General features: G+C 41.5%; 3 protein-coding genes and 2 long non-coding RNA genes across 6 annotated transcripts; 2 read left to right on the top strand and 3 right to left on the bottom strand.

Annotated features, from left to right (window-relative positions):
* Positions 1–2,923: 2,923 nt before the first annotated feature.
* On the bottom strand, positions 2,924–35,146 carry LANCL2 (LanC like glutathione S-transferase 2). Its single transcript, XM_079302926.1, has 9 exons — positions 34,414–35,146; positions 24,688–24,805; positions 20,286–20,493; positions 17,927–18,074; positions 17,170–17,316; positions 13,382–13,564; positions 10,917–11,093; positions 7,775–7,847; positions 2,924–6,033 (listed from the first exon to the last, which is right to left on the bottom strand). The coding sequence occupies exons 1-9, from the start codon at positions 34,612–34,614 to the stop codon at positions 5,918–5,920; spliced, it is 1,371 nt and encodes a 456-aa protein (XP_079159052.1). The 5' UTR covers positions 34,615–35,146; the 3' UTR covers positions 2,924–5,917.
* A 33,561-nt stretch (positions 35,147–68,707) lies between these two features.
* On the bottom strand, positions 68,708–220,848 carry EGFR (epidermal growth factor receptor). 2 transcript variants are annotated; one of them, XM_079301453.1, is made up of 28 exons: positions 220,392–220,848; positions 114,161–114,312; positions 112,510–112,696; positions 111,767–111,901; positions 109,936–110,004; positions 107,551–107,669; positions 105,993–106,134; positions 105,197–105,313; positions 104,539–104,665; positions 104,367–104,440; positions 103,096–103,186; positions 102,153–102,352; positions 100,987–101,119; positions 99,537–99,636; positions 97,527–97,684; positions 92,085–92,120; positions 90,662–90,803; positions 88,967–89,089; positions 87,652–87,750; positions 83,063–83,248; positions 79,672–79,827; positions 78,795–78,870; positions 77,154–77,300; positions 74,730–74,827; positions 74,023–74,190; positions 73,884–73,931; positions 73,678–73,783; positions 68,708–72,645 (listed from the first exon to the last, which is right to left on the bottom strand). In XM_079301453.1, exons 1-28 carry the CDS (start codon positions 220,495–220,497, stop codon positions 72,269–72,271), a joined length of 3,672 nt encoding a protein of 1,223 aa, XP_079157579.1. In that variant the 5' UTR covers positions 220,498–220,848; the 3' UTR covers positions 68,708–72,268. The 2 variants fall into 2 exon arrangements, with proteins under 2 accessions (XP_079157579.1, XP_079157580.1); XM_079301454.1 differs by having other exon boundaries at positions 73,678–73,780.
* Positions 139,478–141,550, bottom strand: LOC306799180. The gene is made up of 3 exons (XR_013773548.1): positions 141,387–141,550; positions 139,832–139,895; positions 139,478–139,575 (listed from the first exon to the last, which is right to left on the bottom strand). It is a non-coding gene; the product is annotated as an uncharacterized lncRNA (long non-coding RNA).
* Positions 150,358–152,152, top strand: LOC306799881. Its single transcript, XR_013773703.1, has 3 exons — positions 150,358–150,399; positions 151,172–151,294; positions 152,107–152,152. It is a non-coding gene; the product is annotated as an uncharacterized lncRNA (long non-coding RNA).
* LOC306798946 (uncharacterized protein) lies at positions 220,496–225,400 on the top strand (the record flags this gene model as incomplete). Its single annotated transcript, XM_079299353.1, has 3 exons — positions 220,496–221,045; positions 221,755–221,799; positions 224,630–225,400. The coding sequence occupies 3 exons, from the start codon at positions 220,496–220,498 to the stop codon at positions 224,674–224,676; spliced, it is 642 nt and encodes a 213-aa protein (XP_079155479.1). The 3' UTR covers positions 224,677–225,400.
* Positions 225,401–240,759: the final 15,359 nt, after the last annotated feature.

Genomic DNA, 240,759 nt, shown 5'->3' with positions numbered 1-240,759 from the left:
CTAGGATGGAGGAGTTAATTGCTGCCTACCTGACTCGGGTGAAATTGTAACCAAGGCTTTCCCTTACTGTACATCATAAGGGACAAAGCAAAGTACTTCTGTGTATGCAGTCTTAGGCTTGAGGGACATGTGGGATAACGAAAAATGTGCATTTTGTAGATGAATACAAGGTTCATCTGCACACCACAACTGTATGTATTTTCTAAAGTAGGTTGCACTTGAAGAGTAAAAGCTGTGTATGTCACTGAGTATGGTTGTGTTTACAAAACATAATTTTTAAAAAGGAATTCAAATGTTTTTCTGTCAATAGAAATGGCAACAGACCTCATGTTAATAGGTAGATGTTGTTAAGTCCTTTTATATTATGAAATGTACCTATGACAGCTGGCATTGTCGTGGACACATTGAATAGAAGCCTTTGTACAGTGAAATTCAACTTCAGGTGAAGTTTTCCTCAAGTCTGGCTTGTTTATTTCCTAGTGTTGATGGATGACACCTCGTACAACACAGGGAATTCTCTTCTAACAAACTTGCTTGGTCTTTTCTTGAAAACACACCATCTGTGTGGGCATCCATATGCATGAATTGCAAATTGTTTACATGCCTTTCCTCTAGCTACCTTGCCAATTCCAACAGGATTTTACTTGCCAGTGGTGATGCCCTAGGAGCTGCCAGCTGCTGCAGCTTTGCTGATGTGAACTTCCCCATGGGGTTTGGTGCTTTACCTGCTGAAATTCTCTGGGTGCAGCTACTGCATCCTCTCAAACACGAGAGAGATTTTGGTGCCTTGCTGATGAGGCAGGGTGGTGTTTTGACTGCAATATAAGGTTGGTTGTCATGGCTGGGAGCCCTGGGGATGTGTGGAACACTCCTCTGCCCCTTTCCCAGAGACACTGGAGCAGTGTGCAGCTGACTCCCAGGTGGCCTTTGAGATCTCCCTATCTACCTCAGGAAGGGGATTTTTGTGTCTTGTGCCCATGTGTCTCCTGGTTCTTGCAGTGAGGTTTGATCCAGGGAGGTTAAACCCCTTGACAGGGCTTGTGGCCAGGATGGAGATGCTTTAGTGGAGCCACTAAACCTGGGTGGGAGCCAGGAACATGAACAATGTAACCCCTCGAGGTCCTTTCTTCAGTTATGCATCCCAAAAATGTTTCTGGTGTCTCTCTGAGGAGGCAGGGACCAGGCAGGGAAGGACACCTTTGAGGTGTCTGCCACTGTGACTTGACAGCAGGAAGAATGAGAAGGGGGTCAGTGCTCTTCTGCTGAAATCTCCAACTGTGCCGCTTTATGAGAAGAGGCACCACCAGGGACTCTTGGTTCACCTTGCATGTAAGTAACTCTGGTGGGGCCTGTGTTTCATCACTCTGGGAAGTGATAATGTAATGACAAATTTTTATGGCTTGTGGGTATTTTTGGGTTTTTTTTTCCCTTTGGAGCCTCTGTGACAGCTTACACTGATGTTACAACAAACAGCTGGGACTATATTTTCCAAAAAGGTATTCAGACCATGTCAAGAAGCAAAGGAGGTATTCTTTCTTCTCTGCTTTAAAAAACCCAACTCCAAAACCTCAGGTTAGCTTCATATAGACACATCCAAGACATCACACTTTGGCACTCGGGTTAGCCAAGAAGCTGTAACACTTTTTCAGATAGTGAAGTCTATCTGATCTAACGTTGTTAATCGAGTAGATGAGCCAGGATGCCTTTATAGGCCCTGTGACTGTGGGAGCCCTCCCCTCTGATCACATCACCAGGAGCTGAGCTGCCTTACAGTTTGTACTATTTGGCAGGGAAACGACTACAGAAACACCATGCAGGGCAAGATCCAGCATGAGACAGCTTCTACAAAGCAACTGCTAGATAATAAGGCAATTAGAGATGAGAGGTGCAACTCGCAGCCCTGTTCCAAGCTGCCTTGTGCTGCAAGGTGAAGGAGACAGCAGGGAAAGCAGAGGCAACAGTGACAAGTTAAGCAGCCCTGCCTTCCTGTACAAATCTGTTATTTTAGCTGTATGCAGTGAGAGGTGTCATAAGGATGGCTATTTCTTTACCTGTGCCACTCTGTTTCTCTTGTGCTGCCTAACCCTATCTTACCTAGTAGCTACAAGCTGCATTTATCACAATCCACTTGTAGATGTCAAGGATAAGTAGTGGTTTGAAGTCAGGTCCCTGTGCACAAATCATACTGGTCCTGACTGTGAATTGACATGAAACCAATGAAAACACAGGGGAAAAAAGCCAAGTTTCACTAGGAAAGGCTGCTGCAGCAAACACCTTGCTGGGTAGGGCTCAGGCAGCACAGTGGTGCCTAGCTATGAGCTGACACACAGCACTTCCTCCATCCACCTCTCATGCTATTTAGAATGTTAGAGATCTGCTGTGCTAGAAAAGCCCCAGTGCAGTTATCCACCTACATCTGAATTTGTACAGATTATCTACAGACCAGAACAGAATCTCCATCCAAAAACACCAGCAGTTTCTCTTGGTGGCCAAGATGGCCATGAGTAGCACGAGGGGCTTTGTGAAACAGAAATACTACCCCTTGCCTGCAGCACACTTGATTTCTTTCTGTTAAAGCCTAGCTAGAGGAAGCTTCCTCAAAGCAAAGAAACAGCTGTTATTCAGCTGGACAGAGAGATTCCATACATGTGTTTTAAAAATCAGTTCATCCTGAGTCTGGCTTTAGCTGCAAACTCTTCAACAGGATCGCTGTGGCCACAAAGGAAAGCAGAGCTTTACACTAAGTAACATGCACTAAAAATCACCCGAAATCACCCAGAAGCAGCAGCAGGAAAGTGTTTCATCCTGCAGGACTATGAGAGTGGGAAGCAGCTCAGCAGTCAGATCACTGGGACAGCTATCACCACAGTGCTGGAGGGAAAGAAGGAGAACCTCAATGAAGAAAAAAACAGACTCAGACAGATTACCACCACATAGCTTGATCTTTACTAATAAAGCCAAAGAACAAAACATCAGCATTTTTTTCCTCTTTTTCTGCCCAAAGAGCATTTCCATTTTTAAAATTACGGCTTTTTGCAACATGTGGACTATTACACACAGACAAAGCAAACCAGGGAATATTAAGACATTTTCTACATTTGTAGTTTGATGTCATTTCTGAAGACAATGCCTCAGTGAAATCACCTTCACACTGTATCTTTCCTTGAGGGGCCACCTAGATACCACAACGCTGTGACGGACAGAGAGGAGGAGCCACAGGGAAAGTCACACCAGGAAGATGAGGCAGATGCACTGTCAAGACACCTCCCAGCTCGATGCATTTCCAGTCTTACTCAATTCTGAGAGGATTCTGCAGAGAAAGATGGTGCCAGGCCTGCCAGGCCCCACCATGGCAGAAGGCTGGCTATGGTACAGAAGAGCAGGTAGTTGACTTGCTCATCATCTCGACAGGTACATGCCAGCACCTTGGGTATCTGCTCAGCATTCAGTTGTTCTGAGTGTGTATTATCTGCCTATTTTTAAAACTAGCAGGTTTTAATTCTTTTTAGGCTCCAGCCAGCCAAGCTCACCTCCCACAGGAGCCATTCCAAGCACATTAGCCAAGGCCAATATGCATATAATCACTGAATGAAAAACCTGCCAGCAGACCCCCTAGTTAAACAGTCCATTTAACAGAGGCTTGGGATTTGCCAGGGTGGCCAGTGTTTGCAGGCAGTTCCTGTAAATGTGGTGAGCCCTTTTTCTATTAACACACCCAACATGCTCTGCAGCCACAGTAGAGGGGAAGGAACAAAGAGGTGGGAGGTGATGTGAAACAGGATCAGAGCTGGCATCTACCTCTGCTAGTATTTCTCTCAGACTTCCTGGGCAAGTTTCCTTCCTGGCTTTTCTATGGACAGGATCAGGGATCCACAGGCTGAAGAAAGAAACAGAGTTAGCTCTTGCCATTCTTGGTGCAGAGGAATCTCTCATCAAGATGGTCTCTGCTGGTGCACTGTGCATTGCCTCCGTGACCAGCTCTTCTTGTTCCTCACTCATCCCTCACATCAATAACTGCCTCTGTTCCTCATTTTCTGCTGCTCTGCTCCTGTTTGCTTCAGTCCAGTTGCTTGCCATGCAGCATTCCCCACTCCCACTGCCTTTCAGCATTTTCTTCCATCCCTGGCTTTAGAGATGCAGCTGGGTTTGGTGCTCCCACCTCACCTTCTGCCTTTGTCAGAGGGGTGGAAAAGTCTCTTCTACTGCTCCCATGTCTTAATCCTACCTGACAAACCAGCAGAGATGCTAGACTGTAACATTAAGCTGTTTGTGCACTGACACTGCTGCTGTTGTCCAGCAGAATTGAATGGAGAAATTGTTAACATCCCAAGGGATTGGCAACAGACACTGGAATGTGCTTAAGGAGTCACCTGCAAGGTGACAAATCAAAACTGATTTATACAGGAGCAACAATGCATCAAGCCCCACCACAGCCACAGCAGATTGCCCACAGGTCACAGATATCCCAATGCACGTCCAAAAGGTCAAACTCTGTCTTCTGTCCCACTTGCACCTGACAGAAGATACCAATTAAAATCAGCACTTGGAATGAGAGAGCACAAGGAGACCTGGGAGAAGATGACCACAGAGCCTGAGTGCTTGGGAGTGTGCTACACTTTCAGTACTACCTGGACACATAAGTTTGCTCTAAGAGTACTCTGAGTATGTCCCATTTCTCCTCCCAAACCATTGCCTGATACTCAGGAGCACCTGCAGGCAGGTCTAGTATTTCACAACCCCATCACACAATAGGGGGAAGCAAAGCACTAGCAGCAGTTAAGATTACAGAAAAAGAGCTTTTTCTCTGAGGATTTGAAGATGAAATACACTTCAATTACACCCACTGGCAATGGCTTCATATTGCTCAATAATCCTTTGTAGCCTCCAAAAGCAGCTGCTGTTTATCACTCCTGTACTACCACATGGGAGGGGAGGGCCCAGAACAAATCACCACATCGGTTCCAAAGAAATGACCATCCTGAGCTACCTGCATGAGAAGCTTGCCCTGGCATCCTCCCTTGCTCATCTGCATATGAGATGCTGCAGGACATTTGGTTTATTCCAAATTGAGGTCCAGGAAAGAAGCATTTATGTCGTCCAGGCTCTGCTGTTGGTGGTAGAGGGAGGTTAGTCCGACTCCACCTCCAGTTTAATCTCATGGTATGGGATGGGACTTGGCAGTGATGGGGGGAAGCATCTCCACCCTGCTATAAGCACCTAATACACTAACCAGCAGCAGGTATCAAAAGGAACCTTTCTTTCAGACTTTCAAAGAAGCCTCCCACAACAGCAGCAAAAAAACCAGTAAGATCCTTTCCAACCTGTTAAGTTACTGAAAATGGAAATGACCTCATGCCTCTTCATCAAAACTGGCTGATCTCCACCAGCTTAGCTTGTAAGGACTGTGGAGAAAAAGGCAGAAAAAAAATGAACATAGAAACATTTTTCATCTCTTTTTAGAACTGCCAGCATAGCAGTGAAGCTGGGCACTGTCCTGCAGCAAACTCTCTGCGGTGACCACGCTGCAGAAAGCAACACTGCTCTTGTGAGTCATGCACGAAGGTACAGGGCGAAGAGTCACACAGAGACCAGCTTTTGGCTAACAACAAAAGACTCAGATCAACACACAACACCAATAAACGTGCAGAGCATGGCAAAGACCCAAAGAAGACAAATACAACGGAAAAGAGAAAGTTCAGAACTTGACTTCTCTGGTCCTACATCTGAAAGTATCACTTTAACAGAACTTAAGTGTGGCTTCTCCTGTTCATGCTCTAATGACTTCACGGTCCTTTGGGGCAGGAGGGGTGAGGAAAGGGTTTTATCCATCTGTCGGTTCAGCGTCAAGTTGGTTCACTATCAGAGGCACTAACAGTCTCATCTCTTTTGGCATCAGTTTCCTTTCAAAAGGATGGTTTTAGCCGTCCTGTTCCACTTTGTTTTCCCTCTTTTGAGGTCTAAGTTCAAACGCTGGAAACTGGGAAGTCTCCGGTACTGCAATGTCTGAGAGGAAGTGAATAGCTCCAGCCATACCTAAAACACAACGAGAAGGAGATCTTTGTGCACATTAAAATAGCACAGCTAACAGCAAAGGCAACAGCCCCCATTTGAACACCTCCCTCACTAGGATCTTTTTTTAAAGAGGTGAAGTTAGGTCCCTATGGAAGGCAAGTTCATCTGTACTTTGCTCAGGAAAGCAAATTTTATTTGCAAAGATCAAAGGCAAGACCTAAGATGTCTCTGCTAACATCTCTTCAACTGAACAACCTCAAAGCTATTTCAAATTAAGAAAAAGTTAATACAAGCTTGGACTGTCCTTCATAGTTTGAGCAGCTCTTGCTTGTCATTTCACTGGTTAAAAGAAAAAGCCAAAACTTCATTGAACTTGTGAAGTACAGATTAATTTCCTCACTATTCAGGTAGAGGTCATCCAGAGACCAAAGTGCATCATCCAGCAGAACTCATAGTGCGATAGATAGGAGAGGCATAACAAGGAAATCATACAAGTTCAGTTTTATGACCAAGCTAAAATCCTATTTTATGAACAGCTAAGCACATATAAAGGAACCTTTCTGAATGACAGTATCTGATGGAAACAAAACACTTAAGACCATTCTATAAAATGCACATGCAACTTCGGATCAAAGCGTGTATTCTGTCTAATGCAGAACTGGATGACTGCAAACACAATTTTGGCTACAAAAATGAAGTTCAAAATTAAGAGTGTTTTTAAAATCACAAATATGAGACTTCTATATTTTTCTAAAAAAAATCCAGACAATTAAAAACTGAAATAAAAGCTGTGTGTCAGCATTCAAGCACAATTCATCCTGCTGTTCGCACTCTTTCACCTTCTCAACAAATTTCAAAGCTTTTATACAACAGATTGTATGCATGCTTTTTTCCCTCCCTATAACAGTATGCAAGGGTGCTCTCAGGAATAGGAATACTTATACTTTTCTCCTTTAAGCATTAAGACAATAACTCTGAATTTAGAAGGGCTGCATATAAACTCCTGCTCTCTTGTGTTCGTTCACGCCCTGAATTGTTAATTTGCAAATATCCTTGCTTGGCTGCTGTAATTTCAAATGTCTGCGGCAGGTGGCACACGAGGCTCATTGTTCATGGAGCAGCTGCGGCCCTACCTTAAATCCCACTTGGATCTGTAATTCCTTGCTACTGGTTCTGTAACATGAGGCTGATACAGTTAATAAAAATAAACTACATTAAATAAAAATTACAAAGCTCTAGGAAAGTATCTGGTAACATCTTGAACTTACAGAAAAGCCGTAAAGGACTCTCCTGTTCAAGTGATTTGGGTTCCTATTAAAACCACCTTTTCCTTGGTTGAGTATGGCAGCAGAGAAAGCCTAGTTCTGACAGCTAGCAACTAGTTTGAGACTCCCTACCCACAACTGCTTCTATGCCTAGTCCCTCTGAAAAACCACCTGTGGCAAAATTGTTGCCTGAACTTCTGTTTGCTTTAAACCAAGCTGCACAGCAGAATTTTATCCTGGAGTTAACACTGGTGCTGGTTTTACATTCAAACTGCTGAAATGAAGGCAGCAGTGAAAGTTGTGATAGTGAATAATTTTTCTTTGTCTTTTTCCACCCCCTGCCACACTGTCTTCTTTTAGACAGAGGTGATGGTATGGGGGGGCTTTAATAGTGGAGGGTCCCTCCAAAGACTTCCCAACTCCTATTCATGTGCCAAAATTGCAAGGATGCTTCTCTTTCCTGTAATACAAAACCATTTACAACACCATCACTTTACCTTCAAAGAGGGAATAAGGTCGGTCAGGAATACGACATCCATGTGCACCATACTCCAAACACCATTCAGCAAACTGGGGAACACATTAAAATATGTATTTTTATTAAGGACTGTTAAATGCAAGCTTGAGTATCTGCATATCATTAATAGGTACAAAATGTGAACCAGCATAAGCAGACAACACATAAATCACTGAGATCAATTTTTCCTCCTTCAACCATGGCAAGGCCACAATCAGGTTTTAAAATATGTATTTGCACAGAATGAGTTTCAATTTCATAACAATGTAATGATGGGCTAGACATCTGCTTTTTGTAAATCAACTCTGCTACATGGCAAAGAAAATGCTGTAAGAACAGATACATTCAGTCAAAATTTTACTAATATTGCATCAGTCTCTTATCTCTGCTGTAGCTATGAATTGCATTTTGGTTTTCTTTCATTTCTCTGCACCAATTTAGAGTATTAAATCTTCAGCTGTCACTAATTAGTTTTATTTATTTGCTCTCCCCAAACCTTATGAAAAATCATTATAAATACAGTTAGACAATTATGGGCATCAATATGTTGCAGGAGATGGATTATCATTAAAAAGAGTTAACAGTGTCTTTCTCACATTTCATCAGCACTCCTGCAGTGGCTGCATTAGACACACATGACTTACCAACCACACCTGGATCAATTCAGTAACAACCAGCTACTTCTCCTTTATGACTCCCCAGAGCATTAGGGGGGCATAAGTTCTGCTGGCATCTCTGTGCTTGGATGCAAACCACTGCTTGTTCAAAATACATGCATAGACTCCTGCAAAGCAAACAACTGAGAGGCCTCTTCCTGCATTCTCTTCAATCTGGAGTACCTGCTAGCAAACACCAGCCTAACGAGAGGGTGCCCCAGCCATAGAGCTGGGGCTCTATGGGGTGTAGGCATGATCCCAGAGTCATCAGTCTGTTCATTACAAGGAAATGGGTGCTACCTCCTCTCTTTTTCCCCTCCCCACTCTGTTCTGTTTAAATATTTAGTGGGGGATGAATTTTCTTCTCTTGATAGAGGTATGTACATGTGTGTGTCTTCAGGAAACACAAGGAAAAAACCACAAACACTGATTCACACTGTTATTAAGAACCAATTAAACATTTTTGGGCACCCTCTGGCTATAAATCTCCAAACTATAGTTTAATTCTCCCATGTAATCCTGTCTTAAATGTGAGGATCAAACATGTTTATGGCATGTTTCTAAGCTACAATCAATTCTTGCAACATCCACATCTGATTGCACACTAGCCATTATTATTACTTCCAGCCTGGGAATTGCAACAGAAATTTTAAAAATGCACCCTAGGCTACTGAAACATAACCATAATTTGCAAGTTCATTGCTTCAGCACAACCCAGATCCAGTAAGCCACAGTATGCACAGTATGTTTGTTTAACTGGGGGGGTGGGGGGAAGGGGGAAAGAAAAAATATCTTAGGAAGACATCTGACATTTGTCAAACAGACTGGGCATGCTTGCCACCAACACTGGCAATCACAAGGCTGAACAGCACAGGGCTCAATGGTCTGTTACCTGGAGCCCAGGATGCCATAGCCCCTCACTCCTCTTACAGACCGACCAGCTAGGAGCACCTCAGCCTCCTGAGTGCATGTCTGATAATGTGAGAGGAAAGATGTGAAGATGGAAGTGTGAATCACAAAACAGGGGTCTCTTCTATTCAAGTTCTCATGGTTCATTTGTGAAACAGTTTCATGGCTTTTGTGAGGTAACCAGAGATTCCAAGAAAGACTCCTTCCCCTGGGCCTAATGTTCTTGGTGTGAAGAAGCACCCCTAGGAGGGGAGCCATCTCATTCTCTCAGTTACATGCTTCTAGGTACCAACATAACTGCATGTTTGCTTCCCTGCATGCTCTGGCTCAGAAAGAAAAGATTTCAAGAATGCCAGACAAGCAAATTCCTCTGCTTGTTTCAAGATTTCCCCTGCAAGGGGATGCTGGAGATGCTAAGTAGCAGTAACTGCAAATCCACTGCCTGTGGAGGACACCTCCATCAAACAGCCTTTGGCCACTGCATCACAACTTCCTTCTTAAAGGGATTTCATTCACTTAACTGAGTCTCTTCCTTTTTCTAGCTTTGAGACAGATATGTCTGCTTTTCTTTAGAGAGACGTGGACAAACACCAGGTCTCTCCTGGGCCAGAAATGGAGCACCAGCAGGAGGTGACAATTCTGCACAGAGCTGCAGAAGGTGTGCTAGCATGGAGGATGATAGGCAGTTGGCAGCCATGCTGGCAGCAATGCCTGCAGGGGGCTATCGCTCACATATCAGCAGTGGGTGACTCCATGTGTAATGAAATCACACATTTGCTGTGGGAGTACTAGGGTTTCATTTCAGTCTCTAGGATGCAGGTATGTCTACAGGTGTCCTCACAGCATGATGCTTTGATAAATGTGAAACAAGCAAGATTTTTAAAGCTCTGCTGACAGAGGACAGGCTGACTGCAGAGATGAACACAGTAACTTTACATATGGCCAATATTCACTAAAAAGCAGCTAGGAAGCAACTCATCAAAAGCCTTCTCCTTCAGTAACTGCTAGCATAGTCAAGACCTGACAGCAGAACTTGGACAATTCCAGTGGAGAAATTCTGAGTGTGTCTTTCTCTGCAATTTGTATTAATAAAAAAACTCTAAGTGAGCAATTTAATAACTGCAATTTAGAGCTCTAAAAGCCCCAAACAGGCACTAGTCTGAAAACAAATAATTACAAAAGACTACAAACAGTACTGATTGAGGACTTTGAGGAGGACAGTGGATCTCTCAGTGGAATAATTAGCACCACATAACATCAGTCTGTTATTGTTCAGGCAGGCTAATTTTCTGGCTCTTATTTTCTTCCCAATACATTTAGCCCCTCCCCTCTTACAAATCATTTGTGTATTTCACTCTGCTTATTAAGACAGTGCTTGCTCCACATACACAAAGTTGAAGTCATCCAGAAAGTGGAGCAAGTGATGCACCTTGTTATCCCTCCCAATATCCCAGCCACTCCCAGTGCACAGCAGCCCACTCCCACCCCAGTTTAACCCTTACAGGCACTGGGATGTGAAAGGGAACAGTGATTTTGCTGGGATGTTGCAGAGCTCACCTTGCAAGCTCGGTAGAGGTACTTTCTGTCCTGAGTTAGGTTATAGAGAGACAAGAAGGAGTAGCCATTGCCAGCAGTACCATGGCAGATCCCATACCCTTTTCTCAGTAAACCTCTCTGCCAGATGACATCACTGCAGTCTATAGCATCTTTCAAGTATTTATCCTCTTTAAAAGTCTGTGGAATAAAAGCAGAGAATAAACACACATCAATTGAAGTACTAACATAATCAAAAGGAAGCTGCCCCTGAGAGATGTTTTGCTGTTTGTGTGGGGCTTTTTCCATAAAAAAATTATTTTGAACTGCAATAATCCATCTTCATAGACTTGTCTTTCTTTGCTTACTAAGTTGTTTCTTCTTTCCCTACATGGCAAAAGAAAAAACTTTTCAGGTTTTGTTTCTGAAATTAGAACCCCGAAGATAAAACTCAAATTCAAGGCCTTTGGTTCTACAACCTATAATCTATTTGAAGAGCATGTGGTCCTTTTTCCTCTATTTTCTATTCTCAAACCAGAATTTGAAAATAAAGAAATGCAATGCTGCCTCCAAGAAATGTAAAACAGAATACTGGATATCAAATCTGGTCCTAAGTTGCTGGTCTGGTCTTCATGACTAATTCTTCCTAGTTATTCACTGTCTACCTTCTATTTCACATCAAAAATGCACAAGAACTCTGCATAGCACAGGACTCCTTTCTCTGTCACAAATAAAAACATGAACCTTACATTGCCTTTATGACTACTTGTATTAGTATACTTGTATAGTATATACTAAGAAGCAGTGGTCAGTTTGAGCAAAGGAACACTTGCAAAGTTTATTGCAACTGAAATGCTCTTTAAACATAGAGGGCTCATCCAGAAAGAAGCAAACAAAAGCAAGTAATTTAGCTGATTAACACCAGAATTCCACCTTTATAAGGCCATTTTGTTGCTCACCTTTGCCTAAGTCACTTTAGAGATCAACAAACAAATGAAACCCCAAATCAACAATAACAACAACAAACCCCACCAAAATAACCCCAACAAAACAAACCTGATGCACTATTGTAAAACTTCGTCCTCTGGAGATGGTATCCCCTGCCAAACTATTTAATAACATAATAGAAGCAACCAACATGCAAGATTAATAAATTCACAAGCTTGATAAAGAAAGTACCTCTCTCTGAACAGGGTTTGCCAGCTGCTTAGCTGTAACATTTTGAATTAAGTCCTGGCGTCAGCACTTGATTTCCAGGACAAACACTGCTGTCTGTTATCACAAGTGCTGTGCCTGGTATGAAAGCATAGCTAGCAAACATGTGCCAATTTTTTCTTTCAATGCTTCAAAAAGCAGAATATAAAGAATATGTTTCATTACCTTAACCATAGAAAGAGTCCATAAAGGGGACTACTAATCAGAACTTGGTCCTATCTCTCTGATGTCCTGCAAAACATTTTATGCTGGGGAAAGCATCACATTGACAAAGTAGGAGAGAGTAGAGAAGTGTTAAGTCAACCTCCTACTTCCTACCACAGTCCAAAGAAAAAGCAATTGCAACTGCAAGTAATTACATGCAGCAATGTTGTAAGAAATTTAAAGTTCACATTTCAGGTAGCAGCATGAGTAATTATTCCATAAACCAAGCCTGCTTTTCATCAGCCCACCAGATGCCAACCAGAGAATCTGTCAAGGAAGGCTGTCAAAAGCAAGAATTGATTTGCATAAATTCAATTAAATGGCATACTTTCAAATGTCATGCAAATCAGAAGCACACAAAAAAAAAGACAGGTAGCAAGCCAAGTTAAGAATGGAGAAGGGCAAACAGCAGGTTTGTGGTAGCTCACCAGTTTTATTTATGCCCTGGAAGGGGCCTGGGATCTTGGCTCTGATGTTAAGTTCTCATGAGTTATATCTTAATAAAGGAGTAATTTATGGAAGACATTCTTTGGCAAGGCACATGAACCTATACTTTTGAAAATAAACTTAATTATTAAAACTCTTGGGATGAAGATTTAAAGAATTTAGGTCAATATCCTCACACCCAGGACTCTGATGCCAAATTGTATAAATATATGTCTCTTTTCCAAGAAAGCCTAGTAACTGTGCTAGTAACTGTGCTCTGAGAAGCAATTTTGCCCACTTATTTTCTCTTTAAAAAATGCCAATGTAAGTATTCTGAGATTTTTAGGTGTCTAGCTTGGGGCTCTTGTTCAATACCTAGATCTAGAAAGATACTAAATTAAAGCCTTGCAAACTAACAGGCCTGCATGTAAGTCTCTCTCTAAAGACTGAGGTATATATATGTATATATGTTTATATATATATATATATTAGAGCTTGGTGCTAATTACACCAAGGATGTGGGTTTGATCCCCACATGGAGATCACTTAAGGGATCACCCACTTAAGCGCTGGACTCGATGATCCTTGTGGGTCCCCTCCAACCCAGAATATTCTGTGAAATCTATGAACACAGAATGATTCACCTTATAAGCTTGCATGAGCATGTGGATGACCCCAGGGGCACCATGGCACCAGTGAACCAGTCTGTCAGTCTCGTTGCTCAGTGATGACGGGTAATTCCCAGACCGGAATTTTTTATGACGCACATAGTCAATGCTTGGCTTCACCAGCTCCGTCAGGGTCTCCTGGTCCACATTTGCAATTGGCTGAAGAAATAAAATAAACATCACTAAACACACCAACAGAAGCAGTAACAAATTGTGTATGAACACTTATTTCTATAATCTGTTTTCACGTATCCTACATATGTGCCCTTGATCCAAACACTGTGAATCACATCCTACAGATTTAATTAATGTCTGCTTATTACACCCTTGCAAAGAGCATTTTTACAGTCATTGCCAGAAGCAAAGAAATTGGGGCACCAAGTTGTTATCTGTCTTAATGGAGATGACACAAAAAGACTATGGAAGAACTCAGAACAGAGTGTGACGGCTCCCAGATCTCTCTTTGTAACTTAAAATAGGGAGAGCACTTACAGGAAAAAGATAGTTTTGTACATATGGTGCTCATAACACACACTTCCAACATACTGGGTTACACATTTCCTTTTGAAAAGTAACTATTTCCCAACAAATGAAGGAAAGTGTATATAGCATCATACCTGGCAAGAAATTTACGAGGGCTGAAGTTTTCCATCATAAACAAAGCTCCCTGAACCTATGGGCTATAAATCTGCATTTCCAATTTCAGAAGCAACATATTTGTACTACAAACTCTCAAATCTTTCAATTGCTCTTACGAATGTTCTTCCTAGATTTCTTGTTTAATTTACATCCTTGTCAAATGGAGAATACATTCAACATCCTGTATGTTTCTTGTAACTAAAGGTTTAGAAGCCAAGTAACTGTTGTGTCTACAGTTGTTCTTGGTTGGCATTCCCTCCACTACCAGCCCATATTCCACCATTTTATCAGCAGAACTCTGTATTTTTACACATATTTTTATATGATTTCTGGAATTTCTGCAAGCTGTGGGAACAACCACAGGCACTGGAGCCTATAGCAGCCTAATAACTGACCTTATTTTGTTAAACAACATGTCTTTATTACTGATTCAATGTTATGAAATGCCACTGTTTCCCACCAGCTCCAGCATATTTGTACTCAACAGGTGAGCATGCTCTCACAATTCAAAGTCAAACAGACAAATGAAGGAAAACTTTCAAAAGGTATATTTTGAGCAACCTGAAGAAACCAGAAGTCTCTATTTCCCCTCAGCAAGAAAACCTCTGCCAGACTTCTATCTACCAGGTACCTCAAGCAGACTCTGCACTTTTCTGAGTGGAACAGAAATGTTCATGCTGCTCATCAGAAATACACCTGAATACAGAGCAGCTTGTCATGAAAAACACCCCAAAGCTAATCACCCCTCACTCAGAACCCTCCCTGTGATGTAGGGAGTCTTCACAGCTATGTTTATTTTGAGGCTCTTGCTTTCACATAGTAATCCTGCAGAAGAAGGCAAAGAGGATGAGCACCAGCAATAAATGCCTTCAGTCTTGAGCTGTGCAAGGTATGCCCAGCCCAGCTCAGAAATCCTTAGGAGGTAAATCCAAGACGAGCAGAGCTCTTTACAAACCTCTTATCTTGCTTCCAAGAAGATTTGATTACAAGTGAGTTTTTTGCCCCAGCACTGAGTTCCCAGCACTTACTTCAAACAGCTCAAGAGTAACCTAGAGGTGTGCATCCTGACTTTCTGGCCAAAAGCAATGGTATGCAAACACATGCTTTTGCTTCAGATCTTGGAGTAGAGACTCCCTAAGCTAGAACTTCAGAATTCTCCCTCTGTCTCCTGGATGAGTTGTTTAACATGGCTAAGCTTTTATTCTTCCAGTACTCTGTAAATAAATCCAGCAATACCTGTTTCCTCCAGTTTAAGAAGTGCTTGGACAATGGTCTGAGCACATGGTGTGATTCTTGGGGTGCTCTGTGCAGGGCCAGGAGTTGAACTTGATGATCTTGGTGTGTCCTTTCCAACTCAGCATATTCTGTGATTCTATTGTGTAGGTTGTACAGGAATGATCCTCATTAATCTTCACATCTCATGTGCAATGCTAAATGCCTTTTTTTGTTATCAAATAACCACTCAACAAACCATCTCTTGAATTCTTTGATGAAAATACAGCAAAATTCACCCCATTTGGCGTGGGAGGGATGGAGAAAGGATCGGACTCTGATATGAAATCTGCAGTGAGTGACTCAACTTTGGATGACTCACAATATTTAACATACAGTGAAAAGACAGTAATCTAATGCTGCATAAACAATGGCTTTCTGGTAATTCTTAAAAGCTGCAATTACAAGTAAAGGAAAAATAACTAGGATTTTAACATGTTGACAGAGTAGCTTCTGCTCAAAGCAAAAAGCACTGTGCAATGATTTCTGCTATGAGCTTTAAACAGTATATGAAGGAGCCTTTAAAGAGCCTTCTTTAGAAGACTAGATGCTTCTCTGAAAATCTAGCACTATTAGGGAAAGAAAAATGGAAGCCAGAAAGTTGAAGGAAGCAGAAGGGGGTGAAATACCTTGTGGAATAAAGCACTAGGTAAAGATAGGAATATGGTGAATCAGAGCAGCCTGAGGCCCCAGTGGGATGGTCACTGCAGAAAATGGGTGTAGTGAGGTTAAGACTCACTCCAGGTAATAGAGCAGTAGCTACTTCTATAACAAAGTCAGCTGGTTTAACCAGAACTGCTGGTGGAACTGGTGTAAGGTAATCTGAAATGCAGCATTTTTTCTAAGCAAGGAATGGCTGAGTAGTAGCAGAACCAAATACCAGCTCAGTCACTTCTGCAGTGAACATTTGTGCACAGCTGCAGACTATGAGGATGTACAGTCCTTCCATTTGACTGAAGAAAACTCATTCTGTGTGAGCTGGCAAGGAAAATGATATTTACAAAGATGTACACACTGGCAGCAGCACCTTCAAAAACCAGAAACAGGTGCAATGAAGTTTTGCAACTCTATTGCAATCTTCTATAATGAATCTTAAGGATTTTTTTCCAGACTGTGGAACAGAAATAATATATAAAGGTTTGTTTGGAAAAACATCGTAATCCTATTACAAATCTCAGGGTAGAGGTAATTTAAGTGTGGAAAAGAGGAGGTTTACAGAAGAGAGGAATTTCACTAAGGAAAACAGAAAGAGGAAAGCAGGGATCATAAATACACTAAAGAACATCAGACTTTTGTGTGAGAAATTGGGGAGCTAAGGAAAAACATCTAAAGAATAAAAGCATACTGAAGAATAATATGTGATTAAGGATAGTCTTCCAACACCACCAAAACAACAGGGGGAAAAAGTAATCACTAGAAAAGAGAGAAGGGCGCAGAGGACAGGAGGCATCAGCGGTGCAGTCATTTAAAAAAACCAAAAATTTGAGGAATGATGGATAGTGAGTAAGTGAATTTTCAGCTGCTCTAACTGCAGGCACCAGCAGAAGTAAATATGGAGAGAAAGCCCTTCACTGTCTTCACTGAGGACATGAAACCAGATTCCAAAAACTGGTGCTCTCAACCACAACTCAAGAGTTAATTCATTCTAGTGGGATGACATCCTAGTCAGATTTCTTCTGCTATGAAAACCTTAAGCAGCACCTCTGCACAGTTCTGTGCTGCAGTCTAACTCCAAATTGTGAGACCCTGATCCAGCACAACACTGCATATTCATGGAAGCTGAAGATAAGATCCTCTGATGCGAAACAAAAAATCACTGCTAATTCACCAAAGCCAACAGAAGATGCTCTTACCTGCATGAGCATGTAATAGATCCCAGCCACTCCATGGGCTGCTCCAACATACTGCTTCCTGTGCCACTGGTACAACAGAGGACAACGGTCTGTCTTCCGCTCCTCCTTTGAAAAGTTTTTCCCCGACTCAATAATAGCATCTATTACCTAAGAAAAAGAGCACACCCTGACCACCTGTGTTGCTTACTTAGATTCAGAGGATTTTGCTTCTGCATGACTAAACCCACAACAAACAATAAGCCTCAATACAGTGGTAGGATAATAATATTCAATTCATTTGGATTTGAGTGTTGAGGGAGAAAAGGTATTTTCCTTAATGATGAAAAAATTTATAATTTAAGAGTAGAAATTTAATCTATCAACATTTCTAATTACTTTCTTCCAGCCCTGGCTTTTCTGGTTCTGGTCATGCATGTTCCCCACACTGAATTCCCTTCCTTTTCACTTAAAATACTTCCACACTTCTGTCTTAAGGTTTTTTTGTAACAATGTCTCAAGTAGCCAAAACAAAAAAAACAGTTACATACTGACCTATTTCCTTGGCTAGACACAGACCCACCCACATTGGCCAGTCCCAGCCCCAGCTGGGCAGCAGCAAAAGCGGGAAGAGACTGCATGGACAGCTGATATTGGGTTCCCAACTCTAGATCCCTCTTCTCTTTAGCATTCCTCTCTTAAATTGTTTGAAATATGCATGAGAGTGATCGCACTTCAATCTCAGTGATATCGTGATGCTGGAGAGAGAAATGTGTCTTACCTCTTTGATAGCAGACTGTGGGACAGTGTCAGGACCAATTTCAGTATTCAGGTACAGCAAGGCATACAGGTAACCTGCTCTGCCATAGAGCAGCTCATCTGGAAGTTCAGAATCCATGCTGATGACACTCCTTTGGAGTTGCAACAACCTGCATCAGACAAGGAAGGTGGGAGAGAAAGAGTATGTTCTGTAGAGACCACACTGGATTGTGCATTGTCCAAGACATCAATCCAACCAGAAGCAGAACAAATAGTGAAGCCCCACCAGACCCCTTTAATCAGCCCAGTCCAGTTGGCTGCTGGGTTTACTCACAGGACCCTGCATGCCTGCCATCCTGGAGGCAGGAAACTCTGAGCCAGAGCCAGTATCAGCACAACTGTAAGGATTTTGTGCAGACAGAAACAGGTGCAGGGCAGGAGATAGGGCAGCCAATGGAGCTAGCTACTCCAGCAAAGACAGAAACCTCCTGGAGCCTCTGGGAATTTCACTAATGTAAGGAACACTTAACTGGACATGTTTAAGAGAGAAAAAATGTCAAATGCGCAAAAAACCCCAATACCACCATTCGTCATTCCTTCTCCTAAGAAAACACATTGTCCCAAACATTTAGCACCTCAGTTTTGAAAAGGACACTGCTATAATACACAAATGTTTTGCTTGTAAAAAGAAGAAACAAGAAATGCTGGCCATAGCAACTCTTATTTTCTCCAGAATGACACCCTCATAATATTCTACCAGTCTGTATTAGCACTGAGGTGGATCAGAGATCTGTTTTCCAGCTGCTCCCTCCCTGTCTCTTCCTATCTTTTTTGATTAAATTGATAATTAGATGAAACCATGGTGATGATCACCACCATGATTTTAAATTGGGGAGGGGCAACAACAATCTGGATTAAGACCAAATTCAATTCCCAGATTTCCCCAGCTGTTATTTCTCAGGAGAAATGTTAGCACTAGTATCATTCCATAGCAAAACCACTGACCTCAATCATGTGTTTATGATGCCCCTTCTTAATTCTAGGGAAAAGCTACTCACAAAGAACAGCTTTATATTTTGTTCTCAGAACTATGCTTTGGTTTTAGAATTGAATTATTTTCTTCTAAACTGTCCACTATTAAGCTTTATTGTTGAACTCATACAACTGGAGAAGGCAAAAAGTTAAAAGTGCAATCACAGATTATATTTAAGCATCTATGATGTACCATTCAGCTTCTGTCATGCATATATTTGTAAACAAAAAAGTTATAAAATAAACAAATAATCTAACTAAACTCGTTTTCACTACTCCTCATAGAAATTACTTTCCAAGGAGAAGCAACACTAAAAGATTTACTGCTAATCTCATTTTGCTATACTCATGCTTCTTGCCTTACAGCAAATAACACTGTTTTCTCAGCTGCATTCAAAATGACATGCCTAAGTTTACAGCTAGTTGTAAAAGCAAAAAGCCGCAAACCTATCACTCACTTCAAAACTGAAATATTCATTCAGGAACAGTAGCAGAGATTAATCACACTAGGATTCTAGAGTAGAAAGAGACCAATTACATTTCCAAACATAAACAAGAATGGAGATGAGGACATAAGCCTCGTGGCAAATTCTGCCAGCATGAGCTCTGCTGGACAGCTAGCAGGTGGACTATGGTGCTGAAAGCAAACCTCACAGTGTTCAAGGGCTTCCAGCCCTTGCTGGGATAGCAATCAATCCTGTACCAGCAAAGGCACACTCAGCTCTCTAATGAAGCTACACCTAAATGGGATTTCTTGAGACATTTATTCCATTTAGATTACTTTGAAAAGAGGCTGGAATTTTTTCAGGCCACCCTTCATATGCTCTGACCTAATTAAATCCCCTGCCTTCACAAATTTACTCCTGCAAATACTTCCTCTTTGTTATATTAAATTTTTGTTACATATCAATCTGATACACTGTGTTTCTGTCTGGCTGCTTCCAGATCCTGCGGTGCACTGTTCTGTAATGAATCTACAATTAAGACCCAATTTTTACAGAAAGCATCACATACTGCACAAACACTACATACTGCCAATGACAAGCATGTGGCTTTTGTTAAATGTCACTTCAATGTGACAAAATGAGAACGTGCATGCACTACAGATACGCTCAGGACATCCTGTCCTAACAGTGACAGAGGACTCAAGATAACCCACTAAACATGAATCAAGTACAAGCCAATTTTAATAAAGATAAAGCCTATTTTGCATTCTTGTACCGAAAACTTATCGAGGGAGAGAGTGTCCATTCTTTAATCCTGTCCTCTAAAATTTTACTTGCAAAAGTTACTGAACCAATGCTCTCTACAAATGAGAGGCATGACATTTCCTACCATCAACTACTTACTTGGCAACACATTCTTTAGATTCACTGTCATTTTTCAGTTTGTGGTAAACCACTGCACCCACTGCCAATGGCCCGGCATCACCACAGAGGAAAGTAACTCTTCTGCCATTCAGATTGCGAAGGATTCTCTTCACGTAATCAAGAGATCGCTGCAAATGGCTCTGGTTTTTTGTGACGCGGTACAGTTGCAGATACAAGAGGGCAATACCTGAAATGAACACATGAAAAAGAGACAGTTTCACTTACTTTTCTTTCTAAGCATATCATATTCCCTTCTTTGGTGCCTCTGAACCAGTAAGTCAAATGTGAACATGTACTCTGGCAATAAAAGCATGTGAGTCAAGGGTCCTATAGCTTATGCAGTGTGAAGGCACTGGGCTACTCTTTGGATGACACTTAAAAAAAAAAATAATAAAAAAGGACGAAAACTCATTACACAGGCCTCAATACTTGGCAAACTGTATTGGGTTTGCACAGCCAAGCTGCTGATAACCCACTGGTCAAGGCTGGGGCCAATTAGAAATAGTGGTAATAATGCCTCTGTGATAACAGATTTAGGAAGAAGAGGGAAAAAAGTTGTGCAGTTGTAATTGTGGCCAGAGAAGAGCAGAGTGAGAACATGTGAGAGGAACAACTCTGTAGATACCAAGGCCAGTGAAGAAGGAGAAGGAGGAGGTGCTCCAGGTACTGGAGCCACGATTCCCCTGCAGGCTGAGGTGCAGACCATGGTGAGGCAGCTGTGCCCCTGCAGCTCATGGAGGACCATGGGGATGCAGAGATCCATCTGCAGCCTGTAGAGCAGACTCATGAATCACACCAAAACTGGAAGATGCCTAAGAGGAGGCTGTGACCTATTGGAAGGAGGTTGTAACCCCTGAGGAGAGAGAAGCCTAGGCTGGAACAGCTTCTGCTTGAAGGAGTGCACCATGCTGCAGCAGTTTGCAGACAGCTGTTGCTTGTGAGTTGGATTCACACTGGAGAAGTCCATAAAGAACTGTCTCTTGTAGGAGGGATCCTGTGGGGAAGCAGGGGAATGACTCCTCTCCCCGAGCAGCAGGTGAAACCATGGGTGAGTAACTGACCATTCCCTGTCTCTCTGTGCCAGTGGGGGAGGATGTAGAGGTGGGAAGAGGGGAGAATGGGAAGAAGGTGTTTTGAAGGTCTTATTTTACTTTTCATTATCCTGCTTTAATTTTGTTAGCAATAAATTCAACTTATATCTTTAATTTTAGCCTGTTTTGCCCATTATACTATTTGATGAGGGATCTCTCTTGGTCCTTGTCTCAACTCATGAAGCTTTTGTTATATTTTTCTCTTCCCTGTCCAGCTGTGGAAGAGAATGAGAGAGAGGCTTTGTGGATGCCTTGCATTCAGCCAGCATCAACCCACTACACAAAAAAATCACTGAAGATTCAGAAATTTGAGCTAACAAGCACACATATGACTGAGTAAACCAGCTGCACAATACTCATCTATTATGTGCAAGGAATGACTTCCCATTTGATTTGTAAAAGGATCTTTTGATGAGTTTTTGGATTCAAGTCGCCAAGTTCTTCATAACCCCTAAAAGTATTTCACAACAAGATTACAAGTCAAGCTGGTTTGTAAAAGCCAAAAGTCAAACCAGGGCTCAGAGAATGCCAGGAGGTACTATTGTGCTTCACTCCATTAAACTCATTACATAGCTTTCCCTTAAAACAAACCAAAACCTCAGAAATAAAATAATGTAGGCTAAAGGAAGTGAAACAAATCTAAGTGGATGTCTATCAGCCACTTGCAAGCGTACAGGTGCAGAAGCAAATCACTTATCCCCACACCACACTAACTCAAATCCATTTCTGAATGGAGAGAACACACTCCTGAGCCTCATCCAAAGCCCAGTACACGCAAGGCTCACTTAGCTCACAGAGAGACTACCTCAGTAGTACAAGAACAACAGCACTACAATGTTTCTTAGGCAGGCTCTGAGCAAGCTTTTCTAGGTGAACCTAAAAAGAAAGCTGCAGAGCTTGGGTAGCCCAGTGCAACACCATGGGAACTTGTGGGCTATTTACAGGGATTTGCAGAACCCTTTTTTATGCTGCAACACATTTATATATATACAAGATATTTACACATCTTGGCTTGATCAAAGGATGATTAGAAACGTAGCCATGAAGTCCAGTTCATCTAATCCCTCCTAGTGTTTTTCTCAGAGCAACACCCAAGAGGTCTGGCAGGTAAAAAAGTACTTGCATAAGTAAGATAGATACTTACATGTGCTATGATTGCTACATGTCAACAGTAGGTATTCCAAGATTTTAAAGATGGTTCACAAAATGCAAGCCAATGCTCATGACTGGACTGCCAATAAGATTTTCTAGACTTGGTACATAAAATGCAGGGCAGTTGTTTACAGCAGTACTTTTACCTTCTGATTTGCACACTAGCAAAATGCAGCAAAGAGCAAGTTTGGGGAAAAAGTATCTTCATTAAATATTTTAAAAACCAGATAATTTAAATCCTTTTATTCAGAACCATATTCACAGGAGCCTTGAAAGAAGTTAACAGCTTGGAATAGATGTAGATGCCAATCCTTCTACAGGATGGAAAAATCCCACATTCATAAGACAACATCACTTGTTCATCTATATTCCTGTTTCAGCTAATGATGGCTGTGTCACTTTTACCTTATGACTCATTTTCAGATGCTCTGATTTATCAGCCATAATTTCAGTCACTGTGTCAGAACACAGCACACAGCTCCCCGGGAGCCATTCTGTACTGTCAGTATGAGGAAGCCCACCACTGGAGATCTGCACGCACTCAGCAGCTGGTCACTTTCAGACCCTGAAACACATCTATCTTTTAAGCCTGAGCTGTCTAAAAGTTCCCCACCCATCCACCCACAGTACCATCTGTATCTAAACATCAAGAAGAAAGCAAAGAAATTTTACCCTTTAATTGCTGGATTTAAGCCTAAGGATATATGAAGGCTGAAGAGCTTTTCCAAGCAACTCCCCTGTCACAACAGATAGATAAAAGAATAGATCTTCTTAGGGCACATTTCAAACGTGGTGCCAAAAGGTTAGTGTGTGCCTGAAGCTTGAGCTAGAAGAGTAGGAACAGAATAAGCCATTTTATCCAGCAAGTCCCACTTAACAGGCCTAGATAGACAAGTCCTGGTGACTTAAAAGAACAGACATGAAAACTGTATTCTCTGCCTAGAAGTCCCTGGTTTCAGCTGGGATACATTTAATTTTCTTCTCTGTAGCTGCAATGGTTTGTATTTAGTGTGAGAATAACCCTGATAGCACACTGACAGTTCACTGTTGCTGAGGGATGCTTACCCGAAGCGAAGAACTTCTCAGTTTCCCATGCTCTGCCAGGGAGCAGGTGCACAAGACGCTGGGAGGGACCATGGCCAAGACACCTGACACCAACTGGCCAAAGGGACATCCCCTACCACAGGACACCGTGGTGTGTACTTAAACTGGGCAGAGCTGGCTGGAAGCCACCAATCACTGCTCAGGCATGGGCTGGAGTTTGGTGAGCAGGTGGTGAGTGAAAGCACTCTGCATCCCTCATTTCTCTTTTATCCCTCTCCCCTTTCCATTACAATTGTAATTATTATTGTTGGTCCCATTACTGTTGTTTTTTATTTTACTTTATTTCAATTATTAAACTTCTTATCTCAGCTCATGGATTTTATCTTTGTTTTTCAAATCGTCTCCCTATGTAACTATGGCAGAAGGGATGTAGGAGGGGCAGAGTGTGAGTGCTCAGCTGTGTGCTATTTACTTCCCAGGTGGGGCTAAATCACACCAGAAGGGCTCATTTACATCTGGACAGCATCAGTGATGCAATGCTAAATGAAAAATGGTCCCTAGCAATAACCATCACCTGCACATGTGTCATTTTCTTCATGATCTTCTCAGTCTTACAATCATACTTCTACACTTCCCCTCCTCACACCATTTTTGTACAGACAGAACAGGAACAGTCAAACTACCCAAATTCCGTATTTGAAGGCTCCAAGCTCCTGGCCACAGAACATATTCCCCCCATCTACTTCAGTAATTAGAAGATGCTGTTACCATTAGAAAAATAACTCATTTTTAAAAGCAAACTTAAAGAAACAAGAGGTAAGGTAAAAGCACTGCCTTAGAATATCCACTCCTTTTGCAAAACAATTATCTCCATATACAAAAGTCAATTATAATTTTGTATCTTTGTCTGCTGAAGTCAATGCAAGTTACAGACAGCAGCAAACAAGGCTCCAGAGTTAAAAGAAAAATCAACTCACAAAAATGCCTGAAACAGTGTATTTCTGCCACTCCTATGAGGATACCAGAATCTTCTGTGAATAAATCCATATACATCATTTAACAAATACATTTCATCCAAATTCTAGCTTTCTCACCAGTCCAGCCAGTATAGGCAGAGCAGTCATGTGGATCTGCCGTCTTCAGCCCTTCCTCCATTTGTTGTAGAAGGTCCTTGATTTTTGCCTGGATCCGTTTTGAGAACCGAGCATTGACCTGAAAGCAGGAGACAGGGAATGAGGCAGAAAAGAAACTAATTAAAGAACGCAAAATACCTGCTGCACATTCTTGTCTAGGAAGAAAACCAAACAAAACCAACCCAAAAAAAAAAAAAAAAAAAAAAAAAAAAAAAAAAAAAAAAAAAAAAAAAAAAAAAAACAAAAAAAAACCCTAGGAAATAAATAACACATACAGCAATCAGCACCATTAAGGTGGTTTATCTTAAGTGTGTCTCATGTAAAAACATTCCGACTACATTTTAGAGTAAGGTACAAGTATATACATTAGACAAAAAATTCCCTGTGCATTCTTTAAAGTCACACAAAGAGCAGCTATGGACATTGTGACAGTATGTAATTCAAATCAGGGTGCTGGTACCAAAAGCATGTTATGGGCAAACAGCACAAGCCCTGCATTATAGGTGTGTGCTCTCATCACAAGGTCCCTGCACACTCTTTGCAGCACTACAAAGCAGGAAGTAGCTCAAGGAAAAGAATTGTTCATACTCAAGACAACCAAGCCAAAGAAGATGAGCAGAAGCAGCTCAGCATCTTCAGCTCAGGCACAAAGGCAAAGAAAAAAGTCTCTGATTTTACACATTGCTTGCTTTTACTTTTCACCAAAAAAGTTTATATAGATGCAATACATTAAATAAAACAGAAGATACTTTACACTTGCCAGCATTTCTCTTGTTATATACACTTTTAGGGAAGATGTGTTACTGATTACTCCTCAAAGTCTATGGAACATGGAAATTAGCATAGGAGTAAGGCAAGTTCTTGCTTGTCTACAGCACATGCCAAAAGTGCAGGGTTTGGATAAATTACAGGTCCTGTATGCCATCATGCAACGCGACATACCTCATATTGTACTCTTGTTCAGAATGGAACTTCAAATAAATAAAAATTATTTCAAACATCCATCCAACAGATTTAGAAATCAGAAAGACTGCAAAATTGCACAAGGCTTCTGACACACCAGAAATCTGCAGGGTCAATAGTTCAAATCCATTTAGGGATATCCATGGTAGAACAGGAAGGGAGAAGGAAATTGTGCCATTATATCTCACAGTGAACACGTATCATTCTAGAAACAAGCTAGAGACACCTTAACCTTCTCCAGTATCTCTAGAAATGGCAGCCAAACACAGTAGGCATCTGAAGCCTTTTACTCTTCAGCCCTAATATGTGTTAAACACCTTTAGGTGTTAGGGAACTGTACTATGCATCCACATCACCCCTACTCCAACACCCTCCCTTTTTTAACTAGTTCAGTGAGGTCTCAACACACAGAGGAAAGCCTTCTCCAAGGGCAGTGCTTCTCTCCTTCAAAAGACAATTTTGCCAATGCTAAGGCATATGGTGAAACAGCATGAGGATATTCACGTGGATGCACCCAGGCACAGAGCTCAGCTTATCTGACAAGAGTGAACTAAGGCTCCAGACACCCCATTTATTTATCTACTGCACATCACAAGCATACTGGTTATCTTTTTGTTCTGACAATACACCTGCTGTTACCAAGTCAGGATATTTTTTATCAAACTCCAGGTTAAATTACTTAGATTAGTAGGAGGGGAATACCAGGACATAAGGATGCATTGAAAGCTCAGTCCCATACAAATAATTTAGCTCAGGCTGGTAATACCTCTCTCTAAAATCTGAATTGTAACTTACTTGTCTTGGTTCAGTGCTTGTAAAAGCACAGATTAAAGGTTATTTTTAATCAGTATTTTTATAATTATCTGTAAACCCAAACAAAGCTACTCCCAAACTTGTGTCAGTGTCAATAGGTTACAAGTGGCAACAAAGTTTTCCCGAGCTATCTACTCTTCTACCACTGCCTCTCTTTTTTCCTAGTTGCTCTGACGCTTTCACAACCGAACACTGTCACTGATCATTTCATAAGATTCCCCTATAAGCCTGTAACAGATGCCTACATGCACTAAAAGAAATTAATTACATGAACAAATGAATGTTGAAAGGTGGCTTTAGAAGATTTAAAAATTTCCTTCAAGGAATCTTAGGGCATTACAACTGAGCATAACACGCACACTTGTGTGGAGCACAGACTGATTTTCATCAGAAGCACATTCATCTCATGAGGATGTTTCCAGCTGGCATTCAGCCTTTTCTGCAGGTGACTTGTTATTCCTGTAGGGACAAACAAAAACCAGGAAGCCTGATCTCTGACACCCAGTAGCACATTTGCTTATGGTTCAGTCCTGGGTGACAGCAGGAGCTGAGGAGTATTTCTAATTTAAAAAGGCGCTCTCCAGGAATTCAACTGCTGCATTACTCCTCTGCTGCTGCAGAAAGAACAACCACTATCATCCCAAACACTGCTCAAGTTTTATACTGTCAAAACACACACAAAAAAAGAGAGGTCATTCCTCATTATACCAAACAGAGCCTTGTGCCATATTGGTTATGGTAACTAAAAAGGCTCATTATTAGCACAAAAGCAATGCAGAAAACATGAAATATGTTGGTTTAGAAATAGTTATTTATTTGAACCATATCACTTTTTCCATTGCAGTGAGACAGCAGGCATAGCTAGATACCAATACAAAGTCTTCCAAAGTCAACAAAAATGTAAAGAATGTAAGTATTTTTGTAACATCACTTGTCTTTGGCACTAATCACAAGATGTTTAAATTATGCAGTCTTTGTTAGCAATACACGTTTCCATACACCTGCTTTCTTCCATTTGTAGGGTTTCTAAAGAGAATTAACTCATCTTCTGTAAATTCAGCACTAGAACTGCACATCTACATTAGAGTACAGTGCTAATAACACCATGGTCATGGGTTTAATCCCCATATGGGCCATTCCCTTAAGCAGGACTCAATGGTTGTTACAGGTCCATTCCAACACAGAATATTCTGTGATTCTGTTATTATAAAAAATACATCCTGATGCAAATAAAAATCTCCTAAAAACCACAAACATTTCACTTGCACTCAACATTACTATAACATACCAATTCTTACAGACCATTGCAGACATATCCAGCTTTACAGCCAAGGCATTAAAACAAACCAGAACCAAGAGCAGATGAGGCAATAAGCAACTGCTATGTATGTATTGTGCATCATGATTTCTGGTAGATAAGAGAAGTTAAACTTTAAAGTCTTGCATAAGCATTTGGGCCAAATGTCACAGTGCTGATGTAAGTCTGACAATTCAACTCTGAGGCCTTATGGCACTCTGTTTGTCATTAAAGGCAACACTCTGATGTGATAGATGTGATAGACACGGGATGAGTAATCTTATTTGCATATGTAAAATACATTTACATACCCATGCTTTGTCCAAAAACACCTCTTGGCATTCACTTGCTCATGACATCTATGCTAAGAACTAGTAGAGAGTCACAGCAGGGCAATGGAGACCTGAGCTCACAGCTTCCTCACAAGCTGCCTATGTACCAATCTTTCTTGCTGCCACCACCACCTCTCAAAACAACCATCTTGCTCTTAACCCTATTTTAATTCATCAGGTTTTGGGGGACTGATGCTATGTGCAAAACCAGACTGCAGAAGTAAACAACCGATTCTGCAGAAGTAGAAAGGAGATGACCTATACACACACTGCTATCTACCAAACAAGCAAAACACACTTTTATTTCACCTCACTTTGTTGGTGGTGATGTGTAGAACAGGACATGTAACATGGTGCTGTGCTGTTTTTCAGCCAAAGTGCATCTCAAAGAGAAGACAATACAGCTCAAGTTGCTACTGCAACAAGAACTCATTGAAAAAACAAACTTGCATAGAAGATAGAAGAAAAGACAAGACAAACAATTATGAGGAAGAATGTAGCAGTGGAAAACTCACAATTCTGCTGAAATGAGGAATTCTGGCTGTACTGAATTCATTGGGAACTTTACCACTGACTGTAAGGGAGCCAGTTTCACACCCATGCATTGGAGTATGGGTCTATTGAAGCAGGATGAGCTCTCATGCTCACTTCCACAAGTTCCTGAAAAAGCAGACCAGAAGGGATGGCAGTAGGATCCCATATGCAGAATCTAGGAGGTGACCAGCCTTTTTGTACAGAAGAACAAGATCTACTTTATTTTTACTTAAGTCAAAGGACTCTTAGGCTCCAAGAGCAACACTTTCTTCTCTGAAAATACCAAATACTGTTGAAGCTCATCACCCAACCTCTGAAACACTCAAAGTTCTCTGATACTTCTCAGACAGGTCCTCCAGAAACAATGCCAGTTCTGCAAAACCACATGCTTAATAAATGCTTTGAAACATTGCTGTCTGTAGAACACACTGCACCGTTTTTCAGTGATCTGTCACTTAGTGCCATATATGTGATAATGGGGAAAAAAAGCAAAAATAAAAATAAAAAATAAAAAAAGAAGGGGGTGGGAAGAAAGAGATAGAGAAATCAATAGCTGTAGGCAAATTCCTACACTGTTACAAATGCCAGCCTAAGAATAGGCTTTAAACATAGTCATCACCTTGTCTCAGAAGATATAAGGGCATGAAAAACATCATTAAAAGGCAAACATTCAAGTTATTGAAAGAACTACTTAAAGCATGTAAGAAATAAGAAGACTGTGTCTCTAATGCATTTGTGTCCAAAAGAAGTTATATGTGTCATTGATTATAAGACAGCAAAACCCCAAAACTTAAAGATCTAGATCACCACAAGGAATCATCAAACATCTCCAGATTATTGGTAACAAGAATAAACAAAAATAACAGATATCCCATGTTTTGGGAAATGGAAACTGATAAAGCAAAAGAACAATACTGAAAATCGCTGGTCCTCCAGGTAGCCTAACACCAGCATGCTACTTCTTGAAACTGAGAAAATAAAAGTCTGTTGGGAGTGTGATTTAAAGTCACCCACTATACAGAAGCCTCTTGTCCAGCTGTGACATTTTTAGGTGGTCCTCAAGTTGCAAAAAGCTAAAACCTTTGCCAATTCTGTCTAAATTACCTCAATGCACAGAGAGCAGATATATTCTGCATATTGAGCTTGACAGCTGATCGATGCAGTTAGATCCAAATAAAAATTTCTTTTCACCAGGAAGCAAGTACGTGTTGTTGCACTTGCCCACTCAACTAGCTGGATTAACAACTCATTAACATGCAGGTCTGCAAGATAAAACTAGAAACTGAGGACTAGTGGATGGATGTGAGACAATTTAATCAGAACTTGGGGATTTGATTTTACAAAGTATTTTCATTCAGAACTGGTTGACTAAAACCAAACAGGCTTAACTCTGAGTTCATCTCCTGAATAACAGGAGAGGCTTTCACTACAAAAGCATCAGAAAAGCCCTAAGAGATGATCAGTGTTGATCTGTGCTGTAGGAAAGAAACAGCAATTTTTCCTTTCAGGCTGTGTAAAACTGCCAGGAGATAGTGAGGGACAATGAAAAACAACAAATTGATTTTCAGGCTCAGTTTTGACCAGAACTCTCAAAAAGCAAAACAAACTTGGCCTTCTGAAGAAAAACAGAGAATACTGCAAAAGTTGTTTGTTTCAGAGTCCCCTATAAAAATAGCATATGCCTGAGCTGGGGAGCCAGAAACAGTCAAAAAAGTAAGAAGCTCAAGAAATGCAGCTACCTCATCCCACATTTCTGGAAATAAGTGGGAAGAATTATTTACTGGCTTTGGAGGTTGAATTTTGCCTCCAGTGCAATAAGTTGTATAATTCCCACTAGTATAAGTTGTTGCTGAGTCAGTCCCAGAACACAGAGAACATGCTGCTCTCAGTGAGACAGCTAAAATGCCCAGTGAGACAAACCCAAAAAACTCCACAAAACAAAACAAAAAACCAAACCAAAACAAAAATCCAAGAACAAACAAACAAACAAAAAAACTCCAAAGAATCCCGCCCCCTAAAAAAGGAAGAAGACAAGTGAGGCTATCACAAAAACATACACATATTTACAGGAGAAGGAAGACTGAAAGTCACATAGAGGAATTATCAGAAGTAACTGGAGACTGAGAAAGTGTTAGGAAACTAAACACTACTAAACTACTAAATCACCCAAATGATAAATCTAAGTAAATATTCTATATCACTATTAATTCATATTTGCCAATGAGCACCATTATCTCTGAAATAGGTTCCCTGTAAGGAATCCCCTGCAAAGACTTATAAGGCATTATATGCATTTCTCAGAACATATCACTTCTTTCTAACAGTCTTAGAACACCATGGCAAGTCAGGAAAAAAACTTATAAAGAAAGAATTTGCCTAAAAAAGAAGTTAAAGTTTCTGCATTCTAGTGATCAACCCATGAAGTTTGAATCTACTTTTGCTTCTGTCTTGTGATTCCACAACAAATTCAGACAATCTTAAAGCAAAGGCTGGGATCATATTAATTTCTTGATGACAAGGATGCTTCTTTTTTTTGCACAGCCATAAAATCCACATTATTGTCTAGGCTTCCACAGAGAGCAATAGGTTCTTGAACAAGCCGTCACTACTCCTCAGCAGCAAGCTCTCCTCACCCTTTCCTTCCCAGGAAATCCTTTAGAGCTTTGTAACTCTCTACCACACTAGGGAACTAAGAACTGTTATGAGTCTATTCATTTCTCTGCTGCCCCTGGCCATCTACATTTCCACTTTGAAAACTTTTGGACTGAACACTTTCAGGTAGTATCTGTAGGTACCTTTTTAGGCTAAGGTATCTCTATGGGGTCCACATGAAAAGGAAAAAGGTTACAGGATATATATTTAATTGAAAGATTCATCACTTATTAAACAGATGTTTATATTTAAAATTATGTTTCTCACTAATATAGAATTAATGCTGCCTGATGAATTATTACCTTGGCTTTCTCAGACAAGTTACAGAAGCAATTTAAGTTCATGATATTTTAATGGTGAAAAAACCTAGTTATGAAAACAGTGAATTTCAACTACATGAGCAGAGCCCACACAGACAGCTGCAGTGTTTACTGTGACTATTTATAAGAAAGCAAATCAGCAACCTCAAATTCTGCTTCACCTACTCCCATGCCTTCAAGATTTCTGAACAATATTTTACCCACACACACTTCTATATGCAGAATTTTGTCCCAATTGTCTCACATTTCAGACAATGCCTTGAAGAGCTTCTTGTCCTTTCATCAACCAGGTGAATTTTAGATGGCAACCATGACAGACAAAGAAATCAAATGGATTAAAAATGCATTGCCTTCCATGACAACAGCAGAGCCCCACACACCTCAGGCTGTCATTACATGAGTCACTCAGCAGCAGATGGGAAGAGGGAATTATGCAGTGCACTGAGGCCTTCTGAAAGATGCTCCCATTTTTTGGAAACCTGTATGCTTGTGTACAGAAGTTTAAGGAACAGACTTCCTACCCTGTGTAAAGTCCTTTTGTCTTCACTGGGGCTTTAGGCAAGCAAAGCTATTTCTCTGATGGAATGGGAGCCACTAAATGCAAAAATAAAACAGTAAAACATAAACTGAAAATCACAAACAACAACAAAAACACCTCTAAAGTACCCATCATGAAATCTCATAAAATGATAGTACTAGGAGCAACAGTGTGCAAATACTTCAAAAAATATAAATAAACATAAATATACTCACAGCTATATTCTAGCTCAGAAACACATGACTCCTGAGATTTCACAGATGCAAAAGCAAAACAAAGTGTACACTTGCTTCTGCCTTCTCCTATGAAATGCACAGAATTGCACGGTTTTAAGACAGTACAGAAGATTTTTTTTTCAGAAGTGCTCATCCTCCTCAACAAAGCCCTTTTACCAAATACATGACTACTCAGGTGCTCCAACCTATTTCCTGAGCATGCCTGCAAAAATAGCTGCTGACTGCCACTCCGTAACAAGGTATGTCATCCACCATTGATGCTGAGAAAAAACAATCGCACTCACTGTAAAACACCTTTTTCATGCACAGGACAGCATAACAGGCATTCCTAATGTAAACACAGGGCTAGAAATCCTTGACTAACTCATTTCAGCTCTGCCACAGAACAATGTCTCTGAATTAAGATTAATTCAATAATCAAATCCAACGTAAATTAGAATTGAACTATTCTGCAACAAAGCTGGTATACTCTAAAACGTAATTTTTACAGATGTTCATCTTCTTTTGATATCTCACCATTCTTCTGGTTATCTCAGTTGAGAAAGATTTAGTCCATCTAAATCAGCAGTAAATGAAGGAGCATTTTTATAGATTAAGCCAGATACAAACAAAAAAGAACAAAAAAACAACCGTGCTCTTCCACAAGGATAAAAAAATAGTTTTACCAACACTCAGCATACTACCAGAGAGTTGTGTACAAAACAAATCAGACTTCACTTTTGAACCCACACTTGCTTTTTTTAAACCTTCTCAAATGCTCTGCTTTTGACAGCTGCAATTAATTGCAGCACTTAAGACACTGAAGCCCCAAAGTATTCTCTTCTCTGCACCCTGCTTAGCCAAGTACAACTTCACAAACCTCAGTCATAAACAACTTAGTGAAACATTTCACTGCCTTGGACTGATAGTGAGCTGATGGTATCCTGCTGGTACTTACAATGGGCTGAGAGATTTGTCCCTCACACTTTTGGGCATCACCATCCTTGTCCCACTCTATCAGTAAATCAAGGTAATCCCACATTGCCAAAAGCAGAAAAACACAGAGCTGTTATCAACAGCTTTCCTTTATTCATCCCAGCACACAATCAAGAGAGTTAGGAAGTTAACTTCCACCCTCAATGCATTTGTCCTTGTAGAAGTGTCACCATGCAGTGTTTCCCATGCAAAAGATGACAAAGCTGTGCAGTATTGAAGGATGAGGCACAGGGGCTAAATGACAGACACTCCATAGTCTGGCATTCCTTCTGCAGCTTAATCCAGCTTGCATGATAACAGGCCAGACCAGAGCAGCTTCTCCACTTAAAACCTGAGACACTCATAGTATACCAAACAGCAGCACGTGGCATCAAGGAGATAAGCAGAGCAGGAAGACTGCAAACCTTGTGTGACCAGTCTTACGAGGCAGGTGCTCTGTGGGAATGAACCAACCTTCAGGTTCTATCGTGGTGCACCTGTACCTATAAATGTGCGTATATCAGTAAATAAACACGTGAGAGCAGTCTATCTTCACCTAATGACCGAGCATTGCTGTGACCTGAGAGCAAACTCTCACTTTCTAAATGGGCGCTTTCTCTGGTGAAATTCGAGCAACTTGTGTTGAGACACAGAACCGCCGTGGTAAGAGCAGCTATAGTTGCTCTGCTATACAGCGTTCTATTACCTCCGCCTGCGGCACCGCGTTCACTCCCATACTAGAGTAAAACAAACAGCCCCAATTAAGAGCCGCCGCTGCGGACTCCGAGCCGTGCGGCCGGGCTGAGCTGCCGCTCCTTCCCTCAGCTCACCCCGCCGCTCCCTCCCCTCGGGCGCCCCCGAGGCCGCCCCGAGCTGGGCGGGCGCGCAGGCCGCGGGCAGCCCCACGGGCCCCGCCGCCGGGCCCGCGCCCCGGGGCGGAACCCACGGCCGAACCCACGGTCGCCGCTGCCGCCGGGAGCGAGCGGCCCGCGGGTGAGGCCGGGCCCGCGGTCCTGGACGCGGCGCCCGCCCGCCGCCTGGGACTCACCTTCCCGTCGGCGCCGAAGGGGAGGGACTCCTCCTCCGCCGGCGGCTGCAGCGCCCTGTCCCGGTGGGTGTCTGCCGCGCTGGGGGCTGCCACGGCTCCCTGGGGCTGGTAGTCGGGGTAGGGGTTGGCGAAAGCCCTCTCCTCCATCTCCGCTTCACCGCCCAGCTGCAGCTTCAGCCTCTTGGACATGCTCTCTCCCATCTCAGCCGGCCCCCGGCCCGCCTCCCCGCACGGCGAGCCGGCGGGGACACACTCCGCCCCGCAGAGCGGCGGCTTTGCAGCAACGCGAGCGCCGCGGCCGCCCCCGGCTACGGCCGCCGTCCCGCGGGCGCTGGGGCTGGATCGGGATCAGGAGGGCGCCTGCGGTGACAGTGCCCGCGGCCGCGGGCCCATCGGGGCCGCCCCAGGGCGGAGGCGCCGCCGCCCCGGCCCCGAGCCACCGAAGCCCAACTTTGGGAGGCGAAAGGGAAAGCTGCGGCTCCGCGGCTCTGCTCGGCGTCCCTGTCAGCCGGGGCGGGGGAGCGGCGAGCGCGGCGGCATCACAGCCTGTACGGGGGCAGAGCGCGGCCGGGGCCGCGGCCGGGCCCCCCCGCGACAAGAGGCAGCCCGCCCGCCGGCGCAGGCTGGGTGGCTCCGCTGCAAAGCTCGTTCCGGCGCCTCATCCTCCCCCGCCGGGGCGTCAGTGCCTCGGGCTGCTGCTGCTGCCGGCCGCACGCCGGGCGGCGGAGCGGGGCTGCCGCCGGCTCCTTCCGCCCGTCCCCCCGCGGCGGGGGCGAGCCGCCGCCCGGCGCATCTCAGAGGAGCGGCAGCAGCAGCAGGAGGGGCACGGACAGCCCCAGGAGCAGGCAGTACGCCACCAGCTCCTTCGCCCGGCTCATCCGCAGCCGCCGCCGGGCCGCGCTCATCCGCCGGCAGCCCCCGCGCCCGGCGCGCCCCGGGCAGAGGGAGGGACGCAGCCCGCGGCTACCCTCGGCGGGGACGGCGCAGCCGGCGGCGACCGCCCCTCAGCCGGCGAGAGGAGGCAGCTCCCGGGGAGGAGGAGGGTGGTCTGCTTCCCTCGGCCCGCCCCCGGGCTGTGATGCTGGCCTGGCCGCGCTCACCATTCTGCTGGCGTGGAGCTCGCTCCAACAAGCCAAAACGTGCTAGAAAAGCACCCTCAAGCCCCCCTGAAATACATCGGAAAACCTCACAGCCCTGGAGGGGGCTGGCGGTGACGGCTGGACGTGAAGGTGGCATCGCATCCCACCTGGGGAGGAGCAGCGTCTGCATCCCGTGTTTGTCTTGGCAGGGGGGGCTGGATGCCAGGACACTGTCTCATCATAAATTTAGCCCGTCGTCTTAACCCTCCACTTTAAGCTAGGAGAAGACCTCCAGATGAGAGGGCACTGTACAATCATCGAGGATAAATATTTTCTATTCACAAATAGGAAATATTTCTATAGCGAATATTTCTAGCCTTCAGGAATTGATACTCCATACTGAAACATAGTTGTGTCGAGCTAACAGGCAGAAAGCCTGCAATCCAGCCAAACACTGCACACAGTATTGTGTAAAAATACAGACACAGGAGACCTCATTATCCCGTGAAATATTTACTCCCAACCATCCTATTCCTTTTTCCCAGTAATTGTAAGTCAGATGGACCATAAAACATTAATCCAATAACTGAGCACTGTGCAAGCTTATTGATATTTAGTTTTATGCATTGGGTAATTTTATTGCTATCAAAATACATATTAGTAAGATTAAATATAGGTGACATCTATCCTGGCACTGGCTTCAGTTTGCAGTTGTTTGTAGCAATATACAAGTGAATAAATGGGGCATGTCTGTCACCTTGTCACAGGATATGAATTCGAATTAATATGTTCTTCATTTTATTTATTTTTATAACTGATGACAAAGCAGAAATTCCGAACAACCTCTCTGACAAGAAGTACTTATTCTGGAAGTGAATATAACCAGTTACTTTAAATTTAGAATCATCTATAAAATATCCTATTCTGTGATAATTAAAAAATCACTTTATGCATTATGTCAGTCTTTTGTGCTGTATTGCAATGCCTGAAGAGGCATTTTAAAACATCTCTTGTCTCTGAGTAAATATTTCAAATAACATGTTTTCATATGGAATGGTTTCCTACCTTTAGTGTAGACCGGTTGCATCAGTGCAAGTAACTGCATTCCCATAATGATCAGAGTTAAGCATTTAATATGAGTGTGTGTGGTTTCTGTTTTCTTACACCTTCTACTCTTCTTCAATCAAAATGATGGAAATATAAAAGCAGGATCATACCAATTGGTACCTGCTCAAGGCCTACAGATAAGGCGAGAAGGTGCTCCCTGGCATCTTGCAAGAGTAGGTTCTTCCCTTCTTCTGGAGCTGTGGGTTTGTGGGTTTCTGGTTGGCATCTCTTCCCTTTTCCATCATTGCACTGTTTGATTATCTGCAGGCTGCTGCGTTTAACACCCTGTTTTCTGGAGCACTTCTTTCATGGGAACTGTTCTTTCCATTCATTGCATGTGGTATGTTTCACTTCAAGCATACAAGGCCTTCTTTTGTTCTTAGCAGGTGGGATAGAGTTCAAAAGACTTTCAGGCTTCTTTTCAGGGAGTATTTTTTTCCTTTTGCTCATTTACCCTTGATGCATGCAGGGCTCCCAGAGCCCAGATGGGAACCATGGATGAAGGAGGAGGAAAAAAGTTGGGCTGAATGAGGTGTCAACCTGTAACATAAGTTTTAAGCAATAATAAATTCACATCTCTCATCTTCAGTAGTATGAAGCGGGAGGCTTTGCCTACTGAAATCATGATTTCATTTGTGCTTTCATCCAGAAAATGTCTAAATGCTACTGAAAGCATTGAGCCCATCCTTACTTCACCACTCCAGCTAAGCACTCCTGTAACCTGCCTTCTGCAGCATTGCCAAACGTGCAGCCCTTATCTAGCAGCAAGCTTATCTAGCTGAAAGCTGTCCTTTTGCTTTCCGTGTAGGTAAAATCCAACTAATGTCTAAACAAAGCCTGATTCTTACTTAGAAATCAGGTTCTTCATGTAAATCATGAAAGCTCTTGCTTATCAATCAATAGGCTATTAATTCTTTACACAAGAGGAAATCATAAACCCTTCTCTTATGGCCTTTCCTTCTCTCCAATCTTCTTCATATCCCTCAGCATCTGATACTCTGCTCACAATGAGACTAGTGGCAATTTTTTAAATAGTAAAATAAAATATCTAGTCAAGACTAAATAATCAGAATCCATACATAAACCATTAATGATGCTGTGCTTTCCTAGGCATTTTGCTTGATTCCCAGCACACGTTGTAAATTAACCTAACAAGGTGGGGAGGAGCATCAACCCTCTGAGGACTAGCACACAGCTGCTCTTCCCACTGCTCTCCATGGGAGCTATACCATCATGCAATGTTATGTGGCTTGTGGAACGAGTGTGAGCGAACATCATGAATCTCCATAGCTCTAGCTGTGACATGTTCAATGGTTCTTTCAGCATCTGTGATCATTCTTATTGCAGTATAATAGTGCTCATTTATTGTCATGCACAAAGGCTCCATCTATGTGCAAGCAACAGCCCTGTCCATGCTTTGCTCCATGGAGACAGGATGATGAGTATATGACTTCAGCACCCATGCTAAAGTGCTTTTTAAATTCTGGGAAACCATTTTAGCAGCTGGCACTAATCTGATTTTACATCTGATTGTAGAGATTCAGCCAAAATTAACTGAGACAAGCAAGAGCCTCAGGAATGGACCCTCCTAATGTGATATATAATGGAGAACAAAGTTGTGCACTGCTTTATTTAGTGTGGAAAAACAAGCTATGGCAATTTTTCAGCTAGTGTCGAGTAGGACAGCAGATCAGTGGAGTTGGGGTAGTTATACCTGCTGCAAATCAGAGGTCATACTTTTATTGAACATAAATATAGTCGTTCATACTTTCATACTAAGCTTTTGCTTTTTCTCTGGTCATCTCTTCAGGCTGCACTGTATATGGTGCATCCTTTGTGCTCTGCAGAAAACCTTTTACTCCTTGATCACTATGATAGGCCTACAGTAGCCTATAAGAAAGGATTCCTAATTCTGTCTTCACCTCCCTTCATCTGCACGTCCTAGTTTCATTTTTACCTCTATCATTATATAAGAATATATTCTGCTACTAAATTATTTAAAGTTGTTTAGTTCTAATAAGCTGTGGGAGGTTGCTGCTTGTAATAAGAATGATATTAAATAAGATCTGCAGGATCAAGTTTTGCATTTTAATTGCAAATGACTTGCAGGCTTTGGACCAAATTCAGTCCTGTGTTCAGTAATGCAGCATAAGAGCTAACTAGTCTGTGTGAGATGTTATTATCATATTGTTATCAGAAGCAACAAATTTCTCTAGTTGCTATAAATAACTGATCTCTATTATTGTATCACTTTGCTATTTAAGATCTCAGAGATTCCTATGAATCTGAGAAGACACTTTGCTATTCAACCACAAAATAAATGTTTCTTAATATAGTTGTCTTCTTATCTTCTGTTCTCGTCTTTGGTTTTGTAGCAGAAAAAACAGTGTCATGAAGTCTGCTGCACTTCTGTTCTGATGGCTGCCTGCTAATAAATGATAAGCCTGAACAGCAGTTCTTGCACTTCGGTTTGTTTTCAAAGAAAATATTTTGTTATGATCAAATGTTTGTGGTTTTTTATCCCCTTATCACCAGTGTTTTTTTTATTTGCACATCCTGAGCGACACAAATAAGCTGAAATCATGCTTATTGTATGTTGGAAATGTTCTTAGAGGTCCTTACCATCTATGAAAATAGATGAAAATTGAGACAGCTCGCTGCTATTAAAATGTACCCCTTATAATAATTTTCCTAATGTTCAATTCAAAAAGGGTTTATTTCTAACCCTGACAAGGTTTGTAAGTCTGGGAAAATTTCAGTTAGTAGAAAACAAATGTAATCTTCCTGAAGCATGAGAAATAGAGGTAAAAGATGGGTACTGCTGGAATAGCTGTAGCTGCCCAGTATCAATAAAACAGAGCAATAAAACAAGCGTTGGACAAGAGGATTTCTTTTGTCTAAGGAAGCTGTTGCAAGCTGGACACCTTTTTTTCTTCTGGTATGCTTTGAATGACTTAATGACAGGGGCTTAAAAAGCAGCCCTAGTCACTGTTTTGAGGTTAGGATAGCTGAAAGACACAGGCCTAGGATCCACCAGAAACTATGAGCATGTTGCTGTGATGCACTGAGTGGTCTGAGTACTCTTTCTTCAGGGTTTGTTTATGGAGACTTGTGATATTCAGAGTTGTGCTGGTTCCACCGGGAAGGGTGTGGGGCGGAGCCGCCTGGGGGAGCGGAGGGGCTGTTCCCTCTGGAAGCTTCCCCTGTGGGATGCGGGACCAGTCGGAGGCTGATTCGGTGGTTGGTATCCCAGGTGCCCAAGGAGAGAGTTGTTTCATTTTCATAAATCACATTGGTGGGGGGTGTGCTGCTCTCTTTCAGCTTCCAGCCTCTGGAGGTGAGGTGGCTCTGGCTGGGGCCCGGCTGCCTGGCCCCGGCTCCGGGCTCGGCCTCAGGCCCCAGCCCCGGCTCTGTCTGCATGGCCCTGGGCCCTGCCCTGGCCTCGGGCTCAGCCCCGGCCCGGCCCTGGTGGCTCCCAGCTCTTTGCTCGGCTCGGCTCGGCTCGGCTCGGCTCGGCTCGGCTCGGCTCGGCTCGGCTCCCCTCTCCACGTGGCGTGGCCGAGCGGGGGGATCAGGGAGCCACCAAAGGTTCTCCCTTCCCCCCTCACCCTGTTCTGAGAGAAGAGGCCTCCAGCTGACCATGTGGCTTCTTCACGATCTGGGTGCAATTTTAACTCTTAATGCCTGGATAAGATTCTTGATCTCCTGAGCTCCCCTGAATGAGAAGAAATAAAGCATGGAGTCTACAGAAGTCAGAGGGATGAAGATAAAGTTCCTGATGGGAAGAGATTGAAAAGATGCAGCTCATGAGTAGCTGAAAACCTTTCTTGTGGGGCTATAAGGGGACTGTGACTACACTAATATTCCTTTAAACTATGAAATATACTTGGGGAGGTTTAAGTGCTTGAAAAGATAACCTTTTTGCTTTGAGGAAATGGAGCTCTCTGTTTTGGGACTGGAAATATGGACAGGGACATTTAATAGAAAGAGAGATGAAGAGAATTTTGTCTTTCAGCAGCTTGTCTTTAAAAGTGGTACCCCAGGTGTGTAACATAACCCATAGCATAGCTCTGGAAGGACTGTGGAGATGAGAGCAGAGTCATAATCTGCAATATTTTCCCAGGCAGATGTAGATTGAGAACGTGAAGACACCCCCTAAGCCCAAACCAAAAAAAGGGACTTTTCTCTCTAGAGTGAACTGAAATGATTATTTAAGTAGATAACCGACTGAAGTGTTTTCTGTATGTTGTTGTTAAGAATGAAGGAAGGGGGAAAAGGGAATAATCTAGAAATTTTATTTTGAATTGTTTTTGTGTTATTAATAAATTTCTTCTTATACCCTTTTAAGTTTTAAGCCTGTCTTGCCTCTGCTCCTGAATCCTATCTCTAAAGGAAACCAAATATATTAAAATTGGCAAACCCTAGTCACGCTATGACAAGAGTGTACTCACAAGTCCATAGGTTTTGATTCCATCTTCAGTGGCTTTTGCTGAATCAGAACCAAGTGTGGAACAAGCACCATCAGGCAAAGTAGTTTTACAATTTTTTCAGGGTAAGAACAAACTACAACACTACAGGAAGAGAGAAGAAGAGAAACAACAGGAAACAAGGGAATGTTAGAAAAACTAGACAAGAAACCATCAAGGACTGTGCTGCTCCTACCTAGTGAAATATCTCACTGACTTTAAATGGGGCACGTATCTTATCTCTGCCCTGACACTGAAAGTGCAAATACAGAGAGTAGTGCTCAAGGTAGTGCGACCCTGATAATGATAGTAGTGAAACAGCAAGAGAGTCTCTAACACAGGATGTACCATCCACTCCCTCTCACTGTGGGTCGTCACCAGCCTTCAGAATCAGCAATACAGCACCAAGCTAAAGGACAAACAAATTTGTCACCCATGTTTCAGTTGCAAGAGGTCAGAGCTGTTCCTTGATGTGTTTGCTTGACCAGGTTTTAAAGAACACCACCAAGAAGGGTTTCCTCCAGAGGCAGCTATCTCTTCTGTTGTTCCCTTGATCATATTATTTCCTGTGTCAAACTTGAAAGTCCCCTGCTGCAGTTTCAGACCATATAGAAAAGTGTTTACTCTGTTATTCATGCCTCTGTTGCCTTGCTAAGGAATCAAAACCAGCACAGGTACAGCTACCCTCAGCACAGTGTTGGTGTGTGGATCATGGTGCAAGGTGTGTGAAATGGAGTCCATGTCTAAACAACATTCTTTTCTTTCCTCCTGCTTCCTTCCCCCTCTTTTTGTATTTTAGGGATACAAATCCTTTTTTTTATCCTTGTGGAAGCAGCGTGGGGAGCTCGTATGTTTTTGCTGAAGAGCAGTGGTGACCAAGGAAGTCACAGCCCCTTTATTACCATTGCCTAATGCAATCTTGCTCACACATGTAGTCACGGGTACAAGGCTGTGCAGGACATCCACCCCAGCTCCTCCCAGTCAGTGCAGTGCTTCATCTGCCCCTGCAAGGTGTACGTTAGCCCATTAGCATTGCTCTTCCCATGATTTCTAAATTTTGGGCTAGGAGGAAGGAGAGACAGAAAGAGGAACGGATCCACTTTTTCCATTAGTAATTGAAATGGTATTTTATCTTTTGGATTCTTCTTGGTCTTCAAGTTCTTATTTTCATCTTTTAAAAACCTATTTTTTTTCAGAAAGCATGAGGGAAAAAGTCAGATTTCCAAAAATGTAGGTGACTAGGATCTTACAAAAGAAACCAACTATTGCTGTATCAATGGTAAAACCCCTTTAGCTATGTAGGTAACAAGGAGCAAAGAAAGAGGTGTAAGGTTTTGTTTTATTTAAGGGAAGGACAAAGTTAAGTACCATTAAGGATACTAAAAGTAATCTAAGTCTAATGACAAGCAAAATTACTGTTTTGCTCAGTATTTAGTAGCAGAAAGATTACAGAATGTGGCTATGAAACAGTGTAATGGGAATAAGTGAAGGAGAAAAAATTACCACATTCTGAGTTTGGGTGAAAATTAAACTTAGATTATTTATTACTCAGTTTGACTGGGATTATAAAAGTTGGCAAATGAAACTGTAATTCCCCTAGTGATGTTTATCCATGCAGTGAGCAAATTAGCCAGTCCTGTGTGGCTGGAGAACAGCACATATAGGACCTTTTTAACCAACAGAGGAAGCACAAAACCATCCATTACCAACCATTAACTGGCCTTGGCAGGATGCAGAGATTTAGTACAGATGTTGAAGAAAAGATTAATAGGAAAGATGGAGATAAATGGAAAAAATATTATGTGGGTTTGTAATATATCCTTCACAATGGAGAAACTTACTACTGTTCTTTGGCAGGAAAAGCAATTCTGTACCTGCCAGTCTTTGCACAATTGCAGTAACATAACTGGTAATTTCCCACGTAGCCCAGTAGCAGGTTAGTACAATTATCTTACAATAAGTGAGGATAGAAGGGAGGCAACAATGTGCTATTGTCAAAGGGAGTCATGGGGCTGGAGAAAAGGTGATAGGGTTGTTAGCAAGGTAATAAAGGAGTGGATTTGGGAGTACTTTTAACAGACATTTGTATTGACAATGTTTGTACAGCAAATAAGGAAAAAAAAAAAAACCAGTGAATTTTGCAGAGCACTGTTAGAATGCTGTAGTATAAGACCTCAGTGAAATGGGCAGTTGTGAATGAAGGGTTGGTGGCTTTAATAGGCGTAATGGTGTATTGATCAGAGTCCAAGGTCATGGAAATCTGCCTGCAGGGGAGCTGGTCAGTTTTACTAAAAAAAAATCCATTAAAATTGGAGGAGATGCCAAAAATGGGAGTCTCTTTATTGACGAAAGCATTCTGACTTGTTTAGCAGAATGAAGGCTGAAATGGTGTATAATTGCTGTTCATAAATAAGAGAAATATATAATTATACAGTTCTATCTACACTAGGGAGGTGAACAATAATTAAAGACTGTACTTACTATGGAAAAAATTATTATATGTTTCCCATGATGAAATTCAAGCTAAAAAGCAACCAAAAAAAAAAGGATTGATTAACTATCAGAAGAGGAAGATTTTGGAACAACCTATCAGTGAGGCATTTTGGAAATAATTCAATAAACTTGGGTAAAAAGTGCTATAATGTGGTTGTTGTAAGCCAGTAAACTGAGATTCTCATATTTCTGTTACTCTGGGAAGTACAGTGGTCTCAAGGGACACAAAAGAACTTCTTATTCATCAACAGTGACAGCTTCTAGGAGCCAGTGAATATGTGAACATAGTTGTTTTTTTCTTCATAAATTCCTGCTGAGGGAGGGATATTGGCAAGTAAGATGGTTGTAATATTCACTAAGATTCTGTGTGAGATTTCCCACAGCAGGCTTTTAAAGTCTAATTGTCATTAACAGTACTGCACATGTTATGTTTATGTGAGGATGGAGACCAGGCATCTAAATCTGCTTCAAATTCTGCCAAGGGAATGACAAGCCAAATTACTGGTTTGACAGATAAGGGAAAGTTAGAAAAGGATGGATCTAGGCAGTCTTCCATTTTATGGCTTGAAGGGAGATGTCTGTCTGAAGTGATCTCCCCATTCAGACAGTTTCCTGACAGTGTGTTTATTTCCTCAGCTCTCTCCTGGTGTTTAACTGTACAAATATTTCCATCATCTGGTACTGAGCTTCCAGGTCTAACAATAATGAGAAGACAGCTGAAATATGAAAGTAGGGCCCTCTTGGAAGCCATTTAAAATCTATCAGTCTGACATAAAAGAGGCTACTAATAGTGCTGTATTTAGATTTTTCTTAACCTGAACAGATAAGGAACTTATGCAGGATGTTCTCCCCCTTTTCTCTCAGATATTCTAGCTTTGAAGAGCATTTTGGGTCACAGAGTAGAAGAATGACTTATTTGTTGTTAAGTCCCTCCATCACTGTCATACTGCATGCAGTTCACCATGAGGCTCAGTATCTCTCTGTAGTTATGAAGTAACAAGAAGTTGCAGAATACAGAAGTCTGCATGCTTGAACAATGAGTGAGGTGACTGCTAACACCATAGAAAATCTAAATTCCGCTGAGGTAACTGCACTGACTGGTTTAGACTTGCTTATGTAGTTAAATAAATTAACATTTCTTCATATATGTGTTGCAACTCAGTTGTCATATCACATCAGAATTAAACAGATAACCTTTGCACATTTCTGGAGTAATGTTGGCTCTTATCAAGCAGTACAAATATTGTTGTATCCAGGTTCAAGCAGGTCATGTTTTATTTTTTCACAGCTGTATTTTGGACCATAAACTACAGCATCTTTCTGGCCCAGGGGCTCCTTAACACACTGGACCAACTTCTGTAAAAATGATAGATTCCAGGGACTGTGGGGGAGGAAATGATTTCAAAACTATTGATCATAGTTGACTATTTAAAGAAAAAGACAGCATGAGAGAAGGAAAATAGAGATAATAGGCTTCAGTAAAGCAGATGTTGGTAGAATTTATGAGAGGATTCTCTCGGAGGGATAATTTAAGGATAAAGAAGTACAGGAGAGATAGCAATTACTGAAGGAAGCTGTATTTAAGACACAACAGCAAATTATTGGGCTGCAAAGGAGAAAGGAATCAGCATAAGAAGGAATAGCTGGAGCAGAAGCTCTTTAAAGTCTTGAATGTTTAAAAGGGATTTATTTACAAATTAGGGACAAAGACATCTGGCTAAAGCTGGGTAGAAAAAAATAGACGCAAAGTGTATGATTGAGCTCAGAGAGATAAACTACACAATGACTTACTACTCTTGACGGTGATAGGAAATTAATGTGAAAAGATTGTACGAATACTAAAAGAGCAGACAAAAGCAAAGTAAAATTCTGTCCCATTCCTTAATAGGCAAGGATTACAAATAATAGGCCATGATGAGAAAGCTGAGATATTTAATGACATCTTTGCTTCAGGCATGACATAAATTGTTAGCAAATGCCTAAAGCATTTAGGTTGTTTACAAGAGTACAGAATAGGGAAAGAAGAGGTTAGAAAATATTTAATGTCTTTAATATATTAAATTTAGAGTGGCCTGATAAAACTGACTCTGGAATATCTAAGAAACTGTAGCAATATCTGAACCAGTAACACCCATTGGTAACAAAAGAAAAGAAGGTTCACTAGGAACTGGAAAAAAACTCACAGAACCCATTCTTCCAAAGAGGAAAAGCAAGATTCAGGGAGAGAACAAGTCTATCTGTGTTATCCTGAAAGATGTATGTGATCTGTACATAGAGAACAATAAACTGATAAAAAAGTCAAAGTAGATTTGTCAAGAATAAATCATGTTCCTTCTCTGATAGGATAATTGTTCTCATGGATAGGGGAGAAGCAGCAGACAGGTCTTGATTCTGCTGAGGTTTTTGACATGGTCCCATCTAACATGCTCTAAAGGAAATAAAAGAAATATATTCCTGCCCAGGGTCAGAGTACAGTGAGCCCACACTCTCATGCTTCGAGGTTAAACTGGGAACACAGAGATGTGTAGAAATCATATCAGCACTTTCATCAACAACATGAGTCATGAAACACAAGTGTCCAAACAACATGAGGCCAGAAGGGATTACAAGCTCTTTGAGACACAGGATGAAAATTCAGAGCCATATTGAGAAACAGCCAAAAGGCCCAAAATCAACAAGAGAAAATTCAGTATATGAATGCAAACACTTAATCTTGTGAAAGGGAAATTAAAATACAAGTTATAACATAGGGAACAATGGTGCACAGTTTCTCTTACGGAGATGCCTAATGGTGCCATGACAAATGATACTGCCATGATATGATACTGTTATGAAACTAAGCAAATCTCATGCTGTGAGGCACTGACAGAAGTGTTGTGGGTAACATATGCAAGGTAATTATCCTTTCCTGCCTGACCCTGGGATGCTGACACAGGCGTGGAACAGTTTTGGACACTACACTTTCTTAAGTGCTGCCAAACTGGGAGGAGTCCAGAAGAGGGAAATGAAGAAGGTAGGAGGTAGGGAAAGCACGGCCAGAAAACAGGAGCCAAAGTCGTGATTTTTGAGAAAAGATTGAAGGAAATTGCTTTGTTTGGTATAGAAAAGAGAAACCTAGAAATAAGATATAATAACAATCCTGTATTCCAGCCCTGTTAAAGATGGTAATTTGTTCTCAAAGACTCTTGCAAAACAGACCATAATGAACTAAATGAATTTGCATCATATATTTTATGGTGCAGTATTAGGAATTTATCTGTGGTGCAGTGCCTAAAAATGCTACACAGGAGAGGGTTTACGGAAGGATTTTAAAATCAGGCTGGACAAATTATTAGACATGGTCTGGGTATAATAGCCCAATCCTTCAGAAAAGAAAAGGACAGATCCCAGGGTGTCCTTACCAGGCTTGCATTGCCCTTATTCTACTAAATTAAGACCAGAAACACAGAGGATTTGACTTAATTATCTTTGCAGAAAATTTTCAGTTCCATACTTCAAATATACAAGGTTATTTTAAGGCGTCTTTTGTTTCATATGGATGTTAGACAGCTACAAATAAGAAAGGAGTATGATTAAATATTCTTTTTAAACTGTCTTTAATTTTGGGCCAGTTCAGGAATAATGATATGTGGAGAACAAGATATAATTAAGGAACTACCAAGAGGCCTATAAAAATTAAATCTGGTGTGTATAATGAAATCCCAATAATTTCAGCAGGCTGGTTGAGCTGGTAGCCTCGTTGGCAGAAAATAGGCTAATTATTCCTAGCTTGAAAGTCCATTTTTAGGGCTATTGTGGAAAAGAAAATGGAGCATAAGACAGAACCTTAGTGTGAAAAAACAAGCATACAAGAAATGGAAAGTCAAGTAGAGATATAGGAAATCCTGAAAACCTTAAAAACCAGAAGCAATAGTTGAGAAATAGTTTAAGTCAAAAATCTTCTCTGTGTTTTTTCATAGAATCACAGACTATCCTGACCTGGAAGGGACCCACAAGGGTCATCAAGTCAAACTCCTGTCTCTGCACAGGACAATATCATAAATCACACCATCACCCTGAGAGTGTTGTCCACACACTTTTGTCATGTTTGGTGCTGTGACCACTTCCCTGCAGAGCCTGTAACCTGGGCAGAGACTGTAAAGGTTTCCAAAATTGTCATTTACACCCCTGTGTTCTGCAATCATAGTACAGAAGGGTCACTGGAGGGCTATGACCCTGACCCTCTTGTGAAGCTGTCACTTCAGTGTTGCTCCATTTGTAAGATCTTTCCCAAATAAAGGGTCTGTTATGTTAAGACTATACCAGTGCTGGTTAATGAGGTCTCCTAATGCAGCAGCAGCAGCAAAGGGCATTGCTTGCTAGCTGCTGAAGTTTATGCATTTATCAGTACAGCTTTGGGGTTTTGAGTGTCAGTGGTGGGGCCCCAGATGTGAAATGCAGTTAGAGGATTTATCTATGAACTGTGAATTGTAGTGCCCTTCTCCCTCAACTGCTGGATCTGTGTAAACCATGCAGTGGCTCTGAATGCTGCTGACAGCCTTGGGGGAGGGATCTTCACTGACAGCAAACTGCTGATGCAAAGCTTTGGCTGGTGTCACAGCACAGCCTCTTCCAAACAACCTAAGGGTGCCTTAAGTGCAGTGCAGAGAAGTCTCTGCAAACATGGTGTCCCCCCTTGGACCTCATCTCCCAGGCACTGCAGCCTCACCCTGTGAGAACTGATCCTCAGAGATGAGCTGATGGAGCTACAAGAAGGACAGAGCTCCCACCCACCTGGGGACATAGCAGCCAGGAGCCTTAAAGTGTAGTGCCTGTGCTTCCTTGCACAAACACTGTCCCAGCTGCAATATTTGCATCTGTTTGAACCCACAGCACTCCTCTAAGGAATCTGGGGCCTTGGGATCTCTGCATCTAACATGAGTGCTGAATCTGGGCTACATGACTCCTTTCACATGGGGAAGGCAGGTGGACTACCTCATCAAAATAAGTGGGTATAGGATGCAAACGAAGCTGCCCCATGGTCTGGAGCAGAAAGTTTTCACTTTCCCACTCAGTGACCAACATACTTTACCCACCATACCCTGAATCTTGCCTGGCAGCAAGAGATCCATTACAATGAGGTTTCCACTCCTCAGCAGAAAGCCTGGCCTCTGCTATGGCATGCTGTTTAGAAAGGCACTGAGTAGGAGGGAAGGAAGAAGCTGTTCTGAGGGAAGTATGTTTGCTGAGAAATCTTCCAAAGCAAAGGGAATTAAGGTTGAATGAGTTCTAGCTTTATTCCACATGAATCTCCTGGCTGTTAATCTGGAGTCATTATCCCTAAACACCAGTGACTGGGAATGCCCTTCTTGCCTTCTGAGCAGAGGCAGGGAAGTACATACATGTTGACATGTCCCTTGGAGGAGCAGCAATAGATAGTGGGCAGTAAGAGTTGGGTAAGGGAAGTAACAGGCTTTAGCAGGTGGCATTTGTTACATCTTTGTTCTTACGCTCCTGCTCTTACTAAGAAAGGAAAAGATCTTGATATTTCTGCATGTAGCTGAAGCAAGCAGAATGTCTGAAATATCTGATGTATGTCTACTCTAGTTTACAGGGAGTCAAGAATCTCATGTGTGGTACACTTGGGGGTGAACTAGAGCTAGACCCTAAGGCATGGTGACCTGTAAGTCTTAAATGTGTCCACTTGATTTTTGAAAAGAGACAGAAGCAGCCAAAAGGTCAGCATCTTTGCCTTAAAATGTCTGAGGCTTTGCAGAGTTTTTCAAGGCAATAATTTACCTTGTACCTATGAGGAGTTAAACAGATGGTTTTTTGCTTAGAGGAAATGACAGCAAAACTTTGCTCCTATCAAGAAAGGGGACATGGTATCTGAATTAGCTAAAGAAGAGAGTTATTTAGTGCTTCTGCTAATAATGCCTCAGATGATGTCCCTGACCATCAACAATAAAATAAATGAAAGCTTTACCTTTATAAGACATATATTTCTCTACAAAAGATAGGATTTATGCACAGTGCTTACTTTAAACTTTGGATATTCTTCTTACTCACTGTATTGCAAACAAATCCTCCCCCATTAATGAGTAAGACTAAAATTTAAGATAAAGCCTTTTAGTATGTAATTTCAAGCACCTCAACAGAGAAAATTTAATATGCAATGATATGATCTTTGTTTTCTGTATCTGGAATGCTCATTATTGCACCTCCAGACAATTAAGTTGCCTGTGCTACAGCCTGTTAAACTCACATTTTCTTGAGGATAGTTGGAGATTTGGCCACCACCCAGTAGCATATTTTCTGTAGAACATGCACTGCTTATCTTCCTCATATCTAGACTATTGAATAAACATATAGTCTAAGAATGTGCTGTGAAACAGTGCAAACACCTTTATTTATCTCACAGTAAACTGAGCATTTTGTAATAGGAGTGCTACAGAGAACAGACTTGTAACAAGAGAACACGATAATTTGCAAATACTAAAAAACTCAGCAGGGTATGGGAACATGATTTCCCTCCCACCCCAGCTTAATCATCATCAGTGATTAAAACTTACTTATAACATGTAGAATCTTTTATCTGGGATTTAATTAAGCAATGCTCTCAATGAAAGGCAAAGCAAGTTAAAATTTGGTTTGGCCTTCCCTTCCCTTCCCTTCCCTTCCCTTCCCTTCCCTTCCCTTCCCTTCCCTTCCCTTCCCTTCCCTTCCTTCCCTTCCCTTCCCTTCCCTTCCTCCCTTCCCTTCCCTTCCCTTCCCTTCCCTTCCCTTCCCTCCTTCCCTTCCCTTCCCTTCCCTTCCCTTCCCTTCCTTCCCTTCCCTTCCCTTCCTTCCCTTCCCTTCCCTTCCCTTCCCTTCCCTTCCCTTCCCTTCCCTTCCCTTCCCTTCCCTTCCCTTCCCTTCCCTTCCCTTCCCTTCCCTTCCCTTTCCCTTTCCCTTCCCTTCCCTTCCCTTCCCTTTCCCTTCCCTTTCCCTTTCCCTTTCCCTTTCCCTTCCCTTCCCTTCCCTTCCCTTCCCTTCCCTTCCCTTTCCACATTTTTGTAGCTTACATGACTAAGATTCAAACAACATTTTTATCTTGAAATCAGCACAAATGATTCTCAATAAATGCCTGTGTAAGATCAGCTGAAAAATAAAGAAACATCTTTAAAAATGGCTACTTTCCTGATTTTACCAACAATAAAAGTATTGTGAAAAACAATTGGGAAGACTCAATTTTAATGTATTTTGATGTAGTAATAATTTCTTTCACTGCTTCTTTCTTTTCGTCTAAGTTTACCAATTCATCTCTAGCATTCAAATTTCTGTGGTTAAAATAGACTGCTAAGTATCCGTCTTTGTAAGCAATGCAAACCAAAGAGTATCACACATCAATTTCTGCAGCTAGCAAAGAACTTAACTTTGAATCATAGCATGTTTCAAAAGACATCTTGCTTTTCTCCTTGTTGCAAATTCTATTTGATTGCCACCATCTTTATCAGTAGGTATTTTGGATTTTATTAGTGCTTCTTCTAAACAAAATAATTTTTTATTACTTTATGATAGTTAAGGTGTTAATTTTGTACATAAGTATTGGGAAAATATCAATTAACTCCACACCTGGTAGCAACATCAAGAAAGAGTTAAATGGGCTCACAGATATCCTTGTGATGCTCCCATCTTATTCAGAGTGAGAGTTGAAAGGTGTTGATGTAATAAGAAAAGCATCTTGTTTTACTCTGGTCTGGCTTCTCATTAGACAAATTGATTTAAAGAAAAAGAAGAAATGCGTGTGCTTATGACAACTTCAGAATTTTCAGTATTATCAGCATTAGATAAAATATAGTACATTTATTCAGCAAGTTTATATTTCAATGGATCTGCCTCTAGTAGAAGAGGTTGTCGTTAGTTGAATTTCCTCCCCTATCAAAGATATCACATAGCTTTTGAAGGAACCATTATTAACAACATCAAACAGCTACTCATGGTGGCTGTGAAGAGCTCACTGATTGCTAAAGCTGGTTACAATCTAGACCATCTCTAGATTTTACTTTGTGTTCAGTGGAAATTCATTTCTGTGCTATTTTGGTTCTACTAACAACACTAGTGATGTGATATTTTCTGCCTGCTGCCTCCTGGTTTGTCAGTGTTGTGGGTTTTTCTATTCTTGGTATCTGAGCTGAGTTTGCACTGCTGAAATGACCTCTCTTTGTTCTTTTTTCTCTCCCTTGAAAAATAAATACTTCCCTGTCATCCAGTTGATCAAGGCTTAGAAACCCATTGCCTCGGGTGTTTTCAGTCTCTTTTGAGTTTAACCTTGTTTGTCAGGATTCTTGTCAAGTGCCTCAGGATGCAAAGAAATCACAGACACATCATCTGGGAAAAGATTTTATGTTCAAGCTGAGAATGAACTGACTTACTGGCTATATAGGTACTAGGGAATATACATTCACAACATCTGTCTTCAAGCCAGGACTTCAATTAAGCTCAAGAGAAGAAAAACTTAAGATTTACATTTTAATAGAATTGTCAGGTAGTTCTGTTTGCCAATTTTTAAAATTTCTTTTTCATATGGTCACTATTTAAGTGGATGTTTTGATGTTTTCTGATGCCTAATATTTTCTAAGAAATTGAATGGCAGTGCCACATTCAAACTATTAAAACATAATAAAAAGTGTCTGATCACAGCACGATTTGTAATTCAGTCTTCTTTAGTTTTGACTATTTTCTACCTTCAATTTGAGGTTAAAAATGCTAAAGCTAATCTTTCTAACCTGATGATTGTCTGAGTTTGGATCCACATCTTGCCAAATTGGAAGATATCCTTTGATATCCTCTGTAATAGTGTTGGGTCAAAATCTATGCAATTTCAAAGCATCCTTTGTCACATGGAAGGAAAATTCCCCTTTTGGTGACATTACTACCAAGATAATGTGTGCTGGACAAACAACATACCGACATCATGGATTATGCAAGGGGCCAGCAGACCTGTGTAGTAATTCTCATTTTTCCTACATTTCATGTGCTTATGTCCCTGAACTGCCATTTGCTATAGTATTTGAAGTTTTCAGCCATACTAACTTTCTTATAATGAATACTACCAAGCCCTTGCTTTAAAAAAGGTGAAGGTTGCTGGTTGAATTAGAACACAAACAGAGTCCTTGAAGTATCTAGAGCCAAGGACAGCTAGAGGCTATTAGTATTTTCTTTGGCACTTGGCAGGACTGAGAATGTGAGATTCTGGGATACTAAGTCTCTCATATACAAGAACAAAGGTTGAGGGAAGCTATAGATCTGCAGGTTAGGAGAGGATTTGGAAATGTTATTTCCAACATGCCTTCCATCCTTCTCTTTACCTCTGACAACAAGATTCCTGTTCCAAACTGCTGAGTGTATTTTTGCTGAAAATTTCAACAAAAATAAGCAATTTTGTCAGGCACTGAGAAAAAGAATACAGCCAGAAAAGAGAAAACCTGTAGTGGACTGAAGACTATGGGGAATTCTTGCTTCATTTGATCTAAAGCAGCCTCTGTGACTTCTGTTCCAATTACTGTTCCTTTTTGACAAATCAAGGATAACCTTGTAGGTGTAGAATTAAACCACTTGGGAAGAAGAATAAATCACAGTCATCAGGCTGCAGAGTGCTTCATTCAGTAATATAATCTATCAGCTTTACATGGCAAAAAACATAGAAAAAAATTGTCTTTCAAACAAAGCAGTCCTGAGTTGACAAGGCAACATCAGTGTATAGTATTCAGTGGCTGACAGGATGGAGCTGCTGGTTTGGCTATCAGATCTTCCTCCTCAGCAGGATGCCTGTTTCTTGTGCCTGTGTGAGATCTGGTTTCCCAGAGTACATATGGCTCTAGTCAGAGTTTCATCATAATACAAAAGAGCACAGGACTGAGATCAGAGAAGGGGAAGGGATGAGAAACTGAAGAGTCAAGCAGGTGGTTTGAGGACGTGAAGGAAAGGTTGGAAGAGGGTAAAGAATCCCGTAAGGTAAAAAAGATGATGGCCTAAACAACAGGGAAAATAAAGATGTGAAGGATTAAAAAGGGAAGAAGAAGGAAACCAACAGGCAACATTATACTGCTACTTTGATCAGAAAAAGCTCCCTGGTCTTGGCCAAGAGCTCTTTGGTCTTTTAACACAAGTAGGTGGTGAGAGTGGAGTGAGAGAAAATAACAAGGGTGATGTTCTCAGAGGCACATCTTGCTTGAGAACTATGACAGTGGAGGCAGAAGGTGGTTTTTACTGTTATATTAAGCTGTGTGAGATGTGATGGGTCAGGGGAGGTGTCGGGTGGAACAAGAGGATCAGACATGTTGCTGGTATGAGTGCTACAGATTTAGCATCCCAGTCCTAGTGAGGTGGGATGGGGAGGAGGGCTGTGCTCTTCTCACCAGGAGTGTTTCCTTTGTTCAGTTATTGCTGAACCAAATGATGCTGCAGGATAGGAAAAAGGAGTGGACTGATGCTTCCAATCCCATTCTAGATGTGGGCAAAATGGGTATGTGTCCTTGACTGTTTATTGATCTTGATGCTCAAAGAAAATCATTGTGGTAGCTGAAGAGGCTGAAATTCTTCATATCAAATGCAATCAGAGATTTTAAGCTTCTGTGGTACTGAGGTCTCCTAGGGCTAGTTCTGAGGATTAACAAGCATGCCTCTCTTCATAATGATTAGATTCAACATGTTGGTGATGTCACAACTTTATTTCAATCATTAAACTGAACCCATCTATCTATGCCACATACTTGAAACAGTCACCAGAAGATGACCTAACTTTCAGCAAACACAAATTCTAAGTAGCAGTACCACCACTTTCAAAATTCATCACAGTTCCTTACCAATTCCATTGGTTTTCCAGATCTATGAATATTTCTCTTTCCTTCCATCTCTGGTTTTGGATATAAACAGATGGAGAGCTTAGAAAAAACAAAAAGGAAATGCTGTATGGTTTCTAGCTATAGGTAAATACCCAGATAAAGTGTCCTCAATAGATTAAAGAAGTAAGCTCTTAAGAAGCTTATCTAGCCTCATCTCCTACTATTTGACCTTTATTTTTTTTCAGAATTAGCACTGATTTGATTTTTTCCTGAAATCCTTTGCTTCCAGAGTGGTCTGTCTTTACAATGTGTGGCTCTGCCCAGTCTGTATTTTGGTGTGGGCTGCTGATGAATAAATAACTAGCTCAGAGGACAGCAAGTGTTCAAACACCACTTCAAATACTGGAAGAAGGGGTGAAACAGGGAACAAACCATAATGCAGATAATGTGAGATGCTGAGAGCTGATGAGGCAGCAGGAAACACACAGATCTTATGCTAGCATATGTCTGATATTAAAATGCTTTATCACTTAAAGGAAAGAGTGAACATGGAGATCTGGACTTTGCTGTACTTTGTTGAACTTGTTGCACAGGGAAAAATCAACATAAACCTCTGTACTACCAAATAAATCTCTGTACTACCAAACCGTCTGAAAAAGTAACTGCAATTTTGAAACAGTGGGTCAAAACTTGCATGAACTTCTTCAGGTCTTGAAAATTTTAAAAAGAGTTCACTTGCAGAAGGAACTCAAATATCCCAAGACAGCCATATATCAGCACTGCTAACTTCAGACTAAGCCTGTAAATTGGGTAAGACAGATCCACTGTGGAAAACAACTGTCCTGGTAGTCCAGAAGCTTCTATAGTCCTGCAGAGCTCTGCATAAGGAAGAAATGGTGTGGGTTTATAGGAGGCAAGGAGATGCCCTTCCACCATGCAGTGTGAGCTCAAGTCCTCTTTGAGCTTTCTGGTGCTGAAAGCTTCCCTGAAAGATGAGAAAGCCATTTGTGTGATGGAAACAAATGTTAGCTATATGCCTCAAAGAAGTAAAAGATGTGAAGGTTGCTTTGTGTGGAGCTGAGATAAAAGCTTCAATGAAAATATTTCAGAAAATCAATGTAGTGAACACTGACATCCCTGTATGGAGGCCTGCTTAAAAGCTTTCACCTGTATCAAAGGATGTACTCTTCCTCCCACAGGAAAGTTTAAGAGAAAATTCCCATTAGTAGCAGCCCATTGGTGCTTTAGTGTATGTGTTTGCAACCATTTTTTGCACCACAAAACCAAGAACGTCTCACCCCATCTGGACAACTCTGCTTCCAACCCTGTCAGCAAATCATGATTGAGGAAAAGTTTCTGATATATCCAGTTACTCATTAGACACTTTACAGATCTAGTTTTCACTTGCATAATTTCCCTTAACTGACATACTGCTGAAACTGGTGAGAGTTGCAGCTGGACCAGTAAATAGCAAATCTTGCTGGTCGTGTTTAATTTTCTGTGATGCCAGCTTGTCATTATTTTGTCACTCTGTCATGGTGATTGCTGCAGAAACCCAAAAACTGAAGAACAGGAGTATTCAGAGAATATAAGAATGGCATGTACTCGATTGTGGCAAAGCCTTTAAAAATTTGCATTTGAAATTAACTATGTTATATAGTCTTAGCACAGTTGTTTGACTCTAAAGCAGTAACAACAGTATCAACCAACAAAGTATATGAGAAAGTAATAGATTTCTAGAGATCAATTCAGTGCAGGAAGAAACACCTTCTATGAAGACATTACTCAGTGTTGAATGGGAAATTAAACTTTATAACCACTTTTCTAAAACAGCTAAGAAGGTTTATGAGAAAAGAGTAAAGCAAAGTTTCTGTAAATTAATCAGAACTACATTTTGAAAACAGTGGGAGTCAGATGGTAGTCCAACTGCTAGGAGACTGGCTAAATGTCTAAGTGTATGTATGCATTGAAGAATTGGGCTGTAAGTGATCTGGTTATTCAAAATGTCATTGTAAAAGAGAGACAACTACTTAGAAGTCTATTTTACTGACCCTTCATTGATGGATAAACATTATGCCATACAGTATTTTTGATGTCACCAAAGAGAAAATATATACAGAACTGTGTAATTTAAAATACACATCACAAATGCAGTTTAAAATACAGTTTCACCTTTTGGATAAAAAACATAAACTAGGGAGTTGAACTTAGCTTTTATATCATGCAAAAATGATTGATGCTCTTATTGGTGGCATGGCAGCATACCCTGCTGTGGTTTGGGGCTTCTTGGGCACTCTCTGGCTTGGGCCTTCACAGGAGCCACCAAGGTGCCTCCCTAGGATGTAAGGATGCCCAGAAAAAATCTAAGTCAGAGTAGTAACCTTGGCAGTGCAGGAGGATTTACCAGTGTGTCCCAACAAGATAAATGGTTCCAAGGGACAGTTTACACTCATCACAACTTTGCTCATGTGAGGTTGCATTCCTGTATTACCCCAGGACTTCACTGAGCTTCTATGGGACTATTTCACAGAGATAATCTTGTATGCAAGTCTTCAAAGACCCACTTAGAGAAGTTCACTCCAGCAGAGAGGGTGATGTGCCATTAGTCATGCTTTAAAGACTTCACAGGGACATAAATGATGCATAACTTTTTACATAGATTGTATACACACATATGCATTTCAATAACCTACTTAGTGGTATTTGAAGTATTTATAGAAGTGTTTTGCATTCAGTGGTGAGCCAAAAAAAAACCCAAAAAAAACTGTGGTTCAGTTGATATCTCAAAGGGATATTTAGAAGCTTTACTACCATTTCCCCTAAGGCTCTTCCCATGATAGCTGCAATACTGAGACATAGAAGGTTAATTAGTGAATGTTTGTAAAGGGCTTTGAAGATGAAAAGCTTGTTTTCTTTCTTTTTTTTTTTTTTTTTTTCTTGAGCTAACATGCTGATGATTATAAAGGTGGGATTTCTGTTGGCCTCTTTGTTTTGTATGCTGCTGAAGTGGTTTGCTATGAATTCACTTTGCTGCCTGGTTTTCAGTAATTGGTTTGTCTGCTTTACCTGCTGCTGCTTTTTGCCATGCTACCCTGTACCCCTTGGACCAGAACTGCTGAGGGTGCTGGCTGATGTAGGAGGAGGCTGGGCTCAAGTGCTGCCCTGCACATCCCCAGCAGCCCCAGGTGAAAGAAACTAATTCTCTCTAACTTCATCAGAGTTACTCCTTGACTTCAATGAGCAACTGAAATATAACCTTGCAACCCAGGAAATGAATGGTGCTTATTGAACAAGATCTGTGGGGCCAGCTCTTCTCATCTACAAAGGCAACTCACACTGGCATTCTGCTTAAATGAATACATACTAACCATGCATTTGAAATAATGACTGCACCTCTGTCTCTGGCAAAGTTGACAAAGAAATCCAGTATAAAATACCAATATTTAAAAACATTTAAATATTTAAATATTTAAAATTTAATAAACAGTCTGCACTACTGCATCTTATTCATTTAAACACAAGAGCTCAGCAACAACAATAGGCTTTGAGTCTAATTCTCTGAGCTTCCTGCTGTTTCAATAAGAAAAACTTCCCCTTCTCTTCATTGAATTAATTAGGTTATTCTTTATCTACTACCTATGCTTTCTCAGGAACTGAAACCTGAAACAAGGCAAACAGCACTCTCCTTCATCACACAATTTAGTACACTTTCATATTCAGTAAAATTACCTAACGTTATTCTACCAGCAATCTTGATGGGCCAAATTTATTAATTTTTCATTAATCAGACAGAATTCACAGAATTCACAGAAAGACTAGGTTGGAAGAGACCTTCAAGATCATCAAGTCCAACCCATGCCCTAACACTTCAATTAGACCATGGCACAAAGTGCCACATCCAGTCTTTTTTTAAACATATCCAGGGATGGTGACTCCACCACCTCCCTGGGCAGACCATTCCAGTACTTTATCACCCTTTCTGTAAAAAATTTTTTGCTAATATCTGTTGGGGGTTGAGTGTTTTTCTGTTACTGTGTCAATTGAAAGAATTTTTCCCATTATCATGCCAATGGAGCTGGCCAGGTTACACCCAGGGTCTCTGATGAGTCCAGACAAAAGGAGTGGGTGGGAACAGCTCCCGGAGGGGCCTCTGAGGCTTCCGGGAGGGCACTCGCGTTTCCGGCGAGCTCGGAGGAGGACGCCCGGGATCGTTCAGCCACGCGGCCGAGCACAGCAGAGCCAGACCCTCTGTGATCACCTGCCCTGCATCTGCCCCGTTCCAGCCTCCTGCCTCTGCGGACACAGCTGATCCCCCGGACACACACGGTGAGCGAGGAGCCGCCGCTGCAGCCTGTTCCCACCCGAGACCGGCGTGGCCGCTGCCGCCCCTCCCCCCTCCCTCCTGCCTCCGTTCCCGTCTGCCCTCGGCAGATCCGGGCTGTGGACTAAGCACAGAGACAGCGTGCTTGCATCTAAAGGGACTGACACCGAGTTATCTATTCCGTTCTGTTAGCAATATTAACTGTTATTGTTTTCTGTTTGTATAGTTAGATATATTAGTAAAAGAGCTGTTATTCCCACCCCCTTATCTCTGCCTCAGAGTCCTTGATTCAAACAATTATAATACTTGGGGGGGGGGGAGTGGAACCAAAGTCTCTATTCCAAAGGGAAACTTCTGCCCTTACTGGCAGACACCTGTCCTTTCAAACCAGGACAATATCCAATCTGTATCTTTCCTTCTGCAGTTTGAGACTGTGTCCTCTGGTTCTGTCGGTTGCTGCTTGGAGAAAGAGACCAACCCCCACCTGACTACAACCATCTTCCAGACCACTGCAGTATTGGAAAATTTTATACCTATACAAATGGGTTTATAAAACAGCTTATATTACTGAAAATATGGTTTGGGGCATTTACAAGTTTGAATGTGTTTGTAGCTGAGACACGAGGATACCTTGAGAAGATGCAAACAGCAAGACTTCATTTTAGCCACTGCTAGTTACTTGAGTGCATGTTGCTTTCTTTGCCTGCACTGCTTGTGCATAGGCTGAAAAGCACCTTCCCTATAAGAAAAAGCATCCAGAGTACTATGGCAAAAACCCACCACTAGAGCAAACCAATGGTGTTACTGAATATGTACTGGATCAGAGCAATGTGCACACTGAAAATTTTCTAAAATAAAAAAAAAAACCTAAATGTAAAATTTCATTTTACAAAATGAAAAAAATCAAGGCATTTCCTCATCAATGAGCTAAGAACCCTCTTTAGCCTAATCTGTATTAAAATATTTGTTGTAGAACAATACTATGTTGGAGGGAAGGCATCTATATTACATAAAGTGTTCTCCCTCTTTTTCTTGAAATTTTTTAATAAATTATCACTATTAGTTTATTGACCACTAATTTCCCAGCACATATGGGTAAGCAGTCTCTCTGTATTTATGTCTTCAATATAAAGAGTGCCCCCATTAACTATTTCAAGGCAAAAAAATCATGGTCAATAAAACAGAAGACAAGACATAAATTTGTGAACTGATATGAAGCCCTGCTGGCTCAGTGGTTGTAAACCACCAGGGTTCCAATCAGACCCTTTTGTGTTATACTCACCAGAGAGCTGAAGCAGCCCTTGCACCAGGAACTAACTCTTCTGCTTGATGAACAGGAGTGACCTGCCAAAAGTGTTTCAAGAGCAGGTGGAGCCAGGGCTTCCCTCAAATTTCCATCATTATTATTAAAATTCTGCCCGGGTGTCATCAGACCAAAGGTCCATATAGCAAAATATCTTACCCAGTGGCTGAAAAGTAGTGCTCAATGAAAGCATGTAGAAGAGAAGGCATCCATGGTCTCAGGATAATTCAGTTTATGATGAACCCATTTATTCATTTTTTGTTATTTGTAAGTGTGAGAAAGCATAAGTTTGAGTTGTGATCATTGTCTGGGTCTGAAACAGCCTTTAACAGAATAGCAGTCTTTCATCCAAGAAAGTTTTCTGAGCAAACATTTTGGATGATAACTTCAATACATAGTAACAAAGCATTGAGGAGAAAATATAATCTCTGAGCCCATTAAAGACTCCTTGAGGTAACACCTTCTCTATGTAAGCAGGTGGTAGGCTTGCAAAATAGGAAATTGCATCCTGCAAGAATATATATATGTGCCTGTGGCTTATACATGCAGTACAAATGTTTTGGCATGGAAATGTGAGACCAGAAGACTATACAGCATCTCTCTTCAGAAGGCACACTTGGGATCTTTTTTCCACACAAAATCTAAGGGTCTGATTTCAAAGGAACCTCACTGTACTAAGTACCTACACAACCTTCCTAAGAAACATGCAGTGCACAAAACAGCCTGCAGCCTGCACATGGTTCAGCTGCAGAGCTAATACTTGTATAATTGCATGGACCTTTTGATAAAGAAACTGTAAAAAAGGCTGCCATCACCTCAGCTAAAGTCAAAAGCATGGGCTCAAGAATTGACTTCTATAGGTACTTCCTCCAAACTGTCTCCTGCCACAGCCTACGCTTCTTCTCACCTCCAGGCAGGACCTGCAGTCCCTTCTCTTTCTGCAGCACTGCCCTATATCCCCCTTGCTACATTGTCCTCCACTAATCCAAAAGACCATCCAACAAGCAAATCTATCCAATCCTGTCCAAAACATCTCCAGAGGGCTCAAACCTGTGTTGCAAAACAAAATAACCACATGTATAAAGGGATCTAGTTAACGATTTAGAAAATAAAATGCTCTTTGTGTGCATGTGCCTTTGGTCACTCAACCATGACCAAATTCTGGTGCAGATTTATTTTAAAGAAAATATCTGTTTTCCCAAGTCACTCAACCAGTCTCTGACACATCTCTTCCACCACGTCCTCTTCCTATCCTTAAAAAATACGAACTTCTATCCTGACTGCTCTTTACAATCCTGCCAACACCTATTTGCTCCCTCCTCTTAGGCCATCCCACACTAGGCCAGGTTGTGTTTCTTTCTCATTCTTTTTAAAGTTTAAAAAAAAAAAAAAGTTATTATTATTACCTGTGTGTAATAAAAGCTTTCCTACCTCCCAGGGTCCTTGTAAGACTAAATATGTCACTATGAAACAGACAGGGTCACCTCCCTCCAAGGTCTCTTCAGGATTTCTTTGGATTAATGCCCACCTACCCCTCTTGTCTCCTTCCTTTGCCTTCCTCCTGTAGATCAGCCTGGTGAAATCTTCTGATGGAGCTGGCCCAGCTACCAGTATTTCAACGGGCTCATCTCTGGCTAAATAATTATTTCAAGCTTTCCAGTGAGCACTGTCCCTCTGGTAGAAGTGACCTATTGATCTGCACCAGTTTCTATTGAAGGGAAGCATTAGAAATCCAATGCAATTAGCATGCTGATAAGGCTGCTTACAAAGACGAATTTGGAGTCCCTGTTACCTCTATTAACTATTGCCTAATCACATTTGGTTTAACTACATGTAGATCACTGATTCTCCCAAGAATTGCATACTTCCTGCTCACCTTTTTGTGTTGATTTCAAGTGCCTGTCGAGGCAGCCTGACCATCAAGTAACTATGAAGGTGTGCCTTGCTTCTGTGGTGGGGGAAGGCATTGTAGGTATACAAAGTCTTCATCAGGCTTTGATATGAGCAGGGGAGAAAGCAGCCTTACTTTTGGGAGGAGAGCAACTGTGTATGCACTCTTGTATTGTTACATATTGCTTACAGACAAATGCCTCAGGGCCATGTCCATTTCTCTCTGCTCCTACAGTTCCCTGGTTTTGGCACACATTTTGCTACTTTCATACAACTCATGTCCGATGGAAGTCATGTTTGTTAGCTTAGCACTCAACACCCAAGAATAATTGAAAGGCTCGCTTGTTTACAATTCTGTTCTGGCATCCTTTATTCACAGCACCAAAACATAAAGTGGCCGGATTTTTTATGCAGATCCCCACTGGATTCTAAACCAATAAAACAAGCACTAGAAATAATCTTGCATTAGCAAGCCCCAGGGGCCAATACACTAATTTTTAAAAGTATAGGGAGGCACTGTTTGCATTAGGCAAAACCATGGCATTTCTAAAACTGCCATTTGCTGAAAATAGCCTTTTTTGTTTCTACATTGTGTTCAACCTATGCTGGAACATTCCCAGAACATACAAAAAGGCTAGATAAAAATTCTGCTGATTCTGATACCAGAATACTGCTGGTAAGCAATATAATGAACACAAATCAAACATGAACCTAGATCTCTTTTTTTCTGACACAGCCTATTTGCATTACTTTAAGATTCTTCACAATCTCATCTGCACAATATTGCTTTTCTCACAAGACATAAAGAAACCCAGTAACTGAGAATTGGGGAAATAGAATTATTTACAGTAACATGCACAAGAGCTTTTGAGGGCAGGAGGATGTCACACTTGCTATGATGCTGTCACTTGGACACTTGTCACCAAGGGGTATGGTCGTGTCCTTTGCGTGCACATTGCCATGTCAGAAGTCAGCTCTCTGGTGCATGCAATTATCTTGCAAGTCTGCTAAAACTAAGCTGCCAAAGAGAAGGATTAATTTTCCATTGGATCAGTGCAGCGAGACTTTCTAGCAGCATCCCACACGTAGGTTGGATTAAATGTACCGTGAACCTGTACTCCAAATGGACTGGAAAATAAATCACCTACGCAAGCTCATTTTTTTCAGCTTGGTTTGCTGGGAGACCTATTTTAAAGTTATATGTGCTCTGGACAGAGTTTCTTCCTTCCAAGAGAGGGCACCATTAGCTTTCCTTCTGCTGCTCTTTGAAGCAGGGGTGATATGAATAGTCCCACAGAGGCTTTGCAAGCTTGGGTTCCTTTTGGGAATTTCAAATAGCTGCAGATGTGTTCTACAAGTGCCCCATAGGATGTCAGGGCACAGAGGCAAGGGCTGTGCTTGAAGGATCCCACCACTGTGCTGTGCCAGAGCTGCATTCCCATGAAATTTATGCCTAGCCAGGCATGATTTGACCTAGCATGGCCTGGTCTCCAAGGCCAGCAGTAGAGGTTACACTATTTATAATTGCTGTATTTCTTACCCACAACCAGCAAACTCACACAGAGATCCTCAGCTTCTGATGATTTAACAGGCTCCAAGAGCTAGATAGGAATCTATACAACCAGCTGTGACCCATACTAGCTGTACTTTGGCTTGCTAAATCAGTGCCAGGACAAACATTGCTAAATAAAAGCTGTCTGTGGGACAAGGATATCAATCTTTTATGTCATCATTGCTCCTACATGAGGGTCCAGTGAAATCTAGTGCAATCCATGAGTCTGTGTGCTTTCAAAAAAGAAAAGGAAAAAAAGGTGCAAAAATACAGTACATACATTCAATACAGGGTAAAGATGAACAACACATACTGTGCTATTTCTGAGCTAGTTGAGTTTCAGGGCTGTAACTCACTGAAGAAAGCAGTCTCTAAGGTTAACACACACACATTAAATAACATTCCTTCTGCTCTCTTTAGAAAGAAAACAGGTTTTCAAGTAGAAGGATTTCTGCAACAAGAGCTCTGGTATTGAACTTCATACAGATGGTGCTTATTAGAGAGATTCAATTCCCAACAAACAATTTAAAGCACCACCTGATTTGCAATTCCAGCTCCTCTCTCAAATAAACAGCAATAAGCCACATTGTGGGGTTGGGGTCTTACTTCCTCCATTAATACTTACAGGTGGGCTCTGACCAGGCCACCTCATGATATGGCGGGCAGATTCAGCCACCCTGCTGAGTACCCCAAGCAGGACATGTGCCTTTGTGCCATGTCAGTGGCACCCCTCCTGGGGGTCTGCCATGGGTCTGATGCAGGTGGGTGCTGGCAAAAGAACTGAGCCCATCTCAGACAGCAAAAACAATGCCACTTTAAGGAAGCTGAGTCGCCTTCACTGCTGTTCCCACCCCTACCTCTGGCAATTTCAAGGCCCATGTTTCTTGTCAGACGCATGCCTAGTACAAACACCCCTAATCAAATGCTGCTGCAGAAACATTGCCCCAGGCAGCAGCTTTAGGACAGGAAGGAATAAGGCCATTTGTGACCAGTTGCTGCTGAAATGTGTCTGTCTCAAAGAGAGGTGGTAAGGCCCTTCCATGTTCAGTGCTGTGGGAGGCATGTGGGTATGTCACAGGTGCCATGTCCAGCCAGCTGTGGCTGTCGGCCTCCTCAGTGCACATTATCTTTTACTGGCTCCCTTGCACATTTCTAATGTCCTGATGTAATTATTGGGCATTCAGATAGTTCCCCAAAAGCTGGCTTTGTTGTTTTCTTGGATTGCAGAAAGGGAGTGCAAAAGGGTAAGGCTTACTTAGGGCTGCTGTTAATAATGGTGGAGCCTGTGGAAGAGACTTGTATTCCTCTCCTATCTTTTAAAAGCAGTTTTCTATATCTTATCTTAATCTGCCATATCCTGTGCAGGCAGATAGGGAGGTTAAACTGCAGCTGTGTTTTTTTGGCTGTCTTCTATTCTTACACCCTCTGTCACTTCTCAGTTTATTTGAAGTTGACTGCACTGAACTCAGTGGAATTTCTGAATGCTCATCCTTCCCAAACACCCACGCCTTTCTATACTAATACCATTCTTCATTTTAACTTCCTCTCTTTTGGTGTTTTGAAAGTGGGATTTAGCAAGTCAGGGTCCTCACCTCTCTGGGATAAATACAGAGGCATTGCTTTGCCTCTGTCAGACACAGACAACAGCAGTTTCCTGTCTGATAAGGACTTTTAAATCTACAAGTTGCATTCTGATCTTCACAGAGGAGGTGCATAGATGTACAATGTATATTTCAATTTCCTTCTTGACACTAATTCTTCTTCTTCTGAACAACACTAGCTTATCTAGAATCTTCTCAAGCCAGTTATTTTGAAGCTGGGAGGGAAGGAAATAATGTGCTAAAAGAGGAAATATTTATTTAATTACTTTTATTAAAATAAAAATATCATGCATTAATACGCATTAGACATTTCTGAGAACCAGTAATATGAAGATTAAGACTACATAATTTCTGCATAAAATAGGTTGAGCTGGTAAAACATGCAGTTTATGTACTGGAAGGGTCTGGATGGAAACATGAAAAAGGTGCTGTTGTGGCTTTTTTTTTTCTGTGTACAAAATTCATCTATAAAGACAAAAATAATTTTGTTTACTAATAGTGATACCAGGGACCTATCCAGGCTGAATGCATACTGACAGTTCCAGATCCTCTCTTCTTTATTGTCTTGCCAATGAAGTGTATTTTGCTCTGCTATGTTAAAAATCCTGCAATTCCTTTAATCTTTGTCTGCCACATACTTCACCAGTTGGATATTAAACACCCATACTCAGGGTACACTGTGGCTTCATTTGGCTGTCTTTGCTAACAGAATTTCTCTTCCTGCCTAGTATAGTTCAACAGTTTAAGTCATCAGTGTGACTCTGGTTGAAACTTCATTTTGCCTTAGCCATCCACTTTGGAAATGGCCAACACTATAGCTTCATATGCCACATGGATCAGAGTTTGAGGGATTGCTTTCACTCTGCTTCTGCTCATCATGGAAGTGAAGTGGTAACCTGATACAAAAAAAGAGAAGCTTTTTTAAGGGTCCTGATAAGCAGCACCTGGGCTTTCATATTGCACTTCCATTGGTCATAAGTGTTGCCTGTATTATTGCTCACATTATGAAACTCCAGCACAGTGCATGCAGAGAGACGAAGGGTCTTGAAGAGAGGAAAGAGTGCTGCTACTAGCTTCATTAAGCTCTGGATAAATCCCCAAGGTGACAAATTTTACCAGAAAAAAAAAATTGAAGTCCATCAACAAAGAACCCTTATTGTGAGCTCTCCTCTGGCTACAAGCTACAAGCTAGCTACTGCTTTTTGTTCCCCCCAAATACAACAGTATATTACAATAAAAGTCCTCCAAAAATTAAAAACAATTAAAAGAATAATATACACCTCATTTTTTCATCGCTCATATACAAACAATCTTTGATCAACAGTATAAACCATTAAACCATATAAAAGTCAAGAGTTTCTTATTTTACAAATAGTGCTTTCATAGTTGAGTAACTTTACAATGTTGTGAGGGTACCATCTGTATCTATGGATATATTGCTTGGCAGTTTATTCAAACCAAGTTATCATACCTTATGTTCAGTTGATTGCATCAATACAAAGCAGCCTAAAATGGGCAATGGATCCATAGGATCTCTGATTATTGTGAGGGATTTTCAAAAATCACTCAATGTTAGCCTTGTTTTGTACTCTCAGTGTAATCAATCCCATTAATTTTAAGGAGAACACTATTAGGAATGTAGGATTAGAAAAGCAATGTAGGTATGTGAGCCAAGCCTCCTACCATTGTAGCAAACTACTTTGATTATTCCCTTTAATAAAATATGACAATAACATGGATGGTGGCAAATGCACACTCTCCAGCTAGCTTATGGGAGGTAAGGAGAAGGATCTGGGTAATTTCCTGACTGGAAATTATGTACTATATTGCCTGTGCAGGAACACCTTCTATCAGCCCAGTTGTTAGAGGTATTTTTGATTTCTGGTTTTCACCTTATGAATCAGAAAAACCCATTACTTCAAAGTGAGACACAGAAAGAGACCATAGGACCTGTGCTGCTGCACATCCAGAGAGCACTGTGTTAGAAGACGACAGCAAAGTTGATGAAGCACTAGCCCCAAATCTTGGCTAAAGGTGTACAGCCTTCTGACTGCTGACTTAATCAGTGCAACAAGTGCTGTGTCTTTTGCCAGGTAGGTCTTCAGTTACCAATTTTTCCCTTGGGAAACCCATTTCTGGATTCTATTGAGGGCTTAACTTGGCCACTTACTGTGGTACAGCCAGCTATGACTGTGCTTTTCTATCCTTGTGTAAAAAGAAGGGGTTGCACCAACCAGCAATTCTCAGTCCACATGGCCATGGTAATAGATGTGGTGACCTGCCTAGTACCAGACATCAAGCACAGGCAGAAGAAATGGCAGAAAGTAAAGCACATCATGGAAGCTCTGTGATTTCAGCTACCCTGCGTAATTAAAGTAATACATAACCCAAAATGTTACTATTTTAAAGTCTCACTGCCTGTCTACACACTTCCTCTCACAAAAAAGTTATTTCATCATGTCTCATCTTCACATAATCATATTTTTTCCCGATACTGAGTCAAAATATCATATATTTTCTTCTTTTTTCCTTGGCTGGGTCTCTGTTTAGATACTGCATCAAGTGCAATACAGAGTAGAGGTTGTAGGTTTTGGCCTGAAGTGATACATGGTCCTGATACTCAGTTTGGTTTTCTGTGGACAGGCCTCATCCTCCTGCCAAGCTCTCTTGGCTCAGTCTTGGGAGGTCTGACCCTTCCCCAGTGAAGGGTGGAGCTCTGTAGCTCTCCTCTATAAAAAGAGGCTGTGGAAGTGGTGATCAATACCTTATTCCTTTAAAGCAAGAAAACAAGACGTTACATCTTTGGTCCTAATGCAGCCCATTTGACAAGCTACTTTGAAGGTGTCAAGTTTTTCTTTTTTATAAACTTTTTTTTCTATTATTTTCTTTATTATTTAAAAATGGTCCTTGAAAATTGTATGTCAGGACAAAGAGGGAACACTTATAAGAAGAAAGCTAGAAAATGGGATCCCAATATAAAAATTTGAACCAGTGGTGATAAAACATTACAAAGCAGTCTTGCTAAGTGTTATTCACAGAGTCTGACGTTTCACAAATATACAGTTTCCAGCAAGAAGGAGGACACAGGTACATTTTCATTGTCCTGATTCAAGTGTTTTCTCATAGAGAAGCTTTGGGAGAAACAATGGCCAGAGTACCGTAACTGCTCATTTGAGAGGCAGTGGTCAAACTACCAGAAAATGTTGAATCCTGAATGTGAAAAATGAGCGTTTATCTGGAAATGCAAACTTTCTTCTTGGCACCCTGGAGCAGTCACTGACATACTGAGAACACCCAAGGCACCTTGTGATGGGATTCTTCAAGCTTGTTGAAACAAGCAAGTTTGGGGTCCTGTGACATTGCTGTAACCCATGGAAGAGAAGAGATACCCCCCACAGTATGAATGCCATGTACATTGGTTTTTGCAAAAGCAATCTCTGCAACTCCCTTCACATTAAGCTGTGATCAGGGCCAGGAGCAGCTGTACCTGCAGAAACAGTCAGTGGACTCAGTGATGTCCCTGTGCAAACTCAGCAGCTGTCTCAGGTATGGATTGGTCAGCTGCAGCCCTTCCCTTGTATTATTCTCCCTATACAAGCCCCTTCCTTTCAAACAAACCACAGGACCACATTTTCTAATGCTAGGGCATGCTCTGAGTTGTGGTGAGGTTGGTGTAGTTCCAATTGCCCCCTCTAAAAAAGCTAACTTCAGTGTTGATTGTCAGCTGGGAACAAAAGCAAGCCCCTGGCCTCTGGATGAATTTACTCGACAAAATCAATTGCAACATGAAGAAAATTTCCCAGGTGAACTCCCTTTGCAGCAGAAGAAAACAACCCAAGGCCCACAATAAAATCAAATGCATGGACACTGCGCACAATCACTGGAAAGTATCAAAGTAAGATGAAGACTCTTGATTTAACTTACATTTTCATACACTTAGAAGTTATTAAAAGCCCTAAATTATTATTGCAAAAGGAGTTCTGTAATAACTACTGCTTTATGATAGATTGTGAGTGTTTTGCCTTCCATGAGAAATACAGTAAAAAAGGAAATTTAATCTTTCTTAAGTGGTTAGCTTTTAGAATGTAGGGAATACTACATTTCCCTATTTAGCTGTGTCTTTAAAATCATCCTTTTCTACCCATACCTCCAGCTGACCTTTCAAGTTATTTCTGGATGTTGATTTGTGCTGCTTAAGCATGTTCTCCTGTATGAGCACCTATGATCTGCTGGGGTCTGCTTGCTGTTTATTGTGCAGTGAGCTGCAATGGAAAAGCCAGGACATTTCTGCTGCTTGTTTGTTTGAGGTTTTTTTGAGTTTGGATTTTTTTTTCCCTTTTTTTTTTTTTTTTTTTTTTTTTTTTACCCAGGTGGAAATGATTTGGTATATTGCTATTGTCTGTTACCCTGTGAGCATCACCCTATATAGCACCTGTGCTTCCAGCCACAGCCAGATGCTGTACAGTCCCATCTGCTCCCACTGCCACTGTATCTGCCCCTGCAGGCACTACCTAGTTTTTTATTTTTGCTGGCTTTTGAATCATTACTCAGCTGCCAGCTTACAAATCATGTCTTACAGGATGCCTATTTACCAGAAATACTTCACAATATATAGTTGATCCCACCAATCTGCAATCTACATTCATATAAATAATTTGTGGTCCTACATCCTCTTTCAAAAAAATCACATTTCAAAGAGAGATGTTCTTTCAAAGGTAGATTGCTTAAGTTTTAGATGAATCTCCTTGTTTCTAGCAATGAATTGCTACTGAATCCCTCCTGAATAGTTTTAAAAGGGTGTTAACTTCTATTCATGCTACATAATGCTGATGATACACATTGCTATTTCTCAGTGGCTTTCTTGTTTCAGCTAAAAGATTAAACAGATTAAAATCAGTAAATTCCTTTGTGCAGCAGTGTTTGCAAGATTCTGTGGGAGAATATGCACTATGTGATTTTCTAGTGTTCTGCTTTTAGACATAACAGATTCAGCAAATTGAAAAATTATCTGTGAATTCTGTTAAGATCTTTTTCTAGTTTTATGTACATTTCTGCCGGGGCAGTGGGAGGGGAAAAGCAGCACTGCCTGTGCACACATGTTGCACACTTGTGAGAGCAACACAACAAATCTGCTCCCAGGAATGCAAGGAGAAATCTGCCACTAATTGGTTGTGGGAACTGAATTTTGGTTACTGTTTTAAATACAAACCACTGATAATCCAAGTCAAACATTGCATCTTCCACACTGCTGTGTCTGGGACTTGGTCATGGTGAGACACATCTACCAAACAGAACAATCTCTGGATTCTGACCCAACGTGCCACTTCACCCTGCACTGCAGTGGGATCCACGAGCTCTACACACACAAACTGCTAATGCATGTTACTTAAAAAAGGGCTCATTTCACATGACTGAAGGTCTTGTTTCCTTGGAAATCGGTAAAAACAATGTTCTAAGGATTTGCTGCTTGATCCTGGCCTTCAGATGCAATAGTTAAACTTAAACACATAATCATGTATCCAAAACATAGCAGCAGCATAAATCTGTTTCTTGCTACTTTTTATTCAGACTACAGATCCTCTCCAAGTCAGCTGTCTTTGCTACCTTCAAGCAAGTTGCCAACATTCAACTAGTTAAGGGCCTTTGTCCACAAATGAGAACTTGCTTTCTGATCCAGTGGTTTGATTACAATAGCACTGCCAATCTGATGGTGTGATGCATCTAAAGGACAGACTAAATTAATACTTTAGGCACTTTACTCCTCCTACATTCATAAGAAATGTTAGTGATGGAATAATTTTCTGGGTCACTGGAAAGAGTAGCTGCCTTTGCTGTTGTGACTGATTTATATCATCAAGCCAAAATCTTAGCCTTGCATTGCCTGCCTATACCACCCTAATAATCAGAAGATGGTGCTACTTATTTCAAAGAAGCAGTAGACAACCTTGTGCTTCAGAAGAGGGAGATAATATTTTCCATTGCTCCAGATTATTCTTTCTTTCCTGAATTCATTCTCACTGCTACTCCTGCATTGCCAGGATAGTAACCCCAAAGGGACATGTAACCAGCCCCAGCCTCTGGCCCAACATGGGACAACTACTGCCAGTATTTTGCCTTGAAGTGAGTAGAGTGTACTACTCAGATACCCCTTTTCTTTGCCATATGTATAAGGGAAAATTATTTCTTTAAGCCCCTTTAGAAAGGGAAATAAAGCTGCTCAGCTAGAGCTACCTGTGTTTCTTGCCTTAGTCAAGTTTAATTTAGTAGAGTTCTTCCAGTCTGTCTCGTGAGTGCTCCAATTTGCCCCTATTTGCATTTCCTTGGCATTTAATCAAAGTCTGTTAAACATTATCTGACACTTCATTTTTCAGTTACTGAAACATTGTTAACAGTTTTGTTGAAGAAGAAAGGCATTTTGACAACTTGACAGCTGCATAAGGGATCAGACAAAAAAAAATCTTTGTGTTTGACCATCAGAAAACAGACTAGTGAGTACTTTATAATCATGTATAGGTCACTTGGAGGCCTGTTCCTCTTATCAGTTTGTAGCAGTAGTGGTCAGCAGGTGATGCATTGTGCCATTTTGCTCCTTGTGCTAGTTTTCCTCAGACCAATCCTCTCCATACTGCCCTGAGCAGAACTGCCCATGTATCCCTCAGATGCACTTCTCACCTTTGGGGCAAAAGGCAGTGTATGGAGCCAATTTGTAAAAATATGGTGGTTTGGAATAACAGTTTCAGTTCCAGAGGATTTGGAACATAATTCTTTTTCCTGCTGGTGATCTGAGCAACACTTAGCAGATGAGCAGTACCAGCATCTGATCTTGTAAAAGATCCAAAATTCTGTTAGAAACATTTATAAAAATACAGAATGTATAAAGGAATTTGACTGTACAATGTGTACAGTGCTCTAGTTCATTCCAGAGTGGCTTTATACCATGCTACCATTTGAAAATGAAAGGAATGCATCCAATATTTCTTCAGTCCAGGAAGATCCTGCTCCATCCCAACATGCATCCGAGGGCAGGCTATGGGCCTTAGTTACTACATGGAAATGGGCAAGGAAAGACCCAAACTACCTTCAGACAGTAGTTTTGAATTTGCCATTTCAAAGCCCCACGCTGAAAAGCAGAGGTGCTTTTTGATGCATTGTGGTTGCCATTTGCTCTAAGCCAGAGTCCACTCTTGCAGCAGCCAACTTATCCAGCTTGCCTTGCTGCAAGAAGAAATTCCCTATGGTCATGCTGAGGCTTCAATGTATTCACTTTTTGGTGCTGCTACCCTCAAGTACTCTGGGTTTTCTGCTGCAGGAACTTTCAGGACACCATTAGGCTTGGTTTCCTTCGGTAAGAAGTCCTGCTGGTAGTCAGGATTGTCCAGGTTTATTTGGTGGTTTCCTGCCTGGATCCAGTAGGGAGAGCTCTCAAAGACTGTCTTGGTCAGGGGAGACTGGTTGGTGTTGAGATACTCGGGGTTGTCCACAGCTGTGCTGTGTGAATTCTGGTAGCTGGAGTCTGTGGGGACCTTTGAGTTTGCTGTGAGAGAGAAGTTGTTGTAGATTGGATTCTGGACTGCTGAGGCAGATGCTTTCTTGGGCACCAATTGGTTTACATACTCTAGATTAAAAAGAAAATAAATATGAGAAGGAATGAAAAGGAAGATATAAAATTAATGCAGCCATTTGTGTCATTTGACATTTGGTTTCAACTCAGCTGCCACTTGCTCTTTGCACATGGCATGTCTCTGAACTTCCCAGAGTGGAAAAGAGCCAAAGGCAGGGATTGCCACTCTGGGGCACCAAACATGCTGCCCTAAGGTTCACTTTCAAGAATTTTGTTTGCCAACCAGCAGAAAGATCGCTTGGACCATGAGACAGTGAGAAAGCTACTGCTGATTTTAGTGGTGCGTGGGTGGCTGTGTCCCAGATAGTGTTCTGAAATGGCAGTTTGGGAGGTTAGCTGCCAGAAGCTGTTTCCCTGGAAAAAAATGTTTGGAGATGAGGAAAATGCCTAAAAAATACAGAGCTGGCAGTAACAGTGGCTCTATGTTTCACGTCAGTGCTATTCCTTGCAGGGCCTTTCACCCTTTTTAGCTATGGCATATTCTTGGAAGGTTGGTTGGGATTTTTTAAGGACACAAAGCATCATCACTGCATTATCCAGCCCTATCTCCCTCAGTGCTCACTGGGTCTCTCTCTGACCGCCTACACTGGAAGTCCACGTGAAGCCATGAACTGCTTTCTGTGGATTAGCTTCTGAAAGCAGTGAAACAGTCATAAAGCTCTTTATATATGTTGAAATAGTAAAAAAAAAATGAACCCAAATTTTTAGAGGCTATTTTCTCAAGTAGAAAGCTTTAAACATATAACCACACATGCAAGCTGCCTGCCTAGATGGTACACATGGCTAACATAAGGAATCTGGCTCATGAGGGAACTGAAGTGAGTAAATGTCAGAAGCAGGCAGATAAAGGCTAGGAAAATGGTATGTGTACACATTTCCACTCCTATTTACTGAGCCAAAAGGGTAGAAAGCATTTGAATTGCTTCATTTCTACAGAAAAGGAAGGAAATTTATTATATTTGCAAGCAAATTGCTTGTGAATGTGTAGTCATGGGATGGAAAAACAGGAGAGGTACTCATACTCACCTGGGGCTGGTAGGAAGCTGTCATCTATGCTGTCCTCCAAGAAAGCTCCTGTTGGGTCTGAGCTATACCTCTGAACAAAGCTGTCTTCCCTCACAGGGTGCCCCTGCTAGGATGAAAGTAGAGAAAAACAATATTAAAGGGACTGATTTGTAGAAGCTCATCCACATAGGAGGAGTTACTCCTTTATTAAAGGTCATTCTACTTACCCCATTCCTGTCAATGCAGGTTGTAGCAGAGTTGTTGCTGGTAGCACTCTTAAAAGACAGAGAAAGAAACATTATGAGAAGCAGTTCACTCTTAAAATTCCATGTCATGTTTCCACAGAAACGTGGAAAATTTTCATACCAATGAACTCAGGAGAGGAGTGCGAGATGTTGATGGGCTGTTGAAGAAGCCCTGGTGTGGCACGAGGTACTCATCTGCATCCACAATATCTTCCATGTCCTCCTCCTCCATCAGGGTGCGATAAAACTTGGAGTCTGTAGGGCTGGGCAGGTGCATCCTATCATCTCCCTGTTAAAAAAGTCAGCATGAGACAAGACTTGCAGACTCCTTTCAAGCCCTCATTCTCCTCTCCTCTCTGAGCCAATAATTTAACAAGAGGCACAAGACTCAGAATCTTGATTCACAGATTCACAGAATATTCTGAATTAGAAGGGACACACAAGGCAAGTCCAATGCTTACTTAAGTAAATGGCCCATACAGAGATTTGTGTGTTTAACCAAATTTATCTAGAGTTTAGGGGAACTTAGGCCTACAATCTCAGTCCATGCTGCTATAAAATAACTGCATTTTGAAGAGGATTAAACTCTGTTCTCCTCTCATGACTACAGTATGGACTGTTTCTGGTCATAGATTGTGACCCGTACTAAGAAAATAGTGACCAGTTTTGATGTTTCTTTGTGGCTCTAGCTAAATGTGTTAAACCTGGAAAGCAATAACAAATTTGGCCTTCAGTTATCCATATCATATGCTCTCATATACATTACAAGTTACTTTGGGCCTCAGATGAAATGCCCATCAGATGTCTTCCCACCACTGTGGTTAGTACCTGTATAACAAGATAGCGTGGAGGATCACGGGCCATTTTTGAGAATTCAGCTATCAGCTCACGAAACTTGGGACGGCTGTCTGCATCAATCATCCAGCCTGCAGAAAAAGCAATGCATAAACAACATTGTTTTGGTGATATAACACACAGCTTAAAATAAAATATAACAGCAAAAAAGCAGTGCCATGTGTGGAACAAAAAAAGGAGCTACCCCTAAGGGACCACCATAAAAAGTTAATTCACCAGCCACAGGTGTGAATTTCAGCATTTAAAATGCAGATCTTGGCAGTTTTGGGAAGACGGAAATAAAACCCCAGGCTGGAAAAACTTCATGGCTGAGTCTGTCTCCTATTGGTTGGGCAGGCAGGTCCCACCTGAGGGATGATCCCAATTAGTTTGCATTGGAAAAAGGTCTTGAAGGAGAGGAAACAAACTGACACCAGTAGGTGCCTGCAGAGGTACCAGGATGTGACTGTCTGACAGTCACTGGACTGCTTCATGAAGTCCTGGGAAGCCTAGAGCAGAAGCCTCCCTCTGTACAGATGTCTTCTAAAATTCAAAACACCCTCACTGAAGACATATTGAAAGATTACTGCAACTAAGCTGTATTTAATTAGTAAACTGACTTCAACGAAAGTAAGTCCTTACAACTTAGTTTGGATCAATGCTAGAAGAGATTTCAAATATAGATACTGGAGTTTTTACATGTGATATTAGTTAGGAAACCCATATTTTCTCTAATCAAGTAACAGATGAGCTGATCTAGAGACTCTTGTGTTTAAAATTAAAAATAACAAAGGTCAAGCTTAGTGTGTCTAGAGGAACTCAGAAGAAACAGCCTGTCTATATTAATGGAAAATGAAGTGGTAATATGCCTTCTGAAATCCGCATTAGACAAAGACATCCGCATTAGACAAAATCTCGTCATTTCCAGTGACTTTTTACCATGCTAGAAATATGATTCCCCACTAATTCAAAAAGAAATGCTTCCTGCCATTAGACAGAATTGAATTTTTGGGAGTTTGCTCTTCTTGCAGGAGTAGAATCTACTGTTTCTGGCTTTGCCTCTAAGTTACCTATATTCAAATGCTACTTTTTAAATTTAAAAAATAGTAATTATTTTGCAATAACTTTGAACATTTCATCTTATACTTTCTGATTATAAAAGAGGTGATTGGGAATCCTGAATTCCTCTAGAAAAAATGCCACATCTTCAATAGAGTCTGCACTGTAGCCTGCAAACATGCGGTGACCAGAGCAGCAAAAGATGTGCAACTGAGTCCTGTGACAGCAGGAAGGCTCAGCCCCTAGATCCTCAGACTCTTGCATTCAAATTTAGTGCAATGGTTTGGACACTTTATTGGCTGTGTTTTAAAACCAACAGGTACCAGATTAGGTGCCTGGCAAAATGCCTCCTTTCTACATCTGGACTGACCCTACGGAAAGACAGGGGCTGGGGTGTCAGTAGGGCTCAGAATCTCTAAGGAGGAATTTATAGGATGTTGTTTTGGGGTCTAGGCACCTACTGGGCTAAGTGTACACCTCTGGATGCAGTTCCTGTTGCCCTGCTGAGCACAGGACCTCGTGTGGTGCTTGTCCCACCACAGCAATATGTGAATACTCTGGGATTCCCCAAAGGTTTTGCAGTAGGGAGTGTTCATGGAAGCGTGACTCCTGTTTCAGGAACAGGTACATGTTGCTACAGTGAGAAGGTCTTAAATGCCACCTAGTGGGCTGCTTATCACATCCTCACAGCAGTGAGAAGGGATGTTGTAATGGCCTAGAGATGTGCAGGAAGCCAGGAATCTGATATTTAGTAGATAATGTGGATGGAAAGGGGGTTTGATGTTCAGAAGCCCTTTGAAGTGCCCTAAACCAAGCAAAAAGTGCTACAGAAACCCTCTGCTCTTGAGCTACTATACTGCAACAGCTGCATGCCATAAAGGGACCAGCCAAAAATGAGGAAGAAAATTGAAAAGGAGCTCTGAATCCTCATGTGTATCTGACACTATGACAGTGCACTCCCAACACTCCTTTAGTAATAATCCACCCGTGTGCTTGCAGTAGAAGGAATATTACTGAACCAAGGGGGAGCCTGTTGATTTTATTTCCTTGACATAAAAAACCAGAGTATCAGGCAAAGTGGTTGGTGTAATGCTAATTTATACTGCCTGACCATATCAGTTTAAAATAATCAACAATATCAGTCAGTGGTGTGAATGGTGAAAAAACCCCATCTGCTGGTTGAATGAGTGACTCATGAAACCACACGTCATGCTCCTAGGTAAAGCTCAAGGTGTGAGAACACACTCAGGTGTCACCACTCTTTTCACACAACCCTATTTCTGTGCTATTACCAGGAACGCAGCATAAAATGCAACTGAGTTACTTATTCAACTGAGATGAGCAGCAGTGTGAACTCACATTTGACCATGATCATGTACACATCGATGGTACAGATGGGGGGCTGTGGCAAACGCTCGCCCTTCTCCAGGACAGAGGAGATCTCACTGGCAGGGATCCCCTCATATGGCTTGGACCCAAATGTCATCAGCTCCCAGACTGTCACACCTGCAGGGTGGCAAGAGAAGATCATGAAACAGACTGCCAAGAGCTGGACTGCTTGGCCTGGCTTTGAAGAGGTGGTGAGCAGAGAGGGGTCCCCTGGAAGCACTGTTTTGCCAGAGTACCAACCAGAGTCCCAGCCCAACCAGAGAAAGGATTTTCTGCCATGATTTTACAGAGAGATTAATATAATAGTTTGAAATCATCCTGCTTCTGCTTAAGGTTTTGCCTTTTTCTCTCCTTTTTTTGTTTTTTTATTAATTTCAGGTAATATGTTAGTGTTGAACATTCCACACGCTTCCCAGCCCCACAGAAAGAAAATGCAGGTTACTATCTCCCAGCTCCAACAGAACAAGTGGTTTTAAAAATGGAAGTTGTCTTTTTGTTTGAAAACAATCTCTCTGGAGACGAGCAAAAGCAGTTTTCGAAAGACGTGGAAACCAACTGCCTAAGCGTCATTTGCTGACATACCATGGACTCTTGTGATGTAGCTGTTGTGATTGTCTAGTAGCTTAGGATACAAAACAAGATTCTGGATGCCAAGATACATAAATGGATTAAGAAGACCAGAGGCTGTACTGCTTTGAAAAGGACATAGGATCTGACCATCTGCATTAAATATTTTCCAGGAATATAAGAGCCCATGGGGGTAAATTTTGCAATAGGTTACTTTGAAAAGTTTCCTTTCTGCTCCTTTCTTTCAAGCTGGCTTTATGAACTATACCAAATACACAATTAATTCTCTAAAGAGGTTATAACACTGCTTCCTTTTAGCATTGTCTTCTCAATACTAGGATGTCACATTGGACCTAGTCTAAAACCTAAAACTCAACCAGTCTAGAGGTAGGCAAGTACATGAGTGAGTGATGATGATGATGATTAAAACAAATACAAAGAATCTAAGTGCTGATGTATCATTACCATATAAATGAGTGACTTGAGACCATAACCAATCATGTGTATGCCCAAGAAATTCAAGCCCCCCTATTTAAGAGGGGTGCAGAACAATAAAAGAGCTTTTGTCACATAGATCACAGAGGGATGTGTTGTCTGTCTTCAACCACAACCCCAGTCATTGTTATACCAGGACAGCATAAGCATTTTAGGCCTCAGCAGACTTACACTGATTGACACTGACTGATAGTATGGCCAGTGATTTTAAGTCCTCCTAGTTACGTGGCTCTATTGCCAGCTCCATTATATTTCACATGTAACTACTGAAGAAAAGCTTCAACAGAACTTCAGACCAGTATCCTACCTGTAGCCCTTTTCAGGGGAAGGCTCATTACCCAAAGCATATTCTGTGAAACATCTTACACTTCACTCACATGCAGTTTCATGGGGATTTTACTTTGTTGAATAGGTGATTCGAGCACAGTGTTTATATATTTGAATTCTTGCTCTTCTCACAATACAAAGTGAAAAGGCCAGTATAGAGTCACCAGCAAACCCTGAAATTTTCCAACCCTCTGCAATAATTGTAACTGCTTTTAAACTCACCATAACTCCAGACATCACTTTGATGAGTGTAAATCCGGTGTAAAATTGACTCCAATGCCATCCATTTAATAGGAACCTAGGAAAATTTACAAAGAATCCTTAAGAGGCTGATTCAAAATTTATCAGGGATATTTACCACCAAGTGGTGTGTAAATCAATAATTTGGTTGCAGAAGGAAAAAAAAAAATGTAAGCAGCCAACACAACTATCTGAATGGTAAAATAGGCAACTTTTGAGTCTCCCTTTATTATTTTCATATATTATGAAGAACATGGAAATGTGTGGAATACTAGGTATATCAGAAATACCTCTTACTAAACAGTTTTACAGTATTTTTAACTGTCAAATAAGTACTTTTTAGCCTTCTATCAGAACAGGACATAAATCCAGTCTTAGGCTACATGACTGATCTACACTCGTATGGTTTCTATTTATGGCCTCTGCAATATTTGCAAGCAGCTTCTCTTTAATTTCTCAGCAGGACACATTCCCTCCATAAGCACGCAGTACAACATGAAGGCATGTTGAACCAAGTCTGACAGGTCTTTCTTCTTCTATAAATATGCAGCATTCTCTTTCTCTTTATAAACTGCACAGTCTTATTGGTGTTGGCCACACTGATGAATTTTCCCAGACATCCTGGGTGGGAATTTCAAAAGCATTTGCTGCTCTGCTACCTCTGCTCCGGCTGCAGTCCCACTGGCCTGATGCTGCTTTGGCTAATTTCACAGGACTTCCACAGACTTCAAAGGCAGCATGCTGAGGATGGCAGCTGAGAGCTTTGAAAAACACACTATCTTTTTCCCCCCCTTTGAGGCTTGTGTGCAAGCACAAACACTGGCAAAAGTGCAGTAGTTCATTCTGCAGTGTGCTTTACCTTGCCTCCCTCAGCATGATATTCCTTCTCATCTGCACCGAGCAGCTTTGCCAGCCCAAAGTCTGTGATTTTCACGTGTTGAGGAGTCTTAACCAGGACGTTCCTGGCAGCAAGGTCACGGTGCACCAGGCGCCGTTCCTCCAGGTAGTTCATTCCCTGCAATGTAACACACTGTTGGTAAGGCCTCCTGCACTCGGTCCTCACACACACAAATCACCAAACCTCAGCTGCTTCGTGGTAACTACAGACACCACCATAAACATGTGGTAAGTTATCCACCTGCACTCTCCATTTATGTGATGTTTACTGCAGGGCAAGGATGAGTGCTTGCACTATTACTGTCACCCTCCAGGAGCCTTCTTGTGGGTCCAGGCACTGGTGGAGTGGTGAAGGAAAAAGAGGCAGTAGTGGATAGAGTAGATAGTAGCAGGAGTTGTGGCTCTTTTAGGACTCAGTTCAAGAAATACAAAATCAGGGTGGAAAAGTAAAGGGACAAAGTCTTCTTTCAGCTGCATTTGTGCAAAGCCAGTGACTTCAGGAGAGCACAGTACACTTGCCATTATGTACACACACTAACCCTACAGAGAGTATTTAGACAATCGTTCAAAGTTGCTCATACTCTGTTTTATTAGAGGCAGTGTACTCTGCCTTCTCCCTGCTAACAGTGAGGCAGTCCTCTGCAAAGGTAAAAATGGGGGGCAAAAAAATTCATTTTAAGTCTGAACTCAGAGTTGCATCCATTTTCCAGTCCTCTTTGAAAAAGGCAAGTTCTTCCAATTTCACTGCCTCCCATGATTAGGTTGGATTCACCATAGCATATATGGTTTTTTGGTATGATTGCCTCTCAAGGAAGAATATAACTAATTGTGCTGGTTTGACTGCTAAAGCATAAATTTAACAGCTGTGTTTCTGGCCAAAGAGATTATTCCCCTCTCCCTCAACACCAGTCTTGGTATATGGAATCAAAAAGTTCATGATTTCCAAGTTTCCTTCAATATCTTTTCCAAAACTCACTCTTATTCCCAGTCCATACATTTCTGCTGGTGGTAGCTTGAAGAGAATTGATAAAAAATTACTTTTAACCTACAAAGTTAACACAAAAATATCATGTTGATGTAATGGCAGAGGACTGGAGGGAATAATTGGCTTCCAATCCTCCACCCGCTTCCTAAGCCCACTTCTAAGCTGGACCACCATTGAATCCTCCTTCCAAGTCCCTCAGCAGAACTTTACCCATGCACTGCTAATGTTGCCAAAACAAACCACCCAAACAAACTGGCACAGTGCCACTACGAGCGTGCACTGAATCACACAAATAGATCTTTAGCAAGCAGGGCTCTTGAAACAAAAAATTCTGGGCTGCTGACAGAAAACAGAATATCTTTAAAAAATGATAATTCCGTAATCTAGCCCCAGTAGGACAAAAAAATTTCTGCTAAAATTGACTTGCTGCAGAGGTTAATAAGACTCAGAGATGCTGAAAGGTAGAATATCACACTAAGCCATTTAAGGTGCTGATGTCTGAAGACTCATGCACGTGCATAACCATACACTGAAGAAGTTGAACTGCCCGTTTAGATAAGCAGATTTTTAATTGTGTGCAGGCCTGGAGTTTAATCCATTTTTCATTACTAAGCATGAGACCATGATGTTCAAAGAGTTCCTTCACAGTGTTTTTGCACATGGAGCGTTTATGTTCTGTCATAACACCTTGCCTGGAAGAGAGGACTCTATACTTCAGGAAAAGATAATGTTTGTAAAAGATGCAAAGAAAACTTATTTCAAAGCTGTGAAAACAGAAACAAAAATAAGCTTCCTAGGGAACTTGCCTCCTGCTGGTTAGCTACCAAACATGTGTTTGCTTAAATTTTTCTTTCCACTCATAAGTAAATTTTTAAAGAGTCAGAGAATGTGCAAAAATCTGGCATAACTTTATCAGTGTAGTACCAGACACATTGGTGGGAAAAAGCTGTACATAAGATTTATGAGTGCTTAGAGGAAAACTTCAGTGTGGAGCAGCACAAAAGAGTATGTTGAAGGTCAGGGATTGCTGGCAAGGGTAGAAGTTGCTATGGGCAAATGTTGAACCATGAAAAAATCAAACGAAACCAAACAATTGTGAATGGCAGCCCTTTGGGCAAGCAATGCCCCAAGGACCCATTTGGGGATACATTTTGCCACCTTAAAAATTAACAAGGAGTAGAAGGAGGAGGAGGAAAATATGGCCTCCAGCTCATCCTCCAAAGAGACTGAAACAAGGATAGTGCGGTAATTGATCTTAAACATGAAAGCAAAAGAGTCACAAAAAATCACAAAAAAATGCAACTCACAACCCAGGTGGACATATACATTAGACTTCACTTGTTGTGGAGTGCAATGTAAAAAAAGTACACACACACACAGATGAAAAATATGCTCTGTAGACATTTGGTGGATACATTTCTGAGGCTCACAGTATATTTCCTGAAAGCAAACCACAGCTGGGCAAGCCTAGGATATATACAAGGCCTCAAGGGACTGATACATTTTTAAGTGCGTGGTTACTCTGCAGACCGGTATTCCTGAAATAAACAGCATTAAAGCAACCATGCTGTGTGGACACTGTCATCTCATATGATGAATCTCCAACAAATTGCAGTTATTTTTTTGTTGGTTTTGCAAAGTATGAATACTTCCACACTTGCAAATGGCTAACCACCATCCAAAAGCAGCATATTGCTGCTAAGGGCTAGAGGCTGTACTGCAATTCCTTTGCTCCTCTTTGTAAACAGTACCAGGTGTGATAATGAGCCTTTTATGGCCACGAAGTTCGATTACAGACCCAGCTCAGCACCTATGAATTACAGAATAGCTCTGGAGTGCCTGAATGTCTTTTGGTGAAAGCCAGCCTGAGCAAGGATAGAGCTGGTATTCAATAGTCAGCAGTTTCGATCCCTGGCCTCAGAGATTTCAGCATGAAAATCTCCAAGGCACACAAGAAGATCTATTCAACATCGCTGTCCTGTGACATAGCCCGAAGAAATTCACTGATGGAAGCAGCATATTGTTATGGGAATTGACAAATTCTATTGCCTTTCCTGATGCCTGTGCTGCATCACATTTGTATTGCATAATCTTTTCAATAAAGGGTGTTTGGTTTGGACATAAATGTCTAGGTGATAATATTATGTGGACTAGAAGCATTTTGAAGAATAATCAAGGTTTGCTCATCAGCACAAAAATAGTAAATTGTTAAGGAAGAGTCACAGCTTACTGCCATGTATAAGGTACCTAGGATCCAGGTGGTGAAACAGAAAGATTTGAAAAGAACAGAAAGAGACTGTAATTAAATAAACACATGACATGCTCAGATCTCTGAGTTTTAGCTGATCTGGAGCTCTGGTCTGCTTACCTTTGCAATCTGCACACACCAGTTGAGGAGGTACTGAGAGCCGATGTTGTCCTTGTGCTCGCGGATGTAATCCAGGAGGCAGCCGTAAGGCATCAGCTGTGTGATGAGCTGAACAGTTGAAGTCAGGCAGATTCCCAACAAGCGACACACATGAGGATTGTCAACACTAGCCATCACATAGGCTTCCTGAGAAGAAAGGCAAAAAAAGAAATGTAAACCACTCCCTTTGCCATGACATGAATATGTGGAGGAAGTTTAAAATAAGTGGGTCATCCAAGCATATGTAAACTCTGTGTCTCATATTACACATGAGAAATACACATATTCCCCACTTTGTGGACTGACTATTTTCCATTCAGTGGCATGTCCAGATTTTGAACACCAAATCATCACTGAGATGCCATGGAAGAGCCAGTCTCTCTCTACTGTACACCAAGCAAACACTGGACATAAAATCCTGGGAGATTAAAACTTACAGGTGAAGGAAGAATTAATAAATTGAACACCAACTGGAAGCTGATGGGATTTCATCATTTTGAGCAGCTAATTGCAACGGCAATACATTTTGTAAACATGTCTCATAGGGCTTTTGTCCCCACAGACCTTTTAACGAAACTGACTGGAAATCAGTATTTTTGAGAATTCTGCTCTGCTGTCAAGATTGCTATTAACCCAGAAAGTCAAAGTTATCATTTAGAATGTGACTGACAGTCTCATTCTTTAAGAGACCATGTTCTTCTTGACCATGTTGTTTTTCAGTCCATGTCAAACCAAACAGATTAATAATCAGTTCACTGCTTTAGAAGCTCGAATGCTCGTCTTAAATTACTTGGTGAAAACACTGCTCTCAATTGGAAAAGGTATTTTAGACTCATAAAGCAATGTAAATGATACTAAGAAGGTACTTGGAATGTGGGAGCCCAAGCATTACAGACCCTTTGTTCAACTGGAATTTTGGTTTAGTTTCATAAATATGTGAAAAACTCTTTTCAAATGTGGGTCCACCCTGTGCAGCTTTAGGTACCTAGTTATGACACCCAAGATACCTCCTTTTCTTTTGTTCTTCTGTTGGGAAGATTTTTCTCTGAAGACCTCTTCAGACGCTGGCTCAAATACATTACTTAACATGGCCATGGGGTAAAAATTCCTGACCTCATGGTTTTTGTGTGCAAAAACTACTTGTGGATTGAAATTTGAGATCTATATTTATACTCAAATCCACTACAAGTGCCAGCTCAAAGAATGGATTCCAGTTGGGGAAAAAAATTAGAGCTACAGTTATTTGGTTTCTTTAACTTTGTGTCTGATTTACAGTATGTTGCTTTTAGATGTTTTAGAAGTGATTTGATTGAAAAGCAACACAATGGGAAATGAATGGGAATTTTTCCATTCAGTGAGCAGGTCAGCATCTTGATTCAGCATCTAGAGTAACACCTACTAATCACCTCTTGGTAATTCAGGCTAGCAGTCCCCCAAAGCCTAAAATCATAGTGAAGACACAAATGGCATAAGGGGAAAGAGTAAATCTGCTCTTTCTAAGAGCTTAAGAAAATAAATACCATAGCACTGCACTCATCATCTAACAAGCGTTCCACAGATGTCACATAGCTCCATAGCTGGAGAGAACTATTATTAAACAAAGTTATTAAGGCAATGACGCTCAAGAAATAAGCAACCCCAATTCTTAAGCAATACTTTCTGGCCTCTATGTTGTTGCTTAATGTGCCAGCCTAAGCAAAACATGATGTAATGCAGCTTCTTTTGAGGTACCAATTCTGCATTTGGTATGCTTGTTTTGGAGCCCTCAGGATGAAAAAGGCTTCCAGGCAGACAGGTTAAATAGGATCTCCTCCATAATTGGTAAAAGCACGTGAACCTACTGCATGATGTAGGCACACCATTGAAAAACATCCCTCTGCCATGGATAGCGCTGATTGTGTGGGCTAGCTCAAGGAAATAATAAGATAAAATAGTAAGATAAAGCAGGAACACAATCTGCTATTCAGCTTGTATATATTTGTGGCATCATTTTTTAGAGATTCTTGCAAATTTATTATTCAGTACTCAGATGTAAGCAGAGACCAAAACAACTTCATTTCTCTATGCTTCCAAACTGAGCCATTGTAATGATGAAGGATGCCTTGCTCCCTGCTGGGATTCAGGTCCATATTGCATTCATTTTGGCAGGGCAGAGTGGGGGAAGGTTGCAGAGTCGGAGCTGTTCCCACTGCCCATCTGCTGCGCAGCCCTCGCGGGGCTGACCCGGGGCTGAGCACTGGGACGCTGCAGGAGCCGGGTGGGCGTTCGGGCCACACAGCTTCCAGAGACTGTCCAAGTGTTGACACTGCCTCTTCCATTTGATACTGCAAAGGAAAATAGGCCACCACCCCCTCCTTGCAGAAAGCAGAACAGCGCTATTGTGTGGTTGTGGGTCCTTCTAAGTAGCCCAAGACATTAAAGTGGGTCTTTGTTTCAACTGTTTATCTTGGAAATCTCTTCGGGTGCGCTCTGACCTGCTCCAAGTATGCTTGGTATTTAACAACAACCTTTTGAATTAACCCTACCCTAATAAAGTCAGCCAGAGCTTGCCTGGATTATAAGAGCTAAAGCTGCTGTGCTTGTTCTATACCTAGAGTGATTCTGTAAGACAAATCATCTTTAATTAGACATTATTATCTTTGAGGTTCCAGTGACCTTGGAAAATCAGTTGTTTAGCAAAAATCTGTTTTGAGAAATGCTTTTGGAGTCATCTCTCTGACTTCTTTCACTAGTTTTGTTTTTAAATTTAGTTCTGAAATACAGAATTCCACCAATCCAATTATCTAAAAATTAACAGGATAGAAAAAGCAAGAGCTTTTTGTTAAGTATCCTAATTAAAAGGAAAAGATAATGTGGGGACTTGCTTCAGAAATTTCTTTTAGAAGAGAAAGCATTTTGATACCACTGAAGAGCACACAGTCTTTGCATCTACTGCCCAGTCCGGTGATCTTGATCTGGTGAAGGAAGGATGAAGTACTGCAGGCTTGTTGACTAACCCTTCCTCCAGGATACATCCCTTCAGGAATTTAAAGTAGTTAAGTCCAAAGCATCCTTTGTGAATACTGTGTTATGCTCCTTATCACTATGAAGAGTAAAATGTGGAGCAGAGCTCAGGACAGACAGCTGAGCAGCATCTCTGCCAGTTCCTCAATGCAGGGAATGCCAGTGAAGGGAGGGATCACAGGCAGGCATGAGGGCCACATAGGTAGGGACCTGGGAAGGGCTGAGTCCAATTGGAGTCTAAACTAAAACTGGAATGGATATTGCCTCCTGTATGGGTTTGGAGATGGACCACCTATTCTGCACTGCTGCAATACACCTATCAAATCATATGGTGCATAACACACAATCTGTGGAAGCAGAGTAACGTATTGGAATAACTTTGTTTATTCAGGGTGACTTGAAAAATCCAGTGAGCTTTATTATCATCAGTAGCACAAGTGTTGGTTTGTTCACTGACATTTATCCTGAGACTTCTCACTACAAGGATGGGCTTTTTGTTAAGATCTTCACCAGCCTCAACCATCTGAGATGAACCTTCCTACCTGAGATGTCATTTGCTGGCCAAAACCAGATTTAAAAAAAAAAAAATTCCTTATCAATTCAATCCCTACCAAAATATAAAAAATAAATAAATCCAGTTTTCCCCATGGCTGAAGGACTTGTGTGTTTGATTAACAGCACCATCAATTCCAGACAAACAGGTCCATTTCGGACATACCAGGAACAGCACAGAAAGACAGACAAACACACTCTACTTGTTGTTTAAGACTGAACCACAGCACAGGAAATCTGAAGTTATACTGAACTTCTGAGTACTCCTCTCCTCACTCAGCATTGTCCTTTCCTTGTACAGAAATTAATATGTTCTTGGTGCTGCATGTTCCATGGCTTTGGATCTAGTTAAGATTTTCACCAATTCCAGGTTCAGGAAACTTTGTATTTAAGATTCTGGCTCACTTGGTGTAAAGTCAAGTATTTATGAACTCCTAAATCAGTGCCCATATTTCTACTGTTTTCTGAAGGGATGAGCTATATCCAAACAATCCCAAGCTTCTTTCAGAAGGTGACATAATTTCTTGCATTCTAGGGCAGAAAAATCAGATAGCTGGGATTTTTAAATTTTATTATGGATTTATAGTTAATTTAATTCTATTTAATCAAGCAACTAGCTTATGACAGTGCGTAGCATTCATAAATTGTTAGGTCTGTTATTATTTAGTTTAGTTGTACCACCATAATGAGAATGAATGCTACAGCTTAAGGCCTGAAATATCAGAATAAAGAAAAAAGAATTAGTGGTAAACATATGGTTCTGACCACTCCATAGCTGCTGCCCCCTGAGTATAAAATCTGTGTTTGGATTGGGTTCATGAGAGACACAAAAGCACTTCACAGACTGGGCTGCAAAGTGCAGAACTTCTTGATGGAGAATTGAGTTTAGGATGCAAAATATTTCTTCCCACAAAAGATCCTGAAACCTCTCTATTTGTTAGAGAAGAAAATCCACAGACCACTGACAACTCAAGAAAACAAACATGGAAACTCACATCAAGGATTTCCTTGTTGGCTTTTGGTGATGTAGCTTCTCTCAACTCTTTAATAGCAACAGGAATTTTAACCTTCTCTCCTTCTGGGATCCAAAGTCCCTACCAAAAAGAAGTACAAAGAGTTATTCAGTTTCATATCTAACAGGTTAATTCTCACAGTTACATATATATTTTACATCTCAGTAGACTCAAATATTCTGAGCAATGGAAAGACATGGCAGACAACAAAAATATGCAAAAAATGTGTCTTGTGGGTATTACCAAATTCCTGTTCATGGGGTGGTACTTATTTTTCAGTGACCACTACCATACTTTCTTGAAAAAACATGTCCATTACTATAGCTATGTATTACTATGTAAATAGCCCAAGAGATGCATAAAGAGCAACTTTTGGGATGGAAATCTAACTAATTAGAGCATCACAGCAACTTCATGTGCAAAACTTTGCCACTTCCAATTTATAAATTGTGACATGAAAATAATTAGCATTTTCTCATTCAAACCAGATGGCACCTATACTGTATAAATAATCCAGTCCTATACATAGACAGTGGCAGGGGAGTCTATGTCCCACTGGCACAGTGCTCTGCATCTATAGTGTCAGGAGGCCATTTAGGTGACAGGTCAGCAGTGTGGCACTGTGAGGACATGCTGCTGAAATCCTCAGCACATCTTTTTGTGCCCCTGAAGTTCCTAATCATAGCTGGAAGCCTGATTCAGAAAACAGATTCTTCTTTATAAAGAAATATAGGAACTCACAGTTAATGGAAAAGCCTGAAACACATATCCTGAATAAAAGGAACACAGAAAAGTGGAACTTGATGAAGCACAGAGGATAAATAAACACCAAGAGAAAAAATAACTTGTGAATCTACACAACTGAAGGTGTGCAGACACTTTCACACATCTGAATCAGTTCTAATGGATGAAGTATTGAAAATTATAAAAAGAAGTCCCAGATGACACAGAAGAATTGCTTTGCACTGGGTAAACCAAAAGTGTATTTCTTTTTCTTCTTAGTATTTACAGTGGGGTATTTTACTGTGGCAGTTTTTAAGTCAAGCTCTTTGCTCTCCAGGTTTAGCAGTGTGGCTTTGGCAACATTTTACATAAACCTTCTCCTGTTATCCAATTTCTAGCAAAACTAATGATGATTGAGTAATCTCTCTACCCTCCAATAGACAGATACATGATATGAAATCTAGTTTAAAAAAAAATCTACGCAAGGATCAAAGCTTCCAGTTCTTGCTTTGTTTGGGTGGCTCCTGCAGGAGGGAGCAGGATGAAAAGGGGAATAGAAACATGGTGATCTTACCTTATAAACAGTGCCAAAAGCTCCAGAGCCTAAAACTTTGACCTTTTTAAATTCTGTCTCCTTTAAAATTCTCAGATGAGCCTGGTTTGGTGCCTCCCCGCTGGGTGTCAGTGGTTCAACAAGCTGGTGCAGAGAGAACATGATGTTAGAAGGTTACACAGTCTGGAGGGTTGAATACTTTAATAAATCTTTCCTTCAAAATAAAGAACATTTGATTCCATGTGAAGTTTTTGGTAGGACAGCTCTGCTCAGACTTGCAAAAATAAATACTTGCTACAAAAATCAAGCACGGAGTGGAAACTGCCATTTTGAAGGAGAATGAAGGAATACCTCTTCTCAAATGGAGGCTATGACTTCAAAGACTTGAAAAACATGACATGAAAAATAATGTAATTACCACAGATGCTAAAGGAGATTATTTTTGTTTTGAACTTGTGAATAAATTATTAAAATGTTTAAAATAATGGGCAAGAACCACCAGCAACCTTTCATGTCTGCTCTTGTTTAACTGGATAAAATTCCCATGGTACTAGTGGTGTACAAGCAGCCATTGAAACTCTGACAGTGGTTCTTTCCTCAAAAAAAAAGGATTTGAATTCTCTATTTTTTCAAAGTTTTTATCTCAGCCTTATTGCAAACAGGGGTAATGCCCTCCAAAGATATTTAATGCTTTTATGATGCATAAGTTAGCTTTTTCCTTAGTGTTTTTCCTTTTGTTTTTACTTCAAATAAGCCGTATTTATCTAGATTCAGTCGGATTTTAGAGGACAAGCAGCCTCTCTGTTGTGATGAAATATCCTCATTTTGAGGAGTCCAGAGGGTACAACAGGAGCTGAGCACAAATTGAACTCTACTACCTCAACTGCAGAATACAGCAGTATGTTTTCTTTTATTTAAGGATATTGCAGCTGACTCTGCAAAGCTGGCAAGTACAGAAAGAACCTGCAACTGGGATTTTAGAAGAACGTTAAAAACAATTGGTTAATTTACTAGAACCAGACTAGAAAGAGAAGAGGGCTAACCACAAAAGAGCAGCTTCCACCCAGGATTAGGAATTTTGCTGTATATGATGTATCCAGAGGGTGATGCTGTAATGCACGCACATAAAGCCATGCAAAAAACAGAAAGCAGTGCAGAAACCTTGCTCATGCCCAACAGGGTGAACCATTCACTTAGATGGCTTTGTAGGCTTTTTGTGCTAAAAACAAACCAAAGACATGACACAAACATTTCCTCAACTCCCTTCCCTCTTTTTTTTTTTCCACGGGATCCTGCATGCACCTGATCAAGGGGCTGAAATTTTCAGAGCACCACAAATTTTCAGAGCTGCCACAGGAGCCTCAGGGCTTGTCTGGAGGGACACACGGTGTGAGGCTGAAGGCCGTATGGATCAGCAAACGCATTGCACCTCAACCTGAAGGTGTTGTTTTTTCTGAGAAGACTATCTCAGTTACTTTCCTTGGGACCAAGACACCCAAACCCCTGAAATATTTTGCAAACTGTACAGAGCGGAATGGGATCTGAGACTGAGGGGGTGTTGGGCGGGTGCTGCTCCTTTCCCCACAGCGTGGCGCTTCCCATGCCGAGGGGCGGCTGAGCTGCAGGGCGGCTGCAGGGGCTGCAATGCTCTGCAATGCAGGACACACGCCCTGCCCAGGCAGAGCAGGCTGGCAGCGCAGGCAGCACAGGGCTCACCTCCCTCTCCTGCAGCAGCCGGCGCAGCGTGCGCTTCCTGACGATGTGGCGTCTCCGCAGGTACAGGCCGATGCCCAGGCCCACCACCACCAGGCACAGCAGGCCTCCCACAACGCCGGCCGCGATGGAGGGGATCTTGGAGCTGCAGCACAGGAGGGGAAGTAGAAACAGGAGAGGTTCTCAGGTGTTAGATTTTAACGAAACCCTACAGAGGTTGCAGGAAGCCTTATGTTTTGATCAGACTCTGGGCACCCACATAAGCTTATGTGGTATTTCAGATTTCTTGGGCACCTGTGTTTTTAATTCCCTCATTCAGTAGCTGTTCAAAGTGGTGCTTAATTTCCATCTGGGCTTAAACCACAAGCCTTCATTCTTCCCTCAAATTCACAATTGGAACTGATCCTCACAGTTTAAGCAAGGGGGTTTCTCCTCCCTCTGATAAACTCACCCAGCACATGAGCACCACATCTGTGATGCCTGTGTGCCAGCTGTGGGCAGCCCATGAGTGATCAGAGACACGAAGAGAATGCCTCTCAGAAAGGCACACACACTTGTGATATCAGCAATGCAGCTGGCATCCCCCCATCATTCAGGGGGGAGGCATGCTGTAAAGGGTCACAGTGAATGCCAGATCATCTATCTTCCTTACAAATACAAATACAAATGTCTGAAGCCAGGTATTTTTTACCATCCCCCACTGTACACACAGATTTCTACCTCTTTATTAGAGCCTGGGTAATTGTAAATTTAAGTTGAAAAGAAAAACTTGTTTTCCAAGGTTGTTTTTTGGTCTGTACTACAGAGATTCTTCCCAGCATTGTTCTAAGTTGCTCCAGGGATTACTATTAAATGCACTCACTTTTTAACAGTACTTCTAGGTTGAATTAATCTTTCCATAGTATGACTTTGTGGTCAGAAACTTAATTCTGCTCTCTCAAGCACATCATGAAGCCAAACAGTGTGATATAAGATCAAGTCTGAGTGGGACAAATGAGCATTTTTCTGGGCACACAGTATTTGGAGATGTACAGATCATAGGACTGGAAAAGACCCTCTGCATCTCTGAGTCTCCAGTAACACAGATAACTATATCAGTCCTAAATGTATCTTTCTCTGCCCTAAATACTTTCGTTTTCCTTCCCCTCTTTTTACTCTTCAGTAACAGATCCCTGGTCTCACCTTGACAAAAACTGTAGGCAGAACAAGATTTTGAAGTCTTGTGCCAGTAGCAATATTTCTCAGTTCTTTAAACCATTTTTATACGTCTAAGCCTGGTTTAATCGGTCACTTCCCTCTAAACAGCTGAAGACTTCTGTCCCAGCCTTGCAGTGTCCAGTGTGGAAATGTAAACACACATACACACCACACACACACACACATTCTTTCCAGCTCTGCCATTAATTGTAGCAGATTAAATACTCACCCATTTGGACAGCCTTCAAGACCTGGCCCTTTGCACCTGTAAAAACAAATGAACGTTACAAACATAGTAGCTCTGGCCTACATACTCCTGTAATTCCAATGAAGAACTACTAATTTGAAAGTTTGTGTTTCAGAGCAGTCCATGTGTTAGCATAGGAATTTATAATAGTTGTACACTCCATTAAATATCAGTAAACAACCTTGCTCCAAAAAATTTTATCTAGAGAAACAGCTATGCTGCATATTTAGTTTAAAGAATGTTTTAAAACAACTTTTTAGCATGTGGTAGAAGTGGGGGAGGACACAGATACACAAAATTCATAAATTCCCTGTTTCTGTGCAGAGCCCAGGGCTGACTGTGGAGGAGAACAGAAGTAGTCTCCTCCTCCTACATGGACAGAAATACATGTGGAAACATATCATTGCAGACCCTCCTGCATAATCCTTGTTTCCTGATAAAGTAAATATTTCAATTTCCAGACTTTCTGTTACAGTGGAAAACTTGGATAGCAGACACTTGGATTTCCATAAAAAAATGGGATTTGACAGAACTCTGTCGGGCTACAGTTTGTTGGCATGTGTCCATGGTATTTTTCCTTTAAAATCCAAAGTCTTATGTTACTGGTAATGTAAAGAGGTTCAATTGTTATCCAGAGAGTCAGGGACTCTACTAGTAAGTAATTCAGCCTTCATTTGAGTTTAAAATGCCCAAAACTTTGGCAGTGCTGTGCAAAAAACCAAAAACACAGATGAAAACAGAGTAACTGTGTTCACTTGATGGTCTAATGAGTGTGAGAGGCACAGTGCATTCCCCAGGTGCTGCTGGGCAATGAGATGTATGCTCTTCATGGGAATTGTGGTCTTTGTGGTGTCTACTGAGGAAGGAGAGCATTACTGAGGTGGTGACATCACCTCTGGAAAACAGAGCACAGGAAGGAGTAAAGTCCAGCTTGTGGTATCCGCTCCCTGCGCTGATTTAAAGAAAATGGATCATCCCAAAACAATTCCAGAGGAGGTCAAGTAGGGGGTAATGAGTGAGCCCATGCCAGGAAAACTGCTCTGGAATTCCTCTCACTGAGAGGAGGAACCAGAAAAATTTCAAAATGCCAGGTAGAGTTGCAGATCTTCTCTTGCTACTTGGCCTGGGTCTGGGGAAAGAAGAGATGAAGCAACTACTCATTTTATTGGGTTTTACTTTGTTTGTTTGTTTGTTTTCATTACTCGGATCTTCCCTTGTGTATTTGCCTTGTTTCTGGGCCAACACAATGCTCCAAGACGCAGCATCTGGAAGGTCTTGTAAGTTCACTGGGCTCCCATGCAAGAATGTGCATCCTGGTGTCCTGTACATACTGGAAGTGCTGTTCATACCGATTCCTGGATTCTGAGTGCTCAACCTTGTTAGCTTTCCTACCAGCATACAGCTTGCTTTGTTTGCTCAGTTGTGTAACTAAGCACAGAGAAGTTGCACATGCAGAGCCAGAGCAGAGCCACCAGCTTGCTTATTATATAGGAGGCAGATCTTGCCTTGGGCTTCTCTGTTCAGGTGCTCAGTGGAAAACTGATCTAGGACTCCAGACCTCATGGTCTACCTCCTGGATATTAATTTCTGTGTTCTGCAACAGAGCATGTGCAGCTGCTCTTGATAAGAATGTGAAATTAGAAGACTTCACCTAATTTCAGAATATGACTACTGTCCCTCAAAGTATCTCTCCCTCAAAATTCTGGTTTGTCACACTACTTCAAGATGGCAAGTTCTCTATGCGCTTCCTAACAGCAAACAAAACTGGATAAGGGGATTGTAGCCACAGTCTGAGGAATGATTGACCATTTCTTCTCTTACACATCAAAGTAGAGACAGGAGAACTGTAGATTTTTATCAGTCCCCTTCCTTTTCCCACACAAATCCATCAATATCAAGTCTCATAAGATAAATTAAAAATGTGTTTGGGAAGAAAGAGAGAGATCAGCTTGTGCTTTTCAAATCCCACTTGGTTTTTTGATTGAGTTCACAAGTCAGAGAAGAAACAAAGCCCATAAGAATTATCCCTCCAGGACTATATATAACTATCTTTCTTAATATGGAATTTTATGATGACACCCTACTTAAGTAACCTAGATTTTATGGAATCTAAATAATCACATTTTCCATTCCTGAGTAATTTTTCTTCTGCTTAGAGAAACCAAAATGACAAATGTGACCTTATGAAGTAACTCAAGATCTTATGGATAAACAAGATGAATATAACAGCAGTTGTAGTCTTTGATACATTTCTCTACTTAATGGATAATTAGTTAGGTTTACAGCTCCTGAAAACTAACTCATCCAGAACTATAAATTTTCCCCGTCTATGTAAATATTACATGTCCAGTGCAGACACAACTACTTATTTCCTAAATCCATCAAGATTTTAACAATTTTCTCCTTGATCCATAGTTTCTAGTTGGATGCAATACAGTCATGTATTATGTATCATGTTATGTTTGATGGCTTTTTAGAAGGCACTCACACTATAACAGCCTAAGTTACTTAATAATCATAAAAGAGATGGAAAACCATTTTAAAATATTTTTAAACTTTACAAAAATTTTAATTTGTTATTTCTTTTTAAGTAACCTTCCAAGAGTGACAAAGGCATAGAGTGCTGTGCTTCTGCAGCCTTCCCTCTCAGATGCCCTGGCCACTTTCTCATCTCCCCCCAAAATCCCTTGACTTTTAAAATGAAGACTGGTGAGACACAGTGTTGACAGCAAGTGTGGATGAAGGCAGGATGTGCCAGCCAGTGGTATTGGCTACAGGAGTGGCTTCTCCTCCTTGCTTATCCACCCCAGTGACTGTGTCTGAGTTTGTTTCCTGCACTCTGTGAGACTGGCAAGGGAAAATTAAATCCTTCAACACTGACTAGATTAATTAAGATGGTGAGTGTCTTTAATTGATGACCATATAAATGGGATTTATATGTTCAAGGCTTTTGAGATGTTGCTTTCTTTATGATAGCATATATTCTCAGCTGTACTAGAGGCAGGGCCAAAGGAAGCTTGTGTAAAAAATGCCCAAGAGAATACAGGAGAATTGTGAGAGAAGGGGTCTTTTGGGCTAAGCAGGAGAAAGCATCCTTCATTCTATTTCCTAGCGAAGACTGAAAAATGGACTCAGCAAAGAAAATGAGACTCAAAGGTATTCTTCATGGCATTACAAAAGAAGCAATGTACGACCAGTATGCATACCTAAAGTGAAAAAATGAAATTCGTGACAAAACTCAGCTGGGAAGAGAAGCCTTTTACTTGAAGCTTCTTCAAATAAGGAGAACAGACAAATATCCTGGGAACCCTTGCATGACTACAGAAGTCAGCACTCTTAATCATGCTGATAAGATTTTGTGGGCTCTAGCCGTGAAATTGGACAGGGACAGAAATGAAGTTGTTCCTTGTCATGCAGGAATTGCTGAGACTGTGGTTTCTAAGGATGCAAAAGCTTTGTGAGACAGATGTTTTCCACCCACTGCTGAACAGATCCATTCCCACAGCAAAATGAGGGAAAGGCGTGAAGAGAAATGGCATTGCTGATGGATTGCCTTCAGAGAGACAATGCTGTGCCTGACTGCATGTTCCCATATTACAACCCTGACACTGGCTCTCTACTCATCCATGGCCACAGATGTTCCATCTGTATAGCAAATATTGCAACATTTCCTCCTTCTAGCTCTCTCAAGCCCTTTAGGGATACAGCCTATTTCATCTGCCGCATTGGGGCATCAACTTGAATTGGGCTATTGAGCATGTTCACAATGTAACTGATGCAAACTCAGCCCAGCTCTTTCATGTGAAAGATGAAATTGATACTCCTTTTTATGTTTTGCCTTAATAACACAGGGCCAAATACACTGAGGCATATGTTGGGTAGCCCTCATTTTAAAAAAGTCTTCTTACTGTAACATTATCTCCTGCCTGACTCTTGTCTCCCCCATCCACTGCTAAAGCAAGGCAGGAATTGACTTCTCTGATCAATTCTTCTTGGGAAACTTGCTTGAGCACTAAGAGTCACTGTGTAGATTCTTTTACATCCCTGTCTGGCAAATTATATTCTCCAAATCTGCATTCAAGTCTAGTGTTTGATTTCACTACCGAGGCTGCACAGTGAAAAAAAACCACCTTGTTCAGATGTGGTTGCTCATTACACTATTCCACTAATAAACTGCATTTCCATGTGGCCAGTTAGAAGGAGGACATCAGACCACCGTGGCCAGTTTGTATCAGTAGGGACTACTGAAGTCATTAATAAAGAACAAGCTTATTACAATCCTTTTTAATCTGAGAAAACGTCTTCTTGGGTTTGCGGTGGGAAGCCCTGATTAAGTCTTGGCTGTGATTGCAGAAAAAGCAGAGGGCATTGATGTAAATTGTAGCAAATCCACCATGCTTTATAACTACCATCTGAAAACCATTGCACTGAATTTCTCTATAAGCGCTAAAAAGGTCTGTTACTTGCTGATTCTACCCTTCATCTCCTTTTTTTTCCAGGAAGGGGAACGGGCAGTTGGATTAGCTAATATACAATGTGATGGTTGGTCTGAGTATGTTAAAACTCCTCTCTTGCAACACTTATTACAGGCATATTATGAAAAGATTTTGGATCAGAAAGACTTGCAGGGAAAAAAGGAGAGGCCTGTGAAGGAAAATACACAAAACATTGGCTGGCTTTTTGCTCTGAAAGCATCACAGCCCAAAAATCAAGCCCTAAAACCTTTTCCTGTGCATCCCATGTCTTTTGCAGGTTGGAAATCAGGAGAGGAGACCATTATTACTTGTGATGTAGGTTAAACACATCAATTCACACCCTGTTAAGGTTGCAGTTTAAGTGTGTCCCCAAATGAGGACAAAAATGGTTCATATAGATTTGATTTACTGTGATGCCTGTTAAAAAGTCATACTCACAAGGCTTTAAACTCAGACCAAGTTCTAGCATATGGAAAGAAGAAAAAGAAGAAAATCACTGTGTTATCTCACTGGGATTTCCCTCCTGAAAGTTGAAAGGTGCAGAGAAAAATGGGCCCTGGGAAGCCAGCATCCACCAGATGTCACTGATGTTCCTCTCAAAACCAGAGGACACAGCAATAAGCCAGGTGGAAAAAAAAAAGTCCATCACTGGTGGGTGAGTCCTGTAAAATTCTCTTTTCAAGTTATCAAACAAGCCTGTTTCAAACCCATTAAACAACCTTTTTTCTTTCCTTCTGCATAAAAACAAAGTACCACTGGCCTTTTCCTACCTACAAAGTTTGCCACACTCTGCCTACATTAACTGTGTCCTCCTGACCTCTCTTGCTCCCTGCTAGTTCTTCTTCTTAGTGGTTTGACATGGGACCGTCAGGAAGAGAAAAAGCTCGAGACATGCTGTTTCTCTCTGTCTGTTCTTCCCTGTCACCATTCAATCCCAGGTTTTACTCACCCCCGGGTGCAGTTGGGATGGCAGAGCTGGCAAACATTGTTCCCATCAGCGTATTTCCAGACGAGGGTGTCATTCTCGCCCAGAACACCTGCTGGGCAGGATTTCACACAGTGGGGGCCGTCTATGAAATGGGCACACTTCATGCAATTGTCAGGGCCCTGCAGAGAGAAACAACTTGTTTATAATGTGCTTACATCAGGCTATTCAGAAGGAAATTTGGAAGATAAATCTAAATGCTTTCCACTGCTGGAAGTTTCCAGCATTATCTGGTTTTATTACCTTGCTACCTGATATTCTTGAAGTAATTGCACTTGTAGGATCGACCATACAAAAGACAGCTCCTGCTGCTTAAAGCTAATATTTTCTTGCATTACAATGCTGCTTCTTTTTTCCCTCTGCCTTTCCTGGTTGGAAAACTTGTGTTTTGCATTTTAAATGGGGAAGCATTAAATGACACCTTGATAAGGGGTTAGCTGAAAAGCAGACAGCTTGGTTGCTACCTGGTGCAATCTATTACAACATAATTTAAAATAGTGGATATAGACCTCCTGATACCACCCTGAAATACTGGAATCAAATCACTATTTTTCTGGTTTCTCAGCACAGGTTCTTTCCTCTGTTAAGAAGAAGCATAAGGCAACCCAAGCAGTCCATGGTTTTTTTGTTTTTTTTTCCCACTTTGAAAAGCACTAAGTCTGTATTTAGAGGCATTGCCTTCAGCCATTTTTGGCAGAACTGTTTTTATTAAGACTTCAACAACACCATGAATAACCTAAATATTTTAAAGCAGGGGAACCAGCAATTGTGGGTCCAATTTTACTATGGAGAAAAGCCAGACCAGATCCACAGTACTGGTTGCAGTAGGACAAAAGTAAGACACACCACAGGAAGATTATTTTAATCACTGTAATGTCTAAGGGCCAATATAATAGACTGATTACTACATGCTAGGCAAATATGGAACAGGGGGTAACTGCCTGAAGGAGTTTATAATGTAAATAACATCCTTGAGGTCATGTGCTAGGAGGGAGGATGGAAATGCTTCACAGTACTGAACAGTGACTCTTCAAACTGATGATGGGTGTCCTTGTTTTTGACAGGACAGGGTTAATTTCTGCAGTAGCCAGGAGGAGCATGGCTAGGACAAGTAGGTTATTCTCTACCCCCTCATGTCATTGCCAGGGGCAGGGGAAAGGAGTTTCTTCTGGGGAGAAGGGGTTCCTTCTGGTTGAGCAAGCATGGTAGAGGGAACCATGGTGTAATGCTGGTTCTGAGCAATTATGTGTGAATCCTTCACCTTTCCTGTACACTGTTATTAATCTTGTTGCTGTTACTGTTTCCCTTCTTATCTCATTGCTGTTTCCAGTAAAGTGTTCTTATCTCAACCCATGATCTTCTCCTCTTATGCCTCCAATTCTCCTTTCCAGCATGCCACAAGGGAAAGGGGGGAGGGAGGGAGTGAGCAGCTTGAGGTTTGGAGAGTCACAGTGGGAGTACTAAGCTGGGGAGTACCATTCCTAAATCACAAGGGTCAAACGCGCAGAGGCTGCTGATGGTGGCAAGAGGTGTTTAAAGAGTTGGGTTAAACAACACAGAGGTGGACTTGTGATGAAAGCAGATTTGACCTCAAAAAAAAGAAAAACAGAGAGAATTGGACTTTTGCAATTAAGATCTGACTTTGATCTAATGTGTTGACACCAACTTGGAAGTTGAATGGTTACTTGTTACTCAAATATTTGCCATTTTGCCAAAATAAGTATTTTTTTCTATAAAAATACATAAAATGTTACAGACTTTACAATGTCTATGACTGTGGATTACTTGTCAGAAAATAAAACTAGCACCCTGAAGTTTCCTGTCCTGTTCCCTTGACCCAAGATCTTGACTTCAACCACCCCCATTCTCTGCTGCACTTCAAATAGGGTTAAAATGAGACCTCAGGATTATCTGAATATGGGAAACACATATTAATACTGGGGCTCAGGTTTGCTAAGATGAATCTGCTCTTACAGGTCCAGTGCAAGTTGCATTGTACATGGTGGAGTTTTGCACCAGACATTCAGGGTGGCAGGGGAGGCACTTGGAGTCCTTTTCAAATTCTCTTGGCTCCCTGGAAAACAACAACAAAAAAAGAGAAATAATTAAACCTCAGAAATAAGAGCAAGTGATAAATTATGGTCTTCTTTTCCAGACTTTTCCACATTAGATTGAGATGATGGTACTGAGACAGGAAGAGGGACCCTCTTGGCTACACCAGTAGCACTTGCTCAGAGCAAGCAGGAGGATGTAAGAGTAAGGGAAATTTGTTTGACAGTGAAACACATGGCACTCCAGATTGCACACTACAAATTAGTTTACTCTCCCTTTTCAGATAATGTCACAGAATCCTCACAACCATTTCTAGAGGCTTTTAAATGGTAGTGATGCAAAGAGATCAGCAAAAACAGTTCAAGTGATTTCAAGGCTACAAATAATAATTAGGAAAGTTAAACAGCAAGGCACTGATAATTAAATTCATGTCCTCTCTACAACACACAATGAATCATTAAAATATGAAAGTTGGGAACAGATGGTTTTAATAGCAATAAAGCTGTTCCACTTCAAGTAATGGTGTCATTAATTAAACTAAATCTACCCATCATTTGAAAAAAAAATGCCCCAATCTGCCCTTCAGGTTATAAGAGCTGCTAGAGGGAATTCACTTTAAAAAATAGACAGCTGCTAAACTGCAAGCCACTAGAGAAATACAAACATCAGAGGCATTAGCACCCTGACAAGTACTTGCTTAATACTCAGGAGGTTTAAAAGTCAAGCTTTGTAATTTTGCTGCTAGACATGACTTTTCCACCTACATCACCTGTTGAATTGACACACAAGGCAGCAATATTTTTTCCGTGTTCTGAGTGAGGCTGAGGCAATAATTTTGCCTGAAATAGCTGCTCTCAGCGATTTTTGGATGAAAGTTCATTCTCCTTTGACTGCAACTTTGTGAACTGCAAGAACAAGCTGCTCATCTGAAGAAATATAAGAGGAAAGAAGTCTACCAAGGAGTGAAGCCCTGGCTCTGGGGATGATTGAGCTCCCAGAGACTCCAAATGGCACTGGCTCTCACCCAGTGTACTTGACATGACTGTCACAGCTTGGCCTTTAAACTCCTTTCTCTCTTATGGGAAGGAAGCCTAAGGCTTAGCCTCCTTGGGCCTCCAGATAGCCTCTTTGTGGGCTTAAGAGGATGTTTTCTTAGCAATCACCATGTCAGGAGCAAAGTCCTAAGCAATACTGAATGGGAAGGAGAGGTACCTTAGCTAGGTACTGTGTTCACACAACATCTCTGCAAAGCTGGGGAAATCCCACGCAACCACAAACCCAGTTTCTTGCTTTCTTTCTATGTACAACACATTTTAAAAACCAAAACCCCCACACCATTACCAAAACCTAAAGCACCCCTGAGACACCTTACCCTTGCAAGATGTTGCACTGTTTCACACATTCCTTCTGACGATCAAAAAACCTGCAGGAGAAGCAGTGGAAGGGCCCTGGGCCCCAGCAGCCTACGTCTGAGCACAGGGGGTCACAAACATGCTTGGCAGCAGCTGAGACAGAAAGAGGGACAAGAAAAGACATGAATGTCAAGGCAAGAGAGGGGTCAAACTCTCCACTCCCACTCCATATGACCAACTGGTTCCCAACTTGTTCCAAGACAAATATGAATGATTCTGGTAGAGTAGAAGAAGAGTAATCCTTCTCCTCTAAATCCCAAAGCCTAAAATTGAGTGAATTCTGGCCATTCTAAATGAGAATGATCTCCTCTGTGACACTTTAACAGATGTATAATAAAGTTAAGTCAGGCTGAGGGAAGAGGGGTTGTCTACTCTGGGGAAGAGACAGCTCTGGAGAAACACTGGGGCTTTTTTGTACTTGAAGGGCACTTATAATAACTTTTTAATAAGGCATGTAGTGATGGAACAAGGGGAAATGCTTTCAAACTGAAAAACTAGATAGATTTATGGATATAATGAAGACAATGTGTGGTGAGACACTGGCATGAGTTGCATAGGGAATTGGTGGATGCCTAATCCCTCTAAATTCAAGGTCAGATTGGATGGGGCTCTGAGCAACCTGATCTAGTGAGAGACATCACAGTCCCCAGCAGGAAGGTTGGCCTACCTGACCTTTAAAGGTCCCTTCTCACCCAGACGGTTCTATCATATTTCTATGACAAATTTCTAAAATACAACAAATCCATATTCCTCAGAAAGAAATAATTAGATTTTTGCCCAGGGACTACTGCAGTTAATAACAGTATGGTTGAACACCAGCTTTGACCTTGTGAAAAAAGACCAGTGTTAGGAGTTAGCTTTAGTGTCCTTCAACTGATGCGGCTTCACTATGTACAAAGTATGAAGAAGCTCCTGACTTGCTGAACACTATAAAGTTCACATTTTGGTGGGAAGAAAAAAAAATCCCACTCTTCCCTCACCACTTTTATTAAGGCAGTATCACTGATGAATTTTGTAGCTAGAGGAACATGAAGAAAAAAGCCTTTCTTGAATCATGACAATGCAAGCTTACTCTTGAATTTCAGCATGAGCTTTGATGGTGAGTAGGAATGCAGCACTCACTTACCACACTCATTTTTATCTCTATTCTGTAAAATCTTTGTTTTCTGGCTCTCAGTTGCAAACAGGCTGTGCCAGTCCATGGTGTCAGCATAGCAGAGGTTCTTGTTCCTCATAATGGCAACATCTCCATCACTTATTTCCTTGAGGGAGCGCAGCCCTAGGGACTGTATTTTCAAGTTAACAACAGCAAGGGAATACTGGCCACTAAAATGGAGATGGAAAAATAGAAAAAACATGCAAGAAAGGTAATTAGCAAGCAGGATTTACTCAGCATGTTTTTCTTCTGTCAAATGCATCCTGCTGTGAACTGCATTTTCTTCAAGCAAGATTCTGCTCAGCCCTCTAAACTTAATGCCTTGTCCATGACATGCTTATTATGTAACAACCGTAATACTCACATCTGGTTTTGCAAGGGATTTTTAAGCTAAAACTGTCAGGACACATATGGTCTGACAAGTAAATGATGTGAAACAATGGTTCCAGGTAAAACAGCTATTATTTGTGCTTGTCCACCAAGTCATTCTTCCTCTTGGGGCAAGCCAGGAGGGCACTGGAAGCATTGCTGATGTCTGCACTGCTTGTCAGCCTCCATTCACGACTGCCCAGCTACCTCAAATCCCACAGTGTGTCTGATGGCATTGTGACTCCCCCAGACTGTAAAGAGCACTTTGTGTCCTGTCTGTGCTTCCAGGTTTGGTGGGAGACTCTGGTCCTGAAAACAGGCTCAGGGCAGACCTCCATACATGGCACAGAGCTGAGCGTCTTTACTCCCAGGGCATGTTATTTGTGCTACAGAGGTGGTGCTCTACTCCTTGCAGAGTTTGCCCCATTTTGCATCAGTTTTGAGACACCTGAGTCTCACACTGGTTGCAACCTTGGTGTGCTCAGACAAGAGCAGCTCAAAACAGGGCTTCTCTTAGCATGGCTGTGGCACATGATTTACTTACTGTTGCTTTGTTCTGCCTCGTATAATCTCCAGATTTTCAAAAGCGTAGAGATCAGTAGCATTCTCAGGCCAGGCTTGAATCAACAAAAATCCTGAAAGAGAAAAAGAAGATTAAAAAAATGATTATAATGGAAATAAACTCACTGTTAGTACTGGCAGCAGAACCTTCTCCTGTAGCAAATCCTGCACCAGGAGAAGGCACTTGTACTTTCCCTGTGCTTATCTGAAGGATCTCAAAGTCTAACATGACATTTTAGGGAGCAAGGAGATATTTTTAAGCACTGTTTTATAAACAGTTTACTTCCTAGCCCACCATGAGGGCTTAGGAGCATAAGAAGCATGTCGAGCTGCACATCCTGCCACACCGAGTCACCAGCAAAAATGGCTCTTGCCAGTAGATACCCTGGCTGAGAGGCTGCAGACTCTGGATCTGTGGGAGAAAGGCAGCACTCCACCCCATTTTTCAGCCGACCTCAGGGAAGAGGAAAACTTAAAAGCGGGAACAGAGCAGAATAGTTACTTGTAGTGGATTTTCTGAGGCCAGCAGAATTCCCACTCAGCTGAGGTGTTTGGGAGGAAGGGGAGAATTTGGAAAATTGCAGGCTGCTGTATGAAGCTCTGCAGTTAGTCAGAAGGGAACCCTGAAGGGAACCACACAGGTGAGAAAGAAAAGGAGAACTGGAGTGGTGTCTGTAGACCCCACCCCAATGCTACATTAATTTCATAATGGGCTGAAAACAATTACTTTTAATTGATACTTGGTGCAAGACAGTGGTTGAGTGCTCTTGCTGGCTGCTTTGTGCTCATGGAGACACATTCACCCCAAGGAAGAGCCCTTCAGTCTGGAGAGGGTGTCTCCATAGGGATGACGCAAGCCACTGAGCACGCTTCCCCAAGGAGCTTCTGAAAGGTTTTCCACAAATAGAAACACACTTGGCTTTTTTTAGCTGGAGTGGCACGCCTCTGCATCACCACATGCTTCTTGGGTGGCTGAGGATCTCCACTGCTTTTACTCTTCTCTAGGGCTGACAGCTCAGCAGAAGGGATGTTCTGGCCAAACCACACACCTTGGATGGAAGACCAAGTATGGGTTATGTGGGCGTAATGCTGGCAAGGTGCTGCTGACCACCTCGGTTAAGAGTGACCCTTGTTAAGCTCCGAGACAAGAAACACTTTGCATGCACTTCTCTTCATGTGCTTAAAAAATTTCCCTCCTCCCCATTTGTGTTTTTGGTAGTAAGAAAAACACCTCAGCTTAAATTCACTGCAAACCTGATATTTCTTTGACTGTTTTGAAGACATCCAACTTCTTGGGATCCAAAGGTAGGGTCTTCGTAAAGGCATCACTGAAACAAACAGAATGAGAAAGTGGGAAAAGAGCAGCTTAGTCTGGATTTCCCCTAGCCCTTTTCTTTCAAGGCTTGATGGCCAGTAGATAACTCACCCTAGAAATGCAACTGGGAGAATGCTGACATCCCCATTGATCTTGGTACAGTTTTTGAAGGAGTCGATATTTGTGGCATTTATGGAGAGAATCCCTTTAAGTTCACCTATTCCAATGCCATTGCACACTGTTAAAGAAGAGAGACAAAAGTTAGGGGGGAAAAAAGTGAAGCCTGGTCACATGGCAGGGTAGAAACATGGAGGTGCCCCAAGCTCAGAAAGAATTCCCCTATGATCAAACCTGCCACTCCAAGATGAGTTTCATAGATCTTTTGCCTGTTTTTGTTTTTCAGAAAGTGCCACAGGATAACTGCTTCCTGCTAGCCCGGCTGTGCAGCTCTGGGTCTGAGCATCTCTGCACACAGGCCCTGGCACACTCCCTTCTCACTTTGTCCCATTTCTGTTCCCTTTGATGAGACACTGGGAAGCACAAATGGAGGAGAAGGCTGCTGTGCAAAAAAAAAAAAAGTGGTGTATACCATCTGGAGGGCCTGCTCCACAGCCATGCTTCCTAATCAAATCACCAGTCAGATCTCCTAACTATCACTGAATCTGACTTATATTGAATTTGCATTTAACTACGATCAGAATTCCCTGCACTTCCTAGCAAGATCTCTATCATCTCAAAACCTTACTGGTTTATTCCATGCTTTTTATACCTTTGCTGCATAGCCCATCACACTTTTTACACTTTCGAACACCATTTTCTTCCACTTCGTAAGTATCAGCGTTGCACGAGCGAACGCAGGAGCCGTGGTCTGTCACCACATAGTTGTCTGGAAAAAAAAGCATACATAGGTGACTTAAATACAAGAGGGATACTTTGAGGACCAGACAAGCACTTCAAAACCTGTAACAAAAAGGGGGTTTGAGTTTTTGGCACACTTGGGAAAGCACAGCCATTAAACTATGAACATCACAAACATAATCTGAAAGTAGATGAACATACAGTGCTACCACCATTTTAAAGAAGCAGAATGGTCACAGAAGGATAAAACAATATTTAAGTCTTGACAGTTTAAATAAATACAGAAACGGAACAGCAAGAAAGGAAAAGCAAGCATCTGTAGAGGAAACAATGATCCCAGGCCTTGAGACAGAGTGTTAAAATCAATTGCTTTTTAACAGTCCTAATTAAGAACCTGTTAATAATGCTTTGGTAATCCACAGCATTGATCCCATATAGCTATTGTTTTAATGGTTTTAAAAGATGCCTTTCTCTTCACGAAGAGAAAAATTGTCAGAAGTCAAAATACAGAGATTAAAAATCAGGCAAAGTGATGGATGCAGACTGTTTGAAGAGGCTCACTTTGTCACTGGTTCTCAGTTCCCACAGAAGCTGAAGAGAACAAGTGCTCTTTTATCTGCACACAACACAGAGGGATGACATGGGATCCTTCCCCCTTTTCTCCAGCTTCCCACCTCCTCTGGGGCTGCAACCTGAAATGAACTTACGTGGACATTCCTTCACACAAGTGGCTCCAAAGCTGTATTTTCCTTCAGGGTTCACATCCATCTGGTAAGTGGTGGGGTTGTACAGGACCAATGGGGGACACGTATCCTTGCACGTAGCGTCATCCCGAAACTTGCGGCATGCCTGTCGTTGAACAACAGCACCCAATTAAAATGCCTTCTCCTTAAAAAGTGACAGTGATTTTACAGCAGTTCTTCAAAACACTCTGATGGCCTCATCTGCTTCCCTGCTTAGCTCTAATGGAAACCCCAAGCAGCTATCATCCAAGAGGACAGTCCCTCAGGCTTTGAAGTTGTAAGGTTGCTTCAGGCTGGGCAATGGAGTATAGTATTTTTTAAAAAAGAAACCAGGAGCTTTTCTTTTTCTGAACAAGGAACCTTGGCACTCTGGTGGAGAGTTGCTGGGATTCACGTGGGAACAAGAGCAAATCTGCATGCCTTAGACAGAAAAATTTTCCCTACAAGCAGCAACCAGATCAAGACAAACTGTACTTTTCTTGGCCAGTTTTTAATAACCTAAATCAAATCAAGTTCTTTCCTGCCAATTACTGACTTTTTTGGCTAAATATTAAACTCAAGCCATTATATTTGGCTGCAGGTAATGAACAATTTAGCAGGCATTTATGAAGGGCAAGTTGGTTCTTCCAATCTAAATCTGCATTAAATTAATCATGACTCTCTTTTTCCCTTTCTTCTCCCTTGGCTTTCCAGATGAGAGACAGTAACCGTCTTCTCTGTGAGCCAGTAAGGGGATCATAGCCATCTTAAACAGAAACCAGGAATAGAGGTAACAACAGTAAAACCCAGGTTGGACCATTTCTATGGAGATTCACTGAGATGTCACTTAATTCCAAATGAAGTGCAATGCAAACATGGGGAAGAGTTAAAACCAGAGCACACACCAAACCCCTGAAACTCTGGTGGAAAAGCAATGGGATCTTAATTCCCTAAAGAAGCACCATTTGGTTCTTCTCTTTTCACTGCCCCAGGGTTCCCCAAACACAGTGCTTTTGTGGCAAGTCAAAAGCAGAAAGAGAAACCTGGATTTCATGTGTGAAGTTAGGTAAAATGCAAAAAAAAATGAAGATCCATCATAATTTACTTCCTGTACAAGTTCCCACTTTAAGATTATTACTGGCTAGTGCTCAGGAGTATAAGCAAAGCTGTGCTGGCCTGGAAAACTGCTGCACCATGGGGGCAGCTCTGGGCCCGTGGACCTGCTCATGTGGGGAAGCTGCCTACAGCAAACACTTGGATGCTCTGCATCACTGTCACTGGGCAGTCAAAGGCGCTAACCCTGGTTTGGAACACACTAGGAAGGTCCATGGGCAGAGTCAGTAAAGACTAGCTAAGGGTGCTGTGAAGTTCATGTTATCTTCCCTCCCAACAAGCACCCATGCAGGGAAGCCCTGATCACCCTACAGGTCAGCATCTCTCAGGAGGCCTTTGGGGCTGAGGAAGGCTAGAGGACATGCAGGTGGAAGCCCTGCTGGCTGTGTCAGGGATTGAAGCCATGGTGGTGGCAGTGCAGCATCATTACCAGGCAGTCACTCTCCCGAGGGCCAGTGCACCCTGCAGCACACTGGTTGTGGCAGCAGTCGCTGGGCACCTTTCCTCTGCACCGACCAGAGCACTGCTGAGCACAGATGACTTTTGTTACTGGAAAATACAAGAAAAAAAATGAAAAACATCAGCTGTACTTTCTGCAATGAGGTCAAGAAATACAGAGAAAGGGTCTGGTGCAGGTTCTGTGCTAGATTTTCCTCATGGGACATTCTGTCCTCATTTAAGGCCAAAGTTTGGGAGGGGTGAGAGCGAGTGTGGGTGGTAGTAAGAAGGGCTCATGTTCAGCCTGTAATTATCTTGGCTCTTATGAGGTGCTAAGAACTCTGATCCCAGCCAGGAAATATGTCCTGCTTAGAAAGAACAACCCTGTTGCATCAATGCCTAGACCAAGTAAAACTCTGTGACAGTCATTGCATCTTATAGCTGGGCAATAGGGTAGAATCTGTCTCCATTTCACAGAGAAAATTTACTATTATTGGCTCTAACTTTGGGAAAAACAATGTGACAGAATTGCCAGGACTCTGTACTATAACTGGAAATTGTACATTGTTGGTGTGGTGCTGTAAAATGTCCCTTTAACACACTAAAATATTTCCAAAATTTGCAGAGATACAGGAGACTCACTCAACAAGTAGATTTTATATGTACATTGAATTATTTTTCTTTAATGTTCAAATCCTTGGCCAAACCTTATCTTCATTACACAACTCCCTCAGGGTTTGCACCAGTGCAAGAGCCCAAAAGAAGAACTGGCCCTGGTCCAGCTTTTTGCAGGGGAGCAAAAACAGTCTGCAACATTTTGTTCGGAGTTGGGAAAGCTTCTCCATTTGTATATCAAAGCAGAGAAAAGGATAATCATAACAATTTTTAAAACCCCCGCAAATTAATGGCTAGCATGTTTTTGTACCAGAGACCCAAATTAGGGTTGTTTGGTCTCTAAGAATTAAAAAACAAATTAGAGATCCATGGAACCTGGCATAAGGCGCCAGAAGAACCTGATGGCTACTCTGCTTCATACAGCACCCTGATAATTTCAGCTGTGTACTGTGCTAACTTTTATCAACATCACAGTGGGCACAAATGAGTTACAATATTATCAGGAATTCCTGTAAGCCTGAAAGCCATGGTTGTTAATTAACAAAAAATTATTTCCAAAAATAGCCAGCTATAGAGTATGTAACAGTGATTTTTTAAAATCATAAATTCTTTTTCCATTACACAGTTCTGTATCCAAACTGTATTATTTTATTTTTTCTTGTAGACCTATAAGCAAGACCGTATATTTTCAAAGAAGCAGATTATTTCCACAGTAAGCATTAACTTCCCTGATAGCAACTCCTCCACTCAACTAGAAACAGGGTAATAAATGGCACATTGTTCTACATGAACAGCATTTTGATACTTTTTTTTTCATAAGAATTAGCAGGGGAATAAAGCACCTCATCACTCTGATAACCATTGACTGGTGTTTCCTGCTGGAAACATATATTACATCAAACATTTTTATTTCACATAGAGTATCCCACATTAATTTCCAGGACAAAGAGATATATCCCCCAAACTTTCCCACATATGGAAATGTGGGATACATTTTCAATTGGCCAGACTCATAAAATGCCTGGAGAAGCGAGCAAGAGCTCGCTTATTTTATGCTTTCCTCAACCTCCTGATTCCAGCGAGGGTTTGTAAATGCAGGAAGCTTGCAGGGCTGAGACCTGATGTTTCGCAAGGTCCTGGGACAGCTGTGCAGCCTCAGCTGCAGGAACCAGCCCAGGAAGGGCTTTGTAAGCACAGCCACTGTCCACCCCGAGAGCCAAACTGCAGAGCCAGCTGACAAAAGCTGAAGCTTACACTAAATGAAGACAGGAAAGGTACATGCTTCTCTTTCCTCAAACTCTAACTCATACAAATTTGGATTAAAATTTGCAGGCAAAAAACTTAGGTTCAGGTGGGTATTTGCAATGGAAAACTGAATGTAAGATGTTGCTTCCATTTGCATTGTGTCTAGATCAGCAGTTTTTCCACTGAACTTTTCCTGAAACAAAACCCAGTGCATTTCCCCACTTTTTAAAGGACAAAAAAACCAAAAAAAACCAAAAAAAAAAAAAAAAAAAAAAAAAAAAAAAAAAAAAAAAAAAAGCAGTGAAACAAACTGACATGATGTTCCTTCTCAACCTTTACTTTAGGAAAAATAAACTGTTGTAAAATCTCAGGCACTTGTGAATGGATGTTTCTGCTGCTCTCTTAGCATCAGGGAAGCATCCTACCTGCAAAATTATGCTTAGTTTTTCAGTAGACAGAAATGTATTATGTATGTTTAGAGCACACAAGCTATTTCTTAGCTAATCTGCAGTCTTACATGTCTGGCAGTTTTGTTCTCCAGGGCCCCAGCAGTGGTCTTCTGTGCAGTTCTGATGGCATTTGGGACCTAAAACACAGAGAGTATAACACGTAAGAGAGAATATAATAGTCTGTAAACAAAGAAAACATCAATGTACCATGAACAACAGAAAACAATGACTTGAGATTTCTTTCCTGATAAACCAGGGTAGGAAGCATCTATATAACAGTGCTCAAAAAATCTGAGAGCTGAATTTGTTATCCTTTGTTCACCACTGCTTTCCTACGTGCAGTTCTCCACCTCCACACCTTTAAGCAAGAGAGGACAATACCCAGCCAGCCTAGCTTACGAAAGAGGCATATTTTTCCCAGGAACAGGAATCTCAGCTACTGCCCGGCTGGCCCTTTGGCTGGAATTTTCATGCAATGGCAAGTCACCACTGGCTTGAAGTCAGGCATGTGCCAGCTGCTCTCTACAGGCCACATGTAAATCAGTGTTTCTGAACAAGACAGTTCTAAAAAGAAAACAAATCCAACTGGATTCACAGGCAACTGCCAGCTCCTCTGACCACAAAATAATTTGACTTGTCTGCTTTGTGCCCTCCTCCCATCCTCTACCAAAACTGCTCCTTCTGTAGGGCCATGGCAGATGGACAATTGGTGGGCAGGATGGACAGACACCTTGCCTGACCTTGAGCGTTCAGTGCTGGGCTTTTTCCCCTTCCTCCCTCCTTGCTCTATTCTTTCTTCTTCTTTCTCTTAATGATAAGCAGGTCCCAGAGAAACAACTTATTTTAGAGTATGGGATCATTACTAAAGCCATAAAAGGCTGTTTTAGCAGATTAATGTGGAATTCACTATATTTAAAAGGCATTTCCTACTAGAGTGTTTCTTCCCACTAACAACATGTGACTTTCCTTCCCCCCATCAGCCATCAAATAGCTGAACAAGTGCCAATACTTGTCCAAGAGTTGATTGATTCGGTGTGGGACCAAAGAACTCTTTTTTTAAGTTGAAAAGCTAAAGGTTAACATTTCTGTGGTGCTCAGAGCCAAACTCTTGTACTGACATGTATAGTTTGCAACTCCTTGATTACGCCAGGGCACTGTAGAAAAATAAGTCAACACAGAAGTTGGCTATTAGCTCTCAGGCAATTATGCAACTGGAAGAAGATAAAGAAAATATGTTTTCCTGCCAATTTATAGTGCCAGAAATAAAATGCTCAGAAATGAAAATAAACCCTTCTTTCTGTGAAATGACTGGGGATTTTACAAGGAACTCATAAGACTGAAGGATTAGCTTGAGTCTGCTCTAAGCGTATGGTGTACAAACTTTTAAATATCCCTTCATCTCCCTGTTGATCTGAAGTGTCAGATTTATCTACCTGTTTACTATTACTTTTGCCAGGGTAATCTGTGCAGCCCAAAACAAGAGAATTTTACAGCATTCAACTTGGGCCTTAGCTGTAAAAAGGCTTCAAGTAACTCCATGAAACTCCACATATGGTTTTCCTAAACCAGAGCCTGACATTGTAAACAGAAGATTGCTGGAAAGCAAATGAATGCATACTTTTTCTGAGCTGTCTTTTTGAGCTGAGCACATATGCAGGGTACTGTCTTAAACCAAGAGGAACATTCCAAGAACTTTGCTGAGCTAAGGACCTAATCATCATGCAAAAATTCTATCTTGGGCCAGTGGTGCAGAAATGAAAGCACTTCTATTGGAACAGGACTTGGTGGCCTTCATCAGAAATTGTTGGACTAGGAGCCCACTGCATGAATGATGGCATGTCTGTTTCACTCTCTGAAATGGAGGGGGACACATAGCACTTTTGGTAAGTTAATACTCACAAGAAGACAGGTTGCTCGCAAATTCAAGCACTGTAGGAGGCTTCTTGTTTGTGTCAATGATGTCATTCCAAAGAACAGTATCCATGTTGCACAGTTTGGGGTTGTTGCTGATTTTAACACCTCCATTGAGAATTTCTGTTACAGAAACAAAAAAAAAATTGCCAAGTGAAGCAAATCCCTAATTTGCCCCAGACATCCCCAAAGTATCTCTGATCTAAAGAAAGAGAAATAAATTATATCTTTCTCCACCTCAGTCACATGATACTGACAAAAGGAGCAATGTGCAGAGCAGCACAACTCCTGATGGGGTAACCAACACCAGGAACAGACTGACAGATTCTGGAAAGTCAGCTTTTCTCAGATGCCAAAAAGGATGCCACTATATGTAGTGTTCTGCCTGGTGCCATCTCAAGGGCCCACAGTACTCAGCAGAGTAGGACTGTTGGTGTGCACAGGCAGAGACCATGTGAGACACACATATTACCAGATCCCAGAGTGATGTAACAAAAAATATTGATATATATGCCCTGAAATCAAATAATACAGAATAACAAATGCATGCTTCTTTTGCAGAAGACTGGCTAGCTGGAAAGCAATTTAAAAATGACATTCAGATCCTTGCTTTTAAAGTGGGCTTTGATGGCAGATGACTCTGAGAGGCAATCTCCAATAGATCTTGACACCAATAAGCTGAGAGCTGGAGGTGGCTTTAGAGGTGCCTCCACCTGCTGTCCTTGTCTCACCTGAAAGCCTCTTCATTGGCAGCTGTCGGAGCCCCTGGGTTTTATTCATGTGGTAGTTGGATAAAACTGCCAGGGCGTAAGAGTTGTCATAGAGCACATTGCCTCGGATGATCTGGAGGTTTTCGAGGGGAATGACATCCACCATGTTGAGTGCGATGAGCACGTAGCCTGCAACCTCCTGTATTGACTAAGAGGACACAAGAAACAAAATGCTTCATCTATCTTCAATAACTGCTTTCCTCCTCCCACTCCTCCCATCCACCATATTTCAATTTTAAGGAGTGACAGACCATTTAATCTCATTAAAAATAAATAAATCTAAGAAGAAAAAAGGACTATGTGAAAAACCTTGGTGGTTAAGCATATATAAATTCACCCTTTCAGGAGCTACCAGGGTGTCATTCCACAGGTCCAGCATACCCCTGTTCTGTCCCCAAGTAAGGGAAAGTGGAGCTGACTAGGGGAGGCAGGGGAAAAGGGCAAGAATGCATGAATGATAACTAAATGTGATGCTTCCCAAAAATACTTACCTGGCCTTCAACAACTGACAGCACACACAACTGACTACCACCTGATACAGACTCTTACATTGTCTCTTCTGCGCTCATCAGAGGGGAAGACTAGGCAACCTTCTTTTTAAATAGTATATATCTTTACAGGACAAAAAGACAAAAGTGTTCCTTCATGTGGGTTAATTCCTGTCTTGCACTGTGAAATGTATGCATTTCTATCCCCTACAAAAATCACAAGTAAAAATCCTTCAGGCTACTACTTAGGATATTTTCCTTTTCTGTGAAGACTACCAGTAAATTTTCAAGAGACTTGTTACCTTCCTTGGAACCCTGAGCTCCATGATAGGTTGTGTTTGGAAAAGAAGAATGGCAATACCATCATATTTCTAACCTATATATTCAAACCATAGATTTTTTGATCTTGCTTGTTACTTGCTGGTAGAGAACCTGGAGGTCTCCATGTCAGCCATGGCTCCTCCCCATTCCATAGCTGCATTTTAACATCCATCCTCCTGTTCACTCACTCCTCAGCTTGCCTTAATTTGCCCATGAACTTGTGCACAAAACAAATGCTGAGATGGGAGTAGCCCATGTGTCAATCACAGGGGATTATCTTGAAGATCACTCCAAGAATCCATGTGGGAAGTTATTGCACAGGACTTGCCTGCCTGCTGAGGGTGTGAGCACTTCAGGCTGGAGAGGCACTCACCACCATGGCAGAGGAAGGGATCACAGTTTGGAGGGCAGGGAAAAGGCCTCCACACTTCAAAATCTGCCACTCATTTTGTGCTTTGCTTTGCCCCACAGCACCACAAAACCTTTTGCTCTCTGAGAAGTGTGGTAACAGGTAAGGATGAAATTCTAATTATACATAATAAGAAACCCATCTGCATGGCACCCAGCACAGGCTGGCAAGTGCTTGAAAAACTATTTCTCAAAGTTCCTGATTTGTATAGCACTGTTGAGTGCATTCTGCAGCCTACAGATATGCTTAGACTGTAGGCTGTGATTCCTCTGACATGAACTAGCTGTGTTTTTTGGATCACCACAGAATTTCATGAGCAGTTGAACCTTTGCACTTTAAAGATGAAGTAGGATTTGTTGTAGCAGAGAAGGCTCCATTGGCCATGAACACTAACCTTCAAGAAAGAGAGGTCACGATTGTGCTCCACATATGTAATCTCCAGGTTGCTGAGTACCACCTCACAATTGTTGTACATCCTCTGCAGGCTGGTGAAATGGTCTTCCACATGTCCCAATTGGGTCAGCTTGTTATTTGTCCCTTGACAAACTGTGAAGGAAAGGAGAAGGCTCCATGAAGGAAAGGAAGAACAACTACAGGGCAAAAACTTGTTGCTCACTTATCTTTAAAAGCACCACAGTAAGTTAAGCATCAGCTTCATAAGAAACAAGAACATTATCTATCATGACTGTAATGGCAATAGTGTAGGAAGTATGCAGTATTTCCCAGGGACAGAGGTGTACCAGAATTTAGAGCTGGAATAACCCTTCATCACTTTCCGTTCTAGAAAAGCTTCAATACGAGGCTTTTGTACATAGGTAGCACAAACTTTTTCTGTATCACAGATATAACTCAGTTCCTGAGGAGAGGACATTGACAGAGTTTCACTGAACGCTGCTGAAACTGGCATGCTGCCAGGTACCTCCAAAGGTGATTTCCCTGAGGATCTATTTTACATTACTTTTAGGGGCATTGGGTCTCCTTGTAAGCTCAGAGGGAAGAAGGGGGACTTCCTGAAGGACCCTTTATGCTGCAAATTTGGGTTTTAAGGTCTAACTGAACCTTCAGGGCATCTCTTGCCATTCTAACATTTTGGGAGTATGACAGATTCAGGAGATTTTCTGGCATATTCATCTTTGGCACTCAAATCCACCTCTGCCTGGTGGGAAAGGAAGAGGTGTCACAGAGCACCACTGAGATTCCAAATACTTATAACAGCGTGATGGAAAAATTAATCCCCTCATGAAATTATATTACTCTGCTTTATTAAATCTAGAGGAACTGAAAAAAGTTATCACCATTGTATTTGATTGCAATGAATGAGCAAAATGCAAAATTGCTCACCAGACACAACTCTCAAAAATTCTCTACTCATACCGTCATTCCCTGGGCTATCCTTATAGGGGTCAAATGAACACATCTCTCAGTTATGCTAACACAGAGCAAAGGACAATGATATTGATGACAATGTGATAAAAAACTTTGCAACCCCTTCCAGGGGTTCAGCTCTGCTTTGCTCTTCAGTGGGAGCAAATTGAGGCTGTTATCTCATGCTTTGTACAATTCAACCCCAACCTGACTGCACAGCTCTCCATAACCTATCGAAAGAACTGTATTCTTTTAACATAGATAAATGACTACATTAAACATTACTTCTGTAGAGCCATAATTCACTGAAGCACCAATCACAAAATGGGGGGCTGCAAAGCAAATAACAAAGACTCTTGACAAAGCTGAAAACATGTTTCAGTTCTAGTAACAAAAGGCAACACCTGTTGAAGATTTTCCGAACAACCGATGTATTAGTAGGAAAAACAACGTAATGACAGTGATAAAAACACACTTACCAATCATCAAAACTATTCACTGAACATGTGGTACTTCTCAGTACAATCATCAGCATTAGGAGTTACAGTGATAACAGATTAAATACTCTGGACCATGTTTAAAGCAAGGCTGTTCACTCACATTCCTCAGTTATTTCTCATTGTACATCTAGATAAACATTATAGTGTTTGCAATCAGAGCAGCAACTGCTGGTGAATGGAAACACTGTGATGGGCTGGGAGTACATAATCTAAGCTGCTTGACCCTTTTTATATATTTTGAATTTCTGAATTTCTTAACATTTGCTTTAGAAATTCTCAGTGGGATTTTCTGTTTCAGCGTCTGTTCCCGTTTCAAACTTAAATGCTGCGTTGTGTTCATACTTCGAATCTGTATTTGCTGTCTGCTTCAAGTACAAGGACCACAATTATCATAGAGTCATGGGTAGGTTTTTATTCTGTGGAGTGGTCACATTTTAAAAGATAGAAATACTGTCATATGGCTAGTCTGCTCTGAAAAATGTGTTGTTGTTGGGCTCAGGGGTGAAGAGTCTTTGAGCTTACTGAAAAAGTCAAAGAGTCAACCCAGAGGGCATCTTGAATATTAAGCAATGTTATCCTACAACCAAGGAAAAACCAGTAATAACAGATTCTCAGTCTGTTCAAAACCTCAGCTTAGATGCTCAGTTTAGGCATCTCATATCTGATCTTTAGAACAGTGTGATTCTGGAAAGCACTCCAGCACAGTGCAGGAGCAGGTGCAGTTTAGACTGCTCATAGAAATAAAAATTTCTAAGTCATCCTGCTGTGGTCCTCAGGGTCCACAAATGACCTGATGCACTTGTTGCATCTCTGAGGTTACCAGCCAAGATCTTCCCTGATACTCAGACAGGCCCAATGCAAAAGCTGCAGTATTTATGCTACACCTGAAGTAAAGATGGCTGGAAGGAGGAGCTTTCTCTGGTGGAATCCTTCTGGCCACCTATGCCCTTGATTGACTCTATGCCACTTGGCACCAGTCAGATCACACCAGAAAACAGCCCAGCTTGATGAAACAACCCCTAAAACAAACTGCGCTCATTTGAATGCACTTCTCTTGGGATCAGACAAGTGTTGGAGCTCTGAACTTGGGTCAGCTGTCTTGAGAAAGACAGACTTTTTCACTTCATACTAGGTCAAGGCTGAGGCAGCACTTGGCGGGCATGGTTACTCTTACACTTCTCCCTCTCCTATGGGACCTCTCAGGGAACCATGCCAAAGAGTTGATCAAAGCTACAAATAATATAGCACAATAAATAAATAAATAAATGGACAGAGGGTATTTTTGGCTCAGGAAAGCTTGTTGATTTGGTTCAGCATGCTGCTCCATGCATTGGAAACAGCTCAGAGGACAGCAAGGAAGGAGAAGCAAATAGTTAAGAGAAGGAGCTTCCCTGTTTGTGAAGCTGCCAAAGGAAACACAGACATAACAACCTCTGAAAAGGCTTCATCTTGGTCCCCCAGGACCTACATTTTACCCCTGTACTGTGAGCAGAGAGCCCTTTGATGGCTCTCAACCAAAGATGTCTTAAGCTACATGCAAAGGCACTGGTCCCCTCATCACACCCTACATCCAGTAACCTGTATTGTTAGATAGGATGTTAGTTATGATGTGGAGAGTGGAAGAAAAAGGGCTACTTCTGATAAGAAATCAACAGTATGTGGCTGTCAGAGTATCAGTCAGAACACCAGAGTGGAGCTCTCTCCCTCATGCACAAATTTTTGTTTGTGCAAAGAGATGTAAGGGATCTACGTCTACCCACAAAATGAAGCTCATCACACTAGTATTTACCAAATGAGAACCCGGGTCATAAGCAGTATATGCTGAGCAAATAAAACCCAAATCAAACAAAACAAAGTAAATCCCTGCAGCAGTGTGACTGAACTTAGGCAAAGGTGCAGAATAATTTTCCATCTGGAACATTTGAAAAGAAAAGAAAATGCCCTGCTTGTGTCTGATGAATAGCATCATTCCTGCAATTTCTTTGCTTATGGAAACTGTGTCCTAACAAGATACATGCCATAATTATTTGTATATAATATCACAGTGTGAATGCCACTCTGGCCAGAGGCTGAAGCACAGACAATGAAGTGCTCACGTTGCTCTGCAGAGTTTTAAGTGGGATGTGCATGCTTGAGTGGATGGAATTTATTATGATATAACCTCTACTGAACTCAACTTATTTGCCCACTAAAGGACAGATTCTGATGCCACATGCAACACATTCATTTTGTAATTGTGTTTCAATGTGTAGCAAAGCCAGCACTGTCCAGGTCTGGGAGACAGTGGTGGACATGGATACTTGCATGGATACTGCTGAAGGTTATGGTAGCATGTACCACATCATATCTGCTCTTACACATTTACACTTACACATTTTAGCTAAAAAGAGAGCAAAACACTCAGGGTGAGAACATCCTTGACCAGTAGAAAAGCCAGGATCCAGAACTGAACTTCAGGGCATGGGCTGGTCCCTCAAAGAGGAAAGCTTTGCTTTTATCTGTGACGTTACTATAATGAAAACACAGCCGGTCTGGAAAGTTTTGACACAGAGGGCACGTCCCAAGAGCTGCTGTCTGTGGCAGTGCTGAGAGAAGGGCTGTGTGCTGGAAGTGCAGGCTTCTCCTAGCCCAGCCAGAGCAATCTCCTGGACCCTCAGTGTCCCAGCCACCACTCCTGTGACATGGGGGCAACCCAGAACTCTGCAGGGCAGCATCATGGGATTACAACCATGAAGCATTTAAATTCTATGTGATATAGATTTTAGCCCTTATGCTGCAATTCCTAAATGCCAAAGTGATGTTGATCTTGAATCAGTAGCACCATTACCTCAACAGACAGCCTAACGAAAATTTAGATATTGCTGAAATGACCCAAATGTCAGGTGCTGTATAAGGCAGCAGCAACCAAAGAGCACAGGAAAGAGGCATGCTATACAAATAAATGGAAACTTGTTGAATTTAGTGCTTATGAAAAGTGCAGGGTTGGCTGTCTTGGCTACCAAAACCTTCTGTTTTCCACAGACATGCTTGTTCCTCCTCTTCTCTGCCTCAAACTTGGATTTACAGGAGTATTTCTAGATGATACAAGCTTATCCACCCTCTGAAACCATTTTCTCCTTGGCCACTTTTTTCTTGTGCAGCCTGAAGCAATAACAGGAAGCCAAAGCACTTCCTAAATTACTTTTTCCCCAAGTGATGGTAGGGAGACAGAGGGCATCCATACAGCTGTAATACTAAGTGACAATATTTTCCCAAATCCATGCTAACTCAGATTAAACAAAGTGGTCCCTGCAGCAATTGCACTGATCCAAGTAAAATCTGTCTTCATCTTTTCCCCAGAAAATCTCTGATTACTAAGTTCCAAGCCTGTAATGCATATTTGCCCTGGACTTGAGAAAAACCTCAGAGATAATTTGGCTTTGAAGCCAAATTATCACTGATCCCCAAATGATCCTCTGTTTCTATCCATGCTTAGCCTGTGTTAGTCTCCCTGCAGCTCTGATAGACACATCAAAATAATAACTCACAAAGGCAATTTCAGAGATATACAAGTCCATTTCCGTGCTTCATATGTCACTTATAACTATATATGCCCTGGTAAATTTAGATACTTTTGCATGTTTTTTAGCTTTTTGCTGACAATAACACAAAACTTGTAGATAAGAGATATTTGTTTAATCTGACAGTGCATTTATAAACGTTCCTCTCTCCTCACTCATTACCAGTAATTTCACTTTTGATTGTTTTTAGGTACTGCAAGCAGTACCTTGCTGGGTGCTTAGTTGGAATACAAAGCTGCCTCTGAATGCCCAGGGAGATGATGCCACTGGGTGTGCTACCATCAGTGCTGCCCACACCTAATACACCTTCATCAGAGTGTGGGGGAAGAAACCTTTCAAGTGAACTAGAATAATAACTTTATAGGAAATATTGTTCAATTTGAGTCTGTATGAGCAATCACACCATCCCAACCCTTGCACCTCCATAATCTTCCCCTTTAGGAGGACCTTCATCAAATGGGCCCTCAGAAATTAAATGAAGATGCTTGCCATGCAAATATAAATATGTTCATCAGCTCTAAGGGCAGGTCTTTTATATCAGGTATTTTTGAAATCAGCTTCAAGGCATACTCTTACAGCTATCAAATGGATCCACATAACCTGCAGTAGAAACCAAAGCAAAGTGCAGCTTACTAGCTGTCAAATGACCAAAATAATGATATTTAAGCTTATAAAGAAGTACTAGAACAGACAGGACATTCCTCATCAACAATAACTTATTAGAAAGAGAAAGAACCATGCAATGCTTTCTCTAAAGAAAACAGGGTATGAAATATCAGAGGCTGGAGTAGAAAGTGACATTATGTTTTATGTAATAAATCACTTATATAGAAATATTTCTTATATTCACAAGTTCCTCAACTCTAGAGAGAGAAGGGATGGAGAAATTTCAGTATTTCTGGGTTGAGTGTGTTTAACTCAATGAGTAAGAATTTTAAGAGGGAGGAAAGTTCACGTGACACAAAAGGAAAACTAAATCTGCTCAAATATGCCATGGGAAGTTATGAAAAGGAAAGCTAGGAAGCAGGTGAGGAGTACCTACAGTGCTCACATGCTGGCACATGTTTTCCCATGAGAATAGTGTTTGCAAACCCATACAATGCCTAAAAAGTCCAGTTTCAGCTTAATGACGGCAACATTCGGGCACTGGAAAGTACCCGAATTCTTCTGCAGAAGATAATGATTTTTGCAAATATCCAAGTACTTTAATTTAAAACATTGTGAAAAACAACCTCATGTGGCTTTAGTAAGTTCTTGCTCAAATAGTGTGGTTTATAGTAATGCAGCTGCTGAGATTAATTCCAAATTTTACACACACTGGGACCAAAACAATGACAGAACTCTTAAAAATACTTAGATGGAAACTGTAATTGCAAAAATTAGCAAAACTAACACCCTAGCAGAGAAAAAGAACATGCCTTGAGGGAAAGCTTTCCCAGATAGTTTCTTATTTCTATTTACTTGACAAAAACAACTTTTCCAGATAAATGTAATTTTAGGCTTCTCTTCCTAACTCCAATTAGGAGTGCAGACCTGCCCTTCAATGTCAAAATTGCAAAGGATGGAGGCATCATGACAGATGGTCTGATTGCTGGTGTCTTTGCCTGAAAGAACAAATAATCACATACAAATCAACTTGCTCCTGGATGAAGACCTCACCAAAGTCACAGTATTTCTGACAACAAGGGATTCAACCTTATTAATTCCTCAGCATGCTTTTTTTTCCTTCCCCAATATAATTTACTAATATTTATATTTTTCTTCTTTGTTGCCATTATTTAATTCTGCATGTATGTTTATTAATCCTCCAGAGATTAAGGCCAGACCAGTATGTGCTGAAATCAGTCTTCCCACTGGCTCCAATGTGAACTGGATGGGGGATTAAGTTCTTCTCTTGCTGATGCTGATATAAATTTGGAGCAAGCACATGGACAGGATTGACTAGACCAGATTTAAGCTTTGCCCTCTGAATGTCTTAGGATAAAACTGTGGTTGATAGAGATATTTTCTGTAAATACTAGCATAATTTCAAAGAAACAGGAATTGTCACCTTGCAATTTTCTACATTTTGGGGAAAAGTTGATTTCCAAAGATGAGTAATAGATGGGAATTTGAAAAGAAAGTACTTCCATTGAGGTACTGAAAGAGAATCAGAATTTAGCTCAGTTTTCTTCACATGGTTTTGTTGGTGACCTCTAAGAAGACTTCAAATCACAGCTGAGGATTCCTGCAGATGACACAAGCATTGCTGGAGTTCTAAATAACAAAGAGGGACAGATGACCTGGACAGGCTGGTTTGTATAATTTAGGAAAATAAGCTCCCTGAACAGCATTACATGAACAAAGGCAAGGTGTTACATCAATGACTGCAGAACACACAGTACACAGAAAATGGGGTCCTGTGATGTAATTGTCCTCAAAAGGACTTGGGAATAATATAAGGTGACTAGAGTGAGAAAACAGGATCCACTGGGTCCATCAGTGGCAAAATGGTGAAGGAAGAGAGTCAGGCACTGGCATCAATCCCTGGTGGTGCCCTGGCACACCCCAAGGGTGCTGGCCTCTGCACTGGGGGGCTCTCCTCTCCCTGCAAAGCAGGGGCCACCTGGGGCAACTCCCACTCCCAGTGGCACCAGGATGCTCCCCTCAGGCTTCAGCCCTTCTCCAAGCTACATTTCAGCCCACGTCCCTGACACATGGCCAGCAACTAGTGCACTAGGATTTTGCCTTGACTTTGGCAGGTTATTTACTAAGAATGATATCTGGAAAGACAAGCTCCCCAAGATGTCCCCAGCAGCTGGGGTGCTGCTGTTGGGTTGTTTTTCCCACTCACACCCTCTGGAGAGGCTGCTACAAAGGTAACTAAGAGTTTGCATGGGGCTTTCTCCTTTGAGCTATTGCTCAGGGTTGAAAGACCAGGTCTACTGCAAGTACAATCACCAGTGAACTTAAATAATGAGTTGCTTCTGCAATCTGTTAGTGAGGAAAAACCAAGAATAAGGGAACCTCATATCTTTCAGTCACTATGCAAATATCCACACACATATATACACCAAGATAATGAATAGTTTATAAATATTAGACACAACACTTCATAAATCTTGTGCAGAAAGCCACAGAGGCACCTTCCCCCCGCTTTTAACCATATTTTTAGAAACTCAAGCCATACTGACTGTGTTATGTGAAGTCAGCATGAACTCTGAGGTCCCCCCATTAAGTTTTTCCATGTGAACCCAATGGAGCAGAGTGATGAGCTTGGCTCTACGAATATATCAATATCAGGATGGGCAAAGTGATGAGCTCATGCCCTATCTTAACATTTTTAGACTCACTGTTCCCTACATACAACAGAGTAACTGAAGCTGAATGCTATAGAGTGCAAAATGGGGCTCTTCAAGACAAATTGCCAACTGCAGCTTAGACACCCAAGTGGTGTACAGCACAGGGAAACACCACTGAGTGCTATGGAAAGGAATGAGACTTTGGGAACCATTGAGGAGGAAATTCAGGAGCGAGGGAAAGGCAGAGTTGGTATATTGGCTATGCTGGATGGAAGTTCTGCCATCCTTACTCTTATTCTGGGTCCTCCAAGAGGAAGCATTGCCCATGCCTGTGTTTCAGAACAGTGATCTTCATGGTGTGTGAAACCCACGTACTGACCAAAGTAAGTTTGTCTTGCACTGTACTGTGCATACCCCAACAAGATCATGCAAGGAGCAATAGACTCTGGTGTCAGTCCCAGCAGCTCTGTGCACTCTAGTGACTTGTTTCCCCCAAGGATGGGTCTATCAGATAGCACAGGCCCTGGCTAGAAGTCCATTAATGAAGTCCTCCCACCCTCCAGCTTCATTCACCTGCATAGCTGCTACAATAATTGCAAAAATCTGTGTGCGTCTGCTGGACAGAGCTCTGGAGTGTGGGGAGGACTGTCACACAGCTCCATTTATGTGAGGTTCAGGCCCTGGGAAGTGGCTCATAGAAATAAAATCGTTCTCCTGGCATCCATGGTGAAGTTTGTATTACTGTGTTGCTGCAAGTGGTGTAGAGCACAGCAGCAAGAATCCAAGAGACCTCCAACAATGGCATGGCTTACCAAGTCTTGAATCTGGTGGCACACATTTGGCAGAGCTGTGGCACCTCAAATTCCACACCAAGATATTTGGGAAAACAAGTAGATGACAATGGATAAATAAGCCTGTGTTCTATGGTCTAAAAACCCCTACATTCTTCATTGTTTGTTCTGGCAACATCTATGAAGCAGCAGGATTTTATAGCACAATAAAAATAAATTGAAGATGTGTGGCCATGAAAATATGGGATCAGTTGCTAGTTACATCAGCAATGAATTGTTTAAAATTGTTTCAAAATGAGTTAACTTCAGAAATGAGAGTTAAAGGCATTAAACATTTTAGCGTGTGGGATTTCTTGAGACATTGTAATCGCATGTTTCAATTTGTGCCTTCCAATGAAAAAAGTCATATGTTTTTCTTTATTTGTATTAAACCAAGTCTTACGCTGAAGTAAGCTGTGGTTCTCATGCACGTATTTCTGAATCCCCTGGGGTGTAAATTCTATGTGAGCACACACACTGGCTCAGAAAGGACAAGAGAAACCACTTACAGCTGATTCCAAGCAGAACACTAAAGTCTTGCTGTTACAAATACAACACATCCTTATTTTTTTCCCCAATAAACATATGATTACATATACACACACACATGTAGCTCTCCCAGATAAGCAGATAGACATCTCTAGAGATGCAGTGTATGTAGAGTACTGCTGAAACACAACAGCAACCACACAAGTTTCCTTTGCTGCCTTGAACTACACCTGCCCATCTCCATGATAACCCCACCTCATCTGTGCGTGGCTCTGCCCTCCGAGCCTGTGCAGCTCCATGAGTCCTGGTGCTGCCTCCCAAACTGAGCCACACTAAATTCCAGCCTCCTACAGAGCCAAGCTAGAAAGCTACAGGAAGATCTATGCCTCAAAGATCCCTACAGGACATCTTGTCCCTTAAGAATGAGGTTCTTGCCTTCTCGAGCAAGACTAAAACAAGACAAAATCTGCAGACAGGACTAAGATAAACAGTATTTACTGCTTCAAGCAAAAAAAGGTACTGTTAAGTTACTACTGTAGCAAATGTCCTGTCAACTGACTACAAAGAAAAAAATGCAAGCTGATAAAAAGCTTTAAAAGTTTGTTTCAACAACTGTGCATTCATGGGAAGAAATGCTAACACTTACTCTAGGGCTTCCAGACAAAATTTGGATATTTGTGTATGTTGACAAGCAAGCAAGTTAATACATGCTGCTAGGTTTGAAGAGCCTCCAGTAATACTTAAGTTTAAAAGGCACAGCAGAGGAGCTTATTAGATGTAAATGAGGATAATCTTCTGATCTTCATTTAAACCTTGACTAAAACCCAGTGGAAAGACTGCAATTGAAACAAATGGGATCTGAATCAAGCACTTATTTCACTTAATTTAACTGTGTGAAATTTAATAAATGAGGTAAATAGACTTTCTACCACCCTTTATTCTGGAAGGAGGAGAACTTCAATTACATTTTGAAAGCACAGCTAAAAAGCCACAGAATGATTTAACAGCACCTGGGTAAGTTTTGAAGATGAAGAGCAATTTATCTTCAAAAGTTCGGGAAGAAAAAACATTGAATTTAGTCGTTGTTACTACAAATGTTGCATGTTATAGCAAGTGGACTGCTTTTAGGGCTGGTCTTATTTAGCAATAGAGAATCTCAGTCACATTTAATGCCAGAGTTCATTTCTGTGAAGACATGCAAACAAGTTTGAGCACCATAAAAGGTATTTGAAATGCATGATTGCAGTACATTTCATGCTGTTCAAATTCTGAAGAAGTTCCCTCACCATCTCATGATTTGCACGGTTCCTTCCTCATGTCCTTTCACCCTTTTCAGCAAAGCAAATGCTCCATGGCTTAATACAGAGCTCAGAAAATCTGCAATCTGAACTCCAGAAATATAGTGTAATACTGGATAAAGCTCTGCTAACAGTCTTAGACTTCTATGGCCATAATGTCCATTCAAGCAGGTCACAGAGACAAAACTTCTGAGGTTTGTTCGTGGGCTTTAAAAAAAAAATTATTGTCCTTGAAAATACTAATAAAACAAATATTGAAAATGGGTAAGTGAAACTTTTTTCCCTGAATAGAACAAAACCTCATGTTTATCAAAAGGTTGTGCTTTGTATTGACCCGTATATCTTTTTAGGTCAAATTATTATTTCAGATAGAATTAGCAGCTGTTTAATTTTGAACAGTTTAAAATTGTAACAAAGATGACTGTAGCTGCTAAATTTGATTCTGAAACTCTTCTGTCCCTTATGTTTGAGGCATGGTCTTTGTCAAGGACCTTTTCCAAGCAATGAGGCAGGAAAAACAACGCATTGCTTTATCAAACATGGCACCCCTCCACATGCAAATATGAAAATCCAGAAGATGACATGCAGATAAGGATTAAAAGAAAATCTGCCCTTGCATAAATGACACAAACCTGCTTTAACACATTCTACACCTTGCAGAAAAAAAATTGCCAGAAAAAAACTGCCCCATCAGCTCAGTGAGCATGGGGAATAAATGCCCCCTTGTATACAAAACTCTGGTAAATCAGCTATAACCTAAGCTCCAGCACAGAATGTGACAATGTTATCGGCAGACGATTGGACTGTGCTTATCTTTGCCAGAAGTGTCTTGAGGGGAGAAAAAATATCAGAAACTTTTTCCTAGTGCAGTGAAATGCATGAAGAGACATAAAAGCTGGAGAAGCTGGATTTAGAACTAATCTCACTCCTGCTCCCATCTGCTCATCTGTTCCTGCAATGTTTCTTCTGCAAAAGATTGCATTCAAGTATTTTGATGAATGAAGGATTTTTTTTTGTCATCCACTGGATTTGGGGTGTTCTTTTTCTTGTTCCCTTCCCCCCCCCCCCCCCCCCCCCCCTGACTAGAAATAATCAACTTTTTCCTTTTACTATATTACAATTTGGAAACTTGCTGCTGTACACAGGTCTCTGGCTTTTTTGTTTCCTAGAAGAAAACAAAGGGAAACAGAGCCAGGAATATCCCAGTGCATGCTCCAGCACTAGCATCACTGCTGTGGGACATCTCAGCAGTGTTGCAGGAGGGTTGGCCCTGCTCATCTGCCAAGTGCATGCACCATGTACATGCTTGCTACTCCAGGGCTGCTAGGATGCCCTTACACCTTCCAAAATCCAGCTGCATCTGCCTAAGAAACCCACTTCCTTTACTTCATCTTTTTGTGGGAAGAAGTTTCTGGAGCAGCAAGACAATTTAAATCACATTCTAATATATTTCTGGAACATTGCCTGGAGATGCCATATTTTTCTCAACCCCTTATTTTTGGTGGAAATTCAATGAAAAGAAGGATTGGTAGAGTAGCAACCTCAGAAGATATTAGAGGCAAGCTATGTTAGGATTTGAGATCCATCACTCCAAGAATTTGCATGCTTGAATCTTCTAAATACTTTTATGGAGTACTAAAACTATGAGAAAAAAAAATTATCTGAGGAAAGAATTTTTGTACCTCAGCTAAAAAAAAAAAAAAAAATCACACTGTTTCCCAGAAAATGACATTAACTTTGGAAAGATCTGGCCTCGGCCACTGCATCCCAGAAAGTTTCCAAAATTGCAAAATGGTCACCTTCTGAGCAAATGGAGACACCACACAGCCAACTCTGCCACTCCACTGTGAAGCTGTTCCCTGCCTTGTGAAGTATCTTTTGATAAGCTTTACTAAAACCAGAGCCACTTTATCTGGGATAAATGACACCTATCAAGTTTTTAAAGCCATAGGTCTGTTTGGCTGCCTTTGATGCATTAGCCAGTCTTCAGTCACTATCTGTCACTTCATGGAGGAGCTGCAGCAGCTCTTGCGAGCCCAGTAAATCACCTCCCTAAAGCGAGTGAACACCACTAGCCCCAGAGAACAGAGCAGCTTTGTGTGTTAGCAGCTTCATGTCTTAACAGCTCTGCATTGCCTTCATCCTCACCTCCCAAAACGTGGAAACAAATAATCATCATGAACAAATAAAATTATTTCTTCCATGGGCTGGGAATAAACTTTGCAGCGCTGAAAGTGAGACCGTGTTGTACTACATTGGATTGTATGGCCAGTCTTGGAAAAATAAAGTGGAACAATCCTGTTCTCAATACTAGAACTGAAGGTCTTCATTACAAAACTTCAAAAGATTTAGACAGATTTTCCAAAGTAGGAATAGGAGTTTGTCATGTAAATCATACAGCATGCCAGTGGGTGGTGGCCATCAGCACTGGCTATTGAAAATCCTCTAAGATGGATCAGCACTGCTCAAATGAAGATTGAAATTTTGCCACTAAGACACAAAGTTTTCAAGACCTGCTCTGCCTCCATGAAGGAACACTCTGAAGAAACAAGAGCCCCCATTTTGCCCCAAATGAAACACCACTGTTGATACCAGTGTTACATGAGGGCACTGACTCCACTTAGTTGCACTGGGCTGCAGTACCTTGGAGCAGTATCATCATTTTCAAGCAGATTGCAAAACAGCATTAAAAATAAGAGCGGTAAAAGGAAAAAAAAGGGGAAAGATGGGCTTAGAAGGGATAGAAAACAGCTGCTGGTAGATGCATTACAGCCACATTCAGCTTGCAAGCTCCCCAAAGGTTCTGGTACAGGAGTTTAAGCAACCCCTAGGGAAAATTGAGCTTCTGATCTGGCTGTGTTATACAGCTACAGGATGTCTCTGCTGTCACCAGGTTTGCTTTCACAAGACAGAGCCCGAGAGAAGGAGTTTGCGTTTTTTAGCTCTTGGATCTCATAAATGAAATTACTGAGTTCTTTCAGAGCTTTGCCAAAATAAGTTTCCACTAAAAGTCTCAAAACTTTCTATGGAAAGTTTCTGCTATGCTTTACTGAACTCTCCCAATAAATGGCAATGCAGTTTATACTTGTGGGAAAAATCTCTGAGTGCATCTATTCCAGATAATGTACTACTAACACAACTCAGGAAGGAAAATGTGTGTCTCAGAGAAACTCAAATGTGGTGGTTTGGGGTGTTGCTTTTCCCTCTGCCTGTTGGAGTCCAGTGTTCCAAGGAAGAGTCCTACAACCCTCACAACTGCACAGGATGCAACTGATGTGCTCTGCCAGATGCTGGGACACAGCAAAATATTGACCTTCTCAAACCTCCTGATTCAGGTTGCACTTTTATGAGGAATTAATTCTACCCAAAAATGTGAGGATGCTCATAAACACCAAGCATATTCTTACCTGTTCCTAATAACATATGTCTTTAAGCGTGGAAAATTGTCTGTCCTTTTTCCATTTAAGTGCATTTATTTAAAAATTTGGCTTTCCATCAGGACGGGAAAATAAGTTTTACCCTTCTGGAATACAAAACTCAAACAGAGGAAAATCTGCACTGGCCTAGATCAGTAAGCATCTAGAGATGAAGCTGAGGAAGCCCCTGCTGCTTTTGAGAATTCTGCCTTAAAGCCTTATCCCATTCCTTTTGGTTTTAAGCAGTTTTTTACAAAGTTTTTTTCAAAACTTGACCATAAGTAATCAAACCCTATACCAGAGAACTGGAGGCTGCTTCTTGTTGGAAAGCACTTCACTGTGGCCATTATGTGAAAGCTTATGGAGAGGCAACAGGATTTCAGAAGCAGTGACTAAATGTGCACATCTCTCAGACAGAGCACTGGAAACTTATTTTTTTGCCCTCTTTTAGTAAAGAGATGCTATTAGATATCTGTGGTTATTACTGCAAAAGAGGATTATCTCATTCCTTCTAAAGCATCACTTAATGTGCTTCCTCAACCAGAGATTTTCAATTTGTGCTCAACACCACCCTGGGAGACCCTGGACCATTTTCATGCCCATGCAAGATAAATAATGAAAAGCAGGCTTACACTTGCTAGAGAGATTTGTACCCCACCTCCTTTAGAACCACCGTAGGTGCTTGCATATTGAGCAATGCTGGAAACCACTGGTGTGCATAAACTGTATATATGTATATATATTGCATGGCCTCTTGATGCCACCATAAGTCTACCTGAAGTACATAAAGGTGAGGGGGGGTGGTAAAGCATTGCACATTGATTTCCAATCTCTCCCTGAGCAGGAACAGTGCCTACCACTGTCTCCCATAAAGTCTTCTGTGCTAATGCACAGATCCCTTAACAAGAAAACACTCCCAATCATGCAAATGCTTACAGCATTCTCCCTTTGGAGCCATTTCTTCCTCACTTGTTTTCCAGGAATATATGCCATCAGTTTTAGTTTAAACAGAGCAAGTAAGTTTTTCAATCAGATGAATCAATACCCCTCCAATTGTATAATGAATATCCCAGTGCTGAAGACACAGTGAGCAAAGAAGGGCCCTTGAGTGCTCCAGAACAGAGACTGAGTACATTTCATAGATACGTATGATACTAACAAATAGTTGGCCATGAGTGGAAAACAATCCTGTCTCAATTTCCTCAGGAGTTAATCATCACATAAGCCAAATACTGTAACTATTTCCTTGCTATGATGTGAAAACTTTCTTTCCTTGTTCACCAACTGGCTGGAAGAATAGGGTGGAGGAGCGGGAATTACGTGGGGATGTGGAGCATTGTGTTCCACAGTGACAACTGCCCAAGTTAGTGCATTAATTATTTCTCAGCACTATCATGTAACAGTGTGTCTCTAAATAAAAGTAGTCAGCATATTTATCAGTGACTTAAAAATGTACTTTATCCTCTGTGGCACAATATCATGACTCAAAACAAAGTCTTGAATCCTTCAGCCAGAGGTTTTTCATCTATAGTCATGCTCCTGTCTTGGTTAAGAAAATAGAAAAGATTTTTGTTCAGTTGTTTGGGAAGGGGGGGGTTGTTTGGTTTTTGATATTCACTGGGATTTTTTCCTTTTTTTTAGGAAAGCACAGTATTTTCTTTATTTCTGTTATGAGATAAAATATTTACTACCGAACACGTGCTACAAATATATGACAGAGCAATAAAGACAATTTAATAGCCTGGGAATCTCTTGCTCAAGAGGGCTAAGAGGTCAAAAGTTACAGCTTTGACATATAACATATGCTTTCTGAGTGCCTTCTAATTGCAGGAAATGTTTCGATTTCGCAATCTTACAAATATTCCTGAAAACTCTGAGGTATTTCTCAAAGTGATTCACTCATGTGGGATTTTAAAAATGGACCCTTCCTCTGACCACCTTATCTTAGCACCAAGTGCCTTAGTGAATGTGTACTTTAAGAGGCCATGGACATCTCCTGAGGTATTTTCCCTCCTAGACTGTAACAATGACATTATATAGAGAGCACTGCTGATGGGGGGAGAGATCAAGCACCGAGTCCAGCTGTGCTGCCCACACACAAACCTTACCAGCTCCCTGCCAGATGGGGTCAAACCTGCCTCTGCAAGGGCAGAAAACCCATGTCACACCATGCCCAACAACTGGGTGCTGCTGAGTCACTCGTGCCCAGGAAGAGGAAGCACCAGACACAGCTGCTTCTGAAGGACTCACTGGTGAGAGCTGTGGCTGGACCCTCTGCAGTTAGCAGGCAGAGATAAGCAAATCAACAGAACCATTCATCCTCACTGCATAGGATACCACGTCCCCCCAATTTTTTTGCAGACAGCTTAAGATTTCAATAGAGACACAGCATAAATCAAATTTCTCTGCAATAATCTGGGTTGAAACAAGATCTAACTTGCCTGTGATTTATTAATTTACATACAAGTAGGAGATAAATAGGAACGAACGACACCAGTGTTAGCTGTAAGCTAACATTAGAACCTATAGGGCCATGTGATGTTTCTACAGGTTCCCTGTTCAATGCTCATGTGTGCCATGCCACAGACCTCTGGAGCCCCAGGGAGGCAGCAGGGACCTTTGTGCCTCTTGGAGACTGCTCCAGGCCTCTGATATTTACGAAATTTGCTTCTAAATGTTCAGCCTACACTCAGGCTTTACCATTCAGATTGTTTGTGTAAATTGTGTTAGCACTGTTATTTCCACTAAGATAGTTTCTTCCCAGTCTGCTATTGTCTTTTCTAATGCATATACCATGTCACAGACTATTTTGATTCATTCAACTCTCTTAGCCCTGTCTCATAAACCAGCATATTTCACTGGTTTTCCTTTTATTATATCCATCCAATTATATCCATATTCCATTAAACTGGGGACCACCAGAACTATACACAGTGTTCCTGCCAAGGTCTTAGCAGTATGTTGTAAATGATATTAGTGCTTTATCAGCACTGGGACCTTCTGCACAGTGTATCCTTATTTTCTAGATATACACAAGGGCTCCCCCATTCTGACAGATTAAAGCAGAGTAAGTATGTACTTTTGCATTCTGCACAATTTTAACTTTTATTCCATTTCTTAGCAGCCTCCAATTCTACTCAAATGCCATCAAAACCTTCCTCTACCTTCTCACTCTCTTTCAGCTCTCCATTGTGAAACATCACTGTCAGAAACATCTAGCAAATATCCTTAATGAAAATATTTAATCAGACATGTTCCAAGAACAATTTTTAAGGATACCCAGTAGATAACCTGTCTCCAGAGCTTTTTTTTATACAATCTGCTGTGTCCTCTTTAATTGGCTCTTTATCCAAGTCTAAACTCTGTTACTAAACTCCACCTTCTTCAAGTTATGCACTAACTTCATTTCATTACTTGGGTTACTGAAGTTCAGGTTAGCAATTATGTCCACAAAATGAAATAAAAGCAAAAACCCAATCATCTCACTAAAAAAGACAATCAGCTAGAACTGATCTTTGCTAACACAACTAAAGTTTTTGATTATTTTCCTTTTACTTTATTTACCTTAATTTTCCTTTCCTTAATAGCACTTTCTGAAGCTGAGCAAGATCTTAAAGGCAAAATAAAGGTTCTATAGCCATGTGGCTTTCTTCATTCCTTGAAAGCATGTGGGCCTCATTTTATTGCACATTTATATGTAGAATCATGATTGCTTGATGACAGATTATATTACTTTCAAAATAAAGCATTTTTCACTGTTTTTAAACTATACATAATAGGAGTTTGACCTGGGTATGCTGTGACTGGAGAGTGATGGGAAAAGTGGAGATGATACATTTCTTCCAATGAAGACTTAAGATGGTGAAATTCCATTAGAATTACTTTCCTGCAGGTCTCTCCTGGCCATGTACCTTTTACTGTTCATGTAAAAATGCTGTCTAACTTCAGTAGCATATAATGCTTTTCATTGTAGCAAAAGTCAAACTCATGTAACTTGGATCTAACCTCTGATTCATTTTCTTCTTAATCAATGTAACTTTCTAGCACTCACACCCTTTGCAGAGAAATAAGGAAGGTTTGTCTTTTAAAATATAAGTTAATTTTAAAGGGAAATATAATTGAAAAAAAAACAAAAAAACAAACCCAGACAGTCATATCTGTGTCACTGAAACTCTATGAGCTGTACCTGATAAATTATCTGTCTGTGATGCCCCAGAAAACACTCTTTGCTACTTCCTGTACACCTTGTTTGTAAAGATCTGTTGACTTACCTGTTACTTTTTGGCTAACTATTAACCACAATTAACCTGATGGACTTTTTTCCCAAACAGAACAAATATTTATCAGAAAAGCAAAACTTTTTAAGTAAGCCAAAAACAAATGTTGTCTCAGGCAAGGTCAGAGAGGTCACGAGGAGCAATAAAGTTCTATTTCCATGTGCAGTAGTTTGTTCATTATTGCTTATTGAAAATTAGAGGGAGACAAGAAGAAGATCAGCACTGCAACTTTCTGTTTATTATGGATTTTTTAAAAGGTATTATTTACAGAGTGGTTTGGAAATTAATTTCAGATTGGAGGGAGAAAAAAAGCTGTTTTCTAGGCTTGCTGACAAAAACATTTTAAAATTCACTGCAATGCTACTGATGATTTTTGGGCTTTTTCTTTCCTATTGTCTGTTTCTGAGCAGCAAGCAACAAAGTGTTTCAGGAGAGCAATGGATGTTGCATCCTACCAGCTACTCCTGCATCCTTTGCTAACTGCTTGCTGGCATCTCCTCTTGCTCTGACATCTGGGGTGATGGCTTCTGTCCCCTCCACGGTGTCCCTATGGGATGGACCCGCAGGGTTCACACCTGTGACATGGTCTTATTGATTTGAGAAACCGCTCTCACGCGTGGTTAAGTCTTGTCTCCCCACGTTTAAAAAAATCACTAGAAATTAGAGCAGGTAATCCCAAATTTTGCATTAACAATACCAAAATTATCCCAGGCTATGGCTGAAACAAAAAATACAAGAGAGACCATCAGATGATAGCGTAAGGGTTGGCAGATCAGTCTAATTCCCATCTTTTTTGGCTGGAGAAGGAGGTTTTCCAGCAGATACTGCAGACATCTGAAGCTGAGAGCTCAAATTGTAATAAAACATTTCACTTTTCCCAGACGGTGTTCTCCTATTCAAGGATGTTTGTGAAACCGTGCTGCCAAATCTGTGATTTCACAAACTTTTCCACGGTGATAACATAAACAGTGAGTAGTGATTTATCTGAGGGATAAAGCTGCATTAGAAGGAGAATGTGAAAAAATGTGTATTTGAAGGTATTCTCTCCCCTGAGGAAGGATGAAAGCTCATTTACATATATAAAATGAACCACACGCTCCAGACCTAACAGAATTCAAATTTCAATTTTGTTGGTGTACTTTCTGAAAATCCATGTCAAATTCAATGAACTGAAAAGAGCTGCAAAATAAATTGTATTATTTAAAAAGTAATTAGCTCTTTCCTCTTAACAAAAGCAAATTTGTCAGATTTGCACAGCAGAGCATTAAAAATATTCTCCATAACTGACTGAGCTTTCACTCTTCCTTTTAAACTAGTAGATGATGGCTTTCTCAGGAAAGATCAAATTTTGCTCTCAGTTACATCTACATTGAAACAGAAGTAATGACACTGACTGAGGAAAAAGACAGCACTAAGAAAGAACAGTTTAAAGACAATCCAGTTCATTAAATCCAAATTCATCACACTTTTAAAAGTTATGAGCAAGAAGAAAAACTAGACTTAGCACGTTTGTCTTATTGCCAAGAAGTACTCACTATAAAACCCCCTTGAATTCAAAACTGAACATCCATTTATATTGTAGTGGGGAAGTTATGGCAGAAAGGAGAATTAACTTTATGAACTTTGATAATTGCTTGATCTGGAGTTTTGATTAAATGGTCCTTCCAATATGAAATTCTCCTCTAAGAGGGCCACAGTCTTGAATTCCCCCCTCATATTTCCTTAATGGTTTTCACATTTTATTTGCTCTGCTACAGTCAAAACAACTTCTTTGGCAGCTCTATCTTCCTGCAGTACACAGCCTCTGTGACCACTCTCATCCCCACAGAAGGCATCTGGGACTAGACTCTCTCCTGGATGAAAGTGAGGGCATCTGTCTTCACCATTGAAATTAAACACTTCTCATTTTTGCAGAGCTCTTAGGGACCTGGTTCAAGTGCTGGGAGAAAGGGAGGATATCACATAGGGCTGCTTATGCAATTATCAGGTCATGTATTCACAGTACACAAGGGAGTCAGAGGAGGGAGAGATGTGTGGCCAGTTACCTGTGCCAGTACCCACATCCTGTCCTGGTGCCTCCCCCTCATGCCCCAAAAAACTCACACACACAGGTTTATAGCACTCACATAATCAGAAAGTGCTTTTTAAGCTTTGTTTTTCTCCTCAAAAGAGATGCTCAAGTGAGTTTAAAAATTGTGATAAAGTTGCCTATAATGTAACCTATCCCATAGTTTATCATGTACTTACTTGAGTACCACTCATAGTTGGGAAGAATCCTGCAGGGAAACAAATGCACCAGAAGGGACAAACTCTATCTTAACACATTACTCTGAAGGTCAAATGAGAATCAGCATCTCAAAAGCAAGAGGAAGGTTATAATTTTGCATATCTTCGTTCTTTTTTTTTGGTGTGCACCATCACCACCACTTGCTGTCTAAATGAGGACATAGTATTGAAGAGCCAGAAGCCTGGAAAGACAAATATTCCCCTCATCAATAGGAGGGTTGTTCTTCTGTGATCAGTCACTGTCTGTTGCTAATCAAAGTTTTTCTCTGTTTATTTCCTCAACCTGGTCTCTTTGTGGTTTTATCTTTTTACTTGGTGCTTTCCCATTGAGATTCAACTTCTTCTTTAAAGATCTGCCCTCTGCAATCTGCCTTCTTCCAAACAAGCAGCCAGAATGCAGAAGGCAGATTTCCCCCAACCTCTCTCAAAACAGCTAAGAGAAAAAGGCAAAGAGGAGAAAGGTCTTGTTTTAGGAAAGCAAAGCCCAGGAGCAAAGAAGGCATGAGCTGACTGTGCAGTGAGGAGTGCACCTGTGAGCTGCAGCTTGGGTGGGTTGGCATGGGCCAGGGGACATTGCTCCCACACCCTTGTGCCCATCCCAGAGCCAGCACTGCTTCCTTTCCCACTGCCTGACATCATCATTCAGAAACTCCCAAAAGCAAAATCCTTTTGCCTTCTTATCCACACCATTCAAAACCACTTGCAAGCTGAAAATCAGGACTATGATGCACTCAGAGTTCATTTACCCAGAGTAAATGCAATAACCAACAGCAGCTATTGTTTGTTAATATGTGGAGCCTTGTGTCCTATCACTTTATTAAAATGTCTACATGTATTTATCCACATTCAGGAGGTGTTTAATCTTCTCTGAGACCACTAATAAAAAAATCCCTGCCAATATTTGTCAAAAGTACTATTTGTGCCAAAGTACTATGCCCTAGTGAAGTGCCAATTTCCAGGAGCCATGAGGAAAACCTCCATTGTCAACACACACACACACAAAATTAAAAATACTAGATTGTCTGAGTCAGATGAAAAACAAATAAACCCCACCACAAACAACACCAGGAAAAATATGCAAAAATCAAGACAGCCACATTTTGAGGATGTGTTTTACTTTTTGGTGTTGATGGTTCTGTTAATGGCAGTTAAAGGGAAAAGAATTACTTGGGTCATCTGTGATGGCAAGGAGATAAGAAGTAGCCCCCCAGCCTGCCAACACAGATACCAAGTGAATTGCAGAGGGGAGAGCTGACCCTGTCCTTGTCTCTGGTAGCACTGCTGGGGCTGCTCCAGCTCAGCTCCTGGTGCTCTCTGGGCATCAATAAGGGCATTTCCCAGTAAGGGTGCAATCACTGCTTCCTGAAGAATACACCAGTCATACTGAGTGTGTACTGTTAAAGAAAGAAAGAAAGTACTTTTCCAATTACCAAAATACGTAAGTCTTATCATTCATTACACCCTTGGCTTTCTTATAATAATTCATATTTGTCTGGAGCCACTGAAGACCCTATGCAGCAAGCCAAGTGAACCCAGCTCACTCTGCACAACAGGATTTCTCTTTCCAGCCCAAAAGAGCCATGTTGAGAGGTGTCTCAGCCTCCACAGGGTGCTGAGAGCCATCCTGCCCAAGCCCTGGTGGTTCATGGTGTAGTCACACTCCTGAGAGGCAGGGCTGGTTTGTGATGAAAGGCCAGGCAAGCATCATGGAGCAAGACAAAACTTGCCTGAGCATGACAGCTGGCTGAAGTCAGGGTTACTGTGGCTGCAGGAGCTCTTCCCCTGCCATCCCAAGCCAGAGGTGAGCAGAGAAGTCAGCATTCTGCTGCAATACAGCATGCCCCCCAGCAGAGTTAAATCAGAAATAATAATAAAAAATTAAATTCACATGCTAAGTTAACATAGAGGGGATTTGTGAAGAGCAAATAGGAGGGGGGATGAACAGACAGAGGATGAACAGTCAGCTGCTCACCACTAACTCAGGCCAGGGTTTGCCTGGCCACTGAGACAACTTCTGGGCTGTGAACAGAAAAATCTGAACATCAACCAGCAAAACTTGACACATGGGAGAAACATCTGGGCACTCACTTGGGGAATGGACTCTTCACTGGATCTGTCACCCACTCAAGTCTGCTTTTCACATTTTAAAAGACAAGAGAAAAGCAGGGCAACAAAACCACTGAGACACAGGATGACATCAGCTCTCCCACCCACAGGTACACTCCTCTGCCCTTGCTGGCTGCTACCCAGCAAGGCACTAAGAATTTGATAGGACAAACTCGTCCTCAAGAAACACATCACATCTCATTTAGGAACTGACTTATGCCCAGCAAGGGAGAAGTGAGTTACACATCAGGTATTACCCAAGATTTTATTGCTGCTGGTACCACTCATGTACAACTCACAAGCAAACGATGTGAGGCCAAATGGGAATTACTCACAGTATTTGGCATGACACAATGTTTTACTATGAAGAAACAAAGGTCACTTCGGTCCACTTGATGCCAGAGACCGAGAAATCTAAAGCCAGTGCAAGTTATTGCTTCTTCAGGCCTCTCTGAAATACATGCCACAGCCATTTAGGTGCTCCTGGGGACACCAACATCTCCACCACCTCCATCCCTACCACCCTCTAGGGTAATACCTGCCAGGATGTGGAGGCACCAAGCAGGGCAAGAATAGAATAATGGAAAAGAAATCCTACAGAGTTCTTGCACAAAATTACCACCCATCTCTGTCCTCCCTGAGAAACAAAGCAAATTACAGCAGTAAGGGATGATCCTCACAGCTGATCAGGCTGCTAATTGTCAAAGAGGCTCCAATGTACACACGTATATCTGACATTACACAGACTAGAATATGAATTTTCCTGTGGCTTGTGATACAGTTCCCTTCTTAATTTCCACAGCTACAACAACAAAATCTGAAATGGTCTGTATAAAATAATAATTCCCTTAATACTTTCTCTGACTGACAGCATGAGGGGACTATCACAGGCCACGTGCTTAGGATTATTATACCAAATTCTGCCTTCACTTAACACTATCTTCTGACTTGCAGAGATAAAGACTGGAGGGAGAGCACAGTCCACAGCACACAGCAAGTAACAGGAACAATAAATGCAGTTACCTGTGCCCTGAAGCAAGTAGCAAATACATGTCCCTGAACTGCTGCCATGGGAAAATACCCTGCTGAAACCAGCAGCGATTCAGCCCAGAATTTCACATCATGTTTGTGCCTGCAGCACTGGCAAGAACACTGGAGGGGTTTTCCCTATGGATGCTCAAGTGTTTCTGGTGACAGGATCTCTGGCCACAGCCTAAAACATGCAAGGAGTGCCTGTCCAGATCTATGTTTTATGGCCCAATTCCAGGACTGCCTTAAATAATTAGGCAACATTAGCTTTTTTTGGTAATGCAAAAGCTGCAGTCAGGAACATGAACAAAGGCAGTGTGAAGCCGGTTTCAAAGTATGGTTAATCCATATGTGAATTTGAGAGCATATTTGTGAATATTTCTTTAAATCTGCACTCTTTTTTTTATCATCTGCATAAATGACAAAGTTAATATCCCCAGGAAGACTGACTCATCTGGGAAAAATCAAGAGCTTCCAATTATTTCTCTTGTACCTGTCCCTTCTTGCTTTGCAGCTTATTATTTGTAAAGAAGAGAACAAGTATTAACCAATAGACAATGTGTTCATACTACCCCACCTTCCTTTTTAAAGCCATCAGAGATCACATCCCATCCTTCCCCTCAAAGATACACAGCTGAATGTGTCTCTGCACACAGAAGGGACTTTGCATGAGCACTGGCAAGACTGATATTCTTTTTTCCCCTTCTCAGCATTAGCATAACTGTCAGTTTCCCCATCCTTTCTGTTCTCAAAATCTATTTTATGGATGAAAAATTATTGAACCCAAGATCTGAGAAGTCTTTTCTTGGAACTGGAGAGGAGGGACAACAGAGATACGACCGCTCCTAAAAATGTATAAATTTTTTTGCAACCTTTATTTTCTTTTTAGCAAATTATCAGAGCTCATTGTCAGTACTAGCACATGAATACACCTGCAATGACACGTATCATATTAATGAAAATACCTTTAAAAATGCAAATTATTCATGCCCCATTAACTGTGAAGGGCACACCTGTGTGCAGCTCTCTGCAGAAGGGCTTGCCCCCTGGCAGAGCCTGGCCTTTCAGCTTAAATCCAACACAGCTGCCCACAGGGACATGGGACAGGAGTCTGGTGGCACTCAAAAGTCTGACAGCAACTTAGAGAGAGCATTTTAATTCCTCTGGGAAGGCTTTGCAAGATCTCTCTACCTCTCCTTTTTTTTCTCCCTGTTACAGGCAAATGCCTCATTTTCAGTGTTTTGTGGCAAGAACAGAAAGTCAGTATCTAGTTACTGCTCTGTATATTTACACAGTCTTTAAATATTTTTATTAGCTCCTAAGCAGTTCATCCTGCCTGCTGGTGACTCGCTTCAGGGCCTCACAGATCTGTCTGGTGGGAATAAGGGTGAAAAAAGGTGACTTAATTTTGTACCTTTTTACTAACAAACCCACTCATGTTAGGTCTTCGCAAATAAAAGCAGAATTTCACTAGGGAAGGTTTCAGTAGAAGGGGTGTCTATTCCATTTTTCTCTCTGCCCTGTGTTTACCAGGAGTGGCAGAATTACACAGAAACTAAGCAGTTTACACAACCACCTGAAATAACAGGATTTGTACTGTTTTAACTCCATAGGAGTTGGTGACTCACCATCACTGATACTGCACTTCAAATAAAGATATTCAGCTCCATTTTTTCAGTTTAGCAATTGAGCCTAGCAGGAGAGGGAAAGAGGGTTCCAAGGTGTCATTCCTCCATTAATATTCCTTCAATAATTAGCTGATTCTCACAGTTTTCTCTTTTATTTCATGCCAGAAAGCAAGCCCTTCCATGAACAACATACCAAAAGAGAGTGCTACTATTTTAAAGTGTCAGTGTTCGCAGTATGAACCGCTCTATGTAAACACTGAGATCTCTTGCCTTGAGAGAACCAGATGTTTCAGGAAAAGAACCCCAAACCTTCCCACTTGGAAGACAGTTACAGCAGAGATTCATCCACCAGATTGAGTGACAGACTTTTTCATGCTGGTGACACAGGTCTGCTTTTCACCTTTTTATTTCTTCTGGTTAATCTGGACTTTTCAGGCAAAGAGGCATAAATCAGTTTTTCCCAGTCATGTCTTAACAGCAAAATCTTTAAATGTGAGGCTGTATCTTCTACTCTGCCTGCCCCCTCTCTCCTATAGAAACTGTCCTTGCTTTATTAAAGTGCTGGATATAATTGATGGTAGTGTCTTGGTTTTTTTGCTGCCTCCAAGGTTCATGGACACTGTTGGGCAGGGCATTCAACAATACTGTCTTCTCTAGGGACAAAGAGAGAGAAGAGAACCAGGCTATGAAGATGCTCCTGTTCCTTCTGACAAAGCCTGCTCACATCCTACCTCTGAGAATAGGTTAAAGTAAGCAAGATTTTGGCTGTGCCTTGCTCAGAAAGGCTGACAGAGCAGGGATTAGCCCAAGAGGACCTTAATTAGTATTTGCAGTGCTAATTTCCAATGGCAAGATGCTGGACTTAAGAGATAACTGAGAGATCATCTTACAATGCTTGATTTACCTCATTAGAGAGAAACTGGCATGCAGTGCACTACTGGAAGATTGCATTGAATTAGTCAACATGAAAATAACCAACACAGCCCTGTATGATGTCCAGAGAAGTAAATATCCATGTGATTTTCTTCCTCTTACTATCATAATCAAAGTTCAATTTCCTGCTAAGGTGATATAAACTTCTTTTCCTGAGGTAAAAAATTCAGTGCTTTCCCCCTGGCTCCTTTTATTGTTGAAAGAAAACCTCAGAATTACAATAGTGAGAAATGAACTTGCCCTCTCTTCTGTCTTATTAAGAAAAATTGACTGTGGGTAATTGTGTTGTCCATCTTTGTAAAAGTGTAAAATGTTCATGGCCAAGCTGAAATTATCTTTCACATGATGAATGTGAATACAGGAACTGGGTTTCAATACTGAAGTCAAGCACCTGATTTTATTCTCTGTCTAGAGAAACACAGAGCTGAATACTGGATACTGCTGAAGAAATTAAAATAATGTTACAATGAATTGACTATGATTGGGTAGCAGAGAAGCATGGAGGCTTTGCACCGTCTTCTTGTAAATCATCAGTCAAGAAAACATATTTTTAATCCTGTTTTCTAACAGGTTCACACAAGGACCCCCAAGGAATCCCATTTTCAGTTGTTTTTATACTTACATCTTTTCATCTTGCTGTCCTCAGAATAGCACAAACTAAAACCAGAACCCCTGTAACAGGTACCTAAGCAACAAACACAAACACGGTCTGCATCAACAGAACCTAGGCTACAGGATCTCGAATTTCTTTAAAATACAGCTGCTGAAGCTACCATCCACACAGATATCTGTTAAAATCTGTTGAATCTGTTAAATTGCTCAATCAGAAAGGATAAGCCTGGTTCAGTATATAAAAGAAGACCATCATAAAATTAGAAAATTAGGAACAAGCTGAAATACTCAAATCCCTTCACCAGCTGTGACACTCAGGTCTCTTCATAGCATCTGCTCTGCTACTAGGCAGGCTCAAACCAAAGCCTGAAAGACAACATGCTCCAGAGTCTGCTAGACCAGGAAGAGAAGCCTTTTCCAGACTTGCCAGCTGAGCACTCTCTCCCATGTTCTGCAGGTTTGACCTGTCTGAACCAGGGTTCTGGAAGATCTCTGCTTCTGGAAAGGGGCACACAGCTACATGGTCACATCTGCCTAGTGCTCAACTGAGATGATCAAACCATAACTTCCTGCAAATTCTGCTTGGAATTCCAGATTTTGGGCAGAGGAGCAAGTTTGCTGAAACCTGTGTTCCCAGTCACAGTATTTCTAGGAGGGTTGCAATGATTACCTTCAAAACCCAAAACACACACTTTGCCATCAATCATATTACTGCACAAGGAAGTACATTTCTGGCACCATTAAAAATACGTATTTCAAAATAATTTCCCATCCTGCTGTTATTCAAAAATTGCTTGTAGGCAGTAGATTACATAGCCTATTAAAAAGCTTGCAAAATGACCCTAGAATTGATGAACAGACAATCATTTAGTTTTCCAAAACATTTCCAAGTTGGTAAACATGACCTTTCATTTCCAAGGAAAACAGAAGTAGCCTCTACTGCTCTCTTACCTTTCAATTCACTCTGCAGTACACCCAGAGGACCTTAACAGATTTTTCATCATCTTGTATATTAGAAATTCAGCTGAAATCTTTCCTGCTTAAACTTGGTGAAAATTACAGAGTGACAAAAATACTTTCTATCTTTTTTATCACCACTCACTATCAAATAACTTTTTGGAAAGCTCTGAAAGTGGTAATGCATAGACCAGGGCTTCTAATATGTTTGGTTTCCTAGACTGCATAAGTATTTTATGTTAATACTCTTTATATTAAACCCAGATGGATTTAATATAACTAAAAGAAACATGAAGTGCATAGGATTAGGGATAGCAAAAAGGTAAGATGCTGTAGTATGGGGAAAAAATGTTCCTCCTTATGTTCTCCAATTACACTCAGTGATTTGGGACCATGGAATTTAAGAAAAACCTAGAGCATGCTTCCAGCTGCTACATTTTTATTATTACAGATTGTTGAAGACACTTGAAGATTCTATTAAAATCCTAAATCAATGAGACTGCTGTTATCAACACAATTATCCTAAGTAGCAATATCTGTTCAGACATACACCTTTTTTACATCCCAGAGAAAGTGGTGACTATTTGAGTGTTGAAAGTCTGCTTATATTTCAGCTGTAGGCAGTTTCCCTCAGAAAAACTCTTTGGCAAAAAATTATGATCACCTTATTTCTTCAAAAACAATATAATCACAAAAGAGAGACAAAAGGTTTTAATATTGAAATGTTTTGAAAATGTTCATGCACAAACTAATCTTCAAGGTTGTTTCTGTCCTTTCTCAAAGTTTGAATTTTAGATATGTCATCAGGAAAAGGCCTCCTATGCTACAGAAGCCACTAAGGGCATGTGAGACCTACAATTCTAATACAAATAAATAAAACTAGTTATTCTCATATCAAAGAATAGTTATTTCTATCCCTGGTAGTGTTACACGCAGACTAGTCTATACTATATGCTAGTGTAAGTTTGCCATGTCACAGCACCCTGCAAATAAAAACAGTAAATGTGAGCTCCAGTAAGGGTAGGACTCTAGAGACCTTTACTGGATGTTTGAATTATGACACTGAGCACAACCAATTCCCTCACACCAAATAACAAGGGCAGAATTAACTTCTAAGAGTGACATCAGAAACATCTTTAAAAATACACACAACAGCTTCATATCTGCACTTAATCTTGCACGTAACCAAGATCCCAATTACTTCAGAAGAGCAGAATCAGGCACTTAATATCTGCTGAGCAATAAAGTTATGCCATTTAACAAAAGCTAAGTATTTCTCCTGAGCTTCAAATACTGTTAATCTGGGAAAATGAATTCAGAGTCCAATAATTTTGCTTATAAAGTAGTTGATTGCAAGAAGGACATCTAGAATGCAGCTCTGCCATGAGTTTCAGTTTCATATTGTTTTCCTAAGTTACCTTCTTCATAATGGCTTAGCACAAAACTCACTTATACATATGTTCTGAAAACAGTTATGCTAAAAACAAACTACAAACAGAAATTAAATTTAAAACATCAAAAAATAAATAAATCCAGGAAATCTGCACACACCACTGATTTTCCCTAATTTTCCACTTAAATATGTCTATTACTGCAACAAATCCCTTATACTCTTCCAAGATACTTCACACTTCACTCAGTAGTACTAATCAGCATTAGAATAACAAAAAAATGTTAACTATAAACAAAAATGTTCTGTTCTTCTTTGACTCTTCACCAGAAGAGCCAAAAAGTTTAATTCTATGACACAGGTGTTATCCTTCTTTTTTTTCAATGTGAAAAACTGGATCAAAGTTCAGGGACTGAGAATGCTGAAGAAAAAGAGACTGCAGATCAGTCAGCTGCTGTTAACCCAATTCATTTTCTCCCTCATACTGGTCTGGAGAAAATAACAAACAATTGGTTTAGGACCAACATTCCTTGCATGCATCAAATCAGCTCTTCTTTTATCTTGCTGGGAAGCAAAAAAAAAAAAGAAAAAAAGAAAATCCAACACCCAGACAGACAAATTTAAACAAATGTTCATACAAGATATCTCCGATATAACAGTATGCTGAAAACATCTGTACAACTAGATACAGTTCCTGTGTGCAAAACCCAGCTGAGATTACACAGTCTCATGACTGTGATGTCATGACACACAAGAAAAAATGTACAAAGCCCTTGAAATTTTCAAAATTAAATTTAAAACTAAAGGAGACATAAAAGAAAAATTTTCTGGCCAGATCCATCCCCAGGATTTATTAGGGAAGAAGGCTTATTTGCTGCTTGGGACCTTCAGCTTGGGAGAGCTTCTGCTTAGCTGCACCACAGGTAGTGTATCACAGGGCCCTCCAAGAAAATTACCACCTGCACTGTAAGATGTGAGGTGTCTGACTCTTCCCAAAAAATGGAGAAGGTCAGTACACAGAGTCCTTAACCAGGTGGGATTGAGCTGGGAAAGTGTTCTATTCGTGCAGTAGGCAACAGTAAGAGCAGTATGCCTGCTATCTAAAGAAAGGGCTGAAGTGCCTGCAGTGCTTTCAGCAAAAGGAGCAGTATCTTGTGGACTGCATGGTAACATTACTGGAAAAAATGAGACTTTTCAGTTAAGTCAGTGTAGATCTCAGTGTGGAAGCCTCTGGACCAACCCTCTCCTTATTTCAACGTCATGCCATTAACCCTAACGCGTGTACAGTGGTTTTTCATAAAGTCTGACCTTTAATAACAAGCCAGTGGTATTACACAACAAACACCAACAAAATACCCATTGCTACAGAGAGATAAAAGAGAAAATCCTGCTTCCAAAAGAAAATCAGGCTTCAGGACTGGAAGGCAGTGCCACCTGCCTCAGCCTACCACGATGCGTCATCAGCATGGCCCCAGTCAACTTAAGAGGGTTTATAAAATTTCTTTTTCAATAGAAAAGCCATAGACCACATTCTGTGGCCTTGGAAGCCACCAAGACATCTCTGCAGCAGCCAGGGTGTCCCTCTGAATATCATGTCCATGTTAGTGCCTCAGGTCAGGCAAGGGATGCACTGGCAAAGGAAGAAGTCTCTTCAATTCATGGACACCTGGACACCCTCCACAGCACTCCTCTGGGCTTCTTAAATGCACTTCAAATGATTGATTCTGGCACTGACTCCACTGGGTGCACACTGCCTCAGGCAGAAGCCCCAGTCTCATTGTATTTCCTGCCAACCAGCAGAAATTATGCTAACACCAATACTTTGATAATTTTGAACCTTGGAACAAGGTGTTGGAACAAGGGGAGACCATTCTCTAAGATTTCCTTCCATAAGAGTTCTGGGACAAAAAAGGCTTTTCCCTGGTGCAGCAGCCAGTCATACAGCTGCTGAGCACCGCCTGCATCAGCAAGGCAAGGACAATCCAAGGGCATCTGGCCAATTCAAGTGGCAGGAGTTGAGCCCATGTACGGGAGGAGAGGCCAAAGAAAAAGGCAACACAAACAAAACCTAACCCCACGCCCCCTGATTTCCTCCTTCTAAACAGAACCAGAATAAGCCAGATGTGCGTGTTACTGCTTTTCTCCAGAAAAACTCTTATATTGCAGGTTTTTTCCTTCTTCCTTGTCACACGAGTCCAAAAAAAAATGTGGCAAAGAGAGACATTATGAGCAGTCTCCTCAAGAGGGAAGTTGAGAGATGCCTAGATATATAACACATACTGGCTACAAAGACTGCTGGATTCCAGGAAATAAAAATAGGTATCTCCAGCAAACCAAAGAAACATCGCCTCTGATGGCTTAGTCTCCACTGATCAGATTCCAAATAGGGAGGAATTAATTTTTCTTGCTGTCATTCTACTTCTATGAGAAAAGACAGATAGGGCTCTGACTACAAAAAAGTGAGGCAATATAATTAGCCAAATATTTGTACAGGAAAATGATGGAAGCTTTGCAGTATGCATATTGATTGGGAAGGAATAATAACGACGCTGGCAAAAGGACTCCAGGGTAGCTTCTCCTCACCAACCAGAGGGGAGAGGATCATTTAAGGGAAAGAACACACATATGACCTACCATAAAATCTAACTGAACTCCTTCTCCTACTCTGCTTATAGGATAAGCTGCAAACCAGTCTTGTACAAAGCATGCTAGAAGCCTAATCTGAGGATTTCAAAATATGAGAGTAAAAGAAAGCAACTGCTGTGCTCTAAAAGAGAAAGTGCCCAAAGTGCTCTAATAACTTAGTTTAGCCATAGCTCACAACTGTGCTCCTCAGGGCCATGCTGGAGAGAAGGTGCAGTGGCAACACTGGAGGGCTCATTGAGAAAGGCTGTTGGTGATACTCTGCCTTCTTGCCTTCTCTCAGGAGCCAATTGAGCCCTCTTCCTTCTCTCCATCTCTCTGGGGTTTTGAATCCACTGCAAAACTCCTCTTTGAGAGTGGGTGTATTCATTAACCTTTGGGGAAATGTCTCACCAGACAAATTAAGTCAGGTGACATTTTATAGCCAGTGAGTGATTTTCCAGGAATGTTTCTGTACTCGGCACTAACGTATTTCGATAAAAATTTCAGTGTTGTTCCTAAGGCTTAGAGCTGGAAGGAGAAATGAGGACATTTGCGTGATGAGGAATGGGAAACAACTGGCCCCAGTCTTTCCCTCTGTTGCATGTTTCCTCTGAAGTACCACAGATGAGAAGTGATGGCATATGTTAGGAAATACATATGTTTTGGCTTCTAACAGTCCTAGACTATTACTGCCTAAAAGTCTGAGGCCAAACCTTTTAAATCATTAAGTTTCATTCAGAATTCCAGCATAAAGAGACCAAATCAACAGTGCAAACTATTTCAACTTCTCTCCTTCCCCAGGGCATTTTCTCATTTCCCTTGTGAAAAGTCATCCCCAACACCCCAGACAGCCTCTCCACATCAGCCTCTATTGGGAAGCTACTGATTTGAGCCCTGCAGCAACGCTTCCCCTTGACAACCTGCATGTGGGCAAAAACCACCACAACTCCTTCCCCTGACTATACACCCTCTCCAGATAGGAGCCATAGCTGGCCAAGAAACTCTGTTTTTAATTTTGTTTAAATATAATTTGCTTTAAATGGAGGCATGTTTTGGCTGGCAGATTTAAAATCTCAAATATTTCAGTGGAAGGATGTAGCCATGCCTCTGTGCTGACTCTGAGGACATTCACCATTTTGTGTGGTAGCACTGAAACCTAACAAGAGCAGGGAGGACCTGTTCACAAGGAGGATGGAAACTGAGAATAGACTGGATCTGAGTGGTGAAAAATTCAAGACCAGGTTGGATGGGGCCCTGAGCAGCCTGACCTAGTGGGTGGAGTCCCTTTCCTTGACAGGGGAGTTGGAACTAGATGATCTTTAAGGTCTCTTCCAACTCAAATCATTCTATGACATCTGGATGGCCCTTGTCTTTGAGGCAAGATGAAATATGAACTCTGTTAACATCATCTAGTAGCTCTGTAGAATTTTATTAAGAGCAAAACATCTCCCCACACAACCCAGGCCAAAACTTAAGATTAACACTTATCAAGAAGGTAATAAAGAGGGCAGAGAAAAGGTGTGGCCATAAGAATGCTTGTTGACTCTCATGAGGAAATGAGATACCATTCTGGGTATCGTAATTTTATTCTTTACTGCAGATACAGAAAAACTTTCCAAAATATCACAGGAGCATTTTAATGACATATTTACAAATAGGTACTTATCAATCAGGGTGGTCCAGAACCATTTTTTAATAACAGGATCACATTTTCTTTTTCCAAATGCAGAGTTATTTAGAAGCTCAGCAATGTACCACAAATAGAAATATTAACCAGAGTGATCTGTATTAAAAACCCACAGATTTATTTTTTCAATGTATGGGCCATAAATATTGTTAGAGAAGAGAAACACCAAATGTACACCATCTGGCACACATTTTTAACTTAAACACCAAAGTTGTTAGCAGCCTCATTCCAACCATGCATCTACTCTACTGAGGGCATTCTAGCTTCTGACACTGTATTACATTGCTTCAATACACAGCTGAAAAACTTCCAGTACAAACAATTTTTCTGCATTTTTAGAGCCCTGCTTGGCTTTCTAATGGTCTGCAAAGGCCTAGAAGCTCAGCTGGTTGAAATCAAAGCAGCTTCAGGGCATGAGACTCTCCAGATAGCAACAAGCTCTAGCAGATTGTACAGTACTGGCCTCTTGGTGATAAAGGAAGAGATTGTGGTGGCAGCAAGGGAGCTGTTAAAGCTTGGTAGAAGAGCCTCAGCTACTTAAACAGAAAAGCTCCACTAATATTTCCCAAACTTCCTTTCACAAAGGGTGTGCATACTAAGTGAAAATATCAAATACCCACCTTTTGTGCGCGCATGACTGCACAGAGAATAACCATACAAAAGAGAGGGGGAGCCTTTTAGGTGAAGGATTTAAAAGTTAGGATGCTAATTATGTGCCCAGTCCTTGAAAAGCAGAGCAGTTTATAAACAATGAATCCTTTCTGATGAGTGCAGGTGCTGGGGTTGAAGCCTAACTGCAAACCCCTGATGTCTTCTCAGTGTTTCTGCAATCACAAACTCTCTCCACAGGCTGCATGCACCCAACTTCTACATCCAGAGCTCTTGCCATATTTAGGGGTTTTATTACAGATTCCTGCAGAAACCTAGTGGAGCAATAAACCCGTAGACGTCAGTAATGACCATGACAAGGATATACTTACTAAGGTTCTCTGAATCACCCAGTTATTTATCAGTTAACTAGAATAAATATTGACTTGTTCTTTGTACTGTCCTCTACAAATACAAACCCACCAGAGGGCTCAAAAGGCTAAAAAAAAAAAAAAAAAAATCAAAGTTGCTAGATAAATATGAAAAAGAGCTGGTTATTTACTCTGGGATTTTCATGGTATTTCAGATTTCCATTTTATCAGATGTTGGCATTTAGAGAATAATCTTAAAGAAAGAAGACCTGATATTAATATTAAAAACCTAAGTAGCTGAAGTTTTTGCTGATTTGTAAAAAAAATCCAGAGGAAAAACAAAACCAAGAGACCACTTTTTCATCTGTGGCTATATTTTCTTTTCAGAAACAGATAAACACACATATTCTGGTTTGCATAGGTTTGAGAAAGTAAATGACAATTGAGGCTGCAGCAATTTCCTACATCTTTACCTACAAGTTTTCTGCTTCTCCTTCTCCTCTATGGCATAAATTCTTATCTGAATTATTTCATTTTTGGCACCCAAACTGAGGCTTTTTTCTTTCTATTTTCCAACAGAATCAAAATACCAGCAGAAATATCAGTCACAACCTGAGGGGTGCAAATGAGCACCTGAAAGCAGAAGCTCTCAGCACCTCCATCTGAGCACCTGGCCAATAAGACAGTCAAAACCACAGGGCATTTGGCAATGTGATGCTTTTATTTACCAGCCTTTATCTCACTCATAAGAAGTAAAAAAGTAGTGGAGACAATAGAGAAATCAGTCTCCACTCAAAGGTTCTCATGCAGATCAAACACAAGTGCAGGCCTGGCTGCAAGTGACCTCATATATAACTTCTGTTACTGTAATAACAAAACATATAAAAGATATGAGCTCTAAAAAAAGCACAGGTTCACATGACAATCTTTCAATTCTCCCCCAGGCCCCTTAATTAGCAAACAAAGACTCTAGGGATCCAGAACAGAAAAAATTCCCATTGACCTTGGTGCTATTTGGATTAAAACTTTAACCTCTCTCTCCGTGGGTACCAGCATAATGTTGGCTCTTCTAGTCCTCCACTACTGGGCAAGTTGAACACAGCAACTCCTACCCAGCTGTGAGGTCATGGAAGGGCAGGCCAGAAGTGGTGGAAAAGGAGGTCATGAGATACCAGCAAGGAGGGCAACTGGGGTTATCATGAGGAGGCACCATACCCAGGAGACACAGGAAACATCAACAGAGAAGAAGCTCCTCTAATTCTACCACTCACAGAGTAGTTGGTGACCAAAAGTTACACTGAGAAGGGAAAGTAACACTTTCAGGTGTAACTGGCTATGGTTAAATGGTCTATGTTATTCTGGATGATTAGAGACACTTAGTACCCTGAAAGAGTCTACCACGCATGTATCAAGGTTTTGCTGCTGGTTTACAGGTAAAAAACCCAAACCACACCAACAACAAATTCCCCTAAGAAATAAGCATAGTAGCAGAAATACACTTTCCTGTTCAAGGCAGCAAAAAGGGAAAATCTTTCCATTTGTATGAAAAGAAAAACCTAAACACCCTTTGGATTGATGTCAGACTAATACTGTTAGCTCCTCTACAACTGGTGAGCCTTACCTAAAAGGATACCATTCTAGAAAGTGAAAGTGCTCTTTTCTTGATGCTTTTCTTTCTGTATGAACATGGAAATGGAGGCAAATTACTTCAGCTTCTCAAATGAAAAATGTATATTTAATTCCAAGATACTGAACACACTAATTTAATTGTTTTTAATAAAACATAGGCTTGAACAAAGTGTTTTTAATAAAGATCAGACACCAAAAGATTCTTCTAATGTTTTCAAAACCGGTTTTAATCTCACATTTAATGAGATGCATTTCACTTTTCTAGAATTCCAGCCCTCTTACAGATAGACTAACTTAAAACAAAAGAAAAGAAACTCAACTGGCTTCAAAGTCACTACAGCTGCATGGCCCAGCTGGAGGGAGACAAGGCATTATTCCCTGTTGACTCCTTCAGGGGCTGGAAGGGCCCGGTGTTGTTCTTGACAGTTTGATACTTTAGGGCAGAGCAGGGGGGAGGAGAAGTGAAGAAAGTTCAGAGCTGTCAGAATGTGGGGTGCCTGGGTGGGAATTCTCCCATGGCTACCCTCGGATGGGCTTTGAGTGCAGAGATGTCAGTAAGCACCTGGACGCCCTCCTGCTGCTGCCTCTGCTGATGGGTTCCATCAGACCCTGCGGCACCAGGCAGGAGCCCATCCATCCTCTTGAGCAGCACTTCAGTACCAGATCACCAAGTAAGTAGGTGGAATTTTAATTAAAGAAAGAGAAAATATGTTAATCTCATTAATAACCGTGAAGGGGAAACCCCACTAAGATGAAAGCCTTGTTTTGTAGAATCATGAGGAGAATATCCCTATGACTGGAATGTGCAGGGCATTTTGCTGGTCTGTCCATCCTTCTCCTCAGAAACTTTCAGTCAGCAGGGGGTTTATTTTGTGAGGGGGGGGTCACATCATGCTCTTAGTCACTACTATTGTACTAGGTACCCGCAAAGCTAAGGGAAGAATGTGTTGAATAATAAATCACACATCAAGTCAGTAAAACCATCCAAATGCAGCATTCTGTCTCTGCAGTGCTGCATGTGCAGTGGGATTTTTATAAAAAGGTATTTTTGTGAAGTACATGGCAAAGCACATTACAGTTTGTAATGTAACGAGGCATGTCATAGTAAATTCTTTTAAAAAATAAATGCAACTATGGCAAGTGAAGACAATTGAGTAAATCAAAGAGCACCACTAGTATTCAAAAATACTACTCTTCAGATAATTGCATAACCATAAGGGTTGCAATTTGTGTTATGCTGGCTGTTTACATATACGATCGGAGTAGACTCAGAGCCAATAACAATAACTGATCTTAGGTCTTATTTTGAAACGTCTGTCCTTTTTAAAAGAAATAAAAGAAAAATCCCTTGACATCCAGACAATTTGGTGAAACTTGTAATTAGCTGATGGATGAGAAAGACACACTGGTTACAGAAAGAAAAAAGAACTTGGTTGAACAAATTTTCAGGGACTATTTTAGCAATTTATGTTCTACTTTGCAGCTGTGAAAGCTCTTATTCACTTGACTTGGAAGTTTAAATAGTCCCCTGCCCATAAGTAAGTAAATTAAATGAAGTATAGATGATAATGTTTGCAAGCTCTGGCCTTACAGCTCCCTTTGAAATTGAAGAAAGTAAAGAGTGTTTATCGCCTAAGAAATTTTAAAAGTGTCCATTTGTGACCTTACTTTGCAGGTTTATCTCCTGTTGACTTAAACCAAGGACAAGATTAGACTCAACAATTAAATTCCCATCAGTTTGTTTCAGCACAGGACCATTTTCTGTTCTGTATTTCACAAGTCTTGGATTCTTGGACTGTGGCTTAGAAGTAACTGCTGTAAGAAGATATTCCAACGACCATGAAATGAAAAGAAAACACTTGTCAAGTGGAATGACACCCAGTTCATTAAAAGGGGTTCTGTGGTGATGAATGTCATCCAAACCACATTGTAAATAAAGTGGGTTTATTTGTATTAGGTAAACAATAGATAATGCAGACTTTCTATCTGATGAGTTAAACCCACATGGCATATCCATGACAATTTTATTTTTAGGGGACTTGTAAATGCTCTGAACAGATAAACAAAATTAATCATTTTTCAATGCTCCTATATTGGCTATGAAACAAATGTACCAGACAAGCACTCCAAGAGCAGCAGCACATATTTTATCTAACACACCTTGTCAATACTGTGCTGGATGCCTTTCTTTAGCAGTTTGATACAGTGTACAGCACTGAACCGGTTGTATCACAGGGTTTTTACCTGGCAACAGAACTTTTTGCATGCAGCTCAGTTCTACTTAAATTGGAAACCTTTATTAATCTCAAAAATTTAATTAAGTTCTCTAAACAATGAGCTGAGAATTCACACTTGGGAGACTGCTGTCATTAATATAACCTGACAACAGTGAAAAGAACATGTGAATTTTATATAATTTCATCATTGCATCTGGTTTAGCAAAATTAATCCAAGCCTTCCCTGAAGTCTAAAGCCTGCCATTTCCAGAAAACATCTGAAACTTAACAATATTCTTGTGTAATACATGGGATGAGCTATGTCCTAAGTGGGTGTGCAGTTTGATACCATACCAATATATTTTTTTCCATCAATGGCAACTGCCATCTGCACAAAAAGAGAAGTTCCAGAGAATTAATATCATCACCAGACATTATCTCCTGGGACTCAGCTTCAGGAATTATGTTTTTCTCTTGCAGTGTGGAAAGCTGTTCAGCGTGCTGCATCTCTGCAGAGCACTGTGGACAGCATGTTCTCTCATTAACTTGGGAAACATAATAAATGACAGGGTTTGCCCTTGATTGCTAAAATATGCCTCTCACCTTATTATTGTACTCAGGTACACATAGGCGGCATCTATTAAGAGTCCTAAGGCATGATTTGTGAACACAAGAGTATTCACTACAGCAACTGGATACATTTAGGAAAAGCAAGACCAGCTCTAAGAGTAGCATACTGGCAATTGTGATTGCAGCAGTTCTATTACTGGTGCTTCAGATGGTTTTGGAGCTAAAGGAGAAAGAAGAGGTTCAAGGACCCTGTTTTTCACATCCAGCAAATCCAAGCAGGCTTTTTTTGCATGCCCTCACATTCATCCTAGCCTCCAAAGCACTTAGACTAAGAGCTGAATTAACAGATGGTTTACACGTATTTTTTTTAGGACCATTAAAACTGTCTTAAGATGTATGAAGTCTCCTCTCAGCAACTCACTTGGGTTTTGGGCACAGCAATGAGGGGAGGGACAGGCAGGCCACCCTGGGAGTGATGCTGCCCAGTCCCTCTTCTTCACACTCTCAGCTCAGAAGATCCCCACGATGCAGCACAAGCTTCTTCCTGGCCATAAGCATGCTCCACACTCACTTGCAACATACATTCACCCTTTGTTTGTGTCTCCCATAAGACCCCTTCAAAACATTTTAAGGAAATATGAACCTAATTCCTGTTGAACTACAGTAGCAGTCAATGGCTTTATTTGGGTGTTCTGAGCTTAAAAAAACAAAGCACAAAAAAATAATTGCTATTTGTCAAGCAGACTTTTGCAGACTTGTATGGCTGACACAGGAGGACATGTACACCAAGAGCTGGTGCATGGTTGCACTCATGCAATTGCAAAGGCCAAAATGTCCAGCTGCTCCAGTTTTGAAGAACACAAACCTGTGGTACAACATGAAGGTAAATCTGAGGTTCAAAGATCACATAATTATTTTCTCCTGCCATTTGCCTTAACACAGATGACTTTCAGTCTTTCCCTACCTATTGTACAATTATCAGTATAAAATTCCTGACAAAAACCAGATCCTGTGATTTGTGTCATGCACAGCAGTTTTTGTAGTGGCTCACCTACAGATTGGCTGGATTACCTACTTTACATCTGATTGCCACCCAACCACAGGTTATCCCAAAGACATGCTAAGGATTCACATCCCTTCAATCACTGTGCCTCATAATCTCCAGATCTGCTTCAGAATTCCCAACATGCAATAGCTCTCTTGCTCTCCCATTAGTACATTAAAGACCTACTACTGCACCCACAGAAAGGGATAATTAGGCTAAACTGGCAAACTTCTGAAGCAGCTTTTCTATAAAAAAAATAAGACCCTATAATATAAATAATAACTCATTAATATATGCTAAATAGTAGATTAAGGAGAGGAGGGGATTTTCCATCTGCCCTTGCACTGACTACAATATTCCTCTCTCAAGCCCCCAGTTTGCTGCTGGAATGGAGCAGGAACTAGGAGCTCCTGCCTGCAGCCCTGGGAGCAAGGGCAGAGAGAACCCCATGGAGGTGGCTGCACCAAGAGCTGAGGGCAGCTGGTGTTGGTGGCTTGGGGGTCAGGAAAATGAGCTGCAGGGACATACATTCACCTTTAGAGAGGATATGCATTCATGCTCCAAACCCAGTCAGGGCAAGCTGGGAACAGCCCACAAGGTGTTGCAGTACCCATACACCAGGCTAGCCAGCACCACTGGGATGAGGCTAAACCTAGCACCCATCACTGGAAGCCAGCAGACCTGCAGGTACACAAGCAGGCTGGTGGCTGGCAGCACAGCTGGCCAGCACTAGGAACCCTCCAGCAGCCTTGCACCAGCACTGCCCCTAGCTGGGGTCATGTCCACCATGAGATCCCCACCAGCCTGCATGTTTGGACACAGCAGTCCCACTTTGCTGTCAGGACACAGCAAACCAGGAGAAAAACCCTTGGTGAAACTTTGCACCTGATTATCTTGACCCAAATAATACTCAACCTAAACTGTGGAAGAACAAACATATAAAGAATAAATCTGTGCATATTGGATTTTTTAGTACACAGCTAGTTCTGTGGCTTGAGTAATGTCACAGGGTGATTACTGCTTGCATTAGGAACACTGCAAAACAAATGCTACAATCTCACGTCTTTTTTTTTTCTTGAGAGAGCTCAGAAGTGCAATTTAAACTTTCAAACAGTTCAGTGGCCCTACAAAAGGAGAAAGAAAATAATATTTTGCTTGCTGAATAGTCCTTTCACAGGATAAACCAAATACAGCAATAAACTTCAGCACTTCAGAAGGGGAGTTGAAACTGCAGCTCTGCAAAGACTCAGATTTAGCATAAAGGAGTGGACTGGATCTTTTCTTTCACATATGTCACATAATGGAACATTTCTTGCAAATGTCAAATGATGTGGTAATAACAGGGGAAACTCACGCTATAACACTTACTTGACTTTACTGTAAATGTCACATGCTCTTAAGTGTCCCACTGTACTATAATTTGCTCTATAATGTAGTATTACCTTAACAAAATAACCTTTGGATTTTATTTTTGAAGGGACCTCACAGTTCACTTAGAAATTGCACAGAATTTTTCTGCATTTGATGTGATTAACCATACATGTGTTTTAGAAGCTCACTTCCTGAAAAGGAAGGAATAGCCCTTGGTCTGAGAGCTGACCACTGGTAGCTGAGCATCATCTGCTGGCCAAGGCCCAAATTCTCATTGTGTTAAGATTTTGAAAAAATGATAATCATAAAAAGATCAACATCAGATTAGGGATGTCAGATTCTACATCCCACTGCTGATAAAGAAACAGAGAATCACAGAGCATTCTGGCTGGATGGGACCCACAAGGATCATCCAGTCCAGCCACTAAGTGAATGGTCTGGCCCACACAGGGGTTGAACCCCAACTTTGGCATTATTACCACCATGCTTCAAACAACTGAGGGTTTTCTCAGTGCTGTATATGATACTGCACTCAACAGCCTCAGAAAAAGGAAGGGCTGGGGCTAACCAGCCTTGGAATTACTTCTGACCCAGTCTTTGCTGTCTCAGATCCATGTGTCTCCTGTCAGTTCAGTAAGCAGAGTCAGAAGAGAAGTTGCCAAAATAACTGATTGTTTGCTTTTTCCTCTCACTGCAGTGTCACTGCATGCATTACTGTATGGTAGAGATCACATCAGCTATTTTCTCAACATACTATTCCTTCTGAGCATCAGAAAGATTTGAATGACAACTTCTAAGCAAACACAACTAAAAGGTCCTTTGGGGTTTATCATCCACTGTCTAATCTAAATTTATCACAATATTTCCAGCATGCTTCAAAGCAGAGGAAAGGAAAGAAAAGATAAGGGGTTTTGCAATGATTAATAAAGGAATGCTCTTATCTGATTCTCCTGCTCATGAAATATACAAAATTACAAGAAGCATTTAATATCTATAACTTCTGGGCAGCCCTAGCAGTGAAGACTTCTTTTTCAATCAGTGTTGTACCAGCTGATCAGTGCTGCTGGATTAAAGCAGACATGTGATGCTTTGGGGGTCTCATGAAGGTGAGTCCCCAAAGCACTGACAAGAAGATAAACAGGATGTTTTACTGCCATAGGTTTTTTTCCCTCCCCTGTTATTGTTGACTAGGGGTAAAAAAAGTTTCCAGATGAAAATATGCGTGAGTGTAATGGAAATGACATGCAGGCAGCAGCTTCCCTCCCCCATTTGGCCATCAAGTTCAACTCAGTCTAGAGCAGCCCAGCAAACTTCATGGGTGGGGGAGGAGTTGGGGGGGCGAGGGGGAGGGCTCAAGTGGGCAGGGGAAGCAGTGAAAGCCTAAATAAACTTTGGCTATTAGATAACTGGGCTATTATTGCTCTGTAACACTTCCTGAATGGCCTAGAAAAAACACAGAGACAGCTCTTGTTCCTGCCTGAAGGAAATAAAACACAAGGATGAGTGCTTTGTATGTCAACTAAAAACTCTGGTTGTTTCCTTCCTTCTTTCTCTCTCTCTTTTCACAAGTTTTAATTTGGATTTGTTTCTTATTTGACCTTGTTCTTCCTGAAAACCATGCTGTATACCTAGCTAAAGCCACAAAGACCCTCTTTCTATGCAAAAATCCCTTTTCAATTTTGTATTGCAGGACGTAAGCCGCACATGTTTAATGCAAGGCACGGGCTGCAGCCACTAGGGCTGCAAGGCAAGGCATCCCACAGTCCTGCCAGCAGCAAGCCTGGCAGCTGCAGCTCCCTGACAGCCCCTCTGCACTGACATCTCACTCCTCAGCCGGGAAAAGTTAACTCACTTTGGTCACTTCAGTCAAGGATATTCCCTGCTCTTAACTTTCTTGCTTGCATGTATGATACTGTTGGTGTGCTGGAGCTGTTAGACTCATTAGGGAAGCATCTACACCAGTCATATATAATTACAATTCCTCAGGCTCAAACCAGATGCTCCAGACTGTCACAAAAACAGTAACATGTGCTGTTTATATTCACTGATCTCTTTGAAGGTGAAAGCAGTGAGAAATAGATTGCTCAACACCACATTTGGAAGATGATGTGACCAGGACTTACAGCTGATTTTCCTCTCCAAAACTGTCACAAACTTCTCCATTCCTCTCCACCTCCTCCTGGTCCATCAGGCACTCCCCCCATCTGCTGTGAGCTCCTGCTCTGGCTGCTTATCTTGCTGCACCCACAGAAACATTGCCTCAAAAATGTGGCAACTAAGACCATCTCAGTGCACTGCCTCCCAGGGGATGGCACACACCTCCCCTAACAGGCTCACCGACCTCTGCACCAAACAGCAGCTTTCTATCAGCATGCTTTGCTAATGCCCTCAGACAACACCTGAATTTTCCACTTATTTACACATTCTTTGTTGTGCTCCTGCTCATGTCTAAACCACTTCTTCCTCAGCTCCCTACTGTTCTGTACTTTCTTCACAGGCATTTCCCATTCCTTCCCCCTTAACCACTTTAAAGCCTTTATTTTTGCAACATTCAGTATAAAGGCCCCATGGGACATGGTCTCTGTGGAGGAGGAAGAGTGGATCTTTACAGGACTCCTCACACCTGCCCCTATTTTGAGCAGCACCAGGTTGGCCCCTGATGGACTGGGGACAGCCACTGATTGGGAATGTCAAACTGAAAAGTACTGGTCTGCAACTGGATATAATGGGACAGCCTGACTGGACAGGCACCTCCAACCTCTGTGCACTCAGAACTGAACAGGAAGTATGTCACTGACACACACAGGGCAAAAAAGTCCAAACAAAAAGAAAAAGCCAAACCCTTAAATGCCCCATGTTTGGTCTAGTGGAATTAATACGTTGCTTCTCACTCAAGCAGGAACATATTTAAAAACCAGATAGAAGCAACAGATCCAGGAGACCCCATAAAGGCATTGGAAAGGACAAAGAGAGGTAAGGAGAGAGGAAGGACAGTTTTCCGAAGTGTGAAATGGAGCTGGTGGCAAATAAGAGGTTAAAAATGCTTAAATGGATTTCTGCTGCAAATAATTGCAATTAATTTTTCCCAACTTCTTTTTGATATTCTCCCAAATTGTTCCATGTAATAAGTGCTCCTGGAAAATGGAAATACTGAGAGGAGGAAAAAGAAGAAGCAAATTTGAGTGAAAGCAAATTTTGCATTTGTATTTTAGTACGCCGCCAACATAAAGCATTTACCAGCTGTGAGCTCATCCAAAATGTCAAGGGGTAGAAAAGCCATTTTGCAGGACTGGAAAAAGTGATGTTTTAAGTGACTTAAAGACTAAGTTTTTTTCCTCCAGTTTCAGCATCCTAGGAACACTGAAGAGTCAATCCAGGAGCCCTTGTAATCATAAACAATTTTTTTTCTGGTCAGTGGCTGTTTAATTTTTTTGTTCCCAGAAAGACTGTCATTAAACAAACAACAGGGATCACGTATGAAAAGAGAGATATCTTTGAAGCCTGAACACAGAGAAAGCCATTCCAAAAACTCCTAAAATGAGCAACTGAACAAGAGAGAAGGATGGCATAGGATATGACTCAAGGTCTGACACACTCCTCTAAGCCCTAATGACTGACCTTGATGGGGTGTTCCACTGGGGAAAATAAAACTCTCCAGAGAAAACAAAGCCATTACACACAGAATAGGTGAGGAAAGAAAGGAAGGAAGCCTTGACTTGATGTTGAGCAGCCGTGTCACTGCATCCTGTAGGTTTGAATCAAGCCTCAGTGTGGGCTGTGGCTTGGGAAGACCTTGTAGATACCAATGATGAAGCAGTGGGCTTTTACATCAGAGATGTGTGGTGGGAGTAAAACAGAGGAGCCAGGAGTACTTGTGTGAGCTGCAGGACACCAGTTAGCATCTAGTGCTTGGCTAGCAGGCTTTGTGGTGTCAAACTGTTCCAACAGTTGTTACATGGCTCCTCCTGCTCCACTTCAGAGATACCAGACCCTGCAAACACGTCCATGGGGTTCCCAGGAGGTTGTGAGACACATTCCTGTGAGGGTGGACAGTCTCAAGCCAATGCAGTGTGTTGGCTTACTCTTTGTCCTATGATGAGGTTCCTCCCTGAAGAGCTGGCAGGTAAAAGTCTTCTCAGAAACAAGATTGTTCAACCTGCTCCTGTGTGCACTGGCAAAGGCTCACCCAGGGACTGCAGCAGCATACTGACAAGCAATAGCCTGTGCTGCTATTGAACCCTTCAGGCAGACTCTGAGCTCCTCAGAGCTGCTCTGAGAAGGAAACTCTCCTAAAAGTGATAGGTCCAGGCCAGTAAACATACTAGAAATCAGTTTTTGCTGTCTTGGCTGAGAAATTGCAATCAAATATTAAATCTGTGCAAGTGCTAACTTTTACTTTTTCCTGTGCCATTATGAAGTTCCTGTCTTCTCTGAAGAAGCACCAGTTGAAAATTGTCCTTAAAGGCAAAACCACTTGCCGTGGCTGAGTGAAGTGCAAGGGCTGGTGTGTGTTATCACATGGTAAGTGATTATCAGAAAGGGCTACCTTGTTCATGCAGTCCATTTATTCAAGCCTGGAAGGAACATTCCCACCACAACTGAAGTAGGGGCTTTGAACTGAAAGTATCACCACAAAGAGAAGGCATAAGCAAATTTGGAAAAAAATGGCCTCAAAAAGAAACATTCTTTACAACAAAACTCTTAAGTCCCCAATGCAAACATTTCAATGCAAGGCAAATAAAAGAAAACTGAGACTTCCCATGTTGTATTTTCATTACACATCCCCAAGCAAGGGACACTCAGTCCAGTCTGTAGGGAGCAGCTCACCAGTAAGGTGCAAAGGTTTCGTGCAGCTTTGCATTCATATGAATGAAATTTCTTACAAGTGCACAGAGTACTCTTGACAATACACCGTTAAAGTTAAGTAACTTTTAAAGGGAGAAAAGTACAAAACCAAGTTGTTTAACTGGCTAACAGTAATTTTTTTTCTGTTTGAATGCATTTACCTTTATTCATATTCAAATGAAAAGAATGTACTCCATTGAGTCCTATTAGTCTGGGTAACTAAGGAACTTGACCAAAAATTAATGAATGAAAGACAGAATTTAAGTTTCACCCTAGTTTCTTGTATAAAGCCATCTGATCAGCACATTTCCTTTCCTGTCCTCAGTCCCCAAAAGCAGTGGCAAGGTATCCAATTTCACAGGGATTGTCATTGCTTTATCTGGATAATTCTACTAAAGGAAGCTGAATCCCAGTCCCGGTTTTTTACCAAGTGATACTATTACCAGAATTATGAAAATGGAAATCTAAGAAACAGAACAGAAATGTAAAATGTGAAATGAGTTTCTAAATACGAAACCAGAAGGGAAAGAGCTGCAGAAGGCCACTGTAGTTCTTTCATTCACTCTGTACTAAGGCTTCCTGTAAGTGTAGAGTAATGGCTATAAACTGGGAGCACAAGTCTGAAATGTTTCTGAATCTCAGCATCAAGCTGAGATAGCTGCTAAGAAAAGCTTTACCATTAATTGTGCCCTGCACATCTACCTCTAGGAAACATTTAAAAAATACAAACAAAACTCCAATAAAGCAACAAGAAAAGCAGGTGCAGTCATTTATCAACAAATAAAGTACAATAATATATCTAAAAGTTTCAATGAGAGGCATAAGTGACCAGAATCCCCTGGGAAACAGTTCATACCTTGTCAAGCTGAATAAACCACATTTTTGAGATTATTGAGGGCAAAAGATAAGGATGCCTGATAAAACAGCAAGGTAAGAACAATTTGCAGGACTGCCTTTCTTCTGATGTCTGCCCATGTCAAAAACCCCTCATAGTTTGCATTACTGTCAGTACCATGGGAAACCTCAGCCTGTTCTTTCTCTACAACAAGAAGGCAGCTCTGGGGCACAGTGGTCTCCCAACAGCCTCAAACATTCCCGTAGATTTCACGGTACTAAACTCCTCTGTCTGTTCTTTCCAAAACAGAAGACTTCATTCTCAAATTATATTGAACATAAAGATTTTTTCAGCTATAACAACATGAGACCAACAGCCTGGGCAAAGACACAGTTTATACATCTATTAACTGCCCATTCATTCCAATGGCAATGTGGCACTTTGAATGCCAGCTGTCTTGAAGGCCTCATCTGTTGTTCATCACACATCAGTTCTTATGCTCTTCCCCTGTTTTATCACCACTAGCCCATGAGGACTCTGGTCTTGGTAGTTAAAGATTATGGGGTTTATTTATTTTGCCACTGTAAATGCTTTCCCACTGAAGCCACTTGGTGTCAACCAGAATGCTAAACAGCACACTTTAAGTCTAAAACATGGAAAAGCCTCATCCAGCATTTCCAATTCTGCAATGGAATTATGTTGCACAATATCAAAAGCAGGATTCTGTTTTTCATTTAGCTTGCCAGAGCATAGTTACCTCCAGCCATCTGAGGACCCTTGTCCGCTCTGCCTCTCTCTCCAAGCCTGTGCCTATCTCTAGCCCAACTCAAAGCATTGTTTTTTTTCATGCCCGACACTTTAATCTCATCAAACACTACTTTCATCTTGTGCCAATGATCTTACAGGTCTCACTGTTCTCACAGAAACACCTCTTTCTAAGCAACCCTAGGAGAAAAGTAGCTAAAATGCTGCAGTTGAGGATCTAGATGAGGAAACATTACCTCTGTGCACCAGACTGGTGCCATCAGGCACCTCCTGCACAGTGCTGGGTAAAGTAATTTGCTTTCTCTCTATCTTTGCAGAGCCAGGCACCAAAGAGTTGAATCAAAATTGGATTTGCTAATATTTGCAAAGCACTGATTGATCATAGCTGGCAAGTGTTATTACTCCTTTATTACAGAGATGACCAGCTTTGCTGCAGAGACATAGCTCTTCTCCACAGGCTGAGCATTTGTGAAATAACCAGCTGACCTAAAAACCTCATCAGCCGCCCGTGAGACCTGCTGTAGCACAGGGAGGCGACTGTGGGGCAGAAATCTCATTTCATCTCGTTAAACAGGCTCAGCTACAGAAAGTTAACAAATTGCTAGAGAACCCTGCAAACCCCTGCCAGCGCAGTGGCATTGCATGACTGCAACAGAGCACACAAACTGCGAGCCATGTGAAAGGCTGGTGAGATCATGAAGCAAAAAAAACCAAACCAGACTTGTAAATTAAGAAGAGCTTGTGTGGGCAAGTCTGCCTCATTCCCTCCAGTTTTTATAGTAGGAAAGGTGCCATTATGATGCGGCTGGAGCAAGTTAAACACCTTTCAAGTGTGTTCTAACAATTAGTGGTATTATGAAAAAAAACCCTTGGCATTTGTTTAAAAAGAAAAGTTGTCTTATTTAACTACAACTTCAGTGTTTAAAGTATTAATAGCTGCCTATGCCACTCGTTCCTACATGCTTACATGCTTTTCAAATTGCATTTGGTAAAGCTCAGTCCATCTGTTTTCCCACACTCCATCAACATAGGCAACCAAGTGAGCAGAGGCTACCTACAGTAGGGTTGTGTTTTGTTCAGAACTTTCTGCTTGCATACCAGAAATTCAGTGCTAATTCAACATGCTTAGGGAGCATTCAAGTCACAAAAGAGGGTGCTGGGGAAGGGGAGGGGAGAAAGGTTTTAACTCATCACCATAAATGCACTTCCAGATGAAGAAGTGCCTGGGAAGGATTTGATTTGTGCATCGTGGAAACCTGGTTGCATACCGGCACCTCTCCACTCCAGGACAAACCTGTTGCAACACGACAACATTATGCAGCAGAAACTGGACAAGCAGCTGCTAATTCGCTGCACTAACTTCAAAACCCATAAATTTTCTTTTCAAATCCATCCAACAGGACAAAGAGAAGTCTGTTTGAGATTCATCACAAGTTCCAGGCTGGTGGCTAATTTGTATGAAAATAGGTATGGTGGTTCCTGTGAATAGCTTTCCCCAGATACTGTGTAGGTAAGTGGCCTGAGGGGCATTGAAAAGGGATCACCCCCTACCTAATCTCAGCCCTCATCAAGCCTGAAAAGAAACAAATGCTTGGATGTGCAGCCCCGAAGGGATGGTGAGGGTCTTCATAAAGAGGCCTAAGGAGCAGAGGCAGAAAATGAGCATGTGCTAAGGCTGTTTGTGGCTTTTTGGGAGGATTCTTCACCAGTCATACATTCTGGTCCTCTGCTGCTGCTCCTCCATCCCTTCCTGTCCCTGCCACGCCGCCTGTCTGTCTGTCTGCCACCCCCTCCATTGCGCCAGCACAACTGTTTCAGCAGCCGCATTCTGTGAACCGGATTAACAGGTCTAGCTCCAAAAGAAGGAAAAAAAAACCCAACCCAACCTAAACCATTTTAATTGCCAGGCTATTTTTAAATTCTCCAATGTTGCACAGCATGTCAGGTACAAGTGAGGGGGTGGCATTTATCAGCACAAGGTAAGGGCAAGCGAAGAATGAGGATGCTCTTAGTGGGTAACACCAGGAAAGATTTTGTCAAATGAAATGTAGATCATAACTTTCTCCTCCATTACAGTTCCCAAAGGCTGCTTTGCCCGTCATTTCTTTCAAGCTGGTCTGATTCTGGAGTTGTATTAGCCTCTGCGCTAGCACAGACATTCAAAATAACTTCTAATGTCTTCAAGCTTCTACATTTTGACTTATAAAAATATTTAAATAAATCTACTTGGTCTTAGAAGAAAGCCAACCACACAAAATTTTCAGGATTTATTTTTTTAAGGATTCTTTGGCAGGGTGCACAACCTACATCAAATGCTAGTTCAGCACTGCATGGCCATCACATGTGTTATGAAATTGTCTGAAAATACCTGGGGAAAGGCACTGTGTTGGAGAAACCCCAGTCAGAGTAAAGACTTACACAAATGAACTGGCATTACTATCCCTGGAAGCAGTTTTACATGGAGAAATGAAGTAGCTATCACTTAAATCTTTCATGTAAGAAGCTTTGGAGGCTTTTTTGGAAGAAGAAACAATTTCCAAAACCCACAAAAGAAAAAATTTTGAGTTAACTCACTATGGGTTTTCTACTAATGCAACTTTTCACGTGATGAGCTGCTGAGCATTTACTGCTAGAGATCAGAATGGATATTTAAAATAACCCCTCTATTACAAATGGGTTTCTGGTGATGTAGGTGGGATGCTACATACATTTATGATTAAACAGTATGGCATCACAGCAACCACCTGCATGGGCTCTGGATGCCATGTGAATATCAGCCAGCAGCCTTGAAATGGTGCTCATAACAAAAAAATTCCTCCCATCAATATAAAGGCCAAAAGCTGTCCTCATGTGAAAACTAGATTTTAAGTATTTTTTCCCATTTAAAGCTTTTGTGCTCAAACACACTGAATTCTAGTTTGTGCTTCAGCACTAAAGGTTATGATTTTAAAATATGCATCTCTACTTGATCCATATCTCCCCAGCCATATATTCAAAATGACTATAAAATCATCTTGCACGTTATGCCAATGTAAAATCTGGAATAAGAAAAAGTAGTTCCCGTTCAGCTTTTACTCTTTATGGGAAAGTCCTCAAGTTAGCATTTATTACTTGACTAAAGATTTTGATATTTGGTTCAAAGAATGATACTCTAGTTCTACTTAACTGTAAAATGTGGTGAGGCTAAAATTTAAGCCCAGATTTAAGCCTCTTAGCCTGCCTGGACATGTTTGATGTACTACTGTTCTCCAAAACCTATGTCATGTTGACTTAAATATGGAGCCACATTGCTTGGCCAATGAGTTTTGTTTTCCTCAGGAGCTATCCCTGTGGCATCAGGGGTGCTCACAACTCCATATACTTTGACTCCCCTCCCAAAACAATCCCTGCACCTTGTGGGATTTCCCAACCATGTGTGTGGCTGAACTGAAAGGGCCAGAAAATCTCTATTTCCACTGTATTTATGCTAAGTGGCACAAAAACTCTGTGTCAATTATGAGAGCTCATTTGGTGTCACCATTACTTTTTTCCCCACCCATTTCTAACATATATATACATATATATAAAGGGGAAGAAGGGAGGGCGCTCTGCAAGTCCAGGAAATAGTTATGAGTTCTTTCTTCAGCTGTTCTGCTGCTGCTTGAAGTCAACTTGAAGGGATGGGATAAAATGAAAACTCATTACACTATGATTCTCAGTTACCCAGAGGTTTTCTCCAAACAGGCTGGGAGTGAATAATGCTAGGAGGTCCATAGATATAAATGGCAACAGAAGATTGGGAGCAAAATTATTCTGTGGTGCAAAATTACCAAGTTCAAAGAAAATCCAGAAGGATGGGATATTGATCCAATTCTCAAAGCTGTAGTAATTAAAATATCTCTCTCACCAGTGCTTGGTTCACTTTTGCTTAGGAATAGTGCAGAATTTAATATTAATGTGGACCTTCCAGACTGCTTTTGACATCTACGTAGCAGGTACTGGACGCTTGCAGAGCCTCACAGCACCTTCAGCTCCAAACCCTTGCTTCTGTTACAATGATAGCAGAGAACAGTGCGACTTTCATTCACAGCTTTCACAACGTCAGCCAGGTTGTAATTTGCTGGGAACAGGATGAGGCTATCAAAGCAGCACTGGGGAATTTTGTTCACTGCAATTTTTCTTCCTAAGCCCAGTGTTTGCTTGAAAATGTATCACTTTATCTAGGAGAGATTTTTCATTCACAAGCAATTTGTCAAGCGACTTCAAACTTCTGGGACTGTATTGATTACAGAACTGCAATTGCAGTTGTCAGCAGCATGGGCTCCTGCAATCTATTAAACACATTCCTCGAAGGTGGTTAGTATCCTCCCTTCTCTTTTCCTGTGGGAAAGACAGCCACAATGGGCTCTCACTCATCATACTCTGAAAGGCTTCTCTGGGATAGTTTATTATACTAAACCCTGCTGGTCTTTGCCCTTCCTCCCTGCGAGTCTGCCTTGCAGCTGAGCCAGCTGGGCTGGCTGATGCCTGGCTGTAGCCTGCTGACTGATAGCTACCAAGTAATGGACCAAGCCAGCCAAAAGGGCTGGAAAAGCACTGCTCACCACCTCTGCCACCCCAGGACAGGGACAGCAAAGTCACAGGGTCAGCCAGGCAGAAGGTAACCTCAACTTATTTTGGACAAGAGTAAAATCTTCTCCTCTATATCTAAAGTTAGGGGGTTTTTATTAACTTTTTAATTTTTTTTTTCCTTCTTCTTCTTTTTAATGCAGGACTAGAACAAATCAGCATCAAAATGTTTGATCCCCCGCACATAGTCAAAGAGCCAAAAGCCTGGTAGTTCAGTTGCTGTTCCTTGCTGCTGCCTTGCTTAATTCTGGCTGTGGCAATGCCTCTGTAAGAAAAGGCCCTGAGTTACACTCAGCATTGAACAGGCTCATTCTCAGGTCCCCTCTTCTTCCATGCATCTTTTCTTTGCAAATTAAACCCTTTTTCAGACACAAGAGCAAGGTGAAATGAGGTATAAGAAATCACTTGGGCTGCTTGGCCAGCCCTCCAGCTCATGGAGCCTGGCAGAGGGCCACCAAGAAGCAACGGTGCTGGGCTGATTTGCACCAGCCGAGGCTCTGCCAATAACCCTTTTAAGGATTTGGAAAGAGTCCCTGTGAACTAACAGGCTGAGAGATTTTAATCCAAGTGAACGGGAAGGGCGATTCTGCCTGACCTTCGCCTCTGAAGGAGGGGGAAGGAAGGCGGGAACAGTGGAGCAGAAATTATCTGAAATAAAAGCAGGTGTTGGCATACTCAAGGTACTGCTTGGAAAACAGAAAGCTGCTGCAGCCTAAAGCAACATTCCTTCATACCAGAGAGATGAATAATGTCAAATAATACATGCAAGAAAAACACACACACCGTTCTCATCGATTCTCTGTTTTCTTCCCCCTTACACTTCTCAACTATGACCAAGATCAAAGACACGGCTATTCTGATGTGTAGCAGAGGCACTTACTTGATTTATTTTAAATAAAAATGCAACAAACTTGCCAAAAATAACACTCTCAAGTATTTGCACCAGAACAATCCCACCAAGGGTGAAATGTGGACAGTGGCACCAGGACTAAACTCAGGACAGTCAAAGCCCAAGAGGGATTACTTGGCTTTGTTGTAAGAAACTCCTCTCTAAGCACTTTCTCTTTCAACACTGCTGAAATTGTTGCTAGCAATGAAGCAAGGCAAAAACAGAAGAAAATTTGGATCTAACATGCTTTCAGCAAAAGCAGGCATTAGCTGCCTGGCTAGGCAAACCTGCAGGGTTTCTGCCAAGCTCTGCCAGAAACACAATATATGTAGTCAGCCCCTCTGAAAACTCTGCAGTTTGCCTTTAATTAATTTTACTGTCATATCATCTAGCCATATTCAATGCTCTTTACAGGAACTGCTATAGATATCACAGTTATCATGAAATCATCAGCGGCACGTGTTATGTTTTAAGAGCAGCCATTTGAACTGCAGCTCTTTTTACTAAACTTACTCAATTAGAGACAAACTTTCTCCATAGGCATCATACACTTAATATCAAAGACTGCTGGCTCTGTTCTGAAAAAGGTGTATAAATGCATAAATGGTCCTAAACCTCTTGAGAAAGCAGACATTGGATATATGCTAAGTGCTGTTGAGAGGGTAGGACATACTAAAGGCATTCATGGAAACACCAGTGTACAGACAAGACTGATGTATATATGACTGCTATTATATAAATTACATTGTATTAGCCATCATGCTCCTCTAGATATTATAATCCCTTTCTCTAATGAACTGCAACCATAAGCTATTCCAATTCTCTAAGTAGGTCACTGGATACTGGGACATGAAAATCCTGCCATCCATAGGCAGCAGCTACAATAAGAAGTACAAAATAAAAAACATTTATATTTCATCTGATCAATCTTGTTTTTCTGGTATGTTTGACTTGATACTCTTTGCATGTGGAGAGAAAGAGGCAGCACAGCCTATAAGTCTATGTTTGTGTGTAGCAGGAGCATAGGGGTGTAAGAAGCAGAGATAAGAGTCACTCTGAGCTCCCAGGGGAGCAAAAACACTTGGCTACTATTAGAAAACCTTCCCCAGTTTCCAGCCCATACCTGACCACGTTGTTGGATTCTGCAAGGGGTCTGGGGCTTTTAGTTCATGCTTATTTTGGGGGTAGTTAATAGGATTTAATATCCCAAGAGTCACTCATGACATGACAGGATTTCCCATGTTGGCTTTAGTTCTATATTGGTTTTCCTCAGAAGGTACCAAAAATGCACTGGGCTATCCTCCAGCCTCTTCTGAAAGTCCCCAACCTCCCCCACCCTAATCTTATTCCAGTTTTAAACACAAATTAACTACTCTTTCCAAAGGACCAGAGACCTGATTTCCAGTACAGCCCTAATACAAACAGTTGTACAGGTACAGGGTGGAGGTGGGAAACTATAGTAGGTTACTATGAAAGAGGGGGCAAAGGAAATATTCCCTAACTTTGTGGATGAGGAAAACAGTCTTGGAAACAGTTCCTAAATACATGTATACAATAAATTATATTGGCATTTCATTCTCTGCTTGTACCTTCTACTCCACAACCTATATTGACTTTTCATACACTGTAGTTACAAACATTTTAAATAAAGTAATGGAGGTTATTTAACTGAGGCTCTGTTCCCCACAAAACCTTATCCCCTGGGTACTTCTGATGGATTTTGGTTAAAGCTTAATCGAGTACTACACATTGACAGACCTTTCTACATTTCTCACTGGAGAGAGTTCCCCTCTTCTCCTACCAGCTTAGGCTATAGAAACCCCTCAATCCAAAAAAAAAAAAAAACAAAACAAAAAAAACCCAAAAAACAAAACAGTTGAGATTCATTTAAAGAACTCTTCCTCCTCTTTAACTTTTGTAATTCATTAGACCTCCATAATTAAACCAATGGGAAATCTTCCAGTTCCCCAGTGGGTTTTTGTTAGTCGGAAAAAAAAAAAAAAGTTTTCCTGCATGTGCCTTTCAGCTTGCACTGAGAATCCCAGGCTTTTCATGTGAGCAGCTGCAGCAGGGTTACCCAGGGTTGGATTGGGTAGGAAGCAAAGGTTTCCTCCAGTCAGATGGGGGGAACCTAGCCATGGCTGGCAAAAGGGAAAAGAGAAAACAACTTCCCTTCAATTCAAAGTGCTTTTAAAAGAAGAGCAACAAGAAACATTTCAGGAAAGGACTTCACTAATGGAGAATGATGAAGAGATGAAAAACCAGAAAAATCTAGATGAAGTGCTAAATATTCAGCAAAAAATACAAGCAGAATTCAAATAAACTACTGACAAGAACTTTTTATTTTATATATATGCACACAGCCAGGGTACTTTAAGGTTGTAAACCTGCTTAATGTCTTTCTTTCAGTCCTCAGTTTCAGCTGACGCAGCTTGGGCTCACATGGTCCCTCCATCCCTCACTAAGCAGCCCATATCCCTTAGAGCTTAGCATCCCAGGCTTCCCAGGTGTGTGGTTATGCACAATGGCACACGTGGCCTCTTCCCTTAATCACACTGTATTTGGAGCAGGGCAGGAGGAACACCCCCCCTTCCCTCAAAACAAAGGGGACAAGGGGCAAAACCTGTCTTGAGAGCATTACCTGCCAGCAGCCATCTTGGGTGGGCTGAAGTGAATCCCAATGCATGTCCAGCTCACAATGCAGGTAGGCTCAGCAGGCTTTGCTGCATTCAAGGCTCCACCTCTCTGAGGACTTGAAAGTCAAAAATAAACAAAACCATCCTCCTCCAAAATCCTCCCAAAACCCTAAAAATACACTATGACTTGCAAGGTTCTTGGACTTTCAATTTCCATCCTGTTTATGAGAAAAGGCTATTCTTAGTCATAAAAGAAAATCAAAGCTGATCCATTTTAACATTACTAACCCCAAGGGCAGCTCTTTCTATTCTTCAAAGCCTGCTCCCCCACTTGTACACATGTTTATTCTCTTTGTCCAACATGCACCACTCATTAAAATCTCTGGGAGACAAGTCTGCATGGACACCTGATGAAAATGCCTGCAGAATTATTTTCAGTACTAGCAGTATTCATATCTCCTCCTCAGTGAATAGGGAAAAAATAAAGGATAAACCAGGCTTGAGAATATTTACTTAAAACTTACAAAAACATATGAACAAGCTGGGTCTTTTTTAAGAAGAAAAAGAAAAAAACCCATGCAGCACCTGGCAGATTACAGTGCTGCAGAAACTGAAATTCAGTTTATCTCCAGAAAAATGGCAAGGAAAGGATGTAGCAGAAGCTACTCCAGCCAGCTACCCTAGCAATGCCTGCCTTCAGCAATGAGGAACACTCCTCTGCCTCAGCACAGAGTGCAGCCTCTGTGCTGCACTCAGCAGTGCCAGCTGCATCCTGAGGAGGCCCAACAGCCAACAGGGATGAATTGGTGGTCTAGCTTTTTAACAAGACAGACAAAAATAAGCATATTTCTCCCCCCTCTTTATTAGTGTTATTGCAATCAAATAACTTGATGCTGTTTTACATATTCTCATTATTTTCCTCCAAAAGCATAAGTATATATATGACACACATACATAGATGTTCAAATAATCTCCAAACCCAATACTGATTGGTCATAGATCTTGTTTACCATTTTTTTTATCCTACAAGCTGAACATCTCAAAGGGAAACCACATAACTATAGAAAGAGAAAAAAAAAAAAATAAAAAGAACCCAAACAACTCTTATTATTTGATTTGTGACAAGATTAAGGACTTGAAAAGCAGACATTAGTTTCTTGCTTCAGACTACACCAATGCGGCAACAGCAGATCCCTGTTGTGAAATGAAAAAGAGTACAACTCAATATTCTATTCATGAATAATCCAATGTGGATACAGAGTTATTCAGCTACAATGCAATTAAGAATGAAAAAGAGAGGGTAACAGTGGTAAACACCCAGGGATATTTTGAATTTAATTGGGATTAGCATGTAATACTCTTACAGCCCTTTGAAGAGAGGCTACACAGTGGCATACTGAGAATATAGGCATTTGAAAGCTCCAAGCACCTCATTTAATGATCTTTTCAGCTGGAGTAAGTTGCTTTCAACAGGGAGTTCATTTGCAGGGACTTTAACCCAGCACTGCTGCTTGAAGCTGAACTCTGATGGGGGAGCAGACTCCAAGGCTGAAATACATTTTGCAGTTTCAGGGCAGGGGAGCTGAAGCATGTGAGGCTATTTCTGAAAGCTCATGATCCTATCACTTGTCTCACATTCAGCTCCTCTCACACAGAGATACTACATGTAACACCAGGGAGTGTTTGCCTTGAGAAGAACAGCAGAAAAAACACATTTGGGGCATTACCAATGGGATGGGGAGATGTGTGCAATGCTTGTAGGCAGATTCTACTTGAAGAGCAGGTGTCATCTATATGCTTTCTGTGCACAGTTCTTCTAGGGGATGTATAAATAGGGGGGAAATTATCAATGACTATTTTCAACCTATGTTTCAGGAAGATGTAGAGGAAGAAATCAGGCAGCCCTTGATGGTTTATCCTCTGCTCACAGAAGTTTTTACCAATAACTACCAATGTTCTGGCACTGCCCAAGCTGTTTAAAAGGCAATGGTGCAAATATCTGCAGCCTGTTTGCAAAAGCAGAATACTCAATGGCATCTCATACAGTTGTGCTGCTCCTGCCTTGAAGAATACCCCAGGGAAGGGAAAGGGCTGGTTTAGAGTCCATACCACCATTAGGGGCCCCAAAATATAACCAGCAGCTATCAAGCTCACAGAGGGTATATTCAAGGCTCTCACAAACCTGAACATAGGGGCAAAACTGAAGTACTGTGAATTTTACCTTGCAAATTTCCACAGCCTGCTCATTTTTTGGTGAGCAAGTCTACAGGAGGATAGGAGGGAAATCTGTGCACACAGGGGAATGAAAAGTAAGGGATGTCTTTGATATTTTTTCCCTTTCAACCTGCTTCAGATCTTTCCTTTAGATCACAAGTGTCAGAATGGTTTTATAAAAGCCAAAGTTTGTGGCAGGGCTCTCACTGCAAAGGCACTACTGTCCTTATGCAGTCTTTGAAGATTTTCTTCCAAGCTGTTCCCACCATGTGTCTCCTCAGTTACCAAACCCAGTGGGAATCAGTTGCACATGTTGCCTCAAGTATTTCTACAACTGCACAGCTTTGTTTGTATGTGGTGGTAGTGGGGGAAATGGCTTTAGTCTAAATATATCTCCCTCTTACATCTGGGTGAAGAACTGGGGATGAGGTTATCTTTTAAGTGCTGGTAACCGGGTCTAGTATATTTGTTATTGCTGCACCTCTGAGAAAACCGAATCAAGGACTGTTGTACTGTGTTGTTTTTCTCATATAAAGACAATCTCTGCTCTGGTGAGCTTATACAAATCCACCTTCTGCCAACAACTTAGCAAAACACGGAGCACATATTCCGCTGACTTATGTCTACAGCAGTCCCACTGAAATCAATGAGGTTGACCTACTTGTAAATGGAGCAGAATTTGATTCCTGTGTTTATTTGTAAATGGCTGTGGAAGAGGCTGACCAAGTCTGCTTGGAAAAAGATAACCCAGAACATCAGAGGTACCTTCTGCTTGGACTAAACTTCAGAGGGTTTGAGGACAGAACATGGGAACGGATGGATGAATCCTTACAAAAACAACAACCGGACTTAGCAGCTTTGCTTTGTTAACCTGAAAAATGCTCAGGGAACTCCCATGCTGGGAGAATTAATGTGAGCTCACTATTACTTCCCACTTTACCATTTTTCATTTGTGCGTCTCACTTGAATAAAAGGAAACCAGTTGCAGATAAATGACACATCCAAATACCACAGTAGCGGCAAACTGAAAGCAAAAAGCAAAGGAAAAACTCAGTAAAAGGTTTTCAGCTACAACCAGCAAGGCAGCACAGCCTGAGACATGCTTCATCAGCCAGGCACAGCATCTACCTCTGGCCTGAGCATCGAAGGCAATACAGACCCAAGCACGTGCCCTGTACTGTAACAGGAGAGCATTGGTACTGGCCAAGCAGCTTCTGGTTGCCACGCATTTAACGGGGATGGAGAAGTGAAGGGACATAGAGTCAAAGTAATTAAAGGCTGATGACTGGGATTAGGATACCAACACTGCTGTTTATCTGTAAGCACCCAAGAATCCTGAGAGCAGCTGCAACCACATCTGAGTTGCTGTACCAGGTTCAGCAAGAATCTTCCTTGATAGCTTGCAAATACCACCTTGCAGGGACAGGAGGGGATAACACCTAGATGAAGCTCCAGCAGTCTAGAGAATACTTCTGAAGCTTGCATCTCAGCTGCAAAAAGGGGTTTTTGGAGACAACAAGTTTTTAAAACCCTGGAAAGTATAAGCACGTAAGAATTGGAAAGACCCAGGACTTGCATTTGGAAACAGCTGGGAATAAAGGATCTCTTCAGCATCCTGCAGAAAGCAAGCCAGCCTGCTGTCAGACCTGACAGAAGCTGTGGTTCTCAGTCATTGACTAGCCAGTGTGGTGGGCTGAGAGACAGATAACATCATGTCTGCACCCTCATTTCAGAGGCAAAAATCTGGGCAGGAAAAAAGTATACTACCATTAAGTGAGCAAATACAGAAATTATTTTAAAGCTCACTGGGAACAGAGGAAAAGTCTGAGCATGGGCAAAGTAAAGCATCTTAAAAATGAGCCTTCACACAGGGCTCTCCATCATTTCCAGGATGCTCTAAACCAAGCTGGCATGCTGTGGTATGAAGCCAGTTTTCACTGGCACACAGTAGCTTTCAGTGACTTCCAAACTCGGCAAAAGCCAGGAGCCAGGAACCACTACCTCTCACAGACACTGTACCAGCATGCTTAACTTGGGAAAGGAAAATACAGTCTGGCACATTAGCCCTGAACAGCTGCCAGGCTCTGCTTTCATCTGTGCAGTGCTGGAGCCGGCCAAAAAATAGGGGGGAAGAAGTCCAACACCAGGCTGGAATCCCTCAGTAACAATCCCCCTTCCCAGGCAGCTCAGTTTCAGTGTGCTTGCCTCCTTCTGAGCATTGCAGGCATCAGAGCTTGCATTCAGAGCTGACGGGAACTCCCAACCACAAGCAACCTGGGAGAAACTGGGGGCCTGGTAACACAAAAGTGAGTCTACAGAGGTGCTTGCACACCCTATAATGTTGAAAAAAACAGTTGTGGAAATTGTGCCAGGGCTTGGTTCACCATCCTGCTTGATACCACCAGCAAGCATGACAAAATCTTGCCTTCAAGGCTGCTCCACAGTGCACAGTCCTGTGCCTAATCCAACTATAATTAAATAAACCTAATTTCAAGTGGGAAAATTTCAAACCTATTAAGAAGAAACCTGCATCTATTATATGAATTAAAAAACATTTTGGAATTATTAATACATGTGTTATTAACACGTTAGGCCTAAACCTAATCAGAAGAAAACCTCTAAGTGTTTGAATCATTTACTACAATCACCTGGATTTTTTCAGAAGTCTCAAACTAAACAGGTCTCCATAAAAGAGTTTTATAAAAATAAATGTATGATAACAAATGTGGCAAGAGCTGTATTTATTTACATTCTAAACCCTAGGAAACACTGATGTCTTATTTCATAACATTCTCTACAAGCAGGAAGATGAAACCCAGCCTTTTGGGTGGGCTTGTTTGGGGATGTAAGGTTTTTTTTAAAAAAAAAGATTTTTCAACACCAGGAGTAAGCCCATCCTAGCTGCAATTTCAATGGACAGTGATGGAACCAGCAGCTGGGAACAGCTTAGAGGGTTTTCTCATAGAGAGGAGCTTGTGTGTGCTGTCTCCTCAAACCATTCATTCCCCAAACCAGAAAGCAGCAGACAAAGCAAGATGTCTTCCCTGGACGAGTATTAAATAAAGTGCATCAAATAATCCATTTTTAAAAATGTTCCTACAATTTATACTACTCAAGATACCATAAATCTCAGAAAAACTAACCAAAGCTCACAAGATGCCATCTTAGATTAAAAAAAAATAAAGGCCTGTCTCGAATAGATAAACTATTGAGAAAGGTCTTAGGAGAAAAACAAAAGCAAAGTTTTTCCAATGAACCATATAGGCAAGGGAAGTGCCCCATTTTGGAAGCTGTATTAATTTTTGATGCTTTCTTACCTCCTCTTAGGTTAAATCAGCTGAAAATTAACTGCTCAGAAGTGAAGGATAAATATGAAAAGATGAAGCCACTCATTTATGGAAAGCAAACCTGCTTGGAAAGCAGCAGCAAAGACTCTGCTTGATCCACTGCCTAAAAGAACTTTGAGTGTGTGAAATATTACAAAAACTTATGTAAATAAGTATGTTTTTGTAAGCCCTGTTCTTACAAAACCTTAATATTCTGGACTTAGGTTGCTAACTTTGTGACTTGAGGGAGCTGAGCAGCTGGTCTGTCACACAAGAATGACCCAGCCTCTTGGACACAACATAGACTAAACAATGATAGCCCACTTTGAGAACCTGGCAGAAGTGTCCCGGCCTCACCCCATCCTTCTTTAACCACAGGCTCCCTTCCTTGATCTCATTATTTAACATTCACCACCTGCTTACTGCTCACTGCCTAAAAACTGCCTTAGTCTATGGAATTCCAAGAATGCTGTATCTCTCACAAACCTTGCCTGAATTTGTTTGAACAAACAATGCTTTCAAGAAGAAACAAAAGACATTCACATAACCAAATGAACTAATGAAGACAAATTCCACTTGAACTGACCATCCCTAAGTGGACAAGTTTTTTTATAATGCTAGCTGAAGAGGTTTGTGAAATAATTGTGATGACCTCACAGAGTCCACCTTGCTCCTCTCCTCCTCTGTTGTCCTTAAGGAGAAATAGTGATTTTGTAATTAATTACTTAATATTTTAAAGCAGTAATACTGCTTCACGTGTCTTTCCCCTTGGAATTTAGCTAGGGTCAGGTATTGCTAGTATCTAATGAAAGTTCACAATCAGCTGTCATTTTGAAACATGTTTTGGTAAAGAACAGAGATGCACACAAACACAGCAAGGAGAATAAGCAGAAGAATGTGTTAAAAGCCCCTATTCTTCAGGAGTACCATCAGAAGTTAAAGTAACAGGAGGAGGACATCTCCTTCTGTCCCATAGCTTTCCCATACTGATCCCCTGTCCCCTCCTTGCTGGATGGTATAGAGAGAATCCATGCTCCTGTTTATGATGTGCTTCCACTCCAGCCCAACGGAGATATTTTTTAGGCAACCACCAAACAGTCACAGAAAACACGGCAGACCCAGCTGCTGGGGTCAAACCAAGTTAATCTGAACAATGTGTCATGGGCCAGAAGAAAAATAATCAAGAGGGGAATACAGTTCCAACATTCACCCTGGGCAGTTGACTCAGAAACACAGCTCTTTCACTTGTTCTAGGAACTGTAAGTCATGCTGGAATAAAGCATACCTCATCCCTACTTTCCTTACAGGCATTTCCATAGGTTGTCCTAGAACAGGAGTTTCAGGGCTGTACATTATCAGCCTAAGCATCACCTTTTTCTAAGGGAACCTAGGTCATGCCTGGGACCACTGCTAACCACCCCAGGAATGAGCACAACAGGAGTTTACCTCTTGACTGTCTCCCCTGCAGACAGTGGAGACCCAGTTTCACGCAGCAGAATTTCATGAAACAAATCCTTGTTTCAGCTGCACTAATTCACTATCCTCAACAATGTCATGGAGATGATGACAATGTCATGCTTCCTATTTCAGTGCAAGTAGATTCTCTATGTGGGGAATTAATGCAGGGGAAATTAAGCTTTCATAAAGACTTTTTTTTTTTTTAATTCCTACACTCTACTATGAAATTGAACAAAACAAGACGATTTGCCATTAATCTGTCAATTCAGAGTGACCCACTGAGCTAAGATAATGGCATATATTGAGTGGTACAAGACTTAAGAATGATGCTGAGCCTAGAATGTGTTAGCTGCCATGAGAAGTCCGTGGTGTCTCAGCATGGTATCACATTGTAATTCTCATTCAAAGGAGACCCTCTCAATCAGGATGTATTAGAAATGATCTAAGGTTTCTCGTGTTGCATTAAAAGCTCTCTCAAAGCACCAAATTTACACCAATGTTTCAGTTTCAGCTTTCTGTGCAACAGAGACTATGTCAGTGGTTGGGATGCTCAATGCTAGCATAAACAAGTTCAAGAAAGATAAGCAAAAGTCAATTAAAAGATGTCCCAAAGTTGAAACAAAAATATTAGATCATGTTGGAAAGCACCAAGTCAATGTGGAGTAAAGTGTTCTGGTCATACATGGCAGACCATAGGAAAGTGATGAATGAGCCTCATGCCTAAAGCAAAGCAAAACAAAAAAAAAACCTGTGTATTTTTCCTTAAACAAGTGTTAGGGGACTTGTAAATAAAGGTTTCATCTGAAAAAACCCAAAAGAATAAGTACCTATCTACTCTTCTAAAAGAGAAGCAAAATCTCCAGCTGAAGCTAATGGCAGCCCATGATGGACACCAATTCCTCCTCCCTCCCCAGCCAGCCCTGCTGCTCATGTGCAGCACACTGACATCTCCAATGTCTTCCAGCATCACCCGCCCCCTCACACTGCTTCCCTTCCAAATTTTTTGGCTCAAGCCTCACCTGCCCCACGTTACTCCTATGACATGTTTGATCTGTGTACCCAAGTTGCCATGGAGTAGGACAAAACTTTGTAAATCTCCACTGTTCAAACAGATTCTCTCAAGATGTGTCATTTTAATGCATTTTCTCAGCTTCCCTTTACATACCATCTCTCTGCCCTCCTTCCCCTCCAGCCCTGTCTCTCTTCCCAGTACCTTCAAGAATAGCATATGCAGTAAGAAGTGAAAATGCAGTAGTTGCTCGCTTGTTAAAATATTTATATTTTTCATTTTTGCTGTAAGATTGAGCCAGTCATGCTCTCTGACCCAGTATGAGAAAATATATAGAGCTGTATATTTTATTTAATCTAAATAAATGTGCAAAGAGTCCATGGCATTTGGGAGAGACAAACACAAGTGACAGGTTGGAAGATGAAACAAAAAGAATGTGCTGGCTATTTCTTTTTATGATATAATCCTGCTTTCCAATCCTTTATTGGGAATGTTTATTTTTGTGTTAACACCACAAATTATTTTAGCTGCACTGTAAATATTTCTATTAATTTCCTAATTTAGTTTAAATTTCATTAGTATGCTAAATAGAGAAAAAAGGGAAACTTTAAACAATCAACAGTGTACAGAGAATTTTTTGGGGATGCTGGAAAGGCTCCTGTTTGGTCCTGGGCCCACTCCTTCCAACAGCCCAGTAGTGGTTTCAGTAGCTTGCTCTTAAGCAGTTAAAGAAATTTCCCCCCAAAACATTATAAAGCTGGAGTAAAATGTAATTAATATGCATGCAAAGAGGTGCATTTTTTGCAGTGTTAAGTACAGGAATTAAAACCTGCTTGAGTTTCAGCTGCATTAACATTACTTGAGCACAAAAAGTCAGTCCATATGGAAATAATCAGTTAAAAGAACACTGAAGGCTTGGTCTGAACTTTCCTTCAGTATAGCAGAAAAATATATTACTTTTCAACTGTACAAATGACCTTAGCTGTTTCTTTGTCTTTTTCAGTAGGAAACTCACACTGTTCATTAAAGCACCTCACATACAAAGGAGGCCTTAAAAGGAGAAGTGGCTCTTGCCTACAAGCAAGATGGATATCTACCCTGCCCCTGCCCCTACAGCCTTCTCAGCTCATCAAAGAAATTATTACTGCAGCTCTACTCTTTCTCCTCTTCATCTCTTTAATTTTCCTCTTCATTTATCTTTGCTTTTCACAGCATTAAGCTGAACTGAGGCTGGATAATATGACATCAAGAGAGAGCCGAGGTTAATACCTATCCATGGGTTTTACCTTACTTTCTTTTCTATTTAGCATTTCTCTAAAAATAGAGGGAAACAGGTCTTCAGGTGCATAGTCACTGTTTGACTTTCACTGCTCTGTGGCAAAGACCCACAGACGCCTTTATTGAGCAAACAGCCCAGGCAACTGGGCACCCACCCATTTCCTCCCCCTGCATATCCTGGCCCTAGCTCTGCTAGCAGAGGCTGATGGACCCAAACACTGAAACTCTTGGATTACATTTCCTTCCAATCCTGAACAGGCCAGGAAGGATTTAATTCCCAGCAGGTTCAGTGTCTATAGCTTATTTACTGAGCCAGAGTTATAGGCACCAGATGAGGGAAGCAGACTCTCACATGGGCATAAGGAGCTCTGCTTTACCTTGCTAGTTTTGCTCATTTCTGATGATTCATCTTCAGGCAAGTCTTGCTTTTTCATCTTCTTCAATTCATAGATGAAGATCTCAAGTCTGTATTCATCATTCCTATTGCAGAGAGAGTTTTCTACCCTTGTTTTGAAGTCCAGATTAGTGCATTTAAAATGCTGGACTGAGCAATGATGACAGCTGTATGACCATGGACACTGGTGCTGGAGGCAAACCACAGGCCCCACCAATGCAGCACAGGCACATTTACAGCAGGGAGCAACAGCTGGAGGAAACCTCATCAGGGCAGGAGGCAAGGACACTAGCAGGAAGCAGAGGGGCAAACAGGTCCTTTCCCCCCTTCTTGTTGGCACTGGTTTTACCAGATTCAGATACTTCACAAAAGGGTGTAACAAAATCTGAAACAAACTCCAACTCCAGTTATTTTCTTCATTTGTTCAAACGGTGCCAGTGCTGAATTTATTTTCCACAGAAATACTCAAGACTGTCAAGAACTGGCTGGTTCTTACATCAAAGAACCTAAATCCCTTTGGTCCTTCACAGACAACTCAGATTCTTCTCAAGGCAGAGGCGAACCCCACCCAGTTCTTGCTATTTAGCCTTCACTCAAGAACTGACTTGCCACAGAATTTCACTGGCTTGCAGCTCAGGAACCAGGCAGAGTCTTCCAGAGCCTTCCAGAGTCTTCCTTCTTTTTCATTACAGAGCCACAGCATAACTATCCCCTAAAAAAGAAGAGGTGCCAAAGCCTGATGTTTGTCAGGGAAAATGAGCTCTTGGTAATGCTCAATGTCCCTTGAGACATTGCTGCTGGAGCCATGGTGGGTCATGCTGAACAATCCCACCTCCCTCCTTGCTTTGAACAACAGGACTGGAAAACTGTGGCTCCACAATCACCCATGATAAGAGTCCCATGGGAGGACATGAGGGGTTCAGGTCAGGCACAGGCACATGACAGCATTTTCTATTGTGTCACCTGGGGCAGGTGATGTGACATTTATTTTGACTCAGTGCATTCACACCACCTTCACAACAGCTGCAGAACAGGCAGTATCTAAGCTAGGGAGAGGTGTCCACACAATTTAGATCAAACTGCCCATCAGACTTGGCCTCTGTTTAATACTGCACCTCACCCTTGTCCTTCCAGTCATGCCTTGCAAAACCCTCCCACAAGAAACAACTTCCCCATCTGCCAAAAGGCTTAAGAAGAGCATGAAGCTCCTCCCTGGAGAGAGCCTGAGGCTGAGGGTTTGTATGCAGCTACAGGAAGATGCCCTGACTAAAGTCCTCCCTGTCATTGCCAGGACATGCCACCTACCATATCTCTTCTGGAGCTGGGTGTGTTTTATTCACAGGACATTTTGCAGATGCCATGACCTCTTCACCTTCCCTGTTGCTAATTCATTTTCAGTGTTTTCAGACCTCTGGCTCCACTATTCTGGTGTTCCTGGTCCAAAGAGCTCTAAAAGAATTAATCAGCATGAAAAATATCTTTCTAAGGAAGAGAAACTCTCCTGTAGGCACTCAAGAGCCTCCTATTTCAGCTGGTACAATAAGGCAATCCGAATCCTCCTCTTCATTCTAACTCAAACTCTTACACAATTCTATTTAACTAATAAAGCCATTCTTAATCTGCCTACTGCAGGGTTCCAAAGCTAAGGCATAACACAAAGATCAAGCAGATTTTTTCCCCTTTTCTCAAACATTCTAAGGCACTTCTTTGAGGGATCTTTAAAAGGGCATATTTAGACTCAAGGAAGTACGTATTTTTTAAAAGTAGATTGCTGCAGATACAGCGAAAAACAGAAGAGTTTGCAGACTTGATTTTAGAGAAACCCCTCCAAGCCCCAAACCCGGTTGTCTTCAAACTGCAAGTGCAGACTCACTGCTGGAGAATGCATGAAGCAGCAAATGGACAAGAACTAGAGCTAAATTTTTCACCTTCTACAACCATCTGTGAATCTGTGATGAGCTTAAACTGCAGAGCTAGATTCAGGTTTTTGGTCTAGATCTAGGTCTGGCTTTATAGGAAAGTGAAAATTCACTTACATGCTTGTACATGTAAATGTTTGGGGACAACTTCTATTTTATGAAAGAATCTGCCATTTCTATACCAGATATCTCTCAATTTACAAGAAACTATAATAAAATTCCACTTCTTTTTCCCGTGTTTTTCTGAAATGTAGGCCTAAACAGTTTCATCATTTTACATTAGACCACTGAACAAAGTTCCTTTGGTGGCCCCATAATTAAGAAATCTGGTGGCCTTCCTCAACTGCAAACCATCACTGCAAAGACGGTTGAGATAACATAAGAACTACTTTTCTCATTTGTAGGCTTTAAAAGTCAGAGATTATCTGAAAATATTTAAGCCCCAATTAAATTTAGTAGTAAAATCTTCAAGCTATTAAGTGAGCTTTAGTATGAATTTCAGATGCTTTCAGGCATTATGAGGTTCTTCTTGAGCAGAAAATACTAAAAGAAATATGGAGTTAATCCTACACTGGTTGGTTAATCCTGTTTTCCAGTGCAAGTTGGTCTGGTGGCAGATATTGGCAGGAAGCAAGCTATAGACCAAAGGTTAAAACCATTACAGGGAGAGCGCATTGCTATAGAAAAACCCATCAAGAGAGTAGCTAGAGGAAAGAGTTTTCCAACTCGTGATTTCTCCCTGCTCTTTTATATAGTTTATGTATAAGTTCCTTCTTTTTAACCCCTACTTATTTTATTTTCTGGCAACCCAGCTGACAGTGCTGATTATAAAGCTCAGGTCCCCAGGGGTAGCAGTGCTGCAGTGACAGCTGGTGATCCAGCAACTGCTTAAGAATGGAAGTCAGCCTCAGGAGTTTTTGTCTAATAGCTTTCCTTCCTCACCTCTTACCAGGGGTGTCCAAAATGCCCTGCCCATCCATCTGCATGGGCTCTGTAGGCAGCCTCACCTATACTGACTCAAAAGTTAGGAACTTTAACAGAAAGGACATGGCTGGGAGGAATAAAGTCCCAAACCTAAATAACCCCAGGCACACTTGACATCACAGGGGAGTAATTATGAAGGGAAAATAATTAGAAATGAGCAAAAGGCAATATAAGGGCAGTGGTTATTTCCTGTTCACTTACTTCTTAAGGTTTTTTTCATAATGTGTAAATTGACCCCATCTGGTTTTTTTCATTCAATCTCTGAAGGGAGAATATGGGCCACAGTTTAATAACAGTGTTCCCACAAGACTTGGCAATCCAGCATTATCTCAATGCATTGCTCCAAAACTGAGCATAAGGAGGAACCTCTCAAAAGACCGTAAGAGCACCACATGACAAGCTATCACCATTTGCAGAGACCTGTAGGATAACATGAAACTGACAGCAGAATGGAGAAAAAATATATAATTCAAGATCAAACACTGATAAAAGGGTGTGCATTGTGAAAACTAGTTCCAGCATGGCTGCAAGCAGCAGGAGGACTATCCCACTGCAACCCATGACATGAACTTTGATGGTAACCAGGGAGCACTAGCAACATTGTGAGAAAGTGACAGACTGAGGATACTGCATTTCAGAAAAGGTCTTTCTAGATAATTCTTCTGAAATAATTTCAGATAAAACATTACAGAAAATGAAAAATGTAGCAATCTTTCAGCAAGTCTGCAACATAATATTCTAAATGCTACCAGGTCTTCTCCAAGAGTGCTATTGAAGCCACTTGAATCCCCGACTGAGGTAACCATATTCCTCCTCCCAGCAAAGACAAGCTTTTCTCCACAGGAACCCATCTTAAACTCTACTTTTACACCAGTCAGCCATGGGTACAAGCTTTCAGAGTTAAACACTGACAATATCATGTCTTAACAGCTGTGTGCATACTGACTGAATCCTTCATGGACAAAAAAATCGTTCTGTGTTATTCGCATTTTGGTACTTTTAATAGACATTTTGAAGGTCGTGGCCTTGCTTTAGATGCAAGTCTTATTCACTACTTATTTATAATAGGCTCTTCCTTAAAATAAGAAAGTTGTCATTCATATTTCTACTATTCACCTTGGGACTAAGGTAACCAGCCTTGCACATTACCTTGGTCCTCAAATTTGGGCTTACAATCATTAAGCACAAAGTGATTTATTGCCCTAGGATACTCTATGAAAGGTATCCAACTCTGAAAATGGGCTCAAAAAAGAGGAGCTTTCAACACCATGTTCATAATACAAACATTTGAAAGAAAAGGAGGAATAAAATAGAAAACACATGCACAACACAGATGTAGGAAAAATCTGCTTGTTTCTAACACACTGGTAAAATTGGTCAAGACTATCACATCTGTTCTAAAGCACAGTTCTCACAAACACTGCAAAGGCAAGGATCATCAGAAAGGAGGAAAAGTGTAAGGCCCTTCACCCCTTGATCTGTGCTGACCACCATGGAATACACCTTCATACTCTATGGCAGGCTGAGGTGCAAACACATTCCCCCTAGAGATCTGTGACCTTCTTGTCTGAGTGTGAGACACAGGGATGTGCTTCAACCAACTCGGCACCAGCTCCTTGGGAAAGCTGCTCCTATCTCACTGCATCCATCTGCTTCGGGACACAAGCACAAATCCCATTGCAGATTGTTTTTTCCTGAGAAAACAAGAGACCTCATAAAAAAATAAAACAGGAAAAAACCCCACAAATCAGATGCCTTTTCAGTAGATTCCAAAATCCCCCAGATATTAGAAAAGCTTTAGTGAACATAGATGGAAACTATATTTTTGGAAACACAAAATTCAAGCACGTGTAAATTGAGAACAGCCAAGCACTGTCCACCCCTCAGAAAAATGCCTCCAGAGCATTCCCTCTCAGCCCTGCAGTTAGAAATAAATCATTTTGCTATACAGGCAATCAAGTTCTAAGTAGAAATTCTTGCTTTTCAATTTTCATATCAAAATCAATGGTGAAATTCTACAAAACAAAAAAACATAGTAGCTTGGCCCAGTGAGACTTGTATAAGACCACAAAATTTATAGAGATGAAATTATAATACTCTCAGGGTACTTTCTGGGAGCAATGGCTGGATGCACCTAGTTATAAAATAAAGATAGAAAAATCAAGTCTGCGAAAGCTTTTGATATGTTGTATTTGCCATGGAAATGCATGTAATAATGTACACTGAAATGGAAGAATGGGAAAAATCCACAGTTACCAAGGAGGAAGCAGCATGAACAGATAACTAATTTGGCTCTAAACTTCACTTATGAAAGAAGGTGCTCTAGGGATCCTCAGAGCTAAAAGCCACTACCTAAAAGCTCAATAAAAGAAAGGCTATGTTACATAGAGCAAACCTTTATTAAGATTAATTACAAAACACTGTGGAACAATAAACTTTGCTGTGCTCAGTTGCCATTTTCTTTTAAAGCCTCATGACCTTCTCACTGTGCCCTTGAATTGTACCATTAGTTACAACAATATATTGTGAACTAAAATGAACAATGATCATCCATGCTCAAACTTTATACATAGATTTGAAAAAACATTGGCAAATGGGCTATTAGAAGTGGATGCACTGTATTGATTCCCCCTTAAAACAATTTACAGTTAGACAGTGCTATTCACTCAGTAGCTTTAGAACAAAAATTGCTTGTATTTATCTTGTTGGCAAGGAGAAAACACATAAATGCATTAGAGCTGAGATTTGTATCTTGTTAAAACAGTGCTAAAAGACTGTTCATTGTATCTAGCATAGACCTGCACATGTGCTAATGTGACAATATTTCAAAATATGAAGATTATCATAAGAAAGAAATATTTTGCTATACAATTGCATTTCTAAGTGTTTCCCTCTATTCTTCATTCCTCAGTGAGACTCAAGACACATAATTACAGAAAACACTTTCACTGCAAGATGTCTGGAGGTTTAATAGTGCATTTAATCAAGACAAAAATATCTTTATATATTATACTTTAGCTGATGGTCCCATGTGCAAAAACCATATATTATAGGGAAAGACAAATACAGAGGCCAGGAGAGGAAGGAACAGGTATCTTGTTGGACACAACGGTGCATAAATCAAAAAAGGAAGTCAGTGTGACTAGTTCCTTACAGTATTGTGGTTCAGGATAAGTTCCCTAACATACCTTCTTCCCTCACAGACTTCCTCTCAGACAACTTCATCCAGGTCCCTTGTTGGAATTCTTAGAAAAATGCAAGAGTATTGCATTTTGCTTAAGTAGGTGCAAAAACCACACACTCCACACTGCACTAGTCAGTGATTTCTTACAGATACACAGAGATTCTCATCAGCACATCTGATCAAGTCACAATCAATGATTTCAAAATCTGCCCACCCTCACCTGACGTGATTTTGGGTACACTCCTTTCCACTTTTACAGTCTTTCTTAAAAACCCTGAGAATAGCTTGGTTGGTTAGAGCATGGTTCTATTAATACCAAGGTTGTGGATTTGATCCCTGTATGGACCATTCACTGAAAAGCTGAACTTGATGATTCTTATGGCTGCTTCCAAGTCTGAATATCCTGTGAAAAACTTGCTTCCCAGAAAGTCAAATAGTGATCAAAATAAGTCATTACAGATTAAACATGATAATCACTATCCCTATCGACAGCAAAGATCATTTAACTCAGCAAAGGTCTGACCCACAATTTAAAAATGAGCAGGCATGCCACTGATGATAACATTAAGTAAGATGACTTGAGACTGTTCTGTATCACCAATTCCACTGCTCCATGCCCAAGCACCTATCCTTAGGAATTGAGCTACATTTGTTCCGCCACAATATGATGTCACAACATGATGACACTTTGCTCTTGACCTGCCTTTCTCTCTGCCTCTGGTCTGAAAACCTCTTATTTGTGAGTGAATGTCATCTTTCATTCATACTTGTTGCAATCAGGAGAGTATTTCTGACCCAGGAAGAAAATTTTCTCATTCTGATAAATTCTGGGGTGGATCCATGAGACAGATTTACTGATTCGGGGAGACAGCTGTAAAAAAATATCATGTTTGTCTGTAAGGAAAGAGAACTTTGCAACTAGAGGATACCAATACCTCACACATGCTCCTGCAGAAATAAATTAATCCTTATTCACTTAACACTAATTATTCTGTTCTTGATGAACTTAGCAGATATCAGTGTTGAAATGTCTAGAGCAAGTTCAAGAGTTGGTGTCCTTGTAACTAACTGATCAGCCACATGAACTGAAAGCTCTTGATAACCACAGACCACTGTCCTTTTTAGACAGTTTATGGGAATGCATTCTAGAGAAACAAGGACTTACCTCCACAGAGCCTAGGGAGACAAAGGTAACCATGGAAATCCTACAGCCCCAAAACTCTGGCAAAAACAGTGAGGCGTTCTCTAAGGGGTGTTTATCTGACATTTGGCGTTTTGGAGGACACTGGAAGGCATGTCAGGCAAGCTGCCTGCTCCAAAGCAAAGGAACCATCTGTGACCTCTGAGAGGAGCCATTTTTGTCACACGGAGTTCATGTATGTACAGGAACACTTCTAGTGACCAAATATAACTGGCACGTACTGGAGATTGGAATTGGGACACAGAACAATAACAAAAACTCTGCAGCTGTCTTGACGTCATGTGTTTGGATTGCACAAGTCATCGATAGCATTCTTCTGCCATTCTACAAAAAAGCCTTTTCAGTCATTGATGGCTGAATGTGACTGCCTTCCACCTCTTATCAAGGGGCATCATGCCCCAGACAGACCTTGAGCCTGAATGCTCCATGCACTCCTTGGTGTGGCTTTTGGGTGCTCATTAAGTACATATGTTAACAGGCAAAACACACACTGCATTTCACACCTTGTCCTGCAGATCAGATTTTACTACCATGTTCACCACACAAACATCTCATCAGTTACATATAAATGCCATGACTGCAGAATAGGCAAGGCATTTGTGTGCTTTTACTGCTTAAAGGAAAAAAAGGAAGCTTTTTGTACAGGCATGAAGCAGAGGCATAAAAAAACTGCATAACATTAATGTGAGAAACAAAACAGCTTCAAGCTCCACTTTAGGCTTTTCACTGTCTCTGGAGCCATATTAGTTACATCTTTATTAAATGCTCTATGAAAAAAAAATGCTACAGAGATAAAGAGTTTGTCACAGATGTCTTTTTTCCTTAAAGAAAATAGTCATTAATATACTGGAGATGGCCAAGTTACAATGGCCTGATCCCAAAAGTCACACTCATGCATTGACTTGCTTTCTTCAAATCAGTGTGAGACGAAGTTATTCAAAGCCTCTCCAGAAAAGCCTTAGGAAATAGGTGTATTTCACACTTTTTACTGCTCTTTAAGAATTTACAGGCAGGACAGTTAGCAAATAGCCAGATAATATTTCCATTACATGCTCCATTTCTATTTTATTGAAAGGGAAGCTAATTTGATAACTAAAATGCAGTTTTCAGTGAATACAGCTTTAGCACAGAAGCTTTGGTGCTGCTAAAATCCACAGTAACTCCATTTTTAGCTGTTATCGCCATTAACCAAATGGATCTGTGGTTTGGCAAATCTGTACAGGCAAAATTTAGGGTGTCCTTCCACCTCAGGTAAGTTCCTGATGTCAAACAGGACATTCTCGCTGAATCAGCACTTCTGGTTCTTTGAGGCATTTCCTGAATTTTGCAAACTAGACAGTGGCAATTTGCTCAGCTCCTCTGAGCAACTAATGCTCATTCAAAAATTAGCAGAGACGTGTGAAGTGAACAAACAGCACAAGAGCCCTCCTGGAGATATTCTTTTTAGTGGGTGGAAAGTGGAGATTTTTTTTATCCAAGAGGCTTTAGCTTAAAGAGGCATCATGATCATCTTAAAAATGGTTTCCTGGAGCTCCAACCAGTGCTAAAAGGTAAAGAGCACAGAAACAACAGCAGTGTCTTCTGCCTATCTGAATATGACCAAGAGGAAGACTGAAACTGGTTACAGGGAGTAGCTTGAAGAAGCTGCTTTACAAAATCATTTATGGCAGCTATGAGAAGCATCTAGGGGTCAGAAGACTGCACTAGGCAGCACCAGCAAATCAGCAGGAATCACATTCAAACAGCTGAAGAACTGCAGATTAATAGCCTCTGGTCCACTCAGCAGTGTACTGGTTAAACATCCTAAAAAGGAAAAATTGTTTCAAAGGGTCCACAGGTCAGCAGAATAAGAAAACCACAATCCTATTAACCATACCATACATATTAAAGATACCAGATTTGTGGTGGAACAACTTCACGAGAGAATTCACATTGGACTCAGTTTCCTTTTGGAAATCCAAAATCTTGTTTAAAACATTAAGGATTGTTGTATTGGACAGTGGTCTAGGATGGACAACTATCCAAAGTTCTTTTCTTGGAAATTGCCTAGAGAGTGAAAGGAAATTCTCTGAAGTTTGACATCAAATTCTACCATTCCTCAAAATCTTTGCTTTGATCATCCATTTCCTGCTGTCAAGTCACCCTGTTGTATACGACTTAAGAGAAGGAAACTGCCTGTGTTTGAATAAACTACTATGCTTAAACTAGGTTGGCAACTACCCAGTGAGAAGAACAGGCCAGGTCAAATTTCTTCAGTACTGGCTTCATGTCCAAGGATACATCTGCCTCTTTTCTCCTTCAAAATCTATACTGTTTCAATCCCTATTTTAACCTGTGAAGCATTCAAGAAAATCAAGCTCAGAGTGTCTCAGGACTGTAAAAGCTTTCTGTTCATCTGAACAGTAAGGGTCTCTACCTTGTCCCTGCCCATCAACACCAAAGGAAAGCAGCCAGGACAGCAGGGAAGTTCTAAAAATGCCTTTCATTATAATTTTTATCACTTCATCAATTTACTACTAAAATAAATTCTGAAACAAGGGGATGTAGTTCTATTTAAGGGTACTTGATAGATATTCCATCTACAGATTTCCCCTGTTTGCTCACTGAACTCATGTAAACACTGTGGTAAGGAGTTCAAGGGTTTTTAAAAATTCTAAGTAAAACTTGACACAGCCGTCAAACTGGACACAGGACACAAAGCACTGTTGCAGTACGTGATATTTATGTGGTATTAATGAAAAAGCAAACATAGGAATGCTAAAGGCATTGGTGGATGCTTCGAAAAGGGAATGCATGGGCCCATGTCTCAGTCCCTTTGGCAGGAAGAAACTCATTAGTGACCAGGGCCATGCTCCCAGTGGTTAAATGTCCTACAAACATTTAGGCTCCAGCTCAGTTGCAGTGAGATTCCTTGCATGCTCAAAGCAAAAGCAGTGTGTAAATGTTTGAAGAATGCCCCTTTGCTAACTGTGAGAGCACCGGGTACTTGTTATTGTCTTAGACAACCTGGGAACTCTCAAAGAGATGCTACATTCCTATTCACAGAGGTATTCAGTTGAATTTGGATCCCACAGCACTGCAGACAGTTTCAAAGGAAGAAGATCAAGGGAACAGACCTGCTAATGAAATGCTAGAATTCACATCTTTTGCTCTTCCACTTCAGAGCCTGTCACCGGAGCCTCTTTCAGCCTCAAAAGCCTCTGACAAGGCATAGTTCTGTTTCAGAAATGCAGAACCCTGGAAATGTATACAGTTTCCAAATACGGTCTTTAGAAAATATTCTGCAGTTTTTCTTCCTCTAGTCGTAATGACAGAGCAAAGCAGAAAAGAAATTTAAAAGGGATTGTTTGGGGCTTTTCTAAGTACATTTCCTCGTCTAGGATTAGAAAATAACGACTTTTGCTTTGCTGCACAGCAATTATAGAAATACTTTTTACCTAGAACCTTTTATCCTGAGAGATCCAAGGGGCATTTATGAAACATAGGCCAGAATTTTTAGCTCAGGAATGTGTGTAACTGCAAACAAACACTTTCTGGGCTTGCTCAATTCAAACATTTGCACTTAAGAGCATTCAGTTATGTGTTCCATTTCATCTCATTTTAAACAAACAAACAAGAAAACATCCTATTTGCAAAACTGATTTGTAGAAATGAAATCCATGCATATTTGGCAAAATACTGAAAAAAAATTACACCATGAAAAAACTCACTCTGGTAAAATTACAAATTCAGTGTTCAGATTACATCATAACTATATTTAATTATACCTGTGCATACCAATTTACCTTCACTTTCAGTGCAAGAGTATCTCCCAGGCAACTCACCTGGGGGAGTGGTGACAACTGCTGTTTAATCAGTACAGCAATTAACTTAAGTTCTGCTTAATGGCTGAACATTCAACCCATGGCCTGGACTGGAGTGATATTTAACTCCAGGGATGCAGCAAAGGTAAAAGTTTAAATCACAATCTTGTTTCAGAAGAAGAAAGTCTGATGAAGGTTAAATAAAATAGAAACGTTAAATAAAAGAAGAATCAGATACCAACAAAATTTCAGTAAAGCTCATTTTCAGTATTTTTTGTTTTTGTAAGTGCAGTTCTCTTAGCCAAACACAGTAACACAATTCCCAAAGCAAACTTCCTAAGGGAGAGCTGAGGGTGGGAGGGAGAAGAAATCTTCCTCCCACTGCAAAACTGTTTTACATCCGTGGCTGAAAGAGCTTTCTGCAGGCACACTGCTCCAGAGAGCTTGGGGCACAACCAGGAAAAACCTTCCAAATGCTTCCAGATGCACTGTGAATAACTAAAGCAAAAAACTCACCAAGCCATCTACCTGATTCCTGACAACTGGACTTGGAGAGGTCAAGAAGTGGTTGTGGGCTGGGGAATTCAGCTCTCCAACCCTTCTGGGAAGTATTGGGATGTCTTATCCAAGCTGTGAATCACAATAGAAGTGTTTCTGATGAGGTGGGGAAGGGCAATACCGCTCTAAAAGCCTTATGGCCCTTGTTAAAGTCTGCAAAAGAAAGGCAGAGGGCCAACCAGGCATTTAACATCCGGCAGTGGACATTGAAATTCCGATTTGGGGCTTGATAGCTTTGCCAGGGACCCAAAATCTGGCCCTTTGAGTGTGATGAGAATCCAAGCTGTACTGCCTCATTCTTACATTTTCTTGAATAATGCTTGAATAATTGCTGTCCTACAGTTAGAAGAGAAATCAGACCCTCTTTCTTAATGTAGACTACATTGTTATTAATATTGTCATTTGCATTAAAAATAACTAGATAAAGGATGCTAATTATTCTAACAAAAGCTAGAGAGTTCTCAATAGTCACAATATAGTACTGGAGCTGAACTCTCAAATGAACTGCTTTTATCTATTCTGTGATATCTGGTGTTATCTGATCTCTAGAATATGAATGACTGCAAGAAAGTAATGCTAAACCTCTACTGTTCAGAGGACAGGGCAGAAGATACAATTCAAATTACTTTAAGTGGACATAATTCACTAATTTTTAGAAGCATATGAATAGCTCTCCATGTTATGTCTGTGCCATATATAAAGTTCATTAACTTTACCACCTTTCTTTTGTGTGATTCTTCAAGCCTTTCCCCTGAATGAAAAGTGAGGATCAAACCAATTTGTATCCTTTGAAAACAAATGCACTCAAGTCCAGAACAGATGTTAAAGTGCCTGCTGCATGTAAAAATCATGCAAGGTACAAGTATAATAGGGGGGATGTCGGTGCATTAGTAATGGGCCTGTAGCATTCTTTTATTTCCAGTCAAAAATACCTTGTGAAAACACTGAGCTGCTAAAAAAATATCTGATTATATATCAGCTGTCTTTGGACCATGTTCAAAATAACAGAAGCCTTCCCAAGTGCCACGGACCAAATCCAAGAGAATGTAAGTTTTAATCAGCCGGGCTTCTTTAATGCAAAGCTTCACACACAGATACACACAGCTCTTCTGCTACACCACCACCCACATATTGTACTCTTCAGAAGTATGTGCTCACCATTAAACAGACAGCTTTCCGCTTTCCTAATCAGCTTTGACTTTTCAGAGTGGATCTGGCCACACATGAAGTCGCTCTGACCCATCAGTTTACATTCAGCCCTTCGCTTACACCTCTTCCATTGAGGACAGCGCTTGCAGGATGCAACCACGTGTAATATAAATACAGGGGTAGGAGAGCCCAGGGGCTCCTTCTGGAGAGACTCTTCTCCGTGGAGGCTGTGGATGTTGCCCTTTACTCTCATCACTTTGTCCTTCTGCCAGCAGATCACCCAAAGGGAAAGCTGGGTCCCCCCTCTGCCGTTCCTACAGGCGATGCCAGGGCTGGGACCTTGCTGGTGAGAGCTGCTGCTGCAGAAAACCAACTCAGCTTGAAGCTCTTCAGAGAGCAGGGTGCAGTTACACCAATCAAGAAGTTCAAGGCAGAGGAGGGGGGCACATGTTCCAGCTTTCAGTATAAACACCAGGAGCTCTACTCAGCCAAGCTGCAGTTATTTTGTCTCCTTTGTAAAGCTCACAGAGGTGTTCCACATGGCGGAACAGAACAACAGGGTTGTTTAGCACCCCGGGCAAAGAGCAAATGTTTATTAACTGAGAGAAAATATTCCTGCTCAGACATGGCCTGGCACGCACAGCTTTGATGAAAAGTCTCTCTAGCCATCTACATTAATCAGACTAAGCTCTTCCTTAAGACTACAAGAAGCATCTGCCCCACTTTTTCATCATACCTTTTACTCTCTCTTTTTTTTTAATATACGAGTTTTTCCATTTTAGCTTTAATTAATCCATCATTTCTACCTGTAGTAATTTTCTGGGTACATCATGGATTCAAAGTAAAAAGGGTCTGTTCAAAGCATCTTCAAAATTTCACACGTAAACTTCCATCTCTTAAGAGACTTGAAAATACACTGATTTATTTTAAATGCTTCAAGAAAACATGTATGTTAAACAAATCTGAGATGAGCTTAATATCCCAAAGCTTTAGCAATGTGCAGGTAAAATGGATTTTAGGTGTCTATGTACAAAAGGAGCAGAGATTTCAGAAGCAGAATCTGTTGCAGAAAATGAGTACAGAAATTGTTAATAAATTCTCCTATAGTGAACGGTCAAAATTGCATTTTCTGTTGGTATCAGAGCCACAGCACACACACAGTTTCACAGTGAAAATAATCCAAATTTCTTTCCCAAATATATCCCTTATTTGTACTTCCTGTCTGACAGATTGCAATGTCCCTCCCACATGGGCTAAGTGCAACCACTGAATTTGGATGAGTAATGACCAGCTGGGCTGAAATATCTCCATTAAAATGTTTCTCCACCACAAAGTATGAAACCTTTTCTGTTTTCTGGCTTTTAGTTCAGACTACAAAGCTTACAGATTCAAGAAAGCACCCTATGTCTAAGCCAAAGGTTTGATCTACACAAAGTTCATGCTTGCTTGGTAATGCAAACAGAGCACACTATCACCTGGAAGGGACTAAATCACAGAAACAGGGTGACATGAATGAACAACACACCCAAAAATAAGCCCCAGATGAAATACAAAACACCATAAACTACCTGTACAAAAGAGGAATCAGCATTCCTCTCAGTAACACTCTAGGTCCTAATTACATATAATGATCTTGCCAGGTAGCAAGTTACCCCTCAGACCTGCCAGCTCAACACAAGAGGACAGACGCTTCTACCACAACATGCAGGTTTTCCTGAGAAAAGTAGAAAAAGCCAGTAACTACCACAGGCAACACAAAGTCTCAGTCTTGACTTCATTTCTCCCATTCAAAAAAGATAGGTTACAGCAATTTTCTTCACAAGCAGTCTTAGAGGGAGTCTGTGACCCCAGGACAGACATTCTGAAAAACCTGAAGATAACTCCCAGATAGAGAAGCAGTGCTACTATGAGATTTGTCTAACAGAACCCCTATTCCACACCAACCGCCTGTGCAACAGCATTTTAAAATCCAAACATCAAAAAGACCCTCCTCTCCAAAACACCTTGCTCTCCCAAATAATGAGGGATGAGACAACACAAGCATGTGTCTTTCCTCCCCCAGCCAGGGTCTAAGCAATGCACCTTTGAGTGTCCTCCATGGAATGGATTCCATGGACTGCAGTGTTGACCATTGCATTTAACTGTATGCAGGCAAGCACTAATCTGAAATGTGGGAAGGGACCCAGAAATCTCTCCCCAAAGACAAATGCATGGAATTTAACCATGTTATCTATAAAAACTTGGAGACTTCCCAATAACAGGTTAGGACAGCCTTGACATATCTGATGCTTCAGCAAGAGCCCTGTGGGAATGACTCACATCAGCCTGTGCAGCTGGCAAGCATCCAGCTTCCAGAAGATCAGGAGAGTCCCAAGAACTCAGTGGGACAGTGAGGAATGATTAGCAACTTCAAAATCAGAGCAGTTTTTCCTTTTACAAGGGTGGGAGAGAAGACCTATAAAGTTCAAGCAGCCAAAATACATTTGCCACTGTCCTGTAGCCCTCCAGTTGTAACCTTCTGCCTCTCTCCTGGAAGAAGTGAAGCACCTTAAATCCTATACTGATGGGATGCATGGAATCCTACATGCTTTCCAAACCACTAGCAAACACAGTTTCGTGCAACAGTGAGATCAGCAAATGACTTTTCTACCAAATGAAGGCTGCAAATATGAGTCATAAGACTACAGGATCAAGGAGTTCTTCCATAGAAAATTATATAAAAGCAGGCTCTCTGCAACATCCCCTGCCCAATCTCAGTTCAGCTCTAAATGTTCTACTATTTGTAGAAGAGTTTCTGGTATTAAACTGCTATTGGAGGGGTGTTTGGGGGGTGGTTTGTATCAGTGCATGTTTGTATCATTTGTATCACAAGTTTGAAAGCTGATTAATCAACCTTCTCAAATTGGCCTCAGGGTAACAATCATTCTCTCTCATTACTTTTTTTTTTTTTTTTAATATTTTATTACAGCCAAGACCTAGATTTTGAAACCACTCCCTAACCAAAGCAACAGACCTTTTCTTTTGGAAGGTGAAAAGTAAAGATAGCTTTCAGCTGAAAAGCAGTAAGGTCTACCTTCACATTAGTGACCCCTCCCTCAGCTCTCCACTGTTTGCACAGCAGGATCAAATCAGGCTAACAGGCTGCACTAGGGTCGCTATCACCCTCATCTTGCTAGTAATCCCACATATCTTTAAGAGCCAGGAACAACTTTGGAGAGTGTAATTGTGAACAGCCCATGAGCCTGAGTGAGCTCTGTCATGGGCCTTCCAATTCATTGCACTTCCACCTGGGAGTTACAGAAAAACATCTCTTTTTCTCCACTCCATGGAGTTCTAAGTGAATATTAACAGAGATGCAACTGCACAGGAAGCATCTGCTTTCCCCTCAGTGAGTGGTAGGGCTGCAAATCAACATTTTATATGATGCTCCCACTTATTTAATCTAGTAGTTCTCATTACATTTTCAAGAAAAAATACAACTGGATTTTTAAAAAAAGGAAAGGCTCTGAATTTTTTCTTCCCCTCACACAAATATGTACAAAGTCCTTGGATATTCCTATAATTTTCTGGCCTTGTCTTTAAAGACATTAATATGCTTAAATACCTCTGAATTAGGTTTCAATTACCAGCATCCCCCAGAGGTGTTTTTACTTTTTCTTCTTCATTATGCAAAGAACATGAAGAAAGATCAAGTTTTTTATGAGCCCACCCACAAAGGCTGCTAATATGCTGACTCTTAATAACAATTTTGGAAAGGAGAACCTAGTCTTGGTGAATGTACTTTAATGTTTAAAAAAAATTAAAGAGAAAATCATGAAAGAGGTCCTTTCACTCTGACAGAACAATCACAGGACAGGAATGAAAATAACGTGACTTGCCAGTTTCCCCAAAACATCATTCCATTTAATTTCATCACTTATAAGGGTGCAGGGCTGATTTAATTATTGCTGCTGCCCTCTTTCTTAAAAAAAAAAATAAAAAAAATAAAAAAAAAAAAGGTGGAAAAAGGAAATTTGTCACCTTCACTTTCATCCTGTTCTCCAGGCAGAAACACCAGCCATCACTCTCTACACCTCCCTGGTGCTGAAAAGACTGAGCTGGTTACCAGAATAATAATGCAAAAATCAACACGTGTAGACTCATAAGAGGCAGTTAATGCAATTATTAATAAATACAGCCATTTAGTGAAACCATCCACTTACTTTGTTTACACTCTAGAAATTTTAGGCCTCCTTGGAAATTATCTTTCATCCTTTGGGAATGGAGTCTCATGGCTGGCTTCAAAGATGCTGGCACAAAGCACAGACCTTTTGTTTAATTGCCCTCTTTTGAAGTGGAATATTAAATCAGGTTAGACTGAGTATGAAGGGGAGAAGCCATACTGGAGTTAATAAAAGACAGTATTACAAACCATATCTACACCCTTCTCCTCAGCTCTAATTGTATTAAGGGAAGCATACCTTTCCATCCAGATTCTGCAAAATGCTCCAGAAAGAAAGGGGGAAAAACAAAGAATGTTTTGGATAGAAAAAGCACAATATTTCCCCGAGTAAATTTAATTTCAATTTTATTTCTTAACAAACAATGATATTCACAGACTATGTATCTAAAGCTCACAGTCTCAGAATAATGGTGCTGGAATAGTTTCACTTGTCAGGAAATATCTGATGCTGAGTAAGACTAAGGCTGCCTGATAAAAAACCCGGTGGCAATGTTTTAAAAGAATCAAGATTTCTACACAGCAGATGTGTGAAAATAAGAATTGACAAATATTCCCATGGATACATGTAAGTAAATACATACAGAAATGCAGCACTAACCACACCTCTGTGGACACTAGGGATTGGTTTGCCCCCAGGACTTAGGACTTTTCCAGCATGTTACAATTTAGTATTTGCATTTGTCAAAAAGAAACTGCCAAAGTGAATAGCTTAAACTGTTTTCATTTGCTGATACAAACTGTTACACAAACAAAAGAGAACAACTAGTCAGAAGCTATGGGCATGCAATGAACTCCTTTGCTGTTGACAAAGAAAACCTTACGGGTGGAAGAAAAATGGTTTCTTCTCTTTTTCCTGTAACAGCAAAATTTTCTACTCTTTTTACTAACATTCAGGGCATTGCTTACTTAAAGCTTTCAGAATTTAAATGAAATCCCTGGGTTGGCTTTATCCAGTTAAGTAACCAATCACAGATGCTAGAAGCAGTAAACTTGTGGAGTGCAAGGAGGTGGGTTGCTTAGTCATCTCTGTTGAGTGCTCTGAAAATCCTCTTTAAAAAACCCTGGAATTTTATTTAGTGCTTGAAGTAACTATTTTCCTTTCTCTTGTAAAGTCTTCATGTCAAGTTGGTTATAGCAGTCTGGGATCTGATGAGGCAAAAGGTGCGAACCCCTGTCCTTTACTTTTGGCCCTGGGAAGTGCATGTCATTCCCATGCAAGAGGATAAACTGTGGTCCTAAAACGGATGTGCAGCCTGGATTTGGAGAGTTGATAATGAGTCCTTACATGTATCACAGAGAAACATGTGCATCCCAACCACTGTGTGCATGTAAGACAAATGCCTTCTTGGGCAAATACAGAAATGCACACTCTTCCCTGCCATAGCAGACAGGGAATTCTCCAGGCAGGCAAAGATCCATACTGTACTGTAAATTATGGTCTGCTATAAATGAAAAATGCTGATTTGGGGATTGTTCACTTTGTTATAATTTTCCAAGAGTAATATCCTGCAGAGAACAGCCAAGTTAATACAATGTTTCCACTCAAAAATTGGCAGTGCAAGCACAGCCGATGGGGTGTATTTAATGAGACTTTGCCTGCTGATAAAATGTTATTGCAGAACGTGCAGGCTGAGGAGAGCCTCATATTTTCCATCCCAGATGAAATGTTAGCCTAGCAAAATGCAGTAACTAGCAATAGCTCTCTGGACTGGCAATATAATGTATAGTCTTACTCTGTTTTAGACGTGTTCTGTAATTCATAAGATCTTTCATCCATCAGAAGCACACAGATGCCCTTTTGTCTGGTTTATTCTCAAAGGGAGAGGTTTGGGATCTGCCACGGATACGACTCATGCTGGTTATTTTCACACTTGGCTCTGATGTGCCACACGAAGTGTAACTTCTGTGTGTTACTTTTGAGTGCAATTTACAGAGTAATTACCTCCAACACCACTATTTGCTCATCTCTCCTGAACCCACTCAGTATTTTCCTCAAAATTCCTACTTTTGGCACAGGGAGCGAATAATTTGCAGTGAAATGTGAAACTACAGTAATGTACAAAACAAGATCTGGGATTGAGCAACTGAACTGAACAAAATGGGAAGTGTCATAAAGCCCCCGCTGCTCTGTTGCGAGCACGGCACGAAGGTAACAGATGTGTGCAGCCCTGAAACCTGCCCCTCCGCTCCTCTCCCTGCCCTGTGCCTACAGAGCTCAGCACTCCTTTCGCATCCATCAGCTTACATAAGGCTCTCAAGCTGCTGAAGTCTGAAACTCATGGAAACACAACATGGGGAAAGCTCCATTTCACGCTACATCGCCGTGATCAGCATCATGCACAGATGAAGTTTCAGCTTCTGCATCCGCTGCCAGATGACAGATCAGTGCGTGAACACCAAGGGCTTGAAGGAAGAAGCCAAGTACCACAAGAGTCCCTTGGGCTGGGCACAAACACACACCAACAAATGTTACAGGTCTCTCCCGGGGAACTTGGGGGAGTGCTGAACATGATGCCAATTGCATGGAGTAACAGTTTTGCCCAAATTTGTACAATATCATTTTGCAGCATAACTGTTCCACATCCAGCATTGTGTGGAGGAGGAAAGAAACCCCCAAACGCTGCCTTGAGATCACAGGCCAAGTGCTTGCTAGAGCTACTAACAAACATGTGCCTGTGTGTCAGCATGTGCGTGTAACTCCACAGCTCTTTTCTCCACCCCCATACACAGCTCAGGGAAACTGCTAATGCTTAAATGGTGGGGAAGGTCAAAGATTTATTGTGGGAAAGCCAACAGTAATTTTGCTGCCTCTCTAGAATACTGCAAACAGCCAAATTGCACAGCTTAAGCAGAAAAATAAAAGTTACACTTTAATTTCAGACTTTAAAGAAACTGTAGGTTTACTGGTCATAGAATCCATCACCTGAGGGTACCGATCCACTGTATATTTCCATAAATTGAGAGCAGCAAGTTATTCCCTCACAAGCAGAGCTCCTCCTACATAATGTGACAATAAACTTTCCAAAGGTACAACTGGTATGTCAGAACCCTCCTTGCTTACAGGCGGGCCAAGAGCCCCAAATCCCTCCCTTTTGCAAGGATTTCTCCATCTTTCCTTGTGCCCCTCCACAAGAAGAGGCATGCAAACATTTTGGCAAGAGGCAGAAAGATCTTGTGGAAACACTGTGGAAAACACTGCACTCAATCTGGAAGCAGGATTTCCTTTAACACCATGAAGGATGAACTAAGAGAGTTTGCTCTCTCCCCAGGTACCCATTTGCTTCTGGACACACATTTGACTTTGGGGAACACAGTGTGCTGCAGCTGTGAAGTGTCCCAAAGAGCCGACACAACCAAAGGTTCATTCAGTCTCTGGGCTGCAGGGCAGCACTTTGAAAGATGCTATCTGACCCCCCAGGCTGATCCCAGGCTCAGTCTTCACTTTTGGGAATACACTTTTCCAGGGAAGAGAGCTGCTAGCAGGAAAGGCCCTCGTGCTCAGGAGTGGCTGCTTATTGCAACACCCTGCTTGGCAGGGAGGCTGCAGCATCTCTGCAGCTGTCCTGGGCAGCAGCCAGGGCCTCTCGCCCAAGGTGCTTCATCCTGTGTCCAAGTCTTTATGAGTCCCAGACTTGCACAAGAGGACTGATGCCAAGTTCAGTATGTTCTTGGTTTTACCAGCTGCCTTTTTAAATTAAATGATCCCAATTCATAACGGGATAAGAAACTATGAATAACAAGGTGCAAAAGCTTTACTTGGTTTTGTTCAGGTTCCTCGATGTTAACTTGGGGATGTTCACACCACAGCCCAAGGCTTCAGTCAGTGCCAGTGGCTGATGCAGACTTTCCTCTGGTAGAAGAAGACTAAAAGCATTGAAGTGCCAATCCCATGGAGCATCTAGCCTGTTAAACTAATGCTAAGTGACATAAAAAGTGAGCATCTCTATGTACTTCATCCCAAAGCTTCCAGCAATTTGTTCCATTACCAAACCTCAAACCATTTATTTTCTCAATCAGTTGCATTTTAGACCTCTAGACTTTTTCATTTGTGACAGATACACAGAAACCAGGTACTTTGCAATTTTTGCTTTCTCCACCCTTAAGCACACTATGGAAAAACATGGGGCAGCACTCAGTGTCAAGGCCTCCCCAATTTTACTTTTCAGACCTCACCACAAGTAGACCCCCTGGGCACTGGGTTAACCCATTAAAATCTTCATTGCTATGTAGGGCCCCAGGCCTGAGGGATCTTCTCTTGCATCGCAAAAACTTCTAATCCAACTGGCAACTTCTTGCCAGGATGATTGCAAAAGCAGATTAACAAGAGAAGAAATCCTGAGGATGTTGCATGAACCAGCTGGGTTTGGACGGCACATGCCCTGCCCAAACAGCTCGATCTTCACCAGTGAGGGTAATGGAGCGAACAAACCAGGCCAGTAGTGAAACGTTCTCTAAAAACCATTGGAAAAATAAAAAAATTCAATTGCTGGCCTCACACAGTAACATCAATACATGACAGAAAGCAAGCACTTGGTTTCAAAGGGGTCATTAAGCCTTAAACTATCCACTTAACAGGAATGCCAGTAGCAATACTGGTCAAGTCAACGTTTGTGCATGATTACACTTCAAATTTAAATGTGAATCTGTTGTACATAACAGGATCTGTGGAGACTTGTTTCTCTTTCTAATGGATTTAAATTGCCAATAAAATGGAGCCTGGGACAAAGGTACAAAGCAAGCTTGAAGAACACACATTTTCAAAACACCATGAAGTTATCAAGGGCATTTTGCATTGTCTGTCCAATGCAAGCAATTTAAAAGAAAATATTCAATTAAAAATAAATAAAAATTGTGGGGAAGGACCACCTTTTGAATCAGATCATGGAATGGACAGCCATCATACAATGCTCTTCTCCACTCTTCCCAGCTAGGAGATCCTTTTCCTTCCTGTGAAGCTTTGGCTAGAGGCACAAATCAGCCCTGAGAATGCTCAGCCAGCTGAAGACTTATGATGAGGGCAACAGGCAAGTGGTTGGGCAAAGGAATATGCCTAACCCACCTCAGGAGAAAACAAAGCAAACACAGCATGACCAAAAAAGGCATTGGGTTCTTTGACCAAGGAGAAGTGTCCAAGCCTTTTTCATGGCTCAGTCTGGCCAGTTTGGAAGTATCCTTGTGATACAGTAGCTAAGGGCTGAAGTAGTGCAGCACCTTTTGCAGGCTTCCTAGATATTACAGGGCTACTAACATGAGAAATCATGTTAGATCTGCAAAGCAGCTATTGTCCTGAGATTTTGCCAATGGACCAAACTCTCTCTCAATGAAAATAAGTTATGCACTTCTTAGGCCTCTAAGGTACCAAATGCTATAAAAACTGGAAGTAAGAATGGAGATGTAAATATCCACCTGTTATCCTGGCATGCTGCAGAAAGTAGTATCACTAAAAAAAACACCCAAAACCCAGTGAAAAAAAACAAAACCAAAAAGCAAACACCCAGACCAGAATTCACTATGCCATGTAGGTACCTCATAAATATCCTCTTTACCCGCAGTTGAATTTGGATTGCAGCAAAAAAAACTCATTTGTATTCAGCAAAGGATTGAAGCTATGCTGCAGAAAAACACAGTGCAGATTAATTCTCAATATTAATGAAAGCAGAATATCCTAAAGCTGTGAGCTAATAAATATGCAGTCATGGCCAATGGCAGTTTGTAGACAATATATAGTTCAAAGCTTTAAAAGTTTCTTCCCCCTCCCATTATGTTTTCTACTGGTTCACAACTTAGAAGCCCTTATACACTTCAGGAGAAAATGCCATGGACAGATAAACTAATGAGACCTAAAGGAAGCTGTTACACAGCCCTCCCCTAGAGAAGTTTTAACAGGGTGAATCATGCCTAACCCAAACACAACCTCCCAGCTTATCAAGGAGGTTGCAGATGCCAAGCAGGGGCCAAAGAGCAAAGGTGGAGAGCTGGGCCAGCATGCCAAGGCTGTGAGCTGTGCCAGGAGCCCTGGGGTAGGCACAGCCTTCCCCCCAGCATGCCTGGACAGCAGCTCCTATAGAGGCATCACCCACCCAGCAGCAGCCCCAGAGTAGCGCTTGGCACTCGAGGATGCCACACACTCCTTGGAGAGTCAGAGGCAATTAGCAATAGGTACATTTCTGCAGAGCATGGATTGTGTGGCAGTTTACAAACAAGCACACACAAACATTTTTTAAGACCCCAGCACTCACACATTGCTATGGCTTTACCCACCCTTTGTTTCACATCTAAGAAAATGAAGTCTCTTTAGTGCACACACCTTGTACTGCAGGACGTAATTCTTGATAATGCACAATTACTTGGGGTTGGGGGTGGGGTGGGGCTTAGACCATATCAAATCTATACAGCAGTGCAGACAATTACAATACACAGATCCTGATTTTATAATCCTCTTTTGACTATTTCATGGGAAATCCACTGCTGTCGTCCCTATACGCTCAAGTCAAACTCACAAAACAAAATCAAAACCAAAGCTCTCCCCAAAATCCAGAGCTTGCTAAGGATTTGATACTTGAATTCAGGTAATTTTAGCTCCCCCTTGGTGTATCTTTTTCTTGGGCATACTTCTTCCAGAACTTATTCTGAGACTCTAAGCCAAAATCCCTTGCTTTATCTGCAACAGATTATGATTTCCATGCAAAATTCCTTATTGCAGTTACAGTGGCCTGAAATAAATACCCAAAACAACAAAAAGTAATTGGCAGACTATTGCATAGGACTTATCTACAATGGATCATAAAGGACAAACTTCTTTGTTTTTTAAACAAGTTCTTTACATCTGACAGCCCAGACTGGGAGCAAACCTGAAAGACTTGCATCCCTGCTTTTGAACATTTGCTTTTCTTGACTGTAGACCCAGGTCTGCTTTCAGATCTGAGCACGGTACCTCAGCATTTCAGCAGGGCTGCAAAAGATTTACCTAAGGATAGAGTGTGACCTCATGTTTTCATATCACGGTACTGCAGACACTTACACTGTCCCCTTTTCATACCTGTGCATGTAAAAGTACTGCCAGCTTTAGACAACAGCTGCCCATGCAGCTGCCTGCAGCAGAGGTAAATGTTTGCTATTCCTTCCTATAAATGAAAATAAGCTAACAAACTTGCCTGGCCTTCAGAAGCCTCTGGGGTTTAACTTAGTCCATAGCAAAAGCAAGCTCTCTTTTTAGCATATCATGTTGTACACAATCTGGAAATGCAGCAAGGGAACACATGCATTTTAAACTGGGAGTGCTAAGCATTATCTGGTGCAATGAAATATGGAGTCCATGAAATAACTTTCTAGACCTTTGGAAGTTTCCTCTCCCTGACATTGGTCACTCACTTTCCCTTTTACACAGGCTGTGAGTTGTGGACAAAACATCATTTTCAGGTATCAATCACACCTATCACCACATCCTTTAGCCAAGGCCCTGAACTTCATGAACTGAAATAATGCCACTGCATTTAATTTTAAAATTCAAAACAGACTGACCTCTTAATGTCTCTGTGAACAGATGAAAAAATAAATTTCCTATCTTGTTTAACTTCTATGAATGGTGAACCCAGTTTCTCTGCCCCAGGGAGCTCCTTTCAGATAAACAGTCATCAGACTTCTGAGCTTTTCTGCCTCTGTCTCCAAAAGCATTTTTAATATGCATCTCAAGCAGCTTGTTAAAAACCTGCTAGTGCTGGAAAGCATTCCCAATGTAACATAGAGTTTAACACCAGAAGTGAGTGATTAATTAGATATCAGGCAGACAGGCTGGATTTTTGAAGGTGGATGTGTATTTCTGAGATAAATCACTGCCTGCATTCAATTTTTGCTGTAGTACATTTGAAGTATTACATACAAATAACAAAATACATAATTAATTCTGCTTTGGACCACAAACTGACTTATTTCTGTTGTCTCAGGCAAATTATCATACATGTTACATGTCTGAACGCCTTCATTACACACCTATTCATCTAGTACACTACTGGGAACATGCATGAAATATACTTTATGCACTGGACTCCCCTGGAACATTTGTACCAGAACTAAATTGAGTTTCTGAATAAACTTCCTAGGGACCCTCTCCATCAGTTTTCCTTACTGTTTGGGCAGCACCACAGAGGTGCTGCTTCTAGTCCCAGGATACAGTCACTGTTGCTGACTTTGTGAACTTCCAAGTGCTTTTGGCGTTTGTTCAAACAAAACATACTGAGGCTGTAGGATGGTTATCGAGTATAAATCTGCTCCACCATCCTAAAGTAAGAGTAACTGTAAAGGTAGCTACCAAGAGAGAGAACCCATGAGAAAGATCAGAATGGAGATTGAAGAGAAGGAATATCAGCTCAAGTGCTGTGGGTTATACTACAGTGAAGGTGTAAAAGACGTTCAGAAATCATCCAAAACTGACCTTTCAATGTTTGTACCTACCTGACCCAGGGAAAGCTGTCTTACAACCCAGCATGATTTTCATGCAAAAATTGTAAATATTCAGAGGCATTTTAATGACAGCCTATAGCTTCACTTGGCTTGGGTTCAGCTGTGAACATCCAGATATATCAGGGTCCTCTTACACCTCAGTGTCTTAAAAGGAAAACTCACCTAGGTTTACACTACAAGGTCTAGACTACCTTAAAGTCTTTCCTAGTCTCTCCTAGGTCTTTAGCCTCCCCTAAAACAATTTCATTTTATAGTACAGAAACTTCAACAATGTACTGCTCTAACATTTAATAGACAACAAAGCAGATTTATATATACACCCCTCAACACAGATCCCTTGCTGTATCAATTGCAGGTGATGCCCATATGTAATATGAAACTTTGTCCAAAATTCAAATCTACCCATAAGTCAGAACTACTGATACTTCCAGTTACTCATGATTTCCCTTTCAATCATTTTCAGTGGCTCATTGTAAAGAAATGCCAGGTATCTGCCCTCACCAGTCACACCCTACAAAAGTGTCACCACTAGAACATCTCAAAACCATCACTCCCTTTTACAATGCAATTTTTGTCACCTGCAGAATGAGACTATTGAACCTGCACAAACTCTAGCCCTTTACAAAACTCATCTGATTTCAAAGGGATTGACTTGAAATAATGCATTCGTCCAAGAACTTGCTAAATTAGGTTTATTGCTATTCATTTCCATTTAGAACTTTTCTCAACTTCTGAACAAATTCATGGTCTCCTTCCCCTGTAGCATTCACCAAGTGTTAAGTTCCTACTCTCACTTTAGCTACATGCACTTTAAAAATCTGTCTAATATACTTTTATAAGCACTACATAGATGGGAACTGCTTCAGTACCGTGTGGCATAGCAGTTGCTCTGGTAACACCATTTTTTTTTAAATTATAAAGCAAGAGTGCCAGAGGCCTCTATATACTAAGAATTACATATTAACATATCATTTCAGCCTATATTTCTCAGGAAGAAAGAGAGGTGTATGCTATATACACTTCTTTGCAAGAGCTCCCATCTAAAAATTTTGGTTTCAACACATCCAGCGTGTGACTGAAATGCCACTCAACTCCATCAAGCTCATTCCAGCAAGTTTAGAGATATCTGATTTTTGCTAATCCATGAGACCACCACCTTGGCTGGCAGAAATCAATGCCTGAACCCACAGTGCTTTACATAGCCTAAAGAATTCACCCATATTAATCACATCCAAAAAATATATCTTAGAAACAATCTTTTTGGAAAGAAAGTGGAAGGACAATTACCAGAATATCTACTTACTAGACTTACTTGCCTTACCCAGGCAAAGGCTAAAGGCAAGTTATAACACTGATACCATAAAATCTTGGGATGTGATTACCATCTTACCTTCTGTTTTGGGAAAATTACTTTTTGGCATAGTGTTCATATAACACAGTGTGGTATTCCATATCAGTTTTTCCCTTTAAACTAGATGAGAAGAATTTTCTTAGGCAAATAAAGTAATAAAAACCCCTGAACCTGCAGTGGCAGGCAAAATATCCATAGACTTCAAAGGGATATGATGCCTACAGTTTGCTGGATTGAGCCTGAAGAGAAAATGCATGTTCCTGCTGCAGTGTTACTGTAACTGAGAAGCAAAAGTTTCTGAATTTGTCTCTCCTTCATCCCTCCATAATTTTACCTTTTCCACGCATGTAGCTGCAATGCTTTTTTTCAAAGTTGCCCATTCTGAAGCTGGGGAGCCAAATAATTTTGAGTCTCTCCTTGAATTCCACTTTACTACCCACTGACAAATACATCAGGAAGGTGGAGATGGAGCACACAAGTTTATCAATGGGCCATTCAAGATCATTAACTTAAGAATTATATTTTTCTGGGGTAAAATACTCCTGAAGCTGTATAGCTTGAAACTGGAGAGTATATCCCCCAAAATAATTTCCCACCTCTACCATCATCCCTAAAGAAGATGGGCAAGCAGTGACTCTAGGAGGACACACATTGTGTCTATTTAGCACATTTCTGTTCCATTCTCTCCCGGAGGATAAAAATGAAACTCCACCCACAGGCATGTAAACCAGCTCCTCCTTTCTACCTCATGCTGCAGAGGTGGAAAGTCCATGTTCAGCTCTTCATTAAGCTTTGTATTAGCAATGCTTATGCACTGGATATGTTGAATATCACCAACAAAATATCAGAGTTGGAGCAATTCACCGCTTGGCTAAACTAATGACATATTTTCCTGCTGTCCTCACTGCATTATCAGTGCAGTATTAAAAGTGATGTTGCTTAATGCACTGTTAAACACCCTGTGCTATTTATTTTCTTGCAAAAGAACTTCCTTCTCTTCCCACTTTGGATCAAAGCCCATTTTACATCACACTACAGCCAATAATTTATCTAACCAATCATGTGGAAGGGATGAGAGGAATAAAAAAGAGATAGAAAGGTAGTAGCTGTAAAAACTATTTGAAAGGGACCATACATTGACACAGTTTGTAGACAAAATTTAAGTGGTTCTGCATTTTTATTAATGAAGTATTAATGCTTATGAAAGTAATTAAGCCTTTTTATAGTTCACATTCTAATAATTTTAAAGCCAAAACACCCAGAGTAAAAGCTAACAACAGAGTAGAAATATAGTACGCTTAAACTAATTTTTTAATTTTCATACAAACCCTGCATTGACAATCCTATTTCTGCTGACCTAGTGAGCAACTGGCAGAGATAATGAAAAACTGCCTGTCCCCTAAATACAGGAATCTCAGACAGAAACCCACCTCAGCCCAAGCCAGGAAAGGGACAGCTACAGCAATTGTGGATCTGAGTCGTTAATTTTATTTGACATTATTTTTTATTATTTATTGTTAGAGTTATTACATCTTCAGAGTGAAAGCCTTATTTTAAAAAGTTACATAAACACAATTGATGGTAGCAATTTATTCCAGGACCTGAAGACGTTCACTGGCAATCTAACAATGGATGGAATTATTGTTGACAATTTTACAAAAGCTTTTATCAGAGTTTATGGGCCATTAAGCCCAACAGTGTGATTACCAGTACGATATCATCTCTCTCAGTAGTACAGTGTTGGCCCACAACAATCTGTTTTCTAATCCTCTCCATTATAATCGGTCTGTTTACTTAGAAGTCATATGTTTGCTATTTCTGAAATGATCTGAGTCTTTGAAACTGTATTTTAGGCCACAGATAGGATCCGATAGGTACCATACTAAACAGGATAAAATAGTTCTTCTTTAAAATTCCAACAGTCAATTCAAATTTTCTCTCCATAAGTTGAAATACAAAACACAGATGTTATCATAACTGTATTAAATTACATAATACAGGCAATACAATAAAAAGGTAATATTTCTCTCTAGAACATCAAAGGATTCAGTTCTTGACCTGAGTTTGTCATTGACACCCTTCCATGCCTTATGCTGTCAGGAATTAATTTGGCTCCTAGTAACTAATGACCAGAAAGAAAAGAAATAGAGAAGGTGTTAATTAGCTATTTTTACTCTTAATTCACTGAATAGCATGTGCTCATTGATGCAAACCAGACTGCTGCTGTTCAAATCAGGATGACCCTCGTTTAGAAAAAGGGTCTGTTCTTCCTTTTTTGCACATGCTAAGACTTTCATTTGTCAGTGAGAATTATCTGCACATATTGATGGGAGCATCTTACACATTGCTGAACACAAACTTCCTTGGTGTTGGATTAGTTCATCTACCATAGACAACTGTGATAAACTGATGCTGCCTAGGGGATCTGCCTCATTAAGGTGGGAAAGCGAGAACAAGAGTAGATTTGAAATAATAAAATCATTAACAAGAGCACCTTGAAGAGCTTATTAGGTAGGAAACAGACTGACAATACCCTTGTTCAACACCTAATTACTTTTTGAAGACCAGATGGAAATAAGAGAGCATTTCAGTGGTAATCTTTTCAAATTCAAAACAAAAAGACAAATATCAAACTGAACCACTAACTGGGTATGTATCCTAAAACAGATGTTTTAAGAAATAATGAGACCCTACCAGATAACTGAAGATGCTCAAGTTTCTACTTCACCTCTGCAAGAAGTCAAATTAGGAACTACAAATTACTTCTACACCAAATTAAAAATGCTGCAACTCAATTACTTATCCTTACAGGCAGGTGGAAGCTGAACACACAGCATAAATTTGTCTTGAAATACTTTGAAATATAATTGAAATACTTGTCACTGCTGCGACTCTCCAAGACTGAACTTGTGCCATTAATTGTGGGGTAATGATAATGGCATCAGTATCTACCCAAATGTTACAAACATGGCAATAAAGGCCAAGTGTGGAGTTTCCACCACCCTGAAGCACCTCATTCAGTCTGCTGCACAGACACCAGCTCAATTCGCATGTTGAGCTTCCTGTGCTTCATGAGTGAAACTTGGAATAGAAGCCTGTGCTCTGTCCCCACCATGTTTGGGTACACAAGGACCAGCTAGAAGAGGCTTTGTTCATTAGAAAGCCAAACACCAAATAGCCCATTTGTACAGGCAGCCAGTGCCCTGCTGCCATTGTGTCTCACTAAGGACAATCTCAGCATTCTGATACCAGTCAAAATTCAAATACGGAACATGAGGCGGAAAAATTTCTCTTAGTGGGCACAATTCACCTTCTGTTCACATTACCACAGGTCTCCATTAGGAAAGACCTGGATCACTACCTGAGGGAGGGGAGATGTGACTGTTACTACTGGTTTTCCACAGCTTGCTTTTTTAGGAGTGTTTTCAGAGCCAGACTAAGGGAGAGAAGTTACAGCCACACTTCCACCATTTCCCAGCTCTCCTCAAAAGCCCCAAGTTGTACACATTGCTCTGTGGTGCAAAACCCATGTTCATGTGGAAACCTAACAGCTTCAATTATGGTCCAGCTGTGACAAATCAACTTCCAGAGCCAGGATTTTGCCAACTAACACTTCTGCTTCCAAAAAAATGGGTTTGTTTTGTTCTGGTTTAATCGGTTTTTCACTTGGGGTTTTCTGTTTGTTTTTAATGGGAAAGGGAAAAAAAAAAGGCTTGTACTTGGTGCTGAACTAGTCTGAAGAGCAGTATAACAAATTGAATCCTGTTCAAGAAGTGAGAATGTCAAATGTCCATTCATGAGAAATAGGTTGCAATACAAATGGAGAAAAACCACTCCGCTCCTGTAACTTAGATTTTCACTAAAGGCCCTTGCTATTCAGCAGTTTGCAAAACATCATGCCAATCAGTCACTCAGACTTGAGAATGCCTCCCCCACATTTTTGTGGGAGAAAGTTTCCTTGTCATCATGTGCCCAGTAGATGATCTGTGAACCTTCAGATTTAACACATGAGAAACAAATTTGTCAAACATTAGTCACATCTACTTGTATCACAGCTGTCCCATCCCAATGATTAAAGGAAACAAAGGCTTTATTTTTCTCCCAGCTTCTAAAGTTTGTGTAAAATTCACCACCAATGCCTTCAGGTAGGAGAACTGTAACTTCCACTCTCAGAAGAAACAGTGATCACATATGCAAAATGAAGATCTGTTATCTTCATTATTTTGAAAGTCTTTTTCATCAAATAGGTACCCCTTGTTTCAAATGTACCTTTCATGCTATATTAACTGAAAAAGTTGATAAGAAACATGATAGCAAAATTTTATCCTGAGTAGAGCACAGGATCACTTGGCCAACAGGCTCCAAATCTAACCTATTCTCCATATCACATTGCCTTTGATAGACCAGGACATATTTTACTAAATTAACCTTGCTTTGTAAATGGCACAAACAGGTATGACAGTAGTAAAGTGATCATACATGTTTTTAAAACATTATTTTCACAACACCAAAATTACCTGGGATTTTTCAGTTCAATAATGTAGCTACTTAAAATTAAAACAAACTACAAAATTACCAACATCAGGAAACAAAAAACAAGCAGACCTTTTCTTCCTTGTCCTCTATATCGAATTGCAATGCTCTCATCCCAAGTCCAAACCCAAGAACAGAAGTTACAGGTGACCCATGAAGTACATCCCCTTGGAAACACCAGGGACAGCACATAATCCACAAACATGCCTGAGAAAAGCACTTTTCTGCACCTCTGGTTATGCACATCCATGGGAGTTGATGGGCAAGTAAGACATGAAGGAAAGTTAAGACTGCAGCAACTGTAAATATTTGGGAAGCACCTGCTCAAGAATTGCCCACTACAAATACAGAAAATTGAGGTGTCCATGGCCAGGTGACTTCTTTTTCCTGTTAAGTATCTGTTTGTTGAAAATTCGCAAGAAAACGTAAGTGTAGAAGATACAGCACAATGCCACCTGTACAAAACAAATGTGCACCTCATTTTAATGTGAGCTCTGGTTAAGTGGCTTGTGTTGAAATGCTACCTAGCATTCCAAGTGTAAACCAGCTTAATCATATCTATTGAAAACCACATAATAAATAACATGAAATATGCAGCATGCCATCCTAATTGCAGAGGTTGTCTCACTTACTAGAAGTCATTTCTTTATTCAAATGACTTGAGCTACATGATTCAATCTGAATCATGGGAACTAGTTACTGATTTGTGCAAACAGCCTCTTACTTCTTTGCTAAAGGCATTGTTGAAATAACTGACCCAACTGCTAAAACAAGCTTCTTCCTTGAACCCTGCCTTCTGCTTTAGTCTTACCTCCTGAGTGAACTTCAGAAAACATCATTCTTCTACAAAAACATTGTGAACGTAATTAAAATAAACATAATTCCAATGTAATGAATTAATAATGCCATGGAAAGATTGGTATTTTCAAGATCAAATAATTGCTTAATAATAGGGAATTGCACATGCAGCCATAATATCACTTTGCAAAATTGAAGTACACACCTCTCAAGAAGAAATATCCACTGCCTCAGATGTGAATCAAACTCAACTTTCAGAATTGCACGTCTCACATCTTAATGGGGGAAGGGGAGTGAATACATATCCCCAGACAGAAGAAGCTACAATATTTGTTTTTTTTGTTGTTTGGTTTTAGGCGTTTTTTTTTAAGTTAGGCCTTGCAAATGTGAAAACTGCCATCATAACTACACTGCAGCTACATAGAAAGCATAATTTAGGAAACAGTTCAGACTTTACATCTGCTGACACCCAGCCCTGATTTGCAGCTCCCGTCTCACACTGAGTTATTTCAGGAGGTGCTGGGGCTTCCCCGGGGCGGTGGAGCCAGGGCCAGGCTGAGCCCTACCACAGCAGCAGCGAGCACGCCCCAGCCACCAGGAGCCAAGCCAGACACATGCCACCACAGGTCACCCATCCCAGGCTCCAGCCAGCCTCCAGCAAGGAATGTGGCCCCAGGGAAGGGCACACAGAAGGGCCTTCAGGAAAGGGGAGGAATGATCCTGCACATGAGACAGTTGTTCAAAGCTTGTGAATAAGCCCCAAGCAGGATGTTGGTTACCTTCAACTCCAGGCAGTGTTTATTATCTGCTTGGGCATGGGGTGAGAGGCCAAAATACTAGCAGGCACCTTCAACAGTGGCCAGATACATTGCCTCAGGCAAACATTCAAAGTCTCTGTGGCTTCGATCCCTTGAATCATGATAGGTAAAACAATACTTTCCCCTATCTAGGAAAAGTGCTATGGCAGCTTGCAGTGTCCCAGTGCCAACACTGGCTGATTTTCTGGGCTTTCCTTGTTATCTTCATATTTACTGCAGAATCTGGTGATGGGAAGGCAGGGATTATATCACCATGTCCTGATTACCAAACACACAAACCCTGCTCCCACAAAGTGATAATTTTGTTCTTATAAAAGCCAGAGCTAGAATACTACTATCCTGTCATCAAGACAGCTGGTTTAGATCCTCTTCTCTTTCCTTCCACCTCTTACCCAGAAAACATCCTGTCTGGCACGGTCCCTGCCAACTCACCCAACCCCACTGGTCTCTGCTCCCAGGAAGGAGCCATCTACCCTGGCAGAGTGTTTCTGGCACAGCTGCCTTTGCTGGCCCTGAATACTCACAGTTTTTTCAGTATGGAACGGAGGGGGCTGGCAAATCCCCCACCTTTCCAAGGACCTGGAGGATACTCCTGGGGAGGGCTACCCACCTTTCACACAGCACCTTTGCAAGGTAAAGCAAGCAGAGAGAGGTAACTGCTAGACAATAAGGTTTTTAACCCACACAAAAGTGTTGCTGGCCCTTGGGGCATTGCTCCTTCTTGGCAGTGTCACCCTGCCTGCCCAGAGTCCTGTCCCTCCTGCTCCTGCACCTCGGGCTCCTCCTCTGCAGCTCAGCCATGCATGAAGGTGCCAAACATGCAGACACCAGGGAGGTAATGCATACCAAGGTTCTCTTAAACATATTTATGTATCCCTATTTCATTATTTTTACTATTTCATTATTTCAATTTATGAAAATGGAAAAAAGCGATCACAGGCATTTTGGACTTCATTTATCCCACTGTTCACAGAGATCAGAGCAAAACTATTAATGTGTATACAAATGACAGTTTACCCCACTCCCAAAACCTTAATTTTTTGAGCCAAGCTCAGCAAACATGCCTCAGCCAAAAAACTTAGTGGGAGGGAGATATAAGAAAATCAAGTGGTATTCTGATATTTTCAAAATAAACCTGCAAATTTTCATTTCAAACGACATTTCATTTTGCTTCTTACCCAACTTGAAAAGAAATTGTCAAGTCAAATTTGATCCTCCAGATTATATTAAAACAGGGCTTTTTTCTTGGTGTTTTGTTGCTGTTTTTCTCTTCTCTTCAATTCACTAAAATCACCCCTGACATACTTGATTCAGTATGACTGGATATGGTTCTTTTTTTTTCTAGGTCTTTTTTCCTCTTCAACCACTGAAACAAACAAAAGCCACCCGTGATTCAAAGCAGTCTGCTAGTAGAACATGCGTGTGAACACGTAGATGTTTACTTTCATGTACGCAGATGTGCTGGGCAGGAGGAGAATCCCTGCATCTGCCTTGCACGGAACTCTCAACAGGCAAAACACACTTTGCATCGAAACTTCCAAAGGAAAGCTCACATATCCCTACAGAGTACATAAATCCAGCATGTCTCTCTCCTAACTATGCCTTCTGTTAGTTAAAAATAATTTTTAAAATGTGTGGTGTGGAGCACTCGCACTTGCTAGCTCAATGGCCACATCTTTTCACTCTGAAAGAAAGATTTCCCCATCTCACAGGTAGGTTTCTCATGTTTCTTCCTTTGAGCAACCCTCAATAGCATTAAGCATAGAGAGCCCAATACCCAACCTACACATTCCCCCTATAAGACAAACCACAAAGTCATGTAGCAATTCCTAATAAATAACCTTCTTCAGCAGAGAAAGGCATTTGTTTTGGTTCAACTTTTCTGTGCAGAGGAATATATCTTTTTTTTTTTCCACATTTCCTTTAAAAATTACTTCTGCACATACAATGCCAAATGTTCTGTAACTATTTCTGAAATTAAATAAATACACTATTACTCAATAGCGTTAGGTCAGCAGAATTCAGCCATAAAAAAACCTAAGCATTACAATTCCAATTGCCATAGTTGGAAGTCAAGAAGTAACATAACCAGAATGGACTGAAACACCACTAGGTCTCATACTGTACCTACTAATAGTGTTCCTGGAAGTTCCTGGAAAAAGGGGCACAGGAGAAGGTCAAATCCATGTGTACTTAAGAGGATCAGTGTGTACTGTATGAGGCTGAACAAGGACTGTCAAAGTCCCCACAAAATATAAAGCGGTGGATTTCCACACTGTGTACCTTTAATCCCTGGAAAAACATAATTCACTTGAACACTTTATACCAACACCTACACAATGCTGATAATCCCATAGTGCAGTCCCTCCATGCCCTCATGCATTTCATGAGTCTCTGAAGCTGAGAGGTACCAGCAGCAGCGGTCCTCAGGACCAGAGGAGTTCTGAAGAGTCACATCCACGACAGCTCTTGCTCACCCTCATCACCAGAGACATGTGGCATTGCAGAAGCCTTGTTGGAAGGGTGCATCCCCAGCAGTGAGGGCCCCTTGTTATTGTCCCTGCTCCCCTGCCATAGAGCTCAGCATCACACAGCTCCTGGCCATGGTCCCTATCACAGGTGCCGGGTGAAGCACTGCTCAGCACCCAGAGGAAAGTTCTGCACTTAGAGCGAGATGTGCTGCTCAAGCTAACCCCGAGGTGAGTGTGAGACATGGAACCATCCCTGTCACTGCAAAAACTGCTGCTGGAGTGCTCATTGCAGGCTACACACCTCCTACAGCTGCCACAAAAAAAATGCAGGGATCAAAAAGTGAGAATGATTCTTCCACTGAGATACAAATAACAGCCCTGCTGCATTTTCTAATAGCTTTCTGATAAAAGTAGTGATTTCCCAGCCAAGCTGAATGTGTTCTTGTGTCACATGAGCCCCGACTGACAAAAGTCCATTTTCCACTAGTAGATGTTCAAGGAGAGCAGTACAGCAGAACAGAGGTTTGAGAAATTATAAACACAATCAGAAGATGCCTAATGCAATTCACACCATTCCAAAATGACAATTATTCTATCTAGCAAGTAATCTTTTTACAGAATTTGACTAGTCTCGATTTAAAAAGGTTTGTCAGCCAGGTCACCCCAGGAAGCAGTCCTAATATAGAACAGCCAGAAGATGCTTTTGTGAGTACAGCCAGTTCTGGCTCCCTCAAATAAAAGTTCTACAAGGCAAATTTGTGTTACACAAACCCTTTTGCAATAGAGATCCAAGTCTAATGTGAGATTTAACACAAGTTCTCATACCCGTGAATGCCAGCGCTTATAACATAACATGCTGACACCAATTTTGAGTACCAGCTCTTTCCAGGATAATCCACTCACATACACAGTGAGACTGCACTCTCTGATGCACATTTACTATTGAAACCTGGACTAGAGCAAGAGTTTGTAGCAACATCAACAGTTTCTAGGCAAACCATTCCATGAAGGTATTGTCATCCTCCCAAAAATGAAATAAACCTTCCACTAGGCTTGTTTCTAAAGAGCTATTAAGCAAAGGCAGTTTGTGCTCAAGAAAGATAAGGACACTTTCTGAAGGAACTGGTTTGGCTAGTCAGCTATCTTGCTGCTAAAGCTAGCATATCCCAATGATTTCAGTGATACATGGATACCTAAATGCAAAAGTCAGCCCTGAGGACCATAATGGCATTGCGTGACACTCCCCAAAAGTCTCTCTTTATAAATTAACAAATAAATTACAACGGACTACTCTGATTGTAAAGTCTCCAGGGCATTGATCTTGATTTCCTATTTATCTGCAAATCTCTTAATATACTCTTGATGCAAGAAATAACATAGTCATATTTAGCAGCACTTCAGCATCTGGTTTGCTCACTGTAGACAAAAACTTTGCTGAGAGGCCAAGCTCCCTTGTAAAATTTTGCACATAGTCACTATACTTTGTACATTGCCTAAATTAAGGAGCATTTTACCTTCACTGCTTTTATTGATGAGATTTGGGTTTTGTTCTTAAGCATTCACACACTGAGGCACTGGAGTAAAAGCAACTCTACACTTAACACTATTTATTTATTTCTATTATCTCACCAAATAGGGCCATATCAGTATCTAAGTTATCATTTCTCTAACTTTATTTCCCATCAGGACTGCACAGATTTATTTTACTTCCAAATCCAAGAATGTTTGGTCATTTACCAAGAATAGAAAATAATAAATGGCTGCGTAGACAAGAACTCACATAATAAATACCTACACAAACATACTAGCTCCTGTCCACATAGAAAATTCCACTTGTGCCAGTGGTAATACAAACAGAGGAATGAAAGAACAGTGTACCAGCTCTCCCAGGACTTTACCAGGAGGATGAGACATTCCTCACCAGGTACCAGGTAGACAGAGAACACTGCTGATTCCTCAGCCAAGCTGTGGGTGTGTGGGCAGCCCCCTGCTCCTGGGAGTCCCCTACAGCAGGCACAACTCACAGGCTTCTCCCACCAGATCTCTGCTTCACAGAGCAGCAGCCAGGTTACACTGGAGTGCATCTAAAAAGGCACTGGATGCTTGCATGTAACTGGATCAAGCTCTGCACAGTCCACAAAGACTCATCTGCTTGTACACCTCTGTCACAAGTGAGCATGGAATAATAGACAGTGCAGAAACTACGAGACAACGTACAGGGCAGCGATTCTCAATATAAGTGCACACACAACTCACACATAAACACTGCACAGGATCTTGGGCAAAGGTTTTTCACTTCACAAGGACATGAATACTCCAATACCCTCAAAGAACTGAGTCCCTTGTAGAGGACTCCAGGCACAGAAAGCTGCCACAGTCCACGGCACGCCTGCACGCACACTCCGACACGGAGCAGCACACTCCCATCCCACAAGGGCTGCAGCTACAGATCAAAACTAGAGATACAAAACCAATATATAGCAACCAAAAGCAATCTGCTGAACTGTAGCACTGTCACACAAAAAGGACATGGGTCAAATTCATCCAGCGTAAGTGGCATGCCAGCTATCACAGGTATTTATCTCAGGTACTTCCAAGCAGGCCTCCCAGGGTACATTAGTGGAAATCCAGATTAGTTCCACTGTGCTTAATGTGGGTCAACATCAGAGCAGGTAGACAGAGGTGGGTATTGATCCCTGTGATGAGAGTATTTCACTTTTGAGCAATGCTGTTTGCTTCTGGAATATGTTCAATTAGGGGTTTTTTTTCTGTATATTAATGACTAGAGTGTTATAACAAAACCAGTTTTCTCTCATCCATCTTCAGGAAAATTTATTCTACAATTTTGGGAGAAGACACAATTGTATTTAAATTACCATTTAAACATTATGCTGATTGGATTTTACAGGCTGATTCTGATCTTCTAACAGCTGCCCGTACCTTTTCTTTTTTTGAGGCATCTCCTTTTGGTAATAGAACAAATCAGGTTGAAGTTTTTAAGAAGTGTCGTTTCACATGTGGTTTGAACTTGCAGAAGTGCTGCATATATTTATGACAGCAAACTTCCTTTCAGGACTTCTCTGAATTCTAGCATTTGACAAGGAGACAATCTCCAACATACAAGGATCCTCTACTACCTGCTGGACCTGTTGCTTCATATCAATATCTCACAATTCTCAGATGCTGCTTCATTTGTGCCTCTGAGTAATTTTCTTGCTTATCTTCAAGTGTGGGGAGAAACTAATAAAGTCCAATCTATTGATTAATGCTTTCTAAAGAAATCCTTCTGCCTTCACCTCTGCCACTGAGCCTCCAGCTCTTACCAGAGGGACAGTTACTTGCTGACACAACATCCCGAGAACAACCTCTATTGGATTTATCACATAGCTGTTGATTATTTAGTAATCCTTAAAAAACTGGCAGCCTCCTGAGCTTATGAGACACAGAATTAAACATTATAAACAAGGTATTTCTCCTCATTTTTACATATTACACAGGGCATGTGCACCTGAGACTGCATCTCAAAACACAGGCAGAGCAGGTGGGAGGCACTTTACTTCTCATCAGCTTCAAAGGGTGAGGAAAAATAAATAAATAAAAAGAAAACCAGGAAAGAAAAACTGCCCATGTTACATCAACAACAGGTATGAACTTGATTTCTGGAACAAGAGAATCTTTCCGCTTTTTAAAGGTTGTGCAACTAGTTCTTTTGGATGGGGTGTTCCTCACTTTCAGGGCGGCTTTACAGTCCACAGTCACGAAAGACTCACAGTTGCTCTAAGCCATGCAATCAGCCCTTCTAGAAAGTAATAGTTCTCTTCTCCCGCTTTTTCTTTAAAAAGAATGAAAGGAAAAAGAAGAAAAACCAAACCACCCAAATCTGCATTTTTTCCTCTGGCTGGCAGATTTCCAAGATAAAGAGGACTGCTCTCCGGCTGGAACAGCAGCCGGGGCCTGCTCTCCAAACTTACAAAAGAGAACACCACACACAGAGAAAAGCGACGGCTCTGACCCGCCAGAAACATCTTCTGAGCCTCTGAGACAGCTTCTCCAAGGGAGGAAAGAAAGGAAAGAAAACCCAAGGAAAACCCAAGTACCCGCGGCAGCCGCGCCGTGCTGTTCCCACGCAGCGCTGGGGTTGGCCGTGCCGGCAGGCTCGGGACGGGACGGGACGGGACGGGACGGGACGGCGGCTCCTTCGCGCCGGGTCGGGCAGGGTTAAGCCGCCCCTCTTTCTGATAACCGGGCAACCAGAACCCGCACGGAGTTTCCCTTCCTTTCAGTCACCCCTCCCAGGTGTATACTTATTTCTATTATTACTATGGCTATTTCTGAACAGGACAAGCGGAGGTGTCCAGGTTCTGGACCCAGCCACAGCGGGTTCCCGGAGCGGTGCTTACGGGAACCCCGCGGCTCTTCCCCGCCGCCACGGTGCAGGGGACCCGGGAGCGGCTGTGCCGGGCTGAGGGAGCCGGGGAGCGCTCTCCGGGGCAACGTGGGAACGGGGGGAAGAAGTAAAAAGAAACACTAAAGGAGAAAAGCACAACCGATGAGATGTGCCAAGGCTTATTCCCTTTTATTTCCTCCACCCCCACAAAAGAAAATAAGCCAAGAATCAGGAAGTCGGGGCTGCGTGATCGCCGCTATAGGTTTGGTTTTCTCCCTGTTTCTCTGTTTTTGGAGTGGGATTTTTGTTTTGGTTTGTTTCTTTTCTTAGGGAAATAAGCAGCCGGGTCTTTCCCTCCGCCTCTCCCCGCGGGAGGCCCCGGCACGCAGCCGCTCGCAGCCCCGGCTCCTCGGTCCCTCGGGACGCAGCCGGCAAAGAGCGGCGGGACCCCCGCGCCCCGGCCCCCCGTACCTTTCTTTCCCTCCACGGCGAGGCAGAGAGCGAGTTGCCCCAGTAGCAGCACCAGGACAGCGGCGCGGCGGGGCCCGGCGGCAGCGAGGGGGCTGCGGCCGCCCATGCTGCGGGACCGCCGCTCCCTCGGCGGAGCTGGGAGGTCGCACGGGACGGGACGGGCGCACGGGTGGTTCCGCGGAGCCGCTCCTGCTTTGCTCTCCTCCCGCGGCAGCGATCAGCTCCTCTCCGGCGCTCTGCCCTGCGCGGCTCCGAGCAGCATGCTGGAGGGCGGCCGTCGAGGTCTGCGCGCACACGTGCGTGCCCCGCTGCGGGCGGGCTGCTGCCTTCCTCCTCCTCCTCCTCCTCCTCCCAGCTCTGCTCCTCCCGCGGCCGGCGGCGGGTGCGCGAGAGCTGGCGGAGCGGCTGGAGCCGGCTGTGGGACGGGGTGCGCCGGCTGCGCTCTCCACTCGGCCGCGGAGCGCAGGGGCTCCCTCTGGGGACGCGAAGGAGGAGGAGGATGGGGAGGGAGCAAGGAGGAGAGGGAGGAGAAAGCGGCAACTCCTTCCCCGCCCAGGTGGAAAAGGGGCGGCCCCCCACCTGTCCCGGAATATAGGATGAGAGGAGGTGGGACCGGGGACGAGATAGTTCAGTTGTTCTTCCTTCCTCGGAAGGGTGTGTATGTGTGGATTCTCTACTTCCCGGCAGTTTCTGCCCGGCAGCTGCCAAAGGCATGGGTGTGCATCTGCGCCACTGCCCGCAAGAAAGCGGCGTGTCCCTAGCGCAGCTCCTGCCTTCCCGCGGGTGCCCGGCAGTGCTGGGGCAGAGCTGTACAGCAATGACCCGGCGGGGCGTGCAGCAGGAGCGCTGTCCCGTCCCGTTCCTCAGGGAGAGCTGTCCCGCCGCAGGGCCAGGGAGAGGGAGAACTGAGGAGTTTTACTGGGGAGCAGCGAAGCCGCTCCGGAGGCTCGATCCATTCCCAGGGGTTCCGACCTCATTTCTGTCCCCTCCCTGAAATCAGCGGAGCCCTGAGCTTCTGCGGATAGCCCTGCTCTCATTCTGGTCATTTTACTCCTAATACTTGTAAGGCCAAGTGCGTGTGCGGAACGAAACAGCGCAGTTTTAATGCTTATTTAGCGCAGGGATAACAGGGTCCTGTCTGCCCCTACCGCTTTCTCTCCCCTGCCACCAGCACTGAAAAAGCGCTGCTTGCTCTGCCTAGCAAGTTACTTAATAGAGACAAAATAACACAAATGTTCCTGAGCTGCTCCAAGTACATCCACAGACATTAAGCAAAAGGATATCTGTATGATGCTCCTTTTCTGCAAAAGGAAAACCCAAGCTATTAAATGTTCATTAAAATATTCCTATGGGTTTTTAGCAGGCTGTTTCTTTGGAAAGTGGGAGGAAGCGCTGTCTTGTCACTCAGGTATGTAAATAGGACGTAGACGTGCCACTTGTCTGGGCTGGGGTTTCTCCAAGTTAATCATGATTCAACACTCAAACTTGCTGAACGCTGATGGTAATTTCTTCATAAAGCTTTTGTGAGGGCTTAGGTAACACAGTCAGTAGGATATGAGGACTTAAAACTGTTGTGATTAAGTGGAAACTCCAAAACTGAAGTCAATAATGGCATGAGGTTTGGGAAATTCCATGCTAAATGTCTGTGTCTGTCACAGGGTACTGAACACAATAGATTGCAAAATAGCCACTGACTGTACCTTGACTTTCCTCTGTTATGCATGTTTCCCTGAGAGAGGCATCACCCTTCTCGTACAAGTCAAAATCCTCCGTAAAATCCCTTTTTTTCTGATAGTTTAACTAGCCACTGTCCTAACTAGGCAAAGAAAACTTCCATCCCTTTTACACATCCTAGCACAAAGCCAATGCCTGACCACATGCCTTTAATCATCTATTAAGGTGAGTTGCATTACACGGCAGCTTTCACATCCTGTAGCTGACATTCTGGTTCCATTATATTTTGTAAATAATGTGAAAGATGTACTTTGAAGTAAACTGAGACATTAACAACATCCTAGAAACTCTATTCATGATTGGTTTCATGGCTGTAACTGAGGGCAGAACCTGAGGTTACAATAAAATAATAATACAAATTTGCTTCAAAGATTCTCACACACTGCAACTTCATAAACACTACGTGTATATGGTTAATTTTCATTTATTTGACAAATAGGAGGATCTTTAAAAGTGAGAGAGACCTAAAAAAAAGAGATAAGCTTCTAGGGAGGGAAGATTTGCAAAGCATCCTCAGCACACACTAATGATTACAGCTTGCATTATGATAAAGGAAATGCAATTAAGACAACCAAGAAATGAACTTCAAATCAGTTCTGTAGCTACATAATAAATAAAAATGTGCCTCTAGACATGCACACTGGGCATCAAGCTACTACTGTAGAAGGCAATAGGGTTTTTAAAATCCAGAAGAAGAAAGAATTCAAAGTGACAAATGAAAACCAAACTAAACGTAGGAAAAAAAGAAAACATTTTTGCATATGAATGCAGTGGAGAAACTGGTCCAAATCCTGTCCTAACATGCTGAAGAACAAATACTTGATTTACAGAATTTTTGTGATTCTACCTGCTATACTGAGAAGGAACATTTCATACTTGCTTCACCTCCCCATGGCATACTGCCCTTACATAAATGCCCATAAATTCAAGTATTTGCTCCTAACTAAACACCCCCTTCATTGCCAACATGGTGAGCAAGGGGAGACTGGCAAATTCCCCTTTAAATTTTTTTCCCACACTGCAGATATCCACTACAGGAGACTCTCATCTGCTGCTGGCAGTGCACACAGTACCACAGCAAGCTGCCATAAATACCATCCTCCCACCTTTGTGAGCACAAATGTGTTACTTTTGTGGCATTGTGCTCGGCTTGCCAAGGTCACGAGACATGTAAAGGAACTCTAAGACTGAAGTTTGAGAAGCTTACCAGAGGCAGGAATTTCAGGCCTTTTTTACACAACTCAGCAATTTCTGAAATAGTTTCCCATTTTCCCTAAACAGCTGGTCACATACCCAGTGACTGCCTTTGGTACAACTCCCTTGAAGCGAACATTAATTTTACCAAGGGCATGCAATATTCACGTTGCAAAATCTTATTACTGGCTGCATGTGTGCATGGAACAAAGGTCATGGAACAGCAGCCAGCCTTTTGATCACCAATTTTTAAATTGATACTTCATAGTGAAAATAATAAATGCAACATCTGTCTTCAGCTTTCTTTTGATTTGCTTGTTTTATATAGTATGCATGTATATATACATATCTATCTATCTATCTATCTATCTATCTATCTATCTATCTATCTATATATATATCTTGTCCTCTATATATTAAACATAAACTTGCTGACCTATGAAGTGAAGATCATGTAATCTAGTAGTTCTTCCACATGAAGATGCTTCTGAATTGTAGAATTTTACTGCAGTTGCTCACCACCACTTGCCTTCACCTCTGAGGTGGTTACTTACCTTTCTACATGGAGAGAGATAACTGTAAGAGGATGAATAACTGATTTCCCTGTCAGTGGAAAGAGCAGGATTAATTCTCCTATCTCTTCCACATTCCCTCAAAACAGAATAGAGTTTCAAAATCCTCTCAAGAATAAGAAATATCCCTGCTACTGGATCCTTTCCTTACACCAAAAGAAAAAAAGAAGTTGCTTTTAATTGTCCACCAAAAGTGGATCAGAATTTGTCCCTCAAAAAATGTATCAGCAACCATTCCTCAATTGCAATCCTGCTCTTCTCTGCAAGTTGGGTAAGTGATTTTAAAGGGCAGGCTTTTTACTGGAAGAGAAGAAATTAAATAGAGATGAATTAGCGGAGTTTTACAATCCGGTTTGCTCAGATTTTGCATAGTGTTTGAGACTGTCAACATTGCATTTTGCATTGTAGTTTGTATTCTATGACTCCTCACTCAGGTTTTAAAGCAAGGGCTGAGATAAAAATTCATGGAGCTTTATGGCACTTTGCATGTTGAAAATATTGCACACACTTTAACTAATTTATCTTTGCAAATCTCTGTAAAGCAGGTTAGTAGCTATCATTTCCATTTTATAGATGCAAAATAATTTGCCTTAGGCGGAGCGTTAGTGGCAAGGCTGGGTTATCACTCAAGAGCTCTATTTAAACCTTGGATCATGCTATTTCTAGAGAGTGTCCCTGATGAAAATGGATGCACTTTTACAAGATTATCTTTCTCTCTTTGCTTAATACTGTTTACAGAATCACAGAATATGCTAAGTTGGAAGGAACTGATCAGGATCATCTAGTCTAACTCCTGGCCTTACACAGGACACCCCAAGAGTCACACCATGTGCCTGAGAAAATTGTCCAACACTTCCTGAGCTCTTTTAGGCTTGGGGCTGTGACTGCTTCCCTGGGGAGCCTGTTCCAGCGCCCAACCACCCTCTGGGGGAAGAACCTTTTCTCAAACCTTCCCTGACACAGCTCCAAGCCAGTCCCTCAGGTCCTGTCACTGGTCACAGAGAAGAGATCAGTCTCTGCCCCTCCTCTTCTGTTCATGAGGAAGTTTTAGCTGCAATGAATTCTCTGCTCAGTCTCCTCCAGGCTGAACAGACCAAGTGACCTCAGCCTCTCCTCGTACAGCATCCCCTCAAAGCCTTTTACCATCTTTGTTTCCCTTCTTTGGACACTCTAAATGGTTTTGTATCCTTCTTATATTGTGGCACCCCAAACTGCTCCCAGCACTCGAGGTGAGGCTGCCCCAGCTCAGATCAGAGCAGGACAGTCCCCTCCCTTGCCCAGCTGGTGATGCTGTGCCTGATGTTCCCAGGACAGGGCTGGCTCTCCTGGCTGCCAGGGCACTGCTGGCTCACATCCAACCTGCCATCGACCAGGACCCCCAGCTCCCTTTACATGGCACTGCCTTCCAGCATCTCATTCACCAACCTCTCCATACATTCCAGCTTGCCCCACCCCAGGTGCAGAATCCAGCAATTTGTCTGTTTGTTTGTTTGTTTAACAGCACTTAAAAAAGACAACACCAACAAACACATGAATGTTGAAATTAAACCTTAATTATAATTGCACAGTCAGTATTTCAACATATTGACCAAGGTGTTATCTTAGGAGGGTTCCTACATCTTCTTTAATTTTTTTTATATCCATGTTAGATTTATCTGTCATCTCAGTCACCAACTTCACTGTGGCATTTTTCAGCAAAATTCTCTTAAGTCAGATTTCTAAAATTATTTAAAATTATGTGTTAAGGATTGACAGCACTGGCTTATACATTAATGAAAGTAGGCAACAACAAAAAAAGTCACCTGTGTGGCTGTAGTGGTTTTTAGCACTCAAAGATTAATTGCATCCATTGCATGGGAGAAGGTGTAAGCCACCTATTTTCTGAATTATGGCTTCTCTTTGAAAAGACCCCCAATTTTTGTCCAATATAAATCAGGGAAAAAAATAGTTTCGTGCACTTTGATAAACATCTATAGTAACAACAAGAGAAAAAAAAGGTATGGCAAATTTTTTCATTACTGAAGATAAACATGGCAATTGATAAAATAAACTGAACAAGATTATCAGTTATAGGAATAACTACACTGTATTGACAAAAGTATTCAGATTTATTCACTGTATAGCTGTTCTTTCCCCTCTCACAAAATCTCTGCTGAACTCCTGGGGAGTATGGCACCTCCATTGCCATCTAGGAGATAATTTCAAAGGGTAGAATGCACTTCCTGCTTAAAAGCATCTGTCATTTTGTTGTTTGTAATTTCATGTGGAGACTACTATGGTTTTTCACAAACTTTAACAAGTACCAAAACTAGGCATTTCTTACCTCAGTACGTTTTGCAGTCCATGAGGGTCAGTACATAGGGACATAAGGATGATTGAATGAGGTATATTATATACAAAATCTCTGTTACTAAACAGTGGAAGTTTCCTACATAAAAACAAGCTCCTGGCTTATTTCTTTATTGAGGTGACTTGCACCTTGATATTAGTATGGTACATACATTCCTTCAGTCAACCAGAAATCATACAAGTCTGTATGATTGCAGCAAATACAGTTTTCTAATTAATGAGATGCCAGTGGCAGCAGAGCTAACACAGAATGGGTGAGATTGGAAAGGACCACAGTGGGTCACTTGGTCCAGCCTCTCTGCTCAAGCAGCGTCCTAGAGCAGATGACACAGTATGGCATCCAGATTGCTCTTGAATGTTTCCAGTGAGGGACACTCCAGAGCCTCTCTGGGCAATGTGTTGTGGGCAATCTGCTTGGTCATCTGCACAGTAAAGAAGTTCATCTTCACATGCAGATGGGGTTTCCAGTGCATCAGTTTCTGTCCACTGCCTCTTGTCCAGTTGCTTGGCACCACTGAGAAGAGCCTGGATCCACACTCTTGGCACCCTCCCTTCAGATATGGACATGAATTCATATGGTCCCCTCCCATGGACATGGTTCATGGTCAGCTTGCTGTCCACCAGGACCCCAGGGCCTTCTCCATAAGCTCCTTTCAGCAGGTCAGCCCCCAGCCTGTGCTGTGCATGGTAGCACTATCAGAGCACACTGCATAGCTATTCAGGATGAGTGGCAATGCTTGGTGTTCGATTATGAGCACTAATGCTGCTAATTGCACGACTCTCACTGTCTGTTCTGCACTTTATGACCTTGTTCACCTAATTCCTGACCCACTGCATAGTCTGTCACCCTTCCCTTCCCTTCCCTTCCCTTCCCTTCCCTTCCCTTCCCTTCCCTTCCCTTTCCCTTCCCTTCCCTTCCCTTCCCTTCACCTTCCCTTCCCTTCCCTTCCCTTCCCTTCCCTTCCCTTCCCTTCCCTTCCCTTCCCTTCCCTTCCCTTCCCTTCCCTTCCCTTCCCTTCCCTTCCCTTCCCTTCCCTTCCCTTCCCTTCCCTTCCCTTCCCTTCCCTTCCCTTCCCTTCCCTTCCCTTCCCTTCCCTTCCCTTCCCTTCCCTTCCCTTCCCTTCCCTTCCCTTCCCTTCCCCTCTTCCCAGCTCCCACACCAAGTTTTGTACCACGTGCAAATACTGCAAGTGGTTGCTCCAAATACTGTCTCCTTCAGTGTTGTAGTGCTGAGAAATCAATGGCACAGAGAGTGAGGAAAGCTGGCAGCCCTGAGTAAACGCGCAAAGAATGTGAGTTGCATCAAGGGTGTGGCTAAAGGGGGTTTTTCAGATGCAGCCATCTCCTGCCGTTTGCATCCAAAGCAGACGCAGACAGGAATGATAAGACGTTGCAACACTGTGATTTTTCTGAAAGACTGCAGCCACCAGTCCTTATACAGGCTAGCAAATATAAAACAAGTCAGCCTTCCCTTACATCCACTCCTTGTTTTGCACTGTGGAGGTGTCTCTACCTTAACTGACTTTTCTACTTAATTCCTATATGTTACTCGAATTAAAACATAGGCTGACAGAGTCTGACTATACAAGTAACTGTACAGATGCACTCTCCAGTAAGAAATGAATTGTCACAGAGTAGATTGTATCCATCAAGTGTTAAAGTCTCTTATCCCACAGACTGATGTGGTTACATTCAGACTACCTATAAGGAGCACTTCCTGCCCTCTGCTGCCTCTCAAACTGTATGTGGAAGAGTACTAGCCAGTCTAGCCTGGGATTGCTTGTATAAATGAAAAATGCAGATGGTCTAGCACAATGTGCAGGGAACACTCCCTGCACAATTGACCAACATGAATGTGGTCATCGCTATTTCCCAGTATTTTGAAGCCAGCAGTTCTGTTCCTTATTCATCTCAGTGCACACAGATTCAATACTAAAGTGTCTGAGTAGGTAAATTTTCCTTTCTAACCAAAAAACAGCAGAGATGAGTAAGGAACAGTTATTTTTCTTCCAGCCCAGTTAGTAAGTACCCTTACATTTATAGACATTTCCTTACTTTTCTTCCTTCTCTGTGATCCCAGAGATATGCCACTGAAATAATTACCTTGCATATTTTCCACAGGAAAACTTAGCCCAGTAGCAAAGCTGTCCCTGAAGAGAAGGGAAAAAGCATTTTTCTGTCATGTGCTTTGAGGTTTTGTCCCCCGAGGATTTTAACCACAGAGTAGACGATAATTTTTATTTACAGGAAAAAAAGCCATAATGCTTTATAAAAAATTCTAAAATCTTTCATTCAGCACTGCATAGTTAAATAATAAAGACATACGTCGCAAAATCTGGTCAATTCAATATGATTACTGTAACCTAAATCCCAGAGATACTGCAACTGCATTGAAACAAATCACATAGGACATGGACAGGTAACCAGCTGACTTTTTTGCTTGGTCACACCTTTAACTTTCAAAATCTTTCCCAGGTGAAAGTTTTCTGCAACATCAACAAATGTGACTGTGCAGAGGAGCATGATCTGGAAATCAGAGATGTCACAAAGTTCCCAAATTTCCAGCAGTGACATCTTTCTTTTCTAATGAAGAGAAGCCAATGCAAATGCCACTGAGGAAGGCCTTAAGGCAGTTTGGCCAGCCTAGCAAGGTACAATATTGAAGGCTGATATTTGGGTAAGTGACTTGGTGTTGGAGGACTGGATTTGTGAAGTAAAACAGCTGCAACATAAGTCCTGTCATCATATTGCATGTGTTTCTGGGCATTTTAGTTCAGACTGCTTCTTCTGGTCCTGTGCACTGAATGCCTTCTACTCATTGAGGTATTCTCTATATGCCCCTGGAGCAAATTTCTCAGCTTAGCTCTTTTTGGAAGAAACACAGGTTTTGCACCCAAGGCCCATAGCATGAGGAGGATCAGCCTCAGAAGTGAACTGCTGATCCATAGAAAATGCTTTTATAAATGCTTGTCCACAATCTGCAGTTTCTAGAAAAAAAAAAAAAAAAGAAACAATAAAGTATTTTAGTTCCTACAGAAATAGGAATTTTAATCTTTAGAAGGCAAGACAAGACCTAGAACTTCAGTCTTTGAGATTTCCAAACTGGGTTGATCCCAAACCCAGAACATAAACAGATCCAGTCTTTCACGGGTTATCTAGAAAACCACTTTGATATGAAAATGGCAATGGGATGAGAATGCCAAGCACCTCCCATTACCCAGTTATACTGCAAGATTAACAACATACATAGCATGTGTAGTGAAAAGAGCAGGCTAAAAGCAGCCAGGCAGCTCTTCAAGGAGCCATTCCAGTGGTACACATCAGCAGGCAGGCAGGGTGGGAGCCAGGGCTGGCCACTGCATCCACAGAAATCCGGTGCAGCAACTCAGTTAGGACAAAGTTAGTTAGTCCACAAACCAGGTAATCAAGAGCTGACATCACATTTTAGATGACAAAACATAGCTACAAAAATGGGTTGTGAAGGGCCACCTGAATGCTCTGAGCTTTTTCTTCCTTCCTCTTTATAGCATGGTCCCCAACACACCTCAGGATATCTATTTGATCTCAGCTCTCTAGTATTTACTTCTTGAGCTCCCAATGACTTTGATGGCAGTACTCCCTTTCTGTTCAGACAGATGAGCAATTCTTCTGGCATTTCAGTAAACCTACCAGAGGTAATTAAGATATAGCTGTCTCTGTAGCTTCCTTTTCTCCAAACTCAGAGTCAGTCTTTAAAATCCTCATGTGACTTGACAGCAAGAGGATGTGAACCTCTAATCAATTCCGTGTGCACACTCCCACCTCCATCAGACCGCCAGCTACCCGTGTGTGATATCCTGCACTGCTGGCAAGAATGCAATATCCTGGTGTAATGGAAAGCATACCATAAAAGAGCCCAGGGATATACGAGGATAAAGAGACTTACCTCCTGCCAATTTTTTTTCTGAAATGGGTCAGATTGGATAGGTTACTTCACATTCTCCATCATCCTATTTTCATAAGCAGTTCCCCAAACTTACAAGATCCTCGTCATTTGATTTCATGCATTACTTCCTTTCCCAGCCACTTCTGCAGTACTGGAGACCCAATTCATTTAAAAAACAAGACCCAGTGTAAGAACATTAACTTTTCCAGACTTGCTTCCTTCCCTGACCTCACTGCTTATTTGACTGTAAAACAACTGATGCTGCAGTTTTCAAAGAGGTGAGTGTGGACCACAGCTTCTATTCCCAGTCTGTGGGAGTGGGAAAGCTACTTCGGCATAAATACATGCAATTCAATACTTTAAACATATTTTAAACCAGCTCCTTTCCCTTTAAGTCTAATTTCCTCTGATGATAGAAATTTATCACCAATGACTCAAGCTTCCTCAAGGTTTTATCAATTTAAACTTCAATAATGTTCTTCCTTTATGGGTTCATGCTACATTGCCTAGCCCCTGCTTATCCAGCCAGCACTTGCTCATGCAGACCAATACTTTGGCTTTTCTGGCTTATTTGACTGACTGCTTTATTCATTATGTGCCTTGCCCAATCTATTAATTTGAGACGAGGGTCTTGTGGGAATTTATGAGTCTGCAAATGGATGAGCTGTTTAAAATCTTGTCTGTTTTCTATATGTTTGTATAATATAGAAATGCTTCTTCTATACAGAGCAGGCAACAAATGCCTGGACCTCCCAGCAGTGGAACTACTACAGACTGTTTTTCTACAAATGATTTTGCTTTCTCCCTTTGTTGCCTGTCATCTGCATTACACTCCTGTGCCCTCCAACACCAGCTGGATTAGAGACAGCTGGTATGGAGATGTATCCATGGTAATTGGCCACAGGGACTGATGGTGATACACCAGCTGCTGAAGCTTGCAGTGTCTCCTCTTTACCTTCCATGTGGTTTCACAAGACTTGGGAGGTCCTCACACTTCCGTGGTATTTGGTTAAAATTAGTTAACAGGGATGGGGGATCAATAGATGGAATGACTGCATGAATCTTTCTTCCAAACTAAAAAATTGAGGGCTGGCAAGAAACTGTGACTGTGTGACTTGAAACAGTTGGAATGTGTCCCTGATGTCCTTTAGCGCCACAGGAATAATAACAGGTTTGGAGAGTGCAACTCTGTGACCTTATTTGAATTGGAGCACACTGCAATGTGTCTGAACAGCTCTCTGCAGGGTTTTTTGGGTGAGTTTAAATTGACTATCTTTAACTCTGGACATCTGTGTGGTCCAAGGTTACCAGAGTTGGTAGGGCTCATAGCAGAGGCATATGTGCTCTGTGATTCTGATGTTTGGCATTCACAGATCTGCTCCTGACCTTTGTTTTTATCTCTCCATCTCACCCTAAAGCTAACATAAAGTGCAACAGAAGCCAGGTCTACTTGAGCAAGCCCACACAGAAATCAGAGGGCTTCCTTGGAGAGTCAGCTGCTGGCTCACAAAGGTTTCCCTCAGGAAAGGAAAACAAGGAGGTTGTGTTTGTTTTTCAGTTTCTCAAGAATCAGAAAACTGACCATAAGTGAACAAAAGTCTTATCTGAGTATGGAGAAGGAAGTAAGGGGAAATAAGAATTACAATGAAAAAGTCTCAAAAACACAAATGGGAGCCTGTCACTGCTTTTCAGGCACACCTATGCAGCTTATTAGTGCAAAAAGGGAAAAAAAGTCAGTCCCAAAGGAAGTAAATTTCTATGTGTGGCCTGAAAAATCAGATGCTGAAGTAGGAGCCAGAGCTTCAAAAGCTGGAAGTCCGTGCAAGACCAACCTTCCATATGTAAAATGGGGATAACTTGTAGCACAAAAACCTAAACAGGTTTTGAGAATAACAACTTAATAACCACATGGTGCTTTACATCCAGGGAGGGCTTCAGGAATGCTAAATATTCTTAAAATCTTGGCATTCCACAATGATGTTGGTTTGGTATCTGCAAGGAGATGTTTTCTGTTTCAGAGACCAGCTTCACTCTCACTTCTTAAGTGAAGGCTCTTCCCTGAAATAGAAGGATGTCCAGGTTGATGGGATACAGCACTGGCATTGCTGCTCTGTTCACTGTTAGTTACTGGTGTGGTGACAAGAACAGTATAAATCGAGCCAGTCCAGCCAGGAGATCTTACCACAGGCTGGTTAACCTCTACATTAATATGAACATCTGACACTTAGTTTTCTAGGAGGGATTAAAATGAGGGTAAAACCCTGGGGAAGGCCACTTGTTTCTATGTATGGGTCAAGGTGAAGGGAGCAGAGACCGTGAGCAGGAAACTCTATGGCTTGAACTGGTGTAAATTCTTCTGCTATCTCTTTTGCCCATGATGTGAAGCCCACTCAGACTTACTTGGAGCCCAGTGTGAAAGAGGGCAATGAACTCAGGTGGAGCTTGCTGCCTAGTGATTGCATATGTGCTCCTAGACATGTCCAAAGCACACAAAAAATTCACTGCTCTTGGTAATCAGAGGGGAATGATGTATTTGCTTTCTTTCAATTTTAAAACAAAAATCCAGCCTGAGTGTTTTAAATAGCAGCATTTCTCTAGGAAAGGCATTTGTTTACTTTAGTGCTGTAAAATTCGTCAGAACAAGAGTATGGGAAATTGAAAGGCTCGTGTTATTCACAGAACTAGTATAACAAGTTCTGCAAGTTCTCTTCCAATGTTTCACCAATTCACTCTACTCAAAACTGGCAGATTAGACTTCACAGTCAACACAGTACAGAGATTTTCTTTAGTCTACAAATTGAATTCTGCAGTGTCTTTGTAAATCTGGGCCTAACACATGTAACTCCCTCCCACCCAAATAGCAATTGCATTGCTAACAGGCACCAGTTTTGCTGGAGACAGGGCCAGGATATCAAGAAACTTGCTCTGCTGACACTCAGCCCAGAAGAGAAGTCCCTGGCCCTCTCCTGCAGGACCCATAGCACACACTCTGCAAGAACCTTATTTTACCAAAGTTGCACTTTTCCCCTCAGCTTTTTCCCCAGCTTTGCTGGGAAGGACATTGCCAGAGGTTGTGGTGATGTATGTGAGCAATTTATGAAAGAGCTCAAGTTCACTGAGGGTTGTTAAATACTGGGACACAAACACAGCTGTTGTCTCAGGAAAAGTATAATGCCACAGCAGCAATTGGGACTGTTTGGGATGGAGAAAGAGAGGTGTCATGGAAACATTGATTTTAGTTTGTCACAGCACAGCCTCTCTCCCCTTTGTTAAGCAAGCAGAAATGGAAGTCCTTAGATACCATTCTCCAGCTTTTAAGGCATTTACATATACAGAGTACCTCTTCTTCCCCTGGTGAGTGCACAGCCTTCATCCACCACCACTGGAGCGTTTTTAAACAGCAGAGAAGGTTTTTCCAGTGTCAACTCATGAGCTGCTCTGTCCCTGAGCTCGTGGAATGGTACACATATTCTGTCCAGCTACTAGAAATATTTGTGGAGTGTTGGATGTATAGAGACTGACAGATCTCTGACATATCTGCAGAGGTGAGTGATAATTTGGGTTGAGTTCCCCTGATTTGGCTCTGATGCCAGGCTGCTGCCCATGTGTCTCTGGCTGTTGACTTTATTCCCACACGACACAAACCTATGCAGGATCTGTGTGGGATCACATGGACCCAGAGGTACAGGACGGGAAGAGACTCTAATATTTGTCCCTAATGCTACAAGGGAAGGCTATAAAGCTTGGCCATGTGTTAAGTAATGCTTCATTTCACTAGGAGCTTCCCTGATCTCCAAGGCATTACTAATGGAGGAGGGACCTGCTCACCATGAGTAAAGGCTTTGGAATCCTGCCTCTAGTGTGGAACACTATGGTAGCAACACTGAATATGTAAATCTCTGCTTTGTGCCATATGTGCATAACATTAGGAAAACACTGCATAACAAAGAGAAAAATAAGGCAAGCATGTTCAACACCTCAGTCTGCATTCAATCTGCTGATTTACAGAGCCAAGGGACAAGCTCCTGATCTTATGTCCCAACAAATTGCAGGAACAATATGCTGACAAGTTATCTAAGGAATGTGGTCCTCGAAGTACTTATCAAACCTGTCCATAAGTCCATCCATGTGCAGAGGCACTGCAATTTTGGACAGCTCTAAGAAAAGAGACCAGCTTCTATAGGCACATCTATGGCTTCCACAGATTCTAGAGAAGTCTCACGGTAGATGACAATACTCAGGACCATTAACATTTGTGGCTTGACCTTCCTTAATCTCAAGCATCAGATTTCTCAGAATAATTTACATTGACAGAGAAAGAAAGATGATAGCATTTGATCTTTTGCTTTGCTGTGGAAAAGCAGAGCTTATGACAATACAGAAAGCACATTTTTTGCTCTGCCTCTCTGCTAGTACCACTATGAGAAACCAAATCCATCAAATTATAGCCTCAAGAATCATGTATTTAACTGACTTTCCAGGGGAGGCAGAAAGGGAAGGAGAAGGAATGGAGTTTGTTTCAAGCTTGTCTGTTCTCATGACAAAAAGAAGGAAAAAACCTCTTTTAGTTATTTTTGATGTAACAGAATGGTGTTCAATGACTACACAGCAAAGACAGAAGTAAATATTAAAACTATTTTATGTCATATGTCACAAAAATACACATAGGTTCTTTGACTGCTTTAGTTTCATATATGGCTTGCAATCCACAGTCTACAAAGAGATGTGAGAATGTGGTTAAGAGTTGAGAAATGAATAAAAAACCCAAACATGTTATTCTAATGAGCAAATTCTGCAGTCTACATCTATTATCTCACTAACTCTGCTTGAAATTAAACAACATCCAGTCTGAATATCTGTTCAGTTCAACACAGAGGTGTCAACAAGAGGGTACAAGCTGATTTTTGTGATGTGAATCAAGTCTGGTGGAAACTATTACTTCTTAAGTTTCAGCAGTGGGTTGGCCTGATAGATGGTATAAAATAAAGACAATCCCTGCCCTAGGGGGTTGCAGTCTAAAAAAAGACCAAAGGAAAATATTTGTCTCTTGCAAAGTGATTTATTCAATTGGTTCTCTGAGTTTATAGTCTACTTTGAAGGCTGAGCACATTTGTCATGTAAATTCTGGTTTCTGTGAGAATCACAGAATAGGCCATACTGATGTATGCTGATTCCAGAAATTGTGTTTGGTTAAAAAAAAAAAAAAAAAATTTCCTGTCTGTTTAGAAATTTTGAAGTTGAAATTATTTAATTTATTGGTCAAGAATAAATTTTATTTGTAGACTTCTTTGAATAATGAAGCTAAATAAAAGTCTTATGGACACTTCCAGAAGTGATTCTTTCCATACTGTTTTGAAGGAAAAATGCTCCAAACCTGAAAGCTACCGAACGTCCTGCTGTTCAGTAAACCCTGCCACAATAAACAAGACTTACAATTCCAAGAAAGAGTGATAATTGTGAACAAACCCACAGCAAAGCAAAGGTTTGGACTAATTGTTGGGTCAGGTAATCTGCAGGACTCTGATTTAGTGTTTGAGGTCATAATTGGGTCCCTGACCACCTGCTTTGGTCACTGGAAATGAATGCAGCTGGGCTTGGCTGCTCTCTGTCAGACATTTGCTGAAGGGTGCACTGGGTGCCCTTGGTAGCAGTTGGTTGCTGTTCAGCCTTAAGTCAACATAAGTTGCTGCTTAAGTCTTGATGTCAGTAGCACCAGAAGTAGTAAAGGCTCTTAGGTAAAGAAATAGAATTTCCTTTCCTTTGCCACAGGGCTTTCTGAAGCACAATGGCACCAAGGCACATTAGATAATCTACAATTCAGAATGTTTCTACACAGAAGAGGCAAAAAAAGTAACATGGCTTAGTAGAGCCTGCAGGCTTTGTGTTAGAAACTTGGTGCCCCCGTGCATGTCTCTGCTCTGCATCCTTCAGCAAAGGGCATAACCTCTGACCCTGCACTTTGCTTCCCTTTAGATAATGATATCTACCCTCTTTTCAAAAAATGCTTTTAAATATACATGTAAGATGGGTTGGATCATTACAGAGCAAGCACACAAACAAATACACACACACCCAGGCAAGCCATAGTGATACATAACATGCAGACACTCCCATGCAGAGAAATGTAGTGATGACCTTAGGCTAGTGACTGGAGTCTGGGTGGTACTGCTGGCAGAGCACACACTGGAATGGCTGTGCAGGTCTGTGCAGGCAGGCAGGCACTGAGCCCTCCTGCACAGGGCTGGCCAGCCTGGATGTCCCCAGGCACCCTGAGACATTTGGGGTAGCTGGCAGCTGCTGGGATGCTGCCAGGCAGCAGCTCTGCTAGCTCTTCTCTAGCCTCACAGGGCAGAGATCATACTCACCAGTAAGGAAAGGGGAGAACAGCTCCCACTTTCCAAAGGTCTGGGGGCTTTGTTTGCTTATTGATCAAAGCTGCTATTTCATTTAAAGCCCATATGTATTTACCAGAAGCCTTGCTAGGTTAAATGTGGTGCAGCTGGTGGTGAAGTCTCAGAAGTGTCTCTCATTCAATGCTTCTCACAGTGGTGAAGGGCCTAGCCTCTACCATGTAGTTTAAAATTATTGTGTTTGGAAGTGTGGAAAGGAAAAGCTTTGGGAGGAGCAAGAAAAGAAAAGGAAATCAGTAGTGGAGAATTTTTTAATTCCCCAATTTTAAGTGTAATTTTGAAGCAATCAGAAATAGTTCGTTCAGATGGGCCCATGCTTTGTAATTTTTGAACTTCTGGAGTCCTCCCACAGGACATCAAGTTATTAATATTATGTTACCAGAAACAAATTTCATAGGTATATTTAATGTATTGTTTGCTAGATCACCTACAGACTGATGAAGTGAAACTTGTTCCTTAAAAGAAAATCCTCTAGTGATGCTGCTGCTCTCTGTGAATGGAGCCTTTCCTCCAAACTTTGTGCAGGGTTCCTGTCCAGTCTGGAACAGGGTGTTTCAAGCCATCCTTGCCAAGCTCATCAGCACAGGCTGAGCAGCACCAGTCAAATTGCTGCATCCACACTGTTCTGGTTAGAATCATAAGATGAAATTCACTCCTTCCCAGGAGGAAGAGGCTTAGCATACATTGCTCCCCTTAATCTAATATCTTGGCCAGATATATCTTGGTCACATATGAACAGCACTGTGATAGAACCGAAAGAGCATGTGAAACTTCAGACCCATCCTACCTCATGAACAGGGCTCAAGTTCAGAGGTTATTCAGAAGTGTGTATAGCAGTTCTGTACAATCAAACCAAAACCAAGAGCACACAAACAATGATCAATGCCTGAACACAAACACCTCATCATGCTTTTTGCTGTTCCATAACCAAACAAAGGAATCTTATGTCTCATTGTGGTGTATTCAAACAGGAAGCTACTCTGTAACCTCCCAGGCTGTGTTTGACCCTGAATAAAACTGCTTAATCAGGCAATGCAATCCTAGGTGTACTTACAGGAGACTTCCAGTGTTTCACATGCAGGCAAATAACTTTATCACCCTTGACTTGCTCTGTTGCTTTCTCTTTCAATGCATTAGACATCATGGGAGCTTCCTAATTTTCTGCCCCAGCAGCACCTCGTTCCCTGCTACTACTAACCCTTCAGGCACTACTTTTAGTTTGGTGGCTGCTAGTTCCCAAAAATAAAACATTCTTTTAACCTGGCTTCTGAGATGAAAGTCTTTTTGGGCACTAGACAGTCCCCTCAGAGAGAGATAAATATTTTGTAGTGAAAGAGATTTCCACCGAACTTCTCATCCTCTTCAAACCAAATAAATTAAAAATAAATAGATTTAAATAATGTATTAGATTAATACAGGATTTCAATGTATTTCTTTAATGAAACCGATTTTAGGAAATTAAGTTTCTTTAGTTCATCTGTTCTTGGAACTACTCCTTTTCTTACTCTAAAGATAGTAATGAAATTTTATAGATTTGTCAGGATTGCTCAACAAATGTTTGTAATAGTTAATCCCACTTCCAAAAACTCTTTGAGGCAAAGACTTCTCTTCATTTTTGGTGCTTGATACTCTGCATTTGGCCAGCATGACTCAGTATGGGAGCATGACTTCTATTCCCTGAATGGATGACTCAGACTGTACATACAAGAGCAGTGCCTGAAAAGCACACAGCACACTGCATGCAGGAAAAGGACGGGCAAAAGAAAATCCTCTAAGAGTCTGCTTTAGATATATTAAACATGCTCTGCAGATACTATCAGCTTTTCTAGGGAAAAAAGTAATCAAATTCACCAACAGTTCTTATACTCACCTTGGAACAAAATCATGTCCTGTTATTTTGGGTTTTGGGGGGTTGGTTTGCCTTTTTTTTTTAAATGCATTTAATGAATAGATTATTATTCATGTCTGGAGAAATAAAACACCCCTCAAATATTCCTGTGAACAGATGTGATAACTAGTTGAGTTGCTTGATGCACTCTTAGAAGAAACCAGATGCTGACCATGGTACAAAGAGTATAAGGAGACACACTATCTTGTAAGAAATCAAGTAACATGCTTGCCAAAAACAAAAGCAAACATTCCCAAATGACATCAGACTCAGTGCTAGGACCACAAATTTCAAATGATGGGATGACTGCAGTGACCCTCAGTGTACAGAAGCTTTCCCCACTAAACACCTTGACAGAGAACTTGCTCTTAAAGCAGCTCACATGGGGCTTACTGCCTTTACAGAGCACTCAAGAAAGCTCAACCATTCCCCAGTTTCTCACTCCAGAAGCAATAGATGGTTATTGAAGCATAGCTTTAAGTCTATAGAAATGCTTGACCAACATCTGCTCTATTTTAATATTTTGGTTTTATAGATACTAGAAAATGAAAAGACACAGAAATAAAGGATTAAAGTTGATTTTTTTTCAGCCCAGTGTGACTTTTATTAGGAGTTCTTAATTTTATTCTGTTCACTGCCTGGATATAGCCAGAGACCAGGGAAAAGGCCATCTGAGGAAGAAAACAAACAAAAGCCAGGCTGCCTTGAGTCAGAGCCCATGTCTCACAAACTTGCAGTAGCCTGCAGCACACCTTGACCACAGCACTCAGACACTCCAGGCAAAGAGCCAGTGGCTAAAGAATATGGCTAACAGGCAAAACACTTGGGCAACTGAACACCAGTCACCCCACATTCCCACTGGGTAAATTACTGTAGCTCATGTTTGCCAAAGTTTATGGGTGCCATTATGTTCCAGTTGTCTCTCTGTAATTGGCTTCTTGTCTTCCCAGAGCAAAATGAGCCCACCTGTAGAGCTAGACATTATTGCTTACCTCACAAGGCTTTTGGGAACTTTTAAGGATGCTACTTGAGACTTTTAACTGAAAAGTGAACCATTATAGTTCATTACCAGGCCTGAATTTTTAAATAACAAAATAGAAGTCTCAGTCACTTGATTAAAAGGAGATTACATACCAGCACAGACCAATAATTTGCTTCCAAGAACCCAAGGCATATGATTTGGGAATAAAGAATGCTTATGACTCTTGCACAGGACTTGCCAATAGCCCTGCCCACCTCACTGAGGAAATTTAGTCCTTACCTGGCTTCTTGCTGAAACTGGTGAGGCAGGCAAATTTGTTGAGTGCCGGTGGTCTTGCTCTGAGCTGTACAGTTCTGGGACAGTAGAAACTTGCTTGCCATGGCTTCTTCAGCAAGTCCAGCTTGGGAAAGGACAGCAGACAAATGAGGTGCTGAGGTGCTCTGGGATCTGAAACACAGCCAAGAGAGTTTTTCTTTGCTGTGTCAGGATGGGAGCCCTGCAGAAGCACCTGTCAGTTGCACAGCTATTAACAAATATTAATTCAAGTGATACAAGCCACTAAAACTTCCACATTCAATCCAAAGCTACAGTTCAACTGAGAGGAGTGACTCTAAGAGGGTACAAATTACATGAGGACTTAAGACAGTCTGTAGCATATGAAGACAGACTCCAGCTCCTAATCAATCTTTTTCTAGGTTGGCTATGCCAAATTTTTTTTTAAGGACTTTTGATCGCTAGAGTGTTATTTCCTTACCTTTCCTACAACCTTGAACTTTTTCAGTGGTATTCAGTATTCACTTCAGGGTCATGAAGCTCTTCTCTGAGGGCATCACCTGATAAGGCAATGGTTTGTTTGGCATCCTTCTGTCTGGCATCCTTCTCTGAAGCATGTTGTTGAGGTTGTGCTTTTGCTAATCAATGGTCATTTTTTACTTACTACATGCTTATAAATAATAGTTTGGACAACAGTCATTCCAGTGTGAACCTGTGGTATTTTTTATCTTTCTTAAATCCTCTGCCTTGGTTCAACAGAGAATTTCAATCTACATACTTTAAAGAAAATGTCATGCTCATTGGTGTTGCATGAAATCTTTAAAAATTGGCATTGAAATGACTGGCAAATAAATAAATGAGAAAGAATTTTTAAAAAAAACATAAAAGGTGGTGATCTGTAGATGCAACACCAGAAGGCAAAGAAGCAAGATTATGTCTATTAAGATGACCTTATTACTAAAACCAATCACAGTATTTCTGAGATACAGAGTTTTGAATGTTTGCAATACCAGGTACAAATGTGTCTGAGCAGACACAGGG

This window comes from Erithacus rubecula, assembly GCF_903797595.1.
Source record: "Erithacus rubecula genome assembly, chromosome: 3".
Taxonomy (NCBI): Eukaryota; Metazoa; Chordata; class Aves; order Passeriformes; family Muscicapidae; genus Erithacus; species Erithacus rubecula.
Note: the sequence above shows the minus strand (reverse complement) of the source record. Positions and strands in the feature narration are given on the sequence as shown.

Bases quoted from the DNA above. Each gene is read 5' to 3' on its own strand.
- LANCL2 (XM_079302926.1), bottom strand. From the start codon at position 34,614: ATGGGAGAGAGCATGTCCAAGAGGCTGAAGCTGCAGCTGGGCGGTGAA. The intron at 24,806-34,413 runs GTGAGTCCCAGG...TCCTGCTTTCAG, and splicing joins CCTTCGGCGCCGACGGGAAG to GTCAATGCTCGGTTCTCAAA. The intron at 7,848-10,916 runs GTGAGCTCTGCA...TGTGTTCCCCAG, and splicing joins ACCTCTACCGAGCTTGCAAG to TTTGCTGAATGGTGTTTGGA.
- EGFR (XM_079301453.1), bottom strand. From the start codon at position 220,497: ATGGGCGGCCGCAGCCCCCTCGCTGCCGCCGGGCCCCGCCGCGCCGCT. The intron at 107,670-109,935 runs GTAAGACTGCAG...TGTATTTTCCAG, and splicing joins AGAACAAAACTGCCAGACAT to TAACAAAAGTCATCTGTGCT. The intron at 79,828-83,062 runs GTAAGCAGACCA...GTTACATTGCAG, and splicing joins GGTGTGTGCAGATTGCAAAG to GGAATGAACTACCTGGAGGA.